The sequence below is a fragment of the Suncus etruscus genome, chromosome 4, assembly GCF_024139225.1.
Source record: "Suncus etruscus isolate mSunEtr1 chromosome 4, mSunEtr1.pri.cur, whole genome shotgun sequence".
Classification (NCBI taxonomy): Eukaryota; Metazoa; Chordata; class Mammalia; order Eulipotyphla; family Soricidae; genus Suncus; species Suncus etruscus.
In genome coordinates this window covers 55,099,155-55,387,512 of record NC_064851.1, presented here as the reverse complement: position 1 = coordinate 55,387,512, position 288,358 = coordinate 55,099,155, and the positions used below count along the sequence as shown (strand labels likewise).

The 288,358-nt window shown below is 36.8% G+C and overlaps 1 protein-coding gene, 5 non-coding genes and 1 pseudogene across 6 annotated transcripts; 5 read left to right on the top strand and 2 right to left on the bottom strand.

Moving 5' to 3' along the window:
- Positions 1–28,310: 28,310 nt before the first annotated feature.
- LOC126007511 (U6 spliceosomal RNA) lies at positions 28,311–28,417 on the bottom strand. The gene has a single exon (XR_007495070.1). It is a non-coding gene; the product is annotated as a U6 spliceosomal RNA (small nuclear RNA).
- Positions 28,418–65,506: 37,089 nt separating this feature from the next.
- LOC126007999 (uncharacterized) lies at positions 65,507–65,657 on the top strand (annotated as a pseudogene).
- A 16,076-nt stretch (positions 65,658–81,733) lies between these two features.
- IBTK (inhibitor of Bruton tyrosine kinase) lies at positions 81,734–169,463 on the bottom strand. The gene is made up of 28 exons (XM_049772182.1): positions 169,307–169,463; positions 155,278–155,961; positions 149,998–150,094; positions 147,356–147,480; positions 144,383–144,493; positions 140,799–140,969; positions 138,025–138,142; positions 137,403–137,583; positions 134,510–134,633; positions 130,632–130,809; positions 127,969–128,143; positions 122,839–123,435; positions 121,979–122,065; positions 120,881–120,963; positions 120,755–120,792; positions 119,952–120,048; positions 109,234–109,335; positions 107,414–107,531; positions 101,193–101,253; positions 99,109–99,227; positions 96,328–96,440; positions 91,685–91,833; positions 90,334–90,497; positions 88,497–88,589; positions 86,747–86,890; positions 85,393–85,542; positions 82,999–83,131; positions 81,734–81,874 (listed from the first exon to the last, which is right to left on the bottom strand). The coding sequence occupies exons 2-28, from the start codon at positions 155,596–155,598 to the stop codon at positions 81,743–81,745; spliced, it is 3,981 nt and encodes a 1,326-aa protein (XP_049628139.1). The 5' UTR covers positions 155,599–155,961; positions 169,307–169,463; the 3' UTR covers positions 81,734–81,742.
- On the top strand, positions 112,939–113,065 carry LOC126007991 (small nucleolar RNA SNORA51). Its single transcript, XR_007495444.1, has one exon. It is a non-coding gene; the product is annotated as a small nucleolar RNA SNORA51 (small nucleolar RNA).
- LOC126007452 (U6 spliceosomal RNA) lies at positions 152,577–152,680 on the top strand. Its single transcript, XR_007495024.1, has one exon. It is a non-coding gene; the product is annotated as a U6 spliceosomal RNA (small nuclear RNA).
- A 3,337-nt stretch (positions 169,464–172,800) lies between the features above and the next one.
- LOC126008091 (U1 spliceosomal RNA) lies at positions 172,801–172,962 on the top strand. The gene has a single exon (XR_007495501.1). It is a non-coding gene; the product is annotated as a U1 spliceosomal RNA (small nuclear RNA).
- An 8,881-nt stretch (positions 172,963–181,843) lies between these two features.
- Positions 181,844–182,002, top strand: LOC126008101 (U1 spliceosomal RNA). Its single transcript, XR_007495505.1, has one exon. It is a non-coding gene; the product is annotated as a U1 spliceosomal RNA (small nuclear RNA).
- Positions 182,003–288,358: the final 106,356 nt, after the last annotated feature.

Here is a 288,358-nt window from a genome sequence, read left to right as displayed (position 1 = left end):
ATTCGAGTATAATGCGCAGAATTTTCTGCCAAAAAAAGAAATCAAAGTTTGGATGCGCGTTATAAACGAGGGCTGAGGTGGGGTGGCAGTGGCAGCCGGTCCAATAAGGGCGAAGGCGAATTGTGAGTTCGCACTGCGCCTTTTCCGGGCTGCAGCTGACCACTGTATGAGAGGGCGAAGAAAAAAAACCTCAAGAAACCTGGCCTGGGGCCGGGCGGTGGCGCTAGAGGTAAGGTGCCTGCCTTGCCTGCACTAGCCTTGGACGGACCGCGGTTCGATCCCCCGGTGTCCCATATGGTCCCCCAAGTCAGGAGCAACTTCTGAGCACATAGCCAGGAGTAACCCCTGAGCGTTACCGGATGTGGCCCAAAAACCAGAAAAAAAAGAAAGAAAAAAACCTGGCCTATCTCTCATGACATCCTGGGTTAAAACATCATGGGAAGACACACCAAAAGAAATGATCATCAAGAGTTTTTGGAAGACAGGCATCAGCAATAAAGTAGACAGCACAGAAGACGACCTGCTGTGGAATTCAGACTCAGAAGAAAGCCAAGAAACTGGAGAAACAGATGTTCCTGCCAACTGGACACTGAAGAAAAATTAACTCGCGGAGAATGGGAACAACTCTTTAGTGGATATGATGATGAATCTGACTTGGAAGCATTTTAAATAAATATTGTTACTGCTAATTTTACTTTGGTATTGTGTTTATACCAGTTTACATTGACAATGATTTTTATCATGGCTGCACATTTTCAACAACGTTTTTTGTCAATTACAATGCTTGGTGTGAAAAAATATTATACCGATTTTTAATAAAAAATTAGGGGTGCACGTTATACATGGATGCACGTTATATTCAAATAAATATGGTAGTAATTTAAACACTAATAACACTACCTTACTTAGATTCAACTTAAGAAGACAAGAATAATAATTCTTAAGTGTACTGAGGATATATAACTGAAGAAAAGGCAGTGTATGTAGATAGAATTAGCAGTGATTAAATATTTGTAAGTTTTACATGTGAAAGATTAAAATTCCTTGTTCAGAATAAATTTCAGTTAGCACTTTTAGCCACTAATGATCATTTTAAAAATGTTGAATCTATGAATTTTATCTCCAGAAAAAAACAATGAGTATAATACATATGTAATACCTAATAAATATAAACAGAACAAATGCATACCAGCATAACAAATATGTATCTTGCTAATTTAGAAAATAGTATATAATATAACAATAAAAATGTCAATGATGTGGATAATAAATTGTTAGTACAGCTCTTTTGGTCAAACGTCACAATCGCCCCCATTCTACATAGTTCCCAGAGTTTCACTTTTCAATTTCAGCCTGTGATTCTTTCATTTACATCATGTATCTCATATATTGATTCTTTACATATGTATAAACATTGCCTTTTACTGTGTCTTAAATTTTATTAAAAAAAAAAAACTACAACACACAAAGTATAATCAAAATTCCCAGAAATATAGACATCTGATTAAAATCCCTTCTGTTATGTAGCACCCACATCTATTCAAATCATTAGTTGAGTGTTGGAACTTATTAAAAGCTTTCTCTGCATCTATTTATATAATCATATTTTTCTTAATTTTCCTTTTGCTGATATAGTGTATTATGTTGATTTATTTATGTATGTTAAACACAAAGAGCCAAAATTTTAAACTGTGCGAGTCAAAGAGCCACACCACACAGTGACCTGCCAAAACAGACAAACACTCACACAAAAGCATATAATTTTAACAATAATATATTAAACACATATTGCATTTTGCCATTTTGAGTGAGGGTAAAAATACTGTTAGCCACCCCTGGTATATGACATTCTTGATGAGGTATTAGATTCTATTTGCCAGGATTTTGTTGAGGATCTTTGCATCTGTATTCAATATGGACATTGGTCTGTAGTTTTCTTTTGTGGCAGCAGCTCTGTCTGGTTTTGGTATCAGGGTGATGTTAGAACTATTTGGCAGTGTTTCTGTCTCTTTAATTTTCTGAAAAAGCCTGACAAGAATTCTCAGTATTTCCTGATAATATTTCCTGGTTTGATAGCATTCATTAGTGAATCCATCTGAACCTGGGCATTTGTTTTTCAGGAGACTTTTGATTACTATTTTAATTTCTTCAATAGAGATGGAACTATTTAGATATGCTAGATCATTCTGATACAAAGGTGGAAGATTATGAGTCCAAGGATTTATCCATTTCTTCCATGTTCTCATGTTTTGTGACATAGAATTTCTTTAAGTAGTCTCTGATTACCCTTTGGATCTCTGTATTATCTGTAGTGATCTCCCTTTTTATTTCTAATTAAGTTTTTCTTTCTCACTTTCTTTGTGAGTTTTGTAAGTGATTTATCAATCACTTGTTTATTTTTTAAAGAAGCAACTTTTGCTTTCATTAATCATTCAGATTGTTTTTTGGATTTCCACTTCATTAATTTCTGCTCTAAGCTTTGTTATTTCCTTCTGCCTACTTATTTTTGGTTTATTTTGTTGATCATTTTCTAATTTTGCAAGCTGTGTCATTAAGCTACACTCCTTCTACCTTCCTGATGTGTGCTTATAAAACTATAATTTTTCCTCTTAGTACTGCTCTTGCTGTGTTCCATAAATATTGATAATTTGTCTTCAATGGTATTTGTTTCCAAAAATCTTTTGATTTCCGACCCTTTGTAGTTAATTTCTAATTTTAATGCCAGTGACCTAAGAAGGTAGTCTTCACAATTTACATCCTTTCGATTTTATGGGGTATGTTTTATGGACCAGCATGTAGTCTAACCTGGAGAATGACCAATGTGCATTAATAAAAGAATGTGTATCCAGTATTCTGGGAATGGAGTGTTCTCTCTCTGGTTCTATTTCTCATCTATCTATCTATCTATCTATCTATCTATCTATCTATCTATCTATCTATCTATCTATCAATTTATCTATTTATCTATCTATCTATCTACTATTCCACTATTTTCCATTTCACTTTTCAGAGCTAGTATATTCATGTTGGTTTTTAGCCTGAATGATCAATCAAGAGGTGACAGAGCAGTGTTGAGGTCTCTCACTATTATTCTGTTGCTATTTATATCTTTCAGATTTGTCAACAATTATATAAAATTTTTGATGCTCCATTCTTGAGTGCATATATGTTTAGAAGTGTGATTTCTTCCTGTTGTAAATACCACTTGATTATTAGGAAATGTTCATCTTTGTCCATTATAACTTTTCTGAGTCTAAGGTTTAAGTCATCTGATATTAATATGGACAGTCCAGCTTTTTAAAGGAAGTTATTTGCTTGGATAATTTTACTCCAACCTCTGATTTTGAGTCAGTGTTTGTTCTGACTATTCAGTTGAGATTCAGCATAATGTTGAATTTTTGACTCATTTCCCACTCGTTCTCTCTTAACTGGTGCATTTAGTCCATTGATGTTGAGAGAGATAATTGTCATGGGATTTAGTGCCATGTTGTGCAGAAGTTTGATATGTGTTTTGGTCTGTTTTTTTTTTTTCTTAAAGTAGGCCTTTTAATTTATATTTTAAGGCTTGTTTTGAGTCTGTAATGTTTTTTGAGCTGTTGTTTATCTGTGAAACTATGTATACTTTCTTAAAATCTAAAAGTGAGTCTGTCTGGGTGCAGTTTTCTAGGTGAAGCATTAATTTTGTTAAGTTTTGTTACTATATTCCACCACTGCCTTCTGGCCTTGAGGGTTTCTTTTTTTCTTTCTTTTTTTTTTTTTTTTTTTGTTTTGTTTTTTGAGCCACACCCATTTGAATGCTCAGAAGTTATTCCTGGCTACACGCTCAGAAATTGCCCCTGGATTGGGGGGACCATGGGACACCAGGGGATCGAACCATGGTCCTTTCCTTGGCTAGCACTTGCAAGGCAGACACCTTGCCTCTAACGCCACCTCGCCAGCCCCTGAGGGTTTCTTATGATAGGTCTCTGTAAATCTTAAGGATGCTCCTTTGAATGTAATTTCCCTACTTGATCCTCCCGTTTTTAGTATTCTAGACCTGTCTGTGGGATTCATCCTTGTGACCTGATGTGTCCTGGTGTGCTTTATTTCAGATCTCTTTTAGCTGGTAATTTTGGGGCATGCAAGTCTCTGCAAGAATGTCCTTGACTGTTGATTCTTCTTTGGGATTTTTGTTCCTGGGTCTCTGGGACTCCAATGATTCTTATGTTGTTTCTCTTGAGTTTATCAAAGACTTCTATTTTTATCTGTTCACATTATTTGTGTATTTTTTCTATTGTCAGATGATTTGCTGTAAGGCCCTTTTCCAATCTCTTCTATTGTATGGAGTTGTTATGCAACTCATCTTCTAGCTCACTGATTTTGTTCTCAGCTGCTGTTACTCTGTTGGACAGGCTTTTCATTGAGGTTTTCATTTCGTCTACTGAGTTTTTTAGTCCTTTTACTTTAGTTTGGAGTTTTCTTATTACTGTCTTTGTGGTCTGTTCAGCTCAATCTATGCTTTTTTTTTTTTAGTTCTATGAACATCCTCCACATTTCTTCTCTAAACGTCTTATCTGGGAGGCTAACTAGATGGTTGGTACTTTTCTGGTCTTCAGAGCTGCCATCTTCATTCTCTATGCATGGTGTTGTCTGGTATTGTTTTCCCATTGACATGCTTGTAGTGTGTTTTTATTACTTGTCGTCATGGGGTTCATAGGCTACAAGATGTGTGTGGCTGTGAATGTGATAAGCCCTGAAGAGATTATGTTCGCTGGGGTCTTTCTTGGCTCCCTCACACGGAAATAAGAAAACTAGGCAGGGAGGAAAACAGCATTTTTATAATGTGTCCTGTGTGGCCAAGTACACAGTAGAAATTATGCTCCCCCTATCACAGGAGCAGACAGCCTACCTGAAGAGATTATGTTTGCTGGGGTCTTTCTGGCTGCCTCATGCAAGAAAGCAGGAAACCAGGCAGGGAGCAAATCAGAAGCCTTTTATAATGTCTACTTTGTGCCCAAAGAAAATTATATATTTAAGCATCAGATGATCATAAACTGTTTAAACATAACTAGTTGGAAGTAATTACACTTAAATGCAATCAAGAGAAGTGAAAAAAGGATATGATGGAGGTTCTATATAAGAAACTTATATATAGGTTTCTATATAAGTTCAATATAAGAAACTTAATTATAGTAAAAGTACAACAAATATAAATATTAATACTATTGTAATATTAGGACATAACACAATTATTTTAAAATATTATCTTTTATATATAAAATATTAATTATGGAGTACCTTTATTAAACATGCTAAAAAATCTTCCAGTATCTATCAATTCCCCTTATACTTTTGCAGATAGCTATAACATCTAACATCCTCTCCTGTCACTGTATTTTTCCCCTTTTTTGGCTCACAACTAGCAGTGCTCAGGGGTTAGTCCTGGCTCAATTCTCAGGCTAAGGAGACATATGGGATGCTGGAAATTGAACCCGGGTTCATCCTGGGTTGTCCATGAGTAAGACAAATGCCCTACTCTCTGCTATCACTCCAGACCCTGTCACTGGATTTCTTTGCAAGTCATGTTTCCTCTAATAATAACTCCTATAAACAAGCTAATAATCTATTGTTACCCAGGACAGTTCTTAACATAAGTGTTTTTTAACATGACTTATTTCTTAAAATAAAGAGTAAAATGTCCACAAATGTTTAGAGGCATATCTTTCTATAAGTGCATCTTTGCAGTGCTCCCACCCCCTTTTTTGGCTACTGTCAGAAATGCTCAGGGTTTACTCCTGCCTCTGCATTCCAGCATTTCTCCTGCAGGCTCATAACACCATACGGGATGCTAGGAATTGAATCAAGTCATGTGCTCTTTCTCCAGTGATACATTTTTTTGGTTTCTTTTTCTTTTGGGGACCCATACAGTTTTTAAGACTATTAATAGTAGTGAAAGAGGAGGCTTCAGTTTCCCCTTGCCGAGGCTGCGAATAGTCACATTATTGTTGCACATATCCTACATTTTTAAATATTCCTGTAATTTTCCATAACATTCTGCCTCGGAGCTAAGGCTCACTGCGAGACTAAGATAATAGGTAATGCTTAAAGCAAATAGTCAAACCAAAAAACACAGATCAACCTGACCACTCTGTAGGATCCTAGTATTCTTTAAATTTATTGATAAGGAATACAAAGAGCCTTTTAAAATTTATACAAATACTCTTTTCCAATAACACCCCAACAATACTAGTAATATTTAACTTAGTATTATGCTAAGTTTCTCCCCATGTGGAAAGTTTCTTCTTTCTCCTTTCCTTTATAATAAACTTTTTACCTTCTAATTCTGAATCTGACTATATTTATTATGCTCAAGAATAAAAGGATTGAAGAATGCAAGAATTGTGAACCAACACACAGACATTCCATCAGTGCTCCACATCAGTACCATGAAAAAGGTTTTCATTACTCAGGGAAGAATCTGATGGACCTCTCTTTAACCTCAAGTCCATCTTTAGACAATCTCTGGTCCAAGTATGTTTTCTATAGAATAGATCCTAACAGTTCCTTGAACAGCTCAATTGTTCAATTGGAAAGGAGAGTAACCTCAAGGACAGAAGTTACCATTAACACAATTAAATAGTCATTATTTATACATTAGCAATAAGTTAAATATCTCTATTGATTTGGAACTATATTTCTTAGAAAGTTAGATATTTATCATTTGAACTATATCCCTTAAAGTACAAAGCACTGCAATTAATTTTCTTAAAATATCGAATTAAATGGTCTTTTTTGTATTTATGGTAGACTGACAATATCATATAGGACTAAAATTGTATACCTCTTCACTTAGTTGACTGAGAGTCACAGGCAATTTGGTTTATTAATATAAAGTATTTAATTAAATGATAAAACAAAAGTAAATGTATATAAGTAAAAGGTTTTGCTCATATGAATATAGCCATAATTACATTTGAAACTACTTTTAGTCTAACATTTTTTTAAATTTTACTTTATGGGGTACATAATGAAAGTTAACTCTGCAATGTATTTTAGATAAAATTGATTTGTTTAAGTACTGTGATTAAAAAATGTTCAGAGTTAGATTTCAGTCATCAAATGAACACAATCCTTCACTAGTATAATATTTTCCCATCACCAATATTCACTATTTCTCCTCACCATCACACCCTGCCTGTCTTTGGAAGAGGTATTCTGTTTTCTCTCTCACTATCATTGCTGTGGTAGTTGTTAGTGCAATTATTTCTCTAACTGTGTTCACCACTCTTTGTAGTAAGTTTCATATCATGGGATGGTGATTTCAGCTCACATCTTTATTGTCTTTGGATATTATTAACATACTGTCTTATATTTTCCTTAAATTCCACAGATGAGTGAGATTATTCTGTGTCTATCTTTCTCACTGATTTATTTCACTCAGTAGTATAGTCTCAATGTGTATTTATATATAGGCAAAGTTTATGTTCTTTTTATAATAGCTGGATAATATTCTATTATGTATATGTACCACTATTTCTTTAGCCACTCACCTTTGTCATGCATCTGAGTTGTTTCCATATTCTGGCTATTGAAAATAGTGCTGCAATAAACATAATTGTGCAGAGAATAATTTTGTGTTCTTAGGGTATATACCTAAGAGTGGCATTGATGGGTCATATGAGAGCTCACTTTCCACTTTATTGAGGAATATCCATATTGCTTTCCAGAAACATTTACATAGATCACATTACTATCTACAATGAATGAGAGTTTCTTTCTACCCACACCCAGGTAAGCACTGGTTGTTCTTATTCTTTGTGATGGTTGCTAGTTTCCAATGAGACGATATCTCATTGTTGTTTTGATTTGCATCTCTCTAATTATTAGTGATGTAGAGCATTTTATGTGCCTCTTGGCTATCTGTATTTCTTCTTTGAGGAAATGTTTGTTCATTTTTTTTCTCCAAAATTTTTGATGGAGTTAGATGTATTTTTCTTCCTAAGTTCTGTCAGTGTCTTGTATATTTTAGATGTTAGTTTCTTATCTGATGGGTATTGGGTGAATAGAAAGGATGACCTTTCTGCCCTCATTGCTGTTTCCTTTGAAGTGCATAAGATTCTCAATTTAATATAGTCCCATTTGTTTATCTCTGCTCCCACTTGTTCGGAAAGTAGTGTTTCCTCCTGGAACATGCCTTTAGTCTCAATTTCATGGAGTGCTTTGCCTATGTTTTCTTCTATATACCTTATAGTTTCAGGTGTGATGTCACGGTTTTTAATCCATTTTGATTTAACCATTGTGCATGATGTTAGGGGTCTGAGTTAATGTTTTTATGTGGCTGACCAGCTGTCTTAATACCACTTGTTCAGGAGGCTTTCCTTGATGCATTTTTCATTTCTTGCCCCTTTATTAAATATTAATTGATTGTATGTCTGGAGGTCATTCTCTGAATACTCAGGTCTATTCAATCGATCTCTATTCCAGTATCATACTGTTTTAATAACTATTTCTTGGTAGTACAATTTAATGTTGGGAAAAGTGATGTGTTCCATCTTTTTTTTCCTAAGGACTGCTTTAGCTATTCTTGGGTGTTAATTGTTCCAAATAAATTTCAGACGTGTTTGATCCACTTCTTTGAAATATGTCATTGGTATCCAGAGAGAGATAACATTAAACCTGTATAATGCTTTGGGGATTATTTAAATTTTGGGGGTTTTTTTTGTTTTTTTGTTTTTTGTTTTTGGTTATACCTGGTGATGCTCTGGGGTTACTCCTGGCTATGCACTCAGAAATCGCTCCTGTCATGGGGAGCCATATGGGATACCAGGGATCAAACCACGGTCTGTCCTAGGCTAGCATGAGCAAGGCACAGCTTACCGCTTGTACCACTGCTCCAGCCCCATAATTTTAATGTTAATTCTTCTAATCCATGAACAGGGTAGATGCCACCATTTCCTTGTGTCCTTTTATTTCTTGAAGCAGTGTTTGGTAGTTTTATTTGTAGAAGTCTTTCACTTCTTCAGTTGACTCCAAGGCATTTGAATTTCTGTGGTGCTGTTGTGACTGGGATTGTTATTTTAATTTCTATTTCTCTTTTTATCATTATTTATTTATAAAAGGCCATTGACTTGGCATTTTAATGTTGTAGGCTTTAACTTCACTATATGTCTTTATTTTTCTACGAGTTTTTTTGGGTATAGTCTTTGGGATTTTCTAAATATAGTATTATGTCATCTGCAAACAGTGAAATCTTGATTTCTTCCTTTCCTATCTGAATGCCCTTGATATCTTTTTCTTGCATAATTTGTTTGGCAATTACTTCCAGTACTATGTTTAATAAGAGAAAGAGAAAGGAGCAGCATTGTCTTGTGCCAGATCTTAAAGGAAAGGCTTTCACTTGTTCTCCATTGAATATAATATTTGCTATGAACTTGTTGAAAATAGCCTTGATTATGTTAAGAAAAGTTATTTCTATTCCCATCTTGTTCAGAGCTTTTTATCATGAATGCATTTTGGGTCTTATCAAATGATTACTCTAAATCTATTGATATTATCATGTTTTATTCCCTTTTGTTGATGTGGCATGTTATGTTTTTTGACTTGAATATGTTAAACCATACTTGCAACTGTGGAATGTATCCTACTTGGTCATGGTGTATGACATTCTTGATGAGATGTTGAATCCTATTTAATAGGATTTTGTTGAGGATCTTGCATCTGTGTTCATCAGGGATATTGGTCTGTAGTTCTCCTTTTTGTTGCATATATGTCTGCATTTGGTATCAGGGTAATGTTAGTTTCATTAAAAGAATTTGGAAGTATATGGTGGTAAGGCTAGATGCCAAGATGTAGAAGTCACTGGTGAAGTCAGATCTCAGGTGAGTAGAGCACTCATAAGCCACTTTGGGAGAGTAATTCAGTTTATTGTAGGTGGGAAATGGATACTTTATTAGGGGAGAGTAAAGTGTGGACTCTGTGTAGACCAATTGGGTATGATGTAAGGGGGGCTTAAAACAGGGTGTGCACTTCTGTAATTAAGGCAAACAAGGTAAGAGAATTAGGGAGCTGAGTGTGTGCTCTGGATGCTAAAACAGTGTGTGTTTAAGGTGATTGCTACATAAGAGTATTTCTATTTCTTTAATTTCCTGGAATAGCCTGAAAAGGGTTGGCAGTAGGTACTCTTGGAAGTACCTACTCTTGGAAGCTAGTGAGTCTGTTTGGGCCTGGGCTTTTGGTTTTATGGAAGATTTTTTATTACCATTTTAATTTCTTCAATAGTGATGGGTCTGTTTAAATATGCTATATCATCTCGGTTTAATCATGGTAGGTTATGAGTCCAAGAATTTATCTATTTAATCAGGTTCTTTATTTTGTAGCATAGAGTTTCTCAAAGTAGTCTCTGATTACCTCTTAAATTTCTGTATTATCTGTAGTAATCTTCCTTTTTTAATTTTTAATTTAGGTTTATTAAGTTTCTCTCTCTTCCTTTCTTTGTGATTATTGCAAGTGGTTTATAGTTCTTATTTATTTTTTCAAAAAACCAACTCTTGCTTTCATGGATCTTTTGGATTTGCAATTTATTAATTTCTGCTCTCAGTTTTATTCTTTCTTTCTGTTTGCCTATTTTTGGTACATTTTGTTGATCAGTTTCCAAATTTATAACATTCCATTAAATTATTATGTATGTTCCTCTTTCTTGCTGATGAATTCTTGCAAAACTAAATTTTTTTCTCAGTACCACTTTAACTTTGTATCACAAATTCTGGTAATTTATGTCTTTGTTTTCATTTGTTTTCAGAAATCTTTTGATTTCCTCTTCATTTTCATCTCTGACCCACTTGTTGTTCAGTAGTTAGCTGTTCAGATTTTATGTGTTAAATTGTTTCTTCTGTATGTGCTTGTTACTCACTTTTAATTTCAGTGCATTATGATCTGAGAAGGTAGTTTGCACAGTTTCTATCCTCTTTATTTTATGGAATATATATTTTATGGGCTAGCATGTGGGCTATTTTGGAGAATGACTTATGTACTCTGTAATATGTTTAACATTTTATTTATTTTGTTATTTATTTCATTTCCAGATAACTGAATTTCTACCCAGACCTTAGTTTATAGATTAAGGTGGCTCATAGATTATTTATTCTCATAGAAGAGAAAAGTAATTTCCATATTTTAGCATCTTTTAAAATTAGATTATCCTAGTTGGAAGCATAGAGTTTACAAGTTTTGCCCCAAAGTAGCATATTTTTAGTCAGGTCTGTTTAACCAGCTATACAGACTAATTAAAGAATCATATAAGATTGTCTTTGACAAAACTTGTGGTATTTATTTGTGATATTTCCTGGTATTTTAGCTTGTATATTTTCTGAATTAACAAGACTGGTCATATCTTATGTAGGAATTTTCAAATCTCTGAAAATGTTATATGTTTCTATAAGGATAAATGACTAAGTGTGAAGTCAGATTGGGATAATGTTTAAATATGAACAGAGTATGTAGTGTTCTATTATAATAATAAAAAATATCCAGAGAAATATTACAGCGATAAGGCACTTGCCTTGCATGCAGTTGCCTGGGGCTCTATCTATCCCCCGTACTGCATATGGACCCCCCTGTCTTACCAAGAATGATCTCTGAATACAAAACTAGGCCTAAGCCCTATGCACTGCCAAGTATAACCAAAAAATACAAGTAATAATGATGATAATGTAGAACTTAATTATGGACATAAAGTGGTCAGAAAAAAAAATAGGACATAAAACTAGTAGTGGATCTGACATTAGAAAATATATAAGTTAAAGGAAATTCTGAAAAATTCAAAGAACTTCTGAAACTTACATAAACTAGGGTGTATAAGTAATATAATTCAATAGAGGAGCCTTAGAGATATTACATCAGACTAGCACATGGCTTACACATGGCTGACCTAGATTCACTTTCTGGCATCACAAATGATACCCTGAGTTCCACCAAGATTCATATCTAAGTGCAAAACTAGAAGTAAGCCCTGTTACTAACCTAAAAAACTGATTTAATGGAATAATACATTTTATGGACAATTGTATTTGTATTATTACTTATAATCAGAAATGTATAAGTAATTTAAAATGTACAATTATAGTGAAATGTTTAAGTAATGTAAAGCAAAAATTAAAAGTATTAGTTATTGGTTTGACCTGAACACCTAAATTTAGGAAAACAAAATTCTTTTGTAGAACCTGAGGTTCACTTTTGTCTGAATGTCTTCATTTTTATGTCACTGTTGAAGCCAGTGTTGCTAAATCTGAAATAGTTTCTAGAAATCTTGGAAGCATGAGACTGTCCTCCTCCACCATCTCACCTCTCCACTGACTCCTAAATTCTGTTGTCAGAGTATTAATATCTGCTGCCACTACTGTGCCGTAATTCATTTCTTGCTTCTTCCAAAGGATCTTCTTGCCTCTGTTCATGCCTATTCTGGTTTCTTGCCCATACTATAACAAATAATATCAAAATATTAAATCCAATGATTATGTTCTTCATAAATCTTTCAGTATTTTGAAATGTTTCTCAGTATACAGCCAAATGCTTTATTAAAGCTTAGAATACCTTGATGGTTGGCCCCACTTCCTCCCTGGAGTTCAGTTCACATTGCTCTCATTTTGCTCCAGTACATCTGCAATGTAAAATTCCAGGATGTGCAGCCATCTCCTTATTTATATGTATAGTCAGTGTTGTTCCTGGAATAGCTTTCATATTCAACTCTTATTGTTCATCAAGACTCAACTTGAATAAGTTTTTTTTTTAAAAACTTTAAATGATTTCCATCTCAAATGAATACACATACAAACCAACAATAACTTAACCTTCCATATCTATGTACATAGTCTTCTATAACACTTCACATCTTGTGATTGTTTTCTTCCTCTACCAGATGGACTCCTTGAGGGCAAGCACTAAGATTTTCATTCTTTTATCTCCAACAACAGTTCTATGCTTGGCATAGAGAAGCATCAATCTTAATTGTGGCCAGATGGGAAGAGTTGATGACACCCACCCAGAAGGAATCTTTTGAACCCCTGCCCAAATAAGAGAGGGGTCTCTTTAATTAGGCATGACCTTGAGGTTATTCAGCAGATGGTAGAAAGGAAAATTCTCAACAGTTTAATCATAGGCCCTCTCTAATACCAGACATTTTGAAGGGAAGTCATAACCATCTGGTTACTCTTCAGAGAAGAAACAGAGGAGCAATCACAGTAAACAGGGAAAAATTTACTTTTATTAGGTTAAGGCCACAGAGCAGTTAATAGATAATTTGTACTCAAGACATAGAGAAAATATTGTGCCTCAAATAAGAAAAGAAAGTTAAATAGAGCCAATAGGGACAAAGAGAAAAAAGATCCTCTGTGTGCTCCAGTCCTTAACTCTTCTATTCATCAAAGGGATAAAACTTCCTTCCAGCCCTGTGGGCTAACCCTGGCTCTTCACCCTTCCTTCAAGGAGAGGCAAGAGAGAAAGGAGAGAGAGAGAGAGAGAGAACCTTAAAACTTTCCTAAAAATCTACTCCTTGTATTACAAATTATAAAAGCCACTTGATCCCTATTTCTTTTTTTAAAAAAAATTCTTATTAAAATGACTGAAACAATGCAGGTATTTTTGTATACTTCAACATTACCCAGAACAGCAAGGAGACATGTTCCCTGCACATTAGTTTCTATTGTCTGGAAATCATAAATAATACACTACTCACACACTTTATCTTTTTTGTGTATTCTGGTTTCAAAACAATATAAAAAGTGCTTATAAAGCCAATGTCTGGTCTCCTGTTTAAACTTAGCAAAGTGGTTGGATAACCTGTTTATATGGGGGAGTTTTGGTGTTATAGTAAATTTTACTTTCTTTCTGTTGATTCTATTTTTGGGAGATAAAAGACTAGAAATTAACATCAATACGTACACTTATCAGTGATCAAGTTGTGTTCTGCTTTTCCTTGCAGTCAAATAATAAATTGTTTTTGGGTTAGATTTTTTGTTTTGTTTTGTTTTTCTGGGGGGAGGGGCACACCTGGTGACACTCTGGAGTTATTCCTGGCTATGTGCTCAGAAATCGCTCCTGGGACATGGGGGGGGGGGGGGATGAACCACGATCTATCCTACCTAGGCTAGTGTGGGCAAGGCAGATGCCTTACCACTAGTGCCACTGCTCAGGCCCCAATAAATTGTTTTTAACCCAAGTTTGCTTAGCATATTTTTATGGCAAGAAAAAAATATACTTCTAGTGGTCTTTCTAGTTTTATTTATTCTGAACTTCATTCATATTTATTCTTCTTATGATGACTGTGAAAGAAAATCTCAAAGGAGAAAATAGATGTTGATATTGCAAATATATTATTGTTTTCATTAATGAAAAGTTCTTTGAGAAATACTCAAATTGTTTTCAGTTCAGCTACGGTATTTTTCAGATCTGTTATTCAAGTTTGGAGTTTTCTAATTTGTCTCTGTGTTCTGTTCAGCTAGGGCTATATTTTCTTTGATTTCCATGAGGATCCTTCATATTTCTATTCTATACTCCTTATCTTAGAGGTTAATCAGATGGTTGGTGTTTTTTGGGTCATCAGAGCTATCATCTTCATTCTCTGTGCTTGGTGTTTGCCTGCGAGGTTTCCCCATTGTCACGCTTGTAGTGTGATTTTTTCTGCGTGTTATGGTGGGGTTCATTCATTAGAAAAAGTGCGTGGCCAGGAAGGGAAGCAGAATGGCCCTGCTTTTCTGAAGCCTCTAGGAAAGCGATGTTGCTGGGCCCATTTCAGCCCACTCAGGAGAGGTTCAGGAGAAGAACAATAGAGAAACACATATAGTCTCTCCCAATTGGTAATCTTGTCACAGCAGGACCAGATTCCTCCCACCTAACTTCACAGACAAAGGGATCTGCCTTTCTGCAAGTTACCGCTGATAACCAGTTTTCACTCACTTACTCAGTCCTCCTTGGGTTTTTGGCCTTGGCAATTCTAGGAGAGCTATTTTGCTGGGCCCTTCTCAGCCCACTCAGGAGAGGTTCAGGAGTAGAACAGTAGAGAAACACGCACAGGCAACATGCACAGTCTCTCCCAATTGGCAATCACATAGCAGGGCCAGATTCCTCGCGTGTGGCTTCACAGACAAAGGGATTTGCCTTTCTCTCAAATTATTTTCCAACTAGAATAGTTAAGAACTGGGGAAAGAATCAAGGATCATTTTGAAGTTCTGGTTATTTTTACAGTGAACATTCATTTAGGATAGCCAGGATTATAAATAAAAAGGTGCTATTGAGTTATTTTTGAACCTAAGAAACACAATGAATAAATTTTAATATAACTATGTTAAAAAAAGCAGCATAAAAATGCTTCTACCAAAAAATTATTTATTGTTAACCTAAAATTTCAACAAAATACTTTCTATTGTTTCTGGAAACTCTCTATGCAACTTGTGTGGTAATAAATTCTTACAGATAAAAGGAGGATCCAATAATAAATGGAGCCAATAACAAATGTACACACAAAATGTTAGATTCTATCCAAATCATGAATAATAAAAAATAAAATAGTGGGGCTGGAGCAGTGGCTCAAACAGAAGGCATCTGCCTTGCCCATACTAATCTAGGATGCATGGTTCAATTCCCCACTGTCCTATATGGTCCCCCAAGCAAGGAGCAATTTCTAAGCATATAGCCTAGAGGAACTTTTTTTTTTTTTTTGGTTTTGGTTTTTGGGTCACACCCGGCAGTGCTCAGGGGTTACTCCTGGCTCCATACTCAGAAATCACTCCTGGCAGGCTCAGGGGATCATATGGGGTGCAGAGATTCAAACCAATGACCTTCTGCCTGAAAGGAAAACGCCTTACCCCCATGCTATCTCTCTGGCCCCCAGGAGGAACTCTTAAGTGTCACTGGGTGTGGCCCCTCTCTAAAAAATAAATAAATAAAATTAACTTCTCCTGCACCTGTCTGCCTGTTTTTCTGAATCCCTGAAGGTCTCCTCAGAGGCCTAGGGAGTGCACCCCAAAAAACTGCATTTTGAAGCTGCCTGGTGAGTAAATTCTGGCTGTGGGGGTCACCGTCCAAAAAGCTGAGCTCTCTGGCCTGCAGAGGCTCCACCCTGTTATGCCTTTGTTCACGCTGAGGACTTCAAGGAAAACTTCTCCTGTGCCTGTATGCCTGTGTCTGAATCCCTGAAGGTCTCCTCAGAGGCCTAGGGAGTGCACCCCAAAAAACTGCATTTTGAAGCTGCCCAGTGAGTAAATTCTGGCTGTGGGGGTCGCTGTCCAATAAGCTGAGCTCTCGACTGCGGAGGTTCCGCCCTGCTGTGCCTTTGTTCACTCTGAGGACTTAAAGGGAAACTTCTCTTATGCCTGTCTGCCTGAGTTTCTGAATCCCTGAAAGTCTCCTCAAAGGCCTACAGAGTACACTCCCAAAAAACTGTCAACTAGAGGCAGCAGAAGAGCATGGCCATTCTGCTTTGCTTTGCGACCACACACTCTTTCTAACCAATGAACCCCACCACAACATGCAGGAAAAACCACACTAAAAGCGTGACAATGGGGAAACCTTGCAAGCAAATACCATGCACAGAGAATGAAGATGAAAGCTCAAATGACCTAATAAATTCCAACCACCTGATTAACCTCTCAGATAAGAAACTTAAAATAGCAATATGGAAGATATTTGAAGAACTCAAAGAAAGCATAGATCAATCTGAACAAAACACAAAGACAGAAATCAAAAAACTCCAAACTGAAATAACAGATTTGAAAAAACACAATAGCTCAACAGAAAAACTCAATAAATGGCCTCACCAGCAGGGTATCAAAAGCTGAGAAGAGAAAAGGAGTACTGGAAGATGTGATGCAGAAAAACTCAATAAAACAGAAGAAATTGGAAAAGAAACTTAAGACAAACAAACAGGCAATGGAAAAAATACTCAAGGAATGCGAATAGATAAAAATGGAAGTCTTTGATAAATTCAACAGAAACAACATAAGAATCATTGAAGTCCCAAAGACCCAGGTAGGAGATCTCCAGGAAGAATCAACTGTCAAAGACATCATCAAAGAGATACTCCCAGAGTTAAAGACTACATGCAATCAAATCCTGCATGCCCGAAGAGTACCAGCTAAAAGAGACCCAATAAAAAGAAAAAACACCCCAAGACACATCCTCGCTACAATGACAAATCTCACAGATAGAGATAGAATACTGAAAGCAGCAAGATCAAAAAGGAAAAGTACATTCAAAGGAGGATCCCGAAGACTTACCGCAGACATGTCACAAGAAACTCTCAAGGCCAGAAGACAGTGGTGGGATATTGTGACAAGACTGAATGAAATGAATGCCTCACCGAGAATACAGCACCCAGCCCGACTCACGTTCAGGTTTCAAGGAAGAATACATAGCTTCATGGATAAACAACAGCTCAGAAACTTCACAGATGATAACCAGCCTTAAAGGAAAAACTGACAGGTCTACTCTAAGACAAGACAGACCAAAAAACATAGCAAACTTATGTACAAAGATAAAATTAAATCCTATGACAATCATCTCCCTCAATGTCAATGGGCTAAATTCACCAATTAAAAGACACAGAGTAGAAAAATGGGTCAAAAAGATTAATCCAACCTTCTGCTGCCTACAAGAAACACATCTGAATAGTCAGAACAAACATAGACTCAAAATCAAAGGCTGGAGGAAAATCATCCAAGCAAACAACACCCTCAAAAAACCTGGGGTGGACATATTAATATCTGGTGACACCATCTTTATACTCAGAAAAGTGGTAGGGGACAAAGATGGACACTATGTACTAATCAGAGGATATGTGCATCAGGAAGAAATTAGACTATTAAACATATATGCACCCAATGAGAGACCAGAAAATTATCTAATACAATTACTGACAAATTTGAAAGAAGAAATCAATAATAACACAATAATTGTGGGAGACCTCAACACAGCCTTATCAACACTTGATAGGTCAACCAGACTGAAACCCAACAAAAACATACTAGCCCTGAAAAGGGTTATGAAAGAAAGAGGACTAGTATGTATATATATATATATATATATATATATATATATATATATATATATATATATATATATATATATGACACTCCATCCCAAAAAACCTGGATATACATTCTTTTCCAATGTACATAGATCATTCTCCAAAATAGACTACATGCTGACACATAAAACATACCTCCATAAACTCAGGATAGAAATCTTGCAGGCTACCTTTGCTGACCACAAGGCTCTGAAATTAGATGTGAATCACAAAGGCACACAGAAGAAAAAGTTTAACAATTGGAAATTAAACATGCTTCTACTGAACAACCAGTGGGTCCGAGATAAAATAAAAAAGGAAATCAAAACTTTCCTGAAAATAAATGATGATGAAGACACAAATTGCCAGAATCTATGGGACACAGAAAAAGCGGTCCTGAGAGGAAAATTTATAGCTGTACAAGCACACATCAGGAAGGAAAGGGGGCATACATGAATAACTTAATGACGCAGCTCAAAAAATTAGAAAATGACCAACAAAAGGAACCAAAAATAGAGAGACAGAAGGAAATAACAAAGCTGAAAGCAGAACTCAATGAAGTGGAAAACCAAAAAACAATCCAAAAAAGTCAACGAAAGCAGAAGTTGGTTCTTTGAAAAAAAATAAACAAGATTGATAGATCATTGGCAAAACTCACAAAGAGAGAGAAATCTTATAATCTGTATTAGAAATGAAAAGGGGTAGATCACGACAGATATTGCAGAGATCCAAAGGGTAATCAGAGATTACTTTGAGAAACTTTATGCTACTAAACATGAGAACCTAGAGGAAATGGAAAAATTCTTGGACACTTATAACCTTCCACATTTAAGTAAGGAGGATGTAGCATATCTAAACACCCCATCACTACTGAGGAAATTGAAATGGTAATCAAACATCTGCCCAAAAAGAAAAGCCCAGGCCCAGATGAATTTCCTAATGAATTTTTTCAAATCTTTCAAGAGGAGCTATTACCAATCCTAGCCTGGCTTTTCCGTGAAATTGAAAAAACAGGAATACTCCCAGACAGCTTTTATGAAGCCAACATCACCTTGATACCAAAACTAGACAGAGATTCTGCCAAAAAAAGAAAATTACAGACCAATATTCCTAATAAATGCCGATGCAAAGATCTTCAACAAAATCCTGGTAAATAGGATCCAATGCGTCATCAAGAAGATCATACAATACGACCAAATAGGTTTCATCCCCGGAATGCAAAGATGATTTAACATCCGTAAATCTATCAACATCCTACAAAACATCAAGTAGAAAAACAAAAATCACCTGATCATATCAATAGATGCAGAGAAAGCATTTGATAAGGTCCAAAACCCATTCTTGATCAAAACTCTCAGCAAGATGGGAATGGAAAAAAACCTTTCTCAATCTAGTTGAAGCCATCTACCACAAGCCAATGGCGAATATTATCCTCAATGGATTAAAACTAAAAGCCTTTCCTCTAAACTCTGCTACAAGACAAGGCTGTCCGCTCTCACCACTCCTCTTCAACATAGTACTGGAAGTTCTTGCTATAGTGATCAGGCAAGATAAAGATATCAAGGGAATTCAGATAGGAAAGGAAGAAGTCAAGCTCTCATTGTTTGCAGACGACATGGTACTCTACTTAGAAAACCCTAAAGACTCTACCAAAAAGCTTTTAGAAACAAGAGACTCATATAGCAAGGTGGCAGGCTAAAAAATTAGCACACAGAAATCAATGGCCTTTTTATATACCAATAATGATAAGGAAGAAAAGGAAGTCAAGAAAGCAATCCCATTCACAATAGTGCCACACAAACTCAAATATCTTGGAGTCAACTTGACCAAAGACGTGAAGGACCTATACAAAAAAAAACTATAAACCCTGCTCCAAGAAATAAGAGAGGACACACGGAAATGGAAACATATTCCCTGCTCATGGATTTGGCAGGATTAACATCATTAAAATGACAATACTCCCCAAAACATTATACAGATTTAATGCAATCCCCCTATAAATACCCATGACATTGTTCAGAGAAGTGGATCAAACACTTATGAAGTTCATATGGAACAAAAAACACCCTTGAATAGCTAAAGCACTCCTAGGGAAAAGGAAAATGGGAGGCATTACTTTCCCCAACTTTAAACTGTACTACACAGCAATAGTTATCAAAACAGCATGGTATTGGAATAAGGACAGACCCTCAGATCAGTGGAATAGGCTTGAGTTCTCAGACATTGTCCCCCAGACATACAATTAGCTATTTTTTGACGAAAGGAGCAAGAAATCCTAAGTGGAGCAGGGAAAACCTTTACAACAAGTGGTGCTGGCAGAACTGGATAGCCACTTGCAAAAAAAGCGAACATAAACCCCCAGTTAACATCATGTACAAAGGTAAAATCCAAATGGATTAAAGAACTTGATATCAGACCTGATACTATAAGGTATATAGAACCACATGTAGGTAAAACACTGCATGACATTGAAACTAAAGGCATCTTCAAGGAGGAAACTGCACTTTCCAAACAAGTGGAAACAGAGATCAACAGATGGGAATACATTAAACTGAGAAGCTTCTGCACCTCAAAAGAAATAGTGCCCAGGATACAAGAGTCACCCACCGAGTAGGAGAAACTATTCACCCAACACCCATTAGATAAGGGGCTAATATCCAAAATATACAGGGCACTGACAGAACTTTACAAGAAAAAAACATCTAATCCCATCAAAAAAAATGGGGAGAAGAAATGAACAGACACTTTGATATAAAAGAAATACAAATGTCCGAAAGGCACATGAAAAAAGTGCTCCTCATCACTAATCATCAGGGAGATGCAAATCAAAACGATGAGATACCATCTCACACCACAGAGAGTAGCGCATAGCACAAAGAAGGAGAACAATCAGTGCTGGTGCATAGCACAAAGAAGGAGAACAATCAGTGCTGGTGGGATGTGGAGAGAAAGGAACTCTTATCCACTGCTGGTGGGAATGCTGTCTAGTCCAACCTCTATGGAAAGCGATAGTGAGATTCCTCCAAAATCTGGAAATTGAGCTCCCATTCAACCCAGCTATTCCACTCCTAGGGATATACCCTAAGAACACAAGAACACAATACTAAAACCCCTTCCTCACACCTATATTTATTGCAGCACTATTCACAATAGCCAGGCTCTGGAAACAATCAAGATGCCCTTCAACAGACGAATGGCTAAAGAAACTGTGGTACATATACACAAAGGAATATTATGAAGCCATCAGGAGAGATGAAGTCATGAAATTTTTCTATACATGGATGTACATGGAATCTACCATGCTGAGTGAAATAAGTCAGAGGGAGAAGAGAGACACAGAATAGTCTCACTAATTTATGGATTTTAAGAAAAATAAAAGTAATTTTTGCAAAAATTCTCAGAGACAATGAGAGGAGGGCTGGAACTTCCAGCTCACTTTATGAAGCTCACCACAAAGAGTGGTGAGTGCAGTTATAGAAATAACTACACAGAGAACAACCATAATCATGTGAATGAATGAGGGAACTGGAAAGCCTGTCTAGAGTACAGGTGGGGGTGGGTGAGGTGGAGGGAGTTTTGGGACATTGGTGGTTGGAATGTTGCACTGGTGAAGGGGGTGTTCTTTACATGACTGAAACCTAATAACAATCATATATGTAATCAAGATGTTTAAATAAAGAAAAAAGTTTAAAATAAATAAATAAAATAAATAGTTAAAAATAATATGGGGCCGGAGAGATAGCATGGACGGTAGCATTTGCCTTTCATGCAGAAGGTCCTCGGTTCAAATCCCGGTGTCCCATATGGTCCCCCTGAGCCTGCCAGGAGCGATTTCTGAGCATATGCCAGGAGTAACCCCTGAGTGATGCTGAGTGTGACTAATAATAATAATAATAATAATAATAATAATAATAATAGTGGGACTAAAGCATTAGCACAGTTGGTAGTATAGTCGAATGTGGCCAACCCAAGTTTGGTCCTTGGCATCCCATATGGTTTCCCCAGCCTCCGAAATAACTCCTCAGAGCCACAATGTGTGGCCCCCAAACCAAAAGTAATAGTAATAATAATAATAATAGTAGCTAAATAAATAATTAAATAAGCTTGTATATTTCTATTTTGCCATAATTTTTATATTTACAACTAAAAATATGGTGGTACTTTTTAAAAGATTGTCAATTTAATATTTATATAAGTGATATCCAAAGAAAACCTATTGATTCATAAAATAAAATCTATGGTCCTTTCCTGAGAAGTATGCCAAAGAGCTGACTGGAAATGAAGACACATAATAATAACTCATAAAACTGGAGAACTACCAGGTGACTTAAACCTAGGAGTTTAAGATGTTAAGAAACTTTTCTTAGCAAGAAAGAAAAGTATCACACTCACACAGCCATACACAGATAAATAATACCTAATGAAGATCCCAAAATACTGGCATTCCAAAGTGAGAAAGAACAGTAAGAGCTATTTAAATCATCTAAAAATATATAATTTAGAAGAAACATTAATACAACTTTTCTAATATAATACAGACATTACAGGTAATTCATGGGTCCTGAGTCCTTATGTAAACTTAACATACAGAACCTAGATATTTATGTTGTTACAGTCACTTTACTAATAGTAGAAACTGCTGATGTTAGCTGTTTGGACAAGGTCACACAGAGTCCCCAATGTCTATATCTCATGATATCTTGGTTCCACAATGTCGAGTCCACAATATTATGGGTTTTCAATGGTCCACTGGTCTGATACTGGAGCTGTAAAATCTGTTTCTAAGTGCTAGCCGTCTTTATATCATTGGGGTGTTTTTTTTTTAACATCTTTTGGCTCATTAGTCTGAGCTTCCCTATACTTCTGCCTTCCCTTTGTGTATTAGTGTAGAACCGAAAGATAATTAAAGCTGGAAGGAGACTAGATTTATCTCTTACTTACTCCCACGATTAGCTATTTTTACTGTGCAACTAGTTACTCCTAAGAAGACAATATTTTTTAATTTTTAAAATATTTATTTTAGGCACAATGGTTTATAATCTTTGGTTTTATGCATAAATCATTCCAGCACCACACCCATCACCAGAGTGTAAGCTCCCCTCTACCATTGTCCAAATGTCTCCCTGTTTTTGTTCTCCATTATATTTTTTTACTTATTTTAAATTACTATTTTATTTTTATATAATAAAAGCTAAATTTCAAGCAACAGGCATTCTATTTCTCTCACTCAATACCATTATCTGATAGTTGTTGGTGTAGTTATTTCTCTAACTGCACTCACAATCTGTGTGTTAAGCTTCATATCATGGGCTGGTCCTTTCAAACTTTATCTCTATTGACTCTGAGTATTATTACCATATTATCTTTTATTTTCTTAAATTCCACAGATGAGTGAGACTACTCTGTGTATATCTCTCTCCCTCTCACTCATTTCACTCAGCATAATAGTTTCCATGTCCATCGTGTACTGAAAAATTTGATGACTTTATTTTTTCCTGACAGCTGCAATAATCATAATCTGGAAACAACCCAGATGCCCCACGGTATTTTAAATACAAATTGGATTAACTAGATTACTTGGTAGCCCCTCTCTCCTTCTACCACAATACTACATGGACTTTGTACTTTTATTTACTCAAGTTTTTTTGAAGTACAATCACTAAACTACTAAATTAAAAAATAAAGCAAAATTCACACCTATTGAAGATGTTCCTCTAATGTCAGTATCACAGAACATTTGAGGCTCTGCAAACATTTCAGAATCACAAGTAAATTGATTAAATTTCTATATTAGTAACAAAAAGTTTACCTTTTGTTATGACTTAATAGCATCAAAAATACTTATCTGTTACAGAGACTAAATCTATTTTTATTATTTATATATAAATTATCTTTACTTCAAGAAATAATTTGTGGAAATTTCATAATATTTAGTTTTATAAAACACCATAGAAATGGTTCCTTATGAATTTACTGTAATTATTAATTATTTTATATGTTAAATGCCTATAAAAGCTTAAGACCTAAACAAAATGAATAGTAACTAGCCAATGTGATAACAATTGAGTTTCATCCAGAATCATTTTTGCAAAGATGAACACCATGAAAGGTTCCAAAGAGAAACAAAAAATGTCAAAGTTAGGGATTTAGAAACCTTGAGATTCAACTGATTTTTATTGGATGGTTTTCTAAACTTGCCACCCATTTAGGAGGGAAATATGAAGCAGAGTTCAAAGGAGAATCAACAGTCAGGTTTTTTGGTGATTTATATGACTATCAGTTTAGTTCTTTTTTTTTCTAGGCTTTAAACTCAGTGTTAAGACAAGTAGGATGAGATGAGATGAGAGAGAAGGATATGCCAGAAATTTTCTTAGACATTGGAAAGTTTATGTTACATTTCAAGGATAGGAGAGAAACAGCACTGCCTGATTGATAAAATATAGTACAGTACCACTCCTGCTCCTCTGAACTTTTACAAATCTGTCTTTCTAATATTAAAAATTCTGAAAGCAGGCCCATTTACTCTGAAATGCTACAACCAAACAACAGAATTATTTTGGACACTTTCAGTCTCCATAAGCTAAAGGATCCCCAGTTAGGATTATTTTTGCTGTTCATTTAATGGCATTTTAAGAAGGCTATAGTGACAAAAACAGAAGGTAAAGCAACGAGAAAGTTTGAATTAATTCTGGTCACTTCTCACAACTAATTTTCATCTTAATCAAAGTTTGTCAAGGTTAAATTAATTTAAGAAAATAAATTACTACAACTCTTTTATTAAAAGATAACTCAGGCCTTCCTGGGAGCCGGGAGTCTAGCAGGAGGAGGTTTGGTAGGCCCACGCCATGCCGGAGGCCTGCTTGGCCAGGCCTAGGGGGGGTGCGGGATTTGGGTAACCCCAGCACCCCTCGGCCACCTTGCTCCAGATCTCCAGGGCTTCCCCAGGCCACACGCCTGGGCAAGCCGGTGAGTTGGGTCCCTTGGTGGAGCTTGAAGGTACCCTAGGCCTTCCCCCACTATCCATGCGGCTCCTTAGGGAGGGTCTGGGTGGGGCTCTGAACTTCTGTTCTCCCAGCTTCTTGAAGGATCTCTCCTTCCTGGGAGTCAGGAGTCTAGCAGGAGGAGGTTTGGTAGGCCCACGCCATGCCGGAGGCCTGCTTGGCCAGGCCTGGGGGGGTGCGGGATTTGGGTAACCCCAGCACCCCTTGGCCACCTTGCTCCAGATCTCCAGGGCTTCCCCGGGCCACACGCCTGGGCAAGCCGGTGAGTTGGGTCCCTTGGTGGAGCTTGAAGCTACCCTAGGCCTTCCCCCACTATCCATGCGGCTCCTTAGGGAGGGTCTGGGTGGGGCTCTGAACTTCTGTTCTCCCAGCTTCTTGAAGGATCTCTCCTTCCTGGGAGCTGGGAGTCTAGCAGGAGGAGGTTTGGCTGGGACTGGTAATCTCTGTCCAGTCTACATTTTCAAAATCGCGCGGGGGCAATCGCCCCCGCGCACACAAGAAACATTAATAGTACTCTCACAAGAAACATTAATAGTACTCACTATCATTGAATTATGTTTTTATGTATGCAGAATGTCCATTTTGTACTCTGCCATTTTGCATAACCCTTCATAAGTTCATACTTCTCTTTAACTTCTTTAACTCCTATCATCATTACTCCTTTTTTTACCCTTTCTAACTTAAGTACTGTTGAGTCCTAATTCACAGACCAAAGTGGTGCCCTAGAGTTAACACCCACCCAACTATTTTAAAAGGCATAAAAAGGACACATATCTTTTCAACATTTTATGGGTGTTTTCTTTGACAGCTATAACTTTTGCTAAATACTTTCTTATACAGTGATGATCCCCCCCCCCCCATGTTTTTTATCTTCTCTTTGTGAACTGCTCAATATGGAATTTGGTGTGAAAGAATCCCTCAGTTTAATACTTATGTTTGAACCAAGTCATGGGTCTTGTTGGAAATGTTCTTATGCCCCCATATATCTGATAGCACCACGTGGCTTTATATCTTGTTTGCGTAGGCACACTAACATGGGAAAATACTATACATACCAATAAGTTCTTATCTAATAGATATGGGAACACACAAATCTTGTAGTGCAATGAGACCTTACACCCTGAACATTGACATAAAGACCTGGCACAGGCCTCAGAAGAATGGGCATTCTCCATTTACCCTTTGATCTACAGAAGACATTTACAAAACATCCAAGGTTGTATATAACATCACCCGGAGGCATTCCTGTACCAGGGACGATCCTACAGCTGCTCTGACATCGATCTACTCAAAAGAGACATCCCTTAACACTGAGAAGACAACAAGAACAATGACCTGCTTACTGGACAGGGCTTGCTGTATTGCCCCTTTATGGTGAGGTTTGTCTATAACATCACCTGGAAGCAATCCTCTACCACAGAAGACCCTACCACTGCTCAGACATCGTCCTGCTCAAAAGAGACTTCCCTTAACACTGAGAAGACTTAACAACAACAACAACCTGCTTACAGGACAGGGCTTCCTGCATTCCCCTTTCATGGTGAGGTGAAATGAGAAGGCACTCCACATCATGACTTCAATGTAGGACATGCAGATTCCAGAATCTTTAATACAGAAACATGAGACCAACAACAGAGACTGTGTGATAAGTGTGTTGGCGCTACGGACAATGTCTTGGAGCGAACGATAACTTTCCTGAGGCCTAGAGCTGGTCTTATGCCAGGAAACTTCAGGGGTAGGATCTCTTTGTATTTAGGCCAAGGCTATTCCTTTCCATGCCTCTCATATTTTGGTGGGCCTATGCAAACAACAATTGCCACTCTAACACCGTTTTTACTGTGCTCCTTGGACTCTAATCCTTAAAACACACCCACTTAAAATTTGAGGTTAACTTAAGCTAATATGCATGTACATAAAAAAAGAACAGGAAAAAAAAAGATAACTCAGAGGAGCAGAGAGATAGTAAGGAGGTAAGGTGTTTGCCTTGCATGCAGGAAGTCGGTGGTTCCTGGCATCCCATATGGTCCCCTGAGCCTGCCAGGAGCCATTTCTGAGCACAGAGCCAGGAGTAACCTCTGAGAGCTGCTGGGTGTGACCCAAAAACAAAGAGAGAGAGAGAGAGATAAGAGATCCAAATTGGAAGACGTAAATATAATTTTAAAATGTTTATTTCTTATATAATATTAGACACCTTTGAACAATCACATCTTTAAAAGAACAGAGAAAAGGGGGCAGATAACAAAGGAGGAAGTCTCTGTTCTAAAACCTGGAATTCATATACAAGATCACTGATCCAAGCAGCCTTTCTCTCCTCCCTGAATATTAAAAACAGCTTTCAAATACAAGGTCAGAATAACCTGAGTTTTATTCAAATGAATTCAGCTTTCATGTCACTTTCTAGAATGTATTTTCAGGAAAACATTTTCTCCAGAACTATTTGCTTCTAAGAGCCCAAGATTTGACTGATTTATCCTAATCATGGAGCCAGAACTAGTTCAGAATTATGACACAAAAATCATAAACTCCTTATAGTAAATTTGATTAGTGGTAGTTCCCTATTAAAGATAGGGTACAAATTTATTTCTAAGACATCATTGAGAACTCAAAATGTACTTTTCAAATGAATATACCATACTCACCCTTTATTTAGAGCCAAAGATGTTCATCATATTGCAAGTTACTATCACACTAGCAATCTTCTAAAAACTTTTGTATTGATGTCTTAGTGAATAGACCTGAAGTCATTATTTTATTTTATTTTTGGTTTTTAGGTCATTCCGGACCATATTCAGGGCTTACTCCTGATTTTGATCTCTAAGACAATTCTTGGCAGGGTACAGAGGACCATATAGAGTGCCTGGGATCAAACTAGGTTAGGTCTCATGCAAGGCAAGCATCCTATTCTCTGCACTATCTCTCTGACCTCAAAGACATTTTATAGTTGCAGAGCTACTGCATGAATCAATCCTTCCATCATTGTTTTAAGATTATGCCACTATTATCACACGGTTACTCCTCAATTCCCAGTTTTATTTTTGATGTTTTAGGAATTGTTTCCACTGGAGAATGTCTAATCCCTTTCATTTTCTCATAATCCACATTTGAGCAAGATTATCTAGTATTTACTTTTTACTTTTTGACTCACTTTGCTTAGCTTGACACCCTCCCCCCCCCCCAATTGTGACAAACTTTTAGCAAACTACATAACCTCATCTTTTCTTGTAGCTAAATAAGATTCCATTGTGTATATATGCCAAAATTTCTTTTTCGTCCTTAAAAATATGGAATGCTTTATACATTTGTATGTCATCTTTGCGCAGGGGCCATGCTAATTTTCTCTGAATCATTCTAACACTAGTATATGTGCTGACAAAGTAAACACATGCCACAATTTCTTTATGCACTAAATTTGGGGGGGAAACATGATATCTTGGTTATGATATGATATGGTACGGTATGTTTTGCTATGCTAAGTTACACTATGTTACATTATATTACATTATATTACATTATATTATCTTACATTATGTTATGTTTGTTCCACAACAAACATAGGTAAATATGTGTTTTGGGATTAATGGTTTTTTGATCGTATGGTAGATTCCTAGGAATGAAATCGTAGAATTATTTGGAAATTCTATTTGTTCTATTTCTGAGAAGTTTCCAAACCAATTTCCAATTTCTATTTATTTCTATTCTGAGAAGTTTCCAAACCAATTTTCAGAAGAACTGAACCATGCAACAGTCCCACCAAAAGTGAGTATTCTAAAACCTAATTATTATGCATCCTTAGTCTCAAAGTGATAAAATAACTTTGCCCTGGTTCAGTATTAATCCTGCACTATTACAAGCAAAATCTTCTTAAAATGCAGCAAAAACAGTCCAAGCAAATGATGTATGGGGGAGACTCAGGGGTGGTGACTGGGGAACAGAGATTTGACTTCTGCAAAGTAAGCAGTGTTATTTAAGTTTTAAAAAGTATTAAAAGTATTAAGAAGGATAGAAGTATATAGAGCCTCCAGAATCTAAGAATTACAGGTGTAACACCTACTGAGGACTTAAACTGGGATGCTATGGAAATATTCTCTATTTGATCTGGAAAAGGCAGGAGGGCTCAGTTCAATTCAAGCTGGGGCTTTTTAAACCAAACTCTGGCCACCACCTATAGCTGTTCCTGCTGGTCTCACACACCTTAGCTTCATTCAAACTAGGTCTGTTTCCCCAAAACTCCACTCACAAACTACTGGTTGCTGAGTCTAGATTCAAATACTTCAGTTTAATTCAAACTGTTAGTTTTTTTTTTTTTTTTTTTTTTTTTTTTTTTTGGTTTTTTTTTTTTTTTTGGGCCACACCCGGTGACGCTCAGGGGTTACTCCTGGCTATATGCGCTCAGAAGTCGCTCCTGGCTTGGGGGACCATATGGGACGCCGGGGGATCGAACCGCGGTCCGTCTCCTAGGCTAGCGCAGGTAAGGCAGGCACCTTACCTCCAGCGCCACCGCCCGGCCCCAAACTGTTAGTTTTTTAAAACCTAAATTTTTGGTACAACCTCATGCTAGTCTCACACACTCAGACTGATTAAAACTGTGCCTTATATTTCCCAACCTTCTCCCATAGCTGACAGCCTACTGTGTCCGGTTTTACATACCTCAGTTCTCTTCAAATTGGCACTCTTAAAATCTAAGCCCTGGCCACCAGATAGGGCCACACCTACTAGCCACACATACCTCAGCTCAATTTAATCTAGGGTTATTTATTTCCCAAACAAAGTTGCAAACTCACGGGGTTGCATCTGTGATCATGTGTTTTAGATTGATTCAAACTGGATCCTTATAAACTCAAACTCTTGTCATCACCTAGGGCCACTCCTGCTGGTCTCTCACACCTCAGCTCAATTTAAACTGGGACACATTCTTCCCAAACTGAGCACAAAACTGACAGAATAATGTGTCTGGGTTGAGATACCTTAGTATAATTCAAACTGGAGCTTTTTAAATCCAAACTATGGGCACCACGTATGGCCATTTCTGCTGTTTTCACACCCTCTGCTTGATTAAAACTGGGCTTCCTCCCCTAAATTCTGCCAACAACTGACAGGCATTTGCATTAACATACCTCAATTTAATTCAAATTAGTGTATTTTAAATCCAACCTCTCTCCACCACCTATGGTCTCTCCTACTGGTCTCACACAACTCACTCAATTCAAACCTGTGCCTTTTTTCCCAAACATTGCCTGCAGTGACAGGCTCTGTGTCAGGGTTTATATATCTCAGTTAGACTCCAACGGATGCTTTTTAAATCCAATTTCTGGCCACCACTTATAACTTCTCTGGTTGTTCTGACTCACAATTGCTTGATTGAAACTGTTTTTTCTATAAATCAGCCCCAAACAAACAGGCTGCTGTTTCTGAGCTCACATACCTCACTTTGATTCAAAGTAGCTCTTTATAATTCAAATTTTGGCCACTATGACTACTCCTGCTGGTTTCACACACCTCAGCTGGATTCAAACTGATACTTTTCCTTACAAACTTTGCCCATATCATATAGGCTGCTGTTTCTGGGTTCACAGACCTCAGTTCCATTTACACTTGTGCTTTTTAAATCCAGATTCTGTTTTATTCTTAAGACTTTTCCTGAGGCTTTAAAACACCTCAGCTTGATTCAAACTGGCCCTTTATTTCCCAAAATGGAGGCAAAACTGACAGGCTGATTCATATGAGTTGAGTCACGTCAGTTTATTTCAAACATTTTTTAATTTTTTAAATTGAAACCAATGTGAATTACAAGTCTTTCACAGTTGTATTTCAAGTACATAGTGACAGTGAGTTAAGGTCATCCCCACCACCAGTGTTGACCTTTCTCCAAAATAGTTTCTAACATGTTTCCTATATCTCCACCAAAAGACCCTGGGACTGTTATTGTAACAGATCCATTTTCAGTATTGCTTGTTATAGTTTGGGTCTCTTGATTCTATTATCATTAACTTTGATTTGGTATTTAAATCTAATCATTTTTTATTTCCACTCAATGCTCTGGAGACTGCTTGGTCTCTGGGTCCGATGCACTTTTTTCTTTTCTCAATTTGTAGAAATTTGTACCTCATATAAATATGAGGTAGAACAAGATTATTAATGTACTATGGTTTGTAAAAAAAAAAAAAAAAAGAGGCAGGATCCCCTACATAGAAGCTATACATAAAATTAAAAGAAGAAAAAACACAAAAAAGTGGGGAAGGAGGCAGATGTGGCTTTTTTTTTTTTTGCATGGATGCAGTAAACATTGGGAAATTAGAAAAGAAATTCCCTTAGCCTAAGAGATACAGGGTGTCTCTACCCTCTTTTTTAGAATTTTAGAAATTTAAAATTTTAAAGTAGAATTTAAAATTTTAGAATAAAATTTAGAACTTTAGAATTTTAGAATAGAATTTTAGAAATTTAGAATTTTAGAACTTAGAATTTTAGAAATTTAGAATTTTAGAACTTAAAATTTAAAAATTTAAAATTTTAGAATTTTAGAATTTAGAATTTAAGAAATTTAGAATAGAATTTAGAATTTAAAAATTTAGAAGTTTAGAATAGAATTTAGAATGTAGAATTTAGAATTTTAGAATTTAGAATTTTAATTTATTGTTTTTTTATATTTAATGTTTATGTTTTTTGTGGGTTTTGTTGGGGGTTGTTTTTGTCTACACTCTTGAAGCATACTATCATAAGATTGACTACAGACTTTGGAAATGTTAGTTCTCAAATCCCAAGTTCATCTTTATGGTCCCAGAACTAAAATTTTTTTAATCCAAACTCTGAATACCATATACAGCCACTCCTCTGTTTGATTCAAATATACACTTTTTCCCTCACACTAGGCACACAAACAACAGTCTGCTATGTCTATATTCATGTATGTCAGTTCAATTCAAACTGACACATTTCAAATACAAACATTGGCCATTATCTACTGTCAATTCTGCTGGTCTAGATACCTCAACTCCATTTACACTGGGGTTTTCTTTCTCCCAAATTTCACCAACAAAGTACACTCTGCTGTAGTTGTGCTCTCATATCTCAATTCAATTCAAACTGGCACTTTTTAAATCCAAACTCTGGCCACCACCTACGCTCATTTTTGCTTGTCTCACACACTATAGCTCCATTCAAACTGGGATTTTTTTTCTCGCCAAGCACTGCTCACAACTACAAGCTGCTGATTCTAGATTCAAGTATCTCAGTTCAATTCAGGCCAAAGATGGTTTCTCAACACTGCCTGAATGCTGAGTGATGATGACATATGTTAGCTCTGAATACTTCTCATGGGGGGTGGAGGAGGTAAAAAATGGGATCGGCTGTTCAGATGCCTGTTTTAGGCAGGTTTAGTATTCAGTGATAAAACTGGTGTGGGTATTTGGGGAGGGGCACATCTGGGTAATGCTCAGCTATCCACTCTAAATTGCTCCTGGATTGGGAAACATATGAGACATCAGGGGATTGAAATATGGTCCGTCCTAGGTTAGGCACATGGAAAGCAGATACCCTACCACTTGTACCACCACTCGGCCTCTCAAACTGGTGTTTTTAACCCTAAACTTTCATCATCGCCTACGATCACAACTGCTGTCTCACACACCTCAAATTGCTTCAAACTGGGGCTTAAATTTCCAAACTCCACCCACAATCAACAACCTGCTGTGTCTTTTATTACATACCTCAGTTCACTTCAAACTGACACTATTTAAACCCAAACTATGACCACCTGATAGGGGCCATTTATGCTAGTTGCACACACATCATCTTGATTCAATTGGGGATATTTTTTTTACTTAACTGAGAATAAACTGACATGCTGTTATATGGGATAATTTACTTCAGTTTCTATTCAAAATAAAACTTTTTTAATCCAATATCTAGGCCCATGGGCTAATGACTGCATATTAGCTGGTTACACATACATCTGTTCTATTCAAACTGACTTTTCCCCCGAAAAACTTAGTCCACATCTGTCAGGCTGCTACATCTGATTTTACATACATCAGGTTTATTTAAACTGGTACTTTTCAAACCCAAAATTCTAGCACTGCTATCTCTTCTGCTTCCTGCAGATCTTAAACCCCATATGCCTGTATTCAAACATGACCCTTTTATTCCAAAACTCAGGCCCATAAACAGCACGCTGCTGTCTGTGTCTGGCTTCATGTACCTCCAGTTGAAACTGGCTCTTTTTATATCCAAAAACTGGCCAACACCTACCAAGCACCTAGCCACATTTCTGCTAATATCACATAGCCTCAGCTCGATTCAGACTAGAGCTTTATTTTCTCAAACTCTGCCCTCAATCGACAGTTGTTGTGTCTAGTTACACTTACTACACTTCACTTCAAATGAGCACTCTTGAAACCCATACTCTGACTACCAGCTAGGGATTCTCCTGGTTGTGTCTCACATACTCTAGCTTGAATCAGACTGACGATTTTATTCCCAAAGCTCTACTGATACTGACATGCTATTTGTGCTCACATACCTCACTTCAAATTCAAAATGGTGCTTTTGAAAAAAAACAAACTTTGTCCACCACATATAGCTGCTCTTTCCGTGGTCTCATGCACTTCAACTCAAAATATAACATGTTTTTTCCCCAAAATTCTCCCACAACTCTCAGGCTTCTATAACTGGGTTCAGGCACATCAGTTCAATTCAAACTGGTGGCTTTTAAATACTAACTCTGGCCACCGTCTGTGTCAGATACTGCTGGTCTCAAACACCTCATGTTCTTTCAAAATGGGATTATATACCCAAACTCCACCCTCAACCAACTTGCTGTTGCATCTGTATTCATATACCTCAATTGTATTCAAACTGGTGCTTCTTAAATCCAAACTCTGCCCACCATCTATGGTGATTTCTTCTGATCTCCTATCTTTACCTTAACTAGAATATAATCTCAATGCAAGATGAGCATTTATCTCTTCACTTGAGTATTAAAGGTGCAGGTCAAATATACTTCTGTTTTTGAATCTGATTAGATCCTAGTTAAATTGTAAGATCATCTTATAAAACCAAATCCTATATCTTTGAGACTGAGATAATAGAAAAATTGTATCCATTTTATCGCAAATTATAAGGACCTACTTCATGCTGGAGTTTCTTTGATCTTTGGAAAATTTAAATATATTATAATGATGTAAAGAGGTGAACTATATTACGAGCCACACTCTTTAATAAAAGATGGTAACTATTAAAGAGCAAGCTGAAATAAAATGTATTAAACCAAGAGGGAGAACGTAATCCTTTCCATCTACATGTAAATTATATATACTGAATAGCTAGAAAAGCTACACTGGAAATTTTCTCTGACCTCCATATTGAGTACAAATAATACCATTGACCCTTGAACATCAGTGAATATCACCCAAAGTTATCAAATGTATGTCTGGTTTAAAGTTCGCCCTCATTAAAGCAGTTCCCATAGCTATAACCTATAATATTTTATAGACTAAAATATAATATCAACCAAGACCTAAACGATTTTGGTTGAATTCTTGAATTGAGAAATTATCTGGGGATAAAATTTATATATACATATAAAACCCCAAATTGTGTCAGATCCATACTGTTCAATAGTCAACTACATAGTCATATTTGGGGGGTACAATGGAAGTTATGTCTACATAACACATCGTACGACTACTAGGTCAAAGTAATCCATATAAAAAGTTCTACCAGTTTAAATTGTTTTTGCAACTGACATACTCATTTATGATACACAGTCAAATGGCTTTCTTGCTATCTCCAGCCCACAGAGGGTCTATTTTAGTGAATTCTCATAAGACAGGAAATTTGTTTTAGTCAACTTGGTCAGAAAATCTTATAAAAGAAAAACAAAATAAAGTGTCTGAGCTTTTCCTGATTAATTAATTCTATCACCTAAGCAGTATGTGAATTGTACAACTTATTTATCTTCCTTTTGACTCACTGCCTACAGTCTTTTGAGTGGGTATTTATTGATCTTGTGATTTTTTAATGAGGGCTAAACTATGTAATCTCAGAAAATACTTTTTATAAACATTTGACAAAAATATAGAGAGTGCTTGTACCTCCTCCCTAAAGGATGCTCCTAAAAAAACGAATATAAAAATTGTTTCTATTCTCCAAAGTTGCATTCCTCACAGCCCATCTTTCACAGTCTGCCATCACTACAGCTGGTTTTTAAGAGGACATTTTGTTTGTTTGTTTAATTACTTATAGCTTTGTGGATGATATTCGGGCCTATCAATGTTAAAAAAAAAAACTCATAAATTGAGGCAAACTCAGACATATGCTCTATCATTTAATCCACATCTGCAGTCCTACCCTAGTTTTGGACTCTATACAGAAATGTAAACTTACAAAAGCCTTTGGGAACTTATTTCTCCAATATCCAAAGCACAATAGCAGATATCGCCAGATGGTTTCTTATTTATTGAATAGGCTTTAGGATTTTCACTCATCTGTAATTTTCACCCATGGTTATCTGTACTACCTCAACAGCTTTGATCCAGTAGGTGGTGGTTGCATTGGCCACTGCCCAGAACGTAGGTTTTCCACAATTTGATTTGTGTTTTATCAGACACTATTTACAGTTGAAGTATAAGCTTGTTTTGTCCAAGGCCAAGTTATCACCCTACCTCTAATGCCTTTTCAAGAAAACTGCTAAACAAAATCTACATTGTAGTATAGTAGAATAAAACTTTAGGCATGGAACAATAAGGAACAAATTGATTTCTACACTATTCTTCAATGTGGAATTTACTTCAAAGTCATACACATTAGAGACACAGAACTTGAAAAACACTGTGTCTGGAATACCTAGAATTTCCTAAACAGAGAAAAGAATAAAAATTCCAAAAAAAGTACAAAATTAGACTACATACTAATCTTGGGCTTCACCCCAAGTTAATTATAGTTTATGCTCCTCTTTTAACTTTAGAAGAACATTTGATAAGAAATGTATAGTTGTCAAAAAATACCCCTTACTGGGGCCAGAAAGATAGCACAGCTGTAGGGCATTTGCCTTGCATACAGCTGACGCAGAAAGGACTGCAGTTTGAATCCCAGCATCCCATAGGGTCCCCCGAGCCTTCCAGGAGCAATTTCTGATCACAGAGCCAGAAGTATCCCCTGAGCAATGCCGGTGTGGCCCAAAAATCCAAAAGAAAAAAAAAAATACCCCTCACTTAAGTATTTATATATATTTTGTTTTGGGCCACACCGGTGACGCTCAGGGGTTACTCCTGGCAACACTCTCAGAAGTCGCTCCTGGCTTGGGGGACAATATGGGACTCCGGGGTATCGAACCTCAGTCCATCCTAGGCTAGCGCTGGCAAGGCAGACAACCTATCTCTAGTGCCACCACACCGGCCCCGTATTCCTAAATATTATAACTAGAAGAAAATCTTTTTATCTAAAATATCTGATCACTGCACAGAAGAGATAATGGAAGCCTATCTATCTGCTTCTCTTGGGAGGGTGAAGGTTTGGTTTTCTGTAAATGGTTAATGGAGTGGAGCACTGGGTGTTGCAAGTCATGGAAACCTTCCTATGCCCTTTGTCTCTTTACAGAACTTCGCTGCTTTTTTTCTAACTTATTTTTTCTGTCTAACTTCCGCTGTGGCTTTGCCAATGTATCACTGTTGAGTCATTCAAATGACTTAAAAAGTAAAACAGTATTGTCCAAAAACAAAATACCTGGCTCTGGACTATATATGATTCATTAATAAGCCTAAAACATAAATGAGAAAGATAAGATTTTCTTATAAAAAAAAAAGGAGAAGAATTTTATATAAAGACACAGGTATAAGGTTTAATGCGTGAGATTTTATTTCTTTTACTATTTCTGTACTGCTTCTTTAATTATAATGTTTAAATACCACGTGTATTATGTACTTTAAATGTCTTTAATATTTTTTATAGTTTTCTGGACTCTAAATTGCTGATAAATGCTTCATTACTTTCAATTTGCTATTAATATAAATGCAGTGTTTGAATCTTGCTCCTCCTTACTTGGACTGTAGACTCATTCAATTTTTTTGGCTCTTCCTGAAATATTACTGTTAATCTTGCCTACTTATTTTTCTGTTTCTCAAAATTATTTTAAAGGAAATTTTAAGATAAACTGTGATTCATAAACCAATATATTTTAATTTTAATTTTCTATTTCTTGCCCTTGCCTTCTTCTAAACTAGACAGAAAAAGATATTTTGCATGAATGTTAAAAGTAAAGCAGATTTTCTATGGCAACCAACTATGCTTCCATAAACATTGCAGGATGGTCTCTAAATGATCCAGCAGTTGCTGGACTATGAAAGAGATAAAATCTTATTAAAAATACAAAAGTTGAAGCTAGCATACTAAAATATTGAGATGTATTGACAAGGGGGGTTTTATTTATAGATAAATAGTCCTTTCTCATTTGATTTCAAAAGGAAAAAAAGTTTGTGAAAATCTATGTAGGTTACTATAATTCCATCACCCTCAGAAAATTTTTTAACAATTGTAATTATATTATATATATTTATATTTTGCTTATTTTTTCAGATAAGAGCTTTATCTGATTTATTTCATTAATTTATTTTTATTTATTTTATTCATTAAAAATGGCATTTTTCATAAATTTGGTATTTAGTCAATATTTAGCAATCTATCATATAGGTGAATTATAATTTATTTGTATCTTTTATAATATAGTAGAAGGCATTTAAGGAGTTCAGTTTAAATGGAAGTAATTCAGTGGTTAATGTTTAATAATGAATATGTTAAAAATTAATATGTATTTTAATATGTTAGTAATAAGAAGTGACATCAATAATAAAATCACTTTATTAAAAAGTGAAGCAAAAACTGGAAAAATAATATAAGAGTTAAAGTACATTAATTCTATTCTATCTTTTATACCACATATTTCCTGCACACTGCATCACTGGATGCAGCCTAGGAGACTTTAAGCATCACTGAAGGTCTTGAGTATTCCCCTAGCACATCAAGTCCACTTAACAGTGAATCATTGGCCTGGTTGCCATAATCTGTGGGAGAATCCTTAGGCCTACTCAGCAAAGCTTTAAACTAAATTTTGTTTGTTTGGGGGCCACACCTAGAAGCATTCAGGGGCTTAATGCTGGGTTAAATCTCAGGAAACACCCTGGCCAAATTCAGGGGTCAACATGGGTGCTAATGATCAAACTTGAGTTGAATGCAAGTGCTCTTCTGAGATGACCATGTTTTATCATATTCTTTCTCCACCTCTTATCAAATTGTTCTTTCTCAGATTTAGAAAACAGGACAATCTTTACCTGTTTTCTAAATCTGAGGGAGAATCATTTGGTAAGAGTCATATCTTAGTCATATCAAAAAGTAGATATCTAAATCTAAAAGTATCAGTACTCTTTTTTCTTTTTTCTTCTTCCCTTCTTTCTTGCTTCTTTCATTCTTTTTCTTTTTATTCTTTCTTTCATTCTTTTTCTTTCTTCTTTCTTTTCTTTTCTTATTTTTCTTCTTTCTTTTTCTTTTTCTTTCTTTCTTTCTTTCCTTCTTCCTTTTTTCTTTCTTTCTTTTTCTCTTTCTTTCTCTTTCTTTTCTTTTTTCTTTCTTTCTTTTTTCTTTTTCTTTCTTTCTCTCTCTTTTCTTTCTTTCTTTCTTTCTCTTTCTTTCTCTCTCTTCTTTCTCTCTCTTTCTCTCTTTCTTTTTCTCTCTTTTTCTTTCTTTCTTTCTTTCTTTCTTCTTCCTTCCTTCCTTCTTCCTTCCTTCTTTCTTTCTTTCTTTCTTTCTTTCTTCTTCCTTCCTCCTTCCTTCCTTCCTTCCTTCCTTCCTTCCTTCCTTCCTTCCTTTCTTTCTTTCTTTCTTTCTTTCTTTCTTGATAAAGAATATAGCTGACTCCTTGGAACTTTCTCCTCCTACACACTGGAATACATGAATTCATCCTCTTTGCCTTTAGAAGTACATCATTTCTGTCATAATGTCTATTTTTTGCATTCAATTTATTCTACTTCACTGGGTCATCAGCATAGAAACATCTAAGTGCTTTCATTTTCAAAACAAAAATTTCAGTTAAAATAAATGTCCCTAGTTTCTACATACCTACTATAATCAATTCACTCCTTTGGACCTCTTCACAGCAAAATGTCATGAAACTTGTATTTATTTATCATCTCTACCATTAGTCCCTTTCAGTTTATTCTTACAAATATTTCTTTCTACCCTCACTATTTTGGCTAGCTAGGATCACTGTTAAGTTTAATATTATTTCCAGAAGTAACATATTTGTTCTCATAAAAACCAAATTTCTTGGAATTCTCAAATATATCACCACTTCTTCATTCTATAAACCCTTTTCTATTTGAAAACCATTGACCCGATATTTTCTTCTTTCTCTTAGTATATCTCTGCCACTTTCTTTTCCTACTTTGTGTAGTTTCCTTGCCATGATCTCAAGGTTGTAATGCCTAAGGAGTAAAATATTTTCTCCCTGCGTTTAAATACTTTTTATGTGCTAATGAGATGAGCATCATCAGTTAAGACTCTGACACTACAAGTAACCACAATTGACATTAACTACACTAAGGAATAAATAAAGGAAGTGTATCTACTCTCATAACTGAAAGAAGTCCTTGGGGTTCAATGACATTACTCAATATTACTCAATATTTCATATTGAGTAACCAGATTCTTTCCAACTCTGTCATATCTCCATGTTACTAGCTTCATCTTCAAATGAGTACTTCTCATATTGACAAAATTATGATGGCAATTTTAGATATTACATCCAGAAATCATGTCATAAAAATAAGAGATAAGGGCCAGAGCAGTGGTGCAGAGCAGTAAGATGTCTGCCTTGTCGGCGCTAGCCTAGAATGAACCACTGTTCAATCCCTGGCATCCTTTAAGGTCCCCCAAGTCAGGAGCAATTACTGAGTGCATAGCCAGGAGTAACCCCTGAGCAAACAGAACCCCAAAACAAAAATAATAATAATAATAATAATAAGAGGTGATTAATTTATAGTAGCTTTCAAAGAACAGGAACTCTTTCCTGGAACATTCAAGAAAACAAGCCTTTACATATTAAATTTGACTGGACATTTCTTAGAACAACTGATCACATTTATTTTTATAAAGTAATAATGTGCAGGAAGGTAAATATAACATTACCTAAATAAATAACAATGAAAATTAAAAATGTAAAATAAAAAGTTATCCTAGTATAATACAGTCAATATCTATATAAAACATGTGGTAGTTAAACCTATTCAAATACTTAATGCTACATATGGTGGTAGAAAGAATGGATGACAATAGCTACAAATACTCTCCCATTCTTTTCAGAATTGTCATTAATCCTCAACGGTGTATCCTATCTAAACACCTAAGCTTCTTAAGCCACTGAAAAATAATGTCTCTCTTAGTTTTCTGCCCATTTACTAATAAAATAAAATTTCTCTTTATTCATCTTTAATTTTTTTCCATAGTATGTCACAGTCTCCTGGGTGGTTTATGCTGTGAGTACCAAAAAAAATGAATAAAATGTGGTTTAAAAAGAAAAGACATATGCACTTTTATATAACAAGAAGTCAGACATGTTAGGTTTAATGAAGTGGCTAATTCTATGTATGTGACACAAAGGCAGGCCTTTTAAAATTATGTTCTGTTTCATATATACTCTTGTCATTTATCTACACAGAACTTCAATACATGTCTTGATCTCTGTGAATTCTCTGAATTACTATTAATTAATAGGACTAGATATAGTTAGACTATACTTCCCATAAATCTTTAAGGATATTGTTTCATATACTTTTTTTGTTTTATTGCACCACACCTGGTAATGCTCAGAGGTTAGTCCTGGCTATGTGCTCAGAAATTTCTCCTGGCTGGGGGGACCATATGGAATACTGAGGGATCCAACTGCGATCTCTCCTAAGTCAGCCACATGCAAGGCAAACACCCTACCACTTGTGCCACTACTTCGCCCCCTCTCATATAATATTTTATCTGTAAATTCTATGAGGAGTTTTGTGTACAAAACTATTTTAGGCAGACTAAATGAACATCAGTGATTTGAAGCTATTTAATTCATTCAGAAATTTTTTTATAACAAGGATCCTACTTGGATTAATAAGGGAAATAATGACTTAGGACACAGAAGAACAAAAGACAGAAATCTTAGGTAGAAAATATAATTGGCATAAAACCAATTTATTTGGAAGCAGTTAAAAAGGCAGTGTAAATCAATCAGTGAGAACACTTATCTGAAGCTGGGGTTGGCATTTAATGAAGGTTATTAGAGCCTACAGGCAAATATTTGTTTCGGTTTTGATTTTGGGGTCATGCCTGGAGGAGCTCAGGATGTACTACTGGCCCTGTACTCAGAGATCTTAGCACCCCAGGAAGTGTTGTGGAGGACCACCATATGAAGTGTTGGAGAGGTTAGTTGTCACATGCAGTTAAGTGCTTTACTCTCTTTATTATTCCTCCACCAATAGGGACTTGAATTTTATCCCTGAAGAAACTTAGAAATCATCAGCACAAATACATAGTTCTATCAGAAACACACTTACATTCTGCTTTACTGAACATACCCGATAGCATGTTAATTTATATTGCACAACACAATCTCTGGCTTGGACAAAACATTTCATTTTTTTTAGAAATTACCAAAAATATTTATAGCTTGACTAACCTAATTTAAAACATATCACTAAATCATGCTATGCCTTCTATCCTCTGGGCTGCAGCTGTGGGAGTGGCTGCACATCTCTAAGTCAACCAATGGCCTAGTCAGAAACTTGCTATTAAAAGCAACATTCTACACTGAATAAGAATAAAGAATCTTGCATCAACTATATAAGATCTACTTTCCTTACTATGTAACCATCTGCCAAAGAGGTGCAAAGAGGTTCCTGCCATGTTTTCTTCATTAGCTAAACTTTTGAGGCATTTGTGTCCTAAGCAAGATTTTGTTTCCTAATTCAGAAAAATTTGAATCTTACCTTTGTATAAACCTAAAATTTGCTTTGAAAAATGAAAGAATTAAAAAAATTCAGAAAGATTTTTTTTTGGTAACACAAGAATGTGAATATTCAACATTTGACCCAGGGCACCAACAACTCATTGTGAGCCCTTGACAATATATTATCAGCAGATGGCCAAGTCTGATGTTTATTTCTGAGCCATACTTTAGACCTTTCTGTACCTTCTTCTTGGTCATCTGGCAGAAGTTCTGCCCATTATTATCTTTATTAACATTGACAGAAATACCAAAAGGTTCACAAATATGCTGAGGATGAACTTTACAAATTATAGGAGTGTAGGACAAACTCTTAATATTTTGATTAAGTTAGTATGCCTTTTTCTGGCAAATATTATTTGGTCATACATTAGAAAGAGCATGCAGGAACCAAAAACATTGTTTTCCTTTAAAATGGATCTGGAGAAAAAGAAAATAAATGAGAAGTGTGGTGGGGCCAGAGTGATAGCACAGTGGTAGGGCATTTTCCTTGCATGCTGCCGACCCTGAACAGACCCAGGTTCTATCCCCAGCATCCTCTCTGGTCCCCTGAATCTGCTTGGAGTGATTTCTGAGCCAGGAGTAACTTCTGGGTGTGGCACCAAAAAAAAGAGAGACAAGCAGAAGGGAAACATTAAAGCAGATGTTCATTTCACAACTTACACTTGATACACATATGTCTCCTGAGAAAAGCAAAGGGAACACATTACGAAATATAATATTGTCATCATCAACAACAAAAAATCCAACATGCAAGTTATGGTCTTAAATATGACTTTGAGAGGACTGGATAACTTGATTCATGAAAGCATTGCTCCTATTCACTAACTCTACCAATCTCCAATTCAGTTAGAGATTAGCAGATAAAGATGGAATTTCTATGAAGTGTAATGCTGTGTAATACATGACATTTAATATATGAGAAAGGGCCCTCTCTAGTAATAAGGCACTTGGTTGAGATAGGACAGAAAATAGCTTAAAATGAGTCATGTCATGTAAAATGGTACAAAAGATGATTTACTAAGTACAAAGGAAAACAAATAGAAGTGAATGACTAGTTCACCTAGGGAAAGTCGAAAGACTTTATTTGTTTTACCACACTGAAATCCTTCACTAAGCTGCAGGGGAGACGCTACTGCTGGCATGTCATGGATGGGAGTGCAAGAGAAGTTTTTATGAGCATGGTGGTACTGTAGTGGTTGCTGATTTTCAGTTAACATTCTTTGTTACTAAGGAATGCATATGCACTAAATGTATATGGAGACTTCATATGTGGCATCAGATAAAACATTTGGAATTACTTAGATGTATATTATCTTAAAGGCAGCATTCTATCCTCAATGCTAAATTTAAACTATTTTCATCATTTGAGACTCTAAAGAAATCTATTTCTCATATTATTTTTCTGCTTTGGAAACAGCATGTAACCCCTACTTCTTACCTTTATAAAATAAAAGAAAATACAAAATATAAATCACCCAATCTTTTACTTAACTCTCCTCCATCATTTTCCCACCCTCTCCTTATTCCTTCCCTCTCTCTCTCTCTATTTTCTTCTTTTTATAAGTAAAATAAATTAAGTCTAGAACAAGAAATGCATGGAAATGATAAAGGGTTTCCCAGATGAGAAGGAGCTGATGGCTGACAATAGCTCATAAACATCAGTGCTTACTGACTCATAAAAAAGACCCAGGGGATCATGGTTCCCTCAGTTACCCTCTTAAAGAGAGAGAAAATATGACATGATAAATACTCCCACACAATCATAGTTTTACTGATTCCAAGGGGAAACAGCTTACATTTCTTCTCTAAATGCTGGAATGTAAATAAGCTGATTTAAAGCATAACATTTAACAGATGAGAAAGGGTTCTCTTCAGAAATAAGCCACTTGGTTGAGATAGGACAGAAAGTAACCTAAAATGATTCACAGGATGTAAAATGGTACAAGAGATGATTCACCAAGCCAATCCAGGACCTAAGGTGGTTGGTTCGATTCCCAGTGTCCCATATGGTCCCCTGTGCCTGCCAGGAGCTATTTCTGAGCAGATAGCCAGGAGTAACCCCTGAGCACAGCCGGGTGTGGCCCAAAAATATAAATAAATAAATAAATAAATAAATAAATAAATAAATAGGAGTAAATGGCTCATGTGTCTAGGGAAACACCATCCCAATGGGAAGACTACATAGCTAAAATTCTAACAGAAAAATTCAACACAAATATGTGCATGTGTGTGTTCATACTCATGTGCTCACATACACCATGATTTAAGATCTAGTGGGAAAGTTTACATAATCTGATTGAATTATCCTATGTTTGAAAACTTAAATATTTTATGGTTCAATTTAAAAAGAAAATTAGTATGTGATTAATATCTTTATCTCAACTAGAGTTAAAAATTAACAGTTTAAAAAGATAGTATTCCTATTTTAAGCCCCCCCCCAAATATTCTGCACACACTGATAATTATAACATAGTCACAAGAATAAAAACTTGCAACTATCTATAACCTATTGTATGTCAGTATGTAGTATAATTCAAATTATTATTTGTTTAACTTTGCATATTATCTTGCAAGGATAGACTTGTAAAATTCAACTGCAAATACATCTACAAAATGTAGCAATATTTTGAGTAACAAAAATACATTATCATATTTTCAAAGTAAAATATTATACAATGAATCCATCCTACAAATTAGACTGGTGTTTACTAGCATTATTTGAGTAGACTTAGAATCATGGGGCCGGAGAGATAGCACAAGGGTAAGGCATTTGTCTTGCATGCAGCAGATCAGGACGGATGGTGGTTTAAATCCCAGCATTCCCCATGGCTGCCAGGAGCAATATCTGAGTGCAGAGCAATGAGTAACCCCTGAGCATTGCCGGGTGTGACCCAAAAAAAACCCAAAAAAATAAAGAATAATGAAAATTATCTCAATAAAAGTATGTTTTCCAAGGTGAATCTACTTCTTGCTTGATTAGCAATATCCTTATTTAATACATAAAAAAATTAAGAAAGGGGTTGGATACTAAGGGTGGACACCCTAATTTGACACATAGGATACCCTTTTTCTCTGGTTTATGTCCTCTATTATGACCTGAAGCATATGATCATTCAGACCATTGATACAGTCAACTGGGAACCACAGACTGATATCAAAGGACCTATTTATCTAACATGTTTGGGCAAATTAACATTTTGTTTCTCTCTTCTCTCTTCTCCCTACTTCTTCACTTCTCCCCTTTCTTCTTCTACCACTTCGCCTTCATCATCATCAATTCATCTATGTCAAATAAAACCCGCACTGTTAGATTCTCTTTAGGAAAGGAAATTCAATACATAAGATGCAGCGGACAATACCACATAGGGTAGCCACCTACATAGGTAGGCCTTATTAACACATTATTTAGTACTCGAGATGTGAAACGTATGTGTATCCTAAACTGCTCCAACCATTATCTAACCCTGAAACCTTTATTTAGCAATGCCCAACCCCATCACTGACGAAATGCCTAGAAACTGGGAAAATCTCCCAACTCTGATGCACCACCCAATCTCTTTTATTTTATTTATTAATTATTTTACTTTATTTTTTACTATATTTATATATTTTTGTCTTCTCCTCCCTCTCATTATTTGCTCTCCATTCCTCTTTTTCTTAAGCTATACCTAAGCTAATTATTTATCTTAATTCAACCAGTCTTTAAGAGCTCAGACCCATCTTATAGGGTTAGACCTCTAACAACATCTTAAGAATAGATCACTAATGTATGTCTTTATGTGGGCATGAGTACATAGAGAAAAGATTCCTCCATGAGAGCCAAACCTAAATTGTAAACAATCCATGCCGATAGTGTATATAGTCCCTCCTATATACGATACCTCCTCCCCCCTTCATAAATCCTACTATCCCTTCACCCCCCATTCCCATTCTGATATACCACCTTGTTAATGCTCTTTACCCTCAGTTCTTAACCCGTTAGGTATCAAGATTGACCTCCTGCCCCAATAAGCCATCACCCAGCTCCCAAGCAAAGGGACACCCACTCAGCCCACATCTTGTCCCGGCAAGGAACTACAACCAACACTCCCACTGACTCATGCTCTGTGGCCCTCCTTCTCACTCTCCCCCCCCCCCCCAAATGCGGACTGTTGCTTGATATCGGACTCAGCTCCAGAAGGATCTCCAGTGCAAGAACTCTACCAGAAGGGGCCTTGAGAGATAGCACAACGGCGTTTGCCTTGCAAGCAGCCGACCCAGGACCAAAGGTGGTTGGTTCTAAGCCCGGTGTCCCATATGGTCCCCCGTGCCTGCCAGGAGCTATTTCTGAGCAGACAGCCAGGAGTAACCCCTGAGCACCGCCGGGTGTGGCCCAAAAACCAAAAAGAAGAAGAAGAAAAAAAAAAAGAACTCTATCAGAGCCCTTTCTGCCGCAAATCATTTCTCAAACTCAACAAGACCAGGGTGTGTGATGAAAATGTGCCCTGGATTCCACCCCCCACAGGAATATCTCAAAGACAATGGGGAATCCTGTATTTTCTTTATAAGTTTAAGATTTATATAATGCTATCTCTTAACCTGTTTATCCCCCAAGAGTAAAGTAGTCTACTGCATCACTTTGTTCCTTTAATTACTTTTTTAAACTTATTTTTATCTATCTTTTTTTACATATATGTGAGTATATATATTCCATTTTTTATTTATATTTTTTAATTTTTGTCTTGTTTCTGTTTTCTTCTCTTCCATTTTTTATTTATATTTTTTAATTTTTGTCTTGTTTCTGTTTTCTTCTCTTTCTTAACTTCACCTGTTTTGGTTCATCTTGGTACAAAACCTACAAGAAAAAGTCTTGTCTAGGATAATAGCTCAGGTCAAAACCAAGGCATAGAGATGATGGAGCCTGAAAGTCTCACCCCCCAAAAGCACCAGCAATATAAAATAGCACCATTTCTTCTTGCAAAGGCATACTAAAAAAGGGGGAAATTTTACGTATAGAAACAAGCTCTTATCTACTAGGGATAAGCACTCATACATTTACAATACAGGGGCATCTCCCACCTTGAACATATGTTATGTGGACTCAACTTAGACTCCAGGTGATTAGACAGTGACTGTCCAAATCCGAACCCTAGATCCCAGATATAGAACTGACACAGTTCTCCACGGCAGCTCCAGGAACCAGGAACTCCCTCTGGGACATTCTTAATACTGCTCTGACACCAACATGTGCTGGTTTTGATATGACATCCTGGCAATGAGGAAATGGCAACAACTTGTTGAATCACAATGAGAAATGTTCAGGGTGAAAGGCACCCCTGAACTATAGAATTTATATGTTTCTATCCCTATTAGATAAGAACTTCTTTCTATACATAATATTTCCCCATTTTAATGTGCCTATGCAAAAAAAAATTGGCTTTTGAGAGACCCTCAGCTCAAGGACGCTACCTGATAGCTGAATTCTGCAAACTATTTTTCAGACTCCACAAGACCATGTCACAGGTTGAAACTGCTGTGTATTTTAAACAGACTATTTCAAAAGACTTAAAGAGGATATGTATATTCTTCTATTTATTTATTTATTTTCTATCTTGTTTTGTTTTGTTTTGTTTTGGGGCCACACCCGGTGACGCTAAGGGGTTACTCCTGGCTCTGCAGTCAGAAATTGCTCCTGGCTTGGGGGACCATATGGGATGCCAGGGAATCGAACCGCAGTCCATCCTAGATCATCTGCGTGCGCAAGACAAATACCCTACCACTGCGCCACCTCTCCAGCCCCTTCCTTTGTATATTTCTTTAGTTATAATTATTAGTGTATATTTCTTTATGTAGCAGTAGCTTTCCCCATCCATTTATTGGATCTGGTTAGTAGGAAATGCTAATAAGTAAGTTTCTCTGGGGATTTGAGTTCAGGTTAGAACCAGGTCATAGCTTATTATTTTTACCTTCATATGTATGAGTAGTATCATGTGGTATTCTTCCTTTTTTGCAATCTTTTGAAAGTATCTCAAGCAAAAATGATGAAACTAAGTATCAGAGTAAAATTAAAAACTAGGTGCAATTACTATTATCAATTGAATAATAATCACTGTTAAGCAAATTCAAGTTAAATAAATAAATAAAACTTTACTAAAGAGATTTTCAGAGTCCCATCTCAAATCTGGTCTTTTGGGGGGTGGGGCACAACCGGCAGGGCACAGGGGTTACTGTTGGCATTGAGTTCAGAAATCGATACTTGGCAGGCTCAACTGGTGATATGAGATTCTGGGGATTGAACCCGGGTCTGTCCTAGATCATCCACATGTAAGGCAAAAATGCACTATTGCTATGCTATCACTCCAGCCACCCAAACCTGAACTTAATTTGTACAGGTAAACAACACATCAAAAGAAAATGCAATACTAGCTCTTTAATAATAAAGGAAAAAGAAATTTAGTTAATTTCTAACATTTTTAGTTTACAAAAATAGGCTGTTTTCTAACATATTTGGTTAATATATAGAGTAATGTTCTTAACTTTAATTCCCTTATGCCTTCTATCCAGGGATCCCATATCCTAGGCTATTGGTATCTTAGTACTCACAGAAGCAACAGAACATGACTTGAAACATTAAGGTATATGGGGCCTGGGGGTGGGGATTTCAGATCAACCCCTTCATGATACAAAATGAACCCAGAAATATTGGTTTGATAGAGCAAAATGATAAAAATTTATATGAATCTCTTATCTGAGATATTCTTGTCAGGATGGAGTCTGTTCTAACTAAACCAAAACCAATCATCTCTCTCTCTCCTCTTTTCTAAGTGCAGACACACATGTGCAAGCATATGGTATATTCATTACTTAATAAAAAAGTTATAAATCTCTTCTAAATACATAGCACAAAAATTTGGTTTCTCATGATAGTTTATTTTTGCTGTTTTCTGAGGGTTTTCGGTGCCTTTGGTCAAAGTTGCACTGCTTTCTACAGAGAATTTAGGATATCTGAAAGGCTATGGATGAGAGAAATAGGACCTGGGACCAGAATACAGGTCCTAGTAGACAAAAAGTCAATTTTATAATTTATTTACTTAGATTTTAGGACCACACTTGGCTGACCTCAAGGCTTACTCTTGGGTACTCAGAGATCACTGCTGATAAGGCTCACAGGGAATCCTATGGAATCCACCTCATAGGATTGTGGCCGCAGGTTGGCCACATGCAAGATAAATTCTCTGCCTGCTGTACTATTACTCCAGCCAACAAAAATCTTTAATAGTCATGGAATTTTTACTATGTCATAAAAGCTCAAAAAGCTTGGGGTTTTGATTTATTATTAAAATTATTCTTAATGGCACTATATTAAAATTTCAACATATAAGGCAGGGAATTGTTTGGCATGCCAGCAAGAGCAGCAAAATTGACCAACTGGGATAAAACATATTTTATGACTTCCAGTGTAGATGTTACCAAGCTGACTGACCTCCTGCTAAAGCACCACTTCATGCATCAACACAACACATACTGATTCCATATGTGAAACAAAAAATGTGAAACAGAATCATCTTCCAGTGAAACAATTATAAGACTTTGGCTACCTCATATACTGTCTTCTGTAGTCATTATTAAAAAGCAGTATTAGTGATAATTGGTGCCACTTGAAATTTTGTTCTAATAGAAAAAGTTTGTATAAAATAAATGCTAAATTTAAAAGTTATAAGGACAACTTGAGTCAAATTAATTTATCATTAAAACTATAATTTGCGAGGCCGGCGTGGTGGCGCTAGAGGTAAGGTGTCTGCCTTGCCAGCGCTAGCCTAGGATGAACTGCGGTTCCATCCCCCAGCGTCCCATATGGTTCCCCAAGCCAGGAGTGACTTCTGAGAGCATAGCCAGGAGAAACCCCTGAGCGTCACTGGGTATGACCCAAAAACAAAAAACAAAAAAACAAAAAAAAAAAACACTATAATTTGCAATTGTTTTAGGTTTTGTCATTCAAAATCTTCTGTTTCACTTATGGTCATGCATTTAAATAATATCCTGCACTAACTCAAATTTTTGAAGCACTATTTATTAAATACAGATAAATATGAGCCACTCAACTGTGAAATAATTCAATTCACTCTAAATTTACTTATTGAAATGTGTTTCATGTAAATTCAGGCATGCCAAATGTCTCTAGAAATCAATTTAAATCATATGGTAGCATTTGTAATGTGTGTACAGCATGTAACTTTTTTAGTACTCAAATATGGGCCAAATTTTAACTGTGAGTATGATGTAAAGAAAACTCCAGAATATGCTCTATGTTCTCTTAATTCTTACATTCTCCTTGGGGATAGCAAAGATAGGCAAGACTCTGAATAAGATGATCAGTGTTTGTTTATATGACCAATTAAAATTCATCATGGTTAATTTATGGAAACATGAACTCAATGGATCAATCTATTGGTCTGCTTATTACTAGTATCCTGATATGTAGGAATGGAGTCAAAGAAACATAAACTCACATTTTTGGTGGAAAAAAAAAACCTCCCGAGCAATATTCAGGGGATCAAGGACCATGTATGGTGATATTCTGGAGCCTTAAGTATGAGGGATAGAGTCTAGTTCCTATACATGCAAGGAATGAATTACTAGAAATCCCAGGTCCCTAGAAACTATTGAAACTGTCTTGGTAAGTAAATAGAAGACATGTTCACAAATAATTCAAAACCAAATAGTTAAAACAGATTGACAAAGATTTTTAAAATGAGTTTCATTGAGGTAATTTTTTTCTTCACTTATTTTTTTAATTTTAATGTTGCATCATGATTACTGTACTATTCATAATAGAGTTCCATGTACACAAAATTTCCATTCCACACTTCATTAGAATGACTGATTAACCAACAAAGTCCTTTCTCAACTCTTCTCTCTAACCCTCTGTAGCTCTGCCATTGTGAGCTTAGTTTTGTAGAGAAGTTCTTAGGTTCTTTTCATTTTTTTCCTTCTGTTTTTCTTTTACTCGGTATTTTTTACATTATTTAAAGAAAATCATCACATAGTTAACATTGTTGACCATAATTAATTAGTTTCCAGTTAAGTGAGAGCAAAGTTATTAAAAACAATAATAAAAGTGTTATTAAAAAAGAAATATAGGTTTTGCTCCCTTGTGCGGCTCTGGGGAAACTTTGTTTCCTGTGCGGCTTGGGTGAGAGTTTTGCTCCCTTGTGCGGCTCGGGGGAAACTTTGTTTCCTGTGCGGCTTGGGTGAGAGTTTTGCTCCCTTGTGCGGCTTGGGGGAAACTTGGTTCCCTGTGCGGCTTGGGTGAGAGTTTTGCTCCCTTGTGAGGCTCGGGGGAGACAGGGTTTTCTGTGCGGCTTGGGTGAGAGTTTTGCTCCCTTGTGCGGCTTGGGGGAAACTTGGTTCCCTGTGCGGCTTGGGTGAGAGTTTTGCTCCCTTGTGTGGCTCGGGGGAGACAGGGTTTTCTGTGCGGCTTGGGTGAGAGTTTTGCTCCCTTGTGCGGCTTGGGGGAAACTTGGTTCCCTGTGTGGCTTGGGTGAGAGTTTTGTTCCCTTGTGCAGCTCGGGGGAAACTTTGTTTCCTGTGCGGCTTGGGTGAAAGTTCCCTCCCTTGTGCGGCTTGGGGGAGGCTGTGTTTCCTGTGGGGCTTGGATGAGAGTTTTGCTCCCTTGTGCGGCTCGGGGGAGACAGGGTTTTCTGTGAGGCTTGGGTGAAAGTTTTGCTCCCTTGTGCGACTTGGGGGAAACTTGGTTCCCTGTGCGGCTTGGGTGAGAGTTTTGCTCCCTTGTGCGGCTCGGGGGAGACAGGGTTTTCTGTGCGGCTTGGGTGAGAGTTTTGCTCTTGTGCGGCTTGGGGGAAACTTGGTTCCCTGTGCGGCTTGGGTGAGAGTTTTGCTCCCTTGTGCAGCTCGGGGGAAACTTTGTTTCCTGTGCGGCTTGGGTGAGAGTTCCCTCCCTTGTGCGGCTTGGGGGAGGCTGTGTTTCCTGTGGGGCTTGGATGAGAGTTTTGCTCCCTTGTGCGGCTCGGTGGAGACAGGGTTTTCTGTGTGGCTTGGGTGAGAGTTTTGCTCCCTTGTGCGGCTTGGGGGAAACTTGGTTTCCTGTGCGGCTTGGGTGAGAGTTTTGCTCCCTTGTGCGGCTCGGGGGAGACAGTGTTTTCTGTGCGGCTTGGGTGAGAGTTTTGCTCCCTTGTGCGGCTTGGGGGAAACTTGGTTCCCTGTGCGGCTTGGGTGAGAGTTTTGCTCCCTTGTGCAGCTCGGGGGAAACTTTGTTTCCTGTGCGGCTTGGGTGAGAGTTCCCTCCCTTGTGCGGCTTGGGGGAGGCTGTGTTTCCTGTGGGGCTTGGATGAGAGTTTTGCTCCCTTGTGCGGCTCGGGGGAGACAGGGTTTTCTGTGCGGCTTGGGTGAGAGTTTTGCTCCCTTGTGCAGCTCGGGGGAAACTTTGTTTCCTGTGCGGCTTGGGTGAGAGTTTTGCTCCCTTGTGCAGCTCGGGGGAAACTTTGTTTCCTGTGCGGCTTGGGTGAGAATTCCCTCCCTTGTGCGGCTTGGGGGAGGCTGTGTTTCCTGTGGGGCTTGGATGAGAGTTTTGCTCCCTTGTGCGGCTCGGGGGAGACAGGGTTTTCTGTGCGGCTTGGGTGAGAGTTTTGCTCCCTTGTACAGATCGGGGGAAACTTTGTTTCCAGTGCGGCTTGGGTGAGAGTTCCCTCCCTTGTGCGGCTTGGGGGAGGCTGTGTTTCCTGTGGGGCTTGGATGAGAGTTTTGCTCCCTTGTGTGGCTCGGTGGAGACAGGGTTTTCTGTGTGGCTTGGGTGAGAGTTTTGCTCCCTTGTGCGGCTCGGGGGAAACTTTGTTTCCTGTGCGGCTTGGGTGAGAGTTTTGCTCCCTTGTGCAGCTCGGGGGAAACTTTGTTTCCTGTGCGGCTTGGGTGAAAGTTCCCTCCCTTGTGCGGCTTGGGGGAGGCTGTGTTTCCTGTGGGGCTTGGATGAGAGTTTTGCTCCCTTGTGCGGCTCGGTGGAGACAGGGTTTTCTGTGTGGCTTGGGTGAGAGTTTTGCTCCCTTGTGCGGCTTGGGGGAAACTTGGTTTCCTGTGCGGCTTGGGTGAGAGTTTTGCTCCCTTGTGCGGCTCGGGGGAGACAGTGTTTTCTGTGCGGCTTGGGTGAGAGTTTTGCTCCCTTGTGCGGCTTGGGGGAAACTTGGTTCCCTGTGCGGCTTGGGTGAGAGTTTTGCTCCCTTGTGCAGCTCGGGGGAAACTTTGTTTCCTGTGCGGCTTGGGTGAGAGTTCCCTCCCTTGTGCGGCTTGGGGGAGGCTGTGTTTCCTGTGGGGCTTGGATGAGAGTTTTGCTCCCTTGTGCGGCTCGGGGGAGACAGGGTTTTCTGTGCGGCTTGGGTGAGAGTTTTGCTCCCTTGTGCAGCTCGGGGGAAACTTTGTTTCCTGTGCGGCTTGGGTGAGAGTTTTGCTCCCTTGTGCAGCTCGGGGGAAACTTTGTTTCCTGTGCGGCTTGGGTGAGAATTCCCTCCCTTGTGCGGCTTGGGGGAGGCTGTGTTTCCTGTGGGGCTTGGATGAGAGTTTTGCTCCCTTGTGTGGCTCGGTGGAGACAGGGTTTTCTGTGTGGCTTGGGTGAGAGTTTTGCTCCCTTGTGCGGCTCGGGGGAAACTTTGTTTCCTGTGCGGCTTGGGTGAGAGTTTTGCTCCCTTGTGCGGCTCGGGGGAAACTTTGTTTCCTGTGCGGCTTGGGTGAGAGTTTTGCTCCCTTGTTCGGCTCGGGGGAAACTTTGTTTCCTGTGCGGCTTGGGTGAGAGTTTTGCTCCCTTGTGCGGCTCGGGGGAGACAGGGTTTTCTGTGCGGCTTGGGTGAGAGTTTTGCTCCCTTGTGCGGCTTGGGGGAAACTTGGTTCCCTGTGCGGCTTGGGTGAGAGTTTTGCTCCCTTGTGCGGCTCGGGGGAGACAGGGTTCCCTGTGCGGCTTGGGTGAGAGTTTTGCTCCCTTGTGCGGCTCGGGGGAAACTTTGTTTCCTGTGCGGCTTGGGTGAGAGTTCCCTCCCTTGTGCGGCTTGGGGGAGGCTGTGTTTCCTGTGGGGCTTGGATGAGAGTTTTGCTCCCTTGTGCGGCTCGGGGGAGACAGGGTTTTCTGTGCGGCTTGGGTGAGAGTTTTGCTCCCTTGTGCGGCTCGGGGGAAACTTTGTTTCCTGTGTGGCTTGGGTGAGAGTTTTGCTCCCTTGTACAGCTTGGGGGAAACTTGGTTCCCTGTGCGGCTTGGGTGAGAGTTTTGCTCCCTTGTGCGGCTTGGGGGAAACTTGGTTCCCTGTGCGGCTTGGGTGAGAGTTTTGCTCCCTTGTGCGGCTTGGGGGAAACTTGGTTCCCTGTGCGGCTTGGGTGAGAGTTTTGCTCCCTTGTGCGGCTTGGGGGAAACTTGGTTCCCTGTGCGGCTTGGGTGAGAGTTTTGCTCCCTTGTGCAGCTCGTGGGAGACAGGGTTTTCTGTGCGGCTTGGGTGAGAGTTTTGCTCCCTTGTGCGGCTTGGGGGAAACTTGGTTCCCTGTGCGGCTTGGGTGAGAGTTTTGCTCCCTTGTGCAGCTCGGGGGAAACTTTGTTTCCTGTGTGGCTTGGGTGAGAGTTCCCTCCCTTGTGCGGCTTGGTGGAGGCTTTGTTTCCTGTGGGGCTTGGATGAGAGTTTTGCTCCCTTGTGCGGCTCGGGGGAGACAGGGTTTTCTGTGCGGCTTGGGTGAGAGTTTTGCTCCCTTGTGCGGCTTGGGGGAAACTTGGTTCCCTGTGCGGCTTGGGTGAGAGTTTTGCTCCCTTGTGCGGCTCGGGGGAGACAGGGTTTTCTGTGCGGCTTGGGTGAGAGTTTTGCTCTTGTGCGGCTTGGGGGAAACTTGGTTCCCTGTGCGGCTTGGGTGAGAGTTTTGCTCCCTTGTGCGGCTCGGGGGAAACTTTGTTTCCTGTGCGGCTTGGGTGAGAGTTCCCTCCCTTGTGCGGCTTGGGGGAGGCTGTGTTTCCTGTGGGGCTTGGATGAGAGTTTTGCTCCCTTGTGCGGCTCGGGGGAGACAGGGTTTTCTGTGCGGCTTGGGTGAGAATTTTGCTCCCTTGTGCGGCTCGGGGGAGACAGGGTTTTCTGTGCGGCTTGGGTGAGAGTATTGCTCCCTTGTGTGGCTTCGGGGAAACTTGGTTCCCTGTGCGGCTTGGGTGAGAGTTTAGCTCCCTTGTGCAGCTCAGGGGAAACTTTGTTTCCTGTGCGGCTTGGGTGAGAGTTCCCTCCCTTGTGCGGCTTGGGGGAGACAGGGTTTTCTGTGCGGCTTGGGTGAGAGTTTTGCTCCCTTGTGCGGCTTGGGGGAGACTTTGTTTCCTGTGTGGCTTCCTTGTCGTCAGGACCGACCCCCCCCCAGTGAGTCCTTTCCCCCGGGTGGGCGCCTGGAAAGGCAAGTTGAGCAACCCGAATAGTCGGGGGAGATAGGGCCAGCTATCTGGACTCTCAGGTGACCTAGAGCAATCCACCCCCTTGGGCCCTGGAGCGGACCAGGGACTCCCCAAGGGCGAGGGCAGAGCCTGAAAGGTTGTACTGAGGGAACTCCTTCAAGGGAGGCTTGGAGGGGGCGGAACTCCATTGACTCCCAGAGAAAGGAGGGGGGATTGAGAGCTAGGCTCAACAGCACCAGTAACCATTGTGGCCAGGAGTGGAACTGCACAGCTGACAGAAATAAGGAGCAGAAAAGGGAAAAGACCCACAGCAGAAGGCTGAACTCTAGGTAGCAAAGGGGAGGAGAAAGGGCTAGGCTCAACAAACTCACCCAACAGGCCCCTCTAGAAACACCTTTAGGAAGGGGACCAAAGCAGGCCAAAATTAGAAGCCACAGCACTCCAAAATACACCATTAAATACAAAGAACAATGCGTAAAGCAAGGAAATCACTAATAACTGGAGACACCATGACAAACCCTATCAAATTTCCAAGTCCACCAAAACGCACAGATCCACGGGAAGAAGACCTAAAAGCTGTCATGAGGAAGGAAATGCAAGAATTAATAAAAGAATTGAAAGAAACCCTAGCAACCGAGTATAAGAAATCCATGGACGAACGAATCAGCCAAATTAAAGAAGAAATGTCAAAGAACATGAGAGATTCCATACAAAAAGAAGTGAAGGACTTAAAAGACAAAGTATCAAGCCTTATGAGCAGAAACACAGAGTTGGAGAAGCACATCGAAGAACTCGAAGGAAAACTACAATCAAAAAAAGATCAAGAAACCAACAAAGAAATAAAAGGCAAAGCACTGGAAGGAAAAATCCAATATCTAATGAACAAAGACAAAAGAAACAATCTAAGAATTGTGGGTATACCAGAAGGGGAGGAAATAGGGAAGGGGGAAGAACAGGTAGTCAGGGAGATAATAACAGAGAACTTCCCCACACTCTGGAAAGACACTTCAGGACAAATCCAGGAAGTCAAGAGAGTCCCTAATAAAATAGACCCTAATAAACCCACACCAAGACACATAATAATCCAAATGGCAAAAAAACAAAGAGAAAGAGGAACTCCTGAAAGCAATAAGGGAGAAAAAAAACCTCAAGTACAAAGGTAAGGACATAAGAATCAAACCGGATCTTCCATTTGAAATAATTCAAGCAAGAAGACAGTGGAATGACATATTTACACGACTGAATGAAAGAAATTTCCAACCCAGGGTCCAATACCGAGCAAAACTATCATTCATATGGGAGGGCAGACTAAAAACATTCTCAAACATGAACGAACTTGAACTATTTGTGCAAACTAAGCCGATCCTAAGCGACTTACTCAGAGATGAATTACACAATCCAAACCCCCGATTGTAACAACAACCACTGCACACAATACAACTGCACAACAGTCCTCTCTATCAATAATTTCCCTAAATGTGAACGGACTAAACTCTCCATTTAAAAGACACATAGTAGAGAACTGGGTTAGGAAAAATAAACCGGACTTCTGCTGTCTGCAAGAAACACACCTACAGTTACAGGATAAGCACAGGCTTAAAATAAAAGGATGGAAAGTAATTATTCAGGCCAATGGAAAACAAAAAAGAGCAGGGACAGCCATTCTTATATCAGACACCAAATTGTATTCAACCTCAAGAAAGTGATCAGAGACAAAGAGGGACACTACTTACTGATCAGGGGAACATTAGATCAAGAAACACTAACCCTGGTCAATATCTATGCACCTAATGTAGAGTCAGCAAAATATGTGAGGCAACTACTGGCAAACCTGGAGAAACACATGAAGGGAAATGTGATAATAGTAGGGGACCTCAATACTCCACTATCACCACTGGACAGATCCACCAAACAGAAAAATAACAAAGAAATAAGAGCTCTAAATGAAAAATTAGAAGATTTAGGGCTAATAAATTTATATAGAGCCCTCCATCCCCAGAAAGCAGAATACACATTCTTCTCAAACCCACATGGAACCTTCTCCAGAATAGACCATGTATTAGGATACAAAGCCAACCTATATAAGACCACAAAGGTAAGGATCATAAGAAGTACCCTTTCAGATCACTATGCAACAGAGGTTAAAATTGATGTCAAGAAGAAGCAATGGAGAAAAACTAGTACCTGGAGATTAAACAACATCCTGCTCAACAACAGCTGGATCAAAGAACAACTCATGGAAGAAATAAAAAGATTCCTTGAGACAAATGACAATGAAGAGACAACATGTCAAAATTTGTGGGACACAGCAAAAGCTGTAATTAGGGGGAAACTCATAGCAATACAGGCCTATGTCAAGAATCAGGAAAATAACAAAACCAACAGTTTAAAAGATCACCTCAAAGAATTGGAACAACAGCAACAGAGAAATCCAACCACAACTAGAAGGCAAGAAATAATAAAAACCAGAGCAGAAATAAACAACATCGAAACCAAGAAAACAATACAAAAAATCAATGAGACCAGGAGTTGGTTTTTCGAAAAAATAAACAAGATAGACAAACCATTGGCAAAACTCACCAAAAAAAAGAGGGAAAACACCCAAATCAGCAGGATCACAAATGAAAGGGGAGAGATTACAACAGAACCCCAAGAAATACAACATATCATGAGATCATACTATGAACAACTGTACTCAACTAGGCTAGAGAACCCAGTAGAAATCGACAGATTCTTAGACAAACACCCTCTTCCAAGACAGGAAAAGGAAGATCTAGAAAGCCTAAACAGACCAATCACCTCAGAGGAAATTGAAGATGTAATTAAAAAACTCCCTAAGAACAAAAGCCCAGGCCCAGATGGATTTCCAGGTGAATTCTATCAAACATTTCAAGAAGACTTACTACCACTTTTCCATAGGCTTTTCCAAACCATAGAAAAAACAGGAATCCTCCCCAACTCTTTTTATGAGGCTAATATCACACTCATTCCCAAAGAAGGCAAAGACACCACCAAAAAAGAAAACTACAGACCAATCTCACTAATGAACATAGATGCAAAGATACTTAACAAAATCTTAGCAAACCGAATTCAACACTTCATCAAAAAGATCATACATCACGACCAAGTGGGATTCATACCAGGAATGCAAGGTTGGTTCAACATACGCAAATCAATCAATTTGATACATCACATCAACAACACGAAGACAAAAAACAAATGATCATATCAATCGATGCAGAGAAGGCATTTGACAAAATCCAACATCCTTTCATGTTAAAGACACTCAGCAAAATAGGGTTAGAAGGAACTTTCCTCAAGATAGTTACAGCTATATATGAAAAGCCAACAGCCAACATTATACTTAATGGCGAGAAACTAGAAGCATTCCCACTAAGGTCAGGAACTAGACAAGGTTGTCCACTCTCTCCACTCTTATTCAATATAACCTTAGAAGTTCTAGCAATACCAATCCGACAAGAGAAGGGAATCAAAGGAATTCAAATAGGGAAAGAGGAACACAAGCTATCTCTATTTGCCGACGATATGATGATATACATTAAAAACCCTAAAGAGTCCACAGTAAAACTCCTAGAAACAATCAGCCAATACAGCAAAGTGGCTGGATACAAAGTCAATACACAAAAGACAGTAGCGTTTCTATATACAAACAATGAAGTTGAGGAGAGAGAGATTAAAAATACAATTCCATTTAAGATAGTATCAAAAAATATCAGGTATCTAGGAATCAACCTTACAAGAGAAGTGAAAGACCTATACCAGGAAAACTTCAAAACACTCCAGAAAGAAATTGAAGACGATCTAAAGAAATGGAAGAACATCCCATGCTCATGGATAGGTAGAATTAACATAATCAAAATGACTATCCTACCCAAACTCCTATATAGATTTAATGCAATCCCTATTCAAATCCAGACACAATTCTTTAAAGAATTAGAACAATCATTAACAAAATTCATCTGGAACCACAAAAGACCCAGGATAGCCAAACACATACTGAAAAACAAGAAGCTGGGTTGAATCTCCTTACCTAACTTGAAACTATACTATAAAGCCATAGTAATCAAAACAGCATGGTACTGGAACAGAGACAGGACTTCAGACCAGTGGGTCAGGACAGAATTCCCAGACATAAACCCCCAGATATACAGCCAACTAATATTTGATAAAAGAGGCAAGAATCTGAAATGGAACAAAGAAAGCCTATTCAACAAATGGTGTTGGCACAACTGGAAAACCACATGTACGAAAGTGAAAATCAACCCATACCTCACTCCTTATACAAAAGTCAACTCAAAATGGATCAAAGACCTTGAAATCAGACCCGAATCTATAAAGTTTATTGAGAATAAAATAGGGAGAACACTCGAAGACCTATATATCAAAAAGGTCTTTGAGAATGGAACACCAATGGCAAGAACCTTAGCAGAAAACATAAACAAATGGGACTACATCAAACTAAAAAGCTTCTGCATGGCGAAAGAAACCTTACTTAATGCAAGAAGACAGTTAACAGAATGGGAAAAAATCTTTTCACTAGACATATCAGATAAAGGGCTGATATCTAGAACTTACAAAGCACTCAGAAAACTGAGCCCCTCAAAACCAAACAAAGCCATTAAAAATGGGGGGAAGAAATGAATAGACACTTCTCTGAGGATGACAGAAGGATGGCTAACAAACACATGAAAACATGCTCACCTTCACTCATCATCAGAGAGATCCAAATCAAGACAACAATGAGATACCACCTTACACCAGTGAGGATGGCTCACATCAAAAATACTGAGAACAATCTTTGTTGGCGTGGATGCGGTATGAAGGGAACTCTCATCCACTGCTGGTGGGAATGCCCCCTAGTCCAACATCTATGGAGAACAGTCTGGAGAGTACTCAAAGAACTCAGAATTGAGCTCCCTTTTGACCCAGCAATTGCACTCCTAGGTATATACCCCCAAGTTGGAAGAACATTCATTCCAAAATACGTGTGCACCCCACTATTTATCGCAGCACTCAGTATAATAGCCAAATCTTGGAACCAACCGCGATGTCCAACAACAGATGAATGGATCATTAAGATGTGGTATCTATACACAATGGAATATTACATGGCAGTCAGAAATGATACAATCACAGATTTTGCAGCAACGTGGATGGACTTAGATCATGTTATGTTAAACGAAGTAAGTCAGAAGACAAAAGATAAACACAGAATGGTAGCACTATTCTGAAGCACATAGAACATACATCTCAATCACAACTAATACTTAACAATCAAATAACAGGTTCTAACAGGGTAGAAACTCCAACCACTGTAATAGTCAACATATACCTCGGAACAGTGCCCAAAACACATGAAAAAGGAACAACACAAACTCTCGACTACACATTATACCACAAAGAAAACAGCAACACCAGAACAGCAGCATAGAGAGAACAGGTACGTAATTAACCTTCTACAATAATGGCCCATAATAATCCTGTAGAGATCGTATACAGGAACACAGGTAAAGAATACCAAGGCAAACCACTGGCTCCAATGGAAACATCCCATAAAACTACGTATTAATGCCTCTATCTTACTATATTTAAAATAACCTCTCAGCTTTTCTGTCCACAGGCGTTTTTGGATACAAAGGGCGGACAAGCTAAGATGGCAACTCGGGATACCACACGAGATACCATACCCAGTTTGCACTACGAGATGGCCCTGAGAAAACTCTTTAACATACACTTTATCCCTAGGTTTACCTTCTTTTAGGGTTTCAAGCACGTGACCAGTCAGACCACCGAAGCAGTAACAGCGACGTACAGACCCAAACTACATGCTCTATTCACTGAACACATTCAAGCAAACCAGCATTCCCTTGCTATTTTCTCCTCTCTTCTCACCACTTTCTTGGTTATTTTTTTCTTTTCTATTCTTTTCTTTACTTTCTATCCTTTCTCTTCTCCCTTTCTTTCTAATGTACTTTTCTCTTTTCTCCCTCCCTACCCCTTCCATACACCTTACCCTTTCCCCCCTCTGGAAATCCAACTATCCCTCCACCCCTCAATCCCATCCAGACCTCCCTCTATATTAAAACACTTCACCCTCAGTCCTTAATCTGTTAGGCAACAAGATCAACCTCCTACCCCAACGAACCAGTACCCAGCACCCAAGAGAAGGGACACCCAGTCAAACCCACACCTCGTCCCGGGCAAGAAAAGACAGCCAACTCCCCTGCGGACTCATGCTGCGAGGCCCTCCCTACCAACTCCCCCTAACGTGGACTGTTTCTTGAAACCGGACCTAGGTCCAAAAGTATCCCCAATGCAAGAACTCTTCCAAGACCTCCCTGCCGCAAATTTTTACCAACCTGAAGAAGGTCAGGGGGTGTGATAGGAAGATGCCTGGGAACCCACACATCACAAGAAAAACCCAAAAGACAATGGGAAAAACTGTACTTCCAGCATAGGCATAAGACCTGTAATACACCACCTCGTTATCTGCTCTCCCCCAAATGTAAGGTAGTCTTTTGCACCACTTTGGTCCTTTAAAAACTTTGCTAACTCATTTTCGTTCTTTTTTTTTTCTTTTTTTCCTCTTAAATTTATTTATTTTTTTTTTAAATGTTGGTCCTATATATACATTTGTGAGCACATACGTTTTTATTTATTTTATTATTATTATTATTATTTTATCATTTTTGGGTATGTGACCTGTGTCTGTTATCCCCTCTGTCCACCCCCAACCACACCGACAATACAATGTGGCTCCACCTCCCCCTGCAAAGACACACTAAATAATGGGGAAACCTTACATATAAAAAAAAGAGCTCTTATCTACTAGAGATAGGAACTCATAGTTGTTTACAATACAGGGGTATCTCCTACCTTGAAAATATATCATGTGGAATCACTTAGACCTCAGATGATTAGATGCCATTCATCCAGCCTTGAACCCTGGATCCCAGACATAGAATCGGCACAGCTCTTCACAACAGCTACAGGAAACAAACTCCATCCGGAACAGCCTTAATACTGCGGGGTCTACAACAAGGGCCAGCTCTAACATGATATCCCAACAAAGAGGAAAATGTGAACAACTTGACCTTAGAGCAGATTAGCCTACCTTACCAGCTAACGACAATACAAAACCAGAAGACTCGGCACCCTTTGGTAGGTCCAAAAGCCAAGATCGTGACTTACAGATGACTGGCTACTAGAACCACGACCAGACAGTATACATCTTGGGACCAATAAAAAAGCCCTAGTTTAGGGTTTGAACTATGACCTGCACAATAAGCATGATCCCCAGTCCCAAAGGTCTGACAGAGACAACTGCAACAGAATGGGCCTTCTGGAAGCACAAAGAAAGACGCTAACCTAGGTGCCATCCTAGGTTCAGTGCAAAGACCAAGGTCACCAACCACAGAAGATGGAATAAAACGACACTGAGGTAACAGAACCTCTAGAACCACAAAGATTGACCTCACCATAAGTCCTACCTCAGGATCTGTGCAGATACTGAGACCTCTAAACACAGAGCTCTGAGTGTATCACCCTGGACAGAACAGAAGTCTTCCACACACCAAAAAACACTACCGGGAGAATAAATGATCCTGAGCAAAGTCTAGAGCTGATCCCATGACAGTATACTCCAAGGACAGAGAAACCTCATATTTCTTAGGCCATGTGAATTCCTTTTCGAATGACCCCAATATTTACTGTGCCAGGGCAGGAGGGGAAAAAACAAAAATACAAAAAGCACAAAACCTTGGTATTTTATATATAGGTATATATATGTGTGTGTGTGTATATATATATATATATATATATATATATATATATATATATATATATACATATATATCTTTTACCTTCATTTATTATTGTTATTATTATTTTTATTTACCTATCTATTTTGGTCGATTTCTCTGTTTGGGTGTGATTATTAAAATCGTCGTCCCCAATTATACTTTTTTCTATTCTTTTCTTTTCCTTCGTTATGTGCTATGCCATGTTTCTTATTTCAAGACCATGGCGTGTTTTTGGTTTGTTTGTTTGTTTTTGTTTTGTTTTTTGTTTGTTTGTTTGTCTGTTTTGCTTTGTTTTTCGGCTGTTTTTTGTGGTGCTTATCGATATAGCTGGAGTCCTCACTGGATAATTGACACTTTTTTTGGTACTGGTGGAGTGTTTCACCTTCTTTCTCTCCTTCATCTCCCAAATCGATGATGAGAGCCTCTAGAAGGATTCCACCCATTTTGGGAGTATTAGACTCTTACCCCAGTTTATTTATCTTCTCCTTTTCAGGCAAAACCACGCAACTTGAACTAGCTAGTCCTGCCTACAGTTAGAGGGGGAGATAAGGGAGGCATCAAGACCAAACAGGTGCAAGACTACTAAGTAGTGGGTTGGATACAGAGGGGACCACATATTCTAGCCGCCCTGGGGGTGAGGGAAGAGGAAATGGGAGGTAGGACAACAACGGAGGGGTAGGGAGGACAATTTGGGGATGGGAATCCCCCCTGATTTTATGTAAATATGTACCTAAAATGTTATTGTCAACAATATGTAAGACACTATGATCAAAATAAAAATTATATTAAAAAAAAAAGTAAAAGCAAAAAAAAACAGTAAAAAAAAATAACAAAAAAAAAGAAATACAAATGGCTAAAAGGCACATGAAAAAATGTTCCACATTACTAATCATCAGAAAGATGCAAATCAAAACAACTATGAGGTAACATCTCATGCCACAGAGATTGGCACACATCACAAAGAATGAGAACAAGTAGTGCTGGCAGGAATGTAGAAAGAAAATCTTATTCACTGCTGGTGGGAATGCCGTCTAGTCCAACCTTTGTGGAAAGCAATATGGAGATTTCTCCAAAAGCTGGAAGTTGAGCTCCTATATGATCCAGCTGTACCACTCCTAGGGATATATCCTAGGAACACAAAAATACAATACAAAAATCCCTTCTTCACACCTATATTCATCGCAGCTTTGTTTACAATAGCCAGACTCTGGAAACAGCCTAGATGCCCCTCAATAGATGAATGGCTAAAGAAATTATGGTACATATATACAATGGAATATTATGCAGCTGTCAGAAGAGATGAAGTCATGAAATTTTCCTATATATGGATGTATATGGAATCTATTATGCTGAGTGAAATAAGTCAGAGGGAGAGAGATAAACACAGAATGGGCTCACTCATCTATGGGTTTTGAGATAAATGAAAAACATTTATGTAATGATTCTCAGAGACAAAATAGAGGAGGACTAGAAGGTCCAGCTCCTGACATGAAGCTCACCACAAAGATTTTTTGGTGCAGTCACAGAAATAATTACACTGAGTACTGTCATAACAAAATGTGATTGAATGAGGGAAGTAGAAAGTCTGTCTAGAGTACAGGCCTGTGTGGGGTGGGGAGGAAGGACACTTGGGATATTGGTGATGGGAATGTTGCACTGGTGAAGGTTTTATATATATATAAGTGCAACATAGATAGATAGATAGATAGATAGATAGATAGATAGATAAACAATCAAAAGAAAAAAAAGAAAAGATAAGGCCTCCCAATGCTTACCACAGACTGTGTTCTTTACACTGACTGTATAGATCAGGGGTGGCGAACACGCAGCTCCCTGCCAAAATGAATGAGGCTCTTTGCCTCTTATCGTGATTTTGTATACTGTGGCTCTTTGTCTAGTTTGGATTTTGTTCTGCTGCTTCTGAGGAGGGACCTCTGAGGAGAAATCTCCGAGCGCATAGTCCCTCCAGCCCCCAGGCTGCGGCATCCCGTCTCCCATCCCTCGGAAACAACTGCACGGGCCAGAGAGCGGAGGACCCGTTTGTCACAAATTGGGTCACATCTTGCCGTTAGTTCTGAGTATGGAAGATGCAGCGCACCCTCACCATTACTGCAGGATTTTTACCGTCACTTAAAATGGCAAAATGCAATGTGTTTAATATATTATTGTTGTTGTTAAAATTAGAAGCTTTTGTATGAGTGTCTGTTTTGGCAGGTCACTGCGTGCTGTGGCTCTTTGACTCTCATAGTTTAAAATTTTGGCTCTGTGTCGAACTTGTTCGCCACCCCTGGTATAGAAAGAGGGGGTACAGTAAATGCACCCCATATACACCTCACACCAGGCTCTTTGCCTGGTCTGTATTGTGAATGGGGCGACATAAAAAAAAAAAAATAGAAAGAAAAAAGTAAAAGGAATCAAGGAAAGAAAAAAATTGGATGGGACCGGAGCCCTGGCACAGCAATAGGGCATTTGCCTTTCACACAGCTAACCCAGGACAAACCTAGGATCCCCTGCATTCAACCAGGTGCGATTTCTGAGCACAGATCCAGGAGTGACCCCTGAACATCACCGGGTGTAGCCCTCCAAAATAACAAAAAAAAAATTTTTTTTAAATAAGGAAAAACGTACAGTGGCAAGCAAATTTGTGAAAATTACTGTATGTCCATGAAGTCATTAATTCAATGGCAGATTTTTAGTAAGCTCTTAAAGCTGTCCATTCCATTAAATTGGTGTGTTTACATAGGGTTAATAGCATCAAAAAATGAAGTTAGCCAGGAATTCAAAGGACTATTAATGACAGTGAAGCTTTTGTGGAGTGTGTTGTCAGCTCTCAGGCCTCGAGTTAAAAGAGAATGCCAGGGAGAAGGCCTACACTCACTACAAAAAAACAATGGTGGTATCAGTCCAAATACTGACAATACTTAAAATTTGGTCAGATTGGTGTTCTCTAATAGAATCATAAAGGAGTGGTGAAGCAGGGCCATAGGCAAAACAGTGATTCTGGTGTATGCAGTAGCTCTAGCTATGGCAGGATAAGGGCCTGGCCCACCCTCTCCTCCCAAAATGAACAGATTTCTGCTGCATGGCTGGTATACCCATTTTTTTATGGCTTGATTTACATGTTTTTCAAGAAAGGAGTGAGTCTATTGATTTGGTCTGGTGCGAACAGTGACTCTACTCTGTTTTTCTTATATCCCACATATGAGAGAGATCTTTCTGTATCTGTAGCCGTCTTCCTGGTTGTAAACACCTTATTCCCTTAGTTCCATCCATGAAGCAAGACTCGATTTATTTCTCACATAAGTGTCTATAATCCTTTTGGAGTAATAGTAGTATGGATGAGATACATATGCGAGTTGCACTTTCATTTCCACTTTAGAACCCACTTTGTCCATGTAGATACAGAAAGAAGCATCTTTGACTTTTTTGTACTACATTGATTTATTACATTTTTTATTATCTGGATACTCTACCATATCCTTAAACTAATACCACGTTTAGGTTTAAAGAATTGCATTCTACATGTGGGTAAAATAATACAAAATTTACCTTTCTCAAACCTATTTATTTTACTTAGCATAGAATCTTTAATGTCTACCCATATTGCCAAAACAAAGTTCTGTCATTTATATGTAGCATCTCTTTTCTACCCAGTTATATATTAGTGGACTCAAAAGTTGCTTTTATGCTTTGGCTATCAAAAATAAAGCTATATGAATAAAGGGGTATGTTTATATCTCTTTAAACCAGCCTTTTCTTATTCTTTGGGTAAAAAGTTTAGAGTGGGGGCCGAAGAGATAGCACAGAGGTGTTTGCCTTGCAAGCAGCCGATCCAGGACCTAAGGTGGTTGTTTCGAATGCAGGCATCCCATTTGGTCCCCTGTGCCTGCCAGGAGCTATTTCTGAGCAGATAGCCAGGAGTAACCCCTGTGCACCACCGGATGTGGCCCAAAAACAAAACAAAAACAAACAAACAAAAAATTTTTAAAGTGAACTGAATTACCAGTATATGGCATTTCCATTTTAATTTATTTATGAATCTCAATAGTGAGATAAAGATTGATGTTTCACTTTCTTGTCAATAACTGCCTCATCTTATTTTAATACATTTTAATTTAATTAATGTGAGATATAGTTATAAAGTTGATCATGATTGATTTTCAGTCTTATAATGACTAACACCCATTCCTTCACCAGTGTATATTTTTAGGAAACCAGTGTCCCCAATTTGCTTCCATAAACACCCTTTTCTCACTAATGTATGCCATTATGGCAGACACCCTTTTCTATATCTCTTTTTGTTTTTCCTTCTCAATGCCAGGATTTCTAATGTGACTACTGAAGGGGTATTACATATATCAATTTACATAATTTTAGCACCCAATTTTTGTCCAGAGTGATCATCTTCAACTATTATTGTCATATTATCTTGTTTTCCTTAAGCACTCCCCCATTATTTCTGGCAAGTGAACTATCATGGACATCCTTCTGGCTCTCGTCTCTATTGTCTTTGGGTATTATTATCATACTACAATTTTTATAACCCACAAATTAATATGATAATTCTACATCTACCTTAGCCTTCTGACTCATTTCACTTAGCATAATACTCTCTATATCCATCCATGTATAAGCAAATTTCATGACTTCGTTTTTGCAAAAAGCTATAAAGTGTTCCACTGTAGAGATATTCTATTGTTTCTTCACTCATCTATTCTCAGACTTTTAGGTTGTTGTTTCCAGAGTCTGGCTATTATGAGTTGAGTCTGGTGCTGAAATGAATTTGGGGATATAGTTGCCCTTTCTGCATTGTTAGTGGGCACCTGGAGTATTCTCAGGAGTGATATGTTGGGTAATGTGAAAGCTTAATTTATAATTTTTCAGAGAATGCCCATGTTTTGCAAAAATGCTAGACCTGTCTACATTTCCACCTTCAGTGAATGAGAATCTTTTTCTCATTGCATCTGTGTCACTACTCATTGCTCTTATTGCATCTGTGTCAGCATTCATTGCTCTCATTCTACATGATTTGTGCCAGTCTCTGTCCTGTGAGGTGACATTACATTGTGGTTTTGATTTGCATTCCCTGATGAATAAAGTTGTGGAGCACTTTTTCATGTGCCTTTTTGCCACACCATGGCATAAGGCACCTCCATTTTAGGGGAATTTAGCAAGTCCACCAGATGTATCTATAGATTTTCCTGGAGCAGAGAGCTGATAATTCCCCAAGAAATACCTTAGCCAGCAGGCCTCTTTGTGGACGTTAATTATATCCCTACATGGATTACTGGAAATATTTTGTAAATTCATGACATGGCCTTGTGGTAAATTACTATATTGAGGATAGTTCCTTTAATTCCCATCTTGTTCAGTTTTTTATCATAAATTTATCTTGTTTTTATCTTATCAAACTGCAGTCATATAATTTTTATTTTTTTTTATTAATATGGTGTATGATGTTGAAGGACTTGTAGATGTTAAACTATATTTGCATCCCTGGGATGAACTCTATTTGGTCATGGTGTATGGTCTTTTAGATGAATTGTTGGATTATATTTGCTAGTGTTTTGTTGAAGATCTTTATATCTGTATTTATCAAGAATGGCCTGTAGTTCTCAACTGTTTCTCAAATGTCTCTCTCTACTTTTGGCATCAGAGTAATGTTAGCTTCATAGAAATTGTTTGGAAGTATTTTTGTTTCTTTAATTTCCTAGAAGAGTTTCAAAAGGATTGACAGACAGTCCTCTAAAAGTCTGAAAGGCTTAAGTATTGAATCTTTATGGGCCTGGCTTTTGTTTGGGAAGACAATTTTGATGCCCATTTCATTTTCCTCAATAGTTATAGGCCTGTTCAGGTATTCCACATCATTTTGGTTCAAACTTGGGAGGTAATAGCAGTCCAAAAATTTATCCATTTATTCTCAATTTCTGGTTTTGTTGCATAAAGATTTTCAAAGTAATATCTGGTTATCCTTTGAATTTCTGTGATATCTAGGATAGCCCTGTTTTATTAGGGTTTTATCTCTCATTTTGAGCCTTGCTAATTGGTTATCAATAAAATTATTTTGGGGGTCACACCTGGAGGCATTCAGGGGTTACTCCTGTCTCTGCACTCAGAAATTGCTCCTGGTAGGCTCAGGGGACCATATAGGATGCTAAGATTCAAACCAGGGTCCATCCTATGTTGGCCGCTTACAAGCCCTATCAATATTATTTATATTTTTAGAGAACCCACTTTCTTTCATTAATCTCTTGGATTGATTTTGGGTTTCCAGTTCATTAATTTCTGCTCTAAGTTTTATTATTTTCTTCCTCTTGCCTGCTTTTGGCTCATTTTGCTGGTCAATTACCTTTTTTGTAATGTCTATTTTTCTTATTTCTATTCTCATATCCTCATAATCCCACTGCCCCTGAGAGGCTATGGGAGTATGCCTCTGGCAGTTTGGTTTTAGGGCTACAACTGGTAGTGCTGGGAGCATGGGTGCTGGGAATCAAACCTGTGTCCCTTGTGTAAAAAAGGGAAGTACTCTACTTTTCTGAGCTATTTATTCAAGCCCTCATATATACTCTAAACTCCTTTTCAGAAGAGTTTAAATATGGAATTAGTACTGATTGTGTTGACAGGATTATAGTCTTTACCCACAAGGAGTGATGGGTTTTTGTGCTGCTTTACCATCTTAAGGTAGTCTTAAGGTGCTTCTTTCCTATGTCACTGTGGGTCTTCCCCTCTGCTAGGGAAGTCTCCGTGGAGTTTATTGAGTTAGAATTTATCCTGTGGTTGTGTAAAGTTGGCCTGCTTTGGTCAAGGGCCTGGCCTCTGACAAGTATGAATGTGCAGGCTGCAGGTTTCTGTTGGGGTTTCTCTCATGGGTGGTACAGCTGGTGCCTGTACTTTCCTTAGATCTGCACAGGTCTAGCATCCCTTTGTTGATTGGCCTGGTTGTGGCAGGTGCCCAAACTCCCCTTGAATCTGTAGGATTTCTTTTTTGATAGGACCACTCTTCACACTGAGATAATTTTAAAGTATTTTAAAATTTAAATTTAATTTAAATTTTAATTAATTTAAATTTAAAAAATTTAAATTTAATTTTAAAGTATTTTTATGTTCAAAGAAAAGCCCTATTTTTTTTAAGAGCCTAATTACTTCATCTCTGTGTCACCATTTATACTCTATGCTAGCATTTACTCTAGAACACTATGAAATGTCTCCAAGCTAAAGGCAGTCACCCACATACCTCAATCTTGTGTGGATTTTTTTGAGTGGCATTCAAAGAGTGCTCATATTTTCATGGGTAAAATACCCAAGAACTCAGTGATTAGTTTTCATCCTCATTTATTGGTAGACAAAAATTGCCAATATAAATTTAAGACTAAATTAAAAAGCAAGGCACTTATAAAGTAAGAAAATTTAAGCAAGACATTTTTCATATCTTTCTGTTTTGTTTTCATTTTTAGTTTTTAATTTAGATAAAATTAAATCTAAAAAGCATTCAGACAGTATAAAATAGAATTCCTAAGAAAGGTGGCCTCCTTTTATAGAATTAAACAATTGCGGGGCCAGAGAGATAGCATGGAGGTAAAGTGTTTGCTTTACATTCAGAAGGTTGGTGGTTTGGATCCTGGCATCCCATATGATCCCCCAAGTCTGCGAGGAGCGATTTCTGAGCATGAAGCCAGGAGTAAACCCTGAGCGCTGCCAGGTGTGGACCCCCCCCCCCCAAAAAAAAAAAAGAAGAAAAAAAAATAGTGTGCAAGAGCACTAAATTTAGAAGTGAATAAAAAGCAGACAGAAGCTAAATTTTAATACCTAGAAATTAAACAACTTACTAAATGGTAACAATTTACGATAACAAGTGGTCAGAGATTAAATCAAAAGGAAACCAAAAGATTTCTGAAAATAAATGAGAATGAAGACACAAATAATCAGAATTGATGGGACACAGCAAAAGTTGTACTCAGAGGAAAATTTATAGCTTTGCAATCATCCACCAGGAAGGAAGGGGCCTACATAAATAACTTTATGTCACAAGTTACAAAATTGGAAAGTTAATAACAACAACAACAAAAAAATAGGAAGATAGAAGGAAATGACAAAGCTGAAAGCAGAAATAATGAATAGGAAATCCAAAAAACAATTAGAAAGATTAATAAAGCAAGAGTTCATTCCTTGAAAAACTCAGTATCAATAAACCAAGATCAATGCTGTTTTAATGACTTCTTTATAGTGCAGTTTAATGTTGGGGAAACTAATTCATCCTATTTTCTTTATCCTAAGAATTGCTTTTCATATGGTTGTTTTTCTTTTATTGATGTGAGTATATTAAATTAATATTAAACCATCCTTGCATCTCTGGGAGTAATTGTACTTGGTCAGTTGGTCAATTGTACTGTATAACTTTCTTGTTGGATTGACTGAGACTATTTTCTAGTATTTTGTTGAGTATCTTTTGCAGCTATGTTCATCCTGGATACCATTCTTTTGTTTTGTAGTCTCTGTCTTTTGTTATCAGGATCATGATACTTCACAGAAACTATTTAGGAGTGTCCTCTTTTAATGTCTGAAAGAATTCACTAATGAATCTATTTTAGGGTGGACTTTTGTTCTGGGAATTTTTTTGATTACCCCAAAAAACCAGAGAACTTGGAAGAGATGGATGAATTTGTGGACTCCTGACCTGCCATTGCTGAACCAAGATGATCTAGAATACTGAAAAGACCTATCATGGATGAGGAAATTGAAATGGTAATCAATATATATTAAAACACCTATATTTATACCTATAAAGCCACTTTCATTTCTTCCTTAAGACAAGTATATCCTTGTTTAGTTTTAACCTCATTGATCTATCAAGTGGTAAAGCAGTTGAAGTCTCCCAATGTCATTGTCTTACTACTATGTCTTTCCTCAAATCTATTAATTAAAAAAAAATATTTTGCTGCCCATCACTGGATGCATATATGCTTGTAATGTCGTCCTAATGTACAAATCCCTTAAGAAATTCCGTTCTCTTAGAACCTTTTAAGCCTAAAGTCTGTGCCATTTGATATTAGTATGTTTACAGGGAGTTTTTTTTTTTTTTTGCTTAAAGAATTGTCCTTCAGGGGCTGAAGTGATGGCACAGCGGTAGGGTGTTTGCCTTGCATGCAGATGACCCAAGAAGAACTGTGGTTTGATCTCCCCCTCCGAATCCCATATAGTCCCCCAAGCCAGGAGTGATTTTTGAGTGCATAGCCTGAGCAACACCAGGTGTGTCCCAAAAACAAAACAAAACAAACAAAAAGAATTGTAAGCGCCAGGCTATTGCCTCACATCAGTTTAGTTCAAAATTGGGCAAACTCGAACAACCCACTACTGTTGGTTAACAGTTTTTTTTTTTTAAACTTCCCAACCTCACCCTTGAGATAACTCACTGTAGTTCAGTTGAAAATTGTGGGGTTTTCTTAGTCCAAACTCTACCTGCAGCCTGTAGCTTTTCCTGCCATTGATTTATTTTGAGAAATATTTCCATCTTTGGCCATTTAAGTTTTTTCAAATTTCTTCTGTGGTATAAATGTGTTATGTAGCTCATCTTCCAGTTCACTGATTCTCTCTTCAATAACTGTTAGCTTGCTGGTGAGGTTTTCCAGTGGGTTTATTTCGCTTACCAAGTTTTCGGGCTAATTTTTTTTCTGTTTGAAGTTTTCACATTTCTACTCTAATATCTTCTTGATTCTTTTATACTGTTCATTTGGTTCATTCCATGGTTTGAGTTCTTTGAACATTTTCCATTTCCTCTCTAAGGTCCTTATCGAGAGGCTATATAAATGGCTAATGTTAGTTGAGTCCTTGGAACTACTATCTTCATTCTGAGTGTTTGGCATCCAGCATTGTTCTCCCATTTAGACATGTGCAGTGTGTGGTATGCTTTTGTTTTGCTGAGGCTCCTTGCCTGGAGCAATGTGAGATAGGGAATCAATATGGCCTCATTGCTGCCTCACTGCCCTGGGATGGCCATCTCACAGCCATTCTGCTAGGGGGCCCTCCTATTGCACTTAGCCTTAGTCACTGTATTGATACTAATTCTTATGTCCCTTGAGCAGATGGATCTGAGCAATGCCCACAGTTCAGTCTTACTGTTTTCTGAATCCCACCTTGGGAGTAAGGGCAGCACTACCAGTCTTCTAGGAAGACTGCAGCTCCTTCCAGAACCCACTGTTAACTGTCCAGTAGTACTACTACTAGCATAACTTCTTCAGTGCCCTCTTACTTCAGCCTAGATCCTAATTGCTCCCTGTTTGCTAATGTCTGCATTCCAAGCTTGGCCACATTGATGGATTTTTTGGCTACATTCCAGAATTCTTAACTGTGCTTCAGGACTAAAAGTGCAACAAATACTCTGGAAACACCAGTTGCCATAGCTGCTTCTAGCAGTCTTTGTTCTTTAAGGCCATTCTGTTGTCATGTTTCTTCCCCAGCAATGTCCTTCAGAGCTTGACACTTGATCTGGTAATCTGCCTTAGCTTCTTCTACGGGTGTCTGGTGCCCCATTGCTGGGCTCAGCGGTTTAAACATGTCATATTTTGTGTTCTCAGGGATGAGCTGCTCTCGGCATCTTCAGTCTCCTCAGTACTTGCTGTCTCTTCACCATCTTTTTAAAAGGAAAGTCTAGTTTAAAAAGATACATATGGACAGTGAACTAACTTTCCTTTTGATATTCAGAAGTGATATCACTGACTTCGTAGTGCTTCTATTTTTAATTTATTAAGTCACCATATATTGCAAAAATTTACATCCCACCAACAATGTCTGAGGGTTTCTTGTCTTCATATACTTGTTAATACTCGTTTCTCGTCTTTTTTATAATAGTCAATGAGCAGGAGTGAGTGTCAATCGAACTTTAGATTTGATATACTGGCCTGAAGATTAGTGTTTATGGGCATCTTTTAATAGTGCTTGTCACATATATCTTGAGAAAGATGTATACTGTTTCTCTGCCAATTTTAAATTTGATTATAAAAAACTTGAGTTTCTGTATTTTATGATTAAGTGTTCAGACCTATGATTTCAAATACAATCTCCCGTTCAGTAAAAGTGTTTCTTCATTTATTATGTATTCATTTCACTTCTTCAATTTTTAAGAAAATGGCACCCTTTACTGTGGAGCTTTAAATTTGATAAGACATTATTTGTATGTTTACTATATTGTCAGGCATAAAAAATACTACAATAGATTCAATACTTTTATCACCTACATTTACTTCAAGTATCTAATAACACCAAGCTTTAATATATTTGAATTCATCTCCTATGCATTTTGGTTCTATATTCCCAACACATTTTTTGAAGATACTTTTTCTGATCTATACTTTTGGCGTCATTGCCATAAATTTAACTGACCAAAATGGGTGAGATAATTTCTGGACTTTATTTTTTGTAACAGTACTGTTTTTATGCCAATGGTAGTTTGAAATAGTATAGCTTTCGATTATAGCTTGAATTCAGAAAGTATGTAGCTGGAGGAACCCCAGCTCAGACGTAGGCTGGCAGAAGTCCCTAGAAGAGGGGTGAGTAGCTCCTCCCACAAGGGCATCTAAAATGTGATGCCCCTTTCTATTGAAGGAAAAAAAATGGCTTTTCCTGCACAGAGACACAAAAGCAGCAGGAATCCTGGTGTAGGCTGAGGCTGACAGAAGCCCTGAGAAACAGAGTGCCCCCTACAAAAAAGGACACATTTAACCTAAGAAACAATGCCCATCCTTTGCCAAGGGAACACAAGCTTCTCCTGTCCAGAGAAACAAAAACTTCAGCTCAGACTAAGACTGACAGAAGCCCTGAACAACAGAGGGATTCCCTAAAGGACATATTTAACCTGAGAGATGATGCCCCTCTTCTCTGAGGGAACAATCTGGTTTTCTCCTGACCAGAAAAACACAAGAACTAGGAAACCCAGCACAGGCCAGGCCCGTGATGGCAGAAGCCCTGAGAGAGAGAGAGAATGAATGACCCCTCCACCAAAGGACATACTTAACCTGAAAGGAGATATACCTCCTTCACTGAGAAAACTAGCATCTCCTGCCCAGAGTCACAAAAGCAGCAGGAACCTAAGCTCTAACAGAATATGGCAGAAGTACTGAGAAAGAGAGGGGTGAGTGCCCTCTATGCCAAAGGACACATTTAACCTGAGAGGAGACATCACTCTGCAAGGGGAATATAGGATTCTCTTACTCAGATACACAAAATCCGCAGGAACACCAGCTCACACCACGGGTAGCAGTAGTCCTGAAAAACCCAAGGGTGAGTGCTGCCTTCACCATAGGACATTTATAACCTGAGAGCCAATGCCTCTCATCCGCTGTGGGATTAGTGCCGAGTCACTGAAAGCAACTGGAGTCCCAGCTTTGGCCGACGCTGGCAGAAGCCGAGAAAGAGAGGGATGAAGGCTCCTTCCCAAAGGCTATATTGATATAGCCTTTCAATATATCTAGGAGAAGTCCCCTTTCCATTGAGGAAACACATGCTTCTCCTGCCCAGAGACACAAAAGTAGCATAAACCATGCTCAGGTCAAGGCTGACAGAAGCCCTGAGAAACAGAGGGTTGTGTTTCCCATACCCCAAAGGACATATTTAACTTGAAAGGCAATGCCCCTCTTCTGTTACTGAACAGAAAATTCTCATGCCCAGAGACACAAAAGCATCAGGTACCCCAGCTTGATTCAAGGATGGCAGAAGCTCTGAGATGGGGGGGGGGGGAGTGAGAGCCCCTCACCCAAAAGCACATATTGAACCTGATCTAAGGGATCACAGGCCTCTCCTACCCAGAAACACAAAAGCAGCAAGAACCCCAATTCGAACCAAGACTGGCAGAAGCCCTGATAAAGAGGGATTAGTACCCTATTCTCTAAAGGACATATTAAATTTGAGATGTGAAGAGACTTCTTGGCCGAAGGAACACAAGCTTCTCCTGCACAAAAGCTGCAGGAACACCAGCTCGGGCCTAAGCTGGCAGAAAACCTAATTAAGAAGGGTCAGTGCTTTTTCCAACAAAGGTCATATATATATATGGTTTTGGGTCACACTGGCAGCGCTCAGAAATTGCTCCTGGCAGGCTCGAGGGACCATATGGGATGCTGGGATTCGAGCCACCATCCTTCTGCATGCAGGCAAACACCCTACCTCCATGCTATCTCTCCGGCCCCTCACAAAGGTCATATTTAACCTGAGAGGCAGCGGCCCTTTTCCAGTGAGGGAACAGGCTCTTCCCACAGACACAAAAGCAGCAAGAATCTCAGAAGGGTGTGGGCCATGGGTGGCAGAAGTCCCGAGGAAAGGAGAAATTAATGAGCTAAAATACAATAAACATCTGAAAGACCAATAAAAAAATTGGTTTTAAGAAAGATAAACAAAACCAACAAACCATTAGTCAAACTCACAAAGGGAGAGAAACTTAATAAACTGAATTAGAAATAAAAAAGGGAGATTACTATGGACACCAAGAAATTCAAAGGATACTCAAAGACTACTTTGAGAAACTCTATGCCACAAAATATGAGAACCTAGAAGAAATGATAAATTCTTAGACTCCTATAACTTCCCAAGGTTAAAAAGAAATGATGTGGCATATCTGAAACAGAGCTATCACTATTGAGGAAATCAAAAGGTAATCAATAGTCTTCCCCCAAACAAAAGCCAGGCCCACATGATTCACCAGCGAATTCCTTCAAACATTTAAAAAGGACCTTTTCAGGCATTTCCAGGAAATTGAGAAACGGAAATATTCCCAAATAGTTTTTAGGAAGCTATCATCACCCTGAGAACAAAAGCATAAAGAGATGTGAGAAAAAAAGAGGACTACAGATTAATATCCTTAATGAACACAGATGCAAAGATCCTCAATAAAATCCTAGTAAATAAGACCCAATGTCTCAAGAAGGTCATACACAATGGCCAAGTAGGATTCATCTCAGAGATGCAAGAATGATTTAACATACACAAACCAATGAAATAAACCATAACAAAAGAAAAATAAAAAACATGATTATTTATCAACGTCATCCAAATAGGAAAGGGAGAAGTCAAGCTCTCACTATTTGCAGATGACATGATATTCAAGACAACTAAAAAGCTTCTAGAAACAATAGATTTCTATAGCAAAGTGGCAGGCTAGAAAAACTAACATAAGAATCAATGACCTTATTATGTAAAATAACAATAAAGAAATAGACATTAAAAACAAATGCCATTCACAAAAGTATCTCGGAAACTCAAATACCTTCATGTTAACTAAAGAGTGAAGGACATTACAAAGAAAACCACAAAACACTACTTCAAGAAATAAAAAGACATAAGGAAATATGAGGCATATACCCTGTTCATGGATAGGGAGAATTAACATTATTAAAATGGCAATATTCCCCAAAGTATTTTACAGGTTTAATGCAATCCCTTTGGACACCAAGACATTCTTCTAAGAAATATATCAACCACTCTTGAAATTCATTTGAAAAAATAAACAGCCACAAATTGCAAAAGCAACCCTTAGAAAAAACATGAAAGGCATCACTTATCCCAATGTTAATTATATCATTAAACAGCATTGTACTGGAATAAAGACTGAATAAAGACAGCTCAATGGAACAGACTTGAGTATTCGAACATACAAAATCAATTAATCTTTGATAAAGGGGAAAAACAGAGCAAGAAAAGCCTCTTCAAATGGTATTAGGGCACATGCAAAAAAAAAAAAAAAAAGTGAACTCACACCTATATTTAACACTATGTCCAAAGGTCAAATCAAAATGAATTAAAGACCTTAACATCAGACCTAAAACTTTAAGGTATACAGAAAATAACTTTAACATTGAGACCAAAGGCATCTTCAGGGAGGAAACACCACCATACAAACAACTGGAAGCAGAGATAAACAAATTGGAGTACATGAAATTGAGAAACTTCAGCACCTCAAAGGAAATCGTGACTAGGACACAAAGGTCACACACTTAATGGGAGAAATTATTCACTTAAAATCCATCTGATATGGGGCTAATATTCAAGACATATAAGGTATTAACATAACTTACAAGAAAAAAGTATCTGGGGCCAGAGCGGTGGCACATGTGGTAGGGTGTTTGCCTTGCTCGCACTAACCTAAAATGGACCTTGATTAGATTCCCCCAGCATCCCATATGGTCCCCCAAGACATGAGCGATTTCTGAGCACATAACCACGAATACCCCTGAGCATCAGTGGGTGTGGCCCAAAAAGAAAAAAGTATCTAACCCCCATCAAAATATCGGAGAAGAAATGAACAGGCATTTCCTCAAAGAATGCAGATGGCCAAAAAGCACATGAAAAATGCTCCCCTTCACTAATCATCAGGGAGATGCCTTTCAAAATAATAAGGTATCAGCTCATGCCAGAGATTAGTACACATCACAGTTAAGAACAACCAGTTCTGGTTGGGATACGGGGAGAAAGGAACTCTCATTCACTGCTGGTGGGAAAGCGGTAAAGTGCAACCTTTCTGGAAAAATATGGATATTGCTTAAAAAGCTGGAAATTGACTCTCATATAATACCACTCCTGGAATATAGACCTAGGAACACAAAAACACAATACAAAAATGTCCTTAGCACTATATTTATCGCAGCACTATTTATCATAGCCAGAATCTGAAAACAACCCAGATGCCCAACAATGGACTAGTGACTTAAGAAACTGTGGTATGGCGCAGTGGCGCTAGAGGTAAGGTGTCTGCCTTGCCAGCGCTAGCCTAGGACGGACCGCGGTTCGATCCCACGGGGTCCCATATGGTCCCCCAAGCCAGGAGCGACTTCTGAGCGCAGAGCCAGGAGTAACCCCTGAGCATTACTGGGTGTGGCCCAAAAACCAAAAAAAAAAAAAAAAAAAAAGGAAAGAAAGAAACTGTGGTACAATTATACAGTGGAATACTATGCAGCTGTTAGGAAAAGCTAAATCATAAAATTTCCCTATAAATGAGGGCATGAAGACTATTGATTATGATGAGTGAAATAAACCAGAAGAGGGATAGACATAGAACAGTCTCACTCATCTGGGGATAGAAGAAACATAAAAGACATGATAGCAATAATATCTAGAGACAATAGAGTTGAATGCCGGGTGGAATAGTTCATGATATGAAGCTTGCCACAAAGAGGGGTGAGTGTAGCTAGAGCACTAAACAATATAACAACTATCATAACAATAAATATGAGGGAGAGAATCAGAATGCCTGAGACAGGTAGTTGCTGGGGTGGGTGAGGGATCTGGGGGAGACATTGGTGGTTGGAATATCGCACTGTTGGAGGGTAGTACATATTCTATGACTGAAACTTCTAGATGTAAGTTTTTTAAACATGGTGATTAAACTCTCTGCTATGTTCTTTTTCACAATTACTTATGTTGTTTGTGATTCCATCGAAATTATGTTATGGTTTCATAAAAATGCCATAAATTTATGTAGAAATGACAGAATGTAATACAGACTGTAAATATAGACTTAACTAGAAATTATATTAATCGTTTTAATAAACATCAGAATGTTAAGAGGTCAAACTGATTTTTTCATAGAGATTACCAATGACAGTTTTAAGTGTTAAGGTCATTTTAACAATATTAATTCTTCAGTTTATTATCATAAAATATTTCCATTTTATCTTTCTCATTTCCTCAATGTCATAGCTTTCATTGTACAGGCCTTTCTCTTTATTTAAATTCATTCTTGTGTTTTATTTTGCATTTTACTGTATTTTATAGTTAAATAAATAAAACTGATTTCTTTGTGTATATTTATTGTATATCAAAATGCAATGTTTTTGTATACTAATTTGTATTTTGTAAATTAGAGAGTTAACTTTTGAGTTCAAGAGTTATTGCAGTTTTTATTTATTAGAGTTTTACAATCTTAGTCAACTAATATATTTTATGCAAATATACTCTTACAAATATTCTTTGATACTGACCAGGTTCCCAGAAGACACCATCATTCTGGCATATTTAAGTAATAAAGAAACCAATGTTTATTAATATACAGATAGTTAATTACTTTGTAAATCTCTTTATTGTGACCTCAACAAAAATTATATAATTTATTTCTTCTCAATTTAATTAAAAATATAAAACTTTTCACAAACTTATTTAGGAAGTTATTTCTCTTTAAATGTGTCCAAAAGGGGCTGGAGAGATATCATTGAGATAAGGCGTTTGCCTTTCATGTAGAAGGACGGTGGTTCGAATCCTACCATCCCATATGGCCCCCCGAACCTGCCAGGAGTCATTTCTGAGCATAGAGCCAGGAGTAACCCCTGAGCGCTGCTGGGTGTGATCCAAAAACCAAAAAAAAGTGTCCAAAAAATGAATAAACTATCAATCTAAGTGCTGGCTATAATGTTTTATACCATGAGGAATAACCAATAATTCAACCAACACAAGATATCAATATAGTACAAAATATAGACAAGCATAAGTAATAAAACTGATTACAATTATATTTTATTGCACATTTGCTTATAAGTCTGATGCTTTTAGGTAGAGCAAAACCACAAATATTTTTCAACCACATTTCCACAAACTTAATTATAGCATTAAATTGCCTGTATTCTCCCCTAGATTTATGCCCATGAACTAGAACATTTACTTCTCTCCATCATCTAGGTACTATGGTAAAGAATAAACATTTGTTTTCATTTTAAGCACTCTAAACCAAATCAAACATACTGTGAAAAAAAAACCCAGAATTTTAAAGGTAATAAAAAAAAATCATTCCTTCTGAAAATATTGAATTACTATGTTTAACAAAGCATTTTTTGAAATTTTCACACTGACAAATTGATCTATTCAAACTCGAGATCCTATTCCCACCAAAAACAACCCAATATGACTACAATGCTTACAGAATGTAACCTTAAAGTTGTTAAAAGAGCATGTTCATATTTCTTTTCCACTGGACTTCAAAGATTATTGCAAAATAGAAAATGTGCTAGCCCAACTCAAATAAGCAATTCAAGTTTTAAGCAGATATAGAACATTCATAGCCTGTTGAAAAAGACACTAAAACAGTAATACAGTAAAAACAAAATTTTAGCTACTCGATTAGAAATAATGGCTGATGTTTAAGTTTATGAATATCATTAATAAAGTTGTGACAGATATTTGGCAAAAATTAATAAAATTATTTTCAATTAATCATTTAAACTTTTTTGTACCTCATTAAGATTTTCCTTCTAAGAAGACTATTGAGAACAAAAACTCCTATTTAAATTTAATTTAATGTAACAAGTTTCTTCGTACCTTTATGTAAAATGTAATTAAAATCAAAAGTAGGAGGAATTTTTAATCCTACAAACATTACACTTAAACTGAGTGAAGAAACGACAATGCTTATTTCATCTTATTTCTTATCAAATTTGTAAGAATTCCTTTCTTTCAACATCACAATTTATAAAAAAAGAAAACAAGCTGTAAGGTGAATTAGCATCCATGCTTATTCCACATAGGTACTGCCAGTGGTCCCTGTGATGCCCTTTCAACAATAACAAATTCATCAGGGTTACCGTTTGCTTCATAGAAAACCAATAAATCTTGTATTGCATGCTCTTCAATCTGAAAGGAAAGGTAAAAAGATTTTAATCTTTAAGATTAGATTAGCTTTCCACTACATTCTATACTCTAGCTGTATTAAATTGGATAACCTGTTATTTGCCTTGTCAAAATGGGAGCTTAATTTCATAAGATACTTCTGTTATTGTACAAAATACTCATGTATAGAGGTCCAGAAATTTTTTGTGTGTTTTGGGCTACACCCAGCAATGTTCAGGAACCATACGGCCAAGGACTGAACTAGTATTGACTACATGTAATTAAGTACCCTACTTGCTATCCTATTTCTCTATTCCCTAAGTCTGGAATTTTTGTTTTGTGTTTTGGTGATTGTTTTCAGTTTGGTGCCAGAGGAGTCATGTGCTATGAGAGATCAAACTCAGGACATTTAACAGGTAAAGTATATAACTAACCTTTGAGTTATCTCTTTGATCTCATTAAATCTGTAAAATTTTAATCCTCCGAAATAAATGATTTTCCTCAAAGATGGGGTCTGATGCTACATGGTCCAACTCAAGTGTAGTGCTAGATTATTGCAAAGTTCTCTTCTGGTCACTTATTTTACTTTTGAGTCTCACATCTTTCATTTTTTTTAATTATTACTATTATTTTTTGGTTTGGGGGCCATACCCAGCAGCACTCAGGAGTTACTCCTGCCTTGGTCGAGGGACTATGTGGGATGATGGGGATCAAACTCCTGTCGGCCATGTGCAAGGCAAATGCCCTATCCGCTGTGCTATCTATCACTCCAACCTCTATCATTTAAAAAAAAAAATTTTTTTTTTGGTCCATAACAGGTAGTGCTCAAAGATTATGCCTTACTTTGCACTCAAGAGTTCATTCCTGTAGTGCTGAGAGATGAAACCAGGTTAGATGCTTGCAACACAAGCACCTAATCTCCTGTATATTTCTCCCACCTCTCTATGTGTTACTTTTAAAATAGGAGTCTGAAAATATTTTCTGTAACATAATATTCTAACTAACCTGGATATCTTCTATCGGTGAATATTTTAACTTTTGCAGTTACGTATAGTTAATATGTTCCTATAAAAATAATTTTCTTAAGATCTAAGATGTTATGCATTCTATTCTTTCCTAAATCAAAACTTCATAGACATAACACTTGCCTGAATCAAAGCCAAGGGTTTTTCTCGACTCCTGATAAGAGCTGCTTCCTGTTGTAGTTCTTCTTCTACAATAGATGCAAAAGTAACGGGGGCTTCCATGGCTGGAGAAGTCAGTGAAGAAGAGAGCCAGGGACTGTAATATTAATAGCATTCCGTCATCTACTCAAAATACTAAAAACAAAAATCTTTAAAATAGTCTTTTAAAGTCAAAATTTTTTCCCAATAATCTCTAAATCGACTTAGAAACTTTTATATCTCACTTACAGAATGAAGGGGTAAGATATAGAAAAGAAGGGCCAATATATTATTTGAATCAATGCTATAGAGAAAATTTCATAAAACAACAAAAAGTGGTATATAGCAAACAGCAATATAACTAAACAAAAAACCCATAACAAACTATAGGTAAGATTTTCTGACAAAACATTCTATTCTATATTATCTATTTCTAATCTCATATTATTGTCTTTCAGAGTTAAACAGCCATCCAGCCTTAGAGTTCCCAGTAAACCTTAGTATCTAGAAGGGCCAAATATGACTTCTACTCCTGAAATACCATGAGAAGAATTTCTGCAAAAAAAAGGGCCGACATTGGGAATTTAAGAGCCTAGTAACATTCTAAAACTAGTTATTTAGGGGCCGGAGCAGTGGCACAAGCGGTATGTGCTTGCCTAGAACGGACTGCAGTTCAATCTCCTGGCCTGCCAAATGATCCTCCAAGACAGGAGCAATTTCTGAGTGCATAGCCAGGAGTAAGCCCTGGACATCACCAGGTGTGGCCCAAGAAAAACAAAAATAAAATAAAAAATAAATAAATAGAACTAGTTATTTAATGAAACACTGGGGCAGAATTACAAACCTGACTCTGGAGACAAATATGTATATACACTCTTTATCGTTGCAACAATAAAAGTACAATTATAAAAAAAAAGTCTGTGTTAAAACACCATACACAACTTGTGGTTCTTTTTTATTTTTGGTTTTTGGGCCAAACCCGGTGGCCTTCAGGGGTTACTTAGGGCTATGTGCTCAAAAATCGCTCCTGGCTTGGAAATCATATGGGACGCTAGGGGATTAAACCATAGTCAGTCCTAGGCTAGCACGGGCAAGGCAGACACCTTACCCCTTGCACCAACAAACTGGCCTCAACTAGTGATTCTAAAGAGGCCTGAAGGTCCACTGGTTCTTGATTAACCAGGTGGAGGTTTAATGTTAAGGTCAGAGTGCTATGCTACTCAGGCACTGCTGTACCAAGGATTACATGAACCACCCCAGAGCTTTTGGTCTACAGAGCTGTACTTAGTGATACTTGAGGGACCAGGCAGTGACAAACACTGAGATAGGGTTGGCAGCACATAAAACATGGGAGTAGTTAACCCTTGTACTAGCTGCTTAATCCTTACAATTATTAGTTTTAAGAAAAAAGGAGGTGCTGGAGCGATAGCACAGTGGTAGAATGTTTGCCTTGCATGCCGCTGACCCAGACGTATCTCAGTTCCATTCCCGGCATCCCATATGGTCCCCCAAGCCAGGAGCGATTTCTGAGTGTATAGCCAGGAGTAATTCCTAAGTGTTACAGGGTGTGCCCCCCAAACCCTCCCCCAAATCCACCCTCAAATATGAAAAACAAAAAAAAAAAGAAAAGGATGCTGAGAGGAGATAAAATGATATGCATGATACTTCTCCAGTAACAATACTGTCTAAAAGATAAAGGAGAAGATAAGAAAAGAGAAGGGAAGAGAAGAGAAGAGAGAGAGAGAGAAAGAGAGAGAGCAGAAAAATATCTGCCACAGAAAGAAGTAAGCACAGAAGAGGGCAGGAGGGAAATCGTGATGTTGGGAAATGTGCACTGTTGAAGGGTATAACTGTATGATAGACAATCATGAACAATTTTGTAACTATCTCACAGTGATTCAACTAAAGGATTTATTTATAAAAAACATAAGGATACTGTTAAAAGAAAATTAATAACTATATAGGAAAAACGATAAGAAAAAAGAAAAACACAAAGGTACAAAAGTTACTGAAGATGATAATTTTATTCACTATAAAAATTAATTTAGTTGGCTGGGGCCAGGGGATGAGAACAGTGGCTAGGTTGTTTGCCTTGCATGTGGCCAATATAGATTCGATTCCTAACATTCCAGATGTTCCCCAGAGGCTGCCATGAGTAATTTCAGAATTCAGCCTCAGGAGTAACCCCAGAGTGTCATTGGGTGTGGTAAAAAAAATCAAAACAAAACAAAAAAATTAAGTTGGCTATATCATCAATTTTATGTATGTCAACACTGAATATAAAAGAATGCATAAAACATGCTTTAAAAGAATTTAAAGAGTATTTCAGAACAAGATGTAATAGAGCATTTAAACACAGAAAACAATCTTGGTTATTACCTTGTAATTTTGGGAGGCTGGGAATTTTCAATTCCTTTAAAACACACTTTTTTGATATGATCTCCTGAATTATGGTCACTAATACTTTGTTTTTCTTCTACTAATAAATCCCAGAATGACTTGGATGAAACTGAATGCATGGAAGTTGTCCTATAAAAGACAATAAAAGTTATGATCAAACATTTTTTTAAAATCACTACTAATAACTACAGGACTTCAATGAAGAGACTAAATACTAAGAATTAATCAATATTCTTTACCATTATTACATTTTCCAGTTAAGTGCTGCATTCTTGCTTTCATATTTATAACTAATGAAAAGGAGAGGCACCCATACATCACTACCAGAGCACGTGGTTACAACTTCCAACAACTTCCTACTCTTTTCCCTTTCCCCAGAAAAGGGTGCTATCAATGACAGTTCTGCCAGAAATGGTGTTTCACTACTTCAGGTTGCTCCAGAGCTATCTTACCGACTGTTCATAGTGTCCCTGAAACTCCACCCCATCTCTTACTACAGAGGAAGCCACCACCAAGCCACCACAGCAGGTGTCATTAGTTGGAAGAGAAAAGGCTCTATCCCCCAGTCTAAATTTAGAGAGCAGAGAGCTGAATGGTGTTTTCTTTTTCTTTCTTCTTTTAAATTTAAATTCAGTTTCTACACAGGGGCTCCTCCTGCTTTTTTTTTTTTAACCTCCAAACAGAACCATAGAACATGAATCAGCTTGTTCTGCCTCATAAATTGAGAAAAAAAAAAGGTGGATGGTATGAGGAGCAAGCAGTCTCATGAACATTGAGAGAAAATAAGAACCGATCAGCCCTAAACACCCAACCCAAATCACCAACAATAGAATCAAGAGACCCAAACTAAACAAGATATACACAAGATATACACAAAACTACAACAAGATATACTAGTAGTCCAGGGGGCTAAGGATGGAGACAGGAGAGGCATGCTAGGAATAGAGGCAGAGGGAGGTCAACATTGGTGGTAGGAATTGTCCTAATGCAACTGGCACTATGTACCTTAAATATAACTGTGAAAGACTTGTAACTCATATTGATCTCAATAAAAACATTTAAAATAAAGTAATATTTCCTATGATCAAACTATTCTAAAATAGATGGTTTCCTTTTAAAATATAAAATTAGAATGCATTTTCCTCTCCCCCTAGAATGCATTTTTAATTTTCTTCATCAAAGATTCTAATTAGAATTTCAAAGTCATATATATATTGCAAAGCAAAAATTAAATATTTGAAAAAGAAAGAAAAAATCTAGAGAAAAAAATCAGTAACTACCTTATAGGTTTATGTGCTAATATAAGCTTGTTTTAATAAAAATTAGAGCATACCATGCCTTCATTGGCTTGTGAAGTTTTGATGAAGCACTTAAAGCTGTTTCCACGCCATTTATTCCTGAATAACTTTCTTTAGTAGTCATTGCAATAATTTTTCGTTGCTTCTGAGAAAGTTTAACTCCAGGAGAATTTATCTTGCTATAAATCAAGTTAAATTAAACCAATTAGTTTCACTACTTCTGAGAAACTTTAATAAGAAATCATTTTGCTAGAAATTAAACATACTAGCATTAAGTTCTGTTTACTTAAAGTAACAGTAATTATACAGCTTTGTTTTTAATCTGACTTTACTATTATAAGCTAAAGTGGCTTCATTTTCAACAGTAATTAGTTTATACTATCAATGACTACTTAAATTACAGGAATCTTCCTCTTAATGCATTAGAAATAGCTCACATTGATCATTTAACCTCTATGGAAAACAGTATGGAGGATTCTCAGTAAACTTAAGATTCGATCTGCCATATGACCCAGCAATCCTGCTTTTGGTTACCTATTCCCAGGACAGAAAAACACTGATCCAAAAGGATATATGCACATCGCTATTCTTTGCAGCACTCAGTATCCAGTACAACAGCTAAGACTTAGAAAAATACCTAAATGTCCAACAACAGATGAATAGACCATAAAGATGTGGTACATATATACAATGGAATACTACATAGTTGTAAGGAATAATGCAATCATGTTACTTGCTGCAACATGGATGGTTATTATGCAACATAGAAGATGTCATGTTAAATGAAGTAAGCCAGAAGCAATGCAATGGTTTAAGTGACAGTTGCTTCACCCTTGGCCCCAGAGTGTAGCTAGGAGAAGGAAAGAAAATGAGTGGAGGAGGAGAAACACAAATATAAAAGGATGGGGGACAGGTGCCAAGAGGTTTCAGGTGCACTGGTGGTGTTAAGAAAGGATAGAACTAAATATCCAAGCCAAAATCAACGACATTGAAACCTGGAGACCTAAACTTTAACAGCCAAAACTTAAAAATGGGCCTGTTATGTTTGCAGGTTGGGGGATAGGAGATATTGGCACAGGATGTGCTTCTCAGAAGCAGGACTCTAGGAACACTGGTGGATAGAGGGGTACAGTGGTGGTGGGATTGATCCTGAAACACAATGTCTTAAACCCAACTATGAAGAACTTTGTATATTAATTGTCTCAGTAAAAAACAAAAATAAATGATCATTTAAGAGACAAGTTTCTGTCATGGAATACTGTATTGGATAATCAACCTAATTCATTATCTAACATTTATGCATACATTTGTAAAATATTTAAAAAGATTTTATTATATGGAAAAGGACTTGTAATGAACTATAGTATTAATTGCAGAAAATAACAAGAAAGATCCAGTATATCTTTTTGCTAGGACAGAAATACAAGAGAGCATTTTTTCTTTGTTTGGGGGAAAAAGGAGGGGACATACTGACAGTATTTAGGAATTAGTCCTGGGTCAATGCTCAAGGTACTATATTGCCAGGAATCAAACAAAGCAAGGCTAGCAAAGTGCAAGGCAAGTGCCTTGATTCCTATAATGTTTTGGGTCACACCTAGCTGTATTTCCAGGGCTTACTCCTGGCTCTGCATTCAGGGATTACTACTACTGGTGTTTAGGGGATCAACTATGTGGGATGCCAGGGAATGGAACTAAGGTTGGCAGAGTGCAAGGCTGCAGCACCCTGACTGCTATACTATCTCTTGGGCCCCAGTATTTCCTTTCTATGATTTTTTTTTAACGAACCATAAATTTGTCTTCGGTGTGGTTGCACATTTTTGTCTATTTTCTTCAATTTGCATTATAGTTTTCAGATCCGTGACAGGAGGGCTGACAGGACTGAAAGATAAAACATTTGCTTTAGCACATATTTTATTTATAAAGTTCAACATCCAGAATTTACTGAAATTGTTTGAGTTCGAAAATGAGGATAATGTAGGTCTACTTCATTAGCTGTGGTCAATTTCACATATGCAAATAACTAAATGTGCCCAAGGTTATAATATTAAGTGATATAACATTAAAGAAAAAAAGCAAAAGGAAAAATAATTCACTTAAACAAGTAGAGCTCAAAGTGATGTTTAAAAATAGTATTTTAAAATAAATGAGTTAAATATTACATTGCTTTTGAAACAAATTCTTATTACTTTTGATAAATAACACGTAATGTAAAAAATTGGAGATCACATAATGATACTAGATACCTACCAGGTTTTACCATGAGAACAATTCTATAGTTTTTTGAAATGAACAATCTTTAACATAAATAAAATCTATAATGTAGCTAAAAAAAAATCTATAATGTAGCTAAAATGTTATTTGAGGCAGAGCTATAATACAGTGGGCAGGGCACTTGCTTTGAATGATGCCTACCTAGGTTCAATCCCCAGCTTGCCATGCCATATGCCTTCAACCTGTGCCCCAACAGAAATGATCCCTGAGCCTAGAGCCAGGAATAAGCTCTAAGAACTGCTGGGTGTGGCTCAAAAACAAAAATAACAACAAAATGTTAACTTTTTGATATTAAGACAAGTTGTTTTCCTTTCTTTTATTAAAATAAAAATCTACTTATACTTCCAATGAGTATTTTTAAAATACTATCTTCTTCTATTGTAAAAAAAAATTTTTTCTGCTTAAGGGTCCAAACTTTAATAACTGAACTTACAAAGGCCTATCAAGATAGGAGGCTTGGGAGAGGTAAGGTATGGGGAAACAGGAACAGTGGTGAAAGGAAGTTGACACTGGTGGTAGGATGGTGCTGGAACCTTTGGATATCTAAAAACTCAACTGTGTGTAACTTTGTAAATCATGGTGCTTTAATAACATTTCTTTTTAAAAGATAAAAAGAAACAAAATATAGGCAACTTAACAGTCTCTATGTAACTGTAACTGCATTCTGTGAAATATACCTCAGAAAGACATAGAGTCTACAAATGACAAAATAGTCTTCTTTGAATGGCAAAACTGGTCTTAAAGCCACTACATAGGAGGACATCATGAGTTTCAGTGGTTTGGGGTGCCACAGTTGGCCATTCTTAGAGCTTACTTCTGGCTGATGCTCAGAGATCACTCAGGGTTGTGCTCAGCAGAACATATGTATGTACATGGTGCCAGGGATTAAACCAGTTCATGCAAGGCCTTACCCCTGCATTCACTCCCCATCCCAAGTTAGGGTATTTACTAATACTCATTGATAACCATCTTGGGAGAAAATGCTAAATATTTTAGTTAGTAATTTGAATACATTTAATTTTTGCATTTAAAAATGCATTTAAATTTTGAATGCATTTAACTTTATGTATTAGAAATTTCTATTTTTTAAATGTGTTTCATTGAAATTTTTTTTACTTGATGGAGGCAAGAGAGAGAGTACAATGAGTAAGGGTGCTTGCTTAACTTGGCTCATGAAGATTTGATCTCTAGCACTCATACAGAGTCTTAAGCACAACAAGGAGTAACCACTGAACACAAAACTGGAAGGAAGTACTAACTCAGGCAAGTGTGACCCAAACCTCAACCCTACCTCTTCCTCCAAATATTTTGTCATTTGACTGAAAGTAGAGAAAAAGAATAAAAATCCTACCTAAATAAGCCAGTAACCCAACTAGAAGAACTTGCAGTATCAATCCTATTACTAGGAATTGGTTGTGGAGCAGATATTTTAATTCTTGGTGATTTTTCCCACGGTTTTAAATCTTCCCTGGAGGATGAAGGAGGTGTGTCATTAACACATGGTTTAATTTTTCTCTGGAGGAAAGAAAAAAAAGTAAATGATAACAAACAGCACAATATCTACACATTACAGATTGAAAGATTACACAAAGTAATATATTAGGATAAAATTTAAAGTTAGTTCTACAATTTTGTGTCTTAACCATTGTTTAAACTGCATCAGTGACTATAAAAAATTACTGTGAGCTTGGCGAAAACTTTCAGGGGAAACAACTTTGAGTAATAAATCCTAACATAAAGACATATTAAAAGAAAGTTAATTCCAAAAGTTGATAAAATGACATGAGGGAAAAACCTTAAAATTATTTATGTCTTTAATATTAAACAAAAGAAAAGTTCAGTACAAGTGTCAAATAATTCACTTTAAATATAATTATAACAGTGCTTAGAAATAATTTAAAATCAAATAGCATGGACACTGCAAATGGTACCCTAAATCTAATGCTACTTACAATATCAAGGTATTAAATAAATCGCAGGTCCATTGGCAGGACAAATGGCATTTTTATTGCCAGACATTCATAGTACATTTTCAACTTTCCTGTAAACTTCAATTATCTTCTAGACCAACCTTAGTTCATTTAATTAACCCCAAATGTGTAATCTACATTCAAATAACCAACCAGCCAATCCTTGCTACAGACAAGAAATCAAGGAGACATTTTCCCTTGTCTCCTGACATTCATAAAGTTATAACATGTTTTCGTTAGTGAGTAAAAAATGACTAGCATAAATTAGGCATTTGCCTTTCCTACAGATTAACAATAATGGAGTAAAATGTTATGAGATGGCTAAACATGACATTCATTAGGGATTCTGCATCCCTTATCCATCATACTCAACCAGGGAAACTCCTTCCCATGTTATTTTTGCTCCATTTAACACAAGGGAAAAGATTGCAGAATTTAAAACTGGGCTTAAAAAGAAAGATACAGAAAGATTAAAAACTATTCTAAATGACCCAAATCTCATTAAAATCTTTAAAATTAGAAGCATGCACATTAAAAAATCTACACTGCCATTTACTATATTAACTATATATTTTATATACTAAATGGTTTAAATAGCAAAGAAAATGAAAATCTTAAACTGAACATAAACCTAAATTTTGAGGTTCAGAAAAGAGAATATTAATAAACATAAATAAATAATAAGCATAAATAATAAAACAATACACAAACAAACATAATAAAAATACATACCTCAATCTTATCCAAATAAAATCCTGTTGTGAAATCAGGGGACTGTAAATCTCTAGGACTGCCTATTCCCGCATAGCTTCCTTCAGAGTCTGAAGTTAATAGTTCTGGAAGAGATTCCACAGAGTTGGTCTTTTCACACTTTAATAATCCTGAAATATAATTAAAAATATATTAATATTAAACATGTATTATATTCAATGAACAAAATAAGGCAGAAAGCTCTTATTTATATTTAAGAATATTTCTATTACATTTGTTGTGAACAAATTTTAATTAAACTGGAGAATGACATGAAAATTTAAAATCAGCTGTAGTGAAATTATGACATGGATATAATATGGTTTATTCAGGCCAGAGAGATAGCACAGCAGTAGGGTGTTGGCCTTGCACGTGGTTGACCAAGGTGAACTTGGGTTCATTGGGTTCAATTCCTGGCATTCCATATCCCCCCCACCCCCCACCCCCCCCCAGCCTGCCAGGAGCAATTTCTGAGCACAGAGCCACGAGAAAGTCCTGAGCGCTCCTGGGTGCGGCCCCAGAACAAAACAAAAATACGGCTTATTCATTTCAACTACATGCCAACCATGCACGCCATAAGGAACATGTTTTGGGACTATGTTTTAGAAATCATGATGATGCTGGTACACACTTACTGTAGCTTAATTAACACAAATTATAGTCAAACAAATGATTCAGAAATTTTTACTTTTCCACAAAAATAAAGATGACAAAATTAATGAGCTCCAGAATGTTAGTCTCTCTTTCCTCACTCTACATAGAAATCTCAGTACCCATTTATAAGGAGACAGGCCCCAGTCTGAGTGGGACACAGCTCTGTACTCTGTCTGGCTCTAAGACTAATACATTAGCACAATTTCTACTGAACTCAACTCTGGCCTAGTTGAGGGTTATTTTCACCCTGCAAAATATCCTGTTCAAAGATAATTTTAAAGAGAAAGTGTTACTATTAAATATATACATCTTGGGCAAGCAAAATACCTGTCTCTCTGCCACACCTAGTGTTCAGGTTCTTTATCAGGTCAGAAAAATTTCAAATATAAATAGTAAAAAGTTATGTTTGCTTAAGTTCAGGTAATTATTTCAAGTTTAGCAGATTCTAAACCAAGTAGGAAAATAACACATTAAATGATCTATAAATAAAAGCTGTGTAATTTACTAAAAATAAAATTATTTATATTCATTAACAAATAATCCTGACAAGATATATGATTCTTTAGTGAATGAAAATCACCCCAAAAGGTTTGGAAATAATATTCAAATTTTAACTACAAAAGTCAGAGCAATAGTAGTAGGGGATTTGTCTTGCAAGCAGCTGATCAAGATAGATCTGGGTTCGATCCCCAGCATCATATGGTCATCTGAACCTTCCAAGAGTGATTTTATTTTCATTTTACTTTGCATTTTCATCTAAAGAAACATACTACAATTTTAGGTAGCTCAATTTATAATTAGAAGACTTTACTCTATAATAATGGGGACCAGAGCAATGGCACAGCAGGTCGGGAGTTTACCTTGCATGTGTCTGACCCAGTTTCGATCCCCAGCATCCCCATTATGTTCCCACAAGCCTGCCAGAAGCAATTTCTAAGCTCAGTGACAGAGGGAACCAAGAGCGCCATAGGGTGTAGCCCGAAATCAGAACAAAAGAACAACAAAGAAAAGAGACTCAATAATGTGATTTAGTCTATAATACTGCTTGGCTGAAATCTGGATAACAAAAAAGACAAAACTGCTAAAGGGCTAAAATGCATTAATAAATAATGGAAATATCAATCTTGATAGAATATTCAATTTCTTTTTTTAAATTAATACAAAAAGTTATGAAAACATTAAATAAGGAAAACCTGAACATAATATATATAATTAATTTTAATATTTTAAGTATAATGATGGTAATGAGGTATATGTGGATGTGTCAATGTTCTCAGGAAAATTCAAAATGATGTTTGGAAAAACTTCCAAGTAGTAAAAAATTTAAATGTATCCATGTAGAATATTTGGAGATAAAGGAAGAGAGCATGCAACAGAAAGCTTGTAAACAGGGGTTCAGGGGTAGAAGACCAAGGGAAAGTACATAGCCAATAGGCGTAGTTACATGATCTACCCCCAAAATACAGACAGCAGTCCACCCAAAAACCCACCTACAAGTAGAGGCCTTGATCGGGGAGTAGCCCAAAGAATAGGATAATCTAGCATCCAGATAACCTCCTCTGAGATCTCCCTGCAAGTGGGGAAGACTGACAGTGACAATGGAAAGAAGTACCTTGAGACAACAAAAGAAACCATGATAAAGAAGTACAAAATAGCAAATCTTGTGGATTAAGATTGAAATTCTACAATCCCTTTATAACCTCTCTGAAATGGAGGTCAAAGTCAAAATGCTTAGGATTTCAATGAGCTAACTAAAAGAAATAATGGGATGTACTGCCAATAAAACGCAAGAGGATATGTCAGCAGAAATGAGAAAAATACAAACAGAAATGTAGAACTGAGAAACTTGTGTGGAAATGAAAAATTCATTGGAGGGCTTTACTAACAGAGTAACAGATACTGAAGATTAAATAGTGAGCTCAAGATGAAAACATCCAGACAGCAAGTGAAAATGGACAAGAAGAACAAGTGGTAGCACAGACACAGGGAGAAAGGAACTCTTATTCATTGCTGGTGGGAATGTAGACTGTCCAGCCTTTGGAAAAATAATACGAATATTCTTCAGAAAAGTAGAAATTAAGTTTACATATGACCCAGCAATACTGCTCCTGGGGATACATCCTAGAATCCAAAAGCACAGTATAGAAAAAAACATCTAAACTCCTATGTTCTTTCAGCACTATTCAGAATAGCCAGAATCTGGAAATCGAAGTGCCCAAGAACAGAGGAATAGATAAAGACACAATGGAATATGAGGCAATTGTTAGGAAAAATGAAGTCATGAAATTTGATTAAGTATGAATTGACAGAGTGAAATGAGCCAGAGGGAAAAGTACAAACATAGAATGATCTGTGGGATATTTAAAAAAAATCAACCAACCAACCATAGTATGAAAGTAATACCCAAGGGACCACAATGACAATAACGGTTACTCTGGATAAGAACTGGAAATATGTGTGCTCAGTTATCTTTCTTTTCTCTTAAGACAGATTTTCAAAATTAGAAATAAAGAGTTTTGGGTGGAGTAACAGCACAGAGGTAAGGCCTTGTATGCAGCATAGCGGGGAGGAACCCACGTTCGATTCTCAGCAATCCATATAGACCCTCTGAAACTGCCAGAAGTGATTTCTGAGCTCAGAGAGCCAGAAGTAACCCCTAAGAGCCGCCAGGTGTGGCTCAAAAACCAAATATAATTAAAAAAAGAAAAGAAAAGAAATCGAGGGTTTCAGTACAGTGGCTTAGTAACAAAGTGATTATCTCACACATATGTGAAGCTTTAGATTTATTTCCTAGCAATGTAATAAAATAGGTGGGAAAAGATGTTTTGCAAAGCTATATAATCTTTATTTTGTAAGAATCACATTATGCCTAGATATAAAACTATAATCACTCAGTATAATAACAGCACCTCACTTGCAATGCTGTGAGTACAAGAACAGCACCTCACTTACAATATATCTCTCAATAACTGAGATCTCTCTCCTTAACAGTAACTATGTCATGTTTTGTATATTTAACTACATTATCTGAGCCAAAACTGCACTAGACTACCTGGACAGAATGGTCTTTCCATGCACAGAGATATGATTAAGCAATATAGCATTTGCCTTGCAGGGTTCTGAGGTCCCAGATTTGATCCCCAACAGTGCGAAGAAAAATAAAATAAATGCAAAACAGTTGTTTTAAGAAATGCTTATAATTTCTAGTCATATATGCCTTAAAAATCATTAATAACTACCTATAGCCCCAATAATAAAGTCCAAACTCTCTATTTTCGCATACCATGCCCTCTAAAATATGACCCTTCGCTCTCTATTTCCAATCAGCACAAACATTCATGGCTCTGTATACACACAGGAATTGTGCAGTTCTTTCTATTTGTGTCTAGAGCTTTGGGAACACATTGCTCTTTGCTAAGTACACACACACACACACACACACACATCCTCCCTCCCTCTGTCTCCTTTACACATTGCTCTTTGCTAAGTACACACACACACACATTGCTCTTTGCTAAGTACAAACACACACACATACACCCTCCTCTGTCTCCTTTACTTGAAAAAATACACATTGCTCTTTGCTAAGTACAAACACACACACACACCCTCCCTCCCTCCCTCTGTCTCCTTTACACATTGCTCTTTGCTAAGTACACACACACACACACACACACACACACACCCTCTGTCTCCTTTACACATTGTTCTTTGCTAATTACAAACACACACTGTCTCCTTTACTTTGCTACCTTTGCCTCATTCTTCAAGATACACAGTTTTTAATTTCTTCTAAGACACATTCCCAATATTCTCAAGATGTTTAAATACATCTTCATGCTGCCAGAATAAGCTTCAGAGTACTTATCACAAATTTTACTATTTGCTGCTTCAATGGACCCAGCTAATGCATATAATACAGGATACTATTTAATAGATATTAAAAGATATATGAAACACTTTCAACTAACCTGTAGATGGTGGGCTCTGAATAATGTCTGAGAGATTATAACCTCCTGAACTATCTGATCGCTTCCGGGGCTTCTTTTTTGCTTTTGTTTTTGCCTTCTTCAACACACTTTCTCTGAAAAATAAACAGGCATAAAAATATATTAAGTTAGAGATAAAGCAGCAATTTAGCCAATGTGGGTATCACCTCCCCAACTTCATATTTATCCCACCTGAACAATCAGAACCACCTACACCTAGAATGGGCGGAAAGATGAATCTGCTTGTGGAGAGAGGGGATAAGGAGAGTTAGAAAGAGCAGGGGAATCAGTAGAGAGAATCAGGAGAGGATCAACAAAGAGAATCAGCAAAGGAAAGTCATTATCAACAAAGCCTGAAGAGCAGCTGAAGGGAGACAGAGGCAAAGAGAGCCAGAGAAGGAAGGAGTAGAGAGGTGGCTGCTTGGAAACGGCTTAGCATAGAAGCCATGTGAAGAAATGTACATGGCGGTTCGGATAGGACAGTGAAATAAAGCTGCTGACTCCTGGAATTTCATCTGACTGCTTTGTGAATTTCTCTGCTATAACCCTACAATCTTCAGAGCTGCCAGACCCTAGAGGCTTTAGGAGCCAGCCTGGCTGTTATGTTAGGTTGGCTTGTTGTTTTAATATAAATTTAAAGAGTCCTACCAACAGTAGGACTCTTTAAATTTATATTAAAACAACAAGCCAACCTAACATATAACTTTTGATCAAGTATAAACATATCAGGATATGTTCTGGTCACATCTACATGGCTGAAGACAAATTATTATTACTTGTTCTAACCCTAATATTTCTGTAAAAGTCAGAAATGTGATGGCACAATAGGAAATTAATTTGAAAAGCAATAAGAGGTATTACAATTATAAACTTAAAATAGAATAATTGATGTTTAAAAAATTTGAGAATAGGGACCAGAATGATAGCACAGCAGTAGGGCTTTTGCTTTGCATGTGACCAACCCCAAAGGACCTCGGTTTGATTCCCGGCAACCCATATGGTCCCCTGAGTCAGCCAGGGGCAATTTCTAAGCACAGAGTTTGGAGTAACCTCTGAGCAATACTGAGTGTGACCCCCCACACACAAATAATTTAAGAATACTCTATACCACAATTCAGTATTTTTAATAAAAAAAAGAACATTTATGAAAATAAGATTGTTTTATTTACCTACTATTATATATAAATATTATGGTCGTACCATAACTCATCTAGTTATACAGGTAAGCTGTGAATATTAATATTAATATAAGTCCAATGCTAATTTTATCATCAATTTTACTGTAACAAGTTTTACATCTATGTCATAAAATTCTACTAGAATCTAGAAAGGTTTAAAAAAATAATGAAGGATGTCTACTCTTGGTCAGCTCCATAGACTCACTCTGTTCTCAAAAGAGATATAAACCAAGACTTTAAAAATCATGGGTATATCTGCCATGTAGCTGAAAGTTGGCAATCTCGGGGAGGGACAGCAGGCCAAACCCCCACCCTGCAGAAGCCATACCTGCTGTATTCATTATCCACAATCACCACTTTGCCAATGGCCCTGTTCTCCAGCCTCTGTGATTCTCTGTAGAGAAACCAATCTGACCAAACTCCAGGTAGCCAGTATTTGAGCTGATATTGCCAGGACTTTTATGGAAAATGGGGGTATCCTCCCCACCCTTCTTATATTTCTGGGAGACCTGGCAGTTAAAAATAGTTACCACACAAAAGTCACAGTATAATAGCTTTGAATTCCTGGACTGTGAGGTCACATCCATGGGCACACAACTTCTTTTGTTTAATACTGTCATCCCCACAGGAACACACCAATTTAGATGCCAATGTGTAGCTGAAGTCATTTAATATTCAGAAACAAATGAAATAAAAAATGATCAGCTAGGAACAAGAGCTTATTAAACCTTCTGTCAACGACATAATGACCTCATTGGAAATACAATGATTTTTCAGACTTGTCGCTGTACATTTTATTTTTAAATTCCTTTCTCTTTTTTTTTCTGTTCTTTTTTTTTAATATGTAATTTTGCTCTGATCAACTGCCTATCTCTGAACAACCCAGCCTGCCAAGTATTTTCAGCAGTGACCTCTGGGCTCCTTGGGTACTCTTGGGAGTGACATATACATATAAATCATTACTGCTTAGCAATCACTCTCCAACTTTTTTTCCCCACCCCATCCTGCCCTCACTCTCCAAACTTTTTTTAAAACTGCTGATATCTCTAAACATCTTTTCTGTTCTATTACAAAATGCCTTTTATTTCTTTACTGTAATCTTTGAAGTATTTAAGGATAGAAATGTATTTATCCAACCAACAAGTTTAATCTTAAGTTACCTTCTTTTGATATTCATATTTAATTATGTATTTTCTGTTTACAAAAAAAGTGTGCTGTACTTATAAACATTAATTATGCATTTACTCTATAGTGCTTATGTCAAGTTTATCAATTTTTTTTCTGTCAATGGCAATGTAGAAGTATCAACAGTAAGGCCCAGAGATAGTACAGCAAATAAGGCACTTGCCTCACATGGTGCTAACCAGGATTTCATCCCTGGCATCCCATCTGGTCCCCAAGATTGTCAGGAGTAATTCCTGAGTGCTCAGCAAGAAATTATCCTTGAGCACTGCTAGGTGTGGCCTCAAAACCCAAAAATAGATCAATAAAAAATAAAAGTATCAATAGTACTCAAGATTCATGTAAGTGAACTGAGATGTGTGGGATATAAAGAAAGAAGACAAGAGGGAGAAATAGAGCTTACAAATAATTTTGTTCCATATTCATCTCTTCTTTGAAAAATACATCTCCATCTTCTTCCAAATAGTTAATATCTGGTCCATCTGAATAAGGCGTTATGATTCTTCTATCCATTGCTGGAATCTATAGAAAAAGATATTACTTTTCTAAGAAAAATCTGTATGGTTTAATAAGATTCATATAATTTCCCACTTCTTTTAATATGTAGTATTAGCTATAAAACTAAAAAATTTGACTAAACTGTAAAGGAGAAAATTTTTATTATATTCACTAGTTTATTTCATAAAAAGAAAACTTTTAGGGGCCAGTGAGGTGGTGTTAGAGTTAAGGTGTCTGCTTTGCAAGCGCTAGCCAAGAACGGACCACAGTTCGATCCCCCGGCATCCAATATGGTCCCCACAAGCCAGGGGCAATTTCTGAGCGCTTAGCAGCAGTAACCCCTGAGCATCAAATGGATGTGGCCCGAAAAACCAAAAAAAAAAAAAAAAAAAAAAAGAAAAAGAAAACTTTTAAAAAGCTCAAATGTATTATAAAATTAAAACACACATTAATCCATTACTTAGGGATCATCTGATTCCATGCTTCTAGACTTGTCCTCAAAATATTTGGTTAATATCAAAATAATGAATACTTAAGTTTTAAAAAATTATTTATAAATGAATTTAATTTATAAATTAACTTTTACAAATATAGATTTATAATTCAAGTGGTTACAACCCATTTATAAATTAATTTTAGAAATGGGTTGTTTATTTACAGTCACACTAGGTGGTGCTCAAGGGCTAATTCTGGTTCAGTACTTGGGGATATGGCAGTTATCATCATTTTGTAAAGTGAATTATTATTATTCAAAGGACTCAGAAATCACGCCCAGGCCTCCGGGATGCAAAGCATGCACTCCGTCCTTTGAGCTAGCTCTCAAGCTTTTAGCTTCAGTTTCAGTTTTATTAACTCTATCTATTAAAAAAAAAAAAAAAAAAAAAAAAAAAAGCCTGTTCCTCATTAAAAATATTTTGAGGTTGATGGTTGCTTCAGTGGTATTCAGGGGCTTGGCAATGTGGTATGACAGCTAAGTGACAGGTCCTAGAGATAAAATGCTAGGCCAACCTAGCAGTTTTAGTGGCCTGGGACAAACCTGAGGCTTCAAGAAAGCAAAGTATGTGCTCCAGTCTTCTGCGCTATCTTACCAACCCAAATGTCCTCATTTTTAAAAGATCTTGTTGTATAAAATTCATTAGGAGATCTACAAAAATCTTAGGAAATCTAAGCTTGATGGCTCTGTAACCTGCCTTATAGGCATAGGGTATTAAGTGAGTTCAACTTCTGAAGCCATAAGTGTCAAGTATGATTCTGACAACTGATATATTAACCAGGCAGATTTGTTATCTGTTGTGATCTATAGTATCACAGGCCATTTCCAATCATACTGCAGCCAGGGGTATGTGACCCTGGATAAATATTGCGACCTGAATACATAATAAGAAATAATAATAAGATTATAAAATAATAAGAACCACAATAAGAAAGAGAACCACAGTGACCCCTGATATTTAAATACATACGAGCATTACAACTTGAATGCCTACTACAAGTGATACACTAATAAGCACTAATAAGACGTAACTGGCACCCCCGTCATTACAGCATCAACAGTGATAACAATGAAAGGATGGGAAGAAAAAGAGGAAATATCAAAATAAAATAACAATTATTAAAAGCATTTCGTTTTAGGGTCACACCTGACAGTGTAGAAGTATGACCTGTACTCCCAGTTCTATTTTCAAAGGACCATATACAGTGTCATTTAAATACAAGGCAAGCATCTTATATCTATCAGGCATAAAAATTGTATTTTTGTTTGTTCTGGAGCTACACACATCTGTGCTCAAGACTTAGTCCTGGCTGTCCTCAGAGCAGGCTCTGGGAATCCTATCGGATGACAAGGATAGAATCCAGTTTGGCCTTAATAATGGAAAGTGCTTTAGTTCTTCTACTGTCTCTCAGGCCCCCTAAAAAAAAATAAGTCTGACCTAATATATTGTTTGTGAACACCATAGCCTGTCTTAACTGAAAAAATATAAGCCTTACCATTTTTCGGTAAAACACAGAAAGATCCTTTAAAACTTCATCACTTAAAACATCGAGAGACCTAAAATTTGAAACACAAAATTCTATACTAAATGAGTCAGATAACTTAAAATCTGTCAAGATTTTCAAAAATGTTCATGCTGCCTAAGAATAGTTTTTTAAACATTAACATGCCCGTTGCTAAATACTCTTTTTAAAAGCTTGCAAAATATATTTCATAGAAATAGCAAACACATTAAATAGCATAAAATAAAAAAAAGTCAAATAACTCTTAAGTTTTAATTCTTCATACAATTATCACTACTATAAAATTTTTGAAAAACCCTAAACAATTCACCTCTTTAAACTGTAGTATCTTCATGATCAGATCAGTTATATTCAAAGTAGATTTCAAGTAATTCTTGTTCCAAAAAATGTACTGATATTTTAATCAAAATTTACCCTAATTTAATACAATATAACCTGAATATTCAGTATGTCTATTTGGGGAACTACACCCAGCTGTGCTTAGGGCTTACTCTACTAGCTCTGTCCTCAGGGATCACTCCTGGTTGTGCTGTGGGGACCACTGGAGGTGCAGGGGATCAAACCCAAGTCAGCTGTGTGAGGGCAAGAACCATTACCCAGTGTATCATCTCTTTGTCCCCTGGATATTCAAATATATACTAAACTAGTTTTCATAACTTTAAAGTTAATTTGTGATGTTCCATCTATTGTGGTACATTCATTTTCTTAGAAATTTATACTTTGAGCAAATATCTATTTGTTTAGGAATTATTAACTTCATAAATCCTAATTTTAACTAGTTAGGCATGTCTACTTATGTAATATTATTAAAGTGAAGATAATGACCATAGTAAATATGCCATCCTTAATTTAAAAGATCAGCCAAATCACTTGTCACAACACAATAATTAACAATAGGACCGATCTATACAGGGCCTTTCATCCTTCAAAAAACTGAATACACTTTCTTCCCAAGTGCACATAGAGCTTTCTCTAACTTACATAATTTTACAAGTGTATAAATTATTCCCAAGCACCCTATCAGATCACAATATCACAGAGATCAAGATTGATTGTAAAAAGAAGATGTGGAGAAAATCTAACAACTGAAATTAAGCAACATGATGCTAAATAACAGCTGGATCAAACAAGAAATGGAGAAAAAATAGAAAGGTTCCTTGAGACTAATAATGAAGAAAAACAAATGACCAAAATCTATGGGAAACAGAAAAAGCAGCATTTTGGGGGAACTAATAACTACACAGGCCTATATAAGGAAAGAGAAAAAGAAAAAAATACACAACACAAATGATGAACTTAAATATTTGGAAAACAAACAGCAAAGGAACCAAAACCCAGAAAGAAATAAAGAAATAATAAAAGCCAGAACAGAAATCAATAATATATAGGAACAATGAAAACAATAAAAATAACTGATGAAACTAGGAGCTGGTTTCTTGAAGAATAAACTAGATAAATAAACCATTGGCATGACTCACAAGGGAAAAAGGGAAAATGCTCAAATAAGTCAGATCAGAAATGAAATGCAAGAGATTACAGCAGAACAACAAAAAAAAAATCAAGAAATTCTGAGGGTTTATTATGAATATCTATACTCCATTAAGCTAGAGAAACTTGAAAATACGGACAGACTTCTGGAAAAAATAAAATCTCCCAAAACTGAAGGAGGAATTAGAAAACATAAACAGCCAATTATAAGTAAAGAAATTGAAACAGTAATTAAGAATCGCCCCAAGAATAAAAATCCAGGACCACACATGTTTACGGGTTTTATCAAACATTCAGAGAAGAGTTACTACCATTGATCCTTAGACTCTTTCAAACTATCAAAGAGACAGAAATCCTCTCTAATACCTTCTATAAAGCTAAAAGCTAACATCACACTCATTCCCAAAACTGACAAAGATACTACCAAGAATGAAAACTACAAATCAATCTCACTGATGAACAATGATGTAAAAATCTTAGCAAGATGAGTCTAACAACTTATCAGACTCTACATCAGGGGTCTCAAACTCAATTTACCTGCGGGCCACAGGAGGCAAAGTAGGGGTGATCCTTGAGTGCAGTCAGTAGTAAGCCTTGAACATTGGGGGTTGCGACCCAAACAACTAAAACAAAACAAAACAAAACTAAAAAAGATTCCTCTAGGGCAGGGCCACAAAATGTTGTACAGAGGGCCTTTTGCAGCCTCTGGGCCGTGAGCTTGAGACCCCTGCTCTACATCATGACCAAGTGAGTTTCATCCCAGGGATGCAAGCTTGTTTCAATATATGCAAATCAATCGACATAATACACCACATCAGTAAAAGGAAGGATAAAAAACATGATCATTTCAAACGATGCAGAGGAAACATTTGAAAAAATCCAACACCCATTCGTGATGAAAACTCTCAGCAAAATAGGTGTAGAAGGAGCCTTCCTCAAGATATTTCCACCAAGACCACACACTAGGCAAAAATGTCCACTGTCTCCACTTTTATTCAACATAGTATTAGAAGTCCTAGCAATAGCAATCAGACAACAGAAGGAAGTCAAGGAATCAAAATTACAGGAGGAAGTCATACTCTCTCTTTATTTGAAATGAATTGATAATATACATTGAAGACTCTAAAGAGTCCACAAGAAAGCTCCTAGAAACAATAAACTAATACTGCAAAGAGGCCGCTACAAAGTCAACACACAAAAGACAGCTGCATTCCGTTATACAAATAACAACTCAGAGTAGAAAGAGAGCAGAGTCTATTCCATTTAAAATAGTGTCTAAAACTATTAAGTATCTAGGAATCAACCTAACAAGTGAGAAACCTATACCATGAAAACTTCAAAAAGACTTTTAGAAATTGAAGACCAAAGGAAATGGAAGACTGAAATAATCAATATCATCAAAATGACCATCTTACCCAAACTATTATATAGATTCAATGCAATCCCTATTCAAATTCAGACAATGTTCTTCAAGGACTTAGAACAAGAATTATAAAGGTTGTGTGGAACCATAAAAGATGTAGGATAGCTAAAAAGATATTGAAAAACAAGAAACTGGGCAGTACTCCATTACCTAATTTGAAGCTCTACTTCAAAGCCATAGTGATCAAAACAGCATGGTATTGGAACAAAGACAGACTTTCAGACCAATGGGTCAGAATAGAACAGTGACAAACCAGCCAAGAACTTGAAATGGAATGCAGTCTCTTCGACAAATGATGTTGGAATAACTGATTAACCAGGTGTAAGAAAGTAAAGATCAATACGTCTCTCACACTTTACATAAATCAATTCAAAGTGGGTTAAAGCCCTTGAAATAAGAACTGAATATATAAAATGCATTGAGGAAAACATAGGCAGAACACTCTAAGGCTTAGATCTCAAATTCTGTATGGCAAAATAAACATAAACTAAAATTTGAAGACAATTAACTGAATGGGAAAATTTTTTATTCAACACATCAGATAACGATTTCATACCTATGATATAAAAAGTACTCACAATGGTTAATTTCACTAAAATCTAAAAACCCATCCAAAAATGGAGAGAGGTAATGAACAGGCCTTTCTCTGAGGAAGACCAACAGATGGCCAACAGACACATGAAAAAATGCTCATCATCACTTATCATTAGGGAAATCCAAATCAAGACAACAATGAAATAAGTTACACCAGTGAGGATGGCACATATCAAAAATAATGGGAACAATCTCTGTTGGCTGTGATGTGGTGAGAAAGTATCTCTCATCCACTGCTGGTAGGAATGCTGCCACTCCAACCTCCATGGAAAACAGCATGGAGAGTTCTCAGTAAACTCAGAATTGAGCTGACATACAACCCAGCAATCCTTCCTTTAATTATCTATCCCCAGTACAGAAAAATATTCACCAAAAGGATGTATGCACACTGTTAATCACTGCAGCACTCAGTACAATAGTCAAGACTTGAAATCAACCTAGATATCCAACAACAGACGAATGGATCATGAAGATGTGGTACATATATACAATTGGAATACTACATAGCTGTAAGGAATGATGAAATCATACAATTTGCATGGATGGAACTGGAAGATATGTTAAATGAAGTAAGACTGAAGAAGGATAAAAACATATGTGGTATTCAAAATAACTGTATGAAGAAACGCAATGATGCAATTGGGAATTGTCTATAACACCCTTGGCACCAGAGTTTAGTTGAGGAGAAGAAAGAAAGTGGAAGAGGAGAAACACTAACATGAAAGGATGGGAGCAAGGGGCCAAGAGGTCTCACGTGCACTGACAGTGTTAAAAAAGAACAGAATTAAATACCCAAGACAAAGGCATAGAATCAAGAGATTACAGAATCAAGAGACCCAACCTTTAACAATCTAATCTTAAAATAGGCATGTTCTACTGGCAGTCTAGGTGGTGTGGAGGTGATATAGGATGTACTTGGGGAACATTGTTGGAGGTAATTGGTCACTGTTGGTGGGATTGACCCTGATTCGTGTGTGTCTGAAATCCAACTAGGAAGGACTTTATAAATCATAAGGTTTCAATAATAATAATAATAATAATAAACAACCTGCTATCACTTATAATAAAGTACCTAGATCAAGACTTTCTTGATTCTTGCAAAAAAAAGTTTGCTGATTTTTCTCATTTGTCACATGGGCATAAATCTATTTCAAGGAGTTTCTCTAAAAAATTAACTACTTACGAAGTACTTTTAGAATGTTGCCATTCTAAATGTATAATGTTTATATGTCATTATAATTATGTTTATAAAACTATTTTAAATAGTATTTAAAAAGAATTTGAAAAGAATTGTCACTGCTAAAATTTTAAAACTAAGATAAACAAGCTTTAAAAAGAAAAGCTATTCTACTATCACAATAGTAAATTTCCAAATCCACAAAACTAAACTTGATAAAATAAAATTTTAATTTTATATTTATATAAATTTATAAATTTATATAAATATAAATTATATTTATATTTAATTTTATATTTAAAATTTAGTTATATACTTCATATAATATTCCACTACCAAAATATTGAACAATTTAATAAAATTTACGAGATTTTTCTAATAATAAATTTTCTAGATTTCCAAAGAATATTAGCATTTTTTCAAATTTGCTATACCCTTGTAATGTCAACATAATATGAAATACTAGCTTACAAGATAAAGCATGAATATTTAGCTAATTTTTATGTATCCTTTTAATATTGAAAACTTTTGTATCCATTAATGCCAACTGAAAACTTTCCATATTTATAATTTAGATTATCAACAAGACCTGCTAATTTTCAAGCTATCCGCTACAGCTCAAATTTCACTGAAGATTTAATGTGTATAACAAGAAATACAGTATAATACAAAGAGAAGACAGAAATCAACCAGTAATAAATTTTATGCTCTTATACATAATTATATACAATTCTTATACATAATTTTTAAATATAATGGTTTAATAAGAGTACAGATAGTTTACAAAAGCCAAGGTACTACGCATAATTACAAAGCAGCCTAGTAAGAGAAAACATATTAAAAATATATTTGTGACAGTATTGCTTAAATTAAGCAGTATTGAGGGATTTTCCTATGTTTTATTCATGATTATTTTCATTTTCTGCAACATGTTCACATTTAAAGTTGATATTATTGGTGGGACTGGTATTGGCACATTCTATGCCTGAAACTCAACTATGTTTGTGTATCTTTGTGAATCAGTTCTATAATAAAAATTAACATAAAAATTTACTTAAGTAGCTGCACCAAAATATATATAATTGCTTTTCTCAACAGACCTATAAGCCCTACTTTCTTAGACTGTGTGCTATGATTCCACATTGGGCTATGCAACTTTTAATGTTATAAAATATATTTCCTGGCCAGGGATTTAGCTCAAAGATATGGGTACGTAATTTTCAATTTCTGGTGCTTTACTGAGGAGTAAGAATTGAACACAGAACGTGCAGTAATCCCTGAGAACCAATAGGTCCGACCAAAAAGCAGTGAAAAGAAAAAAAGAAAAATTTGACATTCATGAGCTCTGAGGCCCTTAAAAATAAACAAATTTATTTATGATTATTAGTAAATTTTTTTATCTGTATACCTATTTTGTATAGCCATAGCTCCAGGGTTGCATATAAATTTCTTGGCTAAAAAGGGGTCATAATCAGTTTAATAAGTCCTGATAAATGTGTGAACCGAACCTACCTTGCTTCTAGTAAAGCAGACATATTTAGTCCTATAAACTGTAAACAAGACAATTTCAACTGGTCAGCATTATACATTGCTGAAAATTCCAGGAGCATAGCAGCATTCTTAAGGTTAACTACAAAAAGAAAAAAGAAAAGTAAGATTAAATTCGACAATAAATGTATATACTATTTCTAAAGTTGTCAGGTATGGTCATTTAAAACAAGAAAAATTAGAGCAAGAAAAAATTCTTTTCTTCACAAAAACTTAAAATACAGCAAATATAAAACCTATTTTCTGGGGCTGAAGCAATAGCACAGGGATAGGGCATTTGCCTTGCATATGGCCTACACGGACAGACCCAAGTTCAATCCCCAGCATCCCATATGGTCCCCCAAGTCTGCCAAGAGCGATTTCTGAGCACAGTCAGGAGTAACCCGAGTGCTGCTGGGTGTGATCCAAAAATCAAAAAACACAAAACAAGCAAAAAATCCAATCTATTTTCCATTCCAACAAACCAAAGTAATTTTAAACAGATGCTTAGATATATAAAATATAATTTGCATTAATTAATTCACAGTAATTAATATAAGATGCACATATAAAATCTCTAAGAAAAAACAATACAGAAAATTTCATTACAGTGTGACCAAAGAAATACATGTAGCAATATGACAACTATTATTTTTTAAATATTTTTCCGGGTGCACATTTGGCAATGCCAGTTATTTCTGGCTCTCCACATAGGGTAAGAGTAAAGGAAGCTGATAAAATCATTTTATACTTATGTTGCAATATTTATGTGGTTGTAGGAGATGCAATGTAGAGCACAATAATAGCTAATAATGCTGTATTATATATTTTAAAACTAAGATCTTAAAATGTTCACATCACAGTGAATTCAAATAGCGCAGTGACAGTGAGACCAAAATAGGTGGAGGAAACATTGCTAAGATCTATTAGTTTTTTATTTTCTTTGGGAGAGAGGAGGTAGCTTGGAACTCAGTGGTGGTCAGGAGATGCAGAGATTAATACACGGTCTGTGCAAGCAAGTTTTCAAGGTAAGTCCATCATCCCCTATATTATATTCTCCTGTTTCAAGTCTTGCCTCAGTTTACAGCTCAAAGAACTTGAATATTAAGAACAAAATAATAATAACAAAAAAAAAACCTCAAAATTTTCACAGTTGAGTGCTCAGAAGCACAGTTATACAATTAGCTTAAATAATGAACAGGAAAATAAACAGTTCAAGATAAAAATGAGATATGCTTTGATCAGATATATTAGAAGATAGTTATATAAACATTTTAAGTAACAAGTGGAAATAGGTAACTAAAGTAGTTTTATACAAGACCAGTGCAAGGGTAAAAATGTCTATTTTCAAACTTTCATACTTGAATTTTCAAAATAAATTATACATTGTTATTAAGCTTTTTAAATACCCCAATAAAAAACTATTATATTTAAATTGCATGATAGACATTTTCACATACTAGCATCATTAGAATAATGAAGTACTAACAAGCGATGACACAAAATTGATTAAATGTTCAAAAAATGTTTATGACACACACACACATATAATGTATGTTTTTGTTTTGTTTTGGGACCACATGAGAAGTGCTCAAGGCTCTTGGCTCTGTACTCATGGATCACTCCAGGCAGGACTTTGGGGACCATACAGACAACAAGTCAGTAGTTGTAGGGCAAACACCAAATCTTTTAGTTCCCATAAATGGATTTTTTTAAACAGCATTAGCGAACAAGATAATTTCTTTTAAATGTTAATTTTGAATCTTCTAAATATATTCATGATATTCTAATTTTAAAATACTCACGCTTTTCAGTTAAAGCTACTTCACAAATTTCTTTCAATCTAGTTATGAGAAGCTGATCAGCCACCACAAGAACACCACATACAAAATCCACATTTTGAGATTCTAAAACAAAGAATAAAGAATTAATCTTTATTGCTGGGTCAACATTACACTTAAAAAGTTCAAGTAAATAGGACATTATGAAAGAATTACTGTATACCTGTCTAAATATTGCAATGGAAAGTATGATACCCACTAATAACCTCTAGTTGTCTTTTTTTTTATTCTTATTTTTGGCCCATACCTCATAGCTCACTATTGGCTTTTTAATCAGAGATCAGTCTTAGCTCTGATGCTGTACTCAGTATCATATGCCATGATGGAGGTGGAACCTGGGTCGGCAATGTGTAAGGTAAGCACTTTACCTACTATACTATCTCTCTGGTCCTATATTCCTTTCTTTTAAATGAAAAACCTTAATGAAAAGCACCTAAATATCCTGGTTTACACTAAAACAAAACAATAGGCTATGTGAATTACATTTTTAGTATAAAAAGGGCAATTAAAAAAAAACAAGCTTCTTTATTTAAAATTTCTCTCACTGTTAGACAAATATTTTTCAACCTAATGGAAAAAGTAAAATCTCAGTCTAAAACTGAGTATACAGGTGTATGTTGAGGATATGTAAAATATAAATGCTAAGAGGGTGGGAGGAGAGGCAGAATATAGTCTAGCATAAATTAAAATTGGTCACTCTAAAGTACTTTTTAAAATAGAAGCTCCTAATTTAGAAACAGAGACAACCAAAAGAAACATGAAAAAACAATTATCAAGGATTTGCAAAGAGATAGTATAGGTGCTTGCCTTTCATGTTGCCAACCTGAATTTGTCCCAAGACACCTATGTAGGTTTCAGAGCAGAACCCTGAGCACAGAGCCAGGATTAAACCTGGACTATCACTTGGTTTGGCCCCAAAATAAAATAATAACAATGCTCATTCATCATCACTGATAGTCAGAGAAAGGTGAATCAATACTACATTGAGCTACCATTAATATACACCATTGATGAGTAAATAAAAAAAAACAGAAATAAAGTGTTAAGAGTGTGAAAAACAAGAAAAAACTTGATATTCATTATTGGTAAGAGTGCAATCTGGTTCATTTTTATAAAATCAATATGGAGATTTTCAAATAATTATAAAAAAGAACTCCCCAAGCATGGTTCATATTTAATGCAATCTGTACAAGGATATCCATGATATTTTTTCAGAGAAATAAATCAAACACTCTGAAATTCAATGTAACAATAAACTTCCATGAATAGTAATCCTTGGGGGGGAAAAATGGTAAGCATCACTTTCCTTAACTTCAAACTATACTATAAAGCAGAAGAAAAGTGGGATAATACTGGAATAAAGACATCCTCGAGTTGATGATCAACTAACTAATCTTTGATAAAGAGCAAGAAACATGAAGTGGAGCAAGGACAGCCTCTTCAACAGGTGATGATGAAAAAACTGGTCATCTACATGCAGAGAATTTGGACCTTGACTTAATGATGTGCAACGAAAGTCAAATCAAAATGAATCAAAGACCTTGATATCACACCTGCATCATCGGATACTATGAGATAGTACTGTCCTGCAAGAATAAGACCTAGCCTTGAACAGGGAGATTCCTGGGTTGGAAGCCAAAATTAGAGTCTGTCAGAATTAGACCATCTAAAGTAAAAGAAAAACAAGCATGGTTAAGGTTGGTAACTGAAGGGAATGTGTTTATAAGCATAATGTATGCCACAGGATACAGGATTTGTCAGGATGCTCTCAGGGGTCTCAAACTCACGGCCCGCGGGCCATAAACGGCCCTCCATACAACATTTTGTGGCCCTGCCCGAAAGAAATCTTTTTTAGTTTTGTTTTGTTTTGTTTTAGTTGTTTTGGTCACACTCCCCAATGTTCAAGGCTTACTACTGACTTTACACTCAAGAATCACCCGACTTTGCCTCCTGCGGCCCCTAGGTAAATTGAGTTTGAGACCCCTGCAAGCATCTGTGCCTCTGCTTTGCTTCAGATAAGGTAGGACTGTGGCCTTGTCTGCCTCAATCTGTGCAAGGAAAGTTATAATGTATGTAGCAAAACTGCTCAGGGCTCTTAGATATCTTTGGCTTGAGCTCTAATAAACTTTCTTTACTTTCACTTATTTCTGTTTCTGGAGTCTGTGTGAATTACAACCTAAAAGTACATAGAGGAAAATATAAAAACTCTCCATGACGTTGAAGCTAAGAGAATTTCAAGGATAAAACACCGCAGACCAAGCAAGTGGGAGCAAAGATAAACAAATGACACTACATTAAACTAAGAGGCTTCTGCACTTCAAAGGAAATGATAGGCAGTATATGAAGACATCCCACAGACTGGAAGAAACTATTTACCCAATACCCGTATAATAAAGTATCAATATCTAAGATATAAAAGGTAGAGCTTAACAAAAAAAAATAACCAACCACATGAAAAAATGACTAAAAGACATAAACAATGTCTTCAAAGAAATACAGATGGCCAAAAAGCACATGAAAAATTGTTCCATACCAATAATCATCAGGGAGATGCAAATCAAAACAGTAAGATTCCACAGAAACTGATACAAATGAAGAAAGACAAGAACAAGTGGTGGGACAGATGTGGGGTGAAAGCAATTCTCATTCAATACTGATGGAAATGTTCACTTGTCCAGCCTTTGTTAGAAAACAATTTGTACAACAAAATGAACAATCCTCAAAAAACTTCCATATGACCCAGCAATTCCACTTCTAAGAATATATCCTAGGAGTCCAAAACAACAACGTAGAGAAATCCTCTACATTCCTATGCTCATCACAGCAGTATTCACACTAGCCAGAGTATGGAAACAAACCAAGTGCCCAAGAATATATCCAAATATATGCCTGAGAATACCTACAAGTATATCACTTATTTGAAAATATGTATGTCTGTTCCTTGCAGTACTATTTACAAGAGTCAAGATTTAGAAATTTAAGAGCCAGAAATAACCCAACAACAGATAAGTGGGTAAAAAAGATGTAGTATAGATAATGGAATAGTATTAACTCTACTATTAGAGAGACAATATATGCTTTTTTATAACAGATAGGGAATGAAAGATGGAAAGAATAAGTAAAACAAGTGAAAATAAGAAGTGGAAAAAATACTGGGTGAACTCATTTACATGTAATGTATAAACAAATTTAAAAAACCACAACTGATAAGTCTAGGAATGAGAAATAGTTAAAGAAGGAGAACACAGATTTTTAAAATGAGAGGTCACTGAGATTTGAAACAAAGGACAATTTCCAGAATTCTCTCATCCATAAAAGCAATACTATAAAAAAGTGATCAAAATAAACTTTTCAGCATTCCAAATTATCTACAATTGCATATACTATGGAATGATTACATAAGATGAAGGATATCACTTGCTAAGAATAACAAGCTTTGGAACACCTAAACTACTCAAAGAACATGAACAGATGAAATAGAAGTCTCTGATAAACTCAACAGAAACAACATAGGAATCAATGAAGAGAGAAAATTGTCTGCCCCTGAGGGGAGAGGGCAGGAGAAAAACTGGGGACACTGGTGGTGGGAAATGTGCACTGGGAAGGGTATTGTGCATTGCACATTTCCCACCACCAGTGTCCCCAGTTTTTCTCCTGCCCTCTGGTAAGGGTATTGTGCATTCAGGCTGTGTTCTTTACACTGACTATATAGAAAGAGAAGATACAGTAAATGCACCCCATATACACCTTAACAAAGGCCCTTTGCCTGGTCTGTATTGTGAATTGGGGAATAAAAAAAAGGGTATTGTGCATTGTATCAGTGAAACTCAATAATGAAATACTTTGTATCTATGAAGAAAAAAATAAACTGTATTATGAATAACCTTTTATCCACAGTGTTTAAATAATTAAAAAATAAAATGAGCACTCTGAGAACTTCAAGGAAACTTCTCCTGCCTGTGCCTGTCTGCCTGTGTTTCTGAATCCCTGAAGATTTCCTCAGAGGCCAAGGGAGCGCACCCCCAAAAAACTGCATTTTGAAGCTGACCAGTAAGTACATTCTGGCTGCAGGAGTTGCTGTCCTATAAGCTGAGGCCTCTGGCCTGTGGAGGCTCTGCCCCACTGTGCCTTATTTCACTCTGAGGAATCAAGGGAAACTTCTCCTGCCTGTGCCTGTCTGCCTGTGTTTCTGAATCCCTGAAGGTTTCCTCAGAGGCCTAGAGAGCATACCCGAAAAAAACTGCGTTTTAAAGCTGCCCAGTAAGTACATTCTGGCTGCGGGAGTTGCTGTCCAATAAGCTGAGGTCTCTGATCTATGGAGGCTCCGCCCTGCTGTGCCTTTGTTCACTCTGAAAACTTCAGGGGAAACTTCTTCTACTCCTGTCTGCCTGTGCTTCTGAATCCCTGAAGGTTTCCTCAGTGGCCTAGGAAGCACACCCCCAAAAAACTGCATTTTGAAGCTGCTGAATAAGTACATTCTGGCTGCAGGGGTCGCTGTCCAATAAGCTGAGGTCTCTGGCCTGTGGAGGCTCCACCCTACTGTGCCTTTGTTCACTCTGAGGACTTTCAACTAGAGGCAGCACAAGAGCGCGGCCACTTCACTTCACTTCACTGCACAGTCGCACACTCTTTCTAACCAATGAACCCCACCACAACACGCAGGAAAAACCACACTGTGAGCGTAACAATGGGGAAACCTCGCAGGCAAACGCCATCCACAGAAAATAAAGACGAAAGCTCGGATGACCTAATAAATTCCAACCACCTGATTAACCTCTCAGATAAGGACTTTAGAATAGAAATATGGAATATGTTCATAGAACTCAAAAAAAAGCATAGATCAATCTGAAGAGAACACAAAGACAGAAATCAGAAAACTGAAATAACAGATCTGAAAAACACAATTGCTCAACCAAAAACCTCAATGGATAGCCTCGCCAACAGGGTATCAGCAGCTGAGGAGAGAATCGAAGTACTGGAAGATGTGATGCAAAAAAACTCAACACAACAGAAGAAATTGTAAAAAGAACCTTAAGACAAATGAACAGGCAATGGAAAAAGTACTCAAGGCATGAGAAGAGATGATAATAGAAGTCTTTGATAAACTCAACAGAAACAACATAAGAACATAAGAAACTAAGGAAGGAGATCTCCAGGAAGAATCAACTGTCAAAGACATCATCAAAGAGATACTCCCAGAGTTAAAGACTACATGTAATCAAATTCTGATGCCCGAAGAGTACCAGCTAAAAGAGACCCAAAGAAAATCACCCCAAGATACATCCTCGTTACAATGACAAATCCCATAGATAGAGATAGAATACTGAAAGCAGCAAGATCAAAAAGGAAAAGTACATTCAAAGGAGCATCCCTAAGACTTACAGCAGACAAGTCACAAGAAATTCTCAAGGCCAGAAGACAGTGGTGGGATATTGTGACAGCCTGAATGAAATGAATGCCTCGCCGAGAATAATGCACCCAGCCCGACTCATGTTCAGGTTTAAGGAAGAATACATAGCTTCATGGATAAACAACAGCTCAGAAACTTCACAGATGATAAACCACCCTTAAAGGAAAAACTGACACGTCTACACTAAGACAAAACAGACCAACAAACACAGCAAAATTATCTACAAAAATGACATTTCATCTGACAATCATCTCCCTCAATGTCAATGGACTAAATTCACCAATTAAAAGACACAGAGTGGCAAAATGGGTCAAAAAGATGAATCCAACCTTCTGCTGCCTACAAGAAACACATCTGAATAGTCAGAACAAACATAGACTCAAAATCAAAGGCTGAAGGAAAATCATCCAAGCAAACAACACCCTCAAAAAACCTGGGGTGGCCATATTAATATCTGATGACACCAACTTTATACTCAGAAAAGTGGTAAGGGACAAAGATGGACACTATGTACTAATCAAGGGATATGTGCAACAGGAAGAAATTAGACTATTAAAAATATATGCACCCAATGAGACACCAGCAAAGTATCTAATACAATTACTGACAAATCTGAAAGAAGAAATCAATAATAACACAATAATTGTGGGAGACCTCAACATGGCCCAATCAACACTTGATGTGTCAACCACATTGAAACACAACAAAAACATACTAGCCCTAAAAAGAGTTATGGAAGAAAGAGGACTAGTAGATATATACAGGACACTCCATCCCAAGAAACCTGGATACACATTCTTTTCCAATGTACATGGGTCATTCTCCAGAATACACTAAATGCTGACACATAAAACATACTTCCATAAAATCAAGAGGATAGAAATCTTGCAGGCTACCTTTGCTGACCACACGGCTCTGAAATTAGATGTGAACTACAAAGGGACACAGAACAAAAACTTTAACAATTGGAAATTAAACACCCTGCTACTGAACAACCAGTGGGTCTGAGATGAAATCAAAAAGGAAATCAAAACTTTCCTGAAAACAAATGATAATGAAGACACAAACTGTCAGAATCTATGGTACACAGCAAAAGCGGTCCTGAGGAAAATTTATAGCTCTACAAGCACATATCTGGAAGGAAGAAGGGGCATACCTGAATAACTTAATGGCACAGCTCAAAAAACTAGAAAATGACTAACAAAAGGAATCAAAAATAGGGAGCCAGAAGGAAATAACAAAGCTGAAAGCAGAAATCAATGAAGTGGAAAACCGAAAAACAATCTGGAAGATCAAAGAAAGCAGAAGTTGGTTCTTTGAAAAAATAAACAAGATTGATAGACCATTGGCAAAACTAACAAAGAAAGAGAGAGAGAAATCTGATAACCCATATTAGAAATGAAAAGGGGGAGATCACGACAGAAATTGCAGAGATCCAAAGGGTCATCAGAGACTACTTTGAGAAACTTTATGCTACTAAACATGAGAACGTAGAGGAAATGGAAAAATTCTTGGACACTTATAACCTTCGACATTTAAGTAAGGAGGATGTAGCATATCTAAACACCCCCATCACTACTGAGGAAATTGAAACTGTAATCAAACATCTGCCCAAAAAGAAAAGCTCAGGCCCAGATGGATTTCCTAATGAATTTTTTCAAATCTTTCAAGAGGAGCTATTACCAATCCTAGCCAAATTCTTCCATTAAATTGAAAAAATGGGAACACTCCCAAACAGCTTTTATGAAACCAACAACACCTTGATACCAAAACCAGACAGAGATGCTGCCAAAAAAGAAAATTACAAACCAATATCCCTGATGAATGCTGATGCAGAGATCTTCAAAAAAATCCTGGCAAATAGGATCCAATGCATCAACAAGAAGATCATACACTATGACCAAGTAGGTTTCATCCCAGGAATGCAAGGATGGTTTAACATTCGTAAATCTATCAACATCATATACAATATCAACAGCAAGAAAAATAAAAATCACATGATCATATCAATAGACGCAGAGAAAGCATTTGATAAGGTCCAACACCCATTCTTGATCAAAACTCTCAGCAAGATGGGAATGGAAGGAACCTTTCTCAATCTAGTTGAAGCCATCCACCACAAGCCAATGGCAAATATCATCCTCAATGGAGAAAAACTAAAAGCCTTTCCTCTAAATTCTGGTACACAACAAAGCTGTCCACTCTCACCACTCCTCTTCAACATAGTACTGGAAGTTCTTGCTATAGCAATCAAGCAAGAAAAAAGATATCAAGAGAATCCAGATAGGAAAGGAAGAAGTCAAGCTCTCATTGTTTGCAGATGACATGATACTCTACTTAGAAAACCCTAAAGACTCTACCAAAAAGCTCCTAGAAACAATAGATTCATATAGCAAGGTGGCAGGCTACAAAATCAACCTACAGAAATCAATGGCCTTTTTATACGCCAATAATGATAGGGAAGAGATGGAAGTCAGGAAGGCAATCCCATTCACAATAGTGCCACACAAACTCAAATATCTTGGAGTCAACTTGACCAAAGACGTGAAGGACCTATACAAAGAAAACTAGAAAGCCTTGCTCCAAGAAATAAGAGAGGACACACGGAAATGGAAACACATACCCTGCTCATGGATTGGCAGGATTAACATCGTTAAAATGGCAATACTCCCCAAAGCATTATACAGATTAAATGCGATCCCTTTAAAAATATCCATGACATTCTTCAAAGAAGTGGATCAAACACTTATGAAATTCATCTGGAACAATAAACACCCTTGAATAGCTAAAGCACTCCTAGGGAAAAGGAAAATGGGAGGCATTACTTTCCCCAACTTTAAACTGTACTACAAAGCAATAGTTATCAAAACAGCATAGTACTGGAATAAAGACAGGCCCTAAGATCAGTGGAGTAGGCTTGAGTTCTCAGAGAACGTTCCCCAGACATACAAACACCTAATTTTTGACAAAGGAGCAAGAAATCCTAACTGGAGCAGGGAAATCCTCTTCAACAAGTGGTGCTGGCAGAACTGGTTAGCCACTTGCAAAAAAGCAAACATAGACCCCCAGTTAACATCATGTACGAAGGTAAAATCCAAATGGATTAAAGACCTTGATATCAGACCTGATACCATAACGTATATAGAACAACACAGTGGTAAAACACTCCATGACATTGAGACTAAAGGCATCTTCAAGGAGGAAACTGTACTTTCCAAACAAGTAGAAGCAGAGATCAACATTAAACTGAGAAGCTTCTTCGCCTCAAAAGAAATAGTGCCCAGGATACAAGAGCCACCCACTGAGTGGGAGAAACTATTCTCTGAATACCCATCAGATAAGGGGCTAATCTCCAAAATATACAGGGCACTGACAGAACTTTACAAGAAAAAAAATTTAATCCCATAAAAAAAAATGGGGAGAAGAAATGAACAGACACTTTGATAAAAAAGAAATACAAATGGACAAAAGGCACATGAAAAAATGCTCCTCGTCACTAATCATCAGGGAGATGCAAATCAAAACAATGATGAGATACCACCTCATACCACAGAGATTGGCACACATCACAAAGAATGAGAACAATCAGTGCTGGCGGGGATGTGGAGAGGAAGGAACTCTTATCACTGCTGGTGGGAATGCTGTCTAGTACAGCCTTTATGGAAAGCAATATGGAGATTCCTTCAAAATCTGGAAATTGAGCTCCCATTCCACCCCGCTATTCCACTCCTAGGGATATACCCTAAGAACACAAGAATACAATACCAAAACCCCTTCCTCACACCTATATTTATTGAAGGACTATTCACAATAGCCAGACTCTGGAAACAACCAAGATGCCCTTCTACAGACGAATGGCTAAAGAAACTGTGGTACATATACACAATGGAATATTGTGCAGCCATCAGGAGAGATAAAGTCATGAAATTTTCCTATACATGGATGTACGTGGAATCTATCATGCTGAGTGAAATATGTCAGAGGGAGAAGAGAGACGCAGAATAATCTCACTCATCTATGGGTTTTAAGAAAAATAAAAGTCATTTTTGTAACAATCCTTAGAGACAATGAGAGGAGGGCTGGAATACCAGCTCACTCCATGAAGCTCACCACAAAGAGTGGTGAGTACAGCTATAGAAATAACTACACAGAGAACTACCATAATCATGTGAATGAATGAGGGAACTGGAAAGCCTGTCTGGAGGTGGGGGTGGGATGGGATGGAGGGAGATTTGGGACATTGGTGGTGGGAATGTTGCACTGGTGAAGGGAGTGTTCTTTACATGACTGAAACCTAATCACAATCATTTATGTAATCAAGATGTTTAAATAAAGGAAAAAATGAATAAAAAAATAAAAATCTAAACAGACAAAACAAACAAACAAAAAATCTAAACAGACATCCTGATCAGAGCCAGAAAAACTGCATACATGATGGGCGCACCTACTCCCCAAACCTAAATAAGATATAGACATTTATCTGAATCTATGCAAAATAACCAAAAGCACATTTAAAATGTCCTTAGTATCACTAAACAGAGAGGAAATAGAAATCAAAACCAAGAGATATCACCTTAGAAAGCATTCTTTAAAATATAAATAAAAGCTAACTGCTGGTGAATACTTCCCTTCATAAGTTTTGTGGTTTAATTTTTTTTATTTCTTTCACTTTAAAAGTAGAAACAGATAAGATAGAATTTATTTGTAGAGCCTGGATATAGAACTGCAAGTAAGGTGCTTGAATTGCAATCAACCCAAATTTGATCCCTGGTATTCCATATGATCCCTAGTGTTCCACCAAGATTAATTCCTGAGTGCAGACAGATGTAAGCCCTGAGAATCATCAGGTATAACCCAGAAACAAAACTGATTTGTAGAGAATGTCAGAACTATACTCCCTATTATAAATTACCTCCAATTATGTAAATAGCTAGAAATGATACTCTATGTTACCATCTCATATTTACCAATTATTCTTTTTCTTTTTCTATTTCCATACTTTCAGGAATAATCAATGGTGTATATTAGCATATTATAATTGGAGAAAGGGGCACCACACCCTACAGTGGTCAAGAAACAATAACATAAGTGCTTATGGTACAAAATGGTACCAGAAATCAGGGCACCAATATGCAATGTACCACTCTGTGTCCTTTGAAATATCTTTGCTCCTTGTAAATTCTACAGCCTCTGTTCAAGTATGCTTATCTCAAAATCATGTTAATTTTATCATTATTCCATTATATATTGAATTCCTAATTCTTATGAATACCTTTTATCACCACAGTTTCATCTGTATAGAGGTAGTCCAAAATAACTTGCAGGATGTCAGAATGTATTGGCATTTCCAGAGCTCTACAACTGGATGCCTACGTCAAATAAAGTAAAATAATTTATTATAAGCAATCAAACACCATTACATTCTGATTTAGATTACTGATATAAAAATATTTAGCAAAAATAATATCAAATTAAAAAAGCAAGTAACAAAAAAGCAAGTAATAGTTATAAAATGATAAGCATCAAAATGAAATATATTTTATTTTTAAAGAAAATTTTTGAAAAAATATACTAGCATTATAAAATACATGACCAATCAATGGGGAAATTCTGATTTAAATGACTTTTCTTTAAACAACTTTATTCCTAAATGTTGCTATTTTCAACACAATTATATGTTTAATGTCATGAACATATTCAATATAGTGGTATGAGAGAGACCCTGAATTTAATTCTCAGAACCAAACACACAAAAAAATTGATACAAATGAAAAACTGAGTTAAGGGGCCGGGCGGTGGCGCAAGAGGTAAGGTGCCTTCCTTGCCTGCGCTAGCCTTGGACGGACCGCGGTTCGATCCCCCAGCGTCCCATATGGTCCCCCAAGCCAGGAGCGACTTCTGAGCGCATAGCCAGGAGTAACCCCTAAGCGTTACCGGGTGTGGCCCAAAAACCAAAAAAAAAAAAAAAAAAAAGAAAAACTGAGTTAAGAGCATCAGGTTTCCAATTTTCCTGATATAGTTTCTTCAAATATAAAAGTATTTAACAGTTTATGTGGTTTCTATCTTAAATCTTACCTCAATCCAAGAGCTACTCAGCATACTATGAAAATATTCTGAAAGAAAAAAAGTTGAGTTCAAGAAGAATCATAATACAAAATAACACTAATAAATCAGCAGCTAACAAACAAAAAGCATACCTACCAAGTCTAGCACAAAGAACACATTTATGACAAGGAAATTCTTTTCCATCCACTGATTTCATGGTCACATCACACAGAAATGAACTGGGGGAGAAGGAAGAAATACAATGGAAACAAATTACTAAGAAAATTTCTTTTTTAAAAAAAATTTTTCAATTTTAAACTTTATTGATTGATTGTTAGGCCATACCTAGCGTTGCTCAGAGGTTACTCCTGGCTCTGCACTCAGAAAGTGTCCCTGGCAGGCTGGGAGACCACATGGAATGCAGAATAAAACCGGGTCCCTCCCAAGTCAGCCGCATGCAAGGCAAACGCTCTGCCCTACCACTGTGCTATCTCTCCAAATCCCATGACTAAGAAAATTTCTAATAGAACTTGGCTCAAGCTTGATTTTGTCTTAATTACAAATAGTAAACTAAAGGATATACATACAAATAACTCATCTCCCTCTACTGTAAGAATTAAGGACCTTTCAATAGACAGTATTTGAAATGATCAAAATACAGAAAAATATCTTTAATAATTCTAATTTCCAATTTTGTTAAAGGCTGTGATAATAGTATAAAGTATCATATTCAAAGTTGTTAAATCCACTTATTCTATACTATATACTGCCAGTTTCTCTTGCTCTTAAAATTTATCACCTAAAATACAAACACTGAAAATGAAAAACTTTTAATAATATACTCAGACTAAAATTATAGAAAAAGTTATACTAAAAAGAAATAACATTAAAAATCAGGCATACTATATTTTGTTGCAGGTTAATATCTTCTACTTACAATAAAATACAAAATTCAGGCAGAAAAGAAACCAACTGAAATTAGAAGCCTGTTAACAAAAAAGCAATCAGCAGACTACAGTGCCAATATATTGTTAAACCGTTTTTAATTTATCCATTATTTCAATAGTTCAATACCTCAACAAGGTGTTTCAAGGAGACTTGAAAAGACTGAGAGTGTTATCTAAGTATACTTATATTTATACTTTATATATTTACTTACATTTATCTCATATTTATATAAAAGAAGGACCTTGTTTCCACATTTAGTTACCCAAATCTAGGAATAAAAAGTTTATCTTTATTTCTTTAACTTACCATTTATTCCGATTTAGCTTTGGTTTATAAGCTGGTTTCTTGGCAATAACACTAATTTTTTCATTTTCAAATCTGACTCCATCTAACCTATCAAAATATATATTAAAAAAATCAATGATTAGATACTTTCTCTTATAAAGCAGGCAAATATCAACTCAACAAATTTGATTTTATCTGAACATAACTATCATTTCATCACCCGGAAAAGTATCTCAATGAACCCCCATTCTAGGTCAAAGAAATAAATATTGTCCATTAATTTCACTTAAAATTCAAACTATTAAGTATGAATTCAACATCATGGCACAAAGTTCTCAATTAATTTTAAAAAGAAAACTTGTTTCAGCCTATAACTGTAATTATACTGCCACAAACTATATACTTAAGAAAATAATATCCAAAAGTCATCTATGAGACATAATGTTAGGCACTTCATAGATGATATATGAAGTATAATTAAAATGAGGTCAATATACATTCCCATTTTATACATTGAGATAAGTTGAAGGAAAATAAGAAATTTGCCCTAGCTAATAGAGTAGTGCTAATTAACAGTAATATGTGTCTTAGTAAATTCAAATGCAGAATACTTCCCAGCCCACAATACTGTTCTCCATTCCAGATACCTGTTACTGATTCACACTATAATTCAAACCTCCCAACAGTCTTGCCATTAAGGTTTTAATTCAAGGAATTCCAAAGAGAAAGATATAGAAGAATAACACATCTATCTATCTACCCATTAAAAAGAAAAGCAGAAAGATAGGAGGGGAAAGGAGGAAGAGATGTGCATTAAGTAATAAAATAGACTTTAAAGGTGGACATTCTGAGGTTGAAAAAATTGTATTATGGAGTCATACCTACTACTCAAATTAATGAAACCAAATTTCTTTGCAACACTTTGCAACATTCTGACAGGATCGTCTTCCCCAGTACTTTTTCCCTTTTTCGAAGATCTGGGCTTTTTTTTCTGCTTCTCACTAGTTGAATGAGCTTGGTAACTTTTGTAAACTTCATTTGCTGATTTTTGATTATCTTCATGACAATTCATTTTATTCACATTAGTGTTCAGAGTGCCCTGATAATCTTCTGTTTTTTTGTTTATATTTATTCTTGGTTTGAAGCCATGAGTTAAAAAGTCACAAGTATCTGTGTATACAAATTGTAAAAGGTACTCAAACAAATCAGGATGAACCTTCTCTACCACAAACAGATGACATCCTGCAGAATCTTCATCTTTTCGGTAAACATCTATAAAGTCTAAAGAAGTATCTGAAAGAAATAACTTCTGAAAAAAGTCTGAACGCACTGCCAAAATATATTTATGTGCAGGGAAGAGTCTATTGCCAACCTGAAAGGTCACATCATGGATATTATCCATTTCATCTGCTTCCCTCAATAGTTTACCAAATTCTTCAGCAAATGATGATGAGGACACAGTTGGAATTTCATAGAGGCTAAAAGTGAAACAAAAGTAATTATTTTCAAGTAAAATTTTCAAAGCATTCCATGCATAACCTTTCAAAGTGAATTTTTTTTGTTTTTTTAAAAAGTTTAATATTTGGCATTTCCTATAAGAATACGTCAGTCTTACAGAAAAACTTTCATCCAAAAGGACGTATGCACACCACTATTCATTGCAGCACTCAGTACAATAGCTAAGTCTTGAATCAACTTAGATGTCCATCAACAGATGAGTGGATCATGAAGATGTGGTACATATACACAATGGAATACTACATAATGGTCAGAAATGATAAATGATACAATATGCAATTTGCATCAACATGGGTGGATCCAGAAAATATTATGCTAAATGAGGTAAGCCAGAAGGAGAGGATAAATACAGAATGATATTATTTATATGTGGTATTTAGAATATCTACAAAAAGAAATTCAATGGCCTAATAGATATCTCAATCACCATCGGTGCTAGGGAATAGCAAGAAGGAAACAAGCTCAGTGAAAGAAGAAAAACATATACTTTAAAGAAGTCTGCAGCAAAGGATACAGCTGTTCAAACTGAACAGGTTTCAATAAATTCTCATCATAGAGACCTATAATAATGTTCTAATAATTTTATCCGCAAGTTAAGTGCAGGTGCAGTATGCATTCGGAAGCCAAGGATTCTCATTACATAATTCACTATTTGAATGTTTCAATGTCTTAATTATATTATGTCTATAATAACTATAACTTTTTCTTGTCACAGGAGTTCTTGAAGATATAGGCTGGTCACCCGAGTTTTGCATTTTAGTGCTTTATCATACTAGAATCCAAATACATTCTTCAACATGGCAATGCCTTGACAAAATACTCTAATTCACCCATTTTCCATTAATTATTCCTACTATCATGATCTAATGCTTATGTCTGCAGAGACCATTGAAATAGGCAGCTGCACACCACAGACTTGTTACAGGCCCCATTCATTGACTATGTTTTTACAATTTCTTTTTGTTTTGTAAACCAAGCTTGTTTATTTTGATAAGCTTGCTTATCAAACCACAAGGACCACATTTTCAGTTTGCTTCCAGGAAAAGGAACTAACTGGATGCTTGAGACATGGTAAATGATATGTCATGGGGTAGACTTCTCATACAGAGTTCACTATCATAGTGCTTAGTACACTTGATGGGAAAATTATGATTGTTCTAAGAATGCTCCATGTAAAACCTAACCCCAGAAGTTTTTATCTAGCAAAACATATCCCCCACAACCAATGAATTGCCTAGATACTTGAGAACTTCCCTTTTCCACATGACAGCCTTTTTTTAAGAGCTCTGACCCATTCCATAAGGGTCAGTACTTCAACTATAACCTACAAATAGATCTCCACAGTGTGTGTATGTGTGTGTGTGTGTAAGTGTGTACGTGGTGGATTCCTCTATGCTTGTCTAGTGTATTGCATATAATCACTACGTATATTGTATACAGTTCCTATAATATAATACCCCTCCTCCCACACCCCATCTACCATCTTACAAATCCTCTTCTATCCTCTCAACCTCTCAATCCTGATCCTATATCTAACTGTTTTTAACCCTCTTCACCCCAGTTCTTAACTCCTCAGGGGTCGGAAACTTCACCCTACCCCAGAAAGCTCTCAGTCGACTCTCAAAGTGAAAGGACACCCTCCTAGCCCACTATGTCTCTCCCTGGGAAAAAACTGCAGACAACACTTCTGCAGACCCATTCTTTGTGGTCCTTTTTCTCCCACTCCTTACAGAATGTTGCTTGCTACAGGATTAGGCTCCTGAGATACCCCCAGCTCAAGGGCTCTACCTGATTCCCAACTTCCGCAAACCATTTCTCAGACTACACAAGACCACAGGATAGGATGAAACTGTGCTCTAGATTCTACATCCAACTATCTCTTGTATGTTTCTGTAGATGCATGTCCTTAATAGTTATAATTCTTAGTGTCTATTTTCATATGTAGAGAGAGCTTCGACCATCTTGCTTTGGATATGCTTAGTAGAAAATTCTTGTAAAAAAGTCTTGGTTGGGTTGCTTAAAAGCTCAGGTTAAAATCAGGTTATAGATATCGTTTAACTTGTTATTTTTATCCCCATATGCACCAGGAGTATCAAGTGGCATTGTTCCTTTTTGCATAGGCACATTAAAATAGGGACATCTATATATAGAGAAAATTTCTTATCTAATAGGGATAGGAACTCATAAATTTTATAGTGCAGAGCTGCCTTTCACCCTAAACATTTGCCATGGAGACTTGACTTAAGTCTCAATGGATTGGACATTGATGGTCCAACCTCAATCCCAAGATCCCAATATTAGTACTGGCAGAGTATATGTCACCAACACCAGGAATCAAACTCCCTTTAGGAGAGGGCTAAATGCCGGCCTGTACCAACCTGCTCCAGGTTAGGTCCATAAGACACTCTGACAATGAGGAAACAGTAACAACTTGATCTAAGGGCAGACTGCCCTATCTCACCACCCAATGGTGAGATGAAATCAGAAGATGCTCCCTTCTCAGATCTGTGCAAGAACCAATATCTCTAGTAATAGAAGACTAATTACAACAACTGCAACTAAACAGAACTTCTCCAGGGACCACAAAGAAAGACTTTATCCTAGGCTTCATCCTAGGATCTGTGCAAAAAACAAGATCTCTAATGACAGAAGGTTGACTTTGACAACTATGACTGAGCAGAACTTTTTCTGGGACCATGAAAAGTGAGATGGGGGTTGGACAACTAACATGCCTGGAGCCTGTAGTTGGTCTTGACAGTAATTTTCATAGGTGGATACAACCTGTGTCTCTTAGGGCAATGGAATTCCCTTTCTAATTTCCCCAATGTTTGCTGTGCCTATGCAAAAGAAAAAAAAAATACACACACATATATACACATATATATGTGTATATATATATATACACACATATATATATATACACATATATATGTGTATATATATAACCACATATGCCCCTCACCTTTTTCCTTTTCTTTTTTTAATTTTAATTATTCTAGATAGGGGCTTCCCCCTTTTTTATAGAACTTGAATCATTTTGTTCTGTCTCATATTTTTATATTTTCCCACAAACTGAGAAAAGAAAAAGAAAAGTGGATGGGGCCCAGGGGCCAAACAGTCTTCAGAAATATTGAGTGGAAAAAAAAAGGTCAGATCTAAATACCCAAGCCAAAGTCAACAACAAGAATCAAGAGACCCAAACTATAACAAGCTAAACACAAAATGGACCTGTTACACTGCTATTCCAGGGAATAAAGGTAGACGTATGGTATACATGTGGGAACTATGGTGGAGGGAGATAAACACTGGTGGTGGGAATGACCCTAATTCACTGTCACTAAATGACTGAAAAACAACTGTGAAAGACTTCTAATTCACAATGGTCTCAAAAAAATAAATAAGTAAAATAAAACAAAACTGGTATTGTTGAGGGGGTAAAATTATTTAAGTACTAACTTGTCAGTCTATCCATCTGTTTCAATTTAGTGGGAAATAATTATTTTATTAAGTCTTTAAAAAAAAGCAGCTCAAGCAATTTTCCTCCCAAAAAAGGGGGGGGGGGGAATATGTCAATCTTAAAAATAGTAACAGCCTGTAATTATCTCTATTTCCTTTTACTATTTTTTTCCTACTACAAAAGACAAGACTTAAATTTTCCTTTGAAAGTAATATTTATACAAGGAAACACTAAAATATACATTTAAATCACTTTCATAAAATATAATTCTCAACCTTATACTTTTTCATAACATATAGACAGAACTAGGATAACATGAGAAGCTCAAGAATATACAGTAAATGTATATATACACATTTAATCAGTTTATAATCTAGTTCTTTCAAAACTCAATAAATGTAATAGCAAATATAAACAGAAATACTTAAAATAAATAAATGCAATAACAAATAACTTCTCAGCAACTGTCACATTCCAAGTTGGGGAGTCAAAACTCCTGGCTTGCTTGGGACTAAAGTATTTCACAGGAGATAGAACTGCACTGATTTTTTATAACAGAACAAAGGAATAAAGGGATGATGCACCTCTTATTGTTGATATTATCTTGTACAACAGTACCCTAATACTTTATCTTAATCTGACACCTAATGTGACTTAGCATTAAGATCTTCATTGCACTCAAGACTCTAGACCAAAAACAAAAAAGACTCTAGACCGCCTACCTCTTCAGTCATTTCCTGTTTTATTCATCAGACATAAAAACTTGCAAATTACATGAATATTTACAGTATTTTTCAGAATCTGGGAACATAGCACAGGAAACCAGAGACAGAAACTGTGTGTGTCATCAGTATTTTCAATAACTATCAGTTTCCAAACTAAACAAAATTCATCTTTGATACTTTTGGTTACATATATACATCAATTATATCAAGTCTAAAAAGTTTGGCAATGGTTCATTGGTTACCATAAATCAAAAGAAAATGCAGTGGTTGTTTTTTCAAATATTCAATATAAAATATAAAAGCATATCTACCTTGCTTTAGGATCTGACTGGAGGAGTGCAAAATTGCATCCACTTGGATCAGTGCTGACACTAACAGCTCTATGGGTAAAAGTAAGTTTCTCAAGTCGAATTCTTTCATAGACACTATTAATGTCAGATATACAAGACGTATCTGAGGAATTATGAAGGTTTGATAAGATCTCTGCTAAAAGGAAAAGAAAAACTTGTATTAATCAAGTCTATAATAAAATTATTAAATGATCTAGGAATAACTACGAATAAAAAACAAGAGAGTATAAAGTATTTTTCATATTTAGTCCTATGAATTCTTAACATACCTTAAGCCCTATAGATTGAATTTTTAACATAGGTTATTATCATATTATCAATGATTTTACCACTTAAAATAAATACTGCAACCAATTATCTTTCTAAAAGAAAATAAGAAAACCTAAAATTATACCAGTTTTTTAAATTCTTACTTCACTCTCAAAACATAAAAATCTAGTGTTTTCATAATCTTATTTGCTCTCCCCTTTCCTTCAGAATTTTTCTTCCATTTATTTAGCAAATAATGACCATTCAATGCTGTGATGCAATTTTTATAAGTCTGGTAATGCAACAGTAAACATAGCCCCTACCTGTCCTGAAGAGGGCACAATGAGCAGAAGAGACTAACATTAAACAAATTCTAATATTAATTATTATCAAGGCTATATAAGTAAAGTATAAAAATTCTTTGAGAAACCAGTTTAAAAGTTAAAAATAATAAAACTATATTACTGTAAATAGGAATTTTTTTCCAGAAATATTTGAGAAGGAAAATTGGGGACATAGGTGGTGGCATTGGTGAAAGGATGGGTATTGGAAAATTCATTGTAGAACTGAAACTCAATCATAAACAACTTTGTGACTGCATCTCAGTGATTAAATTAAAAATATTATAAAAACTAAAAAATTGGGGCTGGAGTGGTGGTGCAAGAGATAAGGCCTTACACACGCTAGCCTAGGACAGAAAGTGGTTAGATCCCCTGGCATCCCATACGGTCCCCCAAGCCAGGAGTTATTTCTGAGCGCATATCCAGGAGTAATCCCTGAGTGTCACTGAGTGTGGCCCCAAACCAAAAATAAATAAATAAAAATTTATTTTATAGGGGCTGGAGCGGTGGCACAAGCAGTAATGCATCTGCCTTGCACATACTAGCCTAGGACCGACCTTGTTTCAATCCCCTGGCATCCCATATGGTTCCCCAAAACAGGAGTGATTTCTGAGCGCATATCCAGGAGTAACCCGAGTGTCACCAGGTGTGGCCCAAAAACAAACAAAATTATCACTTTATATTACCCATAAAACCAGAGCTGATCTCTAATAACTTCTAAAATTATTTAACAAAAGTATTAATCTACTGCTAGAAAAATTCTCAATAAAACATACAAACGTTTTCCTGAGATTTTTTTATGTCATGAGCTGTAACTCACTTTTTCTTTTTTCTTTTCTTTTTGGTTTATTGGGCCACAACCTGGTGATGCTCAGGGTATACTCAGAATCACATACTGACTGGGGGGGACCAGATGGGACAACAGGGATCAAACCCAGGTCCGTCCTGAGTCAGCGGGTGCAAGGGCAAACACCGCACCGGTGATGAGGAGACTAACTCTTACAATTTTCATAGCAGGGTTATGTACAACTTTATATGTTCAAGGCTCTGGACTTGATCCAATGAACCAAAACAAATGAACCATACAATTATGTATGTAAGAATATATAATGTCCTGTATATATATATAATATATATATACACACACACACATACACACACACATAACAATAGCACTAAAATCTAATTTGTGGGGGAAATATATGAAAAAAGAAGTTTGAAAGATAATTCAATGCCATTTGGGAATCTGAGAAATTCTATAATTTATTTTCTACAAAGGGGGTCACAATCAACTGTGCTACAGAGAAGGATGGAGCAACTGCCCATGCTTCGCAGGAGTTTGCCAGGACTAGAGTACTAGTAGTGTTGGCAGGGATGTGGGGCATGCAGATCCATAGATCAAACTCAAGACCTTCCACATGCTAGGAAAGTGCTCTATAATCTCTCAGAGATGTTAAGATGTGTTAAAAACATTCAATCAAGACTAACAGTAGACATCTGTTATGGATATGGAAAGGATCATGATCTCAATGTACACTGAGACAGAAAATAAAAATTAAAAGCGTAAACTTGAATGAATGAGATATTCCTCTAGTTATGTGCATATGAACAAACCAAAAATTAAAAGACATAGAGTAAAACTATTTGTCCATTAAACCTAATGAATGCTTGTGTGAAAATAAACCAAGTGATGGGGCTGGAGTACATCAGGTAAGTTGCTTGCCTTGCATGTGACCTATCCAGGTTTGATACCTGCCATTCTCATTTCTTAGCACCACCAGGAGTAATTCCTTAGTGCAAATCCAGAAGTAACCCCTGAGCATCACACGATATGTCCCCAAAGCAAAAATATGAAAAGATTCAAAAAAATGACCAAGTGAAGCTACTACATTTTTTTTTTCCTCCTGAAGAGCAGATTGAACTGAAGTCTCAAGCAAGATAGGTTTTACCTTATAACCACATCCCAGGCCCCAAACATAAAATAGAATGTTAATATATGGCAACTTTAAGTGTTATTCACTAATATGAACTGACCTTTCTTTTCAGAATTCTTTCTTTTTTCATCAAACCATTTCCCTCTAAATCCTTCTCCATCCTGTGTAACAAAGAAAGCTTCATTTTTATTTAAAGCAATATCAGAAATGAACACTTGGCGTGGATAAGCCCACCGACACTGTTTCAGCGAACCGTTGACCGATTTCCAACAAAATACCTAAAATAAAACCAAACAAAAACTGAAGCAACCAAAAACTGAAATCAAGAGAGGTTGTTATGACTGAAATTCAATAACAATCATGTTTGTAATCACTATGTTTAAATAAAGGTATTATTAAAAAATAAATATATAAAAATGATTGCAGTCATGAAAATAAATAAAAGGCTTGAATTATTCTATAGGATTAAAAAAGATGATTTGAAGAAATATCTTTCATAAAAAGTCCATCAAACAAATATTAAAATGCTCTAGAGATACTTCTCTTAAAATGCAAATTTAAATTTTATTTATTCTGTAAAAAGATCTGTTTAAAAAGAAAAACAAAACTAAATTTAAAGCTTAAATACCTTCTACTTTACAAACAAAAAAGAAACCTATCTTTCTTCGCCAAAAGAAAAGTCTATACAAGATGTCACCAAATGAAAATCATTGAAAACAAAAATATATATACATAACTCAATTATATAACTAAAAAAATTTTAGTGTTAGAAATATTATCAAGGGGCCGGAGAGATAGCATGGAGGGTAAGGCGTTTGCCCTCTCATGCAGAAGGTCATCGGTTCGAATCCCGGCGTCCCATATGGTCCCCCCATGCTTGCCAGGAGCGACTTCTGAGCCTGGAGCCAGGAGTAAACCCCTGAGCACTGCCGGTGGTGAGACCCAAAAAACCAAAAAAAAAAAAAAAAAAAAAGAAATATTATCAAAATCAGTGGTTTTCAACTGGGTTTCTGAAAACCCACTCGGTTTTCTATTTGAGAAATAGAGGCCTATTTAGAAATGATATGAGAGATAAGGTGCCAGGCTTCTCCATTCAGTTTTAGCCAGAGTAACAATTTTATTTGTGACATATATTAATATTTCAATTAAAATTTCATTTTAAGGGCCCGGAGAAATAGCACAGTGGCGTTTGCCTTGCAAGCAGCCGATCCAGGACCTAAGGTTCGAATCCCGGTGTCCCATATGGTCCCCCGTGCCTGTCAGGAGACAGCCAGGAGTAACCCCTGAGCACCGGCGGGTGTGACCCAAAAATAAAAAAAAAAAAAAAAATTTCATTTTAAAAATTATATACTTATTCTTCAAAGTTCAATTACCTCAGAATTAAGAAAAATAACATACATAATAATATAATTAATCAAAATATAATAGTAATAATAATTAATCAGAAGTTACTCCAAAAGATACAATATTATATGATTGATTCCTTCAGAGCTTGGGTTTCACAGTATGACTAATTTGCAGGAAGTATATATAAGCTCCATATTAACATAAAGGATATAGATTCAAAATCAAATGTAAGTTTTTATACTGAAATTTATGTAATCTTTGTTCTATTTCATTAGTAAAATTAGAACTATTTCCAAAACAAAGTTCCCCCAAAGAAAACTATTATATTGGTAGATTCATGACTATTCAGACAGTATGTGGAATGTTATTTAACATTCTTTAACTTCTAAAATATGAAATTTTATAGTTTGATAAACCCCTAGAAAACCTTTATAATTGTTAATGCTTTTAATCCTAAAAGCAAAAGAGAAGGCAATTTGTATTTCTTTGGCTACGGTGCAGAATTTTTATAATGATGTATTCACATACACGCACACCGTGTGGAAGAAATGGGGGCTAAGAATACTTGAGTAATGGGACATGCTGGTGATAGTCAAAAAGCTACCTAGTCACACCTGGATAGTACTTGAGACCTATGCTCCAAATGATCATCTTTCTGAACACATTTTTTTTTTAATTTATTCTGAATCACTGAGATAGTAACAAAGTTGCTCGTGATTGAGTTTCAATTATACTATATCCAACACTCACCCCTTCACCAGTGCACATTTCTCAGCACCAAAATGCCTAGTTAGCTTCCTGCCTTCACCCCCAACCCCCATTTCCAAGCTCCAGGTCCCCTCTCCCTCTCTCCTTTTTTTCTTCCCCTTTAAACACTGGTTTGCAATATGACTACTAAAGGTATATCACGATTATCACTTTACCTCCATTCAACACTCAACTCCCTCCTTCCCTCCCTCCACCCTCTCTCTAAGGGATATATAACTTTACCTTCTTTAAGCACTCACCTCTCACTCACTCTCTCCTTCTCTCCCTCCCTCTACTGTTCCTCCTTCCTTCCATCTCTCTCTCTTCCCTCTCCCCACCTCCTTTCCATTCAGTTCTTTTTCAGTGACCATTCCCAACTACTGGTACTGACATATTATATCTGCCTTGAATTCACTCTCCTGCTCTTTGTAGCAAGTTTCCTTTCATGGACCAGTACTCCTGGCTTTCATCTCTATTAACTTTGGGTATTATTACTATATTATATTTTTTTAATATCCCACAAATGAACGTGAGCATTCTATCCCTCTCCCTGACTCGTTTCGCTTACCATAATAATTTACATATCGAACCATGTGTGAAAAAATTTCATAACTTCATTATTTCTAACAGATAAGTATTCCATTGTGTAGATGTACCACTGTTTCTTTATCTACTCCTCTATTCTTGTGTGCTTTCCAGATTCTGGCTATTGTAAATAGTGGTATAACAAACATAGGAGTGCAGATGCCTCTTATGCTTTGTTTTGGGTCCCTATGGTACATTACCAGGAGCAGTATTACTGGGACATATGGGAGCTCAATTTCTTAATTTTTTTTTTTGTTGTTGTTGTTTTTGTTTTTGGGGCCACACCCAGCGGTGCTCAGGGGTTACTCCTGGCTGTCTGCTCAGAAATAGCTCCTGGCAGGCACGGGGGACCATATGGGACACCGGGATTCAAACCAACCACCTTTGGTCCTGGATCGGCTGCTTACAAGGCAAACGCCACTGTGCTATCTCTCTGGGCCCATCAATTTCTTAATTTTTTAAGGAATTTTCAGATTGTTTTCCAAAAAGGCTGGACTAGTCCACATCCCCACTAGCAGTGAATGAGAGTCCTATCTCCCTACATCCATGCCAACTATCAAATGAATACTTTATTATCAGTTAACAATTTTGTTAGAGAAATATTAAGGTTAGTATAGGGAATTAAAAGCAGATGTCTATTAAATAAAGAGATAAGATGCTTTATATACTGATATACAATATTTGACAAAATAACTGTTTGTGTACACGACCATATAAAATAAACTGGAGAAAACTTTTCCAATTTTTTAAGCTTTAAGTTTATGTAACAATTCTATCAACATAGGTGTGTGTGTGTGTGTGTGTGTGTGTGTGTTTGGTTATTCGGCCACACCCGGTGATGCTCAGGGATTACTCCTGGCTATGCGTTCGGAAATCATTCCTGGCTTGGGGGACCATATGGTACTCTGGGGGATTGAAACACTGTCCATCCTAGGCTAGCATGAGAGCCACCGCTCCGGCCCCCTATTTAGTTTTTTCGATATTGCTATCAGAAATTGAAACTTCTTCCTTTCATTTAAGCACGGGAATGCTAACTTTTGCAGTATTTTTAGAAGCCACTGGACTCTAATTTTCTATTCCTAATATTTTATTTTAGTTATAGAACTGACAAGCATAATGTCAATTTTAATTAAATGCTGCCACATTTCCTTTCCATACTAGATGTCAAAAACAAGGATATGAAGCCAAAAATAGAAAATATTACTATCATAGAAATGTTTTTATATTATCAGGTTCCTTGCAGTTATCCATCAATATATTCAGATCCTTGGTTATTACATTCTAACATAAATCTCTTACCCTTCCACTTCCATCCATTGTAAGAATGCAGATTTTCTGACCCCCATTTTCTTTCAAATGTTCAGGATCAACTTTATACTCCATTTGGCCCCCTGATACAAGAACCTTTTTCAAGTTCAGTTGTCTGGAATTTTAAAAAAATCAGCATTAATAAGGTTTATAAATCAAACATGCTCTTTCTCTAAAAATATTGTGAAATACAGTAAGATGATTTGGCCCTTAGAATCTTTTTTCCATAAATTACCTCTATATTACTGATAGTTTCTTTCTATAGCAAATTCTACCTCCTTTCGATAGCAAATTCTACCTAAACTATGAAGCCACAAAAATTAAGTAACTAGAGCCATGTTGTTAATATTCATACTACTTATAATTTTATAGTAAAAACTGTCTCTATGACAGTTTACGCCTAGCGTAAAGATAAAATGTTGCTACATGCATTTGTATTTTCACAGAAAATTAAAATACTTAAACCTCAAAATTAAACAAATACTTAACATTAAATATGGACAACTTTAAATAGATACAATTACTCTGAAAACTTCTCATTATTGCAAATTTATTAACTTATCCATTAGTCACACATTTCATTATAAATTACACATTATTTTTATTTTTAATACATTATTATTTTAATAATCTTTCATTGGATAAAAATCCTGCACTAAATTTTAGATATTTGCTTATATTAAAAAAAATCTACTGTTCTTTTAATTTTTGTGTAATAAAACTGGTAGCAAAACACTTTTCTTACTGAAAACTAAGATATCATAGCTTTTATCTGTGTATTTAATGTTAACATGGCAAGTTTCATAAATGTCAAATATAAAAAAAAATCATAATATCTTATGAACAGAATAAAGCTTTGATCAATTACAGGAAAAATATATGTCCATGTTTTCATTTTTCTGTAACTGAAACATAATTTACACAAAAACTTTCTATTTGTTTTAACTTAGAAATTATGACAAATTTAGAATTCATACTTTCTGTCTGTAGAGGATATCTGCACATTTATTTACATTAACAACGTACATTTTGCTTCATTTTTATCTCAATTTAAATTAATAATTTCAAATTGATATCTCTACTTTGAAAGTTAGGTATACAGATTCTGGAAATTTGACATATAACTTCTTTCACTAATCAAGTTAAAATCTTGTAGGAATCTTTCCACGTATAAAAAGATCTCTTTATCTGCTTGCATATAGTAGTGTACGTATAATAATGAAACCAATTAGCCCCAAAACAATGCTTAATATAAAAATTGAATGCTCTGACAACAAATGATAACCAATAAAAATTCTGTCAAATCAGTTACAGATTAAGCAACTATAAAAGATGGAAAGCATATGAAAAATATAGAATTCTGTACAAATGAATGGCTAAAGAAACTGTGTACATATACCCAATAAAATATTATGCAGCCATCAGGAGATGAAATCATGAAATTTTCCAATACATGGATGTACATGGAATCTATGATGTTGAGTCAGAGGGAGAGGGATAGACGCAGAATAGTCTCACTCATCTATGGGTTTTAAGAAAAATAAAAGAGGGCCCGGAGAGACAGCACAGCAGCGTTTGCCTTGAAGCAGCCGATCCAAGACCAAAGGTGGTTGGTTCGAATCCCGGTGTCCCATATGGTCTCCCATGCCTGCCAGGAGCTATTTCTGAGCAGACAGCCAGGAGTAACCCCTGAGCACCTCTGGGTGTGGCCCAAAAACAAAAAAAAAAAAAAAAACAAAACAAAACCAAAAAAAAAAAAAAGAAAAAGAAAAGACATTTTTGCAATAATTCTCAGAGACAAAAGAGAGGAGGGCTGGAAGGTCTAGCTCACAACATGAAGCTCACCACAAAGAATGATGAGTGCTGTTAGAAAAATAACTACATTGAGAACTATCCTAACAATGTGAATGAATGAGGGAAGTAGAAGCCTGTCTAGAGTACAGGCGGGGGTGGGGTGGGGAGGAGGGAGATTTGGGACATTGGTGATGGGAATGTTGCACTGGTGAAGGGGAGGGGGGTGTTCTTTACATGACAAACCCAACTACAATCATATCTGTAATCAAGCTGTTTAAATAAAGATATAAATAAGTTTTTAAAAAATATAGGATTCTGTACTTAACATTACAATTTTTTTGGGCGGGCGGGCACACCCAGTGATTTTTCAGGGGTTACTCCTGGCTATGTGCTCAGAAATCGCTACTGGCTTGGGGGACTATATGGGGTCCCAGGGAATTGAACCACGGTCCATCCTAGGTTAGTGTGTGCAAGGCAAACATCCTACTGCTTGTGCCACCACTCCAGCCCAACATTACAATTATTTTTAAGCAATTGTTCTTTGTTTTCAACTTAAACTCAAATTATAGGTGACACAGTTAAATGTAATTTATTCACAAGACAGAAACTCTGATTAATCAATTGATTTTTAATTCTTAAGTTTTATGGTTCTTTAAATTTGTAGTGTCAACTGACTTTATGGCCCCTTAAATCTTAGCTTTAACTGACTTTTATTAATAACTAATTGCTAGCTTTTTAAAATCTTCTACAACATGTTTTAAAAGGTCACAGGAAAATAAAACATATTGTGATGAGTAAAGGGACTAGTTATATGTGATTAAGTATTTTTAAATAAGCATATAATATATAACTACAATAAATTATAATCAATCTGTGCATAAAAGAAAATATTGTAAAACATAAACCAGGAATATTATTTTACCTATATTGTGTTTCCTATATTCAGAAAGATCAAAATACTAAAATCAACTAAGGAAAAATTACTGTCTATTTCCCTTGTCCACTTCAAGGCATAGCATAAAACTACTATCCAGATATTTACTAGAATTGAATTACTAATAAAGTTTTTATTTGACACAAATATACATACTTAGAAGCCAGTTTCTTGCACTGATAGTCTGCAAGTAGGTAAATATCTCCCTTTGTGGTAACACAGACAGTGGCCCCATCACTTGCAGCAACCAAAGACAGAGCAATGTCCTTATGATGAAGGGCAGAGACTTGACGAGGTACTGTTACACACTTTTCTCCATTAGGATCTAGTAAATAACCTAAAAAAATACACAAAATAAACAAATCACACACACACACACACACACACACACACACACACACAGAGAGAAAACTAAGAATCCCAACTTACTTTTTAAATGCTGCCAAAGATTTCTTAATTTGGGAGGAAAGCATCCTTACCCCATCTATCTCCTACAACATACACTCTGTACTTCTCTTCACTATCTCTCTTCAAAGTTATATTTTACTTTTAAAAAAAGTGGTTTTATTGACATACCTTTTAGACTCTCCATCCATTTAAAATCAGTTTTTTTCACATGAATTCAACAAATATTCATTCATTTTAACATCATGCATTTTATTAAAAGGATACTATAGTTAACAAATATTCCTTGCCTTCAATATACTTCTAGCCTGATTAAAGATAGAGACATACAATTTGTAGCCCAGATGCCCAGATGTCAATAAAGATTTCTTACCTAGCTGACCACCATTTAGTCCCATAGTATAAACGGCTTCTCTAGTCCACAGGACTGTATGAAATCTACCTGCTGCTACTCCAATGATGATCTTTCCTTTCAGATATTTTGCTTGTATCTATTTAAAAAATAAACAAAGACTACAAAGTTTATAATACATCTTTAAAGAGTACAATTCTACAAATATGCAATAGACCAAAATGACAAAGATATGACAGATTTGTTGCATCTGTATCTTCAAGTACAGAGGTACCACAGCCAGGAGAGATTGTTGAGCAGAGCCAGGATGAGGCTCTGAGCACTGTTGGGTGTATCACCCAACCCAAAAGTAAATAACAAGGACATAAATTTTGGGCTTCATAGTATAGCAGGTAAAGTGCTTTCCTTGCATGTGGTAGATTTAGGATCGATAGTCAATATCCCATATGGTCCCAAGCCCCATTAGCATTGATACTTGAATGATGAGTCAGGAGCAGGCCATGATCACTGTCAGGTATTGGCCAGAATATAAAAATTGGAAGTAAAAAATCAACCAACAAACAAAAAAAAACTAACAGATATCAGCATTAATCCCAAATATCCAACTTTTCTCAAAACATAACATTTTAGGACTTTAACAATAGTACAATGGGTAGGATGCTTGTCACTCCCTCAGTATAGTTCCTGGAGCCTGCCAGTAGTGAACCCTGAGCCCAGTCCAAAGTAAACCCTGAGCACTAACAGGTCTGGCTCAAAAATCAACAAAAACTACAAAAACTATAAAGAACATAAGATTTTAACATAACCACTTTCAGTTTTAACATTAAAAATTGACAGTGTATTAACATATAACCATTATTTCTGTTAACATGTAACAAGCAGTCATTCCTATTAGAAAACACAGTACCTCTAAATTTAACAAAATCAGAATACTGTATCTGATAAAAGCTTAATAGTAGCACTATAAACTTAATAAACTATAAACTTTTTAGAATTCTTTGTCATAAATTATTTTGTGCAGTGTAAGAGCTAAAGCACAGTCTCTGAATTCTAACACCAGTTGTCAGTGTCACAATCCCTATCTACAGTCAATACAACTAAAAATGTCTCTATATGATGCCAAAACACCAAAAGAGGATAGGGAGATAAATGTCCCCAGATAGGGGCCAGAGAGATAGCATGGAGGTAAGTCGTTTGCCTTTCATGCAAAAGGCCGGTGATTCGAGTCCCGGCATCCCATATGGTCCCCTGAGCCTGCCAGGAGCAATTTCTGAGCATAGAGCCAGGAGTAACCCAAAAACCAAAAACCAAAAAAAAAAAAAAACAAAAACAAAAAACGTCCCCAGATACCTTAGTATGTCTGTACCAACCCAGATAAAGGAGCTGAGAATAAAGATAGGACTAAATTCTATTTTCTTTTTTTTTTTTTTTTTGGTTTTTGGTTTTTGGGTCACACTCAGCAGCCCTCAGGGGTCACTCCTGGCTCCAGGCTCAGAAATCACTCCTGGCAGGCTCAGGGACCATAAGAGATGGGGGGATTTGAACCAATGACCTTCTGCATGAAAGGCAAATGCCTTACCTCCATGCTATATCTCTCCGGCCCCAGGACTTTTAAAATGACCCAATAGTCAAAACTGGTTAGAAACATGGATATTTTAAAAAACATTAAAGAGGAGCCAGAGAGATAACATGGAGGTTAAGGCATTTGCCTTTCATGCAGAAGGACAGTGATTTGAATCCTGGCATCTCATATGGTCCCCTAAGCCTGCCGGAGGTGATTATTGAGCATAGAGCCAGGAGTGGCCCCTGAGCACTGCCGGGTGTGACCCAAAAACGAAAAAACAAAACAAAACAAAACATTAAAGATACAGCTACTTCTGATTATTGTGACAAATTCCTACTGATAATCATTAAAATAGTGTTTTTTAGAGAAGTACTACAAAGAGGTGAAGAAGTACACATTCTATGTTGAGACATAGGAGATACACCTATCAACAATCTTTAAAGAAAATGAAACCCATGGAGGGACCACTATGACAATGATAGTTGGAAATGATCACTCTGGACAAGAACTGGGTGCTCAAAGGAAATAAAGTGATACAACTCTGTAACCATGGTGTTTAAAGTAATTAATTAAAAAAAGAAAAGAAAACCAAGAAAAAAAATTTATGCACCTATACATGTACTAAAAACCTGAAAACAATTATATTAGGAATATATTCATTTAGAGCAACAGTTCAAATTTTTTATATAAGTCATCCACGAAATTGAAGAAAGTGCACTTTCTAGTGGTAGTGGTAAAATGGATAAAAACACAAAGAACAATGACTCTGGAACCTATATCTTCTCACATGTCTTAACATTACAGGTAAGATATTTGTGCAGAAGCAGATTTATCATAAAACTAAATAAACTTAGGCTTCTTTCTCACTTACAAGGCCCACTTTTCATCTACAAACATTTTATTTCTTATGAAGAACTTCAAAAGTACTTGATATAAACTTCCAACACCCAACCTTAAGGTCTCCTATTCGTTAATAGTTTGACTTAAAAAGTAGCTTGTTGTCTCATTTCTCAAGTGATTTCTTTCTTTTACCAAACAAGGCATAGTTACTGCACCATGCTAAACTACTAGAAAATATATATGTGTGTGTGTATGTATGTATGTTTATATATACATAATATATATACATAAAAGTAATGTAAGTTGCTCTGTGAGTTATTTCTATTTTTTTGTTCATATTGACTTTATAGCAAATAGTCACTTTGTTGTTTTATTTAAAAATAAAACTTACCTGTCTGGGTACATTACAGCTGGAAAGTGGAGGATTAATTCCTAACTGATGAAAAATATTTAGACCAAACGTATAAACACCCCCATCTTCAGTTAATACAACAGTATGGTCTTTAGCAGCTGCTACTTGGGAACAATTATGACCACTGAGTCCTTCCACAAGTCTAGGGACCTACAAATAAAAAATGCTTTAATATGTTAAACTTTAAACAGAAATGCAAATAAACTCATATCAAAATGATATGACAGACATAACAATATATCACAGGGAACCTCTACAACTCAAAGGATAAATATGATTTTAAAGAACAAGGATGCTGGTTTATGATCAAAACAAAAATCTCAGTACAATAATTCAATAAAATTTGATTCAGCAAATGATTTATGGCTCTTAAAACATAATAAGTTCAATTGTAAGGAGTATGAATAAAGAGAACTTTTAAGCATGGTATTCTTTGGCATACTACAAAAGGAAATAAAACACAGAAATTGAAGCATTTCATTTTAAAAACTACGCATTTCTTTGGAGTCTACTTCTAGATCCCAATCTTAATTTTGCATGTGATAGCTATCTGATCTAAACCAAACTTCTTAGCTTTTCTATTCCTCATTTTTTATCCTACACAAAATAAATTTGAAAATAAACTTGAACCAGTGTAGATTCATATGACACCCTGATAATGAGGAAACAGCCACAATCTTAATCTAAGAGCAGGTTGTCCAACCTCATACCTAATGATGAGATGATGAAATCAGAAGACCGTCAGTCCTAGGATCTGCACAAAAGCCAAAACCACAAATCACAGAAGACTGACTACCACAACTGCAAGTGAGCAAAACTTTTCCTGGGACCATAAAGAATCTATCCTATGCTTTGTCTTAATATCTGTGCAAAAACCAAGATCTCAAATTACAGAAGACTGACTTTGACAACCACCATTTATCCAAACAAACATTTCCTGGAACCATAAAGACCTTGAGGTTCGACAGCAACCACAACAAAAAACTTGACACATCTGCCCACAACACTTCTAATTTATTTTATTTTTTTAATATTTTTCTTTTCATTTTATTTCTTCTTTTAATTTTGCTTATATTTATAGCTTCTAGACCGAGGCTCCCGCCCACATTTTTTTTTACAGAACCATAGAACATGAATCATTTTGTTCTGCCTCATATTTCTATGTCTTTCTACAAGCTGAGAAAAAAAAAAGTGGATGAGAGCCAAGGGCCAAGTGATCTCAGGAGCATTGAGTGGAAATAAAAAATTGGTCAAACATAAATACCCAAACCAAAGTCAACAGCAATATAATCAAGAGACAATATGCTATGCACAAAGGGGACCTGTTACACTAGCAGTCCAGGGGGCTCAGTGTGGAGGTATGGGATGCATGCTGGAAACTATAGTGGAAGGAGGTCAACACTGATGGTAGAAATGGTCCTAATTCACTGTCACTATGTACCATAAATACAACTGTGACATAATTCACATTGGTCTCAATAAAAATTACTTTTAAAAAAAGGAGAAGAAATGAACAGACATGTCTCTGAGGAAGGTACATGAAAAAATGCTCATCATCTCTAAACATTTGGAAAATCCAAATCAAGATGACAATTAGTTATCATCTTACATAAGTAAAGATGACACATATAAAAAATACTGGGAAAAATCTGTTTTGGTGATTTGGTGAAAAAAGAAACTCTCAACTCTGCTAGTGGAAATAATTTCAGGTTTAAACCCTACAAAAAACAGTACAGAGGGTTCTCAGTAAAATTAAAATTGAGCTATCATATGACCTAGCAATTCCACTTTGGGGTATCTAAGACAAAAAAACATTTATTCAAAAGGACGTAGCATAACATAGCATAACTCAGTATAATAGGTAAGAGTTTTATCAACCTAGATGTTCCAAATCAGATGAATGGATCATGAGATGTGGTACATATATACAATGGAATACTACATAGCTGTAAGGAAATGCAATCATGAAATTTCTGCAACATGTTAAATAAAGCCAGAAGAATAAACATATAAATATCATTTATGTGTGGTATTTGGAATAACTGCATGAAGAAAAGCAATATGTTAAATGGGGATTGTTTAGAACACTCTTGGTTCCAGTGTACTGTGAGAAGAAAAGAAATTGTGTGGAGGACAAAAAAAAACAGATGTGAAATAACAGGGAAAGGGAACTCAGGTGCACTGGTGGTGTTGAGAAAGGACAGAACTAAATATTCAACCACTGAGTCAACATTGAAATCATGAGACCCAAACTTGTCATTATTGCTGTGGTGTTTATTGCTATGGTGCTTTTCAGGGTTTTTTTGTTTGTTTGTTTGTATCCTTGTTATGTTTTTCTTCCTTTTTCGCTTTCTTCTCTCAAATTGATATTTATAGCCTCTAGAAGAACTCCTCTCATTTTTTTTTTACTTGTTTGATTTTTCCCCCATCCTTTTTTTTTCTCTCCTTCTAGCAGAACCACATAAATTGAACCATCTTGTTCTGCCTCACAAATTGGAGGAGAAATAATGAAAGGTACCTAGACCAAACAGTCATATGAACATCGAGCAGAAATAAAAAATGATCAGACTTAAACACCAAAGCCAACAATAACAGAATCGATACCCAAAGGACAACAAGCTAGACACAGAGGGGAACACTTATACTTGTAGCCCGGGGCAAAGGTGGGGGATATGGGATGTATGCTGGAAACAGGAGTTGAGGGAGGACAACATTGGTGGTGGGAATGCTCCTGATTCAATGTCACTATGTACCTGAAATATTAAAGATTTGTAATCCACTGTGGTCAAAATAAAAAATATTTTAAATAAAAGTCAATTTGTGATTATATGAAAAAAATACTGGTTAAATTTAAATAATCCTCTGTGAAGTTAAAAACCAAAACCCCAAATTTCCTCAGGAAAATGGCTACTTACTTAATCTGACTTTTTTTGTTTTGTTTTGTTTTTGTTTTTTGTTTTTTTGGGCCACACCCAGTAACGCTCAGGGGTTACTCCTGGCTATGTGCTCAGAAGTTGCTCCTGGCTTGGGGGACCATATGGGACACCGGTCCGTCCAAGGTTAGCGCAGGCAAGGCAGGCACCTTACCTTTAGCGCCACCGCCCGGCCCCTAATCTGACTTTTTTAATTTAAACTATGATTGAAATACTTTATTTATTTCCATATTTCCCTGACACAGAAGTTGTAGGAAGCAAAAGCACCTTTGATGCTTCACAATTTTGCGTATCTAAATTCATAAAAAATAAATTTCAAAAAATTAATTAAAAAAATCTATCCCCAATTAAGTTTATTATTTTCTCCTTAAAACTGAATAGAAAGGGTTTGGATCATGGTACAGGTGGTAGGGCACTTGCCTTGCATGCTGCTGACTCAGATTCAATTCCTACCATCCATATGTTCTCCCCCCCCAGACCACCAGGAGTTATTCCTGAATTCAGAGCACTGACAAATGTGGAAAAAACTTTTTTGATTAAAAAAATCTTTCTAGCTTAGCAAAACTGAAACTTCAAGTTTATCAAAATTTTACTGACGTTACCTAAACTGTGTAATGACATTTCAATTACCAAACAAGTCTGTTCATCTCCATGACCTAAACGTCCTCCAGGACCATGACCACAAGTATAAACCTGTCCTTTTTGAGACAGGAATACTGTGTGAAATTTACAAAGCACCACCTATGGGGAAAAAAAGAAAACATTATTATACTTCTTTAAATAAACTATTATTTTATTTATAAAATAAGAAATAACACAATGTTGTCCACTGTTTAAGCTGAATAATAAGTGTATAGGTATTCACAACAAAACTCTTGTCACTTTTTTGTAATAAAAATTAAGTGACTATTTTAAGCCTACATTTAAAAACACAATGTGGATAAATAAAGTACTGAGAATATTATAACAAAAGACACTGATTACAAAAAACAAAAATTTAAGTATTTAAATTTTAACTATCAAATTATTAGCTAATTTCTAGTATTTTAAAAATCAAAAAGAAAACAAATTTGAGCAGACAAGTATAAAAAAGATCGTTAGATAAAGATATGCATTATAAAATAATGAAAACAGTGTAAGATATTACAGTATCACCTATGCATGAAGAGTTGAAGATAATATATTTTTAAAATCTGATTTCATCTAATAAGTACTATTTTTTAATTTTTCTGCTGCCACAGTCAAACCCAGGAACTCACATGCAAGGCAAGAAGTCTACCAATGAACTCTTTAATAATATATTAACATTATCATTATATATCATTATCATATGATAATGATTTTTAACAATACATTTTGAGGTTTTGTTTCTGTCTGTCACCTTCCCAATACCCTCCTTATCCTCTAACACTTCCATTTATATATTTATAAATCCTTGTCAGAAAATAGAGTACAGAATCAGTTGAACTGCATCAACAAATTACAGCAATAGATAAATTGACAGCAATTATAAATGCCGCTATTTGTAAGTTTCAGTTCACAGAACTATTTTTCAGTGAAACTCAACTATAATTTCTGAATTCTACCATTAAACCACTAATATTTGACTTTAAGTCTTGTGACTTTTAAAGCAATTAATTTTTTACAGGCATAAAAAATCATGTCTAAACTCTTAGTTTTCTGGAATCTATCGTGTTATTAATATGTCACAGAACAGTTTTTGTTTTTGTTTTTGTTTTCTGGTGCTGTACTATAGTGTTGTTACTTAAATGCTGCTAAATAAAATCTTGTTTGTGTATTTTTGGGCCACAACTATCAATGTTCCTAGCTATTCACATAGAAATCACTCCAGGTGGTAATCAGGAAGCCATAAGGTTACCAGGGATTGAACCCAGGATGGCTGCATACAACTTAAACACACACTGTTCACTGTACTATCTCTGTGATGCCAAAACTAAATGATATCTTACATCATTAGTTTATAAAATACTCCTATTTCCCTGTCTAAAAGCAGTAGCATTTTATTTTCTCTCAATATACTATTTTATTCCCAACCTTGGCAAATTAAATATGCTCAATTCTTTTACAGCAAAATTCTGATCAATCTTAAGTGACTTCTTACATAAGAATACTATTAAAAAGGGTTTTGGACACTGAAGGTAAAGTGCTTGATGTGCATGTAGCCAAATATGCAGTTTGATCCCAGGTACTGTAGCACTTTCAGGGGCCATCTCTGAGCAGAGCCAAGAAAAGCTCATGAGTACCACAGGATATGGTTCAACCTTCCCTCCCAACCCTCCTCTCTGTGAATCAGTCTGTCTCTCCTCCCTCCCTTTCTTCCATTCTCTCTCCCTACCCCTTCCCTTCTTTCCTTTCCTCCTCTCCGCACCTCCTTCCCCTGTCTTCCTCTCTCTTCCTGCAAGCTTATACCCAAATTATTAAATAGTCTGAGTTCCTTCCTGGGTTATTTCAATGCCCCACCAACAGAAGTCTAGCTTTTATAACATCATTTCATTTTTAAAACTGAGTTGTGATAGTTTTGCAATGATTGTCAGCATGGAAGAGATGTTAGACAGAGCCTTAAATACAGTAATACTACAATTAAATATCCGAATATTTTGTAAATGAAAGGGGGTGGCATTAACAATTATACTAAGAAAAAGAATCCCAATGAACTCAACAGACATGTTATTGGAAATGTCCATAGAATTAGGAAGCAAAGTTTTAATTATTTTTAATAAAAAGTATTTTGAGGTGAATATATCAGCATTATTTTTATACTTATGCATGTTTAAGGACTCTCGTACTTGAACTAATAACAGAGATTTTTGCACTTCACTTTAAAAATCAACTTGTAACACAGGTGGTTTTGTATATCAGAAGCACCTTTAAAAAATTAGTATCCATAGTACACAGTGCCTTTTTTATTTGTTTTGGTCAACACCCAGTGGTATTTAGGGGTTATTCCTAGCAGGCTAGGGGGACCATAGGATGTTGGGGATGGAATCTGGGTCAGCAATGTGCAAGGTAAACACCCTACCCCTGCCTTCTAATTCTTAACGCTACCTGTTTACATAAACATATCATAGTTTGTGAGAGATAATACAGGGACAAGGCATTTGAGTTAGTCCTCTGAGCTCAGAGCCAGGAATACATCAGAAGCAGAGTCAAGAATAAGTCCTGAACATAGCTCAGTGTGCCCCACACAAATAAAACAAAAAGCCCCACCCCACCCCCCAAAAAAAACAAAAAAGGAATCTCAAAGCTTTATGGTATTCCACCTCGTTCTTAATAAAATTAAAGCCTAGAAATCTAAATTAAGAATTGGAGTGACAGTACTTAAGGTAGTCATTTGCCTGCATGAAATTGACCCAGGTTCAATCCCCGGCAACCTACCAGGAATTAATTTCTGAAGCAGAGCCAGGAGACACCCCTCAGTGCCAAGGAGTGTGGCCCAAACCAAAAACAAAAAAATCTAACATATAAGTAGTTCTTAGTGACTTTTTTATTGAAATGCTAGTATACCTTCAAAAATATAGTCCAAGTAAGATTAATTATAAAATATGAAAATATTTAAAATATTCATACAATAATTCTCAATACCTGCTTGATATAAATCCCATTCCTGGAGAACAGATCTACCAACTCTGGATGATTTTTGCTATTCTGACTTCCATGTCCCAAAGTGAAATTTGTGTTATCTCCCCACGTGTACACATCGGTAGGATCTAAAATGAAAATAAGTTTTTATAATCTTCCATATTTTAAAACGATTATGAATCTATTATAGGCATACTAAACAGTGTAACTCTTTATAAGAACTAATTTTATTACCATATTTAAAAGGATGCTTCTAATACTCTATAAAATATGAATATGCCATTAGACTGGCATACATTTTGAAAAGACTCAAAACCATCAGTGTTGGCAGGGATATAGTAAAAAGGAAAAACTGAATTACTATTTGTGAAAATATTTCTAATTTACAATCTTAAAAAAAGTATGGAAATTCCTCCCAAAATAAGTAATTTAGAACTCCTATGCAGTACAGCTATTTCACTTATTTAGTATCTACCCACAAAACAAATGTACATTAATTTGAAATGATAAAGGTGCACTTATGCTCACTGCAGTGAGCAGTGAATAGATGTGGCAACAACCCAAATTTCCAGTGACAGATGGATTAAGAAGTTGTACCATATAAACAACAAAATATTATGGAGCTGTAAGAAACCAATCACGTGGGGCCAGAAAGATAGCATGGAGGTAAGGCGTTTGCCTTTCATGCAGGAGGTCATCGGTTTGAATCCCGGCATCCCATGTGGTCCCCCGTGCCTGCCAGGAGCAATTTCTGAGTGTGGAGCCAGGAATAACTGCCGAGTGTGACCCAAAAAGCACCAAAAAAAAAGAAACCAATCACGTAATGACATGAATGGAATAGTGTGTTTTAAGTTATAAAAGTCAGAGAACAAAGGCAAATGCTGAGTCATCTCACTTATTTCCTATAAAACAGAGACAAAAAAAGAAATAAAAAATACTGAACAATGACAAACCTTGGCCTGAGTTCAAGTCACCAATGGGAGGATTGAGGGAACGTTTTTAGTGATGGTGGGGTTCAATAACTTTATACATCAACAACACAAATTTCAACACTATTGTAATCATATAAACTAAACTATAGTAAAATAAATAAAAGTATAAATCTATTAATAATAATATGCAATTCTAGTAATAAAAATTAAAATCAATATATACCTTTCTCAATTTAGGCCAAAAATTTTTGCTTTTTGCTAGTTAACTGCCAAATGAGCAAAATATCATCTGCCATATCTGCCAATTTTCTTTAAAAATAATAGATATTTTAGGGGCTGGAGAGATAGCTCAGCGATAAGGCATTTGACCTAGGAGGGATCCAGTTTAATTCCTGGAATCCCATATGGTCCCCCAGGCTGCTGAAGCGAATTCTGAGTAAACAACCAAGATTAACCCCTGAGCGCAGCTGGTGTGGCTCAAAAACTAACCAATCAATCAAAAAATAAAGAATTTAAAAATAATAATAATACAGCTATTTTAAAAGATGTTACTAATACATAGACAGAACGTCCTAATTAGGCTTTTTTTTTTTACTGTTTCTAATAAAATATTAATTGCCTTTTTTCTTTCTATTTTTCAAAATACTAGAAAGCAGAAAGGAAAGAAAAGGACCACAGTCAGGGAAGAAAATTAGTATAAGACTAAGTTCAAGACACCTACTTTTAATAGTGTATTCTTGACCGATGGGGGAGAGGGGAATCGCACTAGTACTTCAGGAAATAATCAATATGCTTGGATACAATTTAATCTCAGGTAAATTCATATTTATTTCATATATAATAACTCTACTCAATTTGGAAGACTTAAAAATTTCATAGTTAAATTTCATAGTATTCGTGGTTAAAACTGAAAATTGTTCTTACTCAGCTTGTTCATTAGTTAAGTAAAAATTAGAAAATGTTTTATTTAATCTCTTTTCTTATTCTGCCAATGCCCATTTCTAAAACTCAAAGAACAGAGATGGGATAGGTGATATTAGAAGAATATGTTGGGGGGTAGAGCAGTGGCACTAGTGGTAGGGCGTCTGTCTTGCACATGCTAACCTAGGACAGACAGCGGTTCGATCCCTTGGTATCCCATATGGACCCCCAAGCCAGGAGCAATTTCTGAGGAGTAACCCCTCCCCCAAAAAAATATGTTGGTGCAAAAACCTGCTTCATTTTTCTATGTATCTCAAGTGCTCCAATTACTTTCTGAATGCACATTAATTATTTTATATTAATTACAAACTCCACCTTTAGTCTGTACTTTTACTCCTTGAGACTTATATAAAATGAAATTGAAAAATACAAATCAGTGCTCTGACTCAATGACCAAAAAATAAACAAGAAATATCAAAGGAAAAGTTCCCTGTATTTACACAAAGTGTTTTCTAAAAAATTCTAATAAGGGACCAGAGCATAGTGGTAAAGTGTTGCACCTACCAACAGTGGGCAGTGCATTTGTTTTGCACGGGACCGACCCTGATATGACCCCTGCATCCCATATAGCCCAGAGCAAGTCAGGAGTAATTTTTGAACACAGAAAAAGAAATAACTCATGAGAAACACTGGATGTGTCCCCCCACAAAAAATAAATTTTAATAACAAATTAAGTCTTTAAAAATTTCTAAGTTGTACCTAAAATGGAATATTTATATAGAATTTTCTTACCAGTATTTTTAAATACTACATGAGATGGTCTATCCTTCATCACAAGATCCAAAGCTGATAATCCTTCTTTATCTTGAATATACAGATTTACTCCATGCTTTAAAAAAGCAATAAAATGCACGTATGAAAAATACATATGAATATGTACATACAACTAAATTTTATATTTACTTTTATAGATTAAACATTTGCCTATAAGTTATTTTTTTAATAAGTAGCTTCTTATTTAAAAAAAAATACATTTAGAAAGGGTTTTTAAGGGGCCGGGCAGTGGCGCTAAAGGTAAGGTGCCTGCCTTGCCTGCGCTAGCCTTGGACAGACCGTGGTTCGATCCCCCGGTGTCCCATATGGTCCCCCAAGCCAGGAGCAACTTCTGAGCACATAGCCAGGAGTAACCCCTGAGCGTTACTTACTGGGTGTGGCCCAAAAACCAAAAAAAAAAAAAATAAGGGGTTTTTAAAAATCTAAAGTAATTGGCTATTCAAGTTTTCCCTGGTAAGAAAATAAGGTGTCTGTGTTGATAGATAGATAGATAGATAGATAGATAGATAGATAGATAGATAGATAGATAGATAGATAGATAGATAGATAGATACATACATACATACATACATACAAACACTTTTTATATTAAAGAACAATGCTCCATATTTTCCAGGCTATAGAGATTTCAAGGCAGTAATAAAATACTTATAGCAGGATTTACTGTACAAATTTAATATGCTACCATGTCTTTTACCATCTATAACTGATATAAAAATAATCATATCCTATTTATATAAAATATTATTTGCATTTTCATAGCATTGTTTAATTATGCTTTCACAAATTATATACAGGTCAAGTGTATACAAATATAGTACGGCTGTGCATTATGAATTTGCAATCATCTATAATTTATCTCTGAAAATCAAATTTAGAAATGAAACAAAACTTTTTTTTTTTTTTTTTTTGGTTTTGGTGTCACACCCGGCAGCGCTTAGGGGGTTACTTCTGGCTCTAGGCTCAGAAATTGCTCCTGGCAGGCTCAGGGGACTATATGGGATGCCGGAATTTGAACCACGGTCCTTCTGCATGCAAGGCTAGTCTAGGATGGACCACAGTTTGAGCCCCTGGAGCGATTTCTCAGTGCATAGACAGAAGTGACCCCTGAGCAGGTGTGGCCCAAAAACAAAAAAAAAAAAAACACTGGAATAGAGCTGGGGAAGACTGGACTTGATCCAATAATTAGTTCTAGGATACAGGACATTAGATGGAGCAGAGATTAAAGATAGTTAAATTAATATTATTGTTATTTAAGTACGAAAAGTACTCAAGAATAATGTTTAATAACTGATGATAGCTTGATAAAATACAGTTAACTATTTTAATGATGAAATGTTCATATATGATTTAGGGTAACTAGGAAAAAATAATTTCAATAGATTCAAAATAAACTGAAATGTATTGATTTAACAAGATGTTCACTGAATTTACTAATTGAGTGAAATCAGAAATTATCTAAACCCTAATAAATTTCATACTGAGTTACCTGCCAATTTCAATAATAAGTTCATGGAGTAATGTGGTTTTTATAAGAGTAAAAAGAGTATTTTCTGGGGCCATATTGTAAATGGAATCCTCACACTAAGATTTTGAATATTTAGTTTGCCAAGTTTATAAATTTTTCCTAAATTTTATGTATACTATCCAGAACCTAGTTAGAATAAATAAATTTGCACTATGCTAAATAAACTCAATGGTTCAAACAACTATAATTTTTTTCCTACAACTTCATATGGTACACTGACAATTTCTAATATGTTCACCTTAAATTCTAAACATAGTAGAATCAGTGTATATATCTAAATATCAATTCTTTACATATCTTCCAAATAAGAAAACTGATAAGTTATTAAAGTGTTTTAGCAGCATGCTTATAAGTCTGCAAATTTCAAATTAATAGTAACAAAGAGCAGATGAACTTAAAGTACAAACTAGTGTTACCCTACTGAAGATGTCTTTAATGAAGTTTTTGTTGTTTTGACTGTCTTCCTTAAAAGTCAAACAATACAGATAGGCATGCAGACAGTTTTTTTAGGAAATTGCTAAATACTAAGTACTGCTAAAAATTAGTAGTGAGAAACCAAGAGTAAAAGGAAGGTGGAAAAATCTGTACATTCGTTATAGAATAGATAACTCTAAGCCTCAAGCAAGGTACTACCTGGATCTTCTGTGACTCGTGAAATATATAATTGTTTGATCAAGGAACAAAAACAGGAATTTAAAAATATTGGCCACCAGTTCACATTCCTCATTAGCCAAGAGTTGTTTAGTGGCTTTAATTCACTTACATTTTAGATGGTCAAGCATAAGTGCCAAGACCTATGGCTCAAAACAAGAAGTAGGTAACACCTGCCAGAAATAGGGGGCAGATCATACCTACACAGAAATACTAAATACTAGTGAAAAATTCCAACATGGAATAAGAGGTGAGTCCAGAATGTTATAAAGTAATATAGAAGAAGTACCTGTTATGACCTAGTTGAAAGAATTTAAAATTATTCTCTAGACCTTTTACTGACAAAAAATTAAGATCAGTGCTCGCTTCAGCAGCACATATACTAATATTGGAATGATACAGAGATTATCATGGCCCCTACGCAAGGATGACACGCAAATTCGTGAAGCGTTTCATATTTTTAAATAAATGAGTTTCTAAAAAAAGTTAACATCAAAATATTTTGACCTAAATCACTTCCAGTGGGTTAAATATGGCTAGAGTCAACTCTACCTTCAAGTTTATGAATTAAAATAATTTGAATAGTATTTTTGATTAAACTAGTTAGATGCCCTCCTACTTAAGAACAAACAACTTTCTCATCTGCTATACATGTGGTTGTATCATAACAAGCTAGTAAGTTTTATAAGTAACTGGTATTACTACATAATACTTAAGATTCAGGTTAGTTATTCCACTTTACTCATAGATATTATAAAGAGATTTAGCTAATTTTAAATTTGACAACTGCATTCATCTGACTCAGAACCACATTGGCTAGTCTGAGGTATCTGATACACCTCTATCATGTCATGCTTACGTTATCATAGTTTCTATTGCACGTAAAGAGTTTTATTATCAATATTTAAGAATTTTCCTTTTTTATTCAATTATTTGCTTTCTGTTTACCTCCTTTACTTGAGAATTCAAATGAAAGAAAAAAGGATTTTATTAGGTCAGAGAAATGGTACATAGTTATTTGATCATACTTTTTTGTGGTGCCAGGAATTAAATCAGGGTCTCATACTTAATGCACATGCTCTGCTTATCCCTAGTACCTAAAATAATTATTTTAAAGGCCAAAAATAGATAAAACTTTGAAGACAGCTACAAGCTCTTTAGGGAGAACAATTGTTTATTCTTATCTGGGTTCTCTACAAATGCAACAAAACTTATACAAATTAAAAAAATATTCAATTTAATATGTAAGACTTCTAATTCTGAGATCACACTAGTAGATCTTAAGATATCTCAATATTAAATACTATAGTAGAAGAAACAATCTCCTTGTTGGAAGCTTACAAATTAAATTGGTCCTAATTATTTATCAACTCCACATAAATACTTTATCCTATAAGATATAATCTTGTAATAAGATATAAACTTACTATTCAAAAAACAGTCCTAAGTGATATAACTACATGGTCATTTAATGATATATAAAAGTAAAATAGGGTCAGAAATATGATTATATGTATAGAATCTTGGTCTGCTTCCCAGGTCCCATATGATAAAAGCAAAATCATATTTACTAAAAAGCAGTACAAAACACAAAGAATTTGATACAAGATAAAATATTAGGACTCCAACAAAATTATATGGAAACAGTGACAAATATGACCAACAGTTTATTTTAAACTTTGAAGTACAAAACAATTCTTTGTATGTACTGTCTCAGGAACTGAGACCCAAAGATGTTTGGGAAGAGCTTTGCTCACACTTAGGTACATATTCTATCGCTTGATCTATAACCCTGGTCCAGGACTTGAATTCTAAAGATGGGTTTACACAGTAAACAGTATCAAATAAATGATAAAAACAACTCACATTCCAGTTAAAAGTAAGAATGAATAGAATAATTAAGAATCATATCTGGGGGCCAGAGAGATAGTACAGAGGTAGGGCATTTGCCTTGCAAACAGCCGATCTGGGACAGACAGTGGTTCGAATCCTGGCATCCCATATGGTCCCCAGTGCCTGCCAGGAGTGATTGCTGAGCGCAGAGCCAGCAATAACAACTAAGTGCCACTGTGTATGACCCAAAAAAACAAACAAACCTTTTTTTATCTTCATTTATTATTATTATTATTTTTATTTACCTATCTATTTTTGGTCGCTTTCTCTGGGTGTGATTATTGAAATTGTTGTCCCCAGTTATACTTATTTTTTTCTCTTCCTTTCTTTTCTTTCTTTATGTGCTATGCCATGTTTCTTATTTCAAGACCATGGCGTGTTTTTTTGTTCTTGTTTTGTTTTTGTTTGTTTGTTTTTCTTTGTTTTGTTTTGTGTGTGTTTGTTTTTTGTGGTGCTTATCGATATAGCTGGAGTCCTCACTGGATATTTGACACTTCTTTTGGTACTGGTGGAGTGTTTCACCTTCTTTTTCTCCTTCATCTCTCAAATTGTCAAATTGTTGATGAGAGCCCCTAGAAGGATTCCGCCCATTTTCGGCGTATTAGACTCTTACCCCAGTTTATTACTTTTCTCTTTTTCAAACAAAACCATGCATCTTGTACTAGCTAGTCCTGCCTCCAGTTAGAGGGAGGAAATAAGGGAGACATCAAGACCAAACAGGTGCAAGACTACTAAGTAGTAGGTCAGATACAGAGGGGACCACATATTCTAGCCGCCCTGGGGGTGAGGGAAGAGGAAATGGGAGGGAGGACAAAAATGGAGGTGTAGGGAGGACAATTTGGCGATGGGAATCCCCCCGGATTTTATGTAAATATGTACCTAAAATAATATTGTCAACAAATGTAAGCCACTATGATCAAAATAAAAATTATATTAAAAACAAACAAACCAAAATAACAACAACAACAAAAACAAGAATCATATCTGTCAAACCAAAGATTTGTTTTATTTTGAATGGAAGAGGTTAAGAGAGAATTGTTGGGCCATAACTGGTGGTATTAAGGAGAATCAAATGAAATGCTGGAGATTCTAAGCAAGGTTGGCCCCATGATGGTATTTTATCTCTCTGTTCTAGACTCTACAGCTTTAAAATAAATGACACTCACCTTCAGTAGAGACCAAGCACAATCAATATGTCCATAAAAAATGCTTCTGTGCAAAGCAGTCCATCCTGATTCCTTGTCTTTCAATGATGGATCCACTCCTTTCTCAAGAAGCCAATTTAACACTCCTTTTTTCCCACAGGAGGAAACCAAGTGAAGAGCATTTCTACCAAAGGCATCCTTGATAGTTGTAGCATTATAACAGTGACTGGAGAGAAAGGCCTTTATCTGGTTTTCACTCCCCTTCGTTATTACAGATAGGACAGCCAATGCATGCTTCAGTGATCGACACTTCAAAGTACAGTCAGGAATGGAGGAACTCATCCTAATTGTTTCTCCTTAGCTGATTTCTTCAGAAAAATTAAGACTAATTTTAAAAATTGTAAAAAGTTAGGACACTAAGGTGCTATCAATATTTATAGAAAACAAATGGACAGTCTATTTAGAATTATAAATCAAGTCTTCGTGGCAATAGTGTAAAACTATATATTTTCATACCATTTATTTTGGCAAGTAATCAAAAATTATAAACAGCTCTAGAAAGTTTATATCAAAATAAGTTCTTTATTTAAAAAGTTTTGCACTTTATAAATTATTCCTATAATCAAGCACCAAGGGGGAGTGAGAAGGGGAACTCCCCCTCCACACTGTCTGATCCTTTCAAATATCCATAATTGCAGAGGTGACCTGCAAAAGAAAGAGAAGAGCAAGTAAAAATTAAAAATTACAAAATAATTATTTTTCTTTGCTCAGTAAGGCCACTTCCATAGTAGCTTCTAATCTGTATTTTCACACAAAAGCTATCATATCTGTGTTAGCGTAATTTGTTTCAGTCATCCTATTTTCTTTTTTTTGAAACTCACATTTAAGGTTAACTTTAGGATTTGTATTTAAGCTTACCTCTTTCCTTCTAGAAATATTCCTTCTCTCCTTTTTCCCTCTTGGCAAATTAACATCTTGGAAATCTCATTCCAATTCTTTATTCCTTAAAATACTGTCTGACAACCTCTAACACCAATAACCAACACTCTCCTCAGTGATTTAAGTGCTAAAGTTATTCTTTGCCCAATACGGTCTTGTGCCATAGAGAATAAAGAATGGATATCAAAATAATTAGTAAATAAAAAATGTAGCTATGTTTTCTTTCTTACAATATAAATTCTAGGTGATTTGACTACATAAAAATACTCTTTTATAATCTCAAAGCATAAAAGGTTCAAGTATGAACTACTATGAAAAAGTTACAAAAGGTTAATAAATTTAAGAAAACAACTTAAAGACAAAAAGAAAATCGCTTAATATAGTCTCTAAATCATTGAAACAAGTAAAAATCTAACGTGATATTCCCTTTTTTGGGGGGAGGAGGGGCCAACCACCGGTGGTGCTCAGGGGTTATTCCTGGTTCTGTGCTCAGAAGTTGCTCCTGACAGGCTGGGGTAACCATATGGAATTCCGGGAATCAGGTCTGTTTTGGGTCAGGAACATGCAAGGCAAAAGCCCTATCACTGTACTATCTCTCTGGCCCCATCTTTTAAAAAAAAAATAATATGACATTTCTGATCAGTGGTGCTCAGGGGTTATTCCTGGTTCTGTGCTCAGAAGTTGCTCCTGACAGGCTGGGGTAACCATATGGAATTCCGGGAATCAGGTCTGCTTTGGGTCAGGAACATGCAAGGCAAAAGCCCTATCACTGTACTATCTCTCTGGCCCCATCTTTTAAAAAAAATAATATGACATTTCTGAAATACAAAAGAGGTGGAAAATTTAAGTGAATTTTTTTTTTGTTTTTGTTTTTTCAAGTTTTGGGAGGAGGGCATGCCACACCCGGTGACCCTCAGGGGTTACTTCTGGCTATGAGCTCAGAAATCGCTCCTGGCTCGGGAAAACATGGAATGCCTGGGGATCAAACTGCTGTCTGTCCTAGGCTAGCGTGCTGCAAGGCAGACGCCTTACCATTTTGTGCCACCTCTCTGGCCTTTTAAGTGAATTATTTAAAGGAAGAGACTTACCTCACTCAAAAGAAATATATATTTAAAAATAAAAGAAATATATATTGTTAGTATATAGAGGTACCATTTTCAGAATGGCATAGTACATAAAAGTTGATATACTAAAAAGGAACTCTATCCCACTGCAAATAAAACTTTATGTACAAGGGCCGGAGTGGTGGAGCGGTGGTGCAAGTGGTAAGACGTCTGCCTTGGCTACAGATCTGTTTCTCCTAATCTATACCTATTAAAATTGAAAGTATTTACAAATATTACCACAGCCTACATTTAATATAAATCTAAACAGACATACTAAAAGTGGGGGAAAGAGTTGTAGTTAGTGACAAAAGAAAAAGGTGCCAAAGGGGCCTGAGAGATAACATGGAGGTAAGGTGTTTGCATCGTATGCAGTTCAGTAGTTCGAATCCCAGAGTCCCATATGGTCCCCTGAGCCTGCCAGGAGCAATATCTGAACATAGAGCCAGGAGTAACCCCTGAGCACTGCCAGGTGTGACCCAAAAGAAAAACAAACAAAAAAACAAAACAAAACAAAACAAACAAAAAAGGTACCAAAGCCTCAAGTATTTAAAATATTGAAACAATCAAGATATATAGCAAGATCAGCAAAATAGTTATATATGATTTCTTTCTTTCTTTCTGGCCAGGCTTGCCATTTTTGTATTTTAAGTGCATTCATACATATAAAAGTTCCATAAAAGAAACTACTTATGGGTAAATCATCAAACCCTACATGGAAGAGTCAAGATGCAATAAAAAAGTATTCCTGAATTTGTTTATATATTAAAATAAAAAGAAAAGAGAGCATTTAATATAAAAATGATACCTACTATATTATCTATAATGAAAAATATAGATATGATTAACTGCTTTCTCTTAGAGTCCTACAAGTAATAAAACAGCAGTGCTGGTGGTTACAATATATATAACCCTAAGAAATTATATAATCTCTCTAAGCCCATATTTCCTTATCTGAAAATTAAGACTATGTCACCAACCTCACATAATTATTATGGTTTAGGATAACTCCTGGTAACTACATGCACTCAAAAAATAGTAGTTCTGGGGACAAAAGTATAGCACAGTGGTAGGGCATATGCCTTGCACATGGCCATCCTCGGATGGACTCCAGTTCAATTGCTGGCATCCCATGGGCCTGAGCCTGCCAGGAGCAACTTCTGAGTATAGAGCCAGGAGTAACCCCTGAGTGCCTCCGAATGAACCCCCAAAAGTAGTTCTGATAACTATTATTTCGTTAGTAATAAAAAATAACAAATTTTGATCCAAAAATTCATATTTTACCTTCAACATCTTTATATGAGGTTTCCTTGAAAAGATGCTCCAATTAGGGGTCGGTGAGGTGGCGCTAGAGGTAAGGTTGTCTGCCTTGCAAGCTCTAGCCAAGGAAGGAACGCGGTTCAATAGCCCGGCCACCCGGCGTCCCATATGGTCCCCCCAAGCCAGTGGCAATTTCTGACGCTTAGCCAGGAGTAACCCCTGAGCATCAAACGAGTGTGGCCCAAAAAACCAAAAAAAAAAAAAAAAAAGAAAAGATGCTCCAATTAAAGCAATACTGAGGATACCAATGACTTTCAAACTGCCAAATAATTTTTTGCTATTCCAGTTATACAGTTAATAGTGTATCCCCAGAAGAACTTAGAAGACTCTAAGTTCTACAAGGGTTCTAATTATTAAAAAAAAAAGTAAAAAAGTGGGTGATAGAGAGCACAATAAAGCATGTAAGTATAAAACCTCTCCTTTACTACTTCTTACCAGGATTTTATGCCTTCCTTGGATGTTCAAATAGTTTCTTTCAATATCCTATACTCAGCCGTCTTCCTTTTTCTCCCAGAATAATTTCAATCACATGATTTAAACTTTAACCCTCATGTTCCTAATATCCAAATCTGTCTTCCCTGTCATCTTATCTCTCTTAAATTCCTATTTATATTTCTAATATTATGCATATAAATCTTGTATATGTACTCAATGAATGCTTACAGAAGACAGACATTTTTTTTTTAATGTTGAAGATAGAGCGTAGGGCCCCTCTATTCAAGGCATATACTCCTCTTGTTGGAAGGGGCACAACGAGCAATGCTCAGGGCTTACTCCAGGCTCTGCGCTGAATGGTCCCTTAGAGGGCACTAGGGGAACATATGTGATCCTAGGGAATAAACTCAGGTCAGCACCATGCACAGCAATAGCCTAGAAAGTCCCCAAGGTATGTACTCTTAGCCCAGAGTTTTCTCTAGCCCTAGAAATATTTATTAAGGACTTACTACACACTGGGTACTTTGCATAAGTATTTTTCATCTGGGGTCAATATATATTCCAAGATATTCCATAGGGGTCATAGGTTAAAAAAAGAGCACTTAAACTGAGGGGAACTATCATAAAACTAGGGAATTAACAGGAAAGGGAGAATCACAAGAAGGAAATAGATCAGGAAGTCACAGTTGAGAAAAGGTGACAAATACTGCTTTAACATCAAGGAGATTAATCCACTCAAAATCACATCACAGTAGAAGAGTTAGAATTCAAGCACAATTTATTTAACTGTAAATTCCAAGTTATTTTTGTTTTGCCATATTGTCTCTTAAGTGTGTCCATACACACAAATAAACATAAATATAAATATTTAAATAAGATAGTTAAGTATGGCTTCCTGATGATACTTAGGTGAAAGTGTAACTTGCTTTAACAACTATTCATTTAAAAAACAATGTATTATCATTAAACAAATTATTACACCAAAAGGTCAGAGTTTGGTAAAAGAGAATGATTTTATTTAAGCAGTACTAAAAACATAATACTAAAAACAAGCAAAAAAATATAAAATGACTACGATAAAAATAAGTAACTCATATAGAGTGGTCGAGAGGAATTAGGGAAGATTTCAGATAGAAACTATATATCCACTTTGAGAAACTTTATGCTACTAAACAAGAGAACCTAGAAGAAATGGATAAATTTCTGGACACTTATAACCTTCCACGGTTAAGTAAGGAGGATGTAGCATATCTAAACACCCCCATCACTATGAAGGAAATTGAAACTACAGCTACCTAAAAAGAAAAGCCCAGGCCCAGATGGATTTACTAATGAATTCTTTCGAACCTTTCAAGAGGAGCTACTACCAATCCTAGCCAGGCTCTTTCATGAAATTGAAAAAATGGGAACACTCCCAAACAGCTTTTATGAAACCAGCATCACCTTGATACCAAAACCAGACAGAGACGCTGCCAAAAAAGAAAATTACAGACCAATATCCCTGATGAATGCTGATGCAAAGATCTTCAACAAAATCCTGGCAAATAAGATCCAATGCATCATCAAGAAGATCATACACTATGACCAAGTAGGTTTCATCCCAGGAATGCAAGGCTGGTTTAACATCTGTAAGTCTATGAACACAAGACAAAACATCAACAAAAAGAAAAATAAAAATCCCATGAGGTTATCAATAGACACAGAGAAAGCATTTGATAAGGTCCAACACCCATTCTTGATAAAAACTCTCAGCAAGATGGGACTGAAAGGAACCTTTCTCAATCTAGTTGAAGCCATCTACCACAAGCCAGACGCAAATATTATACTCAATGGAGAAAAACTAAAAGCCTTTCATCTAAATTCTGGTACAAGACAAGGCTGTCTGCTCTCACCACTCCTCTTCAACATAGTACTGGAAGTACTTGCTATAGCGATCAGGCAAGAAAAAGATATCAAAGGCACCCAGATAGGAAAGGAAGAAGTCAAGCTCTCACTGTTTGCAGATGACATGATACTCTACTTAGAAAACCCTAAAGACTCTACCAAAAAGCTCCTAGAAACAATAGATGCATATAGCAAGGTGGCAGGCTACAAAATTAACACACAGAAATCAATGGCCTTTTTATACACCAATAATGATAGGGAAGAGATGGATGTTAAGAAGGCAATCCCATTCACAATAGTGCCACACAAACTCAAATATCTTGGAGTCAACTTGACCAAAGACATGAAGGACCTATACAAAGAAAACTAGAAAGCCCTGCTCCAAGGAATAAGAGAGGGCACACGGAAATGGAAACACATACCCTGCTCATGGATTGGCAGGATTAACATCATTAAAATGGCAGTACTCCCCAAAGCTTTATACATATTTAATGTGATCCCTCTAAAGACACCCATGACATTCTTCAAAGAAGTGGATCAAACACTTATGAAGTTCATCTGGAACAATAAACACCCTTGAATAGCTAAAGCACTCCTAGGGAAAAGGAAAATGGGAGGCATTACTTTCCCAAACTTTAAACTGTACTACAAAGCAATAGTTATCAAAACAGCATGTTATTGGAATAAAGACAGACCCTCAGATCAGTGAAATAGGCTTAAGTCTCAGAGAATGTTCCCCAGACATACTAACACCTAATTTTTGACAAAGGAGCAAGAAATTCTAAGTGGAGCAGGGAAAACCTCTTCAATAAGTGGTGCTGGCAGAACTGGTTAGCCACTTGCAAAAAAGCGAACATAGATCCCCAGTTAACACCATGTACAAAGGTAAAATCCAAATGGATTAAAGACCTTGATATCAGACCTGATACCATAAGGTATATAGAACAACACGTCGGTAAAACATTCCATGACATTGAGACTAAAGGCATCTTCAAGGAGGAAATTGCACTTTCCAAACAAGTGGAAGCAGAGATCAAGAAATGGGAATACATTAAGCTGAGAAGCTTCTGCACCTCAAAGGAAATAGTGCCCAGTATACAAGAGCCACCCACTGAGTGGGAGAAACTATTCACCCAATACCCATCAGATAAGGGGCTAATCTCCAAAATATACAGGGCACTGACAGAACTTTACAAGAAAAAAAATCTAATCCCATCAAAAAATGGGAAGAAATGAACAGACACTTTGATAAAAAAAAAAAAAAAAAAGAAATACAAATGGCCAAAAGGCATATGAAAAAATGCTCCTTGTCACTAATCATCAGGGAGATGCAAATCAAAACAATGATGAGATACCATCTCACACCACAGAGATTGGTACACATCACAAAGAATGAGAACAATCAGTGCCGGTGGGGATGTAGAGAGAAAGGAACTCTTATCCACTGCTGGTGGGAATGCCATCTAGTCCAACCTCTATGGAAAGCGATATGGAGATTCCTCCAAAATCTGGAAATTGAGCTCCCATTCAACCCAGCTATTTCACTCCTACCCTAGGAACACAAGAATACATTACAAAAACCCCTTCCTCACACCTATATTTATTGCAGCACTATTCACAATAGCCAGGCTCTGGAAACAACCAAGATGCCCTTCAACAGACGAATGGCTAAAGAAACTGTGGTACATATACACAATGGAATATCATGCAGCTGTCAGGAGAGATGAAGTCATGAAATTTTCCTATACATAGATGTACATGGAATCTATCATGCTGAGTGAAATAAGTCAGAGGGAGAGAGACACACAGAATATTCTCACTCATCTATCGGTTTTAAGAAAAGTAAGAGTCATTTTTGCAACTATCCTGAGACAATGAGAAGAGGGCTGGAACTTCCAGCTCACTTCATGAAGCACACCACAAAGAGTGGTGAGTGCAGTTATAGAAATAACTACACTGAGAACTACCATAACCATGTGAATGAATGAGGGAACTGGAAAGCCTATCGGGAGTACAGTTGGGGTTGGGGTGGGATGGAGGGAGATTTGGGACATTGGTGGTGGGAATGTTGCACTAGTGAAGGGGGGTGTTCTTTATTATGACTGAAACCTAATCACAATCATATTTGTAATCAAGATGCTTAAAGATATTTTAAATAAAAAAATTAGCTGAACTGCCCTCATTCAGGGAAAATTGAATGGGAATAGCTGAGGTTAATCTCATTATTTAGATAAGGGAAGCTTAAATTATAAAAAATGATTACACTGCAAAATGTGTTCAGCTAATAATTTAGGTTTAGAGGTATATTCATCAATGGCATAGAGATTCAGAAAAATTAAGTATGATTCAAATGTATATTAACATGTAATAGAAATTTAGGTAGCATTCAAAATATGAAAGCATTTAAAAGTAGCTATTTAATCACTGAAAAGTAATGAGATGATGCCTGATAACAATAATTGTGATTCACAGTATGCCCCATATTTGATTAATAATATTGAATTCATCCAAAAGTCTAATATGTCTGAGTTCACTTAGAAATAGTAGAAATTACTTTGCTAATCATAAGGTTACTTTTTATTTCTATGTAAGCATATCAAATATACATTAAGAAACTGGAACAAGAATACAAAGTGAAGGACACTTTTTTTTCAGGTAGCCAACCAGGTTTTGAGCCATATTTTTATTTGTCCTTACTATCCAAACAAGGAACATGTAATTATATGTGGAGATAAAATGAAGCACAGATTACTGATAATAAATTATTGAGTAAAAACAAAAAAAAAAATTAGCTGAAATTCAAAAAAAAGTATATATACAAAAACATAAGGTATTCCTGATAAATTCAAGGTAGAAAGCCCTTCATACCATAAATAAAAGAGTTGAATATGATCTTAATACATGTGTAAGGATTATGGCCAGCCAGATATGCCTTTCTCTAAAAATAAAAGTAGTTAGAGACATAGGATCATGTCAAAATACAGTAGTAATTCCAAGCTTCCAGCTGAAAAGAAATCAGAAAAACATATAAACAAAAGTTAGAGGTGAAAAGTTGTTGTGAGGGGCCAGGCGGTGGCGCTAGAGGTAAGGTGCCTGCCTTGCCTGCGCTAGCCTTGGATGGACCACGGTTCGATCCCCAGGTGTCCCATATGGTCCCCCAAGCCAGGAGCGACTTCTGAGCGCATAGCCAGGAGTAACCCCTGAGCATCACCGGGTGTGGCCCAAAAACCAAAAAAAAAAAAAAAAAAAAAAAGTTGTTGTGTATGTCAGAATATAGTGTAATTGGGAAAGTGAAACTAAGTTGGATGAGTGTAGTTAGAAGCAACTCTTCAGTGTTGAAAACTGGTCAGCTGAAAGGGTATTAAGCCACTAAGTTAAGCCCGCAACGATGTCTCACCATTCTACTTAACAGTTAAGATTTCAGTTACCTATACTGGAGAAAACCCAAACTCGGCTTATACTTGGGTCATACAGGTTATTTGATTTGGTGCACACGCATTGAATCAAATGCATGTAGTCTCCAGTCCTCTTGTCCTCTGCAAGTCAGCTTAAGCTGACTCCACAAGTTGTGGCTGAGCTGAAGAGGTAAGCGGCTGAACTGAACTGTATGCCACTGTACTATTTGACCCACACTATTCTGCGCTTTGTATGAGACCGACAGCAGTGATTATATCTGCAAACTCAGTGATGATGACAATGTCTATGCTGATACCCTCACATCAGATAGAGCAGAAGTTGTTTGAATATACAGATGAGGAGGAGGAATCCAATTCTTAAGGACTTTAACCTTTGTGATTTAGCTTAATTACCTGTTAATCTATGGTTTTCTGCACTTTATTTAAAGTTTTAAAGTTATTGTTGCTAGTTTACAGTTTTTCTTTAGCAATAAATATTGAAAAACATTTAACATACTGATTCCTCAATTATTGTGATTGTTTTGGGAATATATTTTTATTTTTGAAATTTACCAGTTCATGCTGCATTTTCTACCTCGGCTTATACTCAAGTCAGAGTTTTCCTAGTTTTTAGGGTAAAATTAGGGGGGTTGGCTTATACTCAAGTATATAGATATATACTTAAAACATACATCTAATCATGCTGCTCTGAAATCCAAGACCAAAATGGAAGGAACATCTGTATTTCATGAGTTTAGAAAAGCTTATCATTGAGAAAATGGAATCAACTTAGGTCTGGAGACTATACTGTTTGAGTTTCTACCTCAGAGGTTCTCAATTAATTTCTGTCATGCCCCCCTAGGAAGAAAACAGTTTCTGCACCCCCCCATGCAACTGTAAATAGTATCTTTATTAAAAAAAAAAACTCTAACTTGCAAAACAAAAATATATAAAATAATTTGAGTGATTTTTTTAATCAGAAGTGATGTCTGGATTAACGGCTACAATGAGCACATTGCATTTTTGCAATGAATAACTTTTTGAATGCATAACAACATTTTACAATGCATAACTTTTTGAAGCCCAGTTTGAAGCAGGACACAGCAACTCTCAGCTCCAGAGACATACAGAGACATAAACACAGGCCTTAGCTTGTTATGACAGTGTTTGCCGAGGTCAAACGGCTCCCCTCCTTTACGGAGACAGGGGGGGGCATGCCCCACTATTTGAGAATCACTGGTTTAGACTGAGTTAGAAACACTGGATCTAGTAACCCAGATACCACTAACTAGGTAAATGACACAGGGACTATAACTATTTTTTAAGCTTCAATTCTCACTTATAAAACAGACATAAGACTATCTCGAGTACTCTGAGAAGTACTCAGAGAAGTACATTGAACTATTCATATTCAAGCATCCAATAAAAATCTAAAAAAGAAAAACAAAAAAGGAGAGGGGACATATTGGTGTACAGGTCAGAAAGTGGCTCATATAAATGAGTCCTTTTCATTTGAAATGTTTTTCACCAAGCTAACAAAATTGCAACTTGCTCATAGCTTATGGACACATTATCTACTATCTTAAACTGTTCTTATGAATAAGCATATTGGTTTACATACATGAACTTAATTCTTTTTTCATTCTTATTATTTTAAATAAATTTATATGCACATAATATAGTCACTGTACAATGAGAAAATTGAATGAAAGATGTAAGTAACCTTGGCAAAAAAAATCACTAATATTTTAGATTATATCTGTTCTACTCTTTCTAAACTGTTCTCGCTCAAAATGCAGTTAGGAATTCTTCAGTGAGAAATAGAAAAAATTACACCTATTTTTAGTCCTGAGAATTAAGCTCTAGGGTTGAAGAAGAGTATTGTGCATAGGCTGCTGGCCTTTACCTTGCATGCAGCCAATTAGGATTTAATTCCCTACAACAAGTCTCCTGAGCTTTACCAGGGATCCTTAAGCACAGAGCTACGAGTCAGCCCAGGACACCACTAGGTCTGGCCCATACCTGGCTTCAGGGCTACACACAGAGAGTGCACAGGAGTTACTCTTAACTTTATGCTTAAAATTTACTGACTCCTGGAGGACTCTAGGACCACATGGGATTCGGGGGATTCAATCAGGGTCCATAGTGAGCAAGGCAAGAGACCTACCCACTATAATAGACCCCAGGAGTTAAATTCTTACTATCTGAACCCATATCCAAGTCACTCAATCTCGCTAATCCTCAATTTCTTCATCTGTAAAATGCTGATGGCAATCTGTCTTGGAAGTTTACACATTGTTTACGCATAAAGACTTTAAACTTATTAAAGAGAAAAAGAAAAAAATATGCCTTACTTCCTATTTTTCAGAAAATGTCATATATATTCAATAAGTAAGGCTTTTAAGTGCCCGTTAAAACAAAATTATCTTGGTTGGAGAGATAGAAGAGGTAGGGGGCTAGCCTGGACATGGGTTCTGATCCCCAGTACCCCATAAAGACCTCTGAGCCAGCTAAGCTTTAGTGAAGAAAGAGGAGAAACCCCTAGCACCGCCTGTTATGATCCAAAAATAACAAAAGATATAAAATATAAAACAGAACTATCTTCGGCTACAAGCTGCTATTTATAGTAAATGTAAATAACTGCTATAAGAATGGAAATTAAAATGGTTTATAATAAAGTACTTTTAAAATCTGCAATTCTTGAAAATAGTTCACCTTATAATTTTTGGACAAATACTATTTTAGGAATTCACAATATAGCTTTAGAAATTAAGAATTGGGGCCAGAGAGATAGCATAGAGGTAAGGCATTTGCCTTGCATGCAGAAGGATGGTGGTTCGAATTCCAGCATCCCATATGGTCCCCTAAGCCTGCCAGGAGCGATTTCTGAGCACTGCTGGGTGTGACCCAAAAAGCAAAAAAAAAAAAAAAAAAAAAATTAAGAATAGACAATATTTTATTTTACTTCAATGTTTCCTAAAATACTAACGAGATAGAAATTTTAATACTTTGTAAATGCAATACCCATATTTACAATTGAAAAAAGTTCCCAAATAATTAGAGGTTAAGCATCTCTGTCGATGTGGCAAAGTACTGAGCTATTATTGAAAGCAAACTAACTTTTAAATCATTATAACAATTATATAATAATTAACCAGCTAACGCTGAGTTTCTGTCCATAGCAGACACATTCGCTTATATCTATAATACTTGAGCATAAAGTAATTTTAAAACACATCAAATTTTATCGGTAGAATTTAGCAATCCAGAAGCCCTCAGTAAGTTTTTACATTTTTTTTTTTTTTTTTTTTTTTTGGTTTTTGGGCCACACCCGGTGACGCTCAGGGGTTACTCCTGGCTATGCGCTCAGTAGTTGCTCCTGGCTTCTTGGGGGACCATATGGGACGCCGGGGGATCGAACCGCGGTCCGTCCTAGGCTAGCGCAGGTAAGGCAGGCACCTTACCTTTAGCGCCACCGCCCGGGCCCAAAGTTTTTACATTTTTTATTTTGTTTTTGAAAACTTTTTAAATAGCAAGCATTTTTTCATACATTCGACTTAAATTTTTCTTTACTAGTTTCTGCCGATTAACTTGAATTCTTTTAGAAAACATTTCTTTGTGCCTTCATCTCCCCCTATTATTACTTTCTTAAAATGAGGGGGGGTTGTTGTTGTTTTCTTATTTTTCTTTTTTTGTTTTGTTTTGTTTTTAAGTCACACCCTGTAGCGCTCAGGGGTTACTCCTGGCTCTATGCTCAGAAATCGCGCCTGGCAGGCTCAGGGGACCTTATGGGATGCCGGGATTAAACCACCAACCTTCTGCATGAAAGGAGAATGCCTTATCTCCATGCTATCTCTCCGGTCCCCTAAAAATGAGTTTTTAATAAAAGTTCGAAATAGAAAAGAGAAAGAAACAAAAATCAAGAAGGGACAATTCAAAAATGTGAACGTCCAATTTCCCCAGTATTTTTACTAAATACTGACTTTCAACAGTCTTGCTTCGCTTCCCCAAATCTTTTTTTGTTTGTTTGTTTGTTTGTTTTTTGTTTTTGTTTTTGGGCCACACACGGCGGTGCTCAGGGGTTACTCCTGGCTGTCTGCTCAGAAATAGCTCCTGGCAGGCACGGGGACCATATGGGACACCGGGATTCGAACCAACCACCTTAGGTCCTGGATCGGCTGCTTGCAAGGCAAACGCTGCTGTGCTGCTGTGCTATCTCTCCGGGCCCGCTTCCCCAAATCTTATCCAGTCTCGATAACAGGCTTGAAAGTTTGCCTGTCTAGAGTACAGGCGGGGGTGGGGTGGGGAGGAGGGAGATTTGGGACAGTGGTGGTGGGAATGTTGCACTGGTGAAGGGGGGTGTTCCTTACATGACAGAAACCCAACCACAATCATGTTTGTAATCAAGGTGTTTAAATAAAATATTATAAAAAAGAAAAGAATCAAAAGAAGTCGGGAAGGGAGGCTCAGGTCCAGGTCCCGCCGTGGGACCAAAGTGCAGGGCACCACAGCACTGAAGGTATTGCCGGTCCCTCCCCTGGAATGACGGGTCACTTGTCACAGTGAGCAAGTCGCCCAGTACATTGGAGTAGCAGCTTCGGGAGGAGGGGGGGGGGGGGGCATTGAACTAAGAGCCCGCCCTGGGGACTGGCAAGGGCCGTCTGGCTTTGGCAAGGCCCGGATGTACGAGAAGGCGCCCCGGGGCCACAAGAGGGCGTGTCCACGGAGCTCAGACCCTGCACAGGACCGGGAAGTCCGCGGGACGGGGAGCCTCCGGAACACGGCGAGGTCGTTGTCAGGCCCCGTCCGGTGCAGCACGCGCTGTGCTGCAGCACCCCCAGAGACCCCGAGAACCTCAGCGGCGTCCGCCCTCCCTTTCGAACCTTCCCCCGCGCTGCTGAGGGAATCCCGCCGCCTCCACCCGCGCCGAGCGTGCCACGTCAGGCCGCGCCGGGCCCAGGAGCTCTCTCTCACCGGCCGCTAGTTGAAAGTAGGCCCGTGACCTCCGCGGGCTGCGCACACGGTCGCGCGGGGATTCATCTTCAGTGCAAGCTCGAGGACAACTGGAACAGCGCCAGGGGGGAGGAAGCGTTTCCCCAGGCCCCGCGTCAAGCTCTGAGCATCCGGCGGCGGCGGCGGCGGCGGCGGCAGCTGCTACAAGTAGCCCAGACTAAGGGCACCAGGAAGGGATGAGAGAAGAGAAAGGGCCGGCCAGAGCCAGACCCGAAAATAAGGCGCGTGGTGATTGGCTGATACTCAAGTCTGCTGGGTTCTGATTGGCTGGCGTCGCCAGGCCGGCCGTCGCGTGGCAGCTCCTCATCTGGGGCCTTTTCCCGGGTCCTCGGAGAGCTTGTGACCCAGCTGGCCTTGGGGAGTTGGCGCAAGAAATGGACGGGGTGGGAGGGGAGCCTACTTGGGGGATCCGGCCTGGGGGATCCAAATCGATGGGGTGGGCTAACAGAAGTAGTGTGAGAATGCGACTCGGAGTCCCGATCGAGTTAAAAGGAAACTCTTTTAAGAAGGAACGTTGTTAAAAGGAAATGTATCAGTTTTCAGGGAACTAATTGCGGACTGAGACTGGAGGGAAAATCTAGAGAGGAAAGACTAGGTGCCCAAGCCACCTATTCCCCAAGCAGCAGTTGCCAAATACTAAACCATTTGGCGCCGAAAAGTTCCCTCCCTCCCGCCTAGGGCCTATGAAAAAACGTCCCCCGGAGGGGCGTTACCCTATTCCGGGGAAGGCGACTCTGCCTTTTCAGATAGCAGGGAACCACCTGAGGGCGTAGATATTTATTTATGCCGCTCCCCGGCTAACGCGAATCAGCGCTGAAATGTTCCCATTTTAACTATGCAGTTAGCTTGATGGGTTTTGTTTTTTCGAACTGACAGTGAAGAAGAACAGAACGTGGACGGAGAAGCCCTTGGTGACAAAGTCCCTGGAGACTAAGAGAGAGAGACGTGGTACTTGCAGAAGGTCAGGCCCATACGGTGCCAGGTGCTGGGCTTGTTCCAAAAGGCGCTGGTTCAGGACCAACCAAGGGCCTTGATGATCAGCCCTGCTACGTGGTCCAGGACTCAGGCTACCTTAAGCAACATCTGTAATTTTTGGCCTGCAGTAGGGGAACTCCTTCCTTGGCAAAGCCACCCCTCAAGGAGAGGAGAAAAGATAGAATGAATAGTCATGCCGTGTTCTTTTAAACCCCCATGAAGAGCCTCTACCTCTTGTTTGACATGTAAGGAAAGCAAGTTTGCAATTTAAGGAATTGTGCAATTCGTCGATGAAGATGGCAAGTAGAGTCAAAAATCGAAATAAAGGCCTTCACCTGAAGTCAAATCATGTTCCTTGCTTCTATCTGGTTGCTTTAATTAGCTTTTTTAATGCATTTCCTCACTTGAAAACAGAAACAATAATGTATCTAAGAGTTGTGAAAACGTGTTGGCTATAACTGGAAAAAACTGGCACTTATCAAAGAATCTAGCTCAAAAATATACTTCAAAAATAGTGTTACTTTTATAAAGAAGTATTTCCTTAGCAGCATTATTCCAAGCAGTCATCATGCATTTTTAACAATTCGCAAGTGCTAGCTACACACTTATGAGAATTCCATAATAAACAAAAACACCTGATAGGTATTTATTTAATTCCAAACATAAGAATAGTAAATGGTTTCAACTTTTTCAAGTACTGTCTATAATGTTGTAATAACTTTTGTAAAGAAGTGATACTTAAATTTGAAGGAGATAATTAGATGAAGAAAGAAGAAAAAAAATAATATTCCAGGCCAAGGGTTAAGGAGTTGCTCCCCATTTCTCTAGAAAATTACATGCCCTTAAAGATACTGGCTATTTACAGAACAGAATAACAACATAATTAGTACAAAAAAATACAGTTAAATGAGAAAATACATGTATATGTAAATAATAGACATCAAAAGCTGTTTTTTTTTATTTTTTGTACTTATATAAAGAAAAAAATACCTGCAAGGATCCAACTTTGGCTCTAGCCAACCAATCAAATGTGAATAGTCTTAGATGCAGTATATTAGAAAGATGGTGTCCCGGGCCCGGAGAGATAGCACAGCCGCGTTTGCCTTGCAAGCAGCCGATCCAGGACCAAAGGTGGTTGGTTCAAATCCCGGTGTCCCATATGGTCCCCCGTGCCTGCCAGGAGCTATTTCTGAGCAGACAGCCAGGAGTAACCCCTGAGCACTGCCGGGAGAAACTTGGGGGAGGGATTAAAGAGGAGGGAAATAAAAAAGGAAATACAAGAGGAGAGACTGTACAGTGAGTAGTGGAATTCCCTTGTATATGGCCAAGCCAAGTAACATTGCCAGCGCCTCATATAGTCCCCTAAGCCAGGAATAAACCCTGAGCAACATCAGATTTTCCCCAAAAAAATGGGCCACAAGTATGTGAATACGAGGGTGATAAATTCCCTCCTGATTGGTTCCCTGAGCCATTGTGTCTGCAAATCTAAACAAAGATTTCTGATCATTTGTTCTACTGTCTTTATCTCAGGCTTTGGGGAACAGAGAAAACAAGAATGGGGGGGGGGTAAAAATTAAAAATAAATCTTCTATAATCAGAAGGTATCACTGTACTTTAATTTGGGAAAATATCCTAATTTCTTTTGGGACTAATTAAGAACAAAGATATGTAACCATAACAATAATAATGATTATAGGTGGATCTTCATTTCTATCATTTAAAATTTTTTAATTTATTATGATTTGCAATAATTGTCACTTGAGTAAATTTAAAATAAAAGTTGGAGTCCCAGCTGCAAGTAAAGGAGGTGACTTGTATGCAAAGACCTGGCTTCCATCCCCAGGAAATTTCACTACACCACCACACACAAGCAAATATGAAAATGATGACTGAATTTCTGAAGTAGATATATAGGAGAAATAAACATAGAAATAGATTACTCTAAAGGCATAGAGTTTGTGATAATGCCAGAACAGAGAACTACAGAAATGTTTATAAACAACATAGTATTTGAAATAAACCCCCTAAATCCATCTTCTTTCCAGAATAAATTAATAGTGCTACCTTCATACCTAAAAGATATATGCTTTTGATCCGGTGGCAGTCTATGAAAAACTTATGTGAAGTGGGAACAAGAGAGGCAGTTGCCCAGAGAAGGAAAACTGCTACTTTGTCTCTCTTTTCATCTCTGGTCATCTAGAAATGGCTGTGGAGATCTAAGACTGTGAGCCTTACTCAGACAAGGAAAACAAAGTCTGTCCTAGACCTTGCCCAGGCTTTTCAGATCTGTTTCCTTCCCCACAGTAAAGAATTTCAGGACTAATGAAGTATAAAATTTTTATTTGGAGATAATAAGGAAGGAGGATAAGAATGAGAGAGTAAAGTTCTCAGGTGAGAGCATAGGAATCTTCAAAAGCAGAGAGAGCTCCAGTAAGCATTGCCAGAAAGTATGAAAATTCACATATCAAGAGGGGAGATGTATACTTACCTGGCAGGGGCAGTTCCATGATCACGAGGTGGTTTTCCTGGGCAAGGCTTAGCCCATTATATTTCGGGCATGCTGATCTCTGCGATTCCCCAAATGTGGGAAATTCGACTGCAAAATTTGTCATAGTGGGGGATTTCGTATGCACTTTCCCCTCATGTAAAAAACTAAAAAATACAAGAGGGAGATGCAGACAAAATGTGCAGGCATACACCCTATACTGGCTGGCAACATACATGTGTGCAATTTCTCCAATGGCAGAAAGCCACAGTACACATCTCAGAGTGAAAGTATGAAAGTGCATGTCTCAAGAAAACAGATTCTGGTGACATGTGCTCAGGCACTATGTACCCAGAGAACACATAAGTACATGGGCCAAGGGAGCACATGTGTGGACCTCATTTGTTCTAAATTGACTTTCATAGATTTCTCTACCTTTCCCACACGGGCCTTCTATACTGGGAAGAGACCTTTTGTTAGGGTGGTTTTCAGGGCTAAGTGTTGAGGATATTGGTGTTCTTGATATTCCTTTCCAGGCCTTCGTTCCTGCTGAAGCTTAAGGAGTCCAATCTGGGAAGGGAAAGGATAAGAAATCCTGAAGTGGCACCAGGTAAATGTCTTATATTAAAAGGGGTAGCTCCTTCAAATTCTATATCTTGATTTTATTGCATTCCAAGAATTCATTGTCATGGAGTCCCTTCCCTATCTTCCTACCTGTTTCACTTTCATTCAAAATGTGTAGAGGTAAGAATCCCCCAACTATCACTATTTCAAGTGGTGACAAAATAAAAATATTTAAAAATATATTGTTCAAAAGGATCAGAACCCAAATTAGATCTGGTTCTGTAATGTTTACTGTAATAAATGAAGAGTCCAGCTGCCCTAGAGATGACTGAAATTTTATTGGTTACCCTATTCTCTTCCACTCAAGATCATTTTTCATAGGACACTTAGAGATAGATTTTCTGAAAATCACTTTGCCTTTAGGAGAAAAAGCACTGAGACCTCTTCCTGAAGCACAGAAATTGCAGAAGATTCTGAAATTACTCACGTTGGTTCTAATTGTGTGAGGAGTCATGATCATTGCCAGAGGCCAACTGAGTCAGGCAGCACTGAAAGGGGCTTTAGGATTTCTCACACAAAAGGGTGGGAGCAAGGAATGCACAAAGACTTAGAGACCAGACACTCTCAAGAGCTGTCAGAACTAAGTCCAGTTTATTTGGAATTCTGCTTCATATTTAGGCAAAAAAAATTATCAATAGTAGGAACGTGGGTAGGTCAAGCATGACATGTCTTTTAGCCACAGGGTTAAACATTATGCATCACCACAATCATTAGACAACCACCTACATATTATATGTATTTTATAAATTCTTTGTACTACTATCATCAGTTTTATTTATCCTAAACAGAAATCAAGAAAAATACTTATTCTTTCCTCTTGGATATCAATTTTACTAGTAAACTATTAATCAACAAAATACCAGCCCATTGTCTATTAATGCTAAACTAAGGAACTATTGTAAAAGGGAGCAGATGTAATTCTTAAAAGACCAAATTTTCTGGTAACCTACATGTGACCAAGTAACCGACCAAAAATATTGTAGATTCTACCAGCTTTGGAAAGGCAGCTTAAGGTAAGTAGGGTATGCTCCAGCAAGTCTTGTTTAACTGCAAGGGGGTAAAGGCACACAGTTTTTTTTTTAATCTACTTGGCATTGCCAATTTTCATTATGCATTAATGTTTAATAAGCTCATTGCTGCTATCCTGCCAAGAGCTCACCTAGAGCACAACTGGTCTTTTCTCAGAAGAGTCTGCTAGGACTGCACTCCCCCTTCCTAGGGCGGTCTAGGCCTGCACCACAGATTTAGTCATCATGTCTGTAGACCAGGGGCTATGGCAGACCAAGATTCACAACCCCAGTTACTAATATTTTGGAATTAGATTAATTTATTAAAGAAAGAAAAGTTGCAGGGAAAACAAAATTATTGACAAAGGGTATTTCTATACTTTTAGATACTGTGGAGGTGACTCTAATGTTGCATTGTTTCTATTTATTGATAATTTGTGGCAATTTACCACAATAAAGCATATAAGATTGCACCTTTGACCTCTATCCTGTTGAAGCCCATCACAGAGAATGAGACAAACACATAGACAAAAACACAAGGACTATCTATGTTTGGGGATTAACTGAGCAACTCAGAGTGATATCAGTATTCATTCAGTCAGTGTCATTCTCCCACCCTAGTTTCCATACATGTGAGCTATTGTTTAAGCTCACATAACATTAAGAACTATTTAGTAAACTCATCAAAACTCAATGGACACTAAAAGATAGTACAGCAGACACGGTGCTAGCTTTGTCAACTCAGTTTGATCCCACATGGTGCTTAGAAACCTACCAGGAGTATTTAGTATTGATGTATTGAGTATTTGTGTTGCAGAAGCCCCACCAAAAGAGCAGTGGCTCAGATATTTTACATAGCCAATCAATAGGTACTCTTAAAGTATGAAGTCATAACTGTTTCCTATTCTATTCTTGCCTATGTTGCCCACTACATCTAACTTTTATTATATTCTTTCCTGGGCAAAACTTTGCTGCCCCATTGTGAAATTAGCCCACCCCATCATCTATTTTGTTCTTTCTTGGGCACAGGTTTTGCTGCACCATTATCTATTGTAATACCTGAACAGGTTTGCCAAGAGAACTATCTCAATCTTGGGGTTTCTTTTAGGGTGACATTTTCTAAAATAATACTTCAACCTTCTTACAAATATGGAATAATTCTCTGATATTCTTTCCTTATATTTCTCTTCATTTTTATTAATTTTCTTAATTATCATTGCTATATTTTTGACCAGTCATATTGCTGTATCACAAGGTATTGTTTCTAGATAAGTTTTACACATTTTATGCTAAAAGCAAAGACTTTATAGACAAACCGTGTACATATAAAATTATATTCCTTTTTATCTGTGAGGCATATCCATACACCCCAAGCTACAGTTGCCTGAGACCTTAGGGGAATTGTATTTTTTTTCATACAATTATTGTGACATGTATCTTGTGACCTTATATTGAGAGAGAACTGCTGTGAATAATTCTACATGCCACAATCCCTAGAGGAATGGGAGAGTGGGTCTCAATCAAGGCTGCCACAGGAAATAATCTAAACCTGGCTGGAGAGAGATGAAACATGGGTCTAAGGACCACTCCACTACATGGAGCAAAGGGAAAAGCTGACCAGTCTGAAGTATTTATTTTGTTGGGAGGATGACCACCCTCATGAATGGAGAATAGGATAGGATAAAGAGCCTATCTAGAAGTTCTTTCTGACCAGGTGGGTTGTGACATGTAAAGAGGGTTTAGAGTGAAAACCAGTCAACCCAACAATTCCCCCTTGTGTGTTTACTAAAATGCAGACATGAGATAAACCATAATAAATCATGTTCTAATGTTCCCTGCAAAATAAGGGGAACCCTAGATAGGAGCTAAAAAGGTGGCTGTATTTTGCATAGACACAGTAAAAGAAGGAAAATAAAACAGAAAAATCTTTTAGCCTAAGAGCAAGATGGCTTTTCCCAGGAAAAGAAATCTGATTACAGTACTAACTGCAGGTTTCAAACAGTCTAAGTTTGCCCACCCCTGGAGAGTCTTTCTTTTCCTTAAGGTTATGGAAAAGTTCTTCTTATGGTGGTTGTTAGATTTAGGCTCTGTAATTTACAAGCCCTATGTCATTGCCAGAGCATCACAAAATGTGTCCTACTTTGCCAGTCATTGACAGGACATCATGAAGCATGCCCTGGTTTGCCAGTCATTGCCTTGGTTCTGATGATGGGACTCAAAGTTTGGGGATATACTGCAAATCTCAGAGCAACTGAAGCTTAAGACAAGTCAATATGACAAAGGTTCATGGTTAAAGGACCACCTGCAATTATAAAATTTTGAGTAATTATCCTTTATAGACAGGAATTTCTCTTCTACATGAGATTTCCCCCATTTTACTGGGTCTATGCAAAAAAAAAAAAAAGGATAATGCCATAGCAGGGGTCTCAAACTCAATTTACCTGGGGGCCGCAGGAGGCAAAGTCAGGGTGATCCTTGAGTGCAAAGTCAGTAGTAAGCCTTGAACATTGGAGGGTGTGACCCAAACAACTAAAACAAAACAAAACAAAAAAGATTCCTCTAGGGCAGGGCCGCAAAATGTTGTACAGAGGGCCGCAAACGGTCTGCGGGCCGCAAGTTTGAGATCCCTGCCATAAAGTATTGAGGCATTTGGAAATTATGGCTAAGTTGTAGTATCTGTCAGTTAATGGCATTCTCTATACTTCCTGATAAATAAGTATAGAAATAACACTGTTCTCAGGAAATATATATCAAGAAATGCATATATATCTAATATTTTATACTGAACTATTCCAAAGGAAAAATATTGCATCCCAATAAATAGATACATAAATCCCCCTTTCTCTTTTGATTTAGTACCAAAAGGGTAGAATAGGGATTACTGCTTTAGTAATCTGTCAAAGCATGGCAAACAGGGAGGCAATAGAAATATTCTGCAGCTGCTGGGTGAAGTCACAGCTGAGAGGTCCTTGAACCAAGGCCACTCAAAAAGCCTATTCTGGTCTCAGGCAGCAGTCCATTGTGCAAGTGGTAAACCATTTGCCTTGCATGCGCTAGCCTAGGACTGACCTCTGTTTGATCCTCTGGTGTCCCATCTGGTCTCCCAAGTCAGGGGCAATTTCTGAGCACATAGCCAGGAGTAACCCCTGGGCGTCACTGGGTGTGGCTGAAAAAACAACAAAAAAAGAGTTCTTCTAATAAGCAATTTCTTTTTCACTTTATTATTGTCTCATTATTCTGGTTTTAAGCCAAGTTAAAGTCAACCACCGCTATAAATCAGTGATCTGTCTTTAAGAAGACAGCTAAGTTTTGGAAATGTAATTAATTAGACAATGATTTCTGCATTGTCTTTTTTTCTAACTAAAAATAGAGGAAGGCCTGTAGTTCATTTGCCTTGCACATGGCCGACTCGGGTTCCATCTCCAGAATCTCATGAAGTTCTCTGAGCCAGCCATGAGTGATTCCTGAGTGCAGAGCCAGCAGGTAACCTCTGTGCACTGCTGGGTGTGGCTCAAAATGATAAAACAAATTAAATAAAATAAATAATAAAATAAAATAATAAAAATAAAATGAAAATAGAGGAAGGCTTTCTTTCTTTATAGTCACATTTTTTATATTTAAGAGTGATAGCTTTAGGTGAGAAAAGTTGGAAAAGGGGAGCTCTTAATCTTTCAAGTGGCATGAGCATAATAATTTTCTTAGTAAAACTCTCAATGACACTAAAAAAGAACACCCTCAATGGGATTATCCTCAAAGGAAGTATATGAAGCTAGAATTAAAAGTGGAGTTCCCTAACTACAGTTGTTTCCCAGGCTTTAAAAAAAAAAAATCATCCCTACATAAAAAAGAGAGCTTTTAAATGTATGTACCACTGGATGGCACTATATAAACACCTTAATTTTCATTTTCCTCAGGCCAAAACATTGAAGGAGGGAAAGTATTAGATAAGCTGTTCAGTGTTTTAGAAATTTCTATATAATCTATCAATTTAACAAAACCATTAAAACTTAAATATATTGCTATTTATTGGAAATATTTAATTCTACATTAGCATATAAAATTTTATTGATGAAAGCTTGATTTTAAGTATCTTTAATTTTCTACTTGACTGATAAGAAACTGAATAATAACAAGGCAGAAAAACTGATTATGTGTGAAAGGGAAGACAGAAAAAATACACTTACAAGAAAATGTATAATCCTGCATAAAAACTGCCAGTACCTCAGAAGATTTTTAGTTTAATGGTCTACCATACCATTTACAATAATTTACTCTGTTACTTTGGGAGCATTGGAGTAGTAAGTAAATGCCAAAGCTGGCAAGAGGAGGAAGCAAAGATAAACAAATGGGACTACATAAAACTGAAACGCTTCTGATCCTCAAAGGAAACTGACTAGGATACGAAGGCCACCCACAGAATGGGAGAAACTATTCACCCAATACCTATCAGATAAGGGGCTAATATTTAAGATATATACAAGGTACTGACAGACTAAACAAGAAAAAAATACCGAACCCCATCAAAAAAGATGGGGAGAAGAAATGAACAAAGAAGAAATACAGATGGCTAAAAGGCACATGAAAAAGGTTCCACATCACTAATCATCAGCAGATGCAGATCAAAACAACATTGGCAACAAAAGAACCCACAATACAAAAATACCCTCTGCACTCCTATGTTCATTGCAGCACTATTTACAATATTCAGAATCTGGAAACAACTGAGATGCCAGACAATCCATGAGTGACTAAGGAAACTGTGGTACATCTATACAATGGGATACTACACAGCTGTTAGAAAAAAATGATGTCATTAAATTGAATATACATGGATAGACCTGGAGACTATTATACTGGGTGAAATGAGTTAGTGGGAGAGAGACAGATACAAATAGTCTCAGTCATGTGTGGGATTTAAGAAAATTTAAAAATAGTATGGTAATAAATAGAGATGAGGGCCGGAAAGACCAACTTATGATATGAAGCTTACCACAGAGAGTGGTGAGTACAGTTAGAGAAATAACTGCACCAACAACTACTATGACAATGATTGTGAGAGAGGAAAGAGAGAGAGTTGAGAGAGAGAAAGAGAGAGAGAGACAGAGAGACAGAAAGAGAGAGAGAGAGAAATACAATGCATGTCTTAAAGACAGATGGGTGGGGGAGGAGGGAAATGGGAAACAACAGTCTGGAAAGCTACACTCGTGGAGGGGGTTGTACATTCGATGACAGAAACCCAATTATGAACATTTTTGTAACAACGGTGCTTAAAGTATTATTTAAAAAGAAAAGCTAGCAAGAGGCACTGGACACGGTTATAAATGCTAGCAAATTGTTCTTACAATATTTCTTTTAAGTCTCATAGAGAAATCTTTGGTTGATTCCTGAAAACAAATAAAAGACACAAAAGATTTGCAATTAAAAAAAGAAGGGAAGAAAATATTTGAAAAGGTATATAATATGTAATTAAAAAGTCAGAAGATATGCGATTGAAGTTTTGATATAAAGTTATGATAGGAGGGGATAAGGGGTAGAGAAATAATGCAAAGCAGTTTGGCAGGGCAAGGTTAAGTGTATTCAGGCCTGGGGAACTGGGCATATGGTTGTTCAAGCAAAATGTAATCTCTGAAGGCTATGGGTAGGAATAACCCAGGCCATTTGCCTTTGGAGGCAGATGGGATGCTTCTTTCTTTCTGGTTCCCAGGAACAATCAGCTACCTTCCTCAGAGCTCAGGTTCATGAGCTGCTTTGTCCTTGCAGGACATCAAGACAGATCATTCATGTTGCTGGCAGTTTTACTAGTCCATTATGGGTAGAAAGAAATGCTAAGATGAGGCAAATGGAATACTTGAGGCGAGGAGCAACAAACTAGGAGATGGTTTGAATGAGCTTCTTTTCCAGCATAGTCATTGAGTAACACCCCACCCCTACCCCCGCATCCACTCCTACCCCCACCTTCGTGTTTTAGTTTAAAACACTAGCTTCTTTTTAAATAAGGTTACCAGGCATTCAGCCAGAATTTTTGATCCTTTGCAAAGCAACCCACCCCTCAAAGAGAAAAAGAATTTTAAATGCTTTAATAAGAAAATACAACATTTTCCTTTGATTCATAGACGTGATAAATGCTATTTCTAGTTTGCAATACGTCTAAGTTATTCTAAAGACACCTTTTTTATTTTGTTGTTTTGTTTTTGTTTTTGGGTCACACCCAGCAGTGCTCAGGGGTTACTCTTGGCTCTACGCTCAGAAATCGCTCCTGGAAGGATCAGGGACCATATGAGATGCCGGGATTCGAACCACCTCCTTCATGCAAGGCAAATGCCCTACCTCTATGCTATCTCTCAAGCCCCATAAAGACATTTTTATGTTAGAAAATAATTTCATTAGTAAAGCCCCTTTTTTCTCAGAAAATAACAGAATTTAAATGTCTTGTGCTTATACTTTGCTTATGGGAGCCCCAAGTTCTATACCCTCAGCACCACATGGTCTTCAACTCTACTGGGAGTCAGACTTAATAATAGATATTATTGAAGGGTTCCAAGTATCAAAATCCTTATGACTTTTCATGGAGACTATATGTTTATACAAGTTGGGTGGGTTGTTCAAAGTTAAATTTTACTTGTCATTACCATCAGATATGCAGAGAAATACAAATTTTTTTTTATTTTTTCAGGGAGATATCTGGGTTTAATTTGGCTCTGTTGCTTAGAATGACCATATGTCGTGCTAGTGATCAAACCTGGGTTGGCCACAGGTAAAACAAGCAACCTACCTCCTGTACTATCTGTACAACCTCTCCTCTATGACTCCTTCTGTGTTTCTTATAACTAGGGAGATATATAAATGAATGAATGAAAGACATTTTTAAACTTTTAAATTTCAACTTTTTAAATGGTGATAAAACTAATACATTTTTAGATAATGAGGTCAGTGATTGAACAAGAGATGTTTTAGCTTGCCAATTAAAATAATTTTTGAATTAAACAGCTGAGTTCAGGTAAATATTTTCACCAACTTAAAGGTCAGTTCTCTATTAGAATTGTTTCTCCCACTATGTTTTCCTACTCATAATGTTCACTGGGTATAGTACTTTTAACATGTGGACACTGGTGTTTATGAATTATCATTCATTGATCTAGTAGGTAGACTGAATTAGGATCTATAGTCATGGGAATTTTAACTGAGAAGTCCATTGTTTCATTTTATTTGTCTTTACCAATATTTTGCCTCATGGCTCCAACCCTAAGGTGGCACATTAAGCTTTTACTTCTTGAAGGAAAGAGACTTTACACTAGACCCTCATAGCAATAAGCACAGTACTTCAGTCCTCTCCAACCATAAGAAAGTTTAATTTGAAGCTGCCAAGTAGAGTTCTTAATGTCAGTACTTTGATATAATTTAGAAAGAAGGATTCAGGGGGCAATTCCATGATCAGGAAGTTGGATTCACCAGGGTGAGGCTCGCCCATTGCACTCCAGGCGTGCTGACCCCTGCCATTTCCCCAAATGTGGGAAACTCGACAGCATAATTTATGGTAGTGGGGGAGTGCATGCGCGCTATCCCCTGGCCAAAAAAAAGGATTATTGAAGACCAGTAACCACTAATGCAGCAATAAATGTAAAATTTACAACCATGAGACAGTGATTGCATGATATCTTTCGTGATCATACCTAAATACAACATTACAAGAAAAAAAAGTAAGAAATAATTTCATTTTGTTCAGAAACCAAATAGAAAAAAACTTCAATTAAATCCAGCTATTTAGGGCCCTGAGTGATAATTCAGTGAATAGGGAACTTTCATTGCATGTGGCCAACCTGGATTCGAGTTCTGTCACCACATACGGTCCTCAGTGAACTGCCAGAAGAGATTCAGGAGTAAGTTCTGATTCCCACCAGGTGTGGTCTACCCCTTCTACCCCCAAATATAAATATTTCAAATTCTTTTATTTGCTTACTAGGCATCTTCCGGTTATATGTTTCAAATTGTAAGCAAGAAAGAGAAATCTCAAAAATGAAAAATACTTTTACACATATATACAAACTCACATACATATACTATTTGATTAGAGATAAAAATAAAATTTAAAGAGTAATCTCCAGGTGTTAGAATATTCAAAGAGAGTACTAATAGGCAAGGATTGTATTGGTGTTTAGAGCTGATGGAATATTAGGATAAGAAGATCCATAGTAAACTATTATGTGAGATGTACCCTAGTAAAAATATGAAATAGGTAAATTAGAACAATAATAAATCTTAAAACATAATAGGTATTTTTTTTGTTTTTGTTTTTGTTTTTTTTGTTTTGGTTTTTGGGTCACACCCGGCAACGCTCCGGGGTTATTCCTGGCTCTATGCTCAGAAATTGCTCCTGGCAGGCTCGGGAGACCATATGGGATGCCGGGATTCAAACCAATGACCTTCTGCATGAAAGGCAAACGCCTTACCTCCATGCTATCTCTCCGGCCCCCATAGTAGGTATTTTATAACATTTAATTTTATTAAATTTTCACAATCTTATCTGAGAAAGATCATTATTATTGTTTTACTGATAAATAGAATAAGGTTCAAGAAGTTTAATGTCTAACATCAAACAGTTTAGTAAAGATTGGAGAATTTACATTCATGCAGAAAAATACAAGAGACATACCATGCTTTGAATCTCTATACAGAGTCACCTGACCAAGATAGGTTCCTTTTCATTAAAAAGCAAACTGGAGGGAAGTGGGTAGAAGATTAAGATGCTTGCCATGTAAGTTGCCGACTGTGTGTGGTTTGATGCAAGGCACAAATGGTTCCCTGAGTTCTTCCAGGAATAATCCCTGGGGAAAAAAACCTGAAAACCACTCATTGTAGTCCCCAAACTAACAAACAGGAGTCAGAGGACTATCACTGTTGGTAGGAGGTTTGCCTTGCATGTGGCTGACCCAGGTTCAATTCTCAGCATTCTATATGGTCCCAGAGTCTGCCAGGAGTGATTTCTGAGTACAGAACAAGAAGTAAACTCTGAGTACTGCTGGGTGCAGTCCCAAACAAAACAATTTTTAAATAACCAAACAAACTACAGTGCAGAAATAAACAGTTAATTATAGGTTTAAATGATCTTCAATGAAAGTAGTAATAACAATCAATAGAACTGTTTCTCCCAAAAAATGGTACTGGGAAAACTGGTGTTTTTACCTGGAAATGAATAAAAAGTGGACTCTGGAACAATACATAAAAATTAACTCAAATAAATTAAATTTCTAATAAATATAACACCCTACACAATAAATACCCAGAGTACAATTTTAGGAAAAAACTTCACTGATTTGGCAATAATTTCTTGAATATGAATTCAAGACATCATTGACAAGAACAAAGATAGATAAATGAGACCAGCAAACTATATAGTAAGTATGTGTTGGGCTGAAGAGATTGCCCAATGGGCTGAACACATGCATTGTATGAATGATGTTCAATTCCTTCACCAAATAGTCCCCCAACACTCGACTAGGGATAATCCCTGGAGTTGGAAATATTCTCTCAGCATCACTATGTAAGCCCCCAAGATAAATGAATTAAATAAAGAGTGCATACATCAAGAATTAAAATATCGGTATTTAAAAAAAAAGCAGAAACTGGAAAAAAGTCTTTCCAAGTCATATATTTGAGAACTAGAGAAATGATATATAGTAGATAATGCACTTTCTTTGCATGCATATAACTTATGGTCTCTCAAGCTCACCAGAAATGATCCCTGAGCACAGAGTCAGAATTAAGACAGTCATGGCTTCCAGATCAAAAAGAAAGAAACCCAACAGTATATATTTGATAATGGGTTAATATTCAGAGTTTTTTATTTGTTTGTTTTTTTGTTTTGTTTTTGGGTCACACCCGGCAGCGCTCAGAGGCTACTCCTGGCTCTATGCTCAGAAATCACCCCCAACAGGCTCGAGGGACCATATGGGACTCTGGGATTCCAACCACCATCCTTCTGCATACAAGGCAAACGCCTTCCCGCTATGCTATCTCTCTGGCCCCAATATCCAGAGATTTTAAATAACTCCTATAATTCAATAATAACAACAAACTAAATTAAATTAATAATACAAATAAAAATAGGTAAGCATATTGAATAAACATTTTCACAATGACAATATAAAAATGAAAAATATATAAAAGATATTCAACTTGACTAACATCAAAGACATGCAAATCGAAACCATAGAGAATTATTATCTCATATCTTTTGAATAGCTACTTCTGGAAAAATAAAAAATAATGCCACATTGGTGTGGATACAAAGATATTTGTGTACCAGAATATAGAAAGAAATGTGGCAGTTTCTTGAAATCAATGTATAATTTTCATTTGATTTAGCAAACCTAATTATGGGTGTTCGTACAAAAAGGACTAAAAGAATTGAAGGTAGGATCAAAAAGAATACCATAGTCATAGCATATTGTTCACAATAGCTAGGCAATGTAGCCCAAAGTCTATTAATGGATGAATGTATAGAAAAAATGGTAATATTATAATAATAAATTATTAATATATTCTATTATAATTAATAATAGCGTAAGTGTAGAATAAATATAGAATATTATAAATATGTAAAAATAGAATAAATATAGAATTTAGAATATTAGAAATATCTAAACATAGAATAAATATCATAATTATAATTCATAATAGAATATTAATTATCTTTCTATTTAAATTCAGGAAATCTTATCACAGTGCAACATAGATGAATCTTGTGTATATTATAGAAACAAAAAGTCAGTCACAATGTCATGAACCATCTAAGGCCACTTATATAAATATTTGGGGTAGTCAAATGTATATAAACATAAAATCAAAGCACTATCAGGGACTTGGACTGGTGAAGAAATTGTATGTATAGGGTTCAGTTTTAACAATGTGAATATAGTTATTACTAATAAACTGTATAGTTAGAAGTTACTAAATATAAATTGTTATATGCTTTTACAGTAATAAAATTTGGGTCAAAAAGATAGTATAGAGTGACTAATGTAGTGCACCTTTATTCAATCCCTGGCACCACATATGTTCCCCCAAGAGCTTTCAGAAGTGGTCATTAAGAATAAAGCCAGGATGGGGCCGGTGAGGTAGCGCTAGAGGTAAGGTGTCTGCCTTGCAAGCACTAACCAAGGAAGGACCGCAGTTCCATCCTCAGGCATCCCATATGGTCCCCCCAAGCCTGGGGCTATTTCTGAACGCTTAGCCAGGAGTAACCCCTGAGCATCAAATGGGTGTGGCCCCCCTCCCCCCCCAAAATAAAGCCAGGAATAAGCTCGAATATCTCTGAGTGTGATCTCAACTACTTTCCCCAAATAAAAGAATAATTAAAATTAATAAATTAATAAATAATAGACTAGAGACATAGACTAAATAATTAAAAGGCATGTATCAATACTTTTTTAATAATTTCCAAACTATATTCCTTCTCTAATTTCTTATTCTGAATTGTCTGCAATTCCTTTTCTCACTGCAAAATATTTCTCATATAAGTCCCCAGTATTCATTATGTTGAGAAATTTATGCCTTATTTTTCTATCAATTGTACTATTTAGTGTTTCAAATCTTCATAGCCTTAGCAACTTCTTATAATGATATTCTTATCATTGCCTTATTATTACCTTATTCAATTCAGATAAATTAATTTTGTTAACATATTGCTTTGTTGATATACTACTTCATCTCTTTCTCAATATAATATATGCATATTGAAATAAAAGGTACACTTTAATAACATTAAATCTGAATATGTAGTATCATTTGAAACAAATACTTTCCTTGAAAGGGATCTAGAGTGGTGTTTGCTTTCTCACCAGTATGACAACCATACACAAAATCATCAAATGAACAATATCAATGAAGAATAATATTAAATCAGAGAAACTAAACAGCATCCCTTAAAGGGGAAAAGATAATAAAAGTCCTAAAGGTATAGATTAATGGCTTAGGATTTCTGTGTTTACAAGTGTAAGTTCAGGAGTTTGTTCACTGGTATCACCACAATCCTGGCAGTTCTAATTCTGTGATTTCTTAAGTCACAAACCATTTCTGGTCACATTAGAGAAAGCTGAGCCCCATGACTACAAGGGTGAGGTTCCTGCAATGAACACTCACTAAAAGATTTTCCAGCACCATAGCCAGGAAATGTAATCCCTGGTGAATTTATATATATTTATATGTATAAGTATCATTATGACACACCCAGGGAGCACTACAGATCAGAATGTACAACAGCCACGAAACCAAATATTCCATTACCTGGCAAGCTTGTATGTAAACAGCACAAATAAAGAAATGCAACTTTAATAACAGTATTGCAAACCACGGTGTTTGAAAAGGGAAAAAAAGTGGAAGAAAAAGTGAGAGTGAAGAAAAGTGTCTTCCATAGAGACAGGCTAAGGATGGGGTTATGGAAGGGTAACCAGGAAATTTGTGACAATTAATTAAACCTAGTGAAGGTATAGAGATTGAAACATTGTAAGACTGATATCAAACTATTAACCTTTTAACTATCTCATGGTGGTTCAATTAAAAATTTAAGAAAAAAAGAGAAGTGCAACTCTATGGAACACAGTGTGCAGATGCCACAATCTGAGAAACAAACATTCATAAGCACTGTGAGGTACTATTCATTGGTTGTATTGATGGGAAAGGAAGAGAAACTTTATAAACAAACAACTTTTTTAAAACAAACATCTTTTATTTAAGCAAGACAAAATAATGCCCCCCCCCAAAAAAAAACTGAGAAGAAAATCTGGTCTTTTTTTTTGTTTTGGGGCCACACCCGGCAGTGCTCAGGGGTTACTCCTGGCTGTCTGCTCAGAAATAGCTCCTGGCAGGCACGGGGGACCATATGGGACACCGGGATTTGAACCAACAACCTTTGGTCCTCGATCGGCTGCTTGCAAGGCAAACACCACTGTGCTATCTCTCCAGGCCCAGAAAATCTGGTCTTAGATCAATTAGTATACACCTAAATATTATTTAACATTAAAGTGATTATATTGTTTCTTTTCTTCACATATAACCTTTCCCATTTGGGGGAGCTCTCAAGTCTTCCGAATGAATATTATATGGGAACTTTGGAAGTATGAGAAAAAAATGTAAGAATAGTTGAGGATGCATGATAACAAAAAAAGTCATCATAAAAAGAAAAAAATGATAGTGTTCACTGGAAAAATCTGAACTCTCTTTCCCATTCTAAAAGCAGAGTTCCCATCTATCCAGATTTCACATGCAGCTGTTTCTTTGATTCAATTACTTCCTGAATAGTGGTGAGTAAATAGCAGAGTAATGGATTAAGAGCTTCTAACAGAGCCCCTGCGAGGAATTATAGCTTGCTTTTGTATTTTATTACTTGAAGAATTCCAGAAAGCTCCAGGAAGTGGAACATATTCATCTTGGATAGCCAATGTCATGACATCTCAAGAAGAACATGTTTCAGAGCTTGTGTTAAAATTAAATGAGACTATGGAGAGAAGTTGTACAGGAATCTCTGTGGAGAATGATTTTTTAATATTTAATTTATATGCCACAAGTAATTTTCTGTTAACTAAAATTTATTATAATTTGATGGCAATAGTTCTTGTACTAAATTTTAAGTATTTTTGAATTTTGGAAAAGGGAGGAACAGGGTGGAAATTATAAAAAATTATTATTGACAGGAATGTTGTATAAGGTTGATTACAAGGATGATGGTTTTCATCCATGCTTTGATTTTTCTGTTTTTTAAAACAGTGTTTCTAGCTATTGAATCAGTGTGCTATTTCAGCAAAAGCTCAAGTAGTCTTAAAGTCATTATTTTAGTGTTGTATGAAGATCAACCAGCACTTTTTCTCACTCACTTTTATACTTTATTTAAAGAAAATGCATTACATAGTTGAGATAGTTCACTGTAAGGCTCCACACACCATAATCCTACCCCAGGGAAAGTGAGTCTGTCTAGAGTTGAGGTTGCCGCATGAAATAAACTAAACAGAGATGAGGAGGGCGAAACACATGTGATCCAGAGCCTTCCACCTTATGGCAGAGAGAGAAAGACAGGGCTGCAAAAACCACAGTTTTTATTAAGCATCAAGACCACCCCCATTGCAGGGGGAGCAAAGAAAAACCTATTTGGAACTTGTCCCTCCTAGGAGAGTCTTGAAATGTAAAGAAAGGGGAGAGGACTAGAAATCAACTTTGTTTAGGGTAAAAACTGGTAGTAATCTAACAGCTGATCATAATAATTTGTTGCTAGATGAGTGTGAGCAAAATTATTTAAAAAAGAATAGAAAGAAAAATAAAAAAGAAAATTAAGCAAAAATTACAGTGAAAAAATTTGTGAAAATTTTGTATCTCCATTGAAGTCATTAAGATAATAGTAGAAGATTTAATAATCTTTTGCTGTTAGCTATTCATTCTGTTATTGCATTTGTTTCTTTTCCTTTTTTTGGGGGGGGGGGTCACATCCGGCAGCGCTTTGGAGTTACTCCTGGCTCTACACTCAGGAATCACCCCTGCAGGCTCAGGGGACCATATGGGATGCCCGGATTCCAACCACCGTCCTTCTGCATGCAAGGAAAACGTCCTACCTCCATGCTATCTCTTCGGCCCCACTGCATTTGTTTCTTAACATTAGGTAAACTCAACTACCATTGGCATCTAACTTGGTGTAGGGATGACAGCATCAAACAAAGTGCAGGAATTCAAATCACTATCATTAATACTGTACTTTTGTGCAGTGTGTTCTCAGCTGCCAAGTCAATCAGAAGAAGGAAGATGCATGGGAAGGGTACTCACACTTGCTCCAAAAAAGCCTTGGTGATAGGTGATATCAGTCCAAATACCAGCATACTTGAAGATTGGTAAGATTGGTATCTCTGCTTTCAGCTCTGTTGCTGGTGTATCATGATTTTTCATGCCTTGGTTTATCTCTTTAAGAAAAGAGTGAGTAAGTCTGTGGAGCTGATCCAGTGTGAACATGGCTGCCCTCGATATTTTCTAAGCTAAATAAAAGTCATATTATCCAGGAGATACTCTAGATTTTTCCCTCCTGGAAATGTTTTAAACCATTTTTAAGAATTACAAACTGGCATACAATTAGCATTATATATAGATACACAAATGTATATGCACATGATACAAACAAAATTACCATAGTCCAAAATTTACATTTGGGTTAATTGATGAGAATGGGAATAATAAAATTTTATAATATGGTGCTTTTGAAATGACATTCCCAGGGCATTATTCTTCTCTGAGGAATTTCATAGAAATATAAGATTGTTTGGTAGTATTGTATTTGCATTGCATTTCATTCAAATATATTATTCATATGGTAGCTTTTCCCAAACTTTTAGAATAATGTAATTATTAAATGTCTTTATTTTGGTTTTAAGGGGTGTCCTATATGCTTTCTCTATATAAATTACTTGGTTTCTATGTTAGGGTAATTTATTATGCAGTAATAACAAGTACAGCTAATAATAAAGCCAATCTGCTGGCTCTAACATTTTATCCTAAGCTAAGTGTTTTCCTTAATTCTTTGACAGTGCTGCTACTTTCCAAAATAAAATTTAGTATGATATTCAATTTTATATGAAATTGTATATAGTTAAGTGTTATATACATTTATAATAAATTTAGAATATCCATATTTCCTTGAGTTATGCAAAACTTTCTATTCTGTCTTTTAACAGAGAATATAATTTAAGTATTCATTTAACCAATATTTATTTTTTATAAGTCAGACAAGTGGTATTTGTGTGGATTAAAAATTAATTAGCATGAGTTTTATTATCTTATCAATGATGGAGGAAATAGTAAAATATTTACATAAAAGCAAGTATATATATCGGATGCAAAATAATGGTTTAAGTAAAAGTGTAAAAGAAATTTGCTATCGTAAAAAGTATAAAATTTTTTTCAGGGGTTGGAGAGATAGTTTAATAGATAGTATTTTTAGGTAGTAGAAGCTTGACTTTCATGAGGCAGACTCCAGCATATTTCAGGCAACGCATAGGCCCCTGAGCACTGCCAGGAGTGGTCTCTGAGCACAGAAGTAGGAGTAAGCCCTGCATATGAGTATATTGAGTGCAATCCTCAAATCCTAAATAAATAGAAAATAATATTTTTAGGTTCAGGTGTGAGGCATTCGGTTCAAAATATGACACCCCTCTCCCCAAATACAATAAATCTTTTCACATGTTTGGAGAAACAAGAGGAGAAAGAAAGAAGAGAAGTGAAAGTACTCCCAGGGCTAATTAATCAATTTATGGAATTATCCTCAAATATCCTCTAACACCTCTTGAGTACTTACTGATAAAGAGAGGTTCTAAACTGGAAATAAATATGTATCCAAATGGTGAAAGATTAAATGCTATTCGAGAAATCTAGCTTTGTACAAGGCTTAGAAGAATTTAACAGTAAGTTTCTAGATAATATTTGGCCAGGAGAGTAAGTTTTTAGAAAATTTCTTTATTTAAATATTATAGTTGGTCATAATACATTTGTTCAACAGCATCACCAATCCCAACACCATTTCCCAAACTCCTGTTCATTCTCATGCCTATCCTTTTGACAGGCATGAAATAATATTTTTCTTTTTTTTTTCTTTGGTTTTTAGGTCACAACTGGCAGCGCTCAGGGGTTACTCCTGACTCTACACTCAGAAATTGCACCTGGAAGACTCGGGGGACCATATGGGATGCCAGAATTTGAACCACCATCCTTCTGTATGCAAAGTAAACACCCTACCTCATGCTATCTCTCCAGCCCCTGAAATAATATATTTTATGTTACTTGTTTCTAGGTATGTGGTAATGAAATTATTTTTAAGTACAGCAATAAGAAAATTTGTGAAAATTGATGTATCTCATAGTGAGGTCATTAAAATCACTGTCAGAAGATATGTTGCTAGTTGGTTTTCTGTTGTTTTGTTTTTGAACACTAGGTGGCTTTGAATCCACACTGATGAATAAATTGGGTTTTTCTTACTGCCTCCCAGTAGATGACAGTACTAAATAAAAATAACTGTGTAATGTGGCTGTGTATGAAGCCATGCATCCCAGGAATTCAAAGCTATGTGGTTGATATTGTGGCTTTTGTGGTGCATAGTGTCAGCTGACAGAGCTTCTGGAATTATGAGAAAGTTGGAGGAGGGTGCCCCTACACTGACCAAATAAAATTAACTTTGTAATGTGGCTGTGTATGAAGCCATGCATCCCAGAGCTTCTGGAATTATGAGAAAGTTGAAGGAGGGTGCCCCTACACTGACCAAGAGAGTTGTCTTTTAAATGAAAGATTACCTGAATTATTGAGATGACTCAGTGGGCAGGGCTCGTTGCCAAAAGGAAACCTCTCTTTGTGAGTTATCCTCCCCCAAACAAAAGATTATGTATATTCAGTCTACCAGGTTTTAATTTTTGTTAAATTCATTCTTTCTGTGTTTTTATTTATGTCTCTTTTTCTGTATGTGTGTGTATTATTTAACATTGGATTCTTCTCATAAAATAGTTTTATTAGTCTTATTAGTGTTAACTTCTAAACTGATGTATTCAAGGCTATTATTTAGTGAGTGTCTAATCTCTTATTTGGAGGGGAAAAATGCTTCAAGGATGGAAGAGATCATTAATTAAGTTGTATAGGCTAGCATTTTAAGAGTAAGAATAAAATATCTATCTTCATTCAAGAAACACAACAGAGGAGTTAATTATTTATTTAACACATGATTTTTCCTATTCAATGAGGTAGCAAGAAATGAGCTGTCTCATTGTCCAGTTAGTAAGAGTAATTTTAATTCTGCACCCATTTCAATTTTCTTTCTTTTTCTTTCTTTCTTTCTTTCTTTCTTTCTTTCTTTCTTTCTTTCTTTCTTTCTTTCTTTCTTTCTTTCTTTCTTTCTTTCTTTCTTTCTTTCTTTCTTTCTTTCTTTCTTTCTTTCTTTTTCTTCCTTTCTTTTTCTTTCTTTCTTTCTTTCTTTCTTTCTTTCTTTCTTTCTTTCTTTCTTTCTTTCTTTCTTTCTTTCTTTCTTTCTTTCTTTCTTTCTTTCTTTCTTTCTTTCTTTCTTTCTTTCTTTCTTTCTTTCTTTCTTTCTTTCTTTCTTTCTTTCTTTCTTTCTTTCTTTCTTTCTTTCTTTCTTTCTTTCTTTCTTTCTTTCTTTCTTTCTTTCTTTCTTTCTTTCTTTCTTTCTTTCTTTCTTTCTTTCTTTTTGGTTTTTGGGCCACACCCGGCGGTGCTCAGGGGTTACTTCTGGCTGTCTGCTCAGAAATAGCTCCTGGCAGGCACGGGGACCATATGGGACGCCGGGATTCAAACCAACCACCTTTGGTCCTGGATCGGCTGCTTGCAAGGCAAACGCCACTGTGCTATCTCTCCGGGCCCCATTTCAATTTTTTTGCCACTCCCTCTTTATTTTTAATTTTAACTTTAAAATTTTATTTATTTATTTATTTTTAAGTTGATGTTTATTTTTTATTTATTTGGGGGCACACCTGATAATACACAGAAGTTACTCCTTAATATGAAGTCAGGAATTACTCCTAGAATACTGGCAATTGAACTTGGGTAGGTTGGGTACAAGACAAGTGTCCTAACTGCCTCTGTATATTAATCCAGACTTCATTTTAATTTATCTTTGTTCTTCCCTATTTTTTTCTTTACCACATTCTGTTCTAAAATATCTCTTTTAGGAAGTGTTGGGGCTATGAGTTAAGTTTCCTCAACTGTACAACTATAACTGAGCTCTGACACTCACCAGTAATAAGAATATACAACATCTCCTACAGACACAGTAATTGGGCTGAGGATAGAAATGTGTAACTTAAGCAGAATAGAGTACATGTTAAGAATTGGGATGGGTGGTTATGGAGAAAGATCATGGAATATAAGGAAGTCTGATACTGTTAGAATTTATTTTCTTCATTATATAAAGACCTTCAGCTTACAAGCTAAATATATCATCTAAAAAACAAAAGTATTAAATAAATATATGCAGTGATTCCTAGAAATGTCTTTTATATACTCAGTTCCATGTTGGACCTTAAAAATGTCCTTTCTTCTAAGCTAAATAAACCAATAAATTCCTGTTTTCTTTCTAATTTAGGCAATTTACATTCTATATTCCAACCAAGACTCTAAGTGTTAATTAAAATCAATCTGTGTATATATTTATAATTCTAAAACCAAATTTCATCATTTTATCTTTATGATACACTATCTCACCAACTTCTTCCAAACTTTCTGAGAGTAATTAGCAGCAAAGGCTTTGAATGAAGATGGAATTTTAATATTTATTTCACATTTACAAGGTTTAGATTATAATTGTTTTTTAAAATATGTTTTCTCTGTCAAATAGAGTATTTCTGTGCACATCCTCTGGATTTATTTTGAGGCAATTAACATGTATCACTAACCTCAGAACTTCAAGTATTTTAGTTTAATGAAATGATTTCTCAGGTAGTTATTTTAGCCCCTCTTCTAGAGGAGAGTCTGAATACTGAAAAAGTAAAGGAGTAACTTGGGCAACATGTATGTCTAAATATGCACCTTTCTTTTATTCCTCAAGTTTTGTTAGATAAATGTGTAAAGAAGAGTTTAAAAACATCATGATAGTCTCTCTTTGACATCACATTATACTACAGAAAGATACTGGTAAGAGCAATATCTTCATGCTACAAGGTAATCATTAATCTATTTTTAAAATGGGATGTACTAAAGCATCTTCCAGAAATTTTTATTTGATTTTCTTGGCAATTGCAGTGAAATCAGACGAAAGAGCATAGGCAGTGGGTCGAATTGACTGAAAAAAAGTAGGAGGTTAATATTGTAGATTTTATTTAATGTGGGGAGAAAGAAAGTTATATAAACATCTTTCCAATAACTATCTCAGCCTGAGCAAAGAATCAACCCTGTGTTTTTTCTTCAGTTTACAGCAATCATTTTTTCCCTCACTGGATTTAAATAGTAATATAAATTCCTACTGGTTAGTTGGAGCTTAAGTTTACATATTATAAAAGGGAATTTAGAATTCAGAAGTATTTATTCTCAGTTATATTCAGTTTTTTGTGGTGCTTAATGACTTCTAGATTGGTTTTTGGAGGTTAAATTTATGCTCTAAAAGTTGCTTATGGCACTGAAGAGATAGTGTAGTGGGTAGGGCCTTGCATATTGACGACCTGAGTTCTACCCCCAGCATATTATATGGTACCTAGTTCCTACCCAGAAGTGATTTCTAATCACAAAGCCAAAAGTAAACCCTGTGTACAGATATGGAGAAAGGAAAGAAAGAAAGAAAGAAAGAAAGAAAGAAAGAAAGAAAGAAAGAAAGAAAGAAAGAAAGAAAGAAAGAAAGAAAGAAAGAAAGAAAGAAAGGAAGGAAGGAAGGAAGGAAGGAAGGAAGGAAGGAAGGAAGGAAGGAAGGAAGGAAGGAAGGAAGGAAGGAAGGAAGGAAGGAAGGAAGGAAGGAAGGAAGGAAGAAAGGAAGAAAGGAAGAAAGGAAGAAAAAAAAAGAAAGAAAAGGAAAAAGAAGTGTTGCTGGTGTCTTTTATTATTTAATACTAACCTGTCATCCAGAGTATAGGAATTTTGGCAGTAAGACCAATGTGAAATTGCTTGAACATTTTCCTTGCACTTTTGCTCTACCTCTAGCTCAGATTCTTTTTGAAGTGTAAACTTTCTCCACAGCACACTTGCAGTGTATTAAGGAGGGAAATTTTCTGTGTAAAATAGTGTTTAACTGTATTTGCTTCTGCCTTTATCTGAGTAGTCAGCTGTATGTGTCCTTACTGTTCTGTTATTTCAAATGAGAAATATCCGCAAATTAACAAAATTTTAACAGATATGTCCATATAATTTCAGTGAAATAGATGTGTGGGAAGTTGGGTGGGTAGGTAGAAGGCTGAATTGATGCCAATTAAAATAAAAAATAAAAATGATCAGTATTACACTTCATGTTGAAACAGTAACCTTTCTATTTTCTATCTTCAAAATTTACTTTTTATTATTACTCTTTTATGTAAGGAAGAAATATTTGAGAGAATAACTAAAATGAAGAGGAAGCTAAATGACCCTTGAAGAACAAGACTATTTAAGGAGAAGTACATAATTACCAAAAATACATACTATTGTATACTCCCACATAGCACTATTAAAAGTATTCAATGTTTAATTAAACCTGTACTCTGTTTTCCACTGTAAGTAATAAGAAATGTCTGCTTTGCACAGAAAAATAAGCAGTGTGTGGTTACTTGGATATAAGAGGAATTTGTACCTGAAAATGTATGTGATACATCTGTTTGTATCATTTGTAAATTATTTTGCAGGAGGAGTAAAGAAAATCCAAGCATATATAATGATTAATGTGATTTGTTTTTATTTTATAAAGACTTGAAAATATATTTTATATTATTTTACTTATTTGGAATTTACAGAACATACTCAAGCAATTGATTATAACAAAATCATATTTATTATCTTTGCAACATTTTTTTCTTGGTTTTTGGGTCTCACCCGGTTACGTTCAGGGCTATGCACTCAGAAATTGTTCCTGGCTTGGGGGAACCATATAGGACACAGGGAATCAAACTGTGGCCGTCCTAGGTTAACGCGTGCAAGACAAGCACCCTATTGTTTGCGCCACCGCACCAGCCCTTCTTTGCAACATTTTAAAATGCCTTTTTATTTTAAGATGAAAATTTGTAAATAAATTCTTTATAAGTACTAAAAAATAAAGGAGTCTATCAGAACATTTGCATTTATTAATATTTTGCCTAATTGAGCAAAGATATTTTTTTAATTAAACACCGAGATTACAAAGTTGTTCCAGATTGATTTTCATTCAATCTTACAATGTGCACCACCTTTACCTATGAGCATTTCCTGCCACCAATGTCACCAGTTTCCTTTCCACCTTCCTTCCCATGCCTGCTTCTGGGCCAGACATTTCATTTTTCTCTCTCATCTCTTTTTCTCTCACTCTCTCATTCTTTCTTTTTTCTTTTAGTCAATGTGGTTTTCACTATTGTTCATGAAGGGGTATTGTTATATCATTTAATCTGTATTCAACACCCAGTTATTATCTAGAGTGGTCTACTGCAACTAACATTGTCATAGTGGACCCATCTTTTATTTAGACCAACTGTACTGCTCTACTATTTGTAGCATGCTTCCTCCTATGAACTGGTCAGCCTGGCTGTCCTCTCTATTTTCTCCAGATATTATATATTTATGTGTTTTATATGTCAGAAATGAGTGAGATTATTCTATGTCTATGCCTCTAGCTCTAACTCATTTCACTGAGCATAATACTCTCCATATCCATCTATGTGTAAGCAAAATTCATGACTTCATATTTTCTAACAACTGCATATTATCATATTTATAGATATAAAACTGTTTCTTTTTTATGCCCATATGTTCTTGGGCACTTGGGTTGCTTCCAGATTCCAGATACTGTAAATAGTGCTGTGATGAACACAGGTATGCATAGGGCTATCCTGTATTGTGTTTTAGTGTCCCTAAGGTATAATCCAGGAGTGATATTGCTGGATCATAGGGGAGCTCAATTTTTCTCTCTCTTTTTTTAATTTTTCTTTATCTATTGTTTGTAGAAGCAATTTGGTAGATTCTTTAGAATTTTCTAAATATAGAACCATGTCATCGGCAAACATTGAGAGCTTGATTTCCTCATTTCCTCTCTGGATACCCTTCATATATTTTTATTTCCTAATTACTATGGGTATACTTCAGGTTCTATATTGATTAACAGCGGCAAAAGGTCAATATTTGCTTGTGCCTGATTTTAGAGGAAAGACTTTAGTTTTTCCTCTTTGAGAATAATGTTTGTAAAGGCTTGTAGTAGATGGTTTTGACTATATTGAGGAAAGTTAATCTGCTTCCCAAATTGTTGAGAGATTTATCATGAATAAACACTGGACCTTGCCAAGTGATTTTTCTGCAATCTATTTATATGTTCAGATAATCTTTGTTTATCTTTTATTTATATCGTATCATATTATTGGCGTGTGTATATTAAACTATCCTTTCATCTATGGAATACATTCTACTTGGTCATGGTGCATAAATTTATGTATGAGTTGTTAGATTGTATTTGCTAGTATTTTGTTAAAGATATTTGCATCTTTCTACCAAAGATATTGGCTTGTAATCCTCTTTTACGGGTGTATCTTCATGTTTTTGGTATAGGATGATATTAGCTTTATAGAAAATAATTTGGAGTGTTTCTGTTTTTTCAATTTTCTCGAAGAACTGAAAAAGAATTGGAATTAGGACCTCTTTAAAACTTTGAAAGAATTCACTAGTGAATCTATCTGGCCCTGGGATTCTGGTTTCTTTGGGGAAGCCTTTGATTTTAATTTCTTCAATAGTGATGGTCTGTTTAGATATTTGTGATCATCTTTATTATATAACCATGGGAGGTTATATGAATTCAAGAATTTGTCCATTTCTTTCAGGTACTCTTATTTTGTAGTGTAAAGTTTCTCAAAGTAATCTCTGAGATTAGAGCTGTGGAGGCCTGATGAGGTTGCAGTAGTGGGGAAGCATGAGCAGAGCTGGTTAAAGCATTGATGATCATGCAGGAGGGCAACAGTACTTGCCTGTGGGCCTTCCTGTCACCATTCTCTGTGCCCTGAGTAATGAAGATAATGTAATATATCAAAACACTTGTGTATTGTAACAGGGAAAATTAAAACAAGAATTGCTATGTGAGTAAGGGAACCAACAGAATGATTGATCTACAGTGTAGTGAATTCCCAAAACACACAGAAACAGTAAGCTACCTGCACCCATTTAGTTATGATGTAGGGAACCAACCAGAATGGCATGTCTTTCTCCCCCAACCCTCAAAGGCAGCAAGTGTCCTGTGTCCACTCCATAGCCATAAAGAAAACTAGCAGGAGGGTTGACCTGACATTTGGTGGGATTTCCTAACCGCACTTTGCAATAGAATGCCTACCTCCTGATTAATATACTCCAGCACAAAACACAGAAAACACAACACTGCAAAGGATACAATGGTGAAACAATGCATATATATATATATATATATAAATAAACATATGTATATGCCTCTACATATAAATACATATAAAGCTTCTACAATAAAGACTTTAGAGGAAATCTGTAGAATGCTCAAAGAACAAAAAAAAACCTGATGGAATGAACTGAATAAATTCAAGCCTGTTTAGAGTACAGGCAGGGGTCGGGTGGGGAGGAGGGAGACTTGGGACATTGGTGATGGGAATGTTGCACTGGTGAATGGTGGTGTTCTTTACATGACTGAAACCCAAACACAATCATGTATGTAATCAAGGTGTTTAAATTAAAAAAATTCAAACAAGAATCAAGAGGATATGGAAGTAGAAATGAGAAAATTTCAAACTGAAATAATAGTAATGAAAAATTTGGTAGGTGAAATGAAAATTTCACTAAGAGGGGCTTGAGTGATAGCTTGGAGGTAGGGTGTTTGCCTTGCATGCAGAAGGATGGTGGTTCAGATCCCAGCATCCCATATGGCCCTCTGAGCCTGCCAGGAGTGATTTCTGAGCGTAGAGCCAGGAGTAACCCCTAAGTGCAGCCAGGTATGACCCCCCCCCCAAAAAAAAGAAAAAAGAAAGCCTCACTGGAAAGGATCTCCAACAGAGTAACAGTGGCTGAGGTCAGAATCAGTGAGCTGAAAGATGAAATGCATAATAACTCCATAACATGGAAAAGTTGGAAAATAGCCTTAAAACTAATGATCACACAATGAAAAAAATTCTCAAATAATGTGAACAGATGAAAATAGAAGTATTTGATAAATTCAACAGAAACAACGTAAGAATCTTTTGAGTCCAGAGACCCAGGAACAAAATCCTCACGAAGAATTAAGAGTCAAGGACATCATTGCAGAGAAACTCTTAGAGCTAAAGAGTGCATGCAACCAAATCCTGCATGCCCAAAGAATACCAGTTAAAAGAGATTCAAAGCAAAGCCCCCAAAGACACATCATAGTCACAATGGTGAATGCCACTGAAAGGAATAGAATAACTAGGACAACAAGATAAAAAAAAGGAAATTACACAAAAAATAAAAATTATTAAGATTTATAGCAGATCTGTCACAAGCAATCCTAAGGCCCAAAGTCAGTGATGGGTTATGATGACAAAACTCAACAAAATAAATGCGTTGCCAAGAGTACTTCACCCAGTCAAACTTACATTAATGTTTAATGGAAGGATACACAGCTTCACAAAGAAACACCTCAGAAACTTTAAAGATTCAAAACCAGCCATAAAAGATGAACTGAAAAGTATACTTTAAGACAAGATTGACCAGCAGATACACCAAATTCCTAAAAAAAAAAAAAATGGATTTAAATCCCATAACAATGATCTCTTTCAATATCAATGGACCAAATGCACCAGTTAAGAGACAAAGAGTGACAAAATTAATCAAAAAGCTAAATTCTACATTTTTCTGCCTATAATAAGTACGTATGAATAGTCAGAACTACCATAGGGTTAAAATCAAAGGTTAGAGAACAATCATTCAAGTTAACGCTCTTTTAAAATGGCTGAGGTGGCCATACTATTATCAGATGATAGATTTTAGATTTAAAAAGCTTATCAGGGACTGAGATAAATATTTCTTAATAATAAAAAGTATGTACAACAGGAAGAAATCACACCCCTAAACACACACACCCAATAAAGGACCAACAAAATATTTTAAATAATTGCTAACAAATTTTAAAGAAGACATAAATAGCAACACAAAAATAGTGGGAGAATTAAACATCACCCAGCCATGCCTCAATTTAATTCAACCAGGTTAAAACGTAACAAAAATATACCTGCTTTGAAGGGAAGGATGTCGTTATAGACCACATTTTGGCCCATAAAACGTACCTGTATAAATCTCAAGAGGATAGCTGCTATACGAAGTACCTCTTTTTTTCTTTTTGGTTTTTGAGTCACACCCGGCAGCGCTCAGAGGTTACTCCTGGCTCCATGCTCAGAAATCACTCCTGGCAGGCTCGGGGGACCATATGGAATACCGGGATTCCAACCAACGACCTTCTGCATGAAAGTCAAACGCTTTACCTCCATGCTATCTCTCCGGCCCCTACAAAGGACCTTTTCAGATCATAATGCAATGAAATTAAGTGAATTAAGAAGACACAGAGAAAAAACTTTAACACCTGAAAATTAAACAGCTCACTACTGAATAACCATTGAGTCATAGATGAAATCAAAAAGGAAATCAAGAGATTCTTGGAAACAAATGAGAAATAAGACATGGATTATCAGAATTTGTGGGACACAACAAAAGTAATAGTAAGAGGAAAATTTATAGCTTTGCAAGAAAAAAGTAGGGCCTACAAAAATAACTTAATGGCACATTTACAAAATTGGAAAATTGGGGCCGGAGAGATAGCATGGAGGTAGGGAGTTTGCCTTGCATGCAGAAGGATAGTGGTTTGAATCCCGGCATCCAATATGGTCCCCCAAGCCTGCCAGGAATGATTTCTGAGTGTAGAGCGAGGAGTAACCCCTGAGCTCTGCTGGGTGTGACCCAAAAACCAAAAAATAAAATAAAATAAAAACAAAATTGGAAAATTATAAACAAAATGAAAAAATAGGCAGAAGAAAGGAAATAATAAAGGTCAGAAAAGAAATTAATGAATTGTAAATCCAAAAGAATGATTTGAAAGATCAATAAAAGCAAGAGATGTTTCTTTAAAAAAAAATAAACGAGTTTGATAAATAACTGGAAAATTTCACATAAAAGGGGAGAGAAAAAAACTTAATAAAGGGAATTAGAAATGAAAAGGGGAAGATTACTACAGATAGTACAAAAATTCAAAGAGTAATCAGATATTACTTTGAGAAAATTTATGCCACAAAACAAGAGAACCTGGAAGAAATGGACAAATTCTTGGACTCCTATAATATCCGAATGTTGAACTAAGATGATCTGGAATATCTTAAATAGACCTATCACTATTGAGAAAATTAAAACGGTATTAAAATTTTTCTCAAAAATAAAAGCTAAACCAAGATGGTTTTTACTACAAAGTAGTAATTTATTCAAAGTAAGATTCATACCAAAGATGCAAGGATCATTTAACATGTGCAAGTCAATCAATGTAATACATCATATCAACAACAAAAAACCATATAATTATATTAATTGATTTAGAGAAAGCATAAGGTCCAACAGCCACTCATGATGGATTCTCAAGAATGGAAGAAACTTTTCTCGATATAGTCATGGCTACTTATCACAATGAGATGACAAACATGATATTTAATGGAGAAAAATTAAAAACCGAGCCTATAAAATCTGGCACAAAACAAAGTTACCCCTTTCAACCACTCCTATTCAACATAGTACTGGAATTGCCATAAAAATTAGACAAGAAGAAGATATCAAGTGAATCTAGATAGGAAAGGAAGAAGTCAAGCTCTCACTGTTTGCAGATGACATACTATATTTGTCATGATACTACATTTCGAAAATCTATATTGTGGATTTATATTTAGAAATATTTAGAAAAATCCTAAAGACTCTACCAAAATATTCTAGAGTCAATAGATTTGTGTAGCTAAGCGGCATGCTACAAAATTAGCATAATTAAAAAATGGTTTTCTAATACACAAATACAATGTTTTAATAATAAGATAGATTTATTACTAAGCAAAGCACTTCCAGTTTTTATTGTTCAAATATTTAATAACAAATATTCAACCAAATCATAAAAAATTAGGATGGATTAATTTATAATAAGAATAGGCAACTTAAAGTATGAGTCCTTTCATTTAGAACTAGGATGCCAGTATTTTTATTTAAACAGCAGAATTGCACAACTGATAACTTTATTCAAATTTGATGGCACAGAAATTGAAGTCACAGAACTTCAATGGAAAATCTGCCTTTCCGCCAAGGTAGAATTAGTACAATTGCTCCTTAGGTCAGTCCTCAGGATTTTAAAAACAACTAATCATATTTTCAAAGTGAGCAACAACCATTATAATGATAACACTATTAAAAACAATTTTTATACAAAAAATCTTAAAATAATTTTGTGACACATTGAGCTGTTTTAAAAAAGTTTTAAAATAATGTAAAAGAAGTATAGTCCCTTTAAAAACAAATGCCCATATATTTCCCCTAGTTATCCTTGCTTCTTGAAATTTATTAGCAGAGATAAACTGCAAGAAACAAAATGCATCAATTTTTGTTCCTGGCTGTAGCTGCCAGCTTAAGAGTTTATGCATGACTGAAAATGTAAAGCAAAAATGAGAATGCCCACAAATTATGGAACAGGAAAAATATATCTCTTTAAAGCGTTTCTATCCTTGCTTTCAAATTAAAACAAAAATTCACAGCAGTTTAGAAAGTGATGTAAGACTCAGGACTCACTAAAGTATACATTGGCTCCTATTGTACTTCTAAAGTGAAATATATTTTTAATATTGTTACCAAGAAATAGCCTAGAGTAAGCTTTTGGAACTAATATAACATTTGACAGATTTATTTAGATTAAGCACAATTGCCTTTAAACAGAATATCTTATCTCCATACTCATAAAGAACAACTTTTAAAACACAAACAAACATAATGTATATGTAATTTATAATAATGGGTCAGGTACTTCCCTTGGGAAGAGAATTGGATTTTGAGGCAAATTAGAGTTGTTTTCAACCATAACAGAAATATACTATAAAAACCATATTTAATATACCGAAAGGCTAGTCAGCCTTTAGGAATTTGTCTCTCAACTGTGCCAAAATTCATGCCCAAGTTCAACTTCCTAAGAAGTTAATGAGAACATTTTTAAATGTGAATTTTGGCTTCTTTTAGATACTCTGTGTTAGAATAAGCTTGAGAAAACAGAAGGGACATACAAGGGCTATGGTCCCAAGAGCCCAGTATGTGTATCTCTTTCCCTACTTTTGAGAAAAGGCAGACAAGAAGAGAAAGAATGCATGAGGACAGCTTGAGGTGGCAAGTCTCAATCCAGCCTCAGCAAATTAAAGCAGTAACAAAGGAGCAGAGGATTTCTGCTCAGGATAACAACTCTCTAGTGTATACTCTGAGCAGAGGATATGATTCTTCTCTCCTGAATTTATTTAAAGGCAATGCAGTGTTTGCATAACATGAAACTTTTTGTTAGAAAACAGAGAACCTGAGTACAGTATTTTCTGAATGGTAAGGACCACACCTGGCAGTACTCAGGGATCACTTTTTTTTTAGGGATCACTTCTGATGATGTTGGATAACCATGCAAAATCAGTGATTTAAACAGGGTCAGCCATGTGTAAAGGCAAGAACCTTAATTAATTAACCTTTAGTACAGTAAATAGTAATCCATTAGAAACCAGAACAAAAATAGACATTTTAATTAAAAATATTTTGGTGGGGTCACAGTTGAATGTATTCAGAATTTACTCCTAACTCTATGCCCAGGACTCATTCCTGACAAATTAGAGGGGAAAGTGGCCTTTTGTTTTGTTTTGTTTTTGTTTTGGAGCTACACCTGGGAGCGCTCATGGGATACTCCTGGTTCTGCACTCAGAAATATCTCCTGGCAGACTCGGATGGCCATTTGGGTTAGTCCCAGGTAGGCCTGCTTGTAAGTCAAATGCCTTTTATCTATGCTATCGTTACAGCCCCAAAGTGGTCATTTTTGAACTCATGTCTTATCAAAAGTTATCTGTTTACTCTTCATTAAAATTAAAAAAAATTTATCTAAAATAGAAAAGCCAAATTCTTACTATAATTAATTATATCATCTCATTCCTTCTTAAGCTGCAATTTTAATTTTAGTCTACTTTCTGAACAAACTCATTACTAATTATGTTATCTTAATGATAGATGTAATTTCTCCAAAGCCCCTTTTCTCTCATAAACAGAGAGATCATCATAAAAAGATCATAAACACATAACACATTCTCATTATACAAATAACTCCATTTAATTTCCAGTTTGTAGCTTTACTTGATACATGCTGATAATTCTGCCAAGAATTAAAATGTAGTTACAAATTTATTATTGTAACTGGGAGCACTTGGTATCCTGAGGAGGGTCACTTTAGTGTTCTTAAGTGTCAAGACTACCTACCCTAACCTATCCTCTTCCATTCATGTGGGATCTTTAAATTAAGTCCAGTAAAATCATACCACCTTCAGCACATCTTATTTCAGATTTTTTTCCTCATTTTTTTAAAAATGAAGTTGTCTTAATTCAAAAGTTAATTTTCAAAAGTTAATAATGAAATGCTATGTTGATTTCCTGTAGCTTGTGCATATAGATAATTAAAGCTGATGAATATGTTCAAATAACAGATATTGAAACTGACAAGTCCCAGAGACCCAGGAAGAAAATCCCCAAGAAGAATCAGTAGTCAAGGACATAATTAGAGAAACACACAGAGGTAAAGACTGGATACAACTAAACCCTATTTACCCAAAGAATACCAGATAAAATATACCCAAAGTAAAGCACCCCAACACATCCTAGTCATAATGACAAATCCCACAGCTGGGGATAGAATACTGAAAGCAGAAAGATCAAAAAAAGAAATTATATTTAATGGAGCCTCCTTGCGATTTACAGCAGACCTGTCACAAGAAACCCTCAAGGCCAGAAGACAGTGGTGGGATACAGTGGGGGGGGGAGTGAAATTAATGTGTAACCTAGAATACTGCATGCAGCCAGACTGACACTCAGGTTTGAAGGAGGCATACATATATTTTTGGTTAAACAACAGCTCAGAAAATTTATATACTAAAACCAGCCTTCAAAGACAAACTGAGCCCTTCCCCTGCGAACCCGGGAGGCGCGGAATCGGCCAGGTAAGGCCCGGTCCCCCGTGGCTGCCAGGCCGAGCCCCTTCCCCTGCGAACCCGGGAGGCGCGGGATCGGCCAGGTAAGGCCCGGTCCCCCGCGGCTGCCAGGCCTAGCCCCTTCCCCTGCGAAACCGGGAGGCGCGGAAACGGCCTTGTAAGGCCCGTTCCCCCGCGGCTGCCAGGCCGAGCCCCTTCCCCTGCGAACCCGGGAGGCGCGGAATCGGCCAGGTAAGGCCCGGTCCCCCGCGGCTGCCAGGCCGAGCTCCTTCCCCTGCGAACCCGGGAGGCGCGGAATCGGCCAGGTAAGGCCCGGTCCCCCGCGGCTGCCAGGCCTAGCCCCTTCCCTGCGAAACCGGGAGGCGCGGAAACGGCCTTGTAAGGCCCGTTCCCCCGCGGCTGCCAGGCCGAGCCCCTTCCCCTGCGAACCCGGGAGGCGCGGGATCGGCCAGGTAAGGCCCGGTCCCCCTCGGCTGCCAGGCCGAGCCCCTTACCTGCGAGCCCGGGAGGCACGGAAACGGCCTTGTAAGGCCCGTTCCCCCGCGGCTGCCAGGCCGAATCCCTTCCCTGCGACCCCGGGAGGCACGGAAATGGCCTTGTAAGGCCTGTTCCCCCGCTGCTGCCAGGCCGAGCCCCTTCCCCAGGAACCACAAGCGCTGAGGAGAGTGGCTTGAGGGAAGCCCTTCCTCTGGGTGGGCACCTGGAAGGGCAACTTGAACAACCCGAATAGACAAGGGAGATAGGGCCAGTCGTCTGGCCCCTCAGGTGACCTAGAACAGTCCATCCCCTAGGGCCCTGGAGTGGACCAGGGACTCCCCAAGGACGAAAGCTCTGGGTTGGGCGGAAGGAACTCCTTCAACGGAGGCTTGGAGGGGACGGAGCTCCATTGACTCTCGGAGAGAGGAGGGGGGACAGAGAACTAGGCTCAACAGCGCCAGCAAACATTGTGGCCAGGAGCGGAACTGCACCGCTGACAGAACTAAGGAGCAGAAAAGGGACAGGACCCACAGGGAAGGCTGACCCCTAGGCAGCAAAGGGGAGGAGAAAGAGCTAGGTTCAACAAGCTCACCCAACAGGCCCCTCTAGAACCACCTTCAGGAAGGGGAACAAGCAGGCCAAAAAAAGAAGCCACAACACTCCAAAACACACCATTAAATACAAAGAACCATGCACAAATCAAGGAAATCCCTAATAACTGGAGACACCATGACAAATCCTAGCAAGTTCCCAAGTCCACCAAATCGCACAGATCCAGGGGAAGAAGACTTAAAAACGGTAATGAGGAAGGAAATGCAGGAATTACTAACAGTAATGAAAGAAACCCTAGCTACCGAATATAAGAAAACCATGGAAGAACGAATCAGCCAAATTAAAGAAGAAATGTCAAAGAACATGAGAGAGACCATACAAAAAGAAGTGAAAGACTTAAGAGACAAAGTAACAAGCCTTACGAGCAGAAACACAGAGTTGGAGAAGCACATCGAAGAACTCGAAGGAAAACTACAATCAAAAAAAGATCAAGAAACCAACAAAGAAATAAAAGGCAAAGCACTGGAAGGAAAAATCCAATATCTAATGAACAAAGACAAAAGGAACAATCTAAGAATTGTGGGTATACCAGAAGGGGAGGAAATAGGGAAGGGGGAAGAACAGGTAGTCAGGGAGATAATAACAGAGAACTTCCCCACACTCTGGAAAGACACTTCAGGACAAATCCAGGAAATCAAGAGGGTTCCTAATAAAATAGACCCTAATAAGCCAACACCAAGACACATAATAATCCAAATGGCAAAAAACAAAGAGAAAGAGGAACTCCTGAAAGCAATAAGGGAGAAAAAAAAACCTCAAGTACAAAGGAAAGGACATAAGAATCAAACCGGATCTCCCATTTGAAATAATTCAAGCAAGAAGACAGTGGAATGACATATTTACACGACTGAATGAAAGAAATTTCCAACCCAGGGTACAATACCCAGCAAAACTATCATTCATATGGGAGGGCAGAATAAAAACATTCTCAAACATGAACGAACTTGAACTATTTGTGGAAACCAAGCCGATCCTAAACGACTTACTCAGAGATGAATTACATAATCCAAACCCCCGATTGTAACAACAACCACTCCACACAATACAACGGCACAACAGTCCTCTCTATCAATAATTTCCCTAAATGTGAATGGACTGAACTCTCCAATTAAAAGACACATAGTAGAGAACTGGGTTAGAAAAAATAAACCGGACTTCTGCTGTCTGCAAGAAACACACCTACAGTTACAGGATAAGCACAGGCTTAGAATAAAAGGATGGAAAGTAATTATTCAGGCCAATGGAAAACAAAAAAGAGCAGGGACAGCCATTCTTATATCAGACCAAATTGTATTCAACCTCAAGAAAGTGATCAGAGACAAAGAGGGTCACTACTTACTGATCAGGGGAACATTAGATCAAGAAACACTAACCCTGGTCAATATCTATGCACCTAATGTAGAGTCAGCAAAATATGTGAGGCAACTACTAGCAAACCTGGAGAAACACATGAAGGGAAATGTGATAATAGTAGGGGACCTCAATACTCCACTATCACCATTGGACAGAACCACCAAACAGAAAAATAGCAAAGAAATAAGAGCTCTGAATGAAAAATTAGAAGATTTAGGGCTAATAGATTTATATAGAGCCCTCCATCCCCAGAAAGCAGAATACACATTCTTCTCAAACCCACATGGAACCTTCTCCAGAATAGATCATGTCTTAGGATACAAAGCCAACCTATATAAGACCACAAAGGTAAGGATCATAAGAAGTACCCTTTCAGATCACTATGCAACAGAGGTTAAAATTGATGTCAAGAAGAAGCAATGGAGAAAAACTAATACCTGGAGATTAAACAACATGCTGCTCAACAACAGCTGGATCAAAGAACAACTCAAGGAAGAAATAAAAAGATTCCTTGAGACAAATGACAATGAAGAGACAACATGTCAAAACTTATGGGACACAGCAAAAGCAGGAATTAGGGGGAAACTCATAGCAATAAAGGCCTATGTCAAGAAACAGGAAAACAACAAAACCAACAGTTTAAAAGATCACCTCAAAGAACTGGAACAACAGCAACAGAGGAATCCAACCACAACCAGAAGGCAAGAAATAATAAAAACCAGAGCAGAAATAAACAACATCGAAACCAAGAAAACAATACAAAAAATCAACGAGACCAGGAGTTGGTTTTTTCGAAAAAATAAACAAGATAGACAAACCATTGGCAAAACTCACCAAAAAAAAAGAGGGAAAACACCCAAATCAGTAGGATCACAAATGAAAGGGGAGAGATTACAACAGAACCCCAAGAAATACAACACATCATGAGATCATATTATGAACAACTATACTCAACTAGGTTAGAGAACCCAGTAGAAATCGACAGATTCTTGGACAAACACCCTATTCCAAGACTGGAAAAGGAGGATCTAGAAAGACTAAACAGACCAATCACCTCAGAGGAAATTGAAGATGTAATTAAAAAACTCCCTAAGAACAAAAGCCCAGGCCCAGATGGATTTACAGGTGAATTCTATCAAACATTTCAAGAAGACTTACTACCACTTTTCCATAGGCTTTTCCAAACCATAGAAAAAACAGGAATCCTCCCCAACTCCTTTTATGAGGCTAATATCACACTCATTCCCAAAGAAGGCAAAGACACCACCAAAAAAGAAAACTACAGACCAATCTCACTAATGAACATAGATGCAAAGATACTTAACAAAATCTTAGCAAACCGAATCCAACACTTCATCAAAAAGATCATACATCACGACCAAGTAGGATTCATACCAGGAATGCAAGGTTGGTTCAACATACGCAAATCAATCAATCTGATACACCACATCAACAACATGAAAGACAAAAACCACATGATCATATCAATCGATGCAGAGAAGGCGTTTGACAAAATCCAGCATCCTTTCATGTTAAAGACACTCAGCAAAATAGGGTTAGAAGGAACTTTCCTCAAGATAGTTACAGCTATATATGAAAAGCCTACAGCCAACATTATACTTAATGGCGAGAAACTAGAAGCATTCCCACTAAGTTCAGGAACTAGACAAGGCTGTCCACTCTCTCCACTCTTATTCAATATAACCTTAGAAGTCCTAGCAATAGCATTCCGACAAGAGAAGGGAATCAAAGGAATTCAAATAGGGAAAGAGGAACACAAGCTATCTCTATTTGCCGACGATATAATGATATACATCGAAAACCCTAAAGAGTCCACAGTAAAACTCCTAGAAACAATCAACCAATATAGCAAAGTGGCTGGATACAAAGTCAATACACAAAAGACAGTTGCGTTTCTATATACAAACAATGAAGCTGAGGAGAGAGAGATTAAAAATACAATCCCATTTAAGATAGTATCAAAAAATATCAAGTATCTAGGAATCAACCTTACAAGAGAAGTGAAAGACCTATACCAGGGAAACTTCAAAACGCTTCAGAAAGAAATTGAAGATGATCTAAAGAAATGGAAGAACATCCCATGCTCATGGATAGGTAGAATTAACATAGTCAAAATGACTATCCTACCCAAACTTCTATATAGATTTAATGCAATCCCTATCCAAATCCAGACACAATTCTTTAAAGAAATAGAACAATCAATCACAAAATTCATCTGGAACCACAAAAGAGCCAGGATAGCCAAACACATACTCAAAAACAAGAAGCTGGGTGGAATCTCCTTACCTAACTTGAAACTATACTATAAAGCCATAGTAATCAAAACAGCATGGTACTGGAACAGAGACAGGACCTCAGACCAGTGGATCAGAACAGAATTCCCAGACATAAACCCCCAGATATACAGCCAACTAATATTTGATAAAAGAGGCAAGAATCTGAAATGGAACAAAGAAAGCCTATTCAACAAATGGTGTTTGCACAACTGGAAAACCACATGTACGAAAGTGAAAATCAACCCATACCTCACTCCTTATACAAAAGTCAACTCAAAATGGATCAAAGACCTTGAAATCAGACCCGAATCTATAAAATTTATTGAGAATAAAATAGGGAGAACACTTGAAGACCTATATATCAAAAAGGTCTTCGAGAATGGAACACCAATGGCAAGAACCTTAGCAGCAAACATAAACAAATGGGACTACATCAAACTAAAAAGCTTCTGCATGGCGAAAGAAACCTTACTTTATGCAAGAAGACAGTTAACAGAATGGGAAAAAAATCTTTTCACTAGACATATCAGATAAAGGACTGATATCTAGAACTTACAAAGCACTCAGAAAACTGAGCCCCTCAAAACCAAACAAAGCCATTAAAAAGTGGGGAGAAGAAATGAATAGACACTTCTCTGAGGAAGACAGAAGGATGGCTAACAAACACATGAAAACATGCTCACCTTCACTCATCATCAGAGAGATCCAAATCAAGACAACAATGAGATACCACCTTACACCAGTAAGGATGGCTCACATCAAAAATACTGAGAACAATCTTTGTTGGCGGGGATGTGGTATGAAGGGAACCCTCATCCACTGCTGGTGGGAATGCCCCCTAGTCCAACATCTATGGAGAACAGTCTGGAGAGTGCTCAAAGAACTCAGAATTGAGCTCCCTTTTGACCCAGCAATTGCACTTCTAGGTATATACCCCCAAGGTGGAAGAACATTCATCCCAAAATACGTGTGCACCCCACTATTTATCGCAGCACTCAGTATAATAGCCAAATCTTGGAACCAACCACGATGTCCAACAACAGATGAATGGATCATTAAGATGTAGTATCTATACACAATGGAATATTACATGGCAGTCAGAAACGATACAATCACAGATTTTGCAGCAACGTGGATGGACCTAGATCATGTTATGTTAAACGAAGTAAGTCAGAAGACAAAAGATAAACACAGAATGGTAGCACTATTCTGAAGCACACAGAACATACATCTTAATCACAACTAATACTTAACAATCAAATAACAGGGTCTAACAGGATAGAAACTCCAAACACTGTAATAGTCAACATATACCTGGGAACAGTGCCCAAAACACATGAAAAACTAACAACACAAACTTTCGACTACACATTATACCACGAAGAAAACAGCAACACCAGAACAGCAGCATAGAGAGAACAGGTACGTAATCAACCTTCTACAACAAGGATTCATAATAGTCCTGTAGAGATCGTATACAGGAACACAGGTAAAGAATACCAAGGCAAACCACTGACTCCAATGGAAACATCCCATAACACTACGTATTAATGCCTCTATCTTACTATATGTAAAATAACCTCTCAGCTTCTCTGTCCACAGGCGTTCCTGGATACAAAGGGCGGACAAGCTAAGATGGCAGCTCGGGATACCACACGAGATACCATACCTAGTTTGCACTACGAGATGACCCCGAGAAAACTCTTTATTTTTTTATTTATTTTTTTTTTTGAGAAATCTCTTTAACATACACTTTATCTCTAGGTTTACCTTCTTTTAGGGTTTCAAGCACGTGACCAGTCAAACCACCAAAGCAGTAACAGCAACGAACAGACTCAAACTACATACTCTATTCACTGAACACATTCAAGCAAACTAGCATTCCCTTGTTATTCTCTCCTCTCTTCTCACCACTTGCTTTTTGATTTTTTTCTCTTCTATTCTTTTCTTTACTTTCTATCTTTTCTTTTCTCCCTTTCTTTCTAATGTATTTTTCTCTTTCTCCCTCCCTACCCCTTCCATACACCTTACCCTTTCCCCCCTCTGGAAACCCAACTATCCCTCCACCCCTCAATCCCATCCAGACCTCCCTCTATATTAAAACACTTCACCCTCAGTTCCTAATCTATTAGGCAACAAAATCGACCTCCTACCCCAACGAACCAGTACCCAGCACACAAGAGAAGGGACACCCAGTCAAACCCACACCTCGTCCCGGACAAGAAAAGACAGCTAACTCCCCTGCGGACTCATGCTGCGAGGCCCTCCCTACCTACTCCCCCTAATGTGGACTGTTACTTGAAACCGGACCTAGGTCCAAAAGTATCCCCAATGCAAGAACTCTTCCAAGACCTCCCTGCCGCAAATTTTTACCAACCTGAAGAAGGTCAGGGGGGTGGGATAGGAAGATGCCTGAGAACCCACTCATTACAACAAAAACCCAAAAGACAATGGGAAAAACTGTACTTCCAACATAGGCATAGGACCTGTAATACACCACCTCGTTACCTGCTCTCCCCCAAATGTAAGGTAGTCTTTTGCACCACTTTGGCGCTTTAAAACCTTCGCAAACTCATTTTTCTTCTTTTCTTAAATTTATTTATTTTTTTTAAATGTTGGTCCTACATATACATTTGCGAGCACATACATTTTTATTTATTTCTTCTTTCTTTTTTTTTTTTTAATTTTAATTTTTATTTTTATTTTTATCATTTTTGGGTATGTGACCTGTGTCTGTTATACCCTCTGTCCACCCCCAGCTACACCGACAATATAATGTAGCACCACTTCCCCCTGCAAAGACACACTAAATAAAGGGGAAATCTTACATATATATATATATATATATATATATATATATATATATATATATAATATATATATATATATATTATATAAAACAAAAAGAGCTCTTATCTACTAGAGATAGGAATTCATAGTTGTTTACAATACAGGGATATCTCCTACCTTGAAAATATGTCATGTGGAATCAGCTTAGACCTCAGGTGATTAGATACCATTCATCCAGCCTTGAAATCTGGATCCCAGACAAAGGATTGGCACAGCTCTTCACAACAGCTACAGGAAACAAACTCCATCTGAGCCAGCCTTAATACTGCGGGGTCAACAACAAGGGCCAGCTCTAACATGATATCCTGACAATGAGGAAAATGCGAACAACTTGTCCTGAGAGCAGATTAGCATACCCTTACCAGCTAACGACAAGACAAAACCAGAAGACGCAGCACCATTTGGTAGGCCCAAAAGCCAAGATCGTGACTTACAGATGACTGGCTACTAGAACCACGACCAGACAGTATACACCTTGGGCCCAATATAAAAGCCCTAGTTCAGGGTTTGCACTATGACTTGCACAATAATCATGATCCCTAGTCCCAAAGGTCTGACAGAGACAACTGCAACAGAATGGGGCTTCTGGAAGCACAAAGAAAGATGCTATCCTAGGAGCCATCCTAGGTTCAGTGCAAAGACCAAGATCACCAACCACAGAAGATGGATTAAAACGACACTGAGGCAACAGAACCTCTAGAACCACAAAGACTGACTTCATCATAAGTCCCACCTCAGGATCTGTGCAGATACGGAGACCTCTACACACAGAGCTCTGATTGTATCACCCTGGACAGAGCAGAAGTCTTCCACACACAAAAAAAAAACACCACCGGGAGAATAAATGATCCTGAGCAAAGTCTAGAGCTGATCCCATGACAGTATACTCCAAAAACAGAGAAACCCCATATTTCTTAGGCCAAGTGAATTCCTTTTAGAATGACCCCAATATTTACTGTGCCAGGGCAGGAGGGGAAAAAACAAAAATACAAAAACCACAAAACCTTGGTTATTTCATATATACATATAATTTTCCCTTCATTTATTATTGTTATTATTATTTTTATATACCTATCTATTTTGGTCGATTTCTCTGTTTGGGTGTGACTACTGAAATCGTGGTCCCCAATTATACTTATTTTTTTTTCTCTCTTCTTTTCTCTTCTTTCGTTATGTGCTATGCCATGTTTCTTATTTCAAGACCATGGCGTGTTTTTGGTTTGTTTGTTTGGTTTTTGGTTGTTTGTTTTGTTTTGTTTTGCTTTGTTTTTCATCTGTTTTTTTTTTTTTTTTTTTTTTGTGGTGCTTACCGATATAGATGGAGTCCCCACTGGATAATTGACTCTTTTTTTTGGTACTGGTGGAGTGTTTCAACTTCTTTTTCTCCTTCATCTCCCAAATCGATGATGAGAGCCTCTAGAAGGATTCCATCCATTTTTGGAGTATTAGACTCTTACCCCAGTTTATTTATCTTCTCTTTTTCAGGCAAAATCATGCAACTTGAATTAGCTAGTCCTGCCTACAATTAGAGGGGGAGATAAGGGAAGGCATTAAGACCAAACAGGGGCAAGACTACTAAGTAGTGGGTTGGATACAGAGGGGGGACCACATATTCTAGCCACCCTGGGGTGAGGGAAGAGGAAATGGGAGGTAGGACAAAAACGGAGGTGTAGGGAGGACAAATTGGTGATGGGAATCCCCCCCTGATTTTATGTAAATATGTACCTAAAATGTTATTGGCAACAATATGTAAGACACTATGATCAAAATAAAAATTATATATATTATAAAAAAAAAAAAAAGACAAACTGAAAGGTCCTACTTTAAGATAAGACAGACCAAGAGGACACACCAAAGTCCTACGTAACAATGACAATTACCTCTCTCAATGTCAATGGACTAAATGCACCAGTTAAGAGACAAAGAGTGCCAAAATGGATTAAAAATCTGAATCCAACATTCTGCTGCCTACAAAAAGCACATCTAAATAGTTAGAACAAATGTAAACTCAAAAGCAAATGTTAGAGGACAATTATACAAGTAAAAACTCCCTTAGAAAAGCTGAAATGGCCATATTAATATCAGATGATGCAAACTTTAGACTTTAAAAAGTTATAATGAAGAAAGATGGATATTCTGTAATAATCATGGGATATGTACAACAGGAAGAAATCACACTCCTAGATATACATAAACCCATCAGAGACCAGAAAATATTTAATACAACTGTTGACAAATCTGAAAGATATCAATAAGAACACAATAATAATGGGAGACCTCAATACCACTCTGTCAATCCTTGATAGGTCAATCGGGCTGAAATCCAACAAGAATATACTAGCTCTGAAAGATAACATAAAAGAAAGTGGCCTAGTAGATATATATAGAGTACAACTTCAACCACAAAGAACTGGATACACACTTTTTCCCAATGCACATGGGTCATTCTTTAAGATAGACCACATGCTGGCCCATAAAACATACCTCTATACAATCAAGAAAATAGAAATTGTACAAACTACCTTCTCAGATTACAATGCACTGAAATTATAAGTGAACTGAAAATAGACACAAAGGAAAAACTTTAAAACTTGGAAATTACAGAGAGATAGCACAGCGGCGTTTGCCTTGCAAGCAGCCGATCCAGGACCAAAGGTGGTTGGTTCGAATCCCGGTGTCCCATATGGTCCCCCATGCCTGCCAGGAGCTATTTCTGAGCAGACAATCAGGAGTAACCTCTGAGCAATGCTGGGTGTGGCCCAAAAACAAAAAAAAATAATAATAATAATAAATAAAACATGGAAATTAAACAGCTCACTACTGAGCAACCAGTGAGTCAGAGAGGAATCAATGAAGAAATCAAAGATTCCTAGTAAATATTGTCAATGAAGACAAAAATTATCAGAATTTGTGGGACACAGCCAAAGCATTACTAAGAGGAAGTTTCACAGCTTTTCAAGTAACATCACAAAGGAAAAAGGGACCTACATATATAACATAATGACACAGCTTATACAATTAGAAAATGATCAAAAAATGAATCAAAAATAGGAAGGCAGAAGGAAACAACAAAACTTAGAGTAGAAGGGTCAGAGCAATAGCACAGCAGTAGGGCATTTGCCTTTTATGGGGCTGACCCAGAATAGACTTGGGTTTGATTCCCAGCATCCCATATGGTCCCCCAAGACAGGTGCAATTTCTGAGTGCACAGTCAGGAATAACCCCTGAGCATCACCGAGTATGGCTCAATAAACAAAATGTCTGCAAAACTTAGAGTAAAAATTAATGAAGTAGAAATCCTAAAAACTACCAGAAAGATCAATGAAAGTGTTGATTGGTTCTTTTAAAAAAATAAACAAGATGGATAAATCAGTAGCAAAGCTCACAAAGTAAGGAAGAGAGAAAACTTAATAAACCAGATTAGAAATGAAAGTGGGGAGATGATTATAGATGCTACTGAAATTCAAAGGAAAATCAGGGGTCACATTGAGTAACTATGACACAAAACATAAGAACCTCAAAGAAATGTATAAATTTTAGTATTCTTATAATCTTCCATGGTTGAACCAGGATCATTTAGCATATCTAAACAGACCCATTACTATTAAGGAAATAAAAATGGTAATTAAAAGTCTTCCCCAAAACAAAAGCCCAGGTTCAGATGGATTCACTAACAAATTTTCAAATCTTTCAAGAGGAACCACTACCAAAGCTTTTCAGGCTCTTCTAGTAAATTGGAAAAAAGAAAAAAAGCAACAAAAACACAAATAGTTCTTACGATAGCTAACATCATTTTGACACCAAAAGCAGACAGAGATGCTGCAAAAAAAAAAAAAGAAAAAGAAAGAAAGAAAGAAAGAAAGAAAGAAAGAAAGAAAGAAAGAAAGAAAGAAAGAAAGAAAGAAAGAAAGAAAGAAGAAAGAAAGAAAGAAAGAAAGAAAGAAAGAAAGAAGAAAGAAGGAAGGAAGGAAGGAAGGAAGGAAGGAAGAAAGAAAGAAAGAAAGATAAAGAAAGAAAGAAAGAAAGAAAGAAAGAAAGAAAGAAAGAAAGAAAGAAGAAAGAAAGAAAGAAGGAAGGAAGGAAGGAAGGAAGGAAGGAAGGAAGGAAGGAAGGAAGGAAGGAAGGAAGGAAGGAAGGAAGGAAGGAAGGAAGGAAGGAAGAAAGAAAGAAAGAAAGAAAAGAAAGAAAGAAAGAAAGAAAAGAAAAGAAAAGAAAAGAAAAGAAAACTACAGACCAATATCCCTGATTAAAAAGAATGTAAAGATCCTCAACAAAATCTTACCAAATAGTATCAATTGCCACATCAAGAAGGTCAGACACCATGACCAAGTAGGTTTCATTCCAGGTATGCAAGGATGTTTTTCCATCTTTTTATGTAAGTCAATCCACAAAATAGACCATATCAACAAAAGAATAAAAGAAAAATCAAATGATTATATCAATAGATTTCTTGTTGGCAGCAGAATGTTGGATTTATCTTTTTAGTTCATTTTGGCACTTTGTCTCTTGTGCATTTAGTCCTTTGACATTGAGAGAGATAATTGTCATTGGATTTAGTTTCATATTTATGTAGGACTGTGGAGTTTTTTTTTTTTTTGTCTTAAAGTAGACCCTTTAGTTTGTCTTTTAAGGCTGGTTTTGAGTAGTTCTGAGTTGTTTATCTGTGAATCTATGTATACTTTCTTTAAACCTGAACTTGAGTCTGATTGCGTGCTGCATTCTAGGTAAAGCATTAAGTTTTGTCATTATACCCCACCACTACTCTTGGCCTTGATGGTTTTTCATGACAGGTCTGCTGTAAACCTTAAGGAGGCTCCTTTGAATATAATTTCCCATTTTGATATTGTTGGTTTTAGTTTTATATCCCTATCTGTGAGATTCATCATATGACTATGATGTGTCTTGAGTGCTTTTCTTTGAGTCATTTTAGCTGGTACTCTCAGACATGCAGGTTTTGGTTACATGCAATCTTTTAGGTCTGGGAGTTTCTCTGTAATGATGTCCTTTACTGTTGATTCTTCTGGGAGATTTTCTTCCTGGGTCTCTGGGAAACCAATTATCTTATGTTGTTTCTTTTGAGTTTATCAAGGCTTCTATTTTTTTTTTTTGTTTGGTTTTTGGGCCACACCCGGTGATGCTCAGGGGTTACTCCCTGGCTATGCGCTCAGAAGTCATTCCTGGCTTGGGGGACCATATGGGACACCGGGGGGATCGAACCGCGATCCGTCCAAGTTAGCGCAGGTAAGGCAGGCACCTTACCTCTAGCGCCACCGCCTGGCCCCAAGGCTTCTATTTTTATCTCCTCTAATTCTTTAAGGATTTCTTTTCATTGTCTGAAAGTTTTAAGCCTGAAGTTTTAAGGCTCTTTTCCATCTCTTCTCTTGTATGGAGTTGTTATGCATCTCATTTCCAGCTCATTGATTTGGTCTTCACCTTTTGATACTCAGTTGGAGAGACTTTCCAGTGATGTTTTTCATTTGGCTAACCAGTGTTTTTAGTTCTGTTATTTTAGTTTGATTTTTTTTACTTCATTTTTATATCTCCTTGATTCTTATTTATGGTTTGTTTCACTTCAATCCATGCTTTCTTTGAGTGCTATGAGGATTATCCACATTGTTTTCTCTAAACTGTTTATCTGAGAAGTTAAATAGTAGTTGGCACTTTTCTGGTCATCAATGCTGCCATCTTTATTCTCTATGCATGGTGGAGACCTGCGTTGTTTCCCCATTTGGTGTATTCTATGTGTTGTGCTGGGCTTCTTGGTGGAGACCTGCGTTGTTTCCCCATTTGGTGTATTCTGTGTGTTGTGCTGGGCTTCTTGGCTAGAAAATATGTGTGGTTTCAAAGGAAAGTTAAATGGCCAAGATTCTCTGGCTCCACCCTTCGAGGACAGAGAAAGCTCACGTCTGTGATGTGCCATCAGGAGCTGTTCTGGGTGAAGTAGTTCAAGGCTGCAGCAGAGCAGTATAGTTTTGAGGACAAGCCCCTGACTACCAAAGGTGTGGCCCCAAAAGAAAAAAAAATTCAATTATACTTTGGTGTTTCAATGACTTTATTATTTTTAAACATATGCAATATGACTATCATATAAAATTATTATACATACTTTCTTAGTCTGATTACATGGACTATAACTACCTCAAACCTCTTTTTTCTAAAAAGACAATTCACCAGAAAGTAAATAGATTAGGCTAAATTTTAGCTTCTTGTAAAAATAAAAAACAATTCCACTCTCCTCACAAGAGACAGTGGAGCATATCTGAGTAGAAAAATAACAGGTATTGTTTGAGCAGGTGATAGAATTATTGGCTTGGTTGCTTTATTATTTTTATTTGTTTTGGGACCTCACCTGGTGAGCAGGGGACTACTGACTCTTAGCTCAGGAATTGGTTACTCTAGGATTTGGGTTGCCCAGATCCAGATACTTATCTGCCAGAATTTAAGTATGTGGAGGTCTGTACTCTATTTCTTTAATAAGCTCAGTTGTGAATGAATGTTCAGGGAGTCCACTATATTTGATCAATTATCTTGAAGCCCAGTCAAGCCCAATCTTGGAGCCCAATCTGTGGCATTTTTGGCTAGTGTTTATTAAAATATACTTTCTTCTCCTATCTAAATATTTTCTCATCCCTTCTTGTATTCTTTTTTTTTAGTAATCTTTATTTAAGCACCATGATAAAAAATGTTTGTAGTTGAGCCTCAATCATAGAAAGATCAATTCCCTTTACTAGTGCAAATTCCCACCACCAGTGCTTCCATTTTTACCCTCTCCACCACTCACTACCTGTATTCGAGATAGGCATTCTACTTCTCTCACTCATCAACATTTGTCATGGTAGTTCTTTTGTGTAGTCATTTCTCTAACTGCATTCACCACTTTTGTGATGAGTTTCATATCATGAGCTGGTCCTTCTGGCTCTCATCTCTACTGTCTCTGCGTATTATTACAATAATGTCTGTTCTTTTTCTTCCCCCCTTTTCTTCGGGATCTCATGTTTCGTGGTATAAAGTTTCTCAAAGTAGTCTCTAATTACCCCCTTGGATCTCTGTATTATCTGTGTGATATTTCATTTTTTTTAATTATGTGAACAATGATGCAAAGAAAGAGGACAAGGTAAAGTTACAGTAGAAGGACAATCACCAAAAACAGAGTTCTCAGAAGAAATCCCCCTACTGACACCTTAATTTTGAATTTACAGTCAAAGAACATTAAGAAAAATAAAACAGAACCCATGTACAATTACTTTGTCCCTCAAGACCCCAGATTGTAGTATATTATAACATTTCTTAGCAGTAAACAAAGCAATCTAAAGCCATAAAATTTATATAACTCCTTAAACTCGAAGGCATAGTAGTTTTTTACAATTCCAATGCACATGCCATATTAGTTTAAGTTAACTTCAAAAGTTTAAGTGTTTTTTTTTAAAGGTTTAGAGTCAAAGGAGCACAGTAAAAAGTGTTAGAGTGGCAATGATCGTTTGCATAGGCCCATCAAAGTATGGGGGACATGAAAAGAAAAAGCCTTGGCCTAAATATAAGGAGACCCTACCCCTGAAGTTTCCTGATTAAGACCAACTCAAGAACAAGTCCAACAATCCCTGTGACTTTGTTCAAACATAAGCATTAAACTGAGGGACTCTTTCACCAAAATTCCTTATTGAACAGTTCACAAAGAGAAGAAAAGATAAAAAGTGGGGAAAAATAAACAATATAACTTAAGACACTGGACACAATTGTCCACCATTTAAGGGGATATTCCAATAATAGTTTATAGCGGTTGAGGGAATATATCTACAATATTCAAAGGAGATATGCATGGCCCTTTTATGTCATTTAGAAATAGTCGGGAGAAGGGTGATGAATTCTAGACACCACTTTCGTCTGTGATTTAGCCTTCTGGAGCCTGCAAAACGACTCCCCGCAGTTTCATATCAGAAATGCATTTGAGTGGGAACTAATCAGAAATCTAGTATGGTAGCAACCACAGTTACACAATGAAGGAAGGAAGAGGCCAAGAGGCCGCTGAGAGTAAACAAATAGGAAAAGAGTATTGGTCTCTTCTCAGCCTGAGAGTCCATCCTCTCATTTTTATTTTGAATATATATGGTATGTGCAGGGGTGCTAGTCCCCATGTGGTTTTTAAAATGGAGACCAATGAGAAAAAATAAATTACCAGTGAATATCCCGACATATACCAGTGCTGGCATTGGCCCACCCGCCTCCCCATGCGTCCCCCGCTTTAGTGTAGGGAGAGAAAGGGGGGGTAAGCCTGAGACCACTATAGAGTCCACCTGAGCCTGCACCCAGAAAAGGCCCAGAGTCCAGGGGAGAAATAGGGGAACTGCTGGGGGCCTGCCACACCTCCCAGCACCCCCCACGCTAGGGAGAAGGCCTCCGGCATGGGGTGTCCCCTAACCCCATACCTGGGAAGAGCAGGCCGATCTTTTCATTTCTAATTTAGTTTATTATGTTTCTCTAATTACCTCTTGGGTCTCTGTATTATCTGTTGTGATCTTTTCATTTATAATCTAGTTTATTATGTTCCTCTCTCCCTTTTTTGTGAGTTTTGCTAGTGGTTTACCAATCTTGTTTATATTTTTAAAGAAACAACTTTTGCTTTTGTTGATGTTTGGATTGTTCTTTGGGTTTCTATTTTATTTATTTCTGCTTTAAGTTTTGTTATTTCCTTCTGCCTACTTATTTTGTGTTCATTTTGTTGATCATTTTCTAATTTTTAAGTTGTGTCATTAAGCTGTTTATGTAGGCCCCTTCTGATGTATACTTGCAACTTTGATTTTGAGTCTGTTCTTACTATTCAGATGTGTTTCTTGTAGGGAGCAGAATGTTGGATTCAGCTTTTTCAACCATTTTGCCACTCGGTGTCTCTTAACGGGTGCATTTAACTCATTGACATTGAGAAAGAGATTGTTTTCATGAGATTTAGAGCCATCTTTGTAGAAGTTTGCTGTGTCTTTAGGCCTATCTTGTCTAAGAGTAGACCTTTCAGTTTATCTTATATGGCTGGTTTTGAGTCTGAAAAGTGTCTAAGCTTCTGTTTATCTGTGAAGCTATGTATACTTTGTTCAAACCTGAAAGTGAGTCTGACTGGTGCAGTATTCTAGGCTAAGCATTCATTTTATTGAGTTTTGTCACTATAGCCCACCACTGCCTTTCGGCCTTGAGGGTGTCTTGTAACAAGTCTACTGTAAATCTAAGGATGCTCCTTTGAATGCAATTTCTATTTTTTTTTTTATCTTTCTGCTATTCCTATTTGTATTGTAATTCCTATTGTGGGATTTGTCATTGTGTCTAGGATGTGTCTTGGAGTGCTTTTCTTTGGGTTTCTTTGAGGTGGTATTCTTCGAGCATGAAGGATTTGGTTGTATGCACTCTTTAGCTCTGGAATTTTCTCTGTAATGGTGTCCTTGATTGCTGATTCTTCCTGAGGATGTGTCCCCTGGGTCTCTGGGAATCCAATGATTCTTTTGTTGTTTCTGTGAGTTTATCAAAGACTTCTATTTTCATCTGTTCACATTTTGAGGATTTTTTCCATTGTTGGATCATTTGCTTTAAGGTTCTTTTTCCAATTTCTTCTGCTGTATAGAGTTATTCTGCATCTCATCTTCAGCTCACTGATTCTGTCCTCAGCAGCTCTGTTGGAAAGACTTTCGATTGAGGTTTTTATTTCATCTACTGAGTATTCAGTCCTATTATTTCAGTTTGGAATTTTCTGATTTCTATCTTTGTGATATGTTCTGCTTAATCTATGCTTTCTTTGAGTTTTCTGAACATCCTCCATATTTTTACTCTAAACTCCTAATGTGATGGGCTAACTAAGTGGTTGTTAATTTTTGGGTCATCAGAGCTGCCATCTTCATTCTCTATGCATGGTGTTGTCCTGTATTGTTTCCCCATTGTCATGCTTGTAGAGTGGATTTTACCTCATGTTGTGGTGGATCCATGGGCTAGAAGATACATGCAGCCATGGAATAAAGTGGAATGGCTGCTCTCCTCTGTTACACCCTTATTAGGCAGAGACAGCCTAACCTGTGCATGGCCCTGATGAGTTTATCTTTACTGTCTTCTTTTTGTTTGCCTTAAGCAGGAAAGCAGGATACCATGCAGGAAGCTAGGCAGAAGCCTTTTTTAATGGCTCTATTGTGCCCCAAAACACGACTGGAATCAGCCTCCAATTTATTCAGTTATTGGGTGGAGACAGCCTACCCTGTGCTGGGCTCTGAATACATTATGTTCACTGTTGTCTTCCTGGCTGCCTTATGCAGAAAAGCTGAAAACCAGGCAGAAGCTTGGCAACAACCTTTTATAATGGCTCTCTTGTGCCTAAACAAAGCAGAAATAAGCCTCCACCCTTATAGGCATAGACAGCCTACCTTTTTCTGGGACCTGAAGAGATTATGTTCCCTGTCTTTTTTTTTTTTTTTTTTGGCTGCCTCACACAGGAAAACCAGAAAACAGTCAGGGAGCTAGGCAGGAACCTTTTATAATGGCTCTCTTTTGCCCAAAAACACAGCAGAAATCTGCCTACACCCTTATTGTGTGGAGCCAGCCTATCCTGTGATGGGCCCTGAAGAAATTATGTTAGCTGTAGTCTTCTTGGCTGCTTCATGCAGGAAAGCAGGAATCCATACAGAGAGCAAGCAGCAGCCTTTTTTTAATGATTCTCTTGTGCCCAAACACATGGCAGAAATCATCCTCCACCCTTATTGGGTAGAGACAGTCTACCCTGTGCTGGGCTCTGAAGAGATTATGCTTACTGTCATCTTGACTGTCTCATTCAGGAAAGCAGGAAACAAGTAAGCCCCTTCTGGTATTCTAATTACCACATACTCCAGTAATTAATGGTCTCCTTTATTAAATCTTATTTATTTCTATTTTTTTTACATTTTAGCTTCTCAGATTTGGTAATTTTATTTGATTTACCAAGTTCACATATTCTTATGCCTAGTCAAATCTAATATTAAAATACTTCATAGAATTTTCATTTCAATTATTATTTAATTAATTATTTTAATTATTTAACTACCAAGTTTTTATTTGATTCCTTTGTAAAATCAGTTTTATTGATATTTTTTACTTAACAAGATATTGTTCTCATTTTTACTTTATTGGTCTGCAGAGATCTTGCATTTTTAAATATATTTTAAACAGTTAACTTAATATCACACAATACATACTTGAGGGTGCTAGGAGGTTGGGAGGGAAGGATAAGAACCTTGGAATAATGAAGAAAATCCTGTTACTCCATTAATGCATATGGTATAGCGGCATCAATGGTATTAAATAAAGAAAAAGACAGTAGTTGATAATGCTTAACACACACATGATGCTGATTAAAGAGAAGTAATTGTATATTAAAATGTAAACATTATGATTATTGTAATCACTTTAATTACAAAGTCTTTGCTGTAAGACATGGTTGATAACTTTGTTATGCCCTTTAGTCACATGCTCTACTTACCAACATACACACAAATATACTTAATGGTTTATATATCTAATTATTTGTTTAAATGTATTTAGTAGTATCTTACTGTGTCCTCCCTTATAATTTGCCCATAAAAGCTATACTTTTGAGGTAATAGTTAATATCTATAAAATATACATTTAGTACTTAATATGCTGAGAGGAAAATTCTTATTTTCTGAAAGTGGCCTGAAGAATTACGATTATATAATTCAATTTTTATTAATATTATTAATATTATATTAATTAATTATTAATATTAATTAATGAGAATATTCTTATTTTCTTAGATTGAAGTAATATTGGGTCCTGTCTCCCAGTACAATACAACATCCACAACTCTCAAGATGCAAAGAGCAATTTATTGAGACCCACAAACCAGCATGCTGGTGTCAACCAAGTGCAGTTGGCAATCTCGACTCATTACATTCTAACTTTTATACCAGTTTAGAGAATTTTCAAATGGGCTTGGTGACCTTTGCAGGGATTGGCAACACATTACAAATTTGCTTATAATATGGTAGGTCATCTGTCAGGGAAATCTATACCTAAATAAGAGTTCTATGACTGTTGTAAGCAGAATGCTCACTTGAGGTGAGGAGGTAATAAGTAACTGACAAGCTGAATTGTGGGGTTCAATTGGCTAATTCAGGTGGTGCAATTTCCTGGAAACTCACTGCTTCATCTATAGTAAGAGCCCTACTGCAACACCTAAATCCTATCATGGCTTCTATCTGATCCTTTCAGTAACAGTTGAATTTATAATAAACAGATTTAAAGAAAGATAAATTTAAAAGACAAATATCAACACTACTAACTAGCAAGAAAAACGACATAAATAAAGGAGGTAATTTTACTTTACTTTTCTGTATTATTACTACATTCTAGGTAGAATTTAGAACTGAATCTTGGTTATTAACCTTAATAGTCTCAGTTTCTCAGAATGCCAAGAGTTGTCAGAGCTGAGTATGTTGTTTATATGATATAATTGGTGATGTGCTAGAAGAGTCCTAAATTTTCCTTCAAGTACTTAAAATTCTTAACTTTGGAGTAATTTTTCTTGCACAAATGTAAACAACCTGAAGGAATAGCATAATAAAGAATTATCAGTCATCAGCAACTCAGCATGAATTGGTTTATTAGATTTTTTTCTACTTAAATTTGATGGCCTAGAAGAAAATCAGATGAGAGAAGAGAAACAATTTTTAAAGAATAATGCTGCAGCAGCAAAAAATTTGTGAATTACACTCCCTTCTCCCTTTTCATATCACCAGGAGATAAAAATACTTTTAGATGAAATACTCCATTGAGAACTCTCTGGAGAATTAAACTAAACGAATTATTTTCACTTTCCTTCAGAATAAACTATAGTGAAAGAACAACTGTTAACATTTTAGCATGACAAGTATAATGGTGATCAGGCAAAGCCTATAATGATCAGACAGTCAAAATGGTTCATCCCACTTTAATCATACAATGTTGGAGTTTATTGTCTTTTGAAGCAACCTACTGAAAAAAATTTTTTTTAATTTTTTATTTACTTAACTTAATACTAATATTTTTATTATTTATTTATTTAACTTAATACTAATAAATTTCTTTTGCAGTAAATACAATTAGTTTTCTCCTTTTTCAATTGAAGCAATGGGAAGAGAGAAGTACATTTTTTATTGTAAGAATTTATTCAAGAGACAAAATTGATTAACATATTGAGGTAAACTAACATAACATAATATAGTAACACAACATAACATAACATAACATATAGTATAATTAATGTAATATAATAATACATGTAAGTCAAAGAACATTTCTGATTAAAACACAATTTTTTGATCATAATGGCTTACATATCTTTCACAGTAGTATTTTAGGTACATATTAACATTGAATTAGGGGAATACCCATCGCCAAATATGTCCTCCCTCCCATCGCAGTTCCCTTTCTGAAACCCATATAACCCACCATAAATCCCCGGGCTGTTAGAGTAGGTTGTCCCCTCTTTGTCTAGTTTACTATTAGTGATCATATATCTGTTTAGTCCTGGTACCCTCCCTTGTTTCCCCCCTCTATTTAAGAGGCAGAGCTAGATAAATCGAGTTATGTGGCTTTGCTTGAAGGAAAGAAAAGCAATAGATTGGGGTACAAAATAAGAAAAAAAAAAGAAGTTAAATACGCTGAAAATGGGCAGAGTCCTTCTAGAGGCTTTCAACCTCAGTTTGTGAGAGGATGTGAAAAAGGTAATTGAAACACCACAACAATACAGAAAGAAATATCAAATTAAATATCCAGTGAGCACTACAGCAATAAAGACAAGCACCAACAATAGTCTCGGTTCTGAAATCAAATCATGCTTGGAGTGCAAAAAGAAAGAGAAAAAGAAGATAAAATAAAATAAAATAATATTGGAGACATCAACTTCAATCACTACACCAAAATAAAGACGTCAAAAAAAATCGATCAATCGATAAATAAATCTGTGGAAAAATGATTGTTTTGTGCTTTTTTCTTTTCTTTTTCCCCCTGCATAGGCACAGTAACTATTGGGGATATTGTAGAGGAAATTCCCTTGGCCTAGGAGATACAGGGTTTCTCTACCCCTGCAGTATACTGTCATGGGATTAACTATAGACTCCTTGCATGATCATTTACTCTCCCCTTGGTGCTTTCGTGGTGTATGGAAGACTTCTGCTTTGTCTTGGATGGTAAAATCAGACCTCTGTATCTAAAGATCTTGGTGACTGTGCAATTCAAGGAATGGAGCTTATGATAAAGTCTTTCTTTGTGGTTCTAGCAGTTATGCTTCTTCAGTATCGTTTTAATCCATCTTCTGTAGTTGGTGGTCTTGGTCATTATGTTGCTCCTAGGACGGAGCCAGGGAGAAGGTCTTTCGTTATGTTTCCGGAAGACCTGTTTAGTTGCAGTTTACTCAGTCAGACCTCTGGAAATGGAGATATTGTTTGTTGAACAGATCGTAAATCAAACACTAGGCTAGAGCTTTCTGTTGCTGTTGTTATTGGTCTCTGGATGCGTACTGTACAGTCCTGGTTGTAACAACCAGTATATAGCGATCTTGGCTTTTGCACAGATCAAAGGGTGACATGTTTTCTGATTTTGTCTTATCGTTAGCTGATGAGGAAGGACAACTTGCTCTTAGATCAAGTTGTTCCCATTTCCTCATTGTCAGATTATCAATTTAGAACTGGCACATGTTGGCATCAGAGCAGCCTTGTGAATGCCCTGTAGGGGATTTCGCTCCTGGAGCTGTTGTGGAGAACTCTGTCGTTCCTATGTCTGGGATCCAGGAGTCAAGGCTGGACGGTCGGTGTCTAGTTCCCTGGAGCCTAAGTTGTTTCCACATGACATACATTCAGGGTGGGAGATGTCCCTGTGTTTTAAACAAGTATGCGTTCTTATCCCTAGTAGATAGGAGCTTGTTTTTATACGTACAATTTCTCCTTTGTTTAGTATGTCTTTGCAGGAGGAAGTGGTGCTACATTATATTGCTGGTGGATTTGGGGGTGGAGAGAAAAGAAAACAGACACCTGACAAAAACTAAGAATATATATGCTCACACATATCTAAAGGAAAAAAGTTTCTTTTTAAAAAAAGATTAAATAAAAGATGTAGTTAAAGGAATAAAGTGGGGCGGGGAGAGATAGCATGGAAACAAGGCGTCTGTCCTTCCTGCACAAGGACGATGGCTCAGATTCCGGCATTCCCAATGGTCCTCCGTGCCCACCAGGGTCGTTCTCCAAGCACAGAGCCAGGAGCACCCTCCGAGTGCCGCCAGGAGTGACCCAAAAGAAGCAAAAACAAATCAAATCAAATAACAAAAACTAAAACAAAACAAAACAAACAAACAAAAGAAACTAACAAGAATAAAAATGAAAAGAAAAAGAAAACAAAACAAGGAAAAAGGGAGAAAGCGATACAGGAGATCACTTTACATTTGGGGAGAAACAGGATAAGAGGTTGTGTTATATAGGTCTATACTTATGAGGAAAGTATAGGCTTCCCCATTGTTTTTTTGAGATTTCCTTGTGAGGTGTGGGATCCAGACAGGGAGGTCTTGGGTAGAGTTCTTGCAGTGGGGGTCCTTTGGAGCTAGTTCCGTTATCAAGCCACAGTCCACATTAGGGAGAAGTGATTAGGAGGGCCACACTGCATGGGTCAGTCAGGGTGTTGGTTGTATTTTCTTTCCAGGAACGAGGTGAGAGTTTGAGTGGGTGTCTCTTCACTTGGGTAGTGGGTACTGGCTCGTTGGGGTAGGAAATCGGTCTTGATGACTACTGGATTAAGAACTGAGGGTGAAGAGTTATAGTGTGGTGGGGATATTGGGGGTGGGATTGAGGGGTGAAGGAATAGTCGGATTTCTGGAGGAGGGAGAGGGGATAGTATATGGGAGGGGTTATATAGGGTATAGGTATGGCTTGTTTGTGGTTTAGGTTTGTCCCTTAAGGAGGATTCCTATCTCTGTGTGCTCCTATACACATATAAACATATAGAAGTTAGCTTAGTGGTATATTAATGTAGAGAGGTGTGGAGGGCAAGAGGTATACTGAGTACTAAGTATAGTACTTGTAAGAAAAGGAAAATAATATATCAACTTTTCGGTATGTATAGGTTTTGTGTCTCGAGTACTAATTCTTGTGTTAGTGAGGCCTATCGATATAGGTGTTTACCCTTTTCGATTTTGTCCACAGCACCCTATATGTCAGCTTTCTTTTCCTATAGAGGAGGTAACCATGTGGTTTTATTTGGCATAGATTGAATTGATGATAGTGAGGAGGAGAAGGTGGAAGAAGAGGGAGACTAGAAGAGAGAATAGGAAAAACAAAACAAGCTAACAATCAAACACCACTAACAACAAAAATACGAAGTAATGAGAAGAGAGGGTTTAAGAGCAGGGGCATGTTAGTTTGGTTGAAAGGGTTCGATGCTTGGGCCCTGTGGTAGAAATCTGTAGGTCTCGGTTGTTGCTTTGGTGATCTGACTGGTCATGTGCTTCAGGTTCTAGAAGAAGGCATAATCTAGAGATAAAGGGTATGTTAAAAAGTTTTATCCGGCCATTTTCATAATTCAAGCAGAGTATGGTGTCTCGTGTGACTGAGCACCGAGGTACCACCATAGGATGTTCATACTTTGTATCCAGGAACCTCTTGTGCTGCCCCAGGAAACCTCACAGATGCAACGGGGCGAGAAGTACATTTTTTAAATAAATAGCGGTGCTGGGGTTAGATAATAGTTTAAACAAATCCACTCTTCACCATTATTCTTTCTTATATTTCCTTTTACTCAATTTTGTTGCATTTCACTGAGGTCCTAATTATTTTTCTATAACAACCATACATATAATACAGTTATCAAAATTTATAAGCCTGAATTTTAGAGCTAAAATTAAGTTAACAATATCAATACTTTTCAATTCCTTTATATGATCTAAGCAAAACTCAGAACCAAAATTAACTCAGACCGTGAGAGAAAATGAAAGATTAAAGTCAAATTCACTGGCACAAAAGGCAAATAAAAACCAGTTTAACTTCTTTGATTCAAAGCAAATTAAGACCTTAGAAGTAGGACCTAGATCCCTTGATAATAACCTTTTCACATTGGACCACTGAATTGAAAATAGAATACTATAAGGCAGAAAAAACAGAGTACATTATGAACAAGTAAGTAAATAAAATTTATCTAGTATCTGAAGGTAGAACAAAGCTCTGCATGGACTAATAAGTTAATAGTAATAAGTAAACTGCGGTTTAAAAATAAATTAAAGTTCTGTAAGCCATATTGTAAAAGTAAAACAAAAAGTAGTTCTTGTAGGAGTAAACTTGTTGATGGGAGGCAAAGAATTTGTGGAGTAGAAAGGCACTGGTGAAGGCAAATGGACATTGGTGAAGTTGTTGGTGTTGAAATATTGTATGCCTGAAACCCAAGGATGAGTAAGTTTGCAACTTTACAGTGTCTAAATAAAATAGATATTAACACTAGATATTAAAATTTTTTTTTGGTTTTGGGCCAAACCAGTTCACTCTCAGGGGTTACTTCTGACTATGCACTCAGAAATTGCTCCTGGCTTGGGAGGACCATATGGGATGCCAGGGGATTGAACTGCGGTCCATCCTAGACTAGCACTTGCAAGGCAGATGCCTTAACTCTAGAGCCACCACTTCAGCCTCAAGATATTAAAATTTTTATCTGAAAAAACTTTACTAATACCTTATATTTATATTTCCCTACTCAATTATTTCTTCTTTTTCTCTCTCTCTCTCTTTGTTTTTTTTGTTTTTGTTTTTGTTTTTTGTTTGGTTTTTTTTTTTTTGCTAATTTTGGATTTAGTTGGTTAGCTTCATGAGTTAACATCTAGGTAATTTATTTTTAATTAGTATCTTTATTTAAGCACCATAATTATAAAAAGGTTGTAGTGGGTCAGTTATAAAAAGAACACCCCTCTTCACCAATGCAACTTTCCCACCACCAATACTCTTCATCTCTCTCCCCCCACATCCCCTACTTGCACTTGAGAAAGTCATTCTATTTCTCTCATTCACTACCATTGCTGTGATAGTTGTCAGTACAGTTATTTCTCTACTGAACTCATCACTTTTTGTGGTAAGCTTCATATCATGGGCCAATTCTTCCAGCCCTCATCTCTATTGTTGCTGTGTATTAATAAAATAATCTCTTTTATTTTTCTTAAAACCCATAGATGAGTGACACTCTTCTGTGTCTTTCTCCCTTATTTTACACAGCATAATTGTTTCCATATCCATCCATGTATAAGAAAATTTTATGACTTTATTTTTCCTGACTTCTACATAGTATTCCATTGTGTATATTTAGCACAGTTTCTTTAGCCACTAATCTGTTGTTGGGCATCTGGGTTGTTTCCAGATTCTGGCTTTTGTAAATAATGCTGCAATGACTATAGGTGTGTGGAAGGCATTTTGTATTATATTTTTGTGTTGCTAGGTTATATTCTGAGGAGCTATATAGCTGGATTATATGGAAGCTCAATTTACAGTTTTTTTGAAGTATATCCATATTGTTTTCCATAAACGTTAGACTAGATAGCATTCCCATCAGCAGTGAATGAGAGCTCCTTTCTCCCCACATCACCACCAGAACTGTTTGTTCTTGTTCTTTGTGATTTGTGCCAGTGTCTGTAGTGTGAGATAGTACCTCTTGTAGTTTTGATTTGCATCTCCATGATGATTAGTGATGTGGAACATTTTTTCACGTGTCTTTTGGCCATTTGTAGTTTTTCCTTGAAGAATTTTCTGCTCATTTTTTCTCCCCATTTTTGATGAGGTTAGATTTTTTTCTTGTTAAGTTCTGTCAGTGCATTGTATATTTCTGATACTAACCTCTTATCTGATGGGTGAATAGTTTCTCCCATTCAGTGGATGGCCTTTTTCCCCTAGTCACTATTTCTTTTAAGGTTCAAAAGCTTCTCAGCTTAATATAGTGCATTTATCTCTGCTTCCACTGATTTGGATAGTGATTTATCCTCCTTGAAGATGCCTTTTGTCTCAATATCATGTAGTGATTTACCTACATGTTTTTCTATATACCTTACAGTTCTGTTTCTGATATTAAGGTCTTTAATACATTTAGATTAACCATTGTACATGGTATTAAATGGAGGTCTATGTTCACTTCTTTGCATGGCTGACCAGGTGTCTCAGAACTACTTGTTTAAGAGGCTTTCCTTGCTTCATTTTGTATTTCTTTCCCCCTTATCAAAGATTAATTTATTGTATGTCTGGGTAACATTCTCTGAATATTCAAGTCTATTCTACTGATCTTTGGATCTGTTTGTATTTAATACCATTTTGTTTTAATGACTATTGCTTTGTAACATTTAAAGTTGGGGAAAGTGATGCCCCCCACTTCTTTTTGTAAGGGATGCTCTAGTTATTTTTGGGTGTTTATTGTTTCACATGAATTTCAGAAGTGTTTTTATCTATTTTGTATAATATCATGGGTATTCTTAGAGAGTTGAAAATAATCTGTACAATATTGCTTTGGGGAGTATTGCCATTTTAATTATGTTGATATTCCCAATCCATGAACAGTGTATGTATCTCCATTTCCTTATGTCCTCTTTTATTTCTTGAAGCAGTGTTTTGTAGTTTTCTTTGTATAGGCTCTTCACTTCTTTAGTTAAGTTAACTTCAAGGTATTTGAGTTTGTTTGACACCAACGTGAATGGGATTATTTTTTAATGTTAATTTCTTCTTTATCATTTGTGTATAAGATCATTGATTTTACCTGTTAATTTGTAGCCTGCTACTTTGCTATATAAACATATTGTTTCTAGAAGCTTTTTGGTAGAGTCTTCAGGGTGTTCTAAATATAGTACTATGTCATCTACAGTGAGAGCTCTACTTCTTTCTTTCCTATCTGGCTGCCTTTGATATCTTTTTCTTGCCCAGTTGCTATGGCAAGCACTTCCAGCATTATGTTGAATAGAGTTGTGAGTGGGGCAGCCTTGTCTTGTACCAGATTTGAGAGGAAAGGATTTTAGTATATTCCCATTGAGAATAATATTTGCCGTTGGCTTGTGGTAGATAGCCTTGACTATATTTAAAAAAGTTCCTTTCATTCCCATCTTTTTGAAAATTTTTTATCATTAATGGGTTTTAGATATAAAATACTTTCTTCACATCTATTGATATGATCATATGTTTTTATGTTTTTGTTGATATGGTATGTTATGCTGATTGATTTATGTATATCAACCTTGCATTCCTGGAATAAGACCTAATTGGTCATGGTGTATGGCCTTCTTGATTAGGCATTCCTATATAAAACAATATAGTTGAGAATCTTTGCATCTGTATTTATTTGGGATGTTAATCTGTAGTTTTCATTTTTTTGCACCATCTATGTCTGCTTTTGGTATTAGGATGATGCATAAGGACTATTTGGAAGTGTTTCTATTTCTTCAATTTACTGGCAAGTCTGAAATGCATTGGTAGTATTTTCTTTTGAAAGGTTTGAAAGAATTTGTTAGTGAATCTATCTGGACCTGGGCTTTTGTTTTTGGAAAGTCTTTTAATTACCATTTTAATTTCCTCAATAGTGATGGGTCTGTTTAGATATGCTAGATCATCCTGATTCAATTGTAAATTGTAAGAGTTTAAGAATTAATTCATGAGTCTTGAGGTAAGGTGCCTGCCTTACCTGCGCTAGCCTAGGAGACGGACCGCGGTTCGATCCCCCGGCGTCCCATATGGTCCCCCAAGCCAGGAGCGACTTCTGAGCGCATAGCCAGGAGTAACCCCTGAGCGTTACCGGGTGTGGCCCAAAAACCAAAAAAAAAAAAAAAAAGAATTAATTCATTTCTTCCAGGTTCTCATGTTCAGTGCTATAGTTTCTAAAAGTAGTCTCTGTAGTAATCTCCCCCCTTTTTGATATAGTTTACTAAATTTCTCTCTCCCTTTTTATAAGTTTTACTAGTGGTTTATTAATCTTCCTAATTTTTCAAAGAAACAATGTTTGCTTTTGTTTATTTTTCATATTATTTTTTATAAATATCCACCTCATTGATTTCTGATCTAAGTTTTACTATTTTCTTCTGCCCACCTTTTGTGTTCATTTTATTGATCCTTTTTGAATTTTATAAGCTGTGTCATTAAACTATTTATATAGGCACCTTATTTCTTCTTGATGTGTGCTTTCAAAGTTATAAAATTTCCTCTTAGTATCACTTTTGCTGTGTTCCACAAATTCTCATAGTTTGTGTCTTCATTAAAATTTTTTCAGGAATGTTTTAATTTTCTCTTTGATTTCATCTCCGACCCACTGATTATCCATTAGTGAGCTGCTTAATTTCCATGATTTAAAGTTTTTCTTCTGTATTCCTTTGTTGTTCACTTGTAATTTCAGGGCATTGTGATCTAAGAAGTTAGTCTATACTATTTCTATCCTTTTGATGTTATGGAGGTATATTTTCTGAGCCAGGATGTGGTCTATACTGGAGAATGACCCATGTGTTTTAGAGAAGAATGTGTGTCCAGTTTTCTGGGGATAGAGTGCTCTCTATATATCTACTATTCTACTTCTCTATTCTACTATTCCACTTCTCTTTTTAGAGTTAGTACATTATTGTTAGATTTCAGCCTGGTTGGCTTATCATGGGGTGAGAGGGCAGTGTTGAGGTCTCCAATTATTAAAGTTTCTGAGATGTTGTTTATTCGTGAAGCTATGTATGCTTCCTTCAAACCTGAATGTGAGTCTTGATGGGCACAATATTCTAGGCAAAGTATTAATTTCATTGATTTTTGTCACTATATACCAATATTGCCTTTGTCTTTGAGGGTTTCTAGTGACATGTCTGCTGTAAATCTTAAGGATGCTCCTTTAAATGTGATATTCCTTTTTGATCTTGCTGTTTTTGTATGCTATTCATATCTGCGGAATTCATCATTGTAACTAATATCAGTCTTGGGGTGCTTTTCTTTAGATCTCTTTTAGTTCTCTTCTGGCATGCAGTATTTGGTTGCATACATGCTTTAGCTCTGGAAGTTTCTCTGCCATGATATTCTTTAGTATTGATCCTTCCCCCAATGACCCCAAAATATGACCCCAATGATTCTTACGTTGTTTCTCTTGAGTTTATCAAAGACTTCTGTTTTCATTTGTTCACATTCTTTGAGGATTTTTTTCCATATTCTGATTATTTGCTTTAAGGCTCTTTTCCAATCTCTTCTGTTGTATGGAGCTGTTATTTATCTCATCTTCCAGCTCACTGATTAGATACTCAGCTGCTGTTACTATGTTGGAGTGGTTTCCCAGTGAGGTTTTTATTTTGCCCACCATGTTTTTCAGTCCTGCTATCTCAGTTTGAAGTTTTCTAATTTCTATATTTATATACTCTTGATCATTATTTGTGGTCATTCAGTTCCATCTATGCTTTCTCTGAGTTCTATGAACATCCTCATATTTATTCTCTAAACTTCTTATTTGAGAGCCATCTAAGTGGTTGGCACTTTTTTGAGTCATCAGAGCTGCCATCTTCATTCTCTATGATTGGTGTTTGCTTGCATTGTGTCCATATTGTTGTTCCTGTAGTGTGATGTTTTCTGCGTATTGTGCTAGGGGTCATTGACTAAGAGATGTTCACAGCCATGGAGCTAAGTGAGGTGATCAGACTCCTCAGTCTCCACCTGCCGTGGGCTGTGCCAGATTACCTCTGATCACATAGCTTCCACAGATGCTTTGGGGTGGGGTTGTTCCCAAACACCAGCAGCCAAGGGTCAGGTCAGCAGCCTTGTTAAGAGTTTGGTGGCAATCAGGCTCCACCCTTCTAGGGTGGTGCCTGCTCACCTCTGATCACATGCCTTCTACAGAAACTTCTGGGTGGGGTTGGTCCCCAAAACCAGCAACTGATGATTAGGTCAACAGCCTCTTGCTAGACCTTCAGCTGCAATCCTAAGTAGTTTATTTTATTTTATTTTGGGGGTCACACCCTGTGATGCTCAGGGCTTACTCCTGGCAATGCACTTAAAAATCACTCATATGAGACACTGAGCAATTGAACCAAGGTCTGTCCTGGGTCAACTGCATACAAGGCAAGCACCCTACCACTGCCTCATCATTCTGCCCCCCTAAGTTGTTAATTTTATTTTTTTCTAGCATAAACATTTATTACATTTATTACACTTATTTCCTCATAGACTTGTTTTTGATTGTCCTTACCATAATCAGGTGGCTGAAGATTTGGTGGCTACTATCTTGCTCTCATTGACATTAGTCCCCACTGGGTTCTTCCTTATGATTTACAAGGCTTCCAACTTTGTGGCCAATACTACCTTTGATTCTATTAGTTTTTATGATGACCTAGGAGCTATGTAACCTCTTTTTCTGACTTTGGGACCATATGCACTGTGTTTACTATAGAGCTGCAAACTTGGCAACCACTATTTTTACCCTAAAGAATAGTAAAATGATTGCTTCTTCAATATACAGTGCTGAAAATTATCTTGCTTGAGTTAAGGTTATCAAAGCTTTATTTCTGTTGGCCTGGGTGAAGACACATAACAAAGAATTACCTGGTGTTTACAATGTACTTATTTTTTGATACTGTTAGGAAATGGAAGCTGTTTATACTCTACCTGCTTACCCATGGCAGAAACTTTGATGAGTTTCACACAGTAGCTATTAGTTCCTGTTTCTAGCAGAAAAGAAGATTGACATTTCAACAGATCAAAAGAACAGAGATAATGTGATAGTCTCCAACTATCCCAGAAAAGGAAGTCATAAAGCTGTATATTTTCTAAGAAAAAGAAGTGCTAGATACAATCTGTCAGGAAGTCTATAATATAAATTGAAATGACATAATGCAGATGCACTAGTGTCGGCATGGTTTGGGAAAAGGAGAACTGATGGGAAGGAAGGGATTTTAGACACAGGCCTGACAGTCCCCCAAGTAACAAAGAATCAGCAATAGCACTGGGACCCAGAAGGAGGCCAGAAAAAGATCCCAAAACACAGTCTCATTTGAGTTTGGTGGAAAGATTAAGATGTAAGGATCCCTATTCCCTCCCCTACACAAACCTGGCTAGCTCCAAAGGGCAGATGAACAGTGATGGCACTGGAACCCAAAAGGAGGCTCTATTATTCTCCTTTTGACTCATTTAATTCAGCATGATCCTCTCAAAATCCATACATACATACGCAATTTTATGACTACATTTTTCCTAACAGATGAGTAGTATGACATTGCATAAATGCACCATTGTTTCTTCATCTGCTCATCTGTCATCATGTAATTGGTCCATATCTAGATTCTGGCTATTGTGTCTAGTGCTAAAATAACCAGAGTCCTCGTGAGGTTTCTCGGGCGGCACTCACCAGGGGACCTCCCTTTGCCTCCACTTCTTCCCCCATCCCGTCTGTGAGTTTTCTCTGAGCGGCACAAGGAGTTCCTGGATACAAAGTGTGAACATCCTATGGTAGTACCTCGGTGCTCAGTCACACAAGGCAGCATACTCAGCTTGAATTATGAAAATGGCCGGATAAAACTCCTTAATATACCCTTTATCTCTAGATTATGCCTCCTTTTAGGACCTGAAGCACATGACCAGCCAGATCACCGAAGCAACAACCGAGACCTACAGATTTTTACCACAGGGCCCAAGCATCGAACCCTTTCAACCAAACTAACATGCCCCTGTTCTTATACCCTCTCTTCTCATTACTTTGTATTTTTTTTGTTGTTGGTGGTGTTTTATTGTTGGTTTCTTTTGTTTTGTTTTGTTTTTCCTATTCTTTCTTCTAGTCTCCCTCTTCTTCTACCTTCTCTTCCTCACTATCATCAACTCAATCTATGTCAAATAAAAAACCACATGGTTACCTCCTCTATATGAAAGGAAAGCTTTCTGTATTGTTGTGGTGTTTCAGTTACCTTTTTCACATCCTCTCTCAAACTGAGTTTGGAAGCCTCTAGAGCAGGGGTCTCGAACTCGTGGCCCTCCGTACAACATTTTGTGGCCCCCGGCTGGCCTTCAAATATCACAGTATTTGCGATTATTCACTTACCGAATAAAAATCGCATTACTAAGAAAAAAGTCGCATTAAACATCCGCATACCCCCGAGCAGTTCCTTCAAATATCGCAGTATTTGCGATTATTCACTTACCGAATAAAAATCGCATTACTAAGAAAAAAGTTGCATTAAACATTCGCATTCCCCGAGCAGTTCCGTTCGGGGTATGCAAATGTTTAATACGATTTTTTGCGTTTTTTTTTTTTTACTAATGCGATTTTTTATTGTGAATATTTGGTAAGCGAAATCCCTTATGCGGCCCTGCCTCACCCCAACTTTGCCTCCTGTGACCCCCAGGTAAATTGAGTTTGAGACCCTTGCTCTATAAAGACTCCGCCCATTTTCATCGTATTTGACTTCTTTTTTTTTCTCTTATTTTGTACCCCAATCTATTGCTTTTCTTTCATTCAAACAAAACCGCATACCTCGATTTATCTAGCTCTGCCTCTTAAATAGAGGGGAAACAAGGGAGGGTTCCAGGACCAAACAGATATGTTCACTAATAGTAAGCCAGACAAAGAGGGGTCCACCTACTCTAGCAGCCCAGGGTATGGTGGGGTATATGGGTTGTAGAAAGGGAACTGGGATGGGGGAGGACATATTTGGTGATGGGTATTCCCCTGATTCAATGTTAATAAGTACCTAAAATACTACTGTGAAGGATATGTAAGCCATTATGAAAAAAAATTTTTTGTGTTTTAATCAGAAACTTTCTTTGACTTACATGTATTATTATATTATATTAATTATATTTATGTTATGTTACTATATTATGTTATGTTAGTTTACCTCATTATGTTAATCAATTTTGTCTCTTGAATAAATTCTTACAATAAAAAAGTGGAAAGAAATAGGCATTATTCTTTAATAATATATATCACTCAATATATAGTAAATAATTTATATAAAGTAGCCATAATAAATAAAAAGTGTATGAGCTATTTTAATTTTTTGTTTGTATAACTTAAGTGTTGATTTATATTAATGATACATCTCAGTTTGGATCTCAGAATCACATAGCATTAATGGTAGTTGTATTAGTTCCAGATAGATGACATCAAAGTAATGGGATTAAATATTGTGCATGGTATTAAGGAGAAGTCTGTGTTCAATATGTTTTACATGTATTTGAACAGTTTTCCCAGCATCTTTTGTTGAAAAAGATTTCCTTGTTCCAATTTATATTTATTGTTTTTTTTATCAAAAATTAATTGTTCAGGGCCGGAGAGATAGTCCGGATGTAGGGTGTTTGCCTTGCATGCAAACAGTTGATAGTGGTTCGAATCCTGGCATCCCATATGGTCCCCCTGAGCCTGCCAGGAGCAATTTCTGAATGTAGAGCCAGGAGTAACCCCTGAGCACTGCTGGGTGTGACCCAAATTAAAAAAAAATTAATTGTCATAAAAAATAACCAGAGTCCAGATGTCCCTTTTATGTTGCCTTTTGGTCCACTATTGTATCTTTCCAGAGGCGATGCTGCTGGGTCAAATTAAAGCTCATTTTCTAATTTTTGGAAGAATGTGCAGATAGTATTCCAAAAAGACTGCACCAGTCTACAATCCACCCAACAGGGAATGAGTCTCTTTACTCCTGAATCTGTGCCTGCATGTTCTTTATGTGTCCTAAACTCTATATATGATAAGGAATTTCATTGTTGTTTTGATTTGCTTCTCTCAGGTGATTAATGATATGGAGCATATTTCATGTGCTGTTGGGCTATCTGTATTTATCCTTTGAGAAAATTATCGTTCATCATTTATCCTCATTTTTACAGGCCTAAAGAATTTTTCTTGGTTAAGTTCTACCAGTGCCTTATTTATCTTAGATATTAATGGAAAGTATTTGAGAAAATAGTTTCTTTTAATATGTGGTCTTTGTATCCTGGTTGCCATTTTCTTTGAGATTTAGAAGCTTCTTAGTTAAATCTAGTCCATTTGTTTAATTTTGCTTCCACATTTTTAGTCTGTTCTGTTTTATCCTTGAAGATGGCTTTAGTTTCAATGTCATGGAAAGTTCTGTCTATGTTTTCCTCTATGTATCTTATTGTTTCAGGTATGATATTGAGGTCTGCAGTCTATTATTACTTGGTTGTTTTGCATGGTGTAAGAAGGAGAAATGAGTTCAGTTTCTTGCATGTAGTTGATCAGTTTTTCCAAAACTACTTGTTGAAGAGCTGTGTGTTCCTTGCTCCATTTCACATTTGTTGCTCCTTAATCTAAAATTGATCAATCATATACCTGAAGATCTGTGTTAGTATCTGTATTAAAATATAAATCTGTATATAAGTCTGTATCAATATTTAAGTCTATTCTATTCACTTGAGGGTCTGGTTTTATTCCAATTCCATGATGTTTTAAATATTCCTGCTTTGTAATATAATTTGAAGTTGGGGAAGGTGATATTTCCCAACTTCATTTTCTTAGGGATTTTTTTTAGTTATTTGTGGAGATTTATTGTTCCATATGAATGTCATAAAATTTTTATTGTTTTCCTTGAAATATGTTATTATAACATTATAGGTGTTGCATTAAATCTGTATCTTCAATATAATGATGTTAATTCTACCAATTTGTGATCACTGATGTGTTTTAATTTTGTTGTATCTTATATGTCTTGAAGTAGTTATTTGTAGTTTACTTTCTATAGGTATTTCAAATATTTAAATTGAAGCGGAGGTACTTGATTTTCTGAGGCACAATTGTGAATGGAATTTTTTTAACATTCTATTTTCTACCCTTTTATTTTTTTATACATAGTAGAGGCATGGATTTTTGCATATTGCTTTTGTAGTCTTTTGCTTTACTATACAAATATGTTGTTTTAAGAAGCTTTTTATGTAGAGATTTTAGTATTCTCTAAATATATTATCATACCATTTGCAAATAGTGAAAGTTTGACTTTTTCCTTTCCTTTCTAGTTACACTTGATATATATTTCTTGCCTAATTGCTATGGAAAGTACTTCCATATATACTTAATAGAAGTTGTAACAGTGGAAAAATGGTCTTGTGTCATATCTTAGAGGAAAGCCTATGTGTTTTTTTCCCATTGAGTATAAAGCTTTTCTGAGCCTCTGGTAAATGGCTTTTACTATGTTGAGGAAAGTTCCTTTAATTCACATCTTGTTGAGAGTTTTTATAATGAGTGGGTACAGGGTCTTGTCAAATACTTTATCTGTATGTATTGTATAATCATATTATTTTTATTTTATCTTTCATTAATATTGTTTATTATGTTAATTGACTTGCATATCTTAAGCATCCTTGCATTCCCTAGTAGCTGTGATGTATGTTTTTTTGATGAGTTGTTTGATTCTATTTACTAATGTTTTTCTGAGCATCATTGTGTCTGTTTTCATCAAGGATGTCATACTGTAAATCTCTTCTTTTTGTGGCATCTCTGTTTTCTTCTAATATCAGTATGATGTTAGCATCATAGAAAATGTTTAGAAGTGTTTTTATTTCTTTAATTTTCTGGAAAATCTTGAAAGGGTTAGCAGTAGACTCTCTTTATAGGTTTATATTGTATTTTATATTGTATATTGTATTTTTTAGGTTTATATTGTATCCATCTGGGCCTAGACTTTTGTTTTTGAGTGATTTTTTTACTATCCTTTCAATTTCCTATTTAGTATTATAGATTTGGTTGGGTATTACAAATTCCTAAGATCAGCTTTAGAAAGTTTTAGGAGTCAAAAATTTATTTGTTTCTTCTATGTTCTCTCATTTTGTGACAGAAATATTCTCAGAATAACTTCTAATTATATTTTGAATTCTGTAACTTCTATTGTGAAATTCTCCTTTATTCTGATATGGTTTATTAGTGTTTTTTATCTTTTTGAGCTTTGCTAATTGTTTTTAAACTTTTTTTTTTTTAGTGAACCAGCTTTCATTGACATTTTGCATTGTTTTTTGGGTTTCCAGTTTATTAATTTCTGCTTTACATTCTACTGTTTCTCTCCTTCTGCCTTCTTTTGGTTCATTTTATTGGTTATTTAAAAATATTCCTTCTGTGCCATTGCTTATATATGTAACTATTTCTTACTTTAAAATGAGTGCTTACAAAGTTATAAAATTTCTTTTTAATACCACTTTTTTGTTTTTCACAAATTCTGGTAACTTGTCTCTTTTCTGTTGCCTGTTTTCAGGAACCTTTTTATTTACTCTCTAAACCACTGGTTGTTCAGTAGTGAGCATTTTTTCGTTTTGTTTTGTTTTTGTTTTTGTTTTTAGGCCACACTGGTGACTCTCGTGTTACTCCTGGCTATGCACTCAGAAATCGCTCCTGGCTTGGTGGATCATATGGGACGTCAGGGGATCAAACCGCGGTCCATCCTAGGTTAGCACTGGCAAGGCAGACACCTTACCCCTTGAGCCACTGCACCGGCCCCACAGTAGTGAGCTTTTAATTTCCACATGTTAGAGTAATTTATCCATTGCTGTTTGTACTTCACTCCTATTTTCAGTGCATCATGGTCTGAGAAGATAGTTGACACAGTTTTCTCTTAATTTTGTGAAGGTATGTTTATTGGCCCAGCATGAGATCTATCCTGAAGCATGTTTTATGTGCTTTGAAGAAAAATGTGTATTTATATTTTTGAGGATGTAAAACACTGTATATATTTACTAAATACCCTCTTTCAATTTTTATTTCAAATCCATATTTTCTTGTTGCGATTTTGTATGGTTGATCTATCAAGGGTTGATAAGAGTCTTCATCTATTATGGTTTTTAAATCCCCAACTACTATTTTTTTGCTACTGATGTCTTTCTTCAACTCTATTCACAGCTAGTTTTTGAAGGTATTTTGTAGTTGCATATATATTTAGGAATGTGATTTATTTTTGATGTACATATCCCTTGATTATTAAGAAATAAAGTCTACATTGTTTGATAGTATGGCCACCCAAAATTTGAGTTGGTTAATTAAAGAATTATTTTCCAACCTTTGGATATGTGTTTTTCTACTCTGATTATTAAAGCATGTTGTTTGCAAGAAGCTGAATAATTTTTAAGGTATGTTATTTATTCACAGAGGTTAAACTTTTTTCATAATATAGTTGGATATTTTTAATTCCCAATTGCAAATTTGCTCATGATTGAGTTTTTTTAAATATATTTTTATTTAAGTAACATAATTATAGTTGGGCTACAGTCACAAAAAGAACACCCCCTTCACCAGTGTAACATTCCCCACTCCCAATGTCCCCCTTCTCTCATCCCATCCCCCTGCCTGTATTCGAGACAGGCATTCTACTAAAGTTGTTTGTTTTTAAGTTCAGTAAATTGTTTTTTTTTTCCTTAAAGGATAAGGGTTAAAAATGAAAAATAAAGGTGTGACAGTGGCAATTGCCGTTGTTTGCATAGGCCTAGAAAAATATGGGGAAAACGAAAAAAAAATAATCCTTGGCCTGATTACAAGAAGGCCTCACCCCCAAAGTTTATGGCATAAGACCAACTCTGAGCTCAAGCACACCAGTCTATCCAATCCGAGTCATTCTCCATGGTCCCTGTAAAACTTTTCACACTTTAGCTGTTGTTGATATCAGGTTCCTATATTTAAAGATTATGGATTCTATGCATTTCTTTCATTGAAGTTAGGCTGATGTGGAGCATCCTCTAGTTTCAGTACACCATTAAATGCGGAGCAATCTGTCCTGCAAGCAGGCTGTAGCTGAGTCGTCTGGGTGTTGAGAGCACTCTTTGGAGTAAGACAATGCCAGAGTAGGGGTTGGTCTTCCCTGATAGAGGTTTGGATCCTGGTAATGTTATAGACAACTGTGGTTGTTTATCCATTGTTTAGGAGTGTATGGACATTACTCATTCTTCTGAGGTGTAAGCCAAATTATTATGCCAATGTTCAGGGTATAAGGCCTAACTGAATTACCAAATTTGTGTTCCTATCTCTATTAGATAAGAACTTGTTTGCACATGTATTATTTTCCCATTTTAATGTGCCTATGCAAAAGAGAAACGTTGCCACTAGATATTGTTGGGGACCGACAAATAAAGTTCAACATTCCCCATAACTTGGTTCTAACATGAATTCTATACAGAGATACTCTTCTACTATTATTGCTTTTATAAAACAGATCTCAATGGGGGAAAAGCAAACAAACAATCAAATTAAAAAAACAGTGGGCAAAATTGTCACTATATAAGAGGATATTTGAAAAGAGTTATAGATGTTAAGAGGATACATCTGAGATATACAAAAGAGATACGTGTCCCTTTTGTGTTTTAGAAATAGTCAAGAGGGAGGGTGTTATTTCCAAAACATCACTTTGGTTGGTGATTTGGCCAAGCAAAGAGTGCATGGAGCCATGTCATTCCCGTGTTGCCTGCTGAAGCTTCCGACTCCCCTAGAGGCGTTTGCTTCCTAATTGCTGGAAGCCGGAAATTCACCAGTCCCCCCCCCCCGCCCCCCCCCACTGACTCCTGCAGGAACAGGGAAGCCTGGTGTCTCCTTTAAACTGCTTCTTGCCAGAACCCACTTGCAGGGACCATGAGCAGGTGGCCAAGGGTAACCCTGGGGAGTGGGAGGAAGGCGAGAGAAGGCTATGTGGGGCAGCTGAGACTGCATCTTCCCTTAAGCTTGGCTAGAAAGCCTACAACATGGAGCCATGCTGTCCCCGTGTTGCCTGCTGAAGCTTCAGATTTCCCCCCAAAACATTACTGTGAAAGATATGCAATCCACCAAAATAAAAATCATCAGTACAAAAAATGGTTAAATGTGGGGTAATAGGAGGTGGGATTGAGGCAGTAAAGAATTAAAATGAGCTTCTGGGCTGCGTTTTGAATATAACAGATTAAGCACAATGATATCCAAATATTTGTCTATATGTTCCCCGCACTAGCCCCCGCATGGTTTCACAATGGACAGGGTTAGTAAGGAAACATGCCTGAGACTTCTTGAAGCCAGAACCTCTTGAGCTGCCATTCCCCATGCTGGCAGAAACTCCCGGCTCCGAGGAAGGAAAGAGATCCTTCAAGAGCTGGAAGGCCGGAAGTTCAAGGCCCCCACCAAAACCCTCCCTCCAGAGCTGGGTGGAATATGGGAAAAGCCTAGGCGTAACCCTTAAGCTCCTCATCGGGACTCACCTCAGTGGCTTGCCTAGGCATGTGGCCCAGGGGGAGCCCTGGAGTTCCGGAGGAAGGAGGTAGAGAGGTGCTGGAGTGACCCAAGTCCCACACCCCTCCTAGGCCTGATTAAAAGGCCTTTGGCATGGCAGAGACCTGCCAAACACCATGCTCGCAGAAACTCCCAGCCCATCATTGAGTTTTTGCCACAAAAAAAATGCACCACTCTTTACTAGTGCACATTTACCACCACCAATCTCCCCAGTTTCTCTTTCATCCTCCCCACTGTGTCCCTCTGGGGCAGATATTTTTCTTCTTTCTCTGTGTCTCCCTCACTTTTTACTTTTAGACACTGTTTTGTAATATTGTTGGTGAAGGGGTATCATGCCTATCACTTTACTTCTTTAAATATCCATTTTTTCTCCAGAATAATTCAATAATAATTGAAAACATTTCTATTTTTAAATGCGTTATTCCACTCTGTCTCTTAATTGGTGCATTCCATCCACTGATATTGAGAGAAGTTATTTTCTTGGAATATTGTGTCATCTTTTTGTAAAAGTTTATTGTGCTTCATTTTAATATTGGCTTTGAGTCTATGAAGTTCCTAATCTACTGTTTATCTGTGAAACTGTATATTGTTACTTTAAATCTGAATGTGAGTTGTTTGATCTCTCCTGTGATGTTATTCCTAAACAGCCTAACAGAGTAAACCTCTTGGAACAGCTTTTCCAGGGGATCCCATTGATCAATTCTTCCATGGGTTCTCCTTAAAGTGAAACTTCAGAGACACTGCTCTAGAGATTGGTAAAGACAACAGAAATAAAGGCACCATCTTTCCATAATTAGTGCTTACTTCCAGGCTTGGCTCCAGCCTGCCCTTCCTCCCTCACAGAGAGCTCTTGTTAAGGTAGATTACCTGTCACTTTAATTCCTCATTGTGTTGCTCAAGTAAGATATTTCTAAGCCCAATGGTTAAGCTTATCTTCTCTATGGTGCCTCACCTCCACCTAGCCATCCTTCTGATTTGACCCTGGCCCTTCTACACTACATGTATCCCAGTTACTCTTATCCAGATAAGCATGTTGGAATGGAATAGAGCTTCAGCTCAGTTATTTCCCAGTAATCAGCTGGGCAGAATTTATTTTACTCAAATGCACTGGAAAGATGGAAGATAATCCTTGTTGGCAAATTTAGTTGGCACAGAAGTCTAATTGGTCACCCAGTTGATATTAACTGGTATTCTTAATGAAGCATTCATTCACTACATTGAGATTTTTTTTTATTATATCCTACCACTACTTTCTGTCCTGGAAGGTTGGTTTTGGTAAATCTATAATTTTAATAATGTTCCTTTGTATGGTATTGTCTTCTTTGAGTATGCTGCTTTCAATATTATATCTCTATGGTTATAATTATTCTGATTAGGATGTGTCTTTGGTGTTTTTAGGGGGGATCAATTTTAGCTGGATTTCTTTAGGCAGTCAAGATGTGGACACATGTGCTTGATATCACCTGAACCTAGGGCTGATAATTTTCCAAATACTACCAATGATAGCCTAGAGAGACCTGCATGACCATAAATTCCAGCACCTCAGATAATGAGCCAGTTAATATTTCTCCAGACTCAGAGTGAAAATTCTCTCCTATAAAATAGAATAATCTCAAAACTAGAATATCTAGACCTCAATAACTTCCACCTTACAAAGGGCTAAAAATTAATTCACTTGTCCATTTCCGAAAGGCTTGTGGTGCTTATGGATTCACTTCTCTATAATGTAAGGAATATTTTACTAGTTGGAGTAAAGGTTCACTTTGGACTCCTCAAGATTTTCAAATAATGACTAGAGCATGTCTGAATCCTTCGCAGTACTTGCAGTGGAGAATAATTATAGAGATGAGGCCAAGGCCAAACTGCACAACTTAGGATGATCTGGCAAGAGACTGTCTGGGGTCTAGATCACATATGGCATGCTTGTAGGGATGGGAGAATCTGAAAAAAAAAAAAAAAGGGCAAGGTACCCTTTTTTCATAGCTTTTTTTTTCTTGCAGAATGGCTAGTATTTTATTCTTTACAACATTATTCAAAATTTAGACTTAAAATTAGTGATAGCTCCTAGGAAACATGGCAACAATTTGAAAAACATGTTAGGAGTTAATTGGGAACTAGGTTTCTATTGAGCCTGTTGATGGCAGAACTAGAAAGCAAGGATTTTCAGAATAAACTGTTCTAGTCTACCGTAAACTTTTTTTTCTTCATATAAAGTAGACTGCAACTGTCTATTTGAGCAAGATAGGAGCCATTTTGGTATTCTGACCCAGCATTGCAATTTTTAACCCCTAGGCAGTGTCCTTATTCAATTTCAGACCTATGGATAAGAGGTTCAGGACATAATTTCTCTTTATCCCAGTAAACCATGGGCATAGTGGAACAGGTAACATTACACTCAGTTTAGAACACTTCAATTGCACTTTTAACATCTGTATGCCTTAAAGCCTATATAGCCTGTATAGTGCTGTTTGCAAAAAGTGACACAGGCCCCTTTCTTTAGAGAAAAAAAACACCTAAGTGATAAAGCAGATAAGGTGGGGCATCATTGTAGGATTACCCAGTTGGCTGTGGTACCCACTGTCATCTCTGGGAAAGTAGATAAATGACTCACAAAGAAGAAACTAAATGTCATCTTCTTATCTCAAAGAGACTTGTCAGACTGCTTGCCCCTCTTGGCTCTACAGGGGTAAGTTGTCACCAATATTTATGGAAACTAATTTGGGAAGGCATTAGAATTGAAACAGCATACAAAATGCACACAAAACCACCTACCAGCATTAGCATATGTGAGAAATCTGAACACTTATTCATTATAACATATAGGAAATTAACTTATTTCCGATACAAATAATACTATAAGCCATAGGCCTCTGTTTTAAATCTAATCCCTACCATGGTTGTAATTGTCTCTCTCTTCTTGCTTCTCTAGATGCAACTAACTTATTGTTTTTACTAACTTACATTTTCTTCAGCACTGATCACGTTACAACCATTCGGCGGAGACAGCCAAAATCTTGGTTGCACAACTCACAAAACCCATGTCCTTTACTTAACTCACAATCAGCTTTTGACTTTTTATTGGTTGTTCTCCTCCTACAGAAGTTTGTATCTTTAGAATTATTTCTACTCCATATTTTATGCATCCAGTGAAATAGATGAAATAAAATTGTTTTCACTTCAATCTTTCAGCTGTATCTTTGCTACTTCTTATCATAGAAATCACCTTGTCCAATTTCATGTTTGGATGGCACAAGTTTAGTCGTTTTCCCTCAAGGATTTAAGTCAATGCAATATAGAATGCACCTTCTGATCACTGTTATCTCAAACATTTGCATTTACATTTATGTATTCAATCACTTTGTGCTAAAGAATTGGCTTTGACTTCCAACATTTCCACACCGAGCTCATTTAATGTCCAATTGCTCACTAACCAGTGGTTCCCAATGCCTTTCTGAATCTTTCCTAATTTTTGCTTTTATCATGAGTTTTCTTATGTCGGGTAAGTTTGGAGTTTAAACTAAAAGCTTTTCCACATTGATCACATATAAAGGGCTTCTCTCCAGTATGGATTTTCATGTGTTTATTGAGATTTGAAACATGGTTAAAATTCTTTTGGCATACATTACATTGATAGGATTTCTCTGCAGTATGAGTATTTTTGTGTTGATGAAGGCTCGAATAATGACGAAAGGACTTGTCACATTCATCACATTTAAAGGGTTTCTCTTCCGAATGTGTTTTCCAATGTTTAATAAGATTGGAATGATGTCTAAAGGCTTTTTCACAAAGATTACACTTGTAGGCTCGCTCACCTGTATGAATTCTTTCATGTCGAATTAGATCCGAGAAACGAACAAAAGTTTTTTTACACGTAGTACAGATGTAAAGTTTGTCTCCGGAGTGAAGTTGTTGGTGGCGAGTCAGATCTGTGAGCTGAGTAAATGTCTTTTTGCACTGATTACAGGCAAAGGGCTTTTCTCCAGTATGAGTTTTCTCATGTTTCTTAAGATTTGCACTGCTTTTAAAAGCTTTTTCACAATGGTCACATTTGTATGACCTGTCTTCCATATGAACTTTTTGATGCAAGAGAAATTTTGAGTATGGACTAATGTCCTTGTGGCAGTATTTACACGTGTGACTACTGTGACTTTTTGGTGCTGACTTTTTTCTGAGAAACTGAAAAGTCCTCCCACAAAATCGGCAAACAAAGAGATTCCTGGACAGATATGGTTTGGGTGCCTAAGTCACTATGGGTCTCTTGTCAGCATGAAGCCTCTGATGTATATGTAGGGAGGTGAGGAAATGGAAGGCCTTCTGGCAGACATCACATTTGTGAGGTTTCACTAAAATGTGTGTCTTCTGGTGCTGAAGAAACTTGGAGGCTTTGCTGAAGGTTTTGTTATGCTGGTTACATTCAAGACTATCGATCCTTTGATGGGATGCAAATGACGAGCGGTACCTATAGGGCTTATCATTTTGACCATCATCCATGTCGTGGATTCTTTGATGTGCAGCAAGATGGGAGATGTGACCAAAAATTGCTGGACAATCATAACACTCATAACTCTGAATGAAAGTGGATGGTGCTGGAGAGCTTGACCGGGGAGACCTTTGTCTGAATGTTGTCTCAGGAAAACTCACGAAGGCTGGATAACATGCTGGACATGAGTCATCCAACATCTCTCTTCCCAGGGGGTTCTCCCCTCGCTTCAGTGAGGATATCACTTCTGCGTTGTAAGTCCAGTGTCCCAGAGACACGAAATAATCACATTTGTCCAGCATGACATCCCTATACAAGCTTCTCTCTTCTGGACTCAGCAGGCTCCACTGGGCTGGAGTGAAGACCACGGCCACATCTTGCAGCTTCACCGCCTCCTGTGACATCACTTGTAGAAATGAAAGAGCCATTTTCTCCTCCTCCTTCTTCAGGGGCAAGAAGCCACCCCTTAATGTTGAGATCATAAGCCCAGTACCTAAACTTATCCCAAGTCCCTATCACCTCAGTCCTACCAGAGAAAGTCTCCCTCACCTGTGCCCTCCAGGAGCCCTACCTCTTTTGTCTTAGCAGTTGATAGTTCAGTTACAGGCAGGCCCTTCCCCACCACATCTCAGAATGTGACTCAACTTCCCCAAACTGAGCTCTGAGCAGAACTTCTCCAGGTTGAAGTGAAATAGAGGGGCAGCCCCCACAGCTTGACCAGCATCTACCATGCACACACAACCAGTGAGCCCTACAGCTTGGGCAGCTTATATAGATTCCCCCAGGTCTCAGCCTTTCCAATATTGAGGGAAGGGGGCAGGAAGGATCAGACAATGGAGGATCAGATCAGGCTGGGAAGCCCCATACTTGTTACTTATTTGTGCCTACTGTTTTTCATAGCTTTTTTAACATAAGTCCAAGAGATAGCATTGGACACATGGGACAGGATTAATGCAAATGAAGAATTCAAGGGAAGCTACATAAAAATATTTTAGGGGGTCTCAGAGCCAATTTATAGCAATATTAACAGATGAAGCACAAAGTCAAGTGAAAAAAAAAAAAGAGACCCAGTAACTTCTGTTAAGTCCATTGAATATGCCAACAAATATTACCAAAAATATTTGTGCCCAAATTGGGAGAAAGAAAATATTATAGGTTACCTGAAAGCATCATAGACTGCTCTCACATCAGGAATCTATAAAAAATCCTGAGGCCTACACAGTAAAGATGCAGGCTAGAGGACAAAGCCATCCACACAGAGATTTTAGAATCCCATCCAACAGGATATTTTTGTGGCCACCACCTGCACCTTTTCTGAAATTTGGCAAGTAAAAAATTGAACAAGAGAATGTCACTTCATTGGTGTTTGAAGAGACTGGAGAAGAGGATAACATCAGATCTCACAAACCAGTGATAGGTGCTATAATTGTGAAAAAATTTTCCACTATCTCAGGAATTTCAAAACCCTCCATAGCTCAGCACTCTGGAGACTATGACCAGGACTTTGCCCACAATGCAGTGGACATTATTGGACAAGAAATTACCCCAATAATCAATAAGTATTGGGAAATTGGGTAGGGCTTCTACCCCAGACTCCACCAAATTAGTGTTTCTGACTCATAAAATTAATGTTTGCTGCAACTCACCACTCCAGAAAATGATGCTTTAGATATTGTCTGCACTGACACCATCACAATGAACCAGGTTAATGACTCTAAAAGTTAAAATCTGAAATAAAGAAACCAATACTGCCAGACACTTTATGCCTACTCTGAGGAGGAAGCAGTCTAACAAAAGAATCAATGTCAATGTGGGAGAAAAGATTCTGCTTTCACAAGAGAGATAATAATTATTGCTATACAAACAGTATGGACATTTAAAAAAGGAGAATGTATTGCCCTACTCTTGCTTCTTCTGTTTGTTATTTCTGGCTACTCTGACTTCCCAACAATTAAAGCTTTGGGTAGGATTAATCTCTAGCAGCATCCACAGATCTCAAAGTGGCATTATCCTATAATATTACAAAACTGTACACCCACTAATAATTCTAGAGATACATGGAGAAGTATTTAAAGAAATGATTGACATGGGTGCTGATGTTTCCATGCTGGACCCATAATTGGACCCTGCAGTATATATCTTATGGTTTGCAGGGAGTAGAAAGTTGGTATACTTAGTCTGTTTGACAGAGCTATATGGCTGAAGAGCATTGTTCCTGAAAGAAATATAGTCACATTTCAGTCTTATGTAGCTCCCTTGATCCTGAAGTTATGGGGGCTGAGATCTACATGAACAGTAGCATTATTTCTCCTTCAGCCATTCCTATAGTCTGTAATTCAAAGGGCATGCTTTTTTTTTTTTTTTGAGACCACTGTAGTGCATTGCCAGGGAAGCCTACAACCAGGGGTTGAAGAAATGCCCTCAGTCCATGCCACTATGGCTTCTACTCTCCCAGCTAAAAGAGAAGAGTGGGAATCTGATTCAGGCTTGGAAGTTGCGGAAAAGACTCACCTAAAAACCTCAAGAACCCAGGTCTCTGGATGAAGTCCATGCAGTTGGAGTACTGAGCCAACTTGAAGAACATTGTCAATGCATGTCATGGCCAATATGTTGCAGGAATGCCCCAACTCCAGTGTCCTGTGGTCTGAAGCTATCTTCCTGAAGACCTGCTCCAGAAGAAGAGCAAGAGTGTAGACACCTTGAGGAAGTACGAGCACAACTTTGATATGATTTTAGCAGTGACCAAGTTGTTCTGGAGTTTGCTGAAGTTTACTAAGACCAGGTAGTGGTTCCACTGCATAGAGAAGATCAACAAAGAACTGGTGAGGATGCCTGGGCCTTCTTCTACAAGTTTGAACTTCAATGTTTTTCTGCCATGGGTGTTTCCACTACCATCAAAACTGATAATGGTACAGCCTACACTAGTAAAACTTTTTAATTATTTTGCAAGGGATGATAAGTTAAGTTAAACATATCATTGTTATCCCCCCATAATCCTCAAAGACAAAACATGTTGAATGTACTCATAGAACTCTCAAAAATCAATTATTATAAAACAAAAGAGGGGTTTGATCCACATACAGAACCTCCTAACTTCATAAGGATTTCCTATCCTTAATATTATTTTCTCTAAAATTTAAAAATTTACCTCAAGTAAGAACCAGAGAGATAGCACAGTGATAGCGTGTTTGCCTTGTATGCTGTCGATCCAGGAAGAATGGTGGTTCAAATCCTGGCATCCCATATTATCCCCAGCCTACCCAGGGGCAATTTCTGAGTGCAAAGCCAGGGGTAACCCTTGAGCATCGCCAGGTGTGACCCCCAAAACAAAAAAAATTTACCTCAAGGAATACTCTATACAGCTACTGAAAGACATATTTTTCTTTTTTTATTTAAACAACTTTATTACATACATGATTGTGTTTGGGTTTCAGACATGTAAAGAACACCATCCATCACCAGTGCAACATTCCCATCACTAATGTCCCAAATCTCCCTCCTCCCCACCCAACCCCCGCCTGTACTCTAGACAGGCTTTCTATTTCCCTCGTACATTCTCATTATTAGGATAGTTCAAAGCGTAGTTATTTCTCTAACTAAACTCATCCCTGTTTGTGGTGAGCTTCATGAGGTGAGCTGTTACTTCCAGCTCTTTTCCTTTCGTGTCTGAAAGTTGTTATTGCAAGAATGTCTAAACATAAGCTAACCTTTTCTCTTTTGATTTTTTTTTCTTGGTTTTTGGGCCACACCCAGTTGTGCTCAGGGGTTACTCCTGGCTATCTGCTCAGTAATAGCTCCTGGCAGGCATGGGGGACCATATGGGACATCAGGATTTGAACTAACCACCTTTGGTCCTGGGACTACTGCTTGCAAGGCAAACATGCCACTGTGCTGAAAGACATTTTTAAGAAGATGTACAGGTTCAAAAAACAATTCAGATATCTGGGTGAAAATTAATATAGAATGGGTAACAAGCAATGTAATCATTCAGGGAAAGGTTTTGCTTATATTTCTACAGAGAACAGTATCAAAAAAGAAATTTTCTATTATGCCTCATTAGAAGTTGACAATTCTGAAACTCAGAAAGGTTTTACTTTTCATCATTTAAAAAAACAACATGTGAAGGATTTTCTTGTTTTCAAACAGTTCAACTGCATTTATACTTTTTGAAAATTTTATTGAAACCATTGTGAATTACAAGTCCTTCATAGTTGGATTTCAGGCATACAATGATAGAGAATTAGGGCCATTCCTAACACCATTGTTGTTTTTTCTCCATCGAAGATCCCAGCATGCCTCATATAATACCATCTTTAATACCTGACCTGCCAGTGTAACAAGCCCATTTTAAGTTTAGATTGTTATAGTTTGGGTTTCTTGATTTTATTTTTGTGTACTTTGGCTTAGGTATTTAGTTCTGTCCTTTTTTTTTTATCTCCACCAATATACCTAAAATGACTTGGCCTCTGGCTCTCATCTCTTTTTTATGCTCAATTTTGTAGAAAAGTGCTGAAAATTGAGGCAAAGCAAAGTAATTCATGACCCAAGTTCTATGAAAAAGGCAGGAATCCCTATCTAGAAGACAAAAATAAAATAAAAACGGAGGCTTGCAGTATTTTTTTTTTTGATAGGCACAGCAAATGTTAAGGAAATTAGAAAGGAATTGCCCTTGGCCTAAAAATAAGGTGTCCTTACTCATGAAGCATCATGTCATAAGACTAAATACAGGCTCTGGAAATACTACTTTTACATACCCAAGGTCTTTCTTCATGATCCCAGGAAAAGTTCTTCTCAATCATAAGTGTCAGTCAGGCTTCATTAACTAGAGATCTTGGCTTTTGCACAGATTCTATGTAGAAGCTGGAGTACACAGAGTGTCTTCTGATTTCATCTTGCTGTTAGATGGCGAGGCAGGGAAACCTGTCCTGAAAGTATATTGTTGCTGTTTTCTAGTTGTCAGGGTGTCATATAAGTGCACCCTGGAGCAAGTCAGTGCCATGGTGGCATCAGGGCCACCCCTGGTGGAAGTTTGATTCCTGGTGTTGGTTCAGAAAATTATGCCAGTTCCAAGGATGAGATTAATGTTTGGAGTTGGATGGTTAATGTTCCATCAACTGAGGCTTAAGTTGACTCACTCTGACAAATAAATGTTCAGGGCACCCCTGCACTATAAAAATTATGTTTCTATCCCCATTAGATAAGAACTTTCTGTGCATAAGATTTCCCATTTTAATGTGCCTATGCAAAAAGGAACAACGCCACATTATACTACTGGGGATAAATAACAAGCTAAACAATCTCTCTAACCTGCTTCTAACCTGAACTCCAATCCCAAGAGAAACTTATCTACTAGAATTTCCTCCTAAGCAGATCAAATAATGGGATGAGGAAAACTACCTCTACATAACTATTAAGGAAATGCATCTGAAGAAATATATAAAAGAAAAATACATATCCCCTTTAAGTCTTTTGAAATAGTCTGTGGTTATATAATCCAGAGAATAATTTTAACCTGTGATACTGTCTGGTAGAGTCAGATAATATGGCTCACAAAATTCAAGAATCTGGTAGTGTCATTGAGCTGGGGGTCTCTCAAAGGCCACATCTAGTAATGAGTAACAGTTCACAGTGAAGAAAGGTGAGAGAAAAGGAGCTGCATGGAGTAAATCAACAGAAGTTGTAGTGACAGCTTCTTCTTGGGCCAAGGCAAGGAAAGCTCGGTGGCTGTCCTTTAACTTTGGGAGCTAGCTGACAGCTGGCTGGGGAAAGGGGAAGGTTCTGGTTCCTGAGGAGTTAAGAACTGAGAGTAAAGAGGATTAAGTAGGGAAAAATAACAAATCAGGGTGAGAAGATAGAAGAGAATTTGTTAAGTGGTAAGCAGGAGAGAAGGAAAAGAAGAGGTTATATATACAGGAATTATATACAATATAGACAAGATTATGTACAGTAAAGATTAGACAGACATAGAGATGCCCAGCACAATACAATACACACAATACATATAGATAGACATTAAAGATAGATCCATAGGTTGCATTTGTAGAACTGACCCATGTGGAATGGGACAGAGTGTTTAAAAATATGAGGCTGGCTAATCAGTAGGGAAATGTCTTTCAGTTCCTAGGCAAATTATCATTGGTGAGGATAAACTTTGCTGAAGAAAGGCTTGCAGGGTTAGATTATGCATGGAACACTATAAGAGCAATCATAATTTTCAAGTCTAGAATACTAAGCAATATGGTAATGAGTACTGGATGAGAAATCTACCCATGAATATTGTCTATCAGGTCTTTAGCATCCACTTTCCTTTCCTGAAAGCAAACTGAAAACATGCGCATTGTGATATAATAGTAAACTAGCTTGATTTTAAAAAAATGTAAAAACGTACTCAATGAACAAGCACTGTATGAAAAGTCTATGGTGTGCAGTAGCCTATTCCAATTGTACCTGTGTACATAAATATTAGATCACATAGTAGGCATAGTCAAATGGAAAAATACATAAATTAGAGTATTTTGTCAAGACTTTACCTTAATGAGGACTGTATTTAAATTCTAATATGATGTAGCACTGTAATGTGAAACTAGTGAGACCAACCTATATCTCCAAGAATGACGGTAAACACAAAAAAGTTAGTTATTATTATAAACATATTAAAATTAAGAACTAAAACATTCTTATAGTGAGCACTGTGGTGGGAGTCCATGGCTTACAAGTGCATTCTGCACCTGTTTCTTTGGATAAAAGCTTTAGAACATTATTATAGACATATATAAAGAGCAGTTGATTGAAAAAAAAAGGAGCAGTTGATTGAACACCTGCTCAATCTAAAAAGCTGTATCTGTTGCTGCAGGACTCTTTGGAATATAAAAGAGAATACATGCTTTTGTGTTTCTCCTCTTCCACAGTTTGTTTCCTTCTCCTCACTATATTCTGGAGCCTATGATATTCATAACATCTACCATTTAGACCACTGTGTATTTTCATAGAGTTATTCTAAATACTACCTAGAAGTGATATTCTGTATTTATTCTTCTTCCTTTGATTTACTTCATTTAACATAGTATCTTCTAGTTCCATTGATGTTGCTGCAAATTGCATAATTGCATCATTCCTTACAGCTATGTAGTATTCCATTGTATATATGTACCACATCTTCACAATACACCCATATTTGTTAGACATCTAGGGTTATTTGAAATCTTAGCAATTGAAATGAGTGCTGTAATAAATAGTAGTGTGCATGTATTTTTTTGGATGAATGCTTTTCTGTCCTGGAGATAGAAAGATTGTTGTCATATGACAGCTCAATTTTTAGTTTACTGAGAACTATCCATGCTGTTTTTTATAGGAGTTGAACCACGCAGCATTCCTTACAGCAGGGACTGAGAGTTCCTTTCTCACCACATCTCTGCCAGCCGAGGTTTTTCCCATTATTTTTTGATATGTGCTATCCTCACTGGTATAAGATGATATCTCATTGTTTTGATTTTGATTTCCCTAATAAGTCATGATAAATATTTTTTCATGTGTCTGATGGACATCTTTTGATCTTTCTCAGAGAAGCATTCATTCATTTCCTCTCCCCACTTGTTGATTTTACTAGATTTTGCAGAGCTAACCTTTGTTGGTATTTTGTATGTCATAGATATGAAAACTTTATCTGATGTGTTAAGTGCAAATTATTTCTCTGCATAAGTTTATATGATTATGTGGTTTTTATCCTTCCTTTTACTAATGTGGTGTATGTTGTTTCTGTGTATATTGAACCATTCTTGTATTCCTAGGGTGAAACCTATTTGGTCATGATGTATAATCTTTTTGATGTGTTGTTGGATTCAGTTTACTAAGATTTTGTTAAGGATTTTTGCATCCATGTTCTTTAGTGAGATTGGTCTGTAGTTTTTTTTCCTTAGTGGGGCAGACATGTCCTGGAAGTAGGAGACAGGTGATAAAACCCAGAACGTAGGGGGCTGAGAAAAGTCCTTGGAGGGAGCACTGGCTTGTTTAAAGGTGGAACCCAGGGACACTATGCCCATTCGACCGAGCTAGTGTCTGTGCTGTTTGGAAAAGGAGGGTTGAGGCGAGTCCTTGAGGGATCTCCTGCATTTTTAAAGGGGCAATTCCAGAGATCACTGTGTCTGCCTCACCAAGCTAGGATCCAGGTGGTTTGGGAAAAGGAGGGTTGATGGGAGGCCCAGGCAGACCTGTCATGGATTTTCTGATTGACCTGCATTGATAATTACATCAGCTGAGATCCTTGGATCTGACCTACCTGAAATTTGTTAGCAGTCTAGAATAATACTTGGATACTGTTGCTTATTCCACTCCTTCCCCAAATGTTTATCTACAGTAAAGGGAATAGATACAAAGAAACAGAGATTCTTATGGCCCCTGGCCAGCCATAACTGGTTTAATGTCCCTTTAAGAGTGAAGATGTCAATTGCCAGATCAAATGCCTGCTCCTTGTAACTGCTGCTAGTGGGCAATTGCCTGGAGAGTATATAAAACCTTTGGCAGAAGTGCTGGGTGGGGTGACTAGGAGATTGCTATTACTGCCCTGCTGTCTGCTCCTGCTGAAATTTGGTGCTGATTTGCTGGAGAAACTGTTTACAGGACTTCCTGCATCTGCCTTTTGCTGAAACTCTCCTACTATTCCATGCCTAACAAGTTGGCTTTGAATCCTGCTGGTGTCTAAATTTGTGTGTTCCTACTGGGATGACAGATTTGAAAAATTTGGATTTGTCACGCAGTCCAGAAATTCCAAGCTCTGTGGCTGATATTTCAGCTTTTGTGAGGGAAAGATTTTGTTGCTAGGGCTTCTGGAAGTATGAGATGTCAAGGGTGTAGATGCTTACATTCATACCAAAAAACCTCTGGAGATATTGGATATGTCAGTCCAAATACTGGAATACTTGGAGTTTTGGTTGTTTTTTTTGTCATCTGTGAAGCTCCTTGGTTAAGTGTTGAAAATGGGTCATTATTAAAGTGGCAGATGTGGGTGGTGGGTGCAGCTAGTATGGCATATGCAGGATAGGAACTGGCCTGCCCTCTCCTTCCCAGATTGCTATTTCCAGTTGTACAGCAAATGTACACATGATTTTAACAATGCATGGATTTCAAAATTAGAGTGAGTCTATGAAACTTGCCAAATACAAATTTAAGAACTGCTTTTGCAGGATATGGTTTTGGCTGCCAGGCCTTTTGGAGGTACATAAAATTGGGGGACCGAGGGGTGAGTGTGTCAGCATTCACTTTCAAAATGCCCTAGAAATGTCACCTCCATAATTTATATTCTTATTGTTATTCAGTCTATAGAATTTTGTTATGCCATCCTGAGCTAAGAGATTAAATCAACTATTAATGTAAACCAAGGTAATTTTTGAGGTTCTTTTGGGGATTTATTCTGATCTCAAGAGTACTCTTTCTAACTCTCTGTTTCACTGTTTGTCTTCATGAATTAGTTGGCCTATTTCTTATTTAAGAGAAGCTATTGTTTTCGAATGTTTGAGAGTATTTTCAATTTAATAATTAAAATGTTAACTGTTTTAATAATTACAAATTAAAGAAATAAAAAATTCACTGGATAAAAGTTCTGAATAGGTGTGCTTAGAAAATTATGAATAGTTTTTAAACATTAAAATCTACATCATCACCTATAATCTAAATATATTAGCTTTGTATGTGTAAATCCTACATTTCAATTTGCAAGATTAACAACCATAAAAACAATAAAAGACCCAAACTTGATAGAGAATATAGTGTTACAACCATTATTCTTTGTTGACAATGTCTATCAAAATGGAAAGAAACATTTATTTTAGTTGGACTGTATAAGCAGATATATCATATGCATGATTATATTCAGATAACTTTCACAAAGAAAGATATACTTTTTGTACAGGCAGCATAATTCCTGATTATCAAATACTATTGGATGATGTCTTTACCATATTTGTTGTAAACTATCATCAAAAAATTGTTGACTATCATACCTTATACATGCCATCACATTAATAATTATTTTATGTTTTTAATTATTGGTTTTGTGTTAAAATCAGTGGTGCTCAGATGTACTCCAGGTGCATTGCTAAGAGGTCACTCCCAAGTAATTTTGCATGCAAAGCGTGTGCTCACATTTTTGAGTTTTCTTTCTGTTCCTCATCTCAATATCTCTTGGATTGCACTATCTCTTAATTTAAACATCCCTTGACATACACCCTGAAGCAACTTTAGATTTTCAGGCTTTAATTTGTCTCATTAGCTAAACTCCTTAAGTTCATCTTTTTCCATTGTGATAAATTTTTGTTCTAAAATATATAGCTCTTTTTCTTCCATGATTTTGATATGTTGATCTAAATTTTATCTATATATGATAAGCACTCATTTATTGGTTTTATTTTAAGCAGTACTAGGAGAAATTTGTATATGAATTTTAGTTAACTAGATAAGACAAACCATAAAAATTCAGAGTCCTGTATTCAAACTTTGGCTCAAGTCTATTTGCTGAACTTCTGCCATGGAGATGCAAGAAATTCACGTCAGTGTGCCAGAATTGAAAATAATTTTTTGAAAATTTCTGGCTTTAAAGGTGGCTCTTTTTGGAAGAAAATGAATAGCATGGAAAATAATATTAATAAATAGTTATTGAACTGTATTAAAGTTAATTGAAATTAATTTAATTTGGGTGATGGCTATGGCTCCAATCCAACTTCTACCACTTTTTGAATGAATTCCAGGTTTTCTTTAGAACCCAACAACTAAATAAATAAAAACTTTTTGATGTCAGCATCAAAGTTGGGTTAATTTACATGAAATGATATTAGGTGTGATAGCTACTCTAAATATTTATCCAGTTTTCTTTTAATAGGCAATACTTTCAACTAAATAAACCAGTTTACATAGAGGTTAAACTCAGTAATGCTGTGAGAACACAGAGTATCCCTGGCTCAACACTTTAGTCCTCTCATCCTCTGCATGGCAGTAAGGCCCTTATGCCAAATTTTCAAATACACAATTTTCAGCTTCCTTATAAATATGCTACATTAATCTGGTGTTATTTGAATTTTTGTATATAATTTCAAATGTAGAAGCTACCTACAATGTCATAAGTTTTAAAATTATAGGTATTTGTATTCTCACCTGCACACTGACTGACCAAATACATGTTTCTAATAATGCATCTACAAGTATTGCTTTTAATCTTTTAAAACATACAAAATATCCTTTATTTTATTTTTTTTAATTTTTAATTTTTTGGTTCTTGGGTCACACTCGGTGGTGCTCAGGGGTTACTCCTGGCTTAGAAGTTGCTCCTGGTAGGCTCAGGTGACCATATGGGATGCTGGGATTCAAACCAGTGTCAGTCCTGTGTTTGCTGTGTGCAAAGCAAACACCTTACATCTGTGCTATTGCTCCAACCCTTTTTTATTTTTTTAAACCCCACCCCCCCATGCTTCCATGTGGAACTGTGGATTAAATTCATGCTCTCAAGCTTTCCCTTAGATGCTTTTCTTTCAATGTTTATGTCACTGAACCAACTTCAAGATCCTTTTCTCCCAGGAGCAGGGGGACTGTTTGGATCACCTCTACACATGCAATGGCACAAGGGTTGAACTCATGGCATGTGCTTGTAAGGTAATTGTTTGAAGCCACTGAGCTATATTCTGGGTTCTCGATGTTACCTTTTCCAGGTATTTTATAACTCACTTCTTTTTATATAAAAATTAAGCATCACACATAAATTTTAAAAGCTATACTATATACTGATCAAGTTCTCACCAATGTATTCTTTTTGTATTGTTTTGAGGCCACACTCAGTGATGCTAAAAGATTACTCCTGGATTTCTACTCAGAAATTACTCTTCAAAGTCTTAGGGGATCATATAGGATGCCAAGTATTGAAACTATTTGTAAAGGCCTTACCTGATGTACTATTGCTCCAGACCCTTAATTTGTTCATTTTTGCCTAGCAAATTATGTTAATTCAAAGGGTAATTGAGGTATTTATTTCCAATGAAGTCTTTTCCAGATAAGTTTTTTGTCTTTGGGTTTTTGGGCCACACTTGGCGGCACTCAGGGATTACTCCTGGCTCTGCACTCAAAAAATTGCTCCTGGCAGGTTTGGAGGACCATATGGGATACCAGGTATCAAACCCAGCTCTGTCCTGGGTCAGCTTCATGCAAGGCAACACCCTACCACTGTGTTATCACTCCAGCCCATTCTTCAGATAATTTCTTTGTGCTACTCTGACCCTTAAATTTATTTTTTTATCTCATTGTGTTGTCTGATGGCAGAGATTTTTCTCATAATCTATCTTTTCATTTCAAATATTGCAAACAGGTAGAGGCCCTAAGAATGTTTACTGAACTAAAGTTGAATCATAGTTTCATGTTTTTGGAGAATTCTTCATATGACTATGTTTCATAAGCTTTCAATATTTTCTTATCCTTTTTTAAATTTATTTTATTTATGCATTTTTAAAATACTTTAAGTACCTGGTTACAAATTTTTTAAGGTGTGAATTTCAGTCTTAGAATGTACACAGCCTACACTAGTGCTTCTTTCCCACCACCAATTTAGATTCACACCCACTCTCTACCTCACAACTGCCACTGGAGAAGACATTTACTTCTCTTTATTTTTTTCATTTTTGACACTGTGGTTTGCACTATTGTAATGAAAGGGGACCATTGATATTACTTAATCCTCTTTCAGCACACAATTTTAGTCTGGAGCAATCAGTTCCAACTATCGTTGTCATATTGACTCCTTAAACTAACTGCACTAATCCACTCTGTGGTAAGTTTCCTAGCATACACTGGTCCTCAAACTCCCAGTGGTTCTTAAACTATGGCCCACGGGCCACATATTGTATTTGTATCTGTTTTGTTTCTTCATTGCAAAATAAGATATATGCAGTGTGCATAAGAATTCGTTCATAAGTTTTGTTTTTATTATAGTCAGACCCTTCAATGGTCTGAGGGACAGTGAACTGGCCCCCTGTTTAAAAAGTTTGAGGACTCCTGTCTGGCCGTTGTCTGTGTAATGTCCAGATATTATCACCATCTTATCTTTTATATTTTTTATCTCACAAATAAGTGAGATTATTGTATGTTAATCCTTCTCCCTCTAATTTATTTCACATAGCATAAACTCTCCATATCATTTACGAATAATCAGATTTGTCAACAGTTGTATTAAATATTTTGCTGGCCCCTCATTCGGTGCATATATGTTTAGAAGGGTGATTTCTTCCTGCTGTACATATCCCTTGATTAATACAAAATGTCCATCTTTGTCCCTTACAACTTTCCTAAGTATAAAGTTTGCATCATCTGATATTAATATGGCCACTCCTGCTTTTTTTTGGGTGTTGTTTGCTTGGATGATTTTCCTCCAGCCTTTTATTTTGAGTCTATGTTTGTTCTGACTATTCAGGTGCATTTCTTGTAGGCAGCAGAAGGTTGGATTGAGTTTTTTGATCCATTTAGCCACTCTGTGTCTCTTAACTGGTGCATTTAGTCCATTGACATTGAGAGAAAGAATTGTCCTGGGAGTTAGTGCCATCTTTATATTATAGTTTGGTGTGTCTATTGGTAAGCCTTGTCTTAAAGTATGCCGTTCAGTTTTTCTTTTAAGAATGGTTTTGAGTCTGTGAAGTTTTTGAGCTGTTGTTTGTCTGTGAAACTATGTATTGTTCCTTCAAACCTGAAAGTGAGTTTTGCTGGGTGCAGTATTCTAGGCGAAGCATTTATTTCATTGAGTTTTGTCACTATGTCCCACCACTGCCTTCTGGCCTTGAGTGTTTCTGGTGACAGGTCTGCAGTAAATCTCAAGGATGTTCCCTTGAATGTAATTTCTCTTTTCGATCTTGCTGCTTTCAGAATTCTGTCTCTATCTATGGGATTCGTCATTGTGACTAGGATGTGTCTTGGGGTGTTTTTTCTGGGGTCTCTTTTAGTTGGCACTCTTCGGGCATGCAGGATTTGATCACATGTATTCATTATCTCTGGTAGTTTCTCTTTAATGATGTTCTTGACTGTTGATTCTTCCTGGAGATTTTCTTCCTGAGTCTCTGGGACTCCAATGATTCTTAAGTTGTTTCTGTTGAGCTTATCATAGACTTCTATTTTCATCTGTTCCCATTCTTTGAGTAATTTTTCCATTGTTTGATCATTTGCTTTGAGGCTTTTTTCCAATTTCTTCTGCTGTATGTAATTGTTATGTATCTCATCTTCCAGTGTACTGATTCTATCCTCAGCTGCTGTTAACCTGTGGGAAATCTCAAACATGTTTTTCTTCAATTCATCTACTGAGTTTCTCAGACCTGTTATTTGATCTGAAATTTCTGTTTGGAGTTTTCTCATTTCTATCTTCATATTCTCCTGATTCTTTTTAGTTTTCTCTTCTATACTTTGTTTGAGTTCTTTGAACATGTTCCATATTGCAACTCTAAACTCCTTATCTGAGAGACTGACTAGGTGGTTGGTCATGTTCAAGTCATCAGAGTTGCCATCTTCATTCTCTATGTCTGGCACTGGCCCGTGTTGTTTCCCCATTGTCACACTAGTACTGCGTGTTTTTCTACGTGTTGTGATTGTATTCATCTGCTAAATGCTGTGCACCGTCGCGAAGGGGAGCGGAGCAACCGTGCTCCTTTGGCTTCTCCCTTTCTGGGCGTGTCGACTCACCTCCACGGAAGGCTCACAGGAAGGCAGGCTGGCAGATGGGCTGCACCCAGGATGAAATCAGGCCAAAAATGCAGGACAGCAGAGTAGAGAGGCAGAAGTGTGCTGGCATCTGAGATCCAGCGAAGTTCAGTGGCTCCTCCCTTTCTGGGCGTGTCGACTCACCTCCACGGAAGGCTCACAGGAAGGCAGACTCCCCGGAAAGCTCACAGGAAGGCAGGCTGGCTGATGAGCCGCACCAAGGGTGAAATCAGGCCGAAAATGCAGGACAGCAGAGTACAGAGGCAGAAGGGTGCTGGCATCTGAGATCCAGCGAAGTTCAGTCATTTACGAATAATCAAATTTAATGACTTCATTTTTCCTAACAGCATCTTAGTATTTCATTATATAGATGTACCACAGTATCTTTAGACACTCATCTGTTCTTAGATACTTGGATTGTTTCCAGATTCTGGCAAATGTAAATAGTAATGCAATGATTATAGGAGTGAAGATGGCTCTTCTGTGTAGTGTTTTGCGGTCCCTAGGGTACATCCCTAGGAGTGATAGCTGGATCATAGAGCAGCTCAATTTCTAGTTTATTTGAGGAATATTTATGTTGTTAAAAGGCTGGACTAGATGAATTTCTCACCAGCAGTAAATTAGAATCCCCTTTTCCTGCATCAGCACCAGCACTGGCTGTTCTTGTACTTTGTGATGTGTACCAGACTCTGTGGTGTGAGATATTATCTCATTGTTGTCTTGATTTGCATCCCCTGATAATTAATGATGTGTAGCATTTTTTTCATGTGCCATTTTGCCATGTTTATTTCTTCTTTGAGGAAATGTCTATACATTTCTTCTATTTTTGAAAGGGGTTTGATGTTTTATTCTTATTGAATTATACCAGAGCATAGTATATCTTAGATATTAATGCCTTACATATGTGTATTGAATGAATATCAATAGCTTCCCGTGAGTAATCTTTGTACCCTATTCACCAATTTTTAGAGGTACAGAAGCTGTTCAGTTCAATGTAGTTCCATTAGTTTATCTTTGCTTCCACTTGCTTGGCCAATAGAGTTTCCTCTTTAAAGTTTAATATCATAGAATGTTCTGCCTACATTTGCCTTTATGTATCTTATAGTTTTAGGGCTCATATCAAGGTCTTTAATTCATTTTGATTTAACTTTTGTGCATGATATTAAATCTGAGTTTTATTTTTGATGTGGCTGGCCCAACACCACTTGTTGAAGAGACTTTATTTACTTCACTTTCTATTTCTTGCCTTATATCAAAGATTAATTTACCTTATATCCCTGGGTCTTCTCAGAATATTAAAGCCTATCCATGGATATGAGGGTCTGTCTTTATTCCAATACTAAGCTGTTTTAATGACTACTGATTTATAGTAGGTATTATTTATTTTATTTATTGATCAGTGTTTCATAGTTTTTTCTATAGGTCTTCCACCTCTTTAGTTAAGTTGACTCTATTGTATTTGATTTTCTGAGACACAGTTGTGAATGGGATATTTTTCCTAAAGTTTCTTCTCTTTTATTATTTGTATATAAAAAAGCCAATGATTTTTGCCTGTTAATTTTGTAGCCTATTACTTTACTACAGAAATGTCTTGTTTCTAGAAGATTTTTGATATAATCTTTAGGATTTTCTAGACACAATATCATGTCATCTGCAAACAGTGATAATTTGACTTTCCTCTCTGATATCTTTTACTTTACTAATTGCTATGGCAAGTACTTCCAGAAATATATTGAATAAAGTAGTGAAAGGGTTCAACTTTGTCTTGTGCCAGATCTTAGACAAAAAGCTTTTAGTTTTTCCCTATTGAGTTTAATGTTAGCAGTGGGCTTATGGTATATGGCTTTGACTATATTGAAGAAAGTTCCTTTGACTCAAGTTTGACTATATTGTATAAAGCCTCTTTAATACAAAACTCTCAAAAAGAAAGGTTTTAACCTGAAGGGGCACTGGATACTGTCAAATGCTTTCTTTGCAACTATTGATATGACCATATGACTTGTATATTTCCTTTTATTGATATGGTGTATTATATTGATCCACTTACATCCACTTATATCTGCTAAATAATTCTTGCACCTCTGGAATAAATGTAAGTAAATTATATAGTTATTTGTCATTGTGTATAAACTTATTGATGAACTATTGGATTCTACTTGGTTGAGGATCTTTGCATCTGTTTTCATTAGGTATATATCTGTGTAATTGACATTTTGTGGTCTCTCTCTCTTTCTCTCTCTCTCTCTGCTTTTAGTATCAGTGTAATGTTAGCTTCATGAAAAATAAATATTTGGGAGTGTTTCTGTTTCTTCAATTTCCTAGAAGTGCCTAAAAAGTAATGCAATAGGCCTTCTTTAAAGAATTTAAATAATTTTTTGGGAAACCTTTTGATTGCCATTTCAATTACCTCAATAGTAATAGGTCTATTCAGATATTCAAGACCATATTAGTTTAACCTTAGGAAGTTATGGGAGTCCAAGAATTTATCCATTCTTCCATGTTCTCTGGTTTTGTGACATAAATAATCTCAAAGTAATATCTAACTATCTTTTGAATTTCTGTAGTATCTGTAGTGACCTTACTCTTTTAATTCCTGAATTAGTTTGTTAAGTTTTTCTCTTTGTGAGTCTTACTAATGTTTATTAAACTTATTTATTTTTTTAAAACAGCAATTCTGCTTTGATTGATCTTTTTGAATGTTTTTGTGGGGAGTCCAATTATTAATTTCTGCTCTAAGTTTAATTATTTTCTTCCTCGTGCATATTTTTATTTTATTTTGTTAATAAGATTCTAATTTCTTAAATGTGCCATTAAGATACTTATGTAGGCTTTTAATTATTCTTGATGAATACTTGCAAAGCCATACATTTTATTTTTAGCATTGCATTTTCTGTGTTCCAAGAATTCTGATGCTTGTATATTCAATCTCATTTTGCTTCAAGAATCTTTTGATTTTACCTTTAATTTCATGTCTGATTCACTGGATGTACAATAGTGAGCTGTTCAATTTTTAAGTGTTAAAGTTATTTCTCCGTATTGTTTGTGATTCACTTCTATTATCAATATGTAATGACCTGAGAAGTTAGTTGGGGCAAATTATATCCTCTTGATTTTAAAGAGATAAGTTTTATGGCCCAGAATGTGTTTTATCTTAAAGAATGTCCCATGTACATTGGAAAGAAAATGAAGGCAGATTTTGGGGGTTAAATATATATATATGTTTATATATCCACATATATAAAACCATATATATTTACATATACTATATACTTATATATCTTTATGTATATATATATATATATATATATATATATATATATATATATATATATTCTAAGCTTCTCCCATTTATTCCTTCAAAGCCAGTATATCTTTCTTAAGTTTTGATCTGGTTGATTTAACAAGAGGTGACAGTGTGGTATTGAAGTCTCCAATTACTACTGTGATGCTATTGATGTCTTTCTTCAAGTCTGTTAGCAGTTGTTAAAGTATTTTGCCAGCTTCATATTGAGTACATATATATTTATGAATGTGATATATTCCTGATTTATGTATCACCTGATTAATATGAAATACCCATCTTTCCTCTTATAACCTTTTAAGCCTAAATACTTTGCTATGTGATATTAATATGGCCACCCAAGCAGCCTTTTTAGGAGACATTTTTCTTGACAGATTGTCTTCTACCTTTTTATTGAGTCTTTGCTCTGACTATTTAGATGTGTTTGTTTCATCCAGAAAAGTGTTGGATTCAATTTTCTGATTCATTTTGCCATTCTGTGTCTTTTAACAGGCACATTTAATCAATTGACGTTTAGAGAGATTACTGTCATGGGACTTTGTGTCCTCTTGTTGTAGGAGTTTGGAGTTGGGTCTGCCTTGCCTTAAACTTGTAACCACTTCAGTTCTTTATATAAGGTTAGTTTGTTGAGTCTGTAAATTATCTGAGGTATTGTTTATACTTGAAGAGGTGTATTCTTCTTTAAAATTTGAATGAAAGTCTGATTGGTGAAATGGTGAAGCATTCATTTCCTTGAGTTTTCCACTATACCCCACCATTGCATTCAAGACTATAGGATTGCTTGTGATAAAACTGCTGTAAATATTAGTTATGCCTCTTTGTATGTAATTTCCATCTTTGATCTTGCTGCTTTCAGTATTCTATCTCTACCCATGATTTTCATCACTATTACTAAAATGTATTTCAGGATACTCTTAATTGGGTACATTTTAGCTGGTACTTTTTGAGCATCTAAGTTGTGGATGTATGTACTTTTCAGTTCTAGAACTTCTAAAAAATTATGTCCTTGATTATTGATTCTACATGGTTATTTTTTCTTGGGTCTCTAGAACTTCAATAATTATTAGTTGTTTCTATAGAATTTACCTCAAAGTACTATTGTCTGTTAGCCTATTTTGTAAAAAAAAAAATTCCATCTTCTCTTTATTTTAAAACACATTTCCAACTTCTTCACTTATATGGAGGTGTTATGCAGCTCATTTTCCAGGCCACTGATTCTGTCCTCAGTTACTGTTACTCTGCTGATGAGGACTTCCAGTGAGTTTTTCATTTTACCTGCAAAGCTTTTCAGTCCTGCTATTTCAGTTTTAAATTTTCTCATTTTCGCTCTTGCTCCGGGAAGCACTGCGTGAACGACCGCCCGTCCAGCTGGGTTTCGCTTGCCCCAGGGAAGGTAGGGAAGCTCCGCCCACACACGCTGAGTGCGCAAAAGGTCGCCCGCTCCAGCTGGGTTTCTCTTGCTCCGGGAAGGACTACGTGAACAGCCGCTCGTCCAGCTGGGTTTCACTTGCCCCAGGGAAGGTAGGGAAGCTCCGCCCACACACGCTGAGCGCTCAAAAAGCCGCCCGCTCCAGCTGGGTTTCTCTTGCTCCGGGAAGGACCGCGTGAACAGCCGCTCGTCCAGCTGGGTTTCACTTGCCCCAGGAAAGGTAGGGAAGCTCCGCCCACACACGCCGACTGCGCGAACACCTGCCGCGCCCCATCCCCCGTCGGGTTAGGCCACAGAAAGAGCACAGGAGGAGCCAAACCGCAGCAAACCCACCCAACAGTACCTCTAGATCCACCCTCAGAGAGGGGACCCATTCCCACACCACAGGGGATCAAAACAGGCTGAAATTGGAAGGAACAGTACTCCAAAGCGCACCAATAAACACAAAGAAATATGGGTAAATCAAAGAGAACCCTAAGTTCTGAAGATACGGAGACAAACCCTAACAAGTTTCCAAGTCTGCCAAAACTCACAGATTCGTGGGAAGGTGACCTAAAAGCAGCAATGAGGAAGGAAATGCAAGAATCAATAAAAGAAATGAGAGAAACCTTAGCTACCGAATATAAGATATCTATGGAGGAACAAATCAGCCAAATTAAAGAAGAAATGTTAAAGAGCATGAGAGAGTCCATACAAAAAGAAGTGAAGGAATTAACAGATAAAGTAACAAGCCTTACTAGCAGAAACACAGAGTTGGAGAAACACATTGAAGAACTCGAAGGAAAACTGCAAACAAAAAATGACCAAGAAACCAACAAAGAAATAAAAGGCAAAGCACTGGAAGGAAAAGTCCAGTACCTAATGAACAAGGACAAAAGAAACAATCTAAGAATCGTGGGTATACCAGAAGGGGAGGAAATAGGGAAAGGGGAAGAACAAGTAGTCAGAGAGATAATAGCAGAGAACTTCCCCACCCTCTGGAATGAAACTTCAGGGCAAATCCAGGAAATCAAGAGGGTCCCTAATAAAATAAACCCCAATAAACCAACACCAAGACATATAGTAATCCAAATGGCAAAAAACAAAGAGAAAGAGGAACTTCTTAAGGCAATAAGAGAGAAAAAAAAACCTCAAGTACAAAGGTAGGGACATAAGAATCAAACCAGATCTCCCAGTCAAAATAATTCAAGCTAGAAGACAGTGGAATGACATATTTAAACGAGTGAATGAAAGAAACTTCAAACCTAGAGTCCAATATCCAGCAAAACTATCATTCATATGGGAGGACAGACTAAAAACATTTTCAAACAAGACCGAACTAGAGCTATTTGTGCAAACAAAACCAATTCTAAAAGACCTACTCAGAGATGAATTACACAATCCAAACCCCCGATTGTAACAAAAGCCACCCTACAGAACACAACTGCACAACAGTCCTTTCTCTCAATAATCTCCCTAAATGTTAATGGCCTATACTCTCCAATTAAAAGACGCATAGTAGAGAACTGGATTAGAAAAAATAAACCGGACTTCTGCTGTCTGCAAGAAACACACCTACAGTTACAGGATAAGCACAGGCTTAGAATAAAAGGATGGAAAGTAATTATTCAAGCCAGTGGAAAACAAAAAAGAGCAGGGACAGCCATTCTTATATCAGACCAAATTGCATTCAACCTCAAGAAAGTGATCAGAGACAAAGAGGGTCACTACTTACTGATCAGGGGAACATTAGATCAAGAAACACTAACCCTGGTCAATAACTATGCACCTAATGTAGAGTCAGCAAAATATGTGAGGCAACTGCTTGTAAACCTGGAGACACATATTAAGGGAAATGTGATAATAGTAGGGGACCTCAATACTCCACTTTCACCACTGGACAGATCCACCAAACAGAAAAATAGCAAAGAAATAAGAGCTCTAAATGAAAAATTAGAAGATTTGGGGCTAATAGACTTATATAAAGCCCTCCATCCCCAAAAAGGAGAATACACATTCTTCTCAAGCCCACATGGAACCTTCTCCAGAATAGACCATGTCTTAGGATACAAAGCCAACCTATATAAGACCACAAAGGTAAGGATCATTAGAAGTACCCTTTCAGATCACTATGCAACAGAGGTCAAAACTGACATCAAGAAGAAGCAATAGAAAAAAACTAATACCTGGAGATTAAACAACATGCTGCTCAACAACAGCTGGATCAAAGAACAACTCAAGGAAGAAATAAAAAGGTTCCTTGAGACAAATGACAATGAAGAGACAAAATGTCAAAATTTGTGGGACACAGCAAAAGGAGTAATTAGGGGGAAACTCATAGCAATACAGGCCTATATCAAGAAACAGGAAAATAACAGAACCAACAGTTTAAAAGATCACCTCAAGAATTGGAACAACAGCAACAGAGAAATCCAACCACAACCAGAAGGCAAGAGATAATAAAAACCAGAGCAGAAATAAACAACATAGAAATCAAGAAAACAATACAAAAAATTAATGAGACCAGGAGTTGGTTTTTCGAAAAAATAAACAAGATAGACAAACCACTGGCAAAACTCACCAAAATAATGAGGTAAAACACCCAAAAGTAGGATCACAATTGAAAGAGGAGATATTACAACAGAACCCCAAGAAATACAACATATAATAAGATCATATTATGAACAACTATACTCAGCTAGGATAGAAAACCCAGGAGAAATCGACAGATTCTTGGAGAAAAACCCTCTTCCGAGACTGGACAAGGAAGACCTAGAAAGCCTAAACAGACCAATCACCTCAGAGGAAATTGAAGATGTAATTAAAAAACTCCATAAGAACAAAAGCCCAGGACCAGATGGATTTACAGGTGAATTCTACCAAACATTCCGAGAAGAATTACTACCACTTTTCCATAGGCTCTTCCAAACCATAGAAAAAACAGGAATCCTCCCTAACTCCTTCTATGAGGCAAATATCACACTCATTCCCAAAGATGGCAAAGATACCACCAAGAAAGAAAACTACAGACCAATCTCACTAATGAACATAGATGCAAAGATACTCAACAAAATCTTAGCAAACCGAATCCAGCACTTCATCAAAAAGATCATACATCATGACCAAGTGGGTTTTATACCAGGAATGCAAGGTTGGTTCAACATACGCAAATCAATCAACATTATACATCACATCAACAACAAGAAAAACAAAAACCACATGATCGTATCAATAGATGCAGAGAAGGCGTTTGACAAAATCCAACACCCTTTCATGTTAAAGACACTCAGCAAAATAGGGTTAGAAGGAACCTTCCTCAAGATAGTTACAGCTATCTATGAAAAGCCTATAGCCAACATTATACTTAATGGAGAGAAACTAGAAGCATTCCCACTAAGGTCAGGAACTAGGCAAGGCTGTCCACTCTCTCCACTCTTATTCAATATAACCTTAGAAGTCCTAGCAATAGCAATCCGACAAGAGAAGGGAATCAAAGGAATCCAAATTGGGAAAGAGGAACACAAACTATCTCTATTTGCAGATGATATGATGATATACATCAAAAATCCTAAAGAGTCCACAGTAAAACTCCTAGAAACAATTAACCAATACAGCAAAGTGGCTGGATACAAAGTCAATACACAAAAGACAGTAGCGTTTCTATATACAAACAACGAAGTCGAGGAGAGAGAGATTAAAAATACAATACCATTTAAAATAGTATCAAAAAATATCAGGTACCTAGGAATCAACCTTACAAGGGAAGTGAAAGACCTATAACAGGGAAACTTCAAAACGCTTCAGAAAGAAATTGAAGACGATCTAAAGAAATAGAAGAACATTCCATGCTCATGGATAGGTAGAATTAACATAGTCAAAATGACTATCCTACCCAAACTACTATATAGATTTAATGCAATCCCTATCCAAATCCAGACACCATTCTTTAATGAAATAGAACAATCAATCACAAAATTTATCTAGAACCACAAAAGACCCTGGATAGCCAAACACATACTGAAAAACAAAAATCTGGGAGGCATCTCCTTACCTAACTTGAAACTATACTATAGAGCCATAGTAATCAAAACAGCATGGTACTGGAACAGAGACAGGACCTCAGACCAGTGGGTCAGAACAGAATTCCCAGACATAAACCCCAAGATATACAGCCAACTAATATTTGATAAAAGATGCAAGAACCTGAAATGGAACAAAGGAAGTCTATTTAACAAATGCTGTTGGTACAATTGGAAAACCACATGTACGAAAATGAAGATTGACCCATACCTCACCCCTTATACAAAAGTCAACTCAAACTGGATCAAAGACCTTGAAATCAGACCCGAATCTATAAAGTTTATCGAGAATAAAATAGGCAGAACACTCAAAGACCTATATATCAAAAAGGTCTTTGAGAATGGAGCACCAATGGCAAGAACGTTAGCAGCAAATATAAACAAATGGGTCTACATCAAACTAAAAAGCTTCTGCATGGCGAAAGAAACCCTACTTAATGCAAGAAGACAGTTAACAGTATGGGAAAAAATCTTTTCACTCAACAAATCAGATAAAGGGCTGATATCTAGAACATACAAAGCACTCAGAAAGCTGAGCCCCCCAAAACCAAATAAAGCCATATAAAAATGGGAAGAGGAAATGAATAGACACTTCTCTGAGGAAGACAGAAGGATGGCCAACAAACACATGAAAACATGCTCACCTTCACTCATCATCAGGGAGATCCAAATCAAGACAACAATGAGATACCACCTTACACCAGTGAGGATGGCTCTCATCAAAAATAAAGGAAACAACCTTTGTTGGCGGGGATGCGGTATGAAAGGAACTCTCATCCACTGCTGGTGGGAATGCCCCCTAGTCCAACACCTATGGAGAAAAGTCTGGAGAGTGCTCAAAGAACTCAGAATTGAGCTGCCATTTGACCCAGCAATTGCCCTCCTAGGCATATACCCCCAAGTTGGAAGGATATTCATCCCAAAATACATATGCACCCCACTATTTATCGCAGCACTCATTATAATAGCCAAATCTTGGAACCAACCTCGATGTCCAACAACAGATGAATGGATCATTAAGATGTGGTACATATACACAATGGAATATTACATGGCAGTCAGAAATGATACAATCACAGACTTTGCAGCAACGTGGATGGACCTAGATCATGTTATGTTAAACGAAGTAAGTCAGAAGACAAAAGATAAACACAGAATGGTAGCACTATTCTGAAGCACCTAGAACATATATTTTATACACAACTAATACCTAACAATCAAATAACAGGGTTTAACAGGGTAGAAATTCCGAGCACTGTAATAGTCAACATATACTTGGGAGCAGTGTCCAAAATACATGAAAAAGGAACAACGCAAACTCTTGACTACACAGTATACCACAAAGAAAACAGCAACAACAGAGACAGCAGCATAGAGAGAACAGGTATGTAATCAGACTCCTACAACAAAGACCCACAATAATCCCTTAGAGATTGTATACAGGAACACAAATATAGAACACCATGGGAAATCACTGACTGCAATGGAAACATACCATAACACTATGTTTTAATGCCTTTATCTTACTATATTTTAAATAACCTCTCAGCTTTTCTGTCCACAGGCACCCTTGGATACAAAGGGCGGATAAACTAAGGTGGCAACTCGGGATACTACATGAGATACCATACCTTGCTTGAACTACGAGATGGCCGCGAGAAAAATCTTTAACATACACTTTATCTCTAGGTTATACCTTCTTTTAGGAATTGAAGCACGTGACCAGTCAGACCACCGAAGCAGTAACTGCGACGTACAGACATAAACTACAGGCTCTATTCATCGAACACAATCAACCAATCCAGCATTCCCTTGCTATTCTCTCCTCACTACTTTCTTCTTTTTTTCTTTTTTTTTTCTTCACTTTTCTCTTTTCTATTCTTCTCTTTACTTTTTCCCTTTCTCTTCTCCCTTTCTTTCTAAGGTATTTTTTCTTTTCTCTCCCTTCATACCCCTCTCATATACCTTCCCCTTTCTCCCCTCCGGAAATCTAACTATCCCTTCACCCTTCAATCCCATCCAGATCTCCCACCATATTAAAACTCTTCACCCTCAGTCCTTAATCTATTAGGCATCAAGATCGACCTCCTACCCAACGAACCAGTACCCAGCACCCAGGCGAGGGGACACCCAGTCAAACCCACACCTTGTCTCCTGCAAGAAAAGACAGCCAACTCCCCTGCGGACTCATGCTGTGCGGCCCTCCCTACCAACTCCCCCTAACGTGGACTGTTTCTTGAAACCGGGTCTAGGTCCAAAAGTATCTCCAATACAAGAACTCTTCCAAGACCTCCCTACCACAAATTTTTACCAAACTGAAGAAGGCCAGGGGGTGTGATAGAAAGATGCCTGGGAACCCACACACCACAAGAAAAACCCAAAAGGCAATGGGAAAAACTGTACTTCCAACATAGGCATAAGACCTGTAATACACCACATCTTTACCGGCTTTCCCCCAAATGTAAGGTAGTTTTTTGCACCACTTTGGTCCTTTAAAAGCTTCGCTAACTCATTTTATTTCTTTTTCTTTTATTTATTTATTTTTTTAATTTATTTTTTCAAATGCCTGTCCTACATATACATTTGTGAGCATATACATTTTCATTCCCTTTCTTTTTATTTATTTATTTTTTTATTTTTATTTTATTTTATTTTATTTCATTTTTTTTTATTTTTTATCGTTTTTGGGTATGTGACCTGTTTCTGTTATCCCCTCTGTCCACCCCCAAATACACCGACAATATAATGTAGCACCATTTCTCCCTGCAAAGGCACACTAAATAAAGGGGAAATCTTACATGTAAAAAAGAGCTCTTATCTAATAGAGATAGGAACTCACAGTTGTTAATAATACAGGGATATCTCCTACCTGGAAAATATGTCATGTGGAATCAACTTAGACCTCAGGTGATTAGATACCATTCATCCAGCCTTGAACCCTGGATCCCAGACATAGAAACGGCACAGCTCTTCACAACAGCTGCAGGAAACAAATCCCATCCGGGACAGCCTTAATACTGCGGGGTCAACAACAAGGGCCAGCTCTAACATGATATCCTGACAATGAGGAAAATGTGAACAACTTGACCTTAGAGCAGGTTAGCCTACCTTACCAGCTAATGACAAGACAAAACCAGAAGACTTGGCACCCTTTGGTAGGTCCAAAAGCCAAGATCGCGATTTACAGATGACTGGCTGATAGAACCACGACCAGACTGTACACATCTTGGGACCAATAAAAAAGCCCTAGTTTAGGGTTTGAACTATGACCTGCACAATAAGCATGATCCCCAGTCCCAAAGGCCCTGCAGAGACAATTGTAACGGAATGGGGCTTCTGGAAGCACAAAGAAAGACGCTAACCTAGGTGCCATCCTAGGCTCAGTGCAAAGCCCAAGATCACCAACCACAGAAGATGGATTAAAATGACACTGAGGTAACAGAACCTCTAGAATCACAAAGACTGACTTCATCATAAATCCCATCTCAGGATCTGTGCAGATACTGAGACCTCTAAACACAGAGCTCTGATTGTATCACCCTGGACAGAGCAGAAGTCTACCAACCACAAAAATGCCACCGGGAGAGTAAAAGATCCTGAGCAAAGTCTAGAGTTGATCCCATGACAGTATACTCTAAGGACAAAGAAACCCCATATTTTTTAGGCCAAGTGAATTCCTTTTCAAATGACCCCAATATTTACTGTGCCAGGGCAGGAGGGAAAAAACAAAAATACAAAAAGCAGAAAACCTTGGTTATTTATATATATATATATATTTTTTTTTACCTTCATTTATTATTTTTTTTTTATTTACCTATCTATTTTGGTCAATTTCTCTCTTTGGGTGTGATTATTGAAATTGTTGTCCCCAGTTATACTTATTTTTTCTCTTCCTCTCTTTTCTTTCCTTATGTGCTATGCCATGTTTCTTATTTCAAGACCATGGTGTGTTTTTTTGTTTGTGTGCTTGTTTTTGTTGGTTTTTGTTTGTTTTGTTTTGTTTTTTGTTTGTTTTTTGTGGTGCTTATCGATATAGCTGGAGTCCTCAATGGATATTTGACACTTCTTTTGGTACTGGTGGAGTGTTTCACCTTCTCTTTCTCCTTCACCTCCCAAATCGATGATGAGAGCCACTAGAAGGATTCCGCCCATTTTCGGGGTATTAGACTCTTACCCCAATTTATTACTTTTTTCTTTTTCAGGCAAAACCACGTAACTTGAAATAGCTGGTCTTGCCTCCAGTTAGAGGGGGAAATAAGGGAGGCCTCAAGACCAAACAGGTGCAAGACTACTAAGTAATAGGTTAGATACAGAGGGGACCACATATTCTAGCCGCCCTGGGGGTGAGGGAAGAAGAAATGGGAGGGAAGACAAAAATGGACGGGTAGGGAGAACAATTCGGTGATGGATGGGAATCCCTCCTGATTTTATGTAAATATGTACCTAAAATATTATTGTCAACAATATATAAGCCACTATGATCAAAATAAAATTATATTATAATAAAAAAATTTCTCATTTTTTACTCTTATATCCTCAAGTTTTATTGGTTGTTTGTTCATTTGTTTTCAGCGTTTCTTTGAGTTATTTGTACATCCTCTACTTTTACTTTCTACATTCCTTATTTGAGAGGCTATATAGATGGCTATATAGATGGCAAGACGTGTTGGGTCTTCACAACTACCATTTTCATTTACTAAGCATGATGAGGTTCCAGGCTGTTTCTCCATTGTGGCTTTTTTCAGTGTGGTGGTGTTTTCAATGTGTTGTTCTGGTGCTCACTGACTAGAAAAAATGTGGCTACAGAGCATTTGGATCAATCACTCTTCTCATGATTTGCTGGTTCTGCCTCTTCTATGTCTCCAGCCAGGCTCTCTAAATAATCAACTTATTTCTGTTTCTGTTTCCCTGTTTTTTTTTTTTTTTGTTTCAGATTATGACAGATTCTCTGTATCTTCTCTAATAAGAAAAGCAATTTTTTGAAGAAAAATTGTATGGTCTTACACCAAATATTGCTTTCTGGGGTCAATGCAGATTCAATCAATTTTCCATTTATTTTATTTTAATGTCTTTATCTAAGCAACATAATTACAAACATGTTTGTAGGTGTGTTTTAGTTATAAACTAAATATAATATATAAATTACATAAGTGTTTATAATATATAAACTATAGAATACCTCCTTTATCATTGCAACATTCCCACCACCAATGTTCTCCATCTCACTCCTCTTCCACCCCATTCCTGTATTCAAGAAAGGCATTATATTTCTCTCAGATGTTGCATCAGAGCCCTTTGGATGGGCTTGGATGGTGATGGGATGAATGGAGGGGCCTTTCTCTGCTGTCCCAGGCCACATGGTTCCAAACCCCCAGAGGGCAGGTCAGCAGGTTCAGGTAGAGGCAAGGAAATCATTCACAAACAGGTTTCAAAATCTATCAGCTTTATTTGCCCTGGCCAACATGTGTGGCCTATAATCTTAAACCTATTTAAGCATGGTCTTGTCAGCTTGCTCTGCATGTAGCTTCTTTCACTCATCTCTCCTCCTGCTCCTTCTCCATCCAGGTAAATCCCCCTTCTGATCTTGAAGCCAAACCTTTTATAACCTCCCCAAGACCCCTCCCAGAAATGGGAGGGTCTTTCTTGTAGGTAAGCTTACACAAAGAATAAAGGGTGGGGTTACATCACTCACTATAATTATCAAGATATTTGTCAGTGTAGTTATTTCTCTAACTGAACACACCATTCTTTGTGATGTGCTTCATATTGTGGGCTGGTCCTTCTAGAACTCATCTCTACTGTCTCTGGGTATTATTACAATAGTGTCTTTTATTTTTCTTAAAACCCACAGATAAGCGACTATATCTGTGACTATATCTCTTCCTCTGATTTATTTCACTCAGCATAATAGTTCCCATGTCTATTTATGGGTAGGAAACTGTCATGACTTCATTTCTCCTAATGGCTACATAGTATTCCATTGTGTGTGTGTATATATATATATACAGTTTCTTTAGCCAGTCATCTGTGTATATATATATGTATACAGTTTCTTTAGCCAGTTATCTGTTGAAGGGAATATGGGCTGTTTCCATATTCTGACTATTATAAATAGTACTGTAATAAATATAGGTGTGCAGAAGGCATTTTTGTGTTGCGTTTTTGTATTCCTAGGGTATATACCTAGGAGTGGTATAGTTGGATCATATGGAGCTCAATTTCTAGTTTTTTGAAGAATTTCCATAGTGTTTTTATTTTAATCATTTTAATTCTACATTGTTTTAACTTGTTCTTTTATTATTTATTTGTTCTCCAATATATTTGTAAGCATCTTTATTTTTCTTTAGCTTCAAACTTTATTGTACTATTTTTTGAGTTATGTTTTATTTTAATTCTTTATCTCAGATAAAAAGCCAATTTCTTCTCTTGAATGGTTTGAAATAAACTTAGATATTTTCTATTTAATAGGTAGCAATTAAATATATTTTCCTCTGGGCTAGAGAGACAGCTTCAATGGCTGTAAGTCATACTTTTCAGGCAGAAACCTGAGGTTGATTCTTGGCTCAACATAGTCCTTCAAGCATAGCCAGAAGTAACCATCAATATTATGCCAGGAAAAGCCTATGAGCATGTTTGTGACCCTAAATAGATAATTTTCCCATTAATGATTCTTTCCTCCTCAGATTGACCATCAAATTTTTAATTATAGTATTAGTTTATGGATTTGTGATACATGTAGTTGATGTTCATCAACATGCAATTTTTAATATTTTGTATATGTGTGTTCATTTCAACCAACTCCGTTGCTTATTAAATCAGATACAAAAGTGAAATAGTCTTAAATAATCTTGATGTTCATGTTGTATTATATTGCTTTCCTCTACCAGTTACTATGAGGCTCACCATAATCACCCATATTTTTTGTTTGCTTGTTTTGGGACATACCTGTTGATTCTCAGGGCTTACTTGGGCCTCTATGCTTAAATGACTCCTAGTGGGTTCTGGAGGCTGGTCATATTGGGTGCTGAGGACTGAATCCAGTTGAGCAAGGCCAACACCCTACCTATTGTGCATTGTCATCACTTGTTAATACTACATTATTCCCTGATTTCCCAGGATATAAAGGCATATTTCAATAATTTGCTAATGACTTTCCTTGGATCATTAGAAGAAAATTGGTTCCTGTAGAAACAATCTATTAAATAAATGATAGTACAGAGACAATTTCCTAGAGGCTACAAAATGACCTATCTAAAGACACTAAATTGTTTATTCTCCATTAGGATATTTCTTTTAATTCATTTTGAATTAAAATTGATTTAAAATATTCTGTCCTACTTGAGAGCATGTAAATAGCCTCATGCACATACAAAGAATACGAAACTGTCAGGAATAAAACAAATATGGTAATTTAGAAAATTTATATGCTCACAACTATTCAAATAGAACTGATATTAGTGTATTCTTCTCATTTGTAGGAAACTCCACTTAAAATGAAGTTGCAGATTAAAATACCTTAAAATATAAATGTGACATAACAGTGCATAATAGTTTAGTTTTTAAAGTAAGCCTAATTATCTTTATAACACAACAATTTGTAGTGCTTTAAAATAAAAAATTAACTGGAAATTTTTTTAAGTAAAATAAAATAAAAAAATATTTTTAAATAAAAAAAATAACTGGGAATACCAGGTGCTGTAGGCTTGAAAAATAGAGAGAGAAAAAATAAAACATATACTATGATACCATTCATATAAAATAGAAAAAGTAATATATATACAGAATATGCAGAGTGCAAACTAGAAAGATTAACACACAAAATGGCACTCAAATTTTCACCATAGGAAGCTTTTGCTTTTGTCTTTTCTCGGCTACCAGGTTATGATCTCCTTTGAGGCCAGATAAAGCATAGAATATTCAATTAAATTAGAATTTCAGGTAATCTTTGTTTTTGTTGAAATACACCCTAAATGTTGCACACTTATACTAAAAAAATTCATTGTTTACATAAAATTTACATTTAACTTGTATACATTATATTTAATTAAAACTTTTGAAACTTGCTAAATCTGTCAATTCTATTTTTTTCTTTTTTGGGGTTTTGATTCTCACCTAGTGATGCTCAGGGGTTAGTCCTGACTATGCACTCAAGAATCACTCCTGGAGGTGCAAAGGTGATAATATCAGATGCCAAGGAATGGCCAGATGTGTGGAAGGCATACCTTACCTGCTGTGTTATCTCTTTGGCCCTGCCAATTTTATTTTAAAGAGATTAAAATTATTTATCCTTGGGTTGTTATCACTAACACTTCTGAGACACAGTAAGTGCATAATAAAAGAAAGATGGAGATTAATTAAGGAGAGCACATTAATAATTGGTAATTTTCTGAGTGATAAATTATCTCAGTTAAAATGGGATAGACAGGGCTTGGAAAGATAGCACAGCAGCGTTTGCTTTGCAAGCAGCCAATCCAGGACCAAAGGTGGTTGGTTCGAATCCCGGTGTCCTATATGGCCCCCCGTGCCTGCCAGGAGCTATTTCTGAGCAGACAGCTAGGAGTAACCCCTGAGCACCACCAGGTGTGACCCAAAAACTAAAAAAAAAAAAAAAAAAAAAAAAATGGGATAGACTTAATTTCTAAAACTAGTCCTATTTTATAGCTTAGCTTAAGAAACAGAGACATGTAGTGTGAAAGAATTAGCCACATAGAGATGAGGTATAAAATAGAGTTAGAAATGAGCCTGAGAACAAAATTCTGGGTCCTTACTCAGAAACCATAAACACCTATGTGAACTGAGCTTGTAGAGTCATATTTTTGCTTCCATTTTAGCTGTGCAGAACAGGGTTTTACAGAAAATACTTAACCTTGTCTAAAGGTGGAATGTAAAATATTTATGAATCAGATGATTTTGGGCTGATCAACTCTTTCACCACTGACTTAAACAAGTATGTAATTTATTTTTACCCCAGTTTTGTCAGTATGTAGTTTTACATAAATACTGTTATAACAAAAAGCATCAGGTACCCCAGCTCGGCAGGCTGGCAGAAGCCCTGAGAAACAGAGAGGTGAAGGCCCCTTCTCTTAAAGGACAAATTTAACCTGACAATCAATGTCCCACCTCTGTTAAGGGAAGACAGGCTTCTGCCCAGAGACAAAAGCAGCAGAAACCCTAGATTGAGCTGTGCCTGGCAGAAGACCTGAGCAACAGAGGGGTGAGTATCTACACTCAAAGGGCATATTTAACCTGAGAGGCAATGGCCCTCCTCTATTGAGGAACACAGTTTCTCCTGCCCAGAGACACAAAAACAGAGAGCACAACTGCTCCTACCTAGCACAACATGTAAGAAAAAAAAAAACTGCAAAGGATACTATGGGAAAGCATCACAGAATAGCACGATGCTTAGAGAATGAGGGTGATTGATCTGAAGACATGACAAGTACCAGACACCTTTAAAGAAAAATTTGGATCATGTTCAAGGAACTCAAAAATTCCATGGAACCTAACAATCCACAAATAATAATCAAGAGGATATTAAAATAGAAATAAAAACCCAAACCAAAATATCAGGGCTAACAATCTTGGTAGATGAAATGAAAACCTCATTGGAAAGTTGCTCCAACAGAATAATAGCTACTGAAGAAATAATCAGTGAACTAGAAGCTGATATACATAACAGCTATATACAACATTAAAGGCCATGAAAAAGCCTTAAAACAAGCAATCATATTTTAGGGAAAAAATCCTTAAAGAATGGGAGTAATTTAAAAAAAAAGAGGTCTGAAATAAATTCAAGAGACACAACATAAGAATCATTGGAGTCTCTGTGGCCCAGGAGAAAATCTCCATAAAAAATCAACAAAGACATCATTTCAGGGAAAAAAAAAACCTCAAATCTAAAGAGTGCATATTATCAAATTTTAAATGCCCAAAGAGTACTGGCTAGAACAGATCCAAAGAAAAAGACCCCAAGGCACATCCTAGACAAAATACGTATTCCACAGATAGGGATGAAATACTGACCAAGTAGGATTCATTCCAGAGGTTCAAAAACGTTTTTATGTATGCAAGTTAGTAAATGTAATACACCATATGAACAAAAGAAAGAATAAAAACATATGATCATATCAATAGATGCAGAGAAAGCATTTGATCAGGTCCAACACCTTTTCATGATAAAAACTCTCAACAAGATGGGAATGGAATTAACTTTTCTCAATATAATCAAGATAATTTATCTCAAGCTCATGGAAAACAATATACTCAATGGGGGAAAACTGAAAGCCTTTACCTTAAAATTTGGCACAAGATAAGTCTTCCCCCTCTCACCACTCCTATTCAACATAGTACTGAAAGTACTTGCCATAGCAATTAGGTTAAAAAAATATCAAGAGCATCCAGAGAGAAAAGGAAGAAGTCAAGCTCTCACTATTCACAGATGACATGACACTATATTTAGAAAACACTAAAGACTCTACCAAAAAGCTTCTAGAAACAATATATTTGTATAGTAAAGTGGCAGGCTACAAAATAAACATAAAATCAATTGCTTTCTTATATACACATGATAATAAAAATAGAGATTTAAAAAAGAACCCCATTCGGGGAGAGTGGAGGATATGGGAGGCAGGATGGGAGCGGATGTGGGAGGAGGACAATTCGGTGGTTGGAACTCCCCTGATTCAATATAAATATGTACCTGGAATATTACTGTGAATGATATGTAAGCCACTATGATTAAAATAAAAATTATATTATTAAAAAAAGAACCCCATTCATAATAGTACCACAGAATTCAAATACATTGGTGTCAACTTAATTAAAGAGGTGAATCTAGACAAAGAAAACGACAAAACATTATTTTAATAAATAACAGAGAACGCAAGGAAATGAAGATGTATACCTTGCTCATGGATTGGGAGGATCAACATTATTTAAATGAAAATTCTTCTAAAAGCATGTTACAGGTTTAATGGGATATCCATGACATTCTTCAAAGAAGTGGATCAAATACTCCTAAAAGTAATTTAATAAAAACACCACAGATTGCTAAAGCAATCCTTAGGGGAAAAAAAAGAATAATCACTTTTCCTAACTTTAAATTGTATTTCAAACCAATAGTCATGAAAACAATATGGTATTAAAATAATGACAGAACCTCAGCTCAATGGAATAGATATTTATATTCAGAAAATAAAACTAGACAAACAATCAATTAATCTTTGACAAATGGGCAAGAAAATCAAAATGGAGCAAGGAAAGCGTCTTCAGCAAGTGATGTTGGCATGACTTGTCAGCCACATGCAAAGAAGTGTACTCATATCTCTATCTAACACCATGCATAAATAGGTCAAATTAAAATGAATTAAAGACTTTGATATCAGACATGAAACTATAAGGTATATAGAAGACAACATAGGCAAAGCACTACATGATACTGAGACTAATGGCATCTTCAAGGAAGAAACACCACTGTGCAAATAAGTGAAAGCAGAGATAAACAAATGGAACTACATTAAACTAAGAAGCTTCTGCACCTCAGAGGAAACAGTGACTAGGATACAAAGGCTACCCACAGAATTGTTAAACTATTCACCCAAAATGCATCTGATAAGGGGCTAATATCCAAGATATTCAAAATACTATATGTTGTGTCTGTAAATATTTTAGGGGTAAACAAATGGGGAATTGTTGTGTATGTAAATATTTTAGGGGATTATTATGTTACTGACCCTACCCAGATCGATGATTGTGCCCTACCCTAGGGTGTGAGCTGGCATTCTGCCCCCATCCTAGGGTGTTACCTGATTCTGCTTCCACCATTGGGTGGTATCTGATCCCACCATTGGGTGGTACCTGATTCTAGGGGATAAAAACAAGGGTCTGTGGAAGGTGAGAGGCTTTTGGCTGAAACTTATGCTGAGTCTTTGGACTTCAGTCTTGTTCACCGAATAAAGCTAATATTTCCACAAGCCTGACTGTCTGTGAGCTGTTTACCTGCCGTTTCACCTCAGAACCATCGGCTGGACAAGGTGGCAGATGCGTGCTATGAGCTGGAGGGGAAAGACCTCATCCTCCATCTCTCCATCAGTCAACCTCTTCAGGGGCTGACTTGCAACACTAATAAAACTTAAGAAGATAAGAACATCTGACCCCATCAAAAATTGGGGAGAAGAAATGAACTGACATTTCCTCAAAAAAGAAATGCAGATGGCCAAAAGGCACATGAAAAAATGCCTCACATCTAATCAAAATAACAAGGTATCATCTTATGCCACATAGATTGGCACACATTACATAGAACAAGGACAACCAGGATGTGGGAAGAAAGGAACTTTCATTCACTGGTGGTGAGGATGCTGTCTAGTCTAGTCTTTCTGGAAAACAATATTGATATTCAAAAAATAAAAAACTGGACATTCAGTTCCCATACAATCCAGCAATACCACCCCAGTGATATACACAAATACCCCTATGTTTATAGCCAGAACCTGGAAACAATCCAAGTTTTCAACAACAGATGAGTGGCTAAAGAAACTTGGTATTTTACAAAATGGAATACTATGCGGCTAGTAGTTGATATAAAGTCATAAAGTTTGCCTATACTATGATGAACCTACAGACTAATATACTGAGTGAAATGAACCAGAAGGAGAGGGACTGACAGAACAATTTCACTCAACTGAGAGATGTAAGAAAAATAAAAGTATGGCATTTCTATCCAGAGACAATAGAATTTAATGCCGGGAGGACCAACTCATGACATGAAGCTTGCCACGAGAGCAGTGAGATCAGCTAGAGCACTAACCACAATGACACCTACAATAATAATGATAATGAGGGAGAAGCAGAATGCCTATCTGAGAGACAGCACGGTGTTGGGGTGGGGGAGAAAAATGGGGTGACTTTTTGCGTGAAGAATGCACTGGTGAAGGCTGGTGTACATTCTATGACTGAAACCTCAGTATGAAAATTTTTGTAAACAGTGATTAAATAAAAATTTTTTAAAAACCCACTACTCTAATTCTAAACCTAGCCCTAACCCAAATCCTAAACCTAAACATATCCCTAACCCTAATCATAATAATAACCATAACCCTCACACCCAAAACCGATTTAGGATTAGATTTATAACCCTAAATATAAAACTATCCATAACTCTAACCCTAATTGTAATTCTAACATTAGCCATATCAATAACCCCAACTTTAACTCCCTTACCATAACTGTAACCTTAAATCTGACCATAACACTAAATCTAAACCAAACCTCAATCCTAATCCAAAACCTAACCCTAACCCCTCTCACCCTAACCCGAATACTTACATTAGCACATTAAACCTAACCCGCACCACTAAACCTACCCCTAAACTCCCAAAAATACTGATATAAATATTGAATTAATTTATTTGAAATAATCAGTACTGGCATGACCTGACTTGTAAAATACTGTCAGTTACTTAGATGTTTTTGTTTAGATCAGAGCCTGGATTAATGGTAGAGTACTTTTCTTCCCATGAGGAATTCATTTTGTTAAAAAAAAAATCATTAAAAAAATTGGCTTCTTTTGGTGTACAAAATTCTACAAATTTTAATTCATGCATAGATTTATGTAACTACCACACGACCACAATCAGTATATAGAACTTGACTACAGCTTTTTATTACTTTTTCAAATGTTTCACATTCACATTGCAGAACACATTTAAAAATAAAGGAAAGGGGATTTAAATAAATCTGCTGAAGATGCAAATGAACAAAACCAGCTCCTGGCACAAATCTGCAGTTTCTAGCTCCTCCGAGTCTTATCTGGGCCAATATTTTGCTGGTGGTCCTGCAAACTCCGTAAGAGTAATCATGCATGAACGTGAGAGCGAGGGCCTTTATTCACACTGGTGGTACTTGTCTTGAACAGACACGTCAGCATTCTTTATTTTAATTAAACCCAAATCTTCATTTTGCTCAATTGTGTTTTATCGAATTGTCTTATTTCTTTTCAAAATGCAGAAGCCTGAAAAGTCAGCGCTTTCCCACTTTTTCAGGACACTTGATTGAAGGGGACAAAGATAAGAGTTAGTTCAAAAGATAGAAGAGATCTTTCTGCACCCCAACCTTTGATTTAATATATCCTCCTAAGAATCATACAATCTCTTTCCTGAAATTTAGCCGACTACACCTCCAGAACCAGTAGGGCGTCCGTCCCCTGGGGCTATAGACTTTAGGACCAAACTTTTGTTGGAAGTGGATAGCCTGCCTCCTATCCACCACCCCTTGAACCCTCTTCGTTTAAGTGACTTGCCCTGACACCCAGCAATCACAAGTAGTGAGCGGGGCGGGTCCGTTTTCAGGATGACTCACGTCATTGCTATTCGCCTTTTGTTTCTAGGATGCTTTGGCGGCTGTTTTCTTCCTTCTGCTTTTAATTTGGGGAGGAGAAAAGCTAATGAATCCAGAATGAAACTTCTTTCCATGACTAACTCTGTTCCCCGCCCCCCAAAGTTGCCTGTCTCCAGTTTCACAGGTTCTCTAAACTAGGCACGCAGTGCGGGGGCGGGCCAGGTGGGCTGCGTCCCGAACACCTAAATCCGTGGAGCACGGCAGAGGTATCCCTTCGGTAAGGAAGATTTCCTGAAAACAACCATTGCAGTAAGCTGGGCATCTGGCTGCTGCCACTCTCCACTTGTAGCTCCTTTCTTTACGCCGCTGCTTCTCCTGGCTTTGTCTGTCAGCCTAAACCCATCTTGTTCCTGCCAGCGGTGCTCGAATTAGGGTGAATTCCACGAGACTTACCAGCGGTTCTGCTCCCATAAAGGTAAATTACAGCATGAAAAAAAAAAAAGAAAGAAAAACAAAACGAGGAGCCATCAAGGTGTGGCAGAGAAAGGGTAAAAAGGGGGATCCCCTACTTCTTCAGACCATTGCTAGCAGATTGCCAGCAGGAGGAGCGCAGCCTCTCGCCAAGCTTTGCCACGCCGCCAGAGCAGTTCCTACCGCGGGCACGGCTTTTTTTTTTTTTTTTTTTTTTTTTATATATATATATACCTCTGTCCAGAGGTTGGGGTTAGGGGTACGGGCGCAGGGAAAGCCTGCTCCAGCCGCTGGGGCGGGACTCCGAGTTGCGCTCGGAAGTGCTCCAGCAGCGTGGGCTCAGAAGGGGCGGTGCCGGGCCCTCCCCACCGAGGCTGGACGGCGCCGAAGGTCTCGGGGCCCGCGCAGCTTTGTCCCGGCCTTTCCAGACGACCTGGGCCCCTCTGCTATCTCAGAGTCTGGCGGGGGGACTGCTGGGGAGACCTCCTCCTGGCCAATCCCAGAAGCCAGAGGCGC

Coding starts and splice junctions, on each gene's coding strand:
- IBTK (XM_049772182.1), bottom strand. CDS start 155,598: ATGAGTTCCTCCATTCCTGACTGTACTTTGAAGTGTCGATCACTGAAG. Junction 144,494..147,355: donor ATGGGATTTATATCAAGCAG/GTATTGAGAATT, acceptor TTTTCCCCATAG/GTGGTGCTTTGTAAATTTCA. Junction 83,132..85,392: donor CAGCCTCCCAAAATTACAAG/GTAATAACCAAG, acceptor TTAATATTACAG/TCCCTGGCTCTCTTCTTCAC.